The sequence below is a fragment of the Haliotis asinina genome, chromosome 7 (assembly GCF_037392515.1).
Source record: "Haliotis asinina isolate JCU_RB_2024 chromosome 7, JCU_Hal_asi_v2, whole genome shotgun sequence".
In the NCBI taxonomy this organism is placed as follows: domain Eukaryota; kingdom Metazoa; phylum Mollusca; class Gastropoda; order Lepetellida; family Haliotidae; genus Haliotis; species Haliotis asinina.
Window position 1 is genome coordinate 20,237,497 of NC_090286.1, and position 288,358 is coordinate 20,525,854.

At 38.8% G+C, this 288,358-nt stretch overlaps 4 protein-coding genes and 1 long non-coding RNA gene across 10 annotated transcripts; 3 read left to right on the plus strand and 2 right to left on the minus strand.

Moving 5' to 3' along the window:
• Window positions 1-5,100: 5,100 nt before the first annotated feature.
• Window positions 5,101-182,130, minus strand: LOC137290618 (otoferlin-like). Of its 5 annotated transcripts, XM_067821678.1 has the most exons (51): window positions 181,864-182,130; window positions 124,344-124,402; window positions 120,291-120,379; window positions 112,385-112,484; window positions 111,842-112,113; window positions 110,536-110,624; window positions 107,034-107,169; window positions 106,561-106,615; window positions 106,075-106,206; window positions 105,445-105,507; window positions 104,703-104,787; window positions 101,528-101,643; window positions 100,933-100,947; window positions 99,902-99,942; window positions 99,460-99,646; window positions 98,783-98,969; window positions 98,201-98,415; window positions 97,912-98,020; window positions 96,827-97,122; window positions 96,273-96,467; window positions 95,138-95,254; window positions 94,880-95,032; window positions 94,506-94,698; window positions 94,059-94,318; window positions 91,319-91,480; window positions 88,472-88,534; window positions 86,774-86,905; window positions 85,219-85,380; window positions 84,888-85,059; window positions 83,897-83,932; window positions 83,378-83,470; window positions 83,048-83,071; window positions 79,157-79,284; window positions 78,844-78,984; window positions 77,742-77,768; window positions 74,560-74,677; window positions 74,268-74,449; window positions 73,578-73,667; window positions 69,451-69,585; window positions 67,293-67,436; window positions 66,740-66,867; window positions 54,374-54,544; window positions 50,867-51,024; window positions 47,246-47,293; window positions 45,846-45,988; window positions 44,711-44,799; window positions 39,906-40,052; window positions 28,389-28,579; window positions 27,294-27,475; window positions 15,095-15,195; window positions 5,101-9,264 (listed from the first exon to the last, which is right to left on the minus strand). In XM_067821678.1, exons 1-51 carry the CDS (start codon window positions 181,940-181,942, stop codon window positions 9,084-9,086), a joined length of 6,591 nt encoding a protein of 2,196 aa, XP_067677779.1. In that variant the 5' UTR covers window positions 181,943-182,130; the 3' UTR covers window positions 5,101-9,083. The 5 variants fall into 5 exon arrangements, with proteins under 5 accessions (XP_067677779.1, XP_067677780.1, XP_067677781.1 ...); XM_067821679.1 differs by lacking the exon at window positions 88,472-88,534; XM_067821680.1 differs by lacking the exons at window positions 88,472-88,534; window positions 100,933-100,947.
• Window positions 182,131-202,967: 20,837 nt separating this feature from the next.
• LOC137290373 (putative defense protein 3) lies at window positions 202,968-210,122 on the plus strand. Its single transcript, XM_067821264.1, has 5 exons — window positions 202,968-203,178; window positions 207,260-207,449; window positions 208,061-208,227; window positions 208,693-208,790; window positions 209,695-210,122. The coding sequence occupies exons 2-5, from the start codon at window positions 207,260-207,262 to the stop codon at window positions 209,840-209,842; spliced, it is 603 nt and encodes a 200-aa protein (XP_067677365.1). The 5' UTR covers window positions 202,968-203,178; the 3' UTR covers window positions 209,843-210,122.
• Window positions 210,123-210,934: 812 nt separating this feature from the next.
• On the plus strand, window positions 210,935-217,594 carry LOC137290376 (putative defense protein 3). Of its 2 annotated transcripts, none has more exons than XM_067821265.1 (5): window positions 210,935-211,642; window positions 213,605-213,797; window positions 214,012-214,178; window positions 214,330-214,427; window positions 216,336-217,594. In XM_067821265.1, exons 2-5 carry the CDS (start codon window positions 213,605-213,607, stop codon window positions 216,484-216,486), a joined length of 609 nt encoding a protein of 202 aa, XP_067677366.1. In that variant the 5' UTR covers window positions 210,935-211,642; the 3' UTR covers window positions 216,487-217,594. The 2 variants fall into 2 exon arrangements, with proteins under 2 accessions (XP_067677366.1, XP_067677367.1); XM_067821266.1 differs by having other exon boundaries at window positions 211,184-211,621.
• Window positions 217,595-228,557: 10,963 nt separating this feature from the next.
• On the plus strand, window positions 228,558-233,834 carry LOC137290377 (putative defense protein 3). The gene is made up of 5 exons (XM_067821267.1): window positions 228,558-228,641; window positions 230,765-230,954; window positions 231,155-231,321; window positions 231,491-231,588; window positions 232,591-233,834. Exons 2-5 carry the CDS (start codon window positions 230,765-230,767, stop codon window positions 232,736-232,738), a joined length of 603 nt encoding a protein of 200 aa, XP_067677368.1. The 5' UTR covers window positions 228,558-228,641; the 3' UTR covers window positions 232,739-233,834.
• A 13,905-nt stretch (window positions 233,835-247,739) lies between these two features.
• Window positions 247,740-251,367, minus strand: LOC137291502 (uncharacterized). The gene is made up of 5 exons (XR_010957262.1): window positions 251,275-251,367; window positions 250,113-250,248; window positions 249,538-249,735; window positions 249,122-249,171; window positions 247,740-248,473 (listed from the first exon to the last, which is right to left on the minus strand). It is a non-coding gene; the product is annotated as an uncharacterized lncRNA (long non-coding RNA).
• Between the last annotated feature and the right edge of the window lie 36,991 nt (window positions 251,368-288,358).

Sequence of the window (288,358 nt, forward strand, 5' to 3'; positions counted from 1 at the left end):
AACTAAATATGAGCTGACACCTGGATACCCGTATTACATTCATATGAGATGCATTCCTACTTTACAGAGGCATAGTGCCTCTGCCAGACAAAGCCTTCTTAGTAAGAAGCATGTTCTGGGAAGCTCCACAGATCTTGCAGGTGGTGGACGTTGTGTCCAGGGATACTCGCACATCTTCGGCATCTGACCTACAGAGGTAGACTCCAGTTCCAGTTATTGTTTTGGATAAACACTACAACATCAACCTGCATAGGAAGGTCTACTTTGTTTGCACTGCTGGGTCGTTTACAACTCTGACAGGACAGGCATACCCTTGTGTCCTTCAAGGTTTTGAATACATGGAGTCAAAGATAAATGTAGTTTTCAATTTTGGAAGTAACAGACAACAATTTGTTTCAGTGGCTGAGAAGAACAAGATGAGTGAATGTAATAAATTTAATAAATAGAGTGGAAGTTTGGGGAGCTTCCAAGTTCCTCCTCTTCAAAAACTTGCAATCAAATGTCCTTGCCATTTCCCTTTGATGAAAACCATAATAAAACCTTGTGAATAGATCAAGAATGACAGTACATCACTGATCAATTTGTATGACATCTAATTGTTACCTGTTTGTAAAATGACCTCAAGGAGTGGAAAGTCATTGTGGACATTTTCCTGACCTTTGAGCCAAATGGACAAATTCCAGTGGTCAGATAATCCAAGGACAATCTTACCATCCTGTTAATGCAGATGTCATAGCAGGATCATTGTGAGTGGCAGGCGATCTGAAGTCAACCTGGATGTGTTATCATCAATGCTTCAACCAGGATGTCTTGAGTGTTGTCAGTTGGCAAATTTGACTTCTAAAATATGTGCCAGTGCAGTTACTATTCATCACCTGTTATTGTCAGGTTAAATGTTGAGCTAACGGGTGCTCTAGCATTGAAAAAAAGTGCCATTGCATATTTTTAGCGTGAAGCACTGCCTGGCTGAAGCACTGTGGAATGACATGGAAGAACGCACTAAGCAGGGTAGATCCAATACTTCCAACTTGTCAACTTTACAAGTACTCGTCTTCAAAGTGACCAGATTAGTATGTGTGAGTACCATTTAAGCCACCTAAACTTGGGTCATGGATGTCTGTTTCTTGTCACGTACATATACTCACCTGGAGGTACCAACACTTCTTACAGGGAAACAGCTGGTTCTGAATACTTTCATGTATGCATCACAAGATACAGGATTCTGCTATTGTAAAGCAACTACAGTGAAGTCTGAAGTTCATCCCACTTTGACATGTTGTTTCCAAGAAATAAATATTTAATTTGCCTGTATCTCTTATTTCAAAAATGACATTTTGTGTACAGCATCCCAAAAAGTCGCTCTAAAATATTCAAAAAGATGTCCTTAAAATCACATTTGATTAAAAAGATTTACTAAATCTAATATGCAGTAAATACTAGATATATTCACTATTCAGAAAAATAATCTTTCATTTACAAAGCTTGTTATTTGCATGTTAATTCTAAATCATTGTGTCTTATGGATTATCAGGTAGTTTTGTGGTTCTGAAAACATAAGAGGACTTTATCCAAACTTCCTGTAAAGTTGTGTGATCAGGGTTATCTGATTCCTTGTGAGTAACAATTTAGTTCCCTCCATAACAATACAGGAATAAAATCATACTCATTTACATATCTTATTATGATCCTCAAAGTGAAATATTGCTAATACATTGTATTAGAGAAAAATTAGGCCAGCTACTGAGCCTTTGAGGCTTGTTGCTGCTGAGTTTCATGGCAGGAACAATTCTGAAACAACATTCTAGATTTGTTTTGGCTTTCCTATAAGACTGAATTGATTTTTTCTACATTGAACAAAAAACACCACATCACACTGTGATGTTGGAAGGAAGATTGTTTGATCCAGAATTGATTATTTACTGCTGCCATATTGCTGTGATATTGCTGTTGTGGCATTAAACAACAGACAAACAGTAACACCCAAAACAAATCTAAGCAATATTAAGGAATTTCCCTGTCCAATTCACACTGAACCTAGTTCATAGAAAATTGCAAGTTAACAGACAGATGGACAAGGGGTGGACAACCCACTACACCTGGGAGTGTGAGGATATAATCTTACAACTAAACACTACCAAAATGTCAGCTGACACCATGTCATAACTTTATACACTGCGGAATGCCTTGTGCCATAAAAACTTGTTCATTTATATGTGAGTACATATAAGTGGTAAAAATATAAATGGCATGATTAAAAAATTTGTTTTGTTTGTGCATGCCATTCAGACTGATCCTTTTCCCCCCTCCAATGTTTTTTCCCCTCTACAGCCCAAATCTCCCCTCCCTGCCGTGCCTCCTCCCATTTTGCCCCAGCAGCCCAGATGAGCACAAGATAAGCTTGTTATTGTGGCCAGCCGGTTAAAATAAATACAAACTAAGGTGGAGTTCAGATATTATCAGGGAAACTTTCACATTGAGAACTGTTCTACCAGCTGTACCATATCATTAAAACAGCAGCAACAGACAAACTGCAGAAAAAAATATTACCAAGGGAGTTCTTTTTCAAGTGACATCTTTGATAGTTTTAAGCAAACCTTACATTGTAATAACATTTATGCAATAAACATAATGGCTTTTGTCATCATTTTCTAACACATACTTTGTGTTTCTCAAATTATGACCACGTCTTCTAACATCCTTAATCTATGTTACTGGGTAGTAAATAATTTAAAGGAGCCTGTTTACATAATATTGTGTTAGCACACTGACAAAAATATCAAACACAGCACAATCAATGTTTTTTTTTATTTGACAAATATTGATCAACCGAATGTTAAGAACAGCCATTAAGTGAAATGCTTAACTGAATAACGAAGACTGCAATTCCTACACAACAACAGCATAATAAGATAAAGAATTTGTAAGTAAAAGATAAACAAGAGTCAGCATCTCATGTAGGATTTAACTACATGGAGACATATGGATGGAATTCATGCCACTATTTCATACCTGGACATACAGTCATAGCTGATTTCTCATAATCTGTGTCAAAATGCCTAATTTGTCCCACAGTCCATGAACGACATTATTTCCTCTAATGCCTAGCCCTACCGACCTTGCCATGGCCCTAAATGAAACTAGGCTAGATTTCCTAGTGCTCTGAATCTCCTGTCTCCTTGGGAATCCTTATCAACATAAATGAGATTAATTGTCACTATCACACACATAAGTTTTTCTGTCCAAACAAGAAACAAACTTGGTGCCCAAATTGATATGAGTTTTTGACATATAGTGAAGCCTGATGGTGTCATCAATAATTTTGGTTGTGTTTTGGAAGGCCCAAGTAAAAACACATCAATAGAAGGAACCATCGAAATGCACCATACCAATGAACATGTTGGTATCATGCACACACTTCTCATGAAATCGAACATGCACAAATTGTCACCACCACTGGTGGGTATAATACTGCACAAAAGTTGTGTCTATCACTCCTTGTTCAACTATGCCATTGGACATTTGGGAGCCGGAATTTCTAGAATCTGTCTCGAAACGCTGTGACCTTGTATAATAAAGAAGTTTAACCATAAAGCATGTTTAGTTTGATTCCTCCAACTTCTAAATGCCTTTGAAACAGCCGGAGTTTCTGTCCAAAATGTTGCCTATCATTTTGACCATGATTTACCATCTGAAGCATTACACAATGCTACACAGACCATGGATGACCTTCCTCAGAGCAGTCGTCACTACCCCTCGACAAAAAATTCAGCACATTTCTGGTCAACACCAGCCAGATCCAACACTCTTGTCAACCACATAACCTTTCAAAAACTTCAGTCTTGGTAGCCAATGAAATGTCTTCAATCAATTTTCTGTCTATCTGACCCTGTTCGTATTTCTTGTATTTAATATTGGAAATTACACACATATACACCTTATACTTGACTTGCATTACTTCTGCATATGAGTATGTAATCAGGGACTATGCGTTAGTCTAGTTTATGCCTTACAGTCCATGTTCATGCCTTAGATTGTACAGATGCCTTAAGGCTTATTTTGAAGCTTTGCAGTCAATGTTCAAGCCTTACAGTTTGTGTTGGATCTTTGCAGTTGATGTTCAAGCCTTACAGTTTGTGTTGAAGTTTTGGAGTCGATGTTCATGCTCTACAGTTTATGTTGAAGCCTAAAATCATTGTTGATTCCCAACAATCAATATTCAACAATTAAAGTTATTTGTGAACCCTTACAACAAGTATTAATGCCTTGCAGTGAATGCTGACACCCAACCATCAATACTGGTTCACTAAAGTAAGCTGTGAAGCTTTACAAGTATTGATACAGTCAATGTTGATGTCCTATTGTTTGTGTGGTTGCCTTACAATGGACGCTCTACAGTCAGTTCAGGACTCACACCTTACACATATGTTCCAACTAATGACAATGCCTTTCTGTAGATATTGAGACAACATCTGACTCTATGCCCATTTTACAGAAAGCTGTACATTTTTCCCCAAACGAGAATGGTGTGTTAAATAATCTACATTTCCTGTGTGATCCCTGTATATGAGTGGCATGACTCCCCTCCATGTAGTCCATATGAAGCACTGTGTCAAACTGACAGACTCTCACGTCCATCCATATGTCCATCAGTGGTCTGCAGCTGAAGCATATCTCCAGTTTTATTGCCATCATCTGCTGATCCATGGCAGTGAAATGTACACACAGACTTGGAGACATTGTCTGTATATCAAGCTTGGAAAGCTAGGAAAACAACAATCAGTTAAATGTTTCGTAATCTGTAACCTTGAAATACATATTTAAACATCATGGAAATTCCACATTCAGTCTAGAAGACATACTTTTTCACTTATTGGAAACTAATGGTTAAGCAGGATCCTGTGACCTGAAATGAGATCACTTATATGTCCTTGTGAACTGTATTAAATTGATTTTACTGCATTATCACTGTGCAGAATCTAGTTCAACCCATTTCACAACCCTGAAAGCAGCTGTAACAAAACCCATAGAATTTTATGTCCTAAAATGTCCCTGATGCCAATATATTTATAAAATAATACATTAGTAACAATAAACACAGCCTAATGCAGACATTTTATTTGGATGAGTAAATACCACTTTGGATGACTATCAAGAATTAAAGTTAGTATCCAATGGAAACAGGTGTAGAAGGTATTTTGCAGTTTGACCATACCACTATACTTCTACACATAGAGAATCTATTGATCTTTTGGTAATTAACATTTATAACTGAATCCATGTCAACCAGAAAGTTGATGTTTGTACCCATGTTTCTGGACTGAATATGCTCATTAAGCAACTCATCTGATGACAATGTTAACCAGTACATGTAACAGGATTCAAACTCAACAGGTCAGTAACAATGTAGTCAATAATCTACCAAATACATCATTTCTACATATCTACAGACAGTATGTATATAAACATCCTTTATGTGAAGGCAGATTGTCTACAAGTAATGAAGGCATCTTACAGAAGCATGACAGTAAAAGCATGTGACTGAGTGGTTCTCACTACATGCATTCCTTATGTAACCTGATCCAGAAAACGGGATTACTTCTTGTCAACAACAAAATATTGTTTCACAATTTGGACAAAAAATTACCAATTTGAATTTGTGTGACGGGGATTTTGTGCAATGACCAGTAAATGAAACCATCATTGGCCATAGTTTGGTGTCAGTATAATTTTATACAGACAGGGTTTGATGATAACTATTTGAAAAAATGTAAAAATATGTTGTCATTTATCTCAAATCCATAACGCTTTAAAACTACCTCTGAGATGTATTACACATCAAAAACAGTTAATATAGGCACTGAAGCTCTGGTGTCATCCCGTGTCTCTAGGTTCAAGCTGTCAACAAATGGAACCATGCAAGCATTCTGTGAGCCAAACACTGACACAATTTGGCCAGTACATCTTGTATACATACTCATATGAACCTTAGACATACTGTACATAATGTGACAGAAAAACACCCACATATAGTGGAGAACTGTATTACAGCAACTGAAGAACTGGCCAAATATACAGTCCAAATGAATTATTTTTAGTTCTTACGGCAAAACATGTTCCAAAATAATGCCTAAGAATAATCGCATGTTTTAATTTCTGGTTGTAGTTATTTGTATCTCTAGTTCGACATCATCAGTGTTTGCTCCAAGGAATGGTGTTGACTTGTTGACAAGGAAACATGACACAAATGACCAAACAGTAGCACATAGCAGCAATAATTAAACTGATCGTGATGTTGCTCTCTGGAACATTTCCTCTAATGTGTTCACCCTAAAATGGAACAGGTCACATATGAATTCAAGATGCTTATGCATGCTTGCATTTACACAAATAATATGTCTTTCTGGAAATATCAAAGTATTCCCTATAACAAATGACAAGAAGTTTCATAGTTTTAAAGATTGATGTTGTTTTTAAAAGGTCTAACCCGATACACTGTAAGGTATATGTCGTCTAACTACAGTGATGATTTCAGCGTCATGATGTGTTGTAACTAATATGGACTATTAATTTATAGCAGCTTAGGTTGGATGTTCTGTCTTTCATCAAGCACTGCAGTTTGCCTCCCTAAGTACAATCAGCCACACTGGAGTGGTACTTGAATGCATGGCCACTAACTGACATCTGAAAGTGTAACTTTATGGCACTTGTTGTTTCTGGATCATACTGAGTAAGGACCATGGTCTTTGTGTCAAATTTGGGCAAAGATGAAGCATTACATTCACATGTACATTCAATTCTCCTTAAGTTGGCCTGAGCTTAACTATGTATTTATTTGGGTTACTGTTTCATTGATTTCACTAGTCTGTGCACAACAGATTGTCATATTATTAATACACAGACCTGTTGAGTTAAGGACAGAGAAAATTCATGCTGATAACAGCACATTATGATAAACATTATGATGAACTTGCAGTCAGCAGATATCCGTCACTGTGTCTGTTCATTAAGTATTTTCTAGTTTTGTTACATGATCAAATGCTGTTATGTTTAGGTGACTCACCACAGCTATGTATTGGAAGATATAGAATAAATAAGTAAAGATTAAGTGTGCGAGTGGGTGGGGCTTAACACAGCTTTGAAAAGTACCATAGTTATATTGTTGTGGAAATGAAACATGGACGTTTAGACATTTAACACACTGGTGAATCCCACATGGGTGGTTACATACTAAGATTCCTAACAGGGACAAATCAAGAATTCTTAACAATGACCACAGTATTCTGACACACCAAAGGGATGTAACTCCGCAAAGCAAATTGCCTTGTGTTGTCAACATTGACATCTGATAAATGAAATGGGACTTGACCTGGACTCTAATGATGCTGAACCTACTTAATGAGAGCAGACTGTACTCATTTCCTTATCCCGTACAAAGAAACTATCTTTGGTAAAACATTGTGGCCTTAGAAATATTACACACTCAGTGTGCAGCAAAATTGAATAATTAGGTTGTCATGGAAATAATATTTTTACAGGAAGAGTATACCATTAATACAAAGTAACAAGCCTGGAGTCTCCAGTCAACAGGTTCTGGGGTATAGTACTTATCATCAGTATGAACACAATAGGGGAATGTAGATACTAAGTATTTGTGCCCTGATGCAGACATTGAGAATAAGGACAAAACAAGTACCTGACTACATGCTTTGTACATTTATACAATATAGAGTGGGAATGCTTTGACAAGTTCTCCTGTGCAATGTCTAAATCATGTGGATCTATATATGTAAAACAACAATCTGTATCCTCTGTGAACAGGTGTTGTATCTGTACACACTCAACCAAGGGGAAAATGATTTGAAAGAAAAACATTTCTCAACAATGCCTTAAATAGTACATGAAGCATTATTGAAATGATAATCACTTTTTGAATAATCAATAAATTCCAATTTATTTTTTCAAGTAACATGGGACAATTTGATTGAAACAACTGTGAATATACTGAATAATAAATCATGAATAAAATTAAATGAATTAATTAATTTACCAGTCATTGTGATAATGGGACTACCTTGTTTGAGTACTGATACATTTATGTACAAGGCATTCACAGACAAACACATTTGGCACAAATGGTCAACAAACATTCTCTATTCCTTGATTGAGTGTGACATCTATCTCAACTCCTGCAAACCATACACAGTGTCAATGTTTATACATGATATGACATTTTGTCATGTACTTCACAGAAAATAAAGGTGGCAAGGAAACATACAACAATATCAAGATGTTATTGCACAGACTTGGGTGGTGTTCCCAACATTGTATAGTTAATGGAGGTGGTCTGTCCTGCTGCTGTAGACAAGGAACTAGGTCACAAGGTCAGTTCACATCTCAGAGAATTACTTCAGAGCAGCCTATCTACTCTTATATTTAAAAAGCCCCTCCTTGTTTAAGTACATTTCATCAATTAACTGACAAAAATGAAAGTGAACATTCTATGGCCTACTGTTGTGACATTTCTGATGTTGGCTTGAACATGACTACTGGTTTGAACTACCTACAGACTATTTGTGAGTTGTTGCCTCTTTGAAATAGAATAAAATTGTGTAGATAATGTGATGTGAACCAAGCTCACAACTACTACATTTAAACAGTTTCACCTATTCAGGAACATTGACATTCTTATTGTCATGACAACACTGTATGCACCAATGCAGCCAATCAGATACCAGTTTTCATTATTTCAACCAATCACAGTTCCAATGCATCTGCCAATACCACACTGAATGTGGCACAATTGCCAAAGCATACACAGATGCAGGGGTTGAAAATGCTTACAATCACAGTCATATTCAACCAATCACAGACAGCTTTCTCTTCGAATCAACCAGTCTAATACATTGCTCTCTGATTTAATTGATCCAGATTAAATTCAAATGCCTGAGATCCATCCAATGAAAGGTCACTGGCACCAGTCTTCCAGTCACAATCCAGTATTGATTGACTGAAGGCTACCTCAAACCTCCAGGACTCCAGTAGCATTCAGTCAATCACAACGATTGTTGCCCAGTGACCAGCTATCAAGCTCCAAACATCTTCTTCACTGTGTAACCAGGCATGGAGTAGAAGAAGAGGACCAGTATGGCTGACAGAAGGAGAACAATGAACACCTTCAAGATGACCCATTTGTAGTTGTGCCACAATATGTAACGGATGGACTTGAGCGGATTGAGGAACCAAATGAATGAAGAGTCAGGCCGGCTGCAAGAAGAAACATGCATTTGAGGTCAACAATTGAAAAATCTGTTTTCACTGATGTATATGTAGACTTTCTTTAGAATTAACCTTAGACAGATTATCAGTACATAATTAAGAATCAAATGAAGAAATATCAATGCTGACAAACTTATGTTTGAAGAGCTTGAAATGAACTGCCAAAATTTTAATCCATCAAAGATGGTTTTCACTACCTTCATATCCATGTAACTGTCATTGATTCTCAACATTTAATTGGTTAACCAGGGTAGTTTTTTTACCATATATGTTTCTAAAATCCAAAAAGATATTTGGCCATGCCCATTTATAGATTAAGGATTTATGACTGTATCATAATGGGTGGGTCTGGTATTGCATTATTCTGTTGAACTTTTTAAGGTACTCTTGTCAATATTACATTTTATTTGATGAATAAAAAATCAGTTTGTGAAGCTATGACTCACATATTTTCTGTTAGAATTTACTTCAATATATGGTTGTTATTTTCATGGTAGAAATATTATGCCATCGAGAACTGTAAGCACAATAATTCCTGATATTCTCTAAAGGATTTGGATTTCAGAGTCAGAAAGCAATCTGTACCATGCATGCCACACCCCACTGCACAGTACTGGCACACTGTTTACAGGCTTGGTGCAGCAGCAATGGCTGTTAATGGCTCATAATTGTATCAGTAATATTGAAACTCACCATTCAAACATTTTGGCAAACAACTATATGATCTCTCTGGTGATTCCTGCCTTTAACATATTTGCAGGGGATAGCACTAATATCGTCAGAGCAAGGAGATGTTTAAGCTTGACAAGAGATGCCAGTTATGTCATTCACATTGGAAACATCAATTAAATGACTCAAGCATGTCAAGAAATACAAACCATGTTTGTACATACAACTCATATGTCCGAAACAGTATGAACCAAAAGAATAAATAACAAATGTTTTGAAAGAACTGTGGAAGTGATCATTTTTTAAATATCAAATAAACTGCAATGAAAATAAAATAATTTACTACAGCAACAAAGAATTAATAAAGATGCCACAGTTAAAAGGTTCAGATGTATAATATGGCAATATTATTTTGCTCAAAATCTCTATCTACCAGTGATATTGAAATATGATTGGAGAATTATCCTCTGGGAGTTCTATCTTCCAACAGAGAATGTTTACACAGGTGAGGAAATGTTTTCAACATGTGTTTTGGCTTTTGACATGCTTTTCATTACCCTCAGGCCTCCTAAATCATGGCTGCTCCATCATTCCTCTCATCATTATGAGGCTTTAGGTGTTTTTTCACTCTTTAAAAACTTGAATTGCCTCAACTGACCCGCAGAAAAGGAATGAAATTATGCTGTTGAAATCACTTGGTTAAACAAACAGCTTAGGAAATGCAGTACTAATAAAAGTCTGACTGCATATTTGGGTACCTAAATTATTTCTGGTACTTAACTATTGTGCACTAAATCCAGTGAAGCACATCTTGTATGTAGATCAGTGTTTTCTCATTTGGAAAACTAGGAAAACAAACCAATTTTAACTGAAATTGTTGCAATCATATCATAATTGACTAGACATCTTCATAAAAAATGTTTCACTACTGAGCACCCCATTCTAAATGTCAGAGTTGAAGTAAGCAGGTCATTACTAATTAAGTCAGTGAGAGACTAACATGCAAGTAATAGATTCATATATATTTCTGGACTAAACAATCGACTCCAGCTAGCCTATCACCTTGTAGGTGTGGACTAAGCTTGTTGAACCCTCCAAATTTCTGTTCCTGTGGAGTATGTCACAGATCAGGTACTGTCTGCACTGTTCAGTTAATCCTACCAATTCATGGAGAAACCCATCGCTCATCTACATAATCCTCCCTGTGTTCCCACAAAAAGGCATTATTTGCCCAAATTGTGAAAAGACCAGTGTGAGAGAACTGACAAGGGAGAGGTTTTGGTTCTTGTTGTGAAGTTAAAGGCAATGATGAAGGAGACGTAAGATAAGATAAAAGCGACCTTGTTTCCAGACCTACATGCCATATAGTATATCTCTCTGAACCCCTCCTACTCACTATGAAATCACAATCTCACCATTATCAAATCCACCCTCATTAAAGTTACCATGGTTTCCATTGTAAACAAATAAAATGAAATAAAACAATTGTGTTTATCGTGACCATTGATGGATACGCTGGATTAGTTGATCCCTTAATGCAGCCTCCTTTCCTCTCTCTCTGACGCTAATCCAGCCAATGGGGAATAATAGAAAAGCTGCAATGATTGTGATCTTGGGATTTCCTCCAACCCTGACCTTTCACCTGTGCCTCATTAATCAAGATTCCAATTTCCTGTAAAATCTGTGTTTTTAGCCCTATTATGAAGTCTGTCCCACCCATTCAACCGAAAATGATTTGTCAAATCTTGTCACAAGATGGTTCCCCATTTTCCTCAATTGAACACAACTTCAGTGGATGGTTATGTAAGGTAACATAAGTGAACTTGGTATCAGGACAGAAACACTTCAACTCTCCAACAAGCGAGTCCACATCTGTCCATATTACATACTATCTTGGAAAAAGTAAATGAAAAAAGGTTCAAAACAAACCGTTCCCTCATTTGTTACACCTGGGACTCAGGATACATGTTAAGTGATGGATTGTGTTCATATCTGTCTCAGCAGAATGCTGTCAAAGATACGTCAAACAGACTTTTAGTCAAATTACTTAATATCAGTTTAAACATTCTCACATTTCACTGCACTATCTTTCTTAAAGTGAAAGCCAAAACAGAGGACAAAACAGTGTAAAATACAAATTAATTTGGCTACAGCAAAAACCTGTTGAATATTAGTACTGACCTGGTGTTAATTTCCATAGTTTTTCGAAGGTATTTCAGAAGTCGGTGTGGTAATACAAGACAAATCTTATGGATAACAACTTATTGGTATATTTGTCACAACATTTCTGGGCTAGTTCCTGCCCCCTCATCAGGTACTATTTCAAAATTTTCTGCAGTGAGATTTGAACTTATCAGATATATTTCTTTGAATACTATCAGATATATTTCTTTGAATACTAGTACGTTTTGTTAGTTTATCTTAGCGATGTTGGTGAGTACATACTATCTACCCAGTCTCATACCTGAATGTTCTGTATCATCCTATAATGATTACATTGGAAGGTCACTCGTCTTGAAACTTGAAGTAAGTAACTGATACCTATATATTCTAAATATTTGAAATATTGTAACATATACATGGTTCAAATTTGTAACTGCTATATTTTTTTTAATATTTCAAAGTATTTCATTCACTTCTGCTTCAACAAGCATGAGAATCAATGCAATAATCACTGAAAGGATGGCAGATTTACACATGTTGGCATTTATGTTTTGAACAGGTTTCACAAGACTAAAGTTTAATTGACTAGATGGATATTCAGAAGGCTGTGTATGATTAAATTTAGATGCTTGTGTCTTGTTAGTATTACAGTTATCATATGGTTAGTAGGTATTAATATGGCATAACTGATTTTCATTTGATTGGGTGGTATTTATATGTTATAACTGTTTTCCATATGGCTAGTAGGTATTTATATGTTATAACTGATTTCCATATGGCTAGTAGGTATTTATATGTTATAACTGATTTTCATAATTTATTTACAACTGGCTACTAGATATTTGACTAGAAGGCCATTATATTGCATAACTGATTTCCAAATGACTTGTGATTTGAATGGTACAATGAATTTCCAGACGCTTAGTATTTGACTTTACCATAATTTTGAGATGGCTAGTGGTTGAATGATAAAACCAATATTCTGTGGGTTAAATGTTGAATGATATAAATGATTCCAGATGCCTAGTGTTTGACAGGTAAGGTGGAAAATTTCATCTGTCTAGAGCTTAACTGATATGATATACTTTCAGATGTCTAATGTTTTTGAATGTTTCTCTGATATGGACATATCAAACTCTAAATTGTTTTCAGATATATGCTTTATGTATCACAGGAATAATCAACGGATCATAATAAATTGTTTAAATTTTCAGTAAAAAGGAAAGTAGGATAGGGTGTCCTCATGAAGAAAGAAAAGTAAGACTTGGGGTGTTCAAGGTAATGACTGGATTTTATATCTTAAAGAAGTCTCGGGCATAGTGAAAAGTTTTCTTGAAGAGTAGGGTGGGGTGTCTGGTCTTTAAAGGCTGAGACAGACTTGAGTTTTTGTGAAAAAGGTCATAAGACAGTGTCATGTTTAGGGTAGGGTGCCAAGTCTGCAAGACGTCAGCTAGAGCAATGTATCTGGTCTTCATGGGGGATATAAGGGCAGGGTGTCAGGTCTTCAAGAAGTCAGCTAGAGCAATGTATCTGGTCTTCATGGGGAATGTAAGGACCGGGTGTCAGGTCTTCAAGAAGTCAGGTAGGGCAATGTTTCTGGTCTTCATGGGGGATGTAAGGACAGGGTGTCTGGTCCTTAAGAAGTTAGCTGAGCAATGTATCTGGTCTTCATGGGGGATGTAAGGACAGGGTGTCAGGTCTTCAAGAAGTCAGCTAGAGCAATGTATCTGGTCTTCATGGGGGATGTAAGAGCAGGGTGTCTGGTCCTCAAGAAGTCAGCTGAGGCAATGTATCTGGTCTTCATGGGGGATGTAAGGACAGGGTGTAAGGTCTTCAAGAAGTCAGGTAGGGCAATGTATCTGGTCTTCATGGGGGATGTAAGGACAGGGTGTCTGGTCCTCAAGAAGTTAGCTGAGGCAATGTATCTGGCCTTCATGGGGGATGTAAGGACCGGGTGTCAGGTCTTCAAGAAGTCAGGTAGGGCAATGTTTCTGGTCTTCATGGGGGATGTAAGGACAGGGTGTCTGGTCCTTAAGAAGTTAGCTGAGCAATGTATCTGGTCTTCATGGGGGATGTAAGGACAGGGTGTCAGGTCTTCAAGAAGTCAGCTAGAGCAATGTATCTGGTCTTCATGGGGGATGTAAGGACAGGGTGTCTGGTCTTCAAGAAGTCATGTAGGGCAATGTTTCTGGTCTTCATGGGGGATATAAGGGCAGGGTGTCAGGTCTTCAAGAAGTCAGCTAGAGCAATGTATCTGGTCTTCATGGGGAATGTAAGGACAGGGTGTCAGGTCTTCAAGAAGTCAGGTAGGGCAATGTATCTGGTCTTCATGGGGGATGTAAGGACAGGGTGTCTGGTCCTCAAGAAGACAGCTGAGGCAATGTATCTGGCCTTCATAGGGGATGTAAGGACAGGGTGTAAGGTCTTCAAGAAGTCAGCTAGAGCAATGTATCTGGTCTTCATGGGGGATGTAAGGACAGGGTGTCTGGTCCTCAAGAAGTTAGCTGAGGCAATGTATCTGGTCTTCATGGGGGATGTAAGGACAGGGTGTAAGGTCTTCAAGAAGTCAGCTAGAGCAATGTATCTGGTCTTCATGGGGGATGTAAGAGCAGGGTGTCTGGTCCTCAAGAAGTCAGCTGAGGCAATGTATCTGGTCTTCATGGGGGATGTAAGGACAGGGTGTAAGGTCTTCAAGAAGTCAGCTAGAGCAATGTATCTGGTCTTCAAGGGGGATGTAAGGACAGGGTGTCAGGTCTTCAAGAAGTCAGGTAGGGCAATGTTTCTGGTCTTCATGGGGGATGTAAGAGCAGGGTGTCTGGTCTTCAAGAAGTCAGCTGAGGCAATGTATCTGGTCTTCATGACAGAGGCTAGGGAGGAGAATATAGTCAAGAGGAAGAGTTGAGTGTCAAATATCTGAAGAAGTGTGTAATTTTAGAATCTATATCATCAGATGAAATAACATTTGTGTGATATCAGTTAATCTTACTTTGGTTTTTCCAGTGGGTCTGGTTCATTCCGCCCCTGTCCTGCAGGGTGTTTCTCTGCTTCCTCCACAGACAGCAGATGCAGCTCTGCCTCGACCTTCCCCTGAAGTAGAATAACACCATGAAAAGTCTTTTGCAAAGCCTCTCTCATTGGATCTACAGCTGACAGTGACCATCTTAACATGGAAAGTCATAACAGAAGCATGGGGAATAGCTTGTAGATTTCATGGGGATTCCTATTAATATATAGTCCCCAGCGTACAAACCTTGTCCTAAAGGTAGGTACAATTGTTGACAGTGGATAAATATATCTGTTATGGGTAATGCATGGAATGTACTTACAATTCCTAGTCCATCTGCATGTAGTGACTTCAAGAAGTCATTGCTTGAATGATCTATTGCCATGACTTCAGCGAGACTATTAATCATCAAAAGTTACAAACTAACCAATATAGTTCCAGAACAGGAAAACTAAGGACACTCTTTTGGTAATTTTGATAAGCTATAATTCTTTGAATTCAAGAAATATTTTATATGGCCATCTGTATTTCATTCACAAGGCTGGTGGGGTAGCCTGGTGGTTTAAGCTTTTGCGCACCCAGTTTCAAGTCCTTACTTGGGTACAATGTGTGGAGCTCATATATGATATTCCTAAATAATGATATTGCTACAGCATAAAACCACACTCACTAACACCTTCGAAAATGGAGGAAATGTTTTTGTCACAAATTCAGTTTAGTATGGATGAATGTTTGTAGCTGCAACCCTTGTATATAGTTTCCCTTACCAACTTGTCATGTACAAAGACTACATCAAGATTATGTTATCCCCATATACAAAACTGAGTATATAAAAATTCTGACCTTTCTTTTTCTAAAAATAATATGCTCCAAAAGCAGAAAAAAAAAATTTTCCCACTACACACTTGTATCTTCAACTACATCTAGAAATACAAAAGATCTGATACTGTAAGCATAAAAATAGAGATGAGAAATAAGAAAGTAAATATCTAAGTGAAACCTCTATGCTTGGTGAAAATGCTAATTCAGAATGTTTTCCAGTGTTTGTGAGTTTTAAATATTATAGACTTGATTCCAACCCTGTTACAATGTCTCTCTCTGGCCCAAACAGCAGATGGTGATATTTCTAAGTATAAAACATTGGCTGCACATTTATTTTCTCAGTGAAATGGAGGAATAAGCGTTTATTTGGAATCCACTTTGTTGTGAGTTGATTGTCTGGAGGGCTTTTTCTGAGTGTTGCACATTTGCTTTTGTAATACAAGTTGTGTAAAGGAAAGGCACCTCCTGTTTTATAACATCTATTGTCGGGGCAGGGAGATATTGAGGCTTCAAAATATGGTCACTGTGTAACACATTGTGTTGGAAATATTCCATATAATTCCAAATAATATGATAGTACGAATCAAAATTTTCCGATTGTTAAAGTATTGAGAACACAATCACATAAATTATGAAATTAATGATTATGCAATCTTTTACACAAGCACTACATCTCACAGGAAAATATGCACATGATTCTACTAAATCAAGTTATAAATAATGGATCTTGTTCACATAATTGTAGTTTTCAATAACATGACATTTATTGAGACTGAAATGAAATATAAGGGTAATCAGATGCTTTTTGGGCGTTAGTTCTACTGATGAAAAATGGGAAAGAGCTATCACGCAATGACCTCTAAGAGGTCATGCACAAAAATAGGGGAACACATTTACGCCTATAACCTGGGAACAAAAACAGCTGAGAGTCACTGGAAAATTTTATGTGAGATTTTAATCTACCTTAAACAAGCCAAATTAGCTTTCAAGTTGGATTGAGCAGGCATAACTAGCCAATATTGAAAGAGTAATTTGGTGAGGTTGTGATATGGTGGAGACGGAATGACAGATATAAGTAAAAAGGCTTCAGTAATAGGCGAGATGGTATGGTGGTACCAGTGACAAGAATGCCAGATAAGGAGGAGGAATCATGGTTGGGGCTAAGAAAACAACTCGTTACAAGGGAAGAAAGCAGACTGCATTCACTGGACTGTCAGTTGGAGTTTATCACCATCATCAAGAATTTCTTTGAATTCTGCCTCTGTTCTCTGTCTTCCCTGTCCTTTGTGAGGCTCCATAACTTTGGTAAGTGCTGGGGAGAGGTAGAGTGTACAGAAGAGAGGGAAATAAATGGTTGTAGTGGTTATTGATGGGACAGAGGAGGAGGTCTAGATCAGTAGGCTTTTACAATTTGCCTGGCTGGCTTATTGTAAATACATAACATAATGTTCTGTGTATATAAATAAGTAAAACATGATATGTGATATGCATAGTCCTGAAGGATGCCAATAATGGTCTGAAACATCTCATGATGTGGAAACACCTGATGAGGATGAGCTCATGACAGCAGTGTTATTATCCAACAATGAAGATGGACAGGTGAAATCAGTGTATTTACAGAGACTAAAGATGGACAGGTGAAATCAGTGTATTTACAGAGGCTAAAAATGGACAGGTGAAATCAGTGTATTTACAGAGACTAAAGATGGACAGGTGAAATCAGTGTATTTACAGAGACTAAAGATGGACAAGTGAAATCAGTGTATTTACGGAGACTAAAATGGACAGGTGAAATCAGTGTATTTACAGAGACTAAAGATGGGCCGGTGAAATCAGTGTATTTACAGATACTAAAGATGAACAGGTGAAATCAGTGTATTTACAGAGGGTAAAAATGGACAGGTGAAATCAGTGTATTTACGGAGACTAAAATGGACAGGTGAAATCAGTGTATTTACAGAGGTTAAAAATGGATAGGTGAAATCAGTGTATTTACAGAGGCTAAAAATGGACAGGTGAAATCAGTGTATTTGCAGAGACTAAAAATGGACAGGTGAAATCAGTGTATTTACAGAGACTAAAGACGGGCCGGTGAAATCAGTGTATTTACAGATACTAAAGATGAACAGGTGAAATCAGTGTATTTACAGAGGCTAAAAATGGACAGGTGAAATCAGTGTATTTACGGAGACTAAAATGGACAGGTGAAATCAGTGTATTTACAGAGGTTAAAAATGGATAGGTGAAATCAGTGTATTTGCAGAGACTAAAAATGGACAGGTGAAATCAGTGTATTTACAGAGACTAAAGACGGGCCGGTGAAATCAGTGTATTTACAGAGACTAAAGATGGGCCGGTGAAATCAGTGTATTTACGGAGACTAAAATGGACAGGTGAAATCAGTGTATTTACAGAGGTTAAAAATGGACAGGTGAAATCAGTGTATTTGCAGAGACTAAAAATGGACAGGTGAAATCAGTGTATTTACAGAGACTAAAGACGGGCCGGTGAAATCAGTGTATTTACAGAGACTAAAGATGGGCCGGTGAAATCAGTGTATTTACAGAGGCTAAAAATGGACAGGTGAAATCAGTGTATTTACAGAGACTAAAGATGGACAGGTGAAATCAGTGTATTTACAGAGACTAAAGATGGACAAGTGAAATCAGTGTATTTACGGAGACTAAAATGGACAGGTGAAATCAGTGTATTTACAGAGACTAAAGATGGGCCGGTGAAATCAGTGTATTTACAGAGGCTAAAGATGAACAGGTGAAATCAGTGTATTTACAGAGGCTAAAAATGGACAGGTGAAATCAGTGTATTTACAGAGACTAAAGACGGGCCGGTGAAATCAGTGTATTTACAGAGGTTAAAAATGGACAGGTGAAATCAGTGTATTTACAGAGGCTAAAAATGGACAGGTGAAATCAGTGTATTTACAGAGACTAAAGATGGACAGGTGAAATCAGTGTATTTGCAGGGACTAAAGATGGACAGGTGAAATCAGCATATTTCCAAAGGCTAAAGATAGGCAGGTGAAGTGCTCTTTGCTAAGGCTAAAAGATGGGAAGGTGAAATCAGTGGTATATGCTGAGGTTAAAGATGCATAGGGGACATCAGTATTATTTACTGAGATGCAGGATGAGCAGGTGAAATCACTATTATTACCAGAGACCAAAGATTGGTAGGTTAAAAATCTGTTATTAACCAAGACCAAATATGGGCGAGTGAAATCCGTGTTATTACTCAAGATCAAATATCGCCAGGTGAAATCAGCGTTATCATACCCATGTCCATAGATGGAATGGTTAAATCAGTGTTATTAACCCAGGCCAAAGATGAGAAAGGTGAAATCAATGTTATTACCAGAGACCAAAGATTGGTTGGTTAAAAATGTGTTATTATTCAAGACCAAATTGGGCAAGTGAAATCAGTGTTATAACCAGACACCAAATATGGACAGGGAAAATCAATGTCAATATCTGAGACTGAAGGTGGGCAGGTTAAAATCAGTATTATTATCAAAGACCAAATATGGACATGGGCAATCTGTGTTAATTCCAAGGCAAAGATGGGATGGTGAAACCAGCATAATTATGCTATCAATCACCTGATTGTTTGGTCCAAAGAGTATCATTTACAGAGCACCATCATGTAGTTTATATATTCCTGATTGTGGTGCTATAACAATAAGCATAACACACTTTCTACACGTCTGCTGATGATTGTGAAATCACTTTCATCACTGACAAATAGTTCAAAACAAGTCTTTTAGTTTTCAAAGTAACTCTCCCATAAAATGTATAGAAGTGACAAAAAGAAAAATATGGTTTATTATAGTTCTCTTTGTGTCCATAAGTGATCTTTCCTACAGTACGCAGCCTATAAAACCAATTTCATAAAACGGAGAAAATGTGTTGAAGATCTATAGACAAATACATGTGTTGCCTTTGCTCTTATCATCAGGTAATAACAGCATTAATGAGGCAATTCTAGCGCAAACGTGTCTCCATGTTTGACAGAGGAAACATGATAATAAATGTAATTTTCCATAATAGCTTATTAGCATAAACAATTCCACAACCAAAATATTCAAAGGGAATTTAAGTTAAAAATATTGACTTTACAGCCACATAATGAACTGCTACCAGTTATCTTACATTCATATGCAACATGGATTATAAATGTACATATGTAAAAATATTGTAAGAAACTGGACTGTTCTCATTGTATGACTTGTTTTAAATTTTCACCCATCCTTGAAACAATCTTCTGATAATCATGTTCACCATTATAAACATGTAACAATTCATTTATCCTTTTCTCCTTTCCCTTCCAATGATTAAATCACAGGAAGCAAATAATTATTATTTATCCAAAATACAAAAACCAACAACAAAAGACAGAAGCAGGTATAGAAGAATAATAAGATAATTCATTTTTATCTTGAATTAATTCTTAAAATTTCCATTCTGTTTTCACATACTTTGATAGTATGTATAGCATTTAATAAAATTGGTCTGACCTAATTATAGAAATAAATAGTATCTAAGTATGCTTATATGCACACTGCTTAGACTCTGATGATACCTGGCTATGATGTCTTTTAGTGTAGTTTACAGTTCTCATCAATCTCGTCATCCATTGGTGTAAGTAATTCACAACATTATCTTCAGTATTATTTAGTATCTTGCCACTTTTCTCCGAAACTGCATCTCTTTTGATACAGCGTCTTTTTCTACCTTACATCCTTATCTTAGGTGTAATGAAATATAATTGTGATGAAAAAGCTAATAGGATGGAAATCTCAAGTGTCAAAAACATTGTGATTTATAGTTCATGAAATAATAAATGGCGGAAAACATTTAAGCAATTACTACTGCTTCTTAAAATGACATCCTTTGTTCTTCAAGCAATGCCTCATGAATAAACAATGAAGCAACATTTTATCAGGGATGATATACCTGGTTTTCTTGCCAGACAGCTAAATAATTCATGTACATAATATTTGGCAGCCTCTTGTCAAAAGCGATCAGCTGTCAAATGTATTTCCAGCTTGTCATTGTCCATAACAATCCTTGCAAAGACCTGCTTCAGCCTGACAGCTAACACCCCTCATACTGCATATGGTAGTAACAGACAGTTCCCTGATTTTAAAAAACTGCAATGTTTGTGACAATGGGGCCTTCAATATGTCATGAAGAAATTGGATTATTCCTAAAAATAATATGAAAATATCAAATAATAATATTGATGCTTTAATAAAAATTACTCTAAAAAAGAAATATATATTTACAATCATTGTCACCTGAAGACCATCAAAATCATTTTTGTTTTAAACGCCAGTAGGGCTCATGTAAATGGAACGCAGCAATTTATTTATTTATTTTTTTGATCAGTTGAAGTAAAACCTGAGTAAAATAAGGAAATGTAATATCATGACCATCTGTCAGATGTGATGTTTGTATTTCTTCTTGTTGTTAGATGCCAACTAGACTTCCCCAAACCTCACCCACAAGAAAACGTTTCATACATCAATACAACTGTTAGATCTATATATTCTTACTTAGCATTTAAATGTTTGCACATAAATTTCAGCATGTAAATATAGAACAACTGTTTTCTATTCCACAAAAAGTCAGAATTCTATTGCAACTACACTTCAAAATCCATTGTTTTATATCCCTTGAAAAAGAGCAACATCACTGTAGAATCATAGACATTTCTGAACAAAAGAAAATGTAAAATGTTGTGAGTCAACAGTGTCCGTTTGGCCAGAGTGAAACATGACGGTGTCAATCAATTTGCTGCAATGACTTTCTTAAGCTGTGTACCTAATCACAATAATGAAAAGACCTGCACAATTTCCTCTTCATCATTTTGTTCAGCAGTACAAATTGAAATCTGACAGGGAGGCTCCTCTCTCTGCAGGCCCTAGTAATTTTCTATCTTGGGTGATTTCCTCGAGCGAAGCTAGGCCTATTAACATCGCAGCAGTGTCGTGTTACAATAATCATAACATCACTTGGTCATGTCCCAAGGTGTGCCCAGCCTCCATCTACTATGTACTGCTAATGGTTATTACAAATATTTCACCTCTGTGTAGCAGATTACGATTCTGTCTCTCTCCAAGGCTTCTCCTGAGATGGGGGGTGATTTGTGCTGGACCCACCGTCACTACGCTGTCGCCAGCACAATCAGGGACAACACACTCCCGTATTAGACATGTCACCCCGAAATGATGTATGGGACAAATACTGAATATTACACGCTGCTTCATGTATTTGCAATTGTGTTTCTGCGCTAATTCTATGTCTCCGGACTCTTCTCTCGCCGTGTACACAATGCATTCACTTACAACACATTGCACTAATGATTTCAGAGCCATTCACCACCATTATCACCAGTTTCCAGTTCTGCCCTAGGGGAAAGTCCCTCTTTTAAAGTGAGCGCCTACATAAACTCATCCTTGCTCTCGCGCCATGATGTGCCTGGGAGTGGTGACAGAGTGTCTATATTCATCTCCACAACTTACGTCCACTAATTACACACACAAATAACCAAATTACTACAAAACAGCAGACACATTATTTATCTCTTTTGTTATTTGTTCATAAAAATGATATTAATTTTTCCAAAATTATGAACTAAATTACATAAAAAACAATTACTATAGGAAGACCTTTATAGTGTTTTGTATTTGGTAGTTATTCTGCAGTATTGGGTAACTCCCCGAGAAACACCAAATATATGCTAGTCTGACAGTATATTTACAACACAGATATTCATTTATCAATTTTAATATTTCAATATGACATAAGTCTTCATTAATGACACAATTTCATGAAAACACAATACTTTAATTATACTTCACTTAAATACTTTTCAGAAATCTTGTAACATAGCAGTTAGATTTCATGATCTATACTTGTTTCAGCTAGAAAGGTGGTTCGTAAAATCCATGTTTTACACAAACAAATCCACTAAATCCACAACTATCCACTAAATACTTTGATGTCTGCAAAAATATATAAGCACGAGAAACCGACAACAAAAATATTCAACTTCTTTGAAGGTTTCTTTAATGATGAAAGTGTGAAACTAGCAGCTATTTTGGATGTAAATAAAAAGATAGGTCCTATTGTTGTTTTTAGGAAATAATACTGTCTTTGTTTATGCATACTTGTTCAACACATTTTTATAGACAGGTAATAGGTATTCAAAATTTACAAATTTCAGTTTTATTATTTCTAAAACACTTGGTTGTAGGTTGGAAATATATTTTTCCCATGTTAAGTGCATAATATTGTTTTTTTTGCAAACACCTTGTGTTGTGTCATCACTTATTTGATTTCCTGCAACTGTTTTGTCATCTCCACTAAATGGAATCTATTTCTGAGGACAGTGAAAACTGTGAATTCTTTTGTACTGATGTTTTATATCTACAATAGTGTGCAATAGTGAAGGTCCTGTGGCATGTAAATAATGCAGCCTTGCACCAGTGGCTGATAGCAAGAGCACCGGTTAACACTACTCCTGCAGGGAGAACCCAGTAAGCCCAGATGCACAACCATTACCTACCTTGGTCACATATGGGTCTGTCATTGTAGAGTTTGCCCCATGTTGTGGATGCATGTGATTGCTAGCAACTGTCTGTCCGTGACCACAGACTTATCGGACAGAACAATAATTGTTAAGTGTCATACACACTCATAGTGTTTACAGTCAGTAATGAGTATTTGTTTGCAATGGCATCAACACATATCAGGTAAAATCATTCAAATTCGCAGACCATGCTATTTTGTCATTTTTAAACTAATCATTCAGTAAGAGCAAACAACTGTAAATGTTCTGCACACATACCAAACTGCACATTTGTCTTAACAGTGCAGGAGAACATTGTTATCCCAGAACAGGGAGAGAGACAAGCATACACTGCTGGCTATTTACATACTTTACACAATGATTAAGTCAAATGCAGTTTGCCTGCTGTAAAATAACTACCTCTGATACTAGTACATTTAATCTAATGGAACCCATAAATGTTTGTCCACAAATCTAGAACAACAGTTCCCCTCGTATGCCCAAAACAACACAGTCAGTTCCAACATACATCCAAACATGACAAAATATCATTTCACTTTCTGACATGTTAACTCAATGTCCAGTCGAAAGCAGAGATCAACTTTTCCCCAAAATACATTAGAAAAATTTGTCTCTTACAAAAGTCCACACAGTTCTGAAAAAAGTGCTCTCAGATGTGAACATATTTGTCACATCTTCTTGTACTGCATTAAAACCTTCAAGGTATTCTCTGTTTTTACACATGAAGTAGGATTTAACTGTTTATGTGATGCAGTTTAATTATTCTTGCTATCTTGTTTAAATCATTATTTCATATGATTAAGGTATAGATCTATAAAACATTAGTAACTAAGGTGATCCAACAAGTACTGTAAGTTATAAAACCGTAGGGCATATATAATATATTTTTGAAAGATTTGCTAGCATCTGTGATTGAAGTATCCTTTTCATGCAATGTCCTTGTTTCATCGATTTTCAGTCAGTACTCTATTCTGTTTCTAATGTCACTTCTATAGTATTCCAATATAAAAGTACTATCGTTCAAGATGAAGTATTTCCTGAGTATGTTGTGAAACAACCATGATTCACATCTGTAACAAATGTTACACATGGGATAACACTTTATCAGTAAAGTACAGATTCTAGTAGCTTTTTTTATTTACACCAAATGCAATCTGCTTCATTTGAGGATAGTCGAAACTAGGTATTCTTTTGCGCTGGTGTTTTATGATTTGTTGTGATAGTGTGATCCTAAATATAACAAATGTTACACAGAGTCTTCTTTCTTCATACAAAGTATTGTGCATTCATCCATGTCTTTTTATAAAGTGGCAAGAATTTGTTAGTTCATAATTAATTATCTTCCACTTCTCTGATTATAAAAACATATCACTGTGAAGTCACTTGTTTATGTAGATAGACATATAGACATATATCACTCATTCAGGTCCTATAATACCATCAGTATGCACATCTATATACATGGCAATGTCATGTGACCCTCCTCATGTCATCAATATAAATGGACATGTCACATGACCCTCCTCATACCACACACATGCACAAATGCATGCGCGCGCGCACACACACACACACACACACACACACACACACACACACACACACACAATGTCACATGACCCTCCTTATACCATCTACATACACAGATATATCACATGACCCTCCTTATACCATCTATATACCCAAACATATCACATGACCTTCTGTATGCCATCTGTACACACAGATACGTCACATAGATGTGTCACAGCATCTTGCACAGCATTTGCACATTCAGTCCAATCTTCATTCAGATCAGTTTGTATTTTCCAGATCATTGTTCAGATGTATCATGAAGAGTGACAGTCCTGACATTTGTCCAGTATGAATGTGCTTTTGTCTTTGCCACATACAAACCATGCATTATGAACTACACATCATTTATGAACTGACAAAACAACCAACATCAGACAGCAAATCATGTTTCACACAACATAACCTGTTTGCTTAATATCTTGCTTGAACATTGTTTTTCAAACTCTTTTATCAGTTTGTTTCCGCATTTATACAACATCAGCCAACAATATGCCTTTGATACTAATATAAAGAAAGATAACTGCAGTTTTCTCTATATTACAGACATTCAGTCTTTAATAATTTTAGATCTTAAATCAAACCCAAATCTGTGATATCAATGTTGATTTATAGTTTAAATGAATTATATTTTTTGTCAGATTTTAAAAAAAAACCATGGTACTCGAGCTATTAATACAACTAATTGCTTTCTTCAGACAGTTCCATTATTTTATTTCTTTTTCCTGCTGATATTTGTTTTTCGCACAGTTTCCGGCTTTAATTCCGGCCTAATTATGTCCACAGTGACTTGACAATGATGACAAAGGGAGAGAAGCCGTCGCAAGGTAGATAGCAACTAGTGTCGCATATGGACGGCAAGATTTAATCATATGGTGCAGCCCAAGATCTCATCAGCGCAAATAGCCTGTAGTGAATTATCAGGCTCGGACTGGCCAAGGCTGTCAATTACGGAGCCCTATTCATTGCGACTGCCATTATTACGGACTCTATTAATCCCCCTCACAGCCCGAAGAGCTATCAATAAGACCCTGTGATATTACAAGGGCAAATCATAGTTAATCATGCACACAGATCATTCATTATATACAGAGGGTTTCACAGACAGGCTCCTCTGGCTTACCGCTACCACTAGGATAATAACCAACACATGCCCATTTACGCTTTGTTTAGAAAAATAATGTTGGTTCAGCATCTAAGTCCTTATTATTTATTAATAGGTGTCTTTGTTGCATGAAAAATGTATTCCTGAAAGGTTGGAAGTACGTGTGATTTTTGCACAAGTAATTCATTCCATTAAAATGATTGATCTTTGAAATATGTGATGTGTTTACTCGGGTATTTGTGTTATTAAAGGGGGAATCAAGGGCCATTACTATAATAAGTTAATAGGGGCAAGACCGTGGAGCATGCGTAAGGCTGGCAGTGAACACTCTGTTTACATAAACTTGTTTAAGAGGGACTTCCATATTCACTGTTAGTCCTTCAAACTGTGGACTAATATTTTCCCAAATGACACAAACCAGCTCAGTCAACCCACATCTTTAATGCTCTCTTGTCTTGTTAGTTTAACGAGATTCCACGTGTATACAGGTAGCTCATGACAAAGGAAACAGAATGGGAAAATTGTCAGTTTTATGACCAATGGCATCACCTTGCTTTCTAGGAAGATTTATGCATTTTCTCCTTGGTAATTATACAAACAAAATAAATGATACTTTGGAAACAAAACCATGGATGAATACACCATTTAATTTTATTCTATTTCACTTTCCTATGCCTATCTATTAGTCAGTAAGTACACAGGTATCAATACTTATTAAACACTGCATGAGAAGGGGTAATGTCTGCCTCAATTACCTATCTGTTTGAAATCTGTTTGTTTCCTAACTGTCTATGTTATGAAAGTATGTCAAGCTTTTTCTGGAAAACCAGTCAACTAGAATGCTCACACTTTTTCATACTTTTTACAAGACAAAACAAACATTCTTAAGCACTCAACTGTACCTCGATGCTGTCACATCCATTAACAAAAACAGCAGATGCACCAAAATAGAAAGTGATGATTTGAACAAATTTTTTATGGTCATAGCAGAAAGTACAAACACGGCAATATGTGTTTGTTGAACTAAGACAAAGAACAAGAGAGGAAAAAAAAAATAAAATCGTTAAAAATTACCGTGAGCTCTAATTCATCATTTGACTCATTCTTGACAGCAAAGGGCCACCATCCCTTGACCCGTTTGTGTTTGAAGAGTGACATTTGTGGTACACTTCCATCAGTCTTAAGCATGTCTAACGAACACTGCTTTGCAGATTTTGCTCCTCGTGGAAAACGGTTCATGTCCAAAGTCAGGGAACCTGGATACAACAGAAAAAGATTGACAGGCATAAAAAAACATCAAGATTGAAAGATATCATACTCCTGATTAATGGAATTTTAAAATCACTTTTTCACTAAATTTGTACCTTGAAGCAGTCACAAGCATCCATTTCATTTCGTGATTAGCAAAAACACATTGGATGTCTAGTGGATGAATAAAGCTATTCGTCTGGAGTCGTTTTCTATGATTAAATGAAGACTCTATTGAAGATTCAGACACATTCCTAATTGTAATAGCTAAACACTATTTCAAAATTACAAACTATGGCTATTGCACACATACACACATAGTCAGAAATTAGTTTAGTCTCTGTGAAGGATTTCAAGAGATCTCACATTGCAGGACTGAAAATTGATTGCGGAAAATGTATTATACTGTAAAGAAAAAAAAGACCTGTAAATAGCACTTATGAATAAATATGTAAATGAACCATAACAAGACAGGTATGAATGACATATGAATATTCTATTCACTGTCAACATTTGCCTTCAACTTTGAAACACCTCATTTGATTGGTGGTTAAAAACCTCCCCTCAAAGAATGGAGGATGATATAATTAATAGGATAGGACTGTACAAGGTAAGTTACTTCTCTATGTCAAGGGGTCATGCAGAGTTATTTGGGACTGTCTGCTTCTATTAACAGTATTTCCATTCACACTTCCCTGTTTGTATCACTTTGATAATCACTGAGTTGTTCAGCAAAGTTTCAGTACTGAGATAAGAAACTGGATTTTTTTTTACCTATCACTTGCTGTATTTTTTAATCGAAAAGTGTATAAGAAAATAAAGTTATGGAAAAATTTGACTATACTATCTATGACCAGTGGTTATATTTGACAAGCTTGTATCTTGTCAGGGAATGGAAATTCCAGTTTTGAAAAGTTTTACCGAGGAAATCATCAGCGGAGAAGTGATCGGCATCCCACACTTGAAGGTTGAGTCTGGCAGGTATCTTGGATTCCGTCTCATCCCAGGAAAACAAGGTTTCTTTACGTGAGATGACAATCTTCTCCTCAGCAACCAGGTAGTCAAATGGGAACACAAACCTCCAGTTGAAGTTACCCTCACCTGTCAGGGACCTGGAAAACAGACACCGACTAGCTGAGGAAAGCTGACAGTTTCATTGAAACTTACAGCACAGCATCATGATGGCTGTGGTGACATGCCTCTTGCTCTGGTACTTAACATGTATACTTGACAAGCTCAGGTAGACAATGGAACAAGTGAAAAACATGACATGAATGATATGCATATGTCACTGACATTGGTGACATACAAGTGTACATCATTGTATGGAGGTTATTATAATAATGCATATATCACAGACACTGGTGACATACAGGTGTATATCATGACATGGAGAATATGCATACGTCACTGACAGTAGTGATATACAGGTGTATATCATGGCATGGAGGATATGCATACATCACTAACATTGGTGATATACAGGAGCATATCATGGCATAGAGGATGTGTTACTGACATTGGTGACATACAGTTGTACATCATGGCATAGATAATATCCATACATCACTGACATTGGTGATATACAGGAGTATATCATGGCATGGAGGATATGCATATGTCATTAATATTGGTGACATACAGGAGTATATCATGGCATGGAGGATATGCATATGTCATGAATATTGGTGACATACAGGAGTATATCATGGCATAGAGGATATGTATATGTCACTAATATTGGTGACACACAGGAGTATATCATGGGGGATATGCATATGTCACTGACATTGGTGACATACTGGAGTATATCATGGCATGGAGGATATGCATATGTCACTAATATTGGTGACATACAGGAGTATATCATGGCACAGAGGATATGTATATGTCACTAATATTGGTGACACACAGGAGTATATCATGGAGGATATGCATATGTCACTGACATTGGTGACATACTGGAGTATATCATGGCATGGAGGATATGCATATGTAAGTGACATTGGTGACATACAGGATTATATCATGGCACAGAGGATGTGCATACATTACTGACATTGGTGATATACAGTTGTATATCATGGCATGGAGGATATGCATACATCACTAACATTGGTGATATACAGGAGTATATCATGGCATGGAGGATATGCATATCTCATTAATATTGGTGACATACAGGAGTATATCATGGCATGGAGGATATGCATATGTCATTAATATTGGTGACATACAGGAGTATATCATGGCATAGAGGATATGTATATGTCACTAATATTGGTGACACACAGGAGTATATCATAGAGGATATGCATATGTCACTGACATTGGTGACATACTGGAGTATATCATGGCATGGAGGATATGCATATGTCACTAATATTGGTGACATACAGGAGTATATCATGGCATAGAGGATATGTATATGTCACTAATATTGGTGACACACAGGAGTATATCATGGAGGATATGCATATGTCACTGACATTGGTGACATACTGGAGTATATCATGGCATGGAGGATATGCATATGTAAGTGACATTGGTGACATACAGGATTATATCATGGCACAGAGGATATGCATACATCACTGACATTGGTGATATACAGTTGTATATCATGGCATGGAGGATATGCATACATCACTATCATATGTAGATAACAAATTCTGAAATTAGATCTTCATGTGCACACCAAGAGTTCCCTAATTGGTAGCCATACTTGATGGCAATAATTTTCCTACGGTGATCCAACATTGTGCTTACCATCTAAAATTTATGTGTTGTGCTCAAAGAATTTGCCATAATGACACATTGAACATATTATTCATCATTAACCTTTATTCAGTTTCAGGTAAATACTTGCAGCAATCTACACAGAATGCATGGTTCCAGTAATGACCAAAACATTGTGATGGACTTGAATGAGATACAGCTTAAACAGCCTGACTTTGCAGGGAAAAACTCCTGCTAGCATGTTCATGTTTACAGCATATATCATCTCCGACAAGACAGGCCAGGGAAGAGGCATGGTAATCCACTCATTGTCCCGGTCTTATCCGCACAGCCAAACACTTTAGAAATTTCATGGAACATTTGCTGAAACAGCTGACAGGCCGAGAGACTAATCACATGCTGAGAGTGATACAAGGATTGTCAGGAGGAAAATCTATGACAAAAAAGTGTGTTGGATTCAATGTATGATACAGGTTCCCAAACACGCTCATTATTTCACAATGACGGCACAATCTCCCTGTGTGGTGGAGCCTTGAAATGAGGTATACCACTTTGAACATGCTCTGTTTGTTCTTAAATCAGCTTCAGCAAAGACTTACAAAGTACACTTCATATAACATATGGTGCAGGTATCAATTTTTAAAGACAAGCATTTAGCATTAAATTTGCTTTGGAATGTTAACAAGATACTTCACATTGCAGGAAAGCAGTAACATTCCTCCAATAAAAATCTATACAATTATTATTTTTGAATGCATACATGTAATTAATAAAGACCATGTAAAGTTCAGACCTTTAAACTAAATGTATAGTCTAAACATTTCTAAATGCAAAGTGCAAAGGTTAGAAAATGTACACAAAACTGTTATGAAAGTCAGTCATAAATTGACTATTTCATTCTCAAATAAATATATTACTGTATGTCTAAGAATGTCCAGTAATCACTGGAAATACCATACTTCTTCCACATTCATCTGATTTTCTTCATTTCTAATTCAAACCTGATTCCTATATAAAACCAGCCATATTGAAACATATGTTTTCATTGTTTACGACAGGGTCCTTTTCTGTTACTTAATAAGGCCCAACAATTTACAAGAAGGATAATAACGCTGAACAATCTGCAGGCATATTTTGTCTCTTCTCCATGTGGTTCTAGCTTTGTTTACCTCCACATCAAAGAGCGATGAAGAGTTGCAATTGAGATTGTCCCTCCGCCCATGTATACAACTTACGTAGGGGGTAACACAAGACGGATGTGTTTCTCTCGCATCTTTTGATTCAGATTCAGTCAATAAAGCAGCATGACATGATACCAAACAACAACAGAAACATTTGTCCCAAGTGATACATGATATTAGTATAGACTTTTTGCACAATGACTTGCAAGTTGGACCTTGTAACATATAGTTGATTCACTTTTTAGCAAGGCATAGCTTGATATAAGCCTGGCATTTTTAATACACAAATGTTTTTCAATTGATAACTATTTCTGACAGATGCAAAAACCACTTTTTGATTTTTTTAGCAATACAACGAAGAATTTCCCAACATAACACCATAACACTTTTCATGTGTAATTTGACAAAAGGATGACAGACTCACATGATGTACATACAAATGGATGATTTTTTTTTAATTTTTAGTCTAACTATAACCTAACAAAGGCCCCCAAAATGTAAATGGACAAAGTATTTGATTCGAAAATGTAGGTGCACTACTTTCATCAGAAATGATAATATGAAACTTTTTTATCCCAGTAAAGTACAATTCAGAGGAATCTGAATACAGATATTCCACAATTCATGATGAATGTAATACAAATAATCTGTATTCAAAGTGTCCATGAGAAAATTACATTAGAAAAGAACCTTGCGTCAAGGCAGGTCAAGCTGACCAGAAAAGAACAAGATCACCAACAACATTTATTCAAACATAGTCAGATAATAAGCATCATACATGTATCTGTAATGGCTAAAAAATCTACATGCTGATTTTGCACCCAAGTATATGACCTCAAAGTACTGTGAGAAATGGCATGACAAAGCCTGGTTCATGTGTGAATTTATCATCACTGAGAGGTGGATGAAGTGTGCAATTGAGATATCTTGTGGGGAAGTAACAATCCGATAGGTGTGTAGTGTTTGCAGAGCAGTTTCTCTTCACACCAACATCCACAACATAGATGGTCAGTACTCTGTAGGGCTTTTATTTCCCACTGACTTACACCTATATGTTAAAGACCGTCAACTGAATTTACAATCTTTATATAAGTCTAAACATATTTGATACTTGGCACATCTTTACATTTCATTGGTGGAAATATTGTGCTAGGCTTACCTGATATTTTCTGATTCAAAATGAACTTTTCAGGGAATTTAAATCATATTACTTATATTAATTTATGAAACCTTTTCCCTTATGAGATGAAATGGAGATCCAGTATTTAGCTTTGGGGCACACTGCTATTACTGATTAACCTTGACATTTGATCTTAACTATTTACAGTAATTTTATGCATTAATAATTGTGACATAAGTGGGACTGATGTTAGTCAATTATATGTGACAATGTTACAAAATTAGATGAACATTCACTTGAGTGAAGGGACAGGTACCACAGTGAACGTGTGGTGTTTCTAGGGACATGTACTGGAGTGAAAGTGTGGTGTATCTATGGACAGGTGCTAGCGTGAAAGTGTTTTGTTTCTAAGGACAGGTACTTGAGTGAAAGAGGTGTTTCTAGGGACAGGTACCACATTGAAAGTGTGGTGTTTCTAGGGACAGTTACTTGAGTGAAAGTGTGGTGTTTCTAGGAACAGTTACTTGAGTGAAAGTGTTTTGTTTTTAGGGACAGGTACTTGAGTGAAAGTGTGGTGTTTCTAGGGACAGGTACTTGAGTGAAAGTGTGGTGTTTCTAGGGACAGGTACTTGAGTGAAAGTGTGATGTTTCTAGGGACAGGTACATGAGTGAAAGCGGTGTTTCTAGGGACAGGTACTTGAGTGAAAGTGTAGTGCTTTTTTCTCTTATAAGTCTCATTTGTGTAGAAACACATACTAAACATGTTGTACATCCTGTATGAATTCTTTCTGTCCATATAAAAGTTGCATACAGGAGTATATTTGCTGTCAAGTTTACCACCATAACAATTCACATGCAACAATGATAGCAGATTTAGCATAGATTGAACATTACACATCACTGCACCACAGAAAATGTCTTCCTCTAATAATGTGATGTAATGTGAGCCAAGGTTACAGGACCCAGGCAACAGAGACCAGCAATGGACATTCCACTCCATTCTTCTTATGACAATATGTTAAGCAATTATGACAATATATACATCGCCTTTTAGACGTGCAAGTGTTCCGTTTTCATAAAGCAGTTATTTCTCAAAATACATGTACATTTGTATCAGTCCTTTGGTTACTCAGGTCCGAAGTGCCCAGCAGGTACAGATATATAAGATAAGATACAGTCAACTGTGCACAAGAATAGTTTTCTTGCATGGTAGGTACCCTTATCACAAGACAATGTTTATAATTGTATACTTTGCTTTGTTCCTCACATTCATTACCGATTAACATTAATGTCCTTTCCTTTAAAATACAGTGCAAAGTGATTAAACAAAGAACACAGCATGAGTATTTACTGTTATCCACAATTTTTTATTTCAATAAAATAACCATTATCTGTGATATACAATAACATGGTTGTAGAGATGGAGGCCAAATAACTAGAAGATATTATTTCCAGGACATCAAGTTTCATTCTAAAACACAAGAATAAATCCACTTACACAAATTTTAAAAGTCTGCATCTAAGCTAATTTGATATGATGAGATGTTATGGGTAGAGTTACACTACCATAAAAATAATTGATGGCAAACTAGACATTAAATGTGACAATATAAAAGCAATGACATTCTGTCAAAGTTTTCTGGTAAAATTTATTTTCTCTGAATGCCAAAATCTAAAAAATCTTCTTTTCCTCACAAAATAATGTGTTTCTTTCACAAAGCCCACTTTTCATAAACACAGATGTTTTTAAATCAAACCAACACAAGCATCTATTTCAGTGTCAATATGTTTTTAGTCTGGGGACAAATGGAAATGATAAATTTCAGTATTTTAGTGTGAAGAGACACAATTTCAGCATTTCTGAATTAACAAACTTGCCATATTATACTGCCTCAATGCAAAAGTGATAAATCTGAACAGCAAAAAGATACAAAACTATTGCTTAATGGTGCATAACATCTCCATTTTTCTTTATAAAGAGATAGGAATCATCGATAAATGGGCCTTATCCATAGAACGTCTGTGAGGGCAACTCCTTCCTCATAAGCTGGGACAGGACTTGGCACAAAAGCCTGATACCAGCCTGTGAATAACATATTTTCATGCTTCTAATCTTTGAGGTGTCCATACTCCTAAATGACAAGAAGCTGAACAGTGGAAATTAAATACTATTATGGTGAATTAAAAACAGTTCACTAAAGACAATTCATTTATTGAGAAGAACACTAAATGTACATAAAAATGGCTTAATTAAGTGAAATAACTCAAAATGGAAAATAAACCACCATATAAAAGAGATAAATGAAGGTACCTATACCATCACACACACGCACGCTTCCACCACTCAATTTCCCAACTGAACAATTAAAATCACTCATCAGGATCGACAATAATAGGGACTAAACTAGGCAGAAAGTTTTGCCTGTTTGCCATCAACAAAGTTGCAGACAATATACATGTTTTCTGCAGTTTGCTTGGGTCTACATGCTAGCATCTCTAGCCCTGAGGGTGGAACCTAGCAATGTTTCCAATCAGTAAAAGTTTGGACCCCAACAAGTGCACTAGGCCTGTTGTGGTGCACATCTCTCTGTCAACAAACACCTTCACATTAAAAGGGGTGTCAATTTTTTCAGTCAACAATCCCGGCCTGGATGCAAGTTTGAAAACAGGAAGCCTGGCTAACAGATTCACACAGCTTTTCCCCAGTGGATCTCCGCTATGCTTATTTACCAGCCAGTATCAACAAATATATTCTGATTAGTAATGGTGACTGACAACACAAGAGGGGTGTTTTGTGGTTGGTGTTTGACACAGGGGCCTGCCAGACATTCCAATGATGGGGGAGCAATATGACCTGGTATTTAGACATGCTTTTCAATCTTAGTCTAGCACAACAAACTTGCCCTACAATTAATCTTTCACACCAAGCACAAATGGAAACATTTTGTATCACTATCACATTCTTCCACAAGAACAAACATCACTAATATACAATTATGACTTGGCCTATAGTTTGATACTGTTTCTCACAATTGAGCATTGACCACACATAAAGTCTATCAGATCACAAAGCAAGTTAAAATTGATCCTTGGTGTCTGTCTTGATGATGATCATGGAAATGAGGATCATATAGGAATATGACTGGAAACAGTCACCTGCTACTTTTAATGACTAAACCATTTCTTCAATACTGCAAGCATCTGTGATTGATGGTCAGACACTGGCATAACCATTGCCCTGACAAAGATCAGCTGTGGATTTAACCATTGCCACATAACTATGACCATCCATAGATCAGCCATGGATGTAATGGTTTCCATGACACTGGTACCATTCATAGATCAGCCATGGATGTAATGGTTTCCATGACACTGGTACCATTCATAGATCAGCCATGGATGTAATGGTTTCCATGACACTGGTACCATTCATAGATCAGCCATCGGTGTGACAGTTTCCATGACATTGGTACCATTCATAGATCAGCCATGGGTGCGATCAGCCATGACACTGGTAACACCCATAGATCAGCCATGAATGTAATCGTTTCCATGGCACTGATACCATTCATAAATCAGGCATGGATGGAACCGTTTCACGACACTGGTACCATCTGTAGATCAGCCATGATTGTAAACTTTTCCAAGACACTGGTAAATTTTATAGACCAGTCACGAATATAATCGCTGGCATAACACTGGTACCATTCTAGAATGAGTTTTGAAATGCCACCTCCCTCTTCTCCTGGCATGCCTGGATATTTATTCATGTTTATACATTAATACCCAATACTGGGTAAAGAGGAAAATCATCACAGAATAGTGATAAACTCAACATTTATCCCAGATGGGTTGGTATTGACAACACATTCATTCTGTTCAAGTACCATAAAATATGAGCTGACAGAATATAATATTGTAACACTCACAATGATTTGTATTCTTCACTGGATGACAATTTCTGACAGCTATCCAATCAAGAATTTCAATCCACACCAACATGTCCACTCCATAACTTAGGATAGCCTACAGATGAGCAGTACAGAGTAACTGAAAACCTATCAAGCATCCATTGGCCAGGGCCATTAAGAATGGTAAGTGGATATCTGTCATCAGTCATTGAGCAATATGAGTTAACACAATGAGAAACACGGACAGACAGGTTCAAGATTTGAACATTCTTTTTTTCAATCCTGAAAACTGCAGCAACTTGAGATCATCAGGCGATCATCCCTCGCTCTCCTCAGCTTACTGTTCTAAGGAACCAAATTATTTTCCTTGGTACAGGTGAATCCATGACAGTGGGTCAGCAGTGGAATTTGTGAGAAATTTCCATAGACATACATGTATCAAAGACCTCTAGAAAAGGAATGCAGCTCTGAGGCAAAGGGGGAGACAGAGCATCTGCAGTACAATACTGCTGTAGAGTGGCACTGACTGATCATATCTCATCTTGGGCACAGGTAAAGGAACTAAAGGATACTTAGCCTGTTGAGAATTCACTGCAAGCTGAAGAAACATGCAGCAGTCAAGCTGGTTCTGAACAGGAATACAACAGAGCTAGTTGACCTCGATACTTGACTTTACGATTACCCCCCAAAAAATGAAATAATAATTACCAAAGATTTCTTTCCCACAGGGCTGCCCTGACTTCTTGTACATTTAGAATTGGATTGCAGTATAATCTTTGAAAACTGTGTGACATCAGTTGGTCAAGTTGATGCTTCAGAATATGTTGTCAGACAACTGAAACAACTTACAGCTGTGGAGAAGGCTATGTATATGAAGGTATTAATGGACTTAGCTTGTACTCACAGTTTCAGGACATCATTATAAGAGTATTCTTACACAGATCAGTGGTGGGACAACTGACACTTCAATAGGGATGCCATGCATTGAAGTTAACATTCAAGTTTTAGATTTTTGACTCTTGTGGTTTCAGAAAACTGCCATGATATCAGTCTGTAGGAACCTGTTCTTCAGGTGACACAAAAATAACTGTCTCATGATGCTGATCTGAAAGCATCCCTAGCAACGGAAAATGTCTGAGTACCATTAAATGTATTTAATCATAATTACACTTTCATATGACAAAATAAAACAATGTCTCCTGTGATTACTGGGGCAAGAGCTACATGACCCTACTGAAGCCCCATTCCCTGGATGTTACATTGAGTTAATCAACTGATTCTGGTACTTAACATTTCACCCAAACTGCTGCTGGTGTCACAGGTTCACTGATCAGGGATACATCAACACCATGTATACTGCCATGGAAATGGTCTTCAACGAATCAAGATATTTTAATGCCTTATCTACTTGATTCTTGTAACCTTTAAAAACTATTCAAAAGGTACAGCCAACAGATAAAATGTTTGTAACTTTTTGTTAATGTTTTTTTCAGTTTTGAAAATATAAGCTTTATTGTCACTGTAAACATGAGTGATAACCAATACCTGTCTTAATTATGTTAAAATTAACTGCTAACCACATTGCTTGCCTTGAATTTTAAGACCATTACTATCTGCCCGTTCCTTCAGCTGGTATTAAGAAAAGTCCATCAAAGCTTACAGTCTTCATTTAGAGAAGATATAAGTTCAAGACTTAATGGTGATGTGAAAATCCATGAATCGTAAAACATCCATAAATTTAAAAGAATCTAAAGGTAGGAGTGATTCACAAAAACCAAAGCAGGAATGAGTTCGAAATGTCAAAATACAAAAATCACATTTCAGAAATAATAAAAAGCGAACTAGCTAGAGTAATAATAGCCTCACAGACAAGTATCCAGCGCCAGGAGATGTAGAATGATGTCTCTTGTTACAGAACCGCGTTTTGTGTTCTAGCCACCGGCCATCAGGAGGAAAGGTTTGGGACGTTACTTCAAAGCATTATCTAATTAAGTAAAGACATCGCTTCAAGGTGGCAGGAAACTACAGGGAAAATAAGGCTGCCACCAAATAATTAAATACATCAGATTTTATGTCTCATGTGCTTAACAAGGCTACCTCAGGTCTAGTAACTGTGACACATAGCAGGGCCTACATGGCAAGTGTCAGAGCTTCATCAACCGTCATACTTTCTGGGATGTATGAACCTCAACCACAAGTAAATCAAAAGGCAATCAACTCACACATGACTTTTTCTATCACATACTTTTATCAGTCACCATATATGAAGAAAGTAATGTTTCGAGAAACATAATTCCACTGCATATATATGCACACTAATGACTTTATGACTGGTAATAGGCTAATTTCAACAATCTACAAACATGATGAAAGCATGTGATCACATTGACACCTTACCTTAATCCTATACACTTATAGAAATGTTATATTGTTAATGCATTTTTATACTTAGACAAATGATGATTAAATAAGTGATATGAAAACTACAATTCTTTGATTGGGTGTAACATTACTGAATGTCAGTTAGAGCAAAATGGTGTATTTTGACACCATTTTCATCATCACAGAAATATGGTGTACATATTTCATAATCAAAGCAAAGTCAAAGCAATAAACTGATTACATTCATTGACTTGTTGACAAGGAAAGCCTCCAATATTAAAAACAATTGCTTTCACATGCAATGCCAAGATGTGATAGATTGTTCCAATGTAAAGCTGTTACAGGATTGTCAACACAGGTCTAATCAGACTGTTGATCTCAATTAGAGTTGTTGCTGGACTTTGCAGCTGTACGACTGATGAGCTAAATTTTAGTCGTTACTGGACTTTGCAGCTGTAATCAGACTGTTGAGCTCAGTTTAAGTTGTTACTGGACTTTGCAGCTGTATGAGTGATGAGCTAAATTTGAGTTGTTAGTGGACTTTACAGCTGTAATCAGACTGTTGAGCTCAGTTTGAGTTGTTACCGGATTCTGTTGCTGTAATCACATTGTGAGTTCAGTTTGAGTTTGTTACTGGTATCTGACTGTTGAGCTCAATTTGAGTTGTTTCTGGACTTTGCAGCTGTAATCACACTGTTGAGCTCAGTTTAAGTTGTTACTGGACTTTGCAGCTGTACAAGTGATGAGCTAAATTTGAGTCGTTGCTGGACTTTGCAGCTGGAATCAGGCTGTTGAGCTCAATTTGAGTTGTTACTGGACTTTGCAGCTGTAATCACACTGTTAACCTAAGTTTAAGTTGTTACTGGACTTTGCAGCTGTACAACTGTAGGCCTTAATTTGAGTTGTTACTGGGCTTTGCAGCTGTAATCAGACTGTTGAGCTAAATTTGAGATGTTACTGAATTTTGTAGCTGAAATCAAGCGGTTGAGCTCAATACAAGTTGTTACTGGACTTTGCAGCTGTAATCAGACTGTTGAGCTCAATTTCAGCTGCACTGTAATGCCACTACTGTAGTGTCAGACTGTTCACCTGTTTGTTCCCTTACCTGTAGTGAATGTCTGTGCTCTGCATGTCATCTGAACCTTTCACCCATCCTTTCACATAGATGTCACTCATCTTCTCTCCTGTGAAGAAGGCGTCATCTTCCAGCACAACATCATCGGTGTTCCAGATGATGCAGCGTAGCTCATAGCTGAAATAGATGTGAACTCATCTGTACATAAACTCACACACTATTCTTGAATTTGTCTTGAAGTAGACAGCACATAGTATTTTTTTCACTTAATTGACTTGAAGAGGACATATAAAATAAGAATCAAACATATTTACTTATATTTTATGATTCACTGCAAAATTACAGGATATAAAGTCTTTATGTAATAACTTCAAATTCTATCAACATGTAATAAAAAATTATGATATTTTTGCTGTTGTATGGTTGTGACTAATATGTATGTGTTTCAGAATCACTCTAAGATATTGATGATTCTAGGTCAGCATATCCTGCTCCATTTGTGGCACCTCCCACAAACACATGCAAAGGCAAGTCAAATATTCTCCTGAAAAAACATGGTTGCTTTTCTCTGACAGTGACATGTACATGCCATTGTAACAATAGTATGTATCCTGCACCACAGAATCCATGTTTCCCACTAAATTGACTGTGACAACAACATAATGTTTTCTTAGTTTGATCATCTGGCCAACAAGGTACCATTATAACAACATCCTACCACCCTGGTGTTGACATCATATTGTTACAATACTGCAAAAAAAAAAATCATTATAAAACTTCTCTTTATTTTGTATAGTAACCTCATAATCAAGAAATTCTTTTATTGTTATTTTTTGGCACCACATGGTTGATTGTGTTGTTTAACCACTAGTGAGTGACAGGTCAATATTCCTTGCAAATTAGTGAAATCCTTAAGAGCTTTGATGACACTAAGAATAGAAACAAACAAAGCGTTTCTCCAATTATTTTATTGCCTCTGATAAAAAATTACCCAACATGTTTTCCAAAAGAAATTTAGTAAGTCTGTAAAAAGAATGATAATGTACTTTTAAGAGATTAGCCATTTAAAAAGAGACAAAGTGAAAATTATCACAAGTACCCTGCCTACATTGAAATCTTTAGCCAATAGTTTTATAATAAAACTGTTAATATAACAAAATGAATGACTTACCCTTCTTGAACATTATATATTTCTTCCTACATATTTAGGTTTTTGAAGCATCAATAAAAGTGTGTTTGTTGCTACCCGGTAGCTTCAAGCCAAATCCTATCAAGTGAATATGTGTATTTAACTTTGGTTTCTATTCATTGCTTGCAGTACCATGCATCAGGAGATGCTGCTTCTCTCCAGCACACACACGGCTGCAACCACAAGAAGGATGAAGTTTCCTAGTCAATAATCACATGACAAAATTCTTGCACATATGGGAAATTCCCAGATGGAAATCAAAGGCAGGCCTGCAAAAATATCACCTATTCAATATCTTCCTGAATAGGGCAGAATTTTCTTATTTACATGTGAGATGAAAGATTTGATTAGTTAGAAGTGCAAACTTAGGTGTGAATTAGTTCTTTATTAATTGAAATCAGCACTAAAGTGATTAGACTGGCAGCTACCTGTAAAAGTCACTTCTGATCATGCGTAGCATGCATATGTATAGGATTAAATTCAGGTAAGTTTCCATTTAGGTCTGTAAACTGAGGTTTCTTCATTATATCCTACAAAACTTGATCTACCTGCTGGCATACTGACAAATCATTCCTACGTAAATCTCATATGTAAATCCTATATACATTTAAAAATAAGTACTGTATCTGTCTGTACTTTGATGCATCAAGGACAAAAATGATGTATGATGCAATTCTCTATTTGTACTTGTAATACACGCTCACATGTTGTTGGAGATCAACAATTCACTTGCCTCTGCATGTATTAATGACAGGTGCCCCATCACTGTTTGAGAGATATTCATACATGACTTATGATATAGTTAGCATTATATAATAAACACATGATTTCAGATTTCTTATGATTCTTATGATTTATGGAATGAATTTTGTTCTGTTTTATTAAGACAAGAATATGACTGCACTATAAAATGAACTTTCTCCACACATCCTTGAAATGTTCACACCACTATGTATCAGATTGAGCAGCATTAGCACTGTGGATTCCTGTTGCGAGGGCAGAAAGAAACTACATACACACAGTAATGACCAAGGCACGATCTTTACCATGGACTCACACATAACCTTTATGAAAGGAAATAATTTTCCTTTGAGCTTATGTTCGTCTTCTCATTGCCTTAGGTGTACATACTGTATGGAACCGAAATTGCTATAATGTCATTTGTAGACAGACTTTAGAGAAAAACAAATTGTAAGTAATTAGTAACACAATGTGGGTAATGGGAGACAACAACCTCCTAACCTGCAGGGGGTTATTTTCACTGCATTTGATGTTTTCCAACTTTGCCAGCAACCTGAGATGCAATGATTATTAGGATGGAGAGGAATTGTCTCGGCAGTATACCCCTCCTGGCTCATGCAGGAAATACTCACAAAAACACCCACAGGCCATATTTGAAAATTAATATACTGACTTGTCATGTGTAAATAATTGTTCAACAACCATCAAAATCAGAAATACAGATATTTTAAAATATGCGGGAAACTGTGAGTCATTTATATGTCATTTCTTCCTTAGGCAACTGATAAAAAAATTCATGTTTCTTGTTGCTGCTGCACCAAAAATTTGACCCAGCTCTAAGATTTTATATGTTTTTTCAAATGCATTTTGCGACTTTCAAAATATGCATGAATTTTTCACACTTCTTAGTTTTGATTTTCTAGCAGAGAAAAGGTGTAAATTTCCACAGAAATCAAGGAGTTTTGGATATTAACTGAAATAATCTGCCCATCCATACTTTTTCAAAAGTGATGAGAAACAAGAATATTTTGATGTGCTCCTACAGGGTCTGTGTTTCTGGCTTTGCTATGTTAACAGTCAAATTGTTTAGTTATTGAATGATTTTACTGGAATACTAGATCAATTTCCATTACATTCAAATTCTGAAATGCTAAGAATGGTTAGTTTGAACGTAAACAGCATGTAGTTTGAATTTATTTTTGTTGTCTGTATTTGTTGCTTAGCTGTTTTAATGGATTCTTTTGGTGAAATAAAGTGTGACAGTTTTCTTGGAGCGATGAAGATTCAGTTTAGGATTGATCTTCAGCAAGCCATATTTGTTGTAATATGTGATTAATGGTTTTTATGTGGTCAGAAAGCTGGAACATGGGTGAGTGCACCATGAAACAACACATATACTCATTACAGCTTAATTTATTAAATATCAAACTTAAGACAGAATTTCATGAATTTGTTATTAATAAAATTCATAAGTACTTATAATAGTCAAAATATACTGCAAACTGTGTGTTTAATCAATCTGACTATATAGAACTCTGAAGAGAGCTTGACGGCATAAAGAAGTCTTAATAATGGGTTATGAAAGTAAATAATGCAAATATAGATGTATTGAAAGAAAGGTGAATCTGGGAAGATAGAGCCTTTGTACACTTCTGTTGAAATAAACCTATTTTAAAATAGTTCTCTGTTACAACTCTATCTGGCTCAAAATCAACAAAGTGACGTCCAACATTAGTTCTCTACTTTATCAGTATCTTGGTTTAGCACTTATAAATAAATTTGATATAGTGATATTTTTAGAATGTTCATCAAGCTGGAATCTGAAAGTGAACTTTGTATGTCAGAAAATAAGGATGAGATCCATAGTTATGATGGTAAAAATCAAATCATATTTTACTTCATAAAACTAACAGTAAAAACACAAAATTAGATAGGCACAGATCTTTTGTAAAATTAAAGTCATTGTCTCCTGTCTTTGTTAGGTTATCTATGTATTTTTCTGGAAAATGTTGTGGTAAATTCCAACAGTTTCAATAATGAAAAAACATACAATGTACTTGGGGATTGTCAAACCAAGTAAAAATAGTTTTGTTAAATGAAAGAATCTAACACTACATTTTGGAACTTCAAAAAGACAACACTTCCTTATTGTATTAAAATTAAATATGCCATTAAAAAATGAGGTTACAAATGAATCCCAAATGCTATTTCTAGGCCAATGGTAAATATGCCCTAGTCTGAAGTATTTCAGTGTGAGTGATATTCAGACACAATGTGACAAATGATTAGTGATGGGAATTGGAAACCAGATCGGCAATTGATTAACGAAGGACTTGTGGTAAAGGATTATTGATTATAATCCGTATATATATATTTTTAATGTAATCACCAATTTCAAAGGTCTTTCACTAGTTTTTTTATAATTAATATGTTTTATAACTACTATTATCAGGCACTGAAATGCATGCATGCATGCATGCTTGCAAGAAAGACACTCTAATTGTTATTTAAGTATAAAAGTGGTTATTTATCAAACAGATGTATTCATAGACAGGTGATATTCATATTTACCATAGTAATGAATACAAAACTATAAATACAATGCGCATAGCCTTTTGCTGCTGAACACATGTTTGTTCATGACTGTTCGTCAAATTTAATGGTTAGTTTACTTATTTAAGTGTGTTATAATAAAGCAGCAAAATTCAGATTAATCGAAAATATGTCTTTTCACAGTCAATAATTATTTTTAATCCTTCTTGCGATTGGTTTTCAATCATCAGAACACAACTACATAAGCTCCAACTGGTATCAGAACAGGAGTGTAAACATAGTTTCGACGTAGGTTGGTGTGTGTGTTCATGAAGGACTAGGATGCCGATCTTACCCTCCTATGTTACCTTACCTCTTGGGTTTGCGTGGAGAGATGTCCACTGGTGCTGCAGGACAGGGCATATCCATAGGGAACATATCCACCCACATCTCAATCTTGCCCTGGAGCATACCATTCAGGTCTAAACAGTCTCAAACCAGTGTAAAAACAATCAGCAGCAAGTTCAAAGTTGCAAGTTTTCTGATATAGCCATGATCACAACTCAATCATATTTGTATTAACCTTTTTAGATTTATTCCAGTGACTTCATCTGTGTCTGTTGATATATCAGTAAGCGGAACTATATACATCAGTCTTCCATGAAGACAACACTGTGATGACATATCCCTGCATGTCTTGTATTAATGAATGAAATGTGAGGATATATCAGCATGCGCATGTACATATGCCTACATATATATTAAACAGCATCAATATGCTGTGCAATATGTCACAAAATTGCAGGTAAAAGGAATATATCTTCCTCTGACAACCATCTGCTGATCATGTCTGTATGCTGCTCAGCCTGAATGGTTACAGTGTGTGTTCCATCATGCCTAGTTTACTGAAAGCAGCTCTGGTCAACATCTTGTACCCAGGTTCTATAGTCAAACAAACCATCGCTGGACAAAGAATTTTCTCCCTACTTTGTGGACATTGTCAACACTCAACATGTTTGGAGAAATTTAAAGCCATGCTTGAGGGTTACGATTTCAAACTTTGGAACAAATACACTTTAAAGAAGTGGGATTTGCAAAGACAGCAATGATTATTAGGATAGAGGTGGCGAAGCTAGATTTCAATATTGGCTTGCTTGGCCATCCAAAAGAGATTCCTGACCATCTCAATAGTGAGCATTCTGAACAGCGGAAGAAGGCGTGACTACACATGTCTGTACCAGCATCAGCATATCTTAAGGATTACTTCATTAGCACTTAGTCTGTAATAGGGTTTAGACCAGAGTCAATATGTGTAGTCTTCAAATTCAGAGTATTGTAAGACGTGTGAAGACATGTGACTTGACCAACCTTTGGAATGTTCAGCCACATAGAAATGAGATTCTCCAAATTCTTCATGTTTCAATTTTCAGCCTCAGCTAGATGCTCTTTGAAAAACATAGTATTCATCTAAGATTAAGCTTTTTGTGTGGTGGTGAGATAATGGCTACCTGTTCAATGCCTGGTTTTTCTGGGTTGTAGAGAGGCCGGGTCTCAACATGTTCAGGCACTAGTTTGCAGCCCACTTTGGGGATCTCCTCCCAGTGGTTCAACACAGCCAGGGCAAGATGCTCATCTGTTGCCTTCTTTACACCTGCAATTTAACACAACATACCTCATACTCCATCTACCATGTACCTGACAAACATTAGGGATACAACAGGTTCTGTAGCTCACATTAGCAGGAATATCAATATTCATTTATTGAAGGAAACAATTAAGGGAACAAAACTTTATGGCAGTGTTCCTTCATTTATTCTCAGATGTCATCCCGCAATGCTAGTCAAAGCTGGTGATGGAAACTGGTAAATATTAAGGCAACTTTTGAATTTTTCATGCCTTCCTGTCTCTAATTCTCTCAGTTTATTTGAATCTACACACATACAACAGGGGCTTGAACCTGAACATTGGTGAAAGAGAGGAGAATCCAAACACTATCTCCTCCAAAAAAAATTAATAATTTGATTCAATTTAGGGGAAAGTCAAACAAGAAATCTTATATAAAACTTTAAGTCATATGAAACATTAATAATTATATCAACTACAGATGCCAAAAAAAATGAGCTGATGATCTGAAAACAAATCTCACTGAATGTTGCAAGTAGAACATAAACTTCATTACAAGGCATACTGATACACATACAACATACAACAAATTGAGAAGTCAAGGTTATAAGGTATGGTTATTTATAACAGTACAAAAATAAGTTAGTATTTATGGTTAATGTTTAAAATGTATCAATGGCTTCTGCATGCTTCTTGAATCATTACTTTATCAATTTTCACATTACTGTTGTCTGACAGTGATGTAGGTGAACATTGTGGAAAGTAAAATCAGAAATATGTCTTTTTGAAAAATATCCTACAATCATTGCATTAGGTAGTGCTTCAAAGAAACAAATGACATACAATGACTCAACAGAATAACAGTTCCACAGATCCTTTATCGTTCCTTCTGATTTCAGATTCCATGCAGCCAGACACATAAAACACATTTTCATTTTACAATAATGGAAAGAAAGATATAGGATCAGATTATGGCAGATTCCTAAAGCTGAGTGAGCAAGTTTGAAGCCTAAGAGTATCAGATGGAGACACCATCAAACAGAGCACCAGGAGTGGATAGGATGAACCAACAGTGGTATACAGCGACACTTGACTTATTAGGTATGTTATATTTAGTGGTGAGTTGAAGATGTTGTTACAGCATCTGATGTTGTCCGTGTTACTGGCGTGACAACACACTGAAGGCAATCCCAAGTGAAAGCAAGTGGCAGACAAGACACCTGGTTAGTACAAACAACGTCATCAACCACTGTGGACCCTGGGTGTTCTCCGGGTGACAACTTACCCTTAGATTTTCTGCGTTTTTTCTTGGGTCTCCTATCCTCATCTTCATCTTTAATAAATAGTCATATTTAGGATGTTTACTTTGTACATCTTGTTCCAGCATTTCTTAATTTCTTTTTACCCAAGTATGCAAAACACACAAATCTTTTTTGACTAACTACCTACCCCACTTGCCATATGTGAGGCAATTTTTTTTCACTTTTTCAATTTGATTTTTGTCTGACATATAATGGACCCACTTGAATGTTTTCATTAGGTAAAAAAATTGGTAAGCAAATATTTTTGCATAAACACTTCAGACCCTCCTCTGGCAAATGAGCATACTACCTATTCCTCCCTCCTCTACCAGGAAACTTAATGCTCTCAACATGTGACAATTAATCTCTCAATTTTAAACTTAGCAAAACAACTTTAAAAACAAGAAGGTAAACATAGTTGGGTCAAAGTTCAGACATAAGGGTCATATCCAAATAGAGGCTGACCCCAGTTAGGCAATCTGCCAATTTACGCTTGCAGCCTATCCAAACACATTAGTCATGGCATTTAACTGGGTCTGTCCACTTTCTCAGAGCAAGGCCTGCATCTAATTTATTCCTGTTTACGTTTCTGATAATCTGTTTACATGGCAAAATATTGTAATTTCCTTCAGTAATGACTGGCCATCAGCTCTACTGCAGAAGCAAGGGGGGCAAGTGTTTGCCCATGTTTTCTTCCTGGTTTAGGACTGTAACGCAAGAAGGCAGGACAAACGCTTAACTCAGAAACAATTGCTGACATTAGGAAAATGGCACGGAACTCAACTTAGGACAAGTGCACGGACTATGCCGTTTATTCCCATTAATCATATTTCATCCAAGATTTCTTTTATATGGAAACGTACAAACTATTGTGTCAAAAAAAAGCTTTACAATCAGAGAGAAGCCATAAGCCACGTCTCCTTCCAGTCAGCCACATACAGGTCTGGGGAACTTGCCATGATGTGATCAGGCAACAAATACAATCTTTACATTACAAGATGAAAGGCAGTTATACCAAATCAAATCTCATTTGTAAATGAATTAGGTGGACATTTTAATTTCGTGCTGGATGACCTATAATTAGACTTTAAAAAGTCCTAAGTTTATTGAAAGAACAAAAATGCAATGTTATCATGATAAACTGGTCTGGAGATGTAAACATAAACTTGATTAAAGTATTGTGTGATCGTGATCTGCAGAATCTATAAAGGACAAGTATATTTTGGGGACTGCTATATGTTTGGTAGAGAATGAACACAAGAAGAGAAATGTGTGTACATACTTCTCTGCCCAACACAAAGTCTGTGTTCTATTTGAAAAGGTTATGATTATGACAATTTAGAAGCTAAAGCTTAAACATCAATATTTACTTTCATTTGTACAAGACGTAAGAGATGACTAAGAGAGTGACAAAGCAAAACTTTTCATGAAATAGTGTCAGAAAATATTTGTGCAGAACAACATTAAATAAAGAAATACTCAAAGTCAACAGAAACAAATATTTGATAAGAAATAAATATTTAATGTAGGGAATTGATTTACAAAATAGTTGTATCACAACTTTGATGTTGGCATGAGGATTAATTGATTCCAACTTGAGACCTTTCCAAACATAACACCATAGATTTTCTACTATCTTTAACATTTCTTTCTCAATTGAGAGAGATTGATTAATACAATAAATCAATTAGGTGTGCAATGACATTATCACTTGTTTTCTAGAATATCCTCCTGATGAAATATTAAGTTATATATTTATTGCTGTATGTATACAGTCACACAAAAATGAACTTGCACCTTTTAGACTGTTTTTAATATGTCATAAAAATGGAAACCTGTATATATATACAAATTGCTTTAACTGTTCTTAATGTACCACAGGATCAGTTTGCATTAATAAGCAATCCCATCAGACGAAACAGGAATTGAATTGCACAATCTCAAATGTTCAATTAATAGGATAAACATAAATATCAAAAGTCAACATCAGACAGATTGCTTACAGTTTTAGTCATAACAGTTGCTTATTTTTCAGCAGAACTGTCAAATCCAGAAATTTAAAACAAAGCATTTCAAAATTATTACGGTTGCTTTTAACAAGCTTCCACCCTCTTTCATGTACCCCCACTTAACTGGAACAATATCCTATCAGAGTTCAATAACCTGAGACACGGAACAAATTCTGCTGTTTTTTACTAAAACACATTGGACTTACACTTTATACACTTATTACTGATAAAATACACTAGTATTGAATATCATTAATATCATTATTATTGTTGTGACCTTTCCTATCTGAAACATGAGAACATGTTCATTTAATTTATCTGTGTAATATATTATACACACACCTTTCATATTTGGAGGTGAGTATATTCTCTCACACTGTCATAAATAAAAAATTGTTCACTTAGCTGAAACTTCCAGAAACAGATTACATCAGACCATTAAATATGATAATGCCTGATAAAATCAATCATATTAAAATCAGACATTATCTAAACATTATGATTTCATGAATTAATGAATAAGTTATGGAGTTTGTCATTTATTAAAACTAAATGATATTCCCCTGATTTAGCAAACAATGGCTGAAGTGACTGATGGAACACAGCCATGAAGCCTCCAACACCATAAATCGAGGCAAACATCTTGGCATGATTAAATATATATTTCATTTATTGAATAACAACAGTCACTGTCAACAAAGAACAGTGAATTTCAGTCTGAGGATCTAACTGCAACATCCATGTATTAACTATCTGAGGTGACCATTCCCTTGAGACTTGCACATATGGATTAATAAACACAAAATTTAATTAAAAATCCATTTTGGTTCTCTTAGTGTGTATAAATGAAACAATGTTTCAAATTTTAGGCCTCAGTAACTTCAGCCAAATTTGAGTTTAGACCGATAATGGTTTGACATCAGAAGTTCAAATCTGGAAAAACCCTTTAGAGACAAATAATGTGTGATGTAGTTGTGTCATGGAGCCAGATCGTCTGCCAGTCAGCTGATTGGGTTTGCTATGTGTGTTTGAGTTACTCTTCATGGGACATTAAACTGAGAGAGTTGTTCACGCAGGCTTGCCTTATTTGGAAACAAAACACCTCCATTTTGTCTAAAGTACGACTGACATGCCGTAGTCATATGGTGATCCAGTCCTCGGTTTCTGATATTTTCATGTTTTTGATTATTTGTTATCAGTTTAATCCTATTTAATACCTGAAAAACATCTGGAATATATCTGTGTTTAGAAATATTTATCATTAACCAATGGTTAAATATTTTGTAAAAAAATTATTTACTTGAAACGATATTCTGACACTGAAAATATTAACAATACGACTGAAAAATGAAACACTTCATTTTTACATGTTATCTAAGAATAGTATTCTTTAATACTGGATTCAAAATACTAGCAGAAATTACCAAAACTAGATTAACATATAATACTAAACCAGAAAAAGTGAAACAGTTACATCCATAACATAGATTCTATCAAAACACAAAATACCCTATATTATATCATTTAAAAGAAACATCATACCTCGTTAAATAAAATTTAAAATTGAAGTATGAAGCATTATTCATAAAATTTTACCATTTTCATCTTCGATCTCAAGTGGTGCAGTGAAGATCCTGTTTGCTACCCTGACCTTGCCTGCCTGGTAGTGAGGTCCATCCACCTTGCCATCCTTACACATCTTCATCAAGATCTGGGTTGGTTTCTGGGGGTCCCGCCAGGCATTGTAACCATGCCTGCAATAGTACATAGTCTGTCATGCAAACTACACCTGGAGCTTCTGTCTGTATAATGATAGGAATAATCTGTACTTTCAAAATGTATTTATCATGTGATAAATTCTTATTTTTGCATGCATGAACACAATATTGCATACAAGACAGGAGTTATTTTGTCTGAAAAATGTCCTATATGTATAGCCCCCAAACCTTTATCATCTGTGCTTCATCATACAAAGACACCCTTCATACTATGACATATATAATCCTGCCATATTTATTATCCTCTACCCTCGAAATTTAAATTGATTACATTGCATTTCATTTGCACATCAAACAACCCTTTCCACATGTATTTTCCCATGAACTGACACACCAGTGAATAGATCCTTGGGTGACTGATGATATGGGGGATGGGGCTGGGGTAGCAATATTGCACTGGACAGTGTCTCTGGGTTTGTACTGTTATCATTCTTTTGTGTCACAGATTAACCTACTAGATGTGTGAGATAGAAGGCACTGTTTACATGTTTCTAAGAATTGACCTGAAGATGTTTGCATTGATGAGGGTATCAACTTAAAAACGCATGTTTATAGTTCACTGGCATAAATTTATGTGAAGTGTTCATACTGAGTTTTACATTCATAACTCCATAAAACAGAAATATAGGAATATGTTCTTAATAATTGTTGATGATAGATTGTAAGAAGTGGCACTATGCAAGAAATGCAAGACAGGAAGTTGTATGGGTGCTTAAGTATTCAATCTTAAAAAAATAAATAAAATGTAAAAATTGATAGTTACAAGTCTAAACTATTAATTGCCAACTGCTCATAGGCGGAGCAACCACAGCCACACAACTAACGTGATGGGTGTATAGGTGGAGAAAAGCAATTGTCACGTTAACCAAAATTTGACATAAACTTGACATTATATAAAGAATAAAGTAGAGAGGGCAAGGTGTTAATTTTGTGCTTCCCTGTCATTGGGAATAACCCAGAATGTTAATATTGAAACTGCTGGTGTTATTACCAGTACCTGGACTGACTGCATCCCTGGACTATTATAGAATTAAAGTGCCTGTATCTTCCCTAATTTGTCTCAACTCATGAGATTAACCCTTGTAATAAGATAAATGTTACTTGGAGGAAGCAGTTTGATTGGATGAGTGGCTCTCCCATGGGAAGAAGGAAAAGTACCATTCCCCTTGTCCCCCACATGACAATTTTGTGCAATTTCCATTCAATTTCCTCCCCATTACAGACTGTCAAAATTAATTTTCTTGATTAAAGTGAAGTGTCCAGAGCTTGTGATCTTTTGCCCTCCCAGGCACTGTAAAGATAATGTTTACAAGACAACAAACAAATTGGACAGAAATGCCTCAGTTGAGGATGTTTTTAATCATTCTTCAGTCAGACAGCATTTCCACATTATTGACTTTGTTTAAATAATATTATTCACTTTCTTATCATTGTAGGAGGTAGCTGCTAATATATAATTCTTAAACCGTTCAGTATTAAATTTCCCACAAGCTTATCCACAAACTGAGAAGTTAATATAATTCAATATTTTGATTTCAGCATTATTTAAAAGAAATTCCTGAATTCCATGGTGAATATGTGAAATGAGAAAAAATAATGTTTCTGACGGAAATCTATTCCAACATTTCCTAGTTTCTTATACACCACACACAAAGAGGAAATTAATGTTAAGGTCAAAACACATTTGCTGTAAAAACTTGGAATTAACATCATACAGAGCCTCATTTAATAGCTTAAGGCTTTTGGTTTGAGAAAAACTGTGTGTTGTAACATGACCGCCTGATTGAGAATATTAATATTGATTGAAATTTCACAAAAGTCACATGCTGTAAAGGTTCAATATTTAAAAGCCAGAAATTTTACACATCAGCACAACATCTTCCTTCTCAGAAAACATACATCAATTTTATGTTTATCTTCCTCAAGCAAGTTCTTTTCCTATTTTGAAATCATGTATATGTGCATTTCTTGGTCTCATTACACATATATTTTTGGCAATTCCAAATCTAATCTGGTTGAAAAAGAAGACATTTAAAACATAAATTAGCAAAAAATGTTGGATTTGTTAAAATAATCTCACTGTTGGTGACTTGTCTGGGAATAGATAAAACCATCCACTAATGACACAAAAATGAAATGCTGAAAATATGCTGGAGAGCCCTCTCCCATCCTTTTTCCTTGTAGGTAGCTGTCACTCAAACATTAGCAGCCAGGAGATAAAGAAGAAATTAGTATGGTGAATGACAGGGATCACACCCAGTGCATCCTGCCTGGTTATCAACCACAAATGAAGTGAAAACCAATCTACCTTGAGAGAAAGGTCTTGGGGATTGCCTGTCCAAACATCAAAATTTGACAAAGTGCCATTCCTCATTCAAAGAACATTTCTACCCAGATTCTTTAGCACAATGTGACAAGCGGGAATTTCAGCCATGTTACAATCATTTCCGCAGTCATTATATTTGGCCATGTTCAAGTTCCATAAATACTGATTCAGAACTCGCTTGCCAATTTGTCTTCTTTTGTTTTTTCAAGTAACAAAAAAAATTGATCGCTAGGCCCTATGTGGTATGTGTAGATAAACAGTTAGCAAGTCGACTGGGAGCTTGGCCTTTCATGTTGCAGCCTCATTCAAGGGAACTGTCGCTTAATTGAGGCCGTCTCTCTAATGAGGTAAAGAAACAGTGTTTTGATCTCACACCTTATCAAATCTACTTGTCATCATTAACAAATTTCTTCACACCCAGAGGGGATGTGTTGACATGGCTGATGAAGACGTCAGGGCCACAAGATCAGATTACCTCCCCTGAATGTCCCATGATGCCACTGTACCTCATGCCTAAAACTCCCTCAATTAGAAACATTGTTACAAACCTCTAAGATGGTTAATTGAATAAATTAGCCAAGGATTTGCTTCTTACAGGGGAGCATGAATGTCTGGTTATAGCCCAGTACAATAATGACAAGACATTCATTTTTCTATCTCAGCCTCTTGGCTACAAAATAATCATGATTTAAGTTTGCTATTTTGATGACCACCATTGCCATCTGGAGGTCCCAGGTGCATGGCACATGAGGCGTCAACTCTGGGCTTTAGTTTTAGGATGGTACCATAGCACAATCTAGCTGCTATTATATAAAACAATATAAATTGTAACCTTGATAGAAAAGCAAGTTATAGGTTTTCTGAATTATATTTTGTTACATCTTGTAATGAAAGTAAACCAGCTAAAGTTCCAAGGGTTTCCAAGGGGTAGCACATGAAATCTATTTTGCATGATTATAAAAACGAAACAAAAACATTAAAATAAATGTTCGCACTTACAGTTCATATTTTTGAGCCAGTCCACAAGTGGCCCGATGGCGACTGTAGAACCGGTTTTCCAGATCAATCTTGCTCTCACCAATGAGGTCATCCATTCCAACAAGGTCCCAGTCAAACACCTGCACTGACAGCAGGGACTCCATGGGAAATGTAGCCTCAATCTCTACACACCTGCAAAATATAGGTGATATAACATTACTGAAGGATCAGTTTCAACACACCTGCACAATATAAGTGATATAACATTTGCTGAATGATCTGTTTCAACACACCTGCACAAAATAAGTGATATAACATTTACTGAATGATCAGTTTCAACACACCTGCACAATATAGGCAATACAACATTTACTGAGGGATCAGTTTCAACACACCTTCACAATATAGGCAATACAACATTTACTGAGGGATCAGTTTCAACACACCTTCACAATATAGGCAATACAACATTTACTGAGGGATCAGTTTCAACACACCTTCACAATATAGGCAATACAACATTTACTGAGGGATCAGTTTCAACACACCTTCACAATATAGGCAATATAACATTTACTGAAGGATCAGTTTCAACACACCTTCACAATACTGAAGGATCAGTCTCATCACACCTGCACAATATAGGCAATATAACATTACTGAAGGATCAGTTTCAACACACCTGCACAATATAAGTGACATAACATTTACTGAAGGATCAGTTTCAACACACCTGCACAATATAAGTGATATAACATTTACTGAAGGATCAGTTTCAACACACCTTCACAATATAGGCAATACAACATTTACTGAGGGATCAGTTTCAACACACCTGCACAATATAGGCAATATAACATTACTGAAGGATCAGTTTCAACATACCTGCACAATATAAGTGATATAACATTTACTGAAGGATCAGTTTCAACACACCTGCACAATATAGGCAATACAACATTTACTGAGGGATCAGTTTCAACACACCTTCACAATATAGGCAATACAACATTTACTGAAGGATCAGTTTCAACACACCTTCACAATATAGGCAATATAACATTACTGAAGGATCAGTTTCAACACACCTGCACAATATAGGCAATATAACATTACTGAAGGATCAGTTTCAACACACCTGCACAATATAAGTGATATAACATTTACTGCAGGATCAGTCTCAACACACCTGCACAATATAGGCAATATATTGTTTACTGAGGGATCAGTCTCAACACACATGCACGATACAGGCAATATATCGTTTACTGAAATGCCAATTTAAACACACATGATAATATCTTTCAGATTTTAGAAGTGAATAAACATTCTTTGATAAGCATATTTTCTTGAAATATGCTTACTTGTTCCTTATGAGAACAAATGGATGCTTATGTGCAGATTTTACATAAAGCAGGTTCCATAGCAACCAAGCTGTGTCGGTTGGATTTTTTCAATCAGTCAGAGCTGTGGGGTTTTAACATGGATTGCCACACAATTTAAAATGCTTAATCAAAACCATATAATCAGGCCCCACCCTCCTACAAACCTGGAATGTGTCGGTTGTTTTTTTCAGCAAGTGTATGTTTCTTTTTATATAAAGTTCCATATTTTTTCTAGGCACAGGGTTGGTTACAGATCATGTGTATGAAACTGTAGAGTGAGAAACTATAAATACAGTCAGATGTTCAAGTTAAACAAGGCTAAAGTAACAAAATCTTTGATTAACTTTAAGGTTATCAATTTTCAATCACAAATACCAATTTCTTCACATAGTTGTTCATTACAAAACTAAACTTAGATTCTTTGGCAAAGAAAATAAAATGCACATTTCTGGGAAAAGGTGTTCACATCATGACATTAAACATAATATATGGATGCCTTTTGTGCTGAATATCAACTTTTGTTTTCCCCGTTGCTGTTTTTATTGCAGAAGATGACGAAGTGTTGATAACCCCAGTGAGGCTGACTCCCACCATCCAAGCTGATACATGCAAGAAGGCAAATACCCATTTTTTTCACTTTGCGTCTGACCTCTTAATTTGGCACTTGAAACTGTTTTATGTACTGGAAGCTTTTGCGCTTCAATTTGTTTTATGGCTTTACTAGTGTCCTACCAACAGGTCAGTAACGCAAAACAAAACATCCCATGCGTACAGATAAATTTCAGAGAGGGGGTATTGGCTTTCTGGAAAAGGCTACATCATAGCTAGCCCGTATTTTGCTGTGGCATGGTTCATCTACCCTCAACCAAACAGCATTGTTTCGCATGACAAAGGGTGTTCTCAAATTGGGAGGTCCATTTGGTCCCATACAAACAAAGCCAGCCTTATGATATGTACACAAATGCCATGGGGGATGTTTCTGATTTTTTCTTTCTACAAACAATTCGATAAAAACACAAAGAGACTTAAAGCAGACATTTTTATAGATTTTTAATGACACCAAGGTGATCATTGGTGTGTGGGATTATTGAAGTGGGAGGCTCTACAGGCAATCTAGTGAGTGGCCATGAAGCAGAACAGTGATTTCCACTACATTAATGCTATCATAAACTCATCCAGGTATTGGCCAATGGGGCTGATGCACCACACCCATTAAGGAACTGTTAAGTAGCTTATAACAAACACTGTCAGGACAAATGCTAATGCAAGGAGGAAGATGCCATGAAAGAAAACCCACTGGTTACAAATTTTCAACTTGATATACTGAAAGAACATGAGTGAAGAACAGACAGACAGACATGAAAAGAAGTCAGATGAAAATTTCTCCTGACTGATTATCTGTGACATTTCATACACACCAAAACTCACAGACACCTGCACTATGTGCGATCTGCATTACAGACAACGGCACTACGTGTGATCTACATCACAGATACCTGCACAGTGTGTGATCTGTATCGCAGACACCTGCACTACGAGTCACATTTGACAGACACCTATACAATGTGTGATACGTGTCAAAGACACCTGCATTTCATGTGATTTGCATGACAGACACCTGTACCATGCCTGATTGATATCACAGGCACCTGCACTGTGTGCGACCTGTATTTATATATAATAGACACCTGCACTATGTGCAATTTGTATCACAGACACCTGCACTGCATCATCTGTATCACAGACACCTGCACTACGTGCAGTCTGTTATAGACACCTGCACTGTGTGATATGTATCATAGACACTTGCACTATGAGTGATTCATATTACAGACAATTTATTCTGCACTAAGTGATATTTATTACAGAAACCTGCACTATGAGTGATACATATTACAGACACCTGGACTATGTGTGATTCATATGTGTGATCTGTGTCATGACACACATCATGGAGGATGTGTGTACCAACAAAACATGCATTCATGTAATCCCTGAAAGAAACCCAGCATGTTACAGTTTGATGACTGAGACAATAGTAGAGACAATTCCTATTTGACTGTCATGAAAAGAATCACTACTAAAGAACATTATTTTACATGGTTTGTCTTTTGTCATTTCTTAACTTCTCAAACATTTCTTCTTGTGAGAACCAAGTGATAAGACCACTATTGTGTGAGTGAGTGACATCACCTTGATGAGAATCAAATACAATCAAACAATACTGTATGCAGAACAGAAATCAGTTTCCTCAATTTTCTTTCAAGTTTCAAAAAGACATGTCCCCTCCATTGAATTAGCTGTGTGCCCTGACTTCTGAAGAATATATTTCCTGTAATTTCCAGCCACTGTTCATTAGAAACTGACTTTCATAAGATTAATAAATGTCAGAGAAAAACCTCCATTGTTTAAAACATGATGTACATTTGTCTTTCATTTGGCAAATTTCAAAATAATAACTCCATTTTCGAGTTATTTAAATAAACTGCTGCACATACTTAACAATGGATTTTCACCGATAGAGACTATGTGTATGTTAACATTTCCTGGGCATGTCTGTGAAACAAGAAATGAGGCTCAATGTCAAAACCTTTACAGCATTCCTCTGCATTGTGATAGCATGGATGTGAAGTCTCAGATAGAGAAGATCCACATTTCTGACTATCTCATTTCACAGATGTGTTCACTAACACTTTTAAGGTTGTATTTTCTTATCACAATCACAACGTATTAACCAAGTTTTGTTTTTAATCTGAACCCTAGCTTGAAGTCAATAATTACTAAGCACAGAGTTTAATATCATAGTATTCCTCCAATAAGGCATGTAACGTGAATAATGAAGGTCCCAGATGCTTAATTTATTACCCAGGTGTCCTGTGTCTTTAATCTGTGTCTTGAAAGAAACCTGATGTTCATTGTGAATGCTCCTGATGACCTCTGGCATGTACAGCAGATACCATCATGAATATTCAACATAAATAAATAATAACTTCTTACTTTATCCTTGTCAATCAAATCTCAAAAGCTCACGATTATCAAGACAAATACATAGGACAAAAATTGCTGACATATTTAATATAACTAAGAAAAAAGGTTAATTGTCCAAGTAAAGAATTCTATGAAAATATTTTGGGATCAACACTTAGTGTAAGAGGGTGTACTTTGTTTCAGCTGTTTAACAATGACAAAGAAATTGATTTTTTTGCAAAATTAAGAAAACTGATTTCAAAGTTTCATAGAAAAAAAATTGCCATACCAGTTACTAAGTGTCTGTTAGCTATACCAGTATTTAATGTCGCATGATTACTCCTGCTTCCGTCCAGAGGTCATCCACTGTGAGATGGTACATTTGTGAAGTGTTCTAAGCAACATCTGCCAACACACAAAATGTTGTGTGAACTATATCAACCCAAGTTCACCCAAAGTACTGCTACAAAACAAATTTCTTGCATAATCTCATTAGCTTTGTTTTCCACAAATTAAGCCTTCATGTATCCTGTAAGTCACTGCTGCTTGCAGATAAGACCTATGGAATTTGCCCAGCATAGCAAGATCCTCAAGGAACAAACTCAGAACAATTTGTCAAAGCTGAGCTGCTCAGTATTAAACCAATCATGCACATTTTTGAAGCTGTTTTGTTGGCAATCTCTCATCAACATAATAACTCCAACTTTCAGGACATAGTTTCCTCTTGCTGAAATAATTATTGTTAATACACCAGCTGTTGTAGCAAGCTTATGTTCTGCTGGTCAGACCTTACGCTTCATACACAAACATTTCAAGCTGAGTATCTAGTTTCCCATGCTAACCCAGTTTAATTAGTAAGGAGCCATTTTGACAGCTCTACCTAAACAAGAAAAACATAACACCAAACAAACTTTGCTTCCTATGAAAAATAAATAGACTGTCATGAAAAATAGGTTTTTGCAATAAAATAAATGTATGAAAGCTGCCAAGCATGCCTGAACAAGTCCTATATTGATGACTGCTTTAACCAAACCAGGTACAAAGTAGGCATACAATACAACATATGTCTGGGTGTACGTACGACAAAGTCTCATAGTCAAGCACTACACATAAGCACTGGCACAACAGTTGCACACAGTAAAATAAACCACAGTGACTTTTCATGTTTTGGTAAATAAAGATTTAAAGCATGACAGAAACACTATTTGCTTTTGTTAACAATACAGATTCAAAATACATGGATAACTCATGTTCCAACGAACTTTCAAAACAGAATCATGATGTTCATATCAATAAGTATGTCTGTGTGCTAACACTGCTGACATAATTACTAGGTGCTACATAACCACCAATGTTATATCCCAGGCAAAATAAGTTTTGGTTTGCTAATTTTTTTTATATTAATGATGAAGAATTCTAGTTTGATGAATTCAAGCGGAAGACACTTTCAATAAAGTTAAAATTGCTGATCATTATGTCATCTAAATCGCACCAATACATTGGTTGGTCTCCCACGGCGTGGACTGTGTGTACAATAAAGTAGAATGAATTGATGCACAAATCTGTGTGGTCACAGCACACAGCAGCACATATAAAATCTGGATTCTAAAATCAATGAAATATGATATGAAAAAATACTTTAGTTAAATAAGTTCATTCAAATAATTTTTGCAGGTATGCATCATTTGACATTCAGAATTTAAAGTGCTCCTGTGATCACAGCTGTTTGTGCTTGCCTGAACAAGGCTAACAGCTTCTGGGTGTTTGTCACATTAGGACACTGTGTATAAACCTTGATGAGAAAACATATATTCATGTCGCCAGGCCATGAAACTCATAGGAGTGATCAAAAATGAAATAATGATGGAAATACTAACTGTATGAAATCATAAAATCAAGGTATCATTCCATTCCAAAATTCTTTCTGACTTGTAAACTCTTTTCCTTAAATTTCAACACAATAGATGTCCACAGCACCCACAGTGTGAAATGCTTGATTTTTTAAAGAAACATCACTGTTCAAAATATAGATTTTTTTTTATATGAGAGTCATAAATTTCTTGAGGGAAGTCATAAATATTTGAAAACCCTAATCAAATCTGCATCTGTGACAGGCAGGACATGTCATTCACGTTCTTTATTGCAATCTGTAATATATCTATTCATTGAAATGATTAATGCAAGCATATACCAAAGGAGATTTCATTAAATCATGATTAGCTACACTATAGTAACTTGCATTAACGTGATGAAAGTAATAATTAGATTTTAAGAAATAAATCAGAAGCATTATTCCGTACACATTATGAACAATAAATCAGTTTCAGTTTCAAAAAATATCCATAAATCAAAAATATTAACTGTTCCCCAAAATGAAACAAATAATTATTGCATGTGTTCCTGTAAACATTAGTTTGTAAAAGAAATGTCGGTAGTAGACGGATAACAGAATCTTTTGAATCAACTTGCAATGTAAAAGAAGAAAATACTACAAAGCATGTTGTCTCATTAAGTGACAATCAGATCCATATAGTATTTGATTACTCCATGCTTACATGTAAAATACCATAGAAACGTATTAAGAAATCTGTAAATGTGTAGTTTTTATCCTTGTAATATATCCCTGTTTTGCTTTTTTTCAGTTTGTTCTTTCTGCTTACTGTGATTATGACAAAATGTCGTGTCATCGTACACCATGTTTTCTGTTCTAAAAACCTAATGAACATACTTTCTCAAGTTTCTACAGGGCGGTTTTATTTACACACGATGAACAATGGATGTGTTGGATATAACGAAATGTATTCAGGAAAAGAATGAAATAGCATTGTGTCTTTCTCATCATTTAAAGAATATTGTGTTATCTGATGCAACTGCTACATGATATGGGTATACACTGAAGTAGTCCCAGATCAACATGATACTTGCCGTCAGTGCTTTACAGGGAAAGGGTAGTCAGTGATCAGGTGTACAGGGATGTACATGGACATCAATACTATGCTTATGGGCATATGTCTTTTCACTTGAACTATTTTGAATATTTAAAAAATTCCTTTTAGAATGATACTTGACTAATCATGACTAATCCAATCCTCTTATGAAACAAATCAATATGGCATGTGTTGCAATGTTGAAACTGGTTGGACATCTGTCATGAAACATGTTAAGTAACTCACTGAAAAATCTACTTGGGACACAGAAAAGTGAATTGTAGGGCTTGAGTACAAGTTGTATTCATACAGGATTACTGTACATGGATCTGAATAATCATAATATTTTAAGAAAGAATTATTGCATTCATCTGAGTGAAGATATAGTATTGGTAGTATCAAAACAATAAAAAACAAGAGATTTCTCTATGGGGTTATTGGAAATCATCAGTTTTGGAGTTTGGTATGGAAAGTATATGTCTTTGTTAAATAATGTAAAGGATTATCAGCTATTCCTAATCAGTAGCCAAAAGACTAAAAACACTAGGTGATCATGACAACTAGTATTATACATGAATGATGTGTCATACCTGTGTGCCATGTAGGTCTTCATTGTCTAGGCAGGAAATGACAACTATGTGAATTCTGACATACGTTTAATAAGATCTATCTGCGATATACACATCTACTTTAATCATCTACTGTAACAGCAACGCATCTGGCTCACCTCCTATATGGCATCATATACTGATGACATCACTGGTGTGAAATCTTCTGCAGAAATGTCTCAATAAGAGGAACAAGCATATTTCCCACATATGGCAAGCCCTGAGACCCACATGGTGGGGGGTAGGGGGTCAGTAACCAATAAACCCTGACGTCCACATGGTAGTGGGGTCAGTAGCCAATAAACCTTGAAGTCCACATGGTGGGGAGGTTTGTAGCCAATAAACATTGAAGTCCACATGGTAGTCAGTAGCCAATAAACCTTGAAATCCACATGGTGGGGTGGTCAGTAGCCAATAAACCTTGAAGTCCACATGGTGGAGTGGGATCAGTAGCCAATAAATTTGAAATCCACATGGTGGGTGGTCAGTAGCCAATACATCTTGAAGTTCACATGGTGAGAAGGTCAGTGGCCAATAAATCTTGAAGTTCATGTGGTAGTGGGGTCAGTAGCCAATAAATTTGAAATCGGTGGGGTGGTCAATAGCCAATAAACCCAGAAGTCCACAAGGTGAAGTGGTCAGTACCCAATAAACCCAGAAGTTCACATGGTAGTGGGGTCAGTAGCCAATAAACCTTGAAGTCCACATGGTGAGGAGGTCTGTAGCCCAACCTGTAAGTCCACATCGTGGAGTGGTCAGTGGCCAATAAACCTTGAAGTCCACATGGTAGTGGGGTCAGCAGCCAATAAACCTTGAATTCCACATGGTAGGGTGGTCAGTAGGTAATAAACCCCAAAGTCTACATGGTGAAGTAGTCAGTAGCCAATAAACCCATAAGTCCACATGGTGGAGTGGGGTGGTTAGTTCGCAATACACCTAGATGTCCACATCGTGGAGTGGTCAGTGATGAAGCAAGATATGCTCACTTTGAATGAAATCTTTAAGAGACAGTTTCATTTTGTTTCCCTGATAATTAATTCTCTTTAACGTTCTCACAGTATGGCAGCTTTGAACATCAAAGCAGTGCGCCCATAAAATGGGATAAGATGTGGGAAAAAGGGTGAAAGGTTATCAGTCAATGGCACCTCTGACCTTCACCTGCCTCCCTGATAATAGTCACTTTTCTCAGCACTGAACACAGACACTGAATCAAACAGATGTTACACTGACAATAACAATATACAATTAATTTATGTATTTAATTTTTATAGTTCATTTGGCAAAAGAAAAAAAAACCCAACATAATCAATCAAATATTATTTCATGAACCAATGTTATTACAAAATGTGACATTTTGTTAATTGGAATGTTGCCATATTAAAATACTGTTTTACTGTGTTTTCTTTACTTTGAAGAACACCATAATTGTATTGGTGTTATGATTAAATATGACCACAAACAGTGTGATGCGTGTATAGAATAAAACAGTTCATTAATCTAACCAGTCTCAGAATGGTACCGGCAGAAAAGATTCTAGCTGTTGCCAACCAGAATTATTGTTTTTGTACATGTAAAATGATACATTGCTTGATTAAAAAGTATTGATTGTCCTCGTTTGGGTCAGTACCTTCGGTTGACCTCACGGACTCCTATGAAAATTCTCCTGTGCAATTAACTTTTATTTGTAATTGGAGACATAGAGATATTTTTTGTATGTCATCTAATGAAATGAAATATAAGAACATTTCTAGATGCCCTGATAATAATATCTAAAATGATGGACAAAAGTCAAGGGTCAAGCTTGTTTCTTTAACTACCCACTACACTAAGGAGGATTGTCATTATTGGTACATTGGAATAAAATCTATCAGACTGTCTCAGAAATGATAGAATCAATACATGCAGTTACCTGAAGTGTTAGGTACATAAGATGCTGGGCATTCTTTATGGTACCTTCTACAACACAGCTAGGATTTGCCAGTTATGAAAGACTGCAGCCCATCATGTGAAATACCCATACTAAATTCTCATAGTAAATCTACATAAGAAATATAGGTAGTTCTGCTTAGATATGAGGTTTGTACAGTTGGTTTTATCCTGAACTTTAAAATCTCTACTGCATGTGAAGTACAATAAAGCATACTTTCATCCTGAACTGTTATAACATTCATACCTCTGTTTCATGTGAAGTATAATAAAGCATATTTTATCCTGAACAGTTATAACATTATTATCCCTGTCTCATGTGAAGTTTAATAAAGCAAAGGATTACATTAAACTGTTATAACATTAAAATTGCTATCCTGTGTGAAGAGGAATAAAGTATTGTCTCTGAAGGAAGCCTACATTAAATTGCTTTGACAGCATTTCTGTAATTATTTAAATCCCATACAGCAGCAAGTCTGCTTTGTATTTCTGTTTATAGCTGATATGCTTCAGTCCCTCACCTGACAGAGAACAACCCACAAGAGCCTTGTAAGACATGGCTGGACATGAGTGGGGCAGGGAGTTTTCAGTCATAAAAACTGAAAGTTATATTGCCATCAATAAACACAAAATTGAAATGATGACCTTGTTTGTTGCACTTGTAACACAACTGATGTGATGACAGTGGGATGAGGTGAACTCATGTCAATTGACATTGCCACAGAAGAATACTTAATTTTGTTTATTGCTGTATGTGGATAAACAGCACAATGCAGAGCAAAACAGGGTGTGATAATGTCATATTTCAGTCATTGCTGATTCTTGTGGCCAGTGACAGACATAATTCATATGGAACCACTGCCTGCCTTGGTCAGCTGTTGCTGCAGTCATGTATGCATACTTAGGGATAACTAGGGCTAAAGGGGTCATAGTCAGCATGGGCACCACAGGTATGTACCCCAGTTTCAACAGCAAAAGACAGAAACATACTACACAATCCATTCCACAATGTACCCTTTTCTTGATCGGAACGGTAACAACTGTTGTATTAAATGCATTTCAATACACAACTACACTTGCAATCAGTGGACTGGAACAACTACGTAAGTTTTCGGTTCTCTCGATTGTGGAATATGGACTTAACCAATGTTTAGTATATCAGGTTACTGTACTGTGACTTTGTCTAGGGTACATTTCTGTACCAGGAGCTGCTGAAGCTGGCAATAACCCATTTTGAAAAAGACTAAGCAGAAAACAAGCTTCCAACTAGGCAGATGTCACCATTAAATTATTCTACATCCATGTCTGTTCCATTGTCATACATCACTGGGCCACACACGTGCCCTTGCACATCATGGAAATCCAGTGTTGAAGACAGACAAGCCTAGTGAAAGTTATGACTCCAACATCAGTGGTGGTTTGGCTACAGACTTATCCAGCCATGTCAGCATCTTTTCTTCACATCAATTAAAAGAAACAATAAGATGTTGATTCCAAAACAAGTTCATGGCAGCACTGTTGTACACCAAGTTAGAACCCCCAACATTTTGTATTTAACAACCCGTGAAGGTCCCGGGGTAGAATAGGCCTTCAGCAACCCATGATTGCCATAAAAGGCGACTATACTTGTCGTAAGAGGTGACTAACGGAATTGGGTGGTCAGGCTTGCTGACTTGGTTGGCACATGTCATTGGTTCCCAATTGCGCAGATCAATGCTCATATTTACACACCGCCGCCATATAGCTGGAATATTGCTGAGTGCGGCATAAAACTAAACTCACTCAATTGTATTTAACAAAGAGATCTGGCATTGGTTTACTATAGGTGATGAGAGTGAGTGACAATCATCATGTGAACCAGCAGAAGGGTCACCCATAGTGAAACTGACAGTAACTGATGTGAAGTTACATAACGTGAACATTTCTCAGCAAGAAGTCATAACAACGTAGAGACTGCATCAGGTGACATAAAGATATTTCTAAAGACAGTCTAAAGGCCTCTACCCTTGTTTGTAACCTGAAGTTCAAGCTTTGCAATCACATCAAGAATGTTGCTATATGCTTTGACAACATATGATGACGTTCTAAACCTTTATAATGCTATGAAGCTTGTATCATTAATTACAGTGTCTTAGTCATTTACAAGTCCCGCAGTAATGCATCAGCAATTGCAAAGGTAAACTCTGTCAATACCACAGTGACCTCTTCTCCACAGATCTCCAATTGTACCATCAATAATTAGTGGACATTGCAGAGTACTGCTGCACCATGACACTCCTCCATCTGAATGACCAGCTGATGCCACTTCTTCTGTCCACACGTGGTGCTATTCAATACATTTTGACAAAGGTGAATTGCTATAATATCTACCAACATTACTGCCACCAAAAAAAGCTGCAAAGAAGGTTCTGACACAGGTTTGACCAACCTTCAGTCCTGGTGGCCAATATCTGTCCGTGGACAAAAACATCCAACCAGACCATGCAAATTATATAATACCCAGGACTAGCTGGAACACAAGTCTATAAATGTATTCATATATCACATTCATAATCAGTATTCCAAAGAACTTACTTTCCAAAGACAGGATTCAGCTGTTTCGAGATGTAGTTCTCTTTGTCATTGATGGTTGTTTTGCCCAGTTTAATGATCAGGTAGGGATCAGCCTTGCCGTTAATGTCAGCAGGGTGAAGGTCATTGGCCTAAAACACATACATAACCAGTCTTTTAAACACAGTGTGTGTAAAGATAGCAGACTATTTACCTACAATAATCTGCCAAAATCAAAATAGTTTCTTTTTCATAGGTCTCTCGAAACAACATTGTTGGTACAGCATGAACACACCCTACAGTGATTCTCAAGGTGAATGAACTTTTTAGGTTTTATCTATTACTCTAAGTGCTTACTATACTTAGTTTCTTACAAACGATAATCAAAAGACATATTTTCTCTGAGAAACTACCATAAATATAGTAATTTAACTTTAGCAAAACAGGTCTGGCAGTTTTGGACCAACAGAAGGACAGAAGTTTAGTGATCAACTTCATGAGAAACAGAGTTTGTTTGTAAATAGAATGGTCCATGCATTTACAGAGTGAGTAAATTGTACATCCTAGTTGCTCTAACCTTCACTATGTAGACCCTGACCAGAACTTTGATGGGGTCATTGCTTGGCAGCCCCTGAAACAAACCAAAGGCAGGGTCTCCTCCTGTGATGGTAGTGTCTTCTATGTCGGGTGGAAGGGGGTATTTGTAGATCTTCAGGGAACCCTGAAAATAACACACTTTATACTCACCACCACAGTACAATTTGCATGCAAAAACTGCATAGTAAATATGTTTTTTCAATAATTTTCTGTACCCAATTAGACATTAATTCAGCATTATATTCCAGTGTATGAATTGTGCAACAATACAGCAATCCACTTATCTGGAAGTGAAAAGACTCAGCCATATGATAAAATAATTATCACCATACACTAAAAGTTTGATGGACAAAGGGAGGTAACCCTTTTACAAATTTGTTCCTGAAGTTATCCTAGAACTAAATATAAACACTGGATTTCTTATTGATGAGCAACATGAAAAAGACTTTTCAGTATTGAATTTGACATTTGTATTCTCTGTCTGCCAACATGTTTGAGGAATGAAACTACATTTTTTCCTTGGTTATATTTTTCCAATGATCACATAAGCTGTAGGATTTCGCTGTACTGTGATATGAAACATGATTCTAGTCACGATATTTTACAAACAGAGATAATTATACAAGCCTGTTTGTCATCGAGACTTTACAAAAACAACAGTAAACATTTTCCACATTCCAAGTGAGAAAAGAAATTTTATCACTAGCATGTGTGTCATACTGATTTTGCAAAACTCATGCAAGAAATTATGCACTAACTAATAATACATAATGCTTATATGCCTTTTTGTAATACATAATGCTTACATGAGTTATGTAACATATAAATTCCTATTCCATGAGTTTCACAAAATCAGTATGACACACTCACAAAAATGTAAAAATGTCTTTTTTAGCCATAATTTCCTAATCCCTCTGAACTGGCCCATAGAAAAATGGACCGATTATCTTACTCCCAAGTTGAACACTTGCAGCTGATTGCGCAAAATGTTCCATGGAGATCCAGTGTAACAGGCCAAACTCTCCCCTTGGCCAAACTTTCCACAGGGTAAACTAGTCTTGGCCAAACCTTCCACAGGGTAAACTAGTCTTGGCTAAACCTTCCACAGGGTAAACTAGTCTTGGCCAAACTTTCCACAGAGTAAACTAGCCTTGGCCAAACTTCCCACTCGGTAAACCAGTCTTGGCCAAACTTTCCTTCCCAGAGCTTAACTTTTTCCAGGGACAGTTCATGTCAGGCTAAACTTTCCCTATCCATGAATCAACTTTCAAGGCTACTTTTTCCTATCCTTGTTCTTGTATCAAAAGGAATATAAAACCGGAAATATATTCAAGGAATCAGAGTGAGGAAAATGGATGATCTCTTTCAATTCAATAAAAAACAATAGACGGCGAAACATCAATCTGATTGTTATGTATGCTGTAGACTCTTTAGATTAACAGGAAATTAAAAAAATCTGTTTTATATCATTATGTATCTATGTGACATGACTACTAAATTTTAACAACCACTGGTAAAAATAAGTATGTTTGAACCAACACAATTCCCTAATTCCAAATAAAAAAAAAAAAATTTAATATTATACAATCCATCTTTACTGTTTTATATATTACATCATTACTATTGTCTTATTTTATCATTTACTTATTTTCATATTTCAATAATTTACCTATCCCAACTTACCTGAAAATCCTTACTCAAGTCTGTTTGGCTGAAAAGCGGACTCATGAATTGCAGTCTAGCTCGAAAACTAATAAACGTAACATACACAATGAAACGTTGATCATAATCATAACATCATACCAACTCTGTGAGGCTTTTGCAAAATATTCTTCCTTAAAATAAAAAAAGTTCTTTAACAAACTATCATTACAAATATTGACACACAGAGGGCAGCGGAGAAAGGGAGTGCCAGATGTACGAGGAAGCATGGTGACAACACAGCACAGGTTAATGAATATATAACTTTCTCGGCACTTGTGCACATGTCTTTTGAACAGCTGGCTGTGCCCTTTTTAACTGTGTCAATATCTTCATGATAGTTTGTTAAACACCTTTTTTACTGTTAGGAAACAAATTCTGCAAAAACCTCACAGAGTTGGTATGATGCTGGAACTTTTGGAAATTTTGTATCTGACCTTGAACTTGCCGACCACTCTGCTCTCATCTGCTTCCTCATCTCCTGTCTTTTTGCCACGATACAACTCAAATGTGTGAAGCCATTCACGGAATCCTTCATACTCAGATTGATTCTCAAGTTCATTGGGAAAGACCTGGAAAAAGTAAATTAAACGTAACAAAAAGTCACAAGACAATCATCACTGGCGAGGCATGATTCCTCAACATACACTGATGTTACATCCACCAAGTAGCAAAGTCTCCTACAGTTCAAGAGAAGTGTTAATGATGCAGGAGAAGATCATTACACAGAAACTAGTGATCACTTTTTATTGCAACTCCCTCTGAGACAAAATACTTACATTTATAATGCAGTGGTAGAGAAACTTGTAACTACTACAACTAACTGATACAAATCAAATGTTAACAATTAAGATCATTGAAAATGATGCATTAAACATTTAGAAACCCAACTCCACTAGAAAGCATATTACAGTCTAAGGGAAGCAACTCATGCTCAGAAGAAGAGATGAGTCTGTAAAATCCTCTGCAGTATCTCAATGAGTGTGATGCAGTTTGACATTAGTGCATAGGAAAGAAAAGATGTGCTTTGGTAAAGAAGGATATATAATAACAACCTAACCATAAGAATATTAGTAATGTGTACTCTTTGGTGAGCTTGTATTTTTCTATGATCAAATATTTCATTTGTATTTTCCACTCAGAACAAGTATACAAGGTTTTCTTTGGGTGGCACATTTAGAAGTTGGAAGTCAGGGAGTATATATGGATGACAACATCTTTAATTTAGAACACATCGTTTTGATACAAGTTCTTGTATCGTTTTCAAGTGTGAAGAACTCGTATCAAAATGTTGTGCTCTAAATTAAAGAAGTATCATCCATTTCATTCAGTTTCATTCACCCGGTCTCTCTGACTTCCAAGTTCTAAATATACCATCCAAACAAATGCATTTTCCACTGTAAAAACCTCAAGATATAGTCATTGAATTTGTGAAATGCGGTAGAATAATAACAAATGGTTGGTATGCAAACACAGCCAGGAAACTCCTCAATGGACACACCCCACATGCTAGATTATATCAGTGGAAGAAAGAAGTGAATGACTCCTTTAACAATACATAGCTATACATGTGTTGAGTCAAGACCATACACATGGACTGCGAGAGCAAAAACTGAGATAAGGTATTATTACTTGAAGTCAACAAAGTCACAGATCTCAACAAGCATGAGGTATAATGGACCCATGCAAAGTTTCCACTTAACAGATTTTTCAGTTGGAGAGAAAATGCAAGAATAAATATTGAAGACTGTTAAACTTGTGTTTTGTACTTGTATCCTATTTCATACAAATAGCTGTCCCACTGAACAATACTAACTGGAAAAAGTACCTGTGCATAACATAAAATTGCATAAAATAAAAATTAACAGCTAAATGAACTTGTAGCAAACCACACTGCATGAAATTTGATGTCGCGTATCACACACAGCACGTGCACTGCATACTTTTTGCATCTGAAGTTCACACATCTGATATTGAAAACTGAAGCATGATTCATTATTCTCTGACCTTTCACTTTTGCAGAAAACATGTTAATTTCGACCTAAACGTCATGTACATCATGTCAAGGGTTACAGAAAGTCAGTATCTCCATGCCATGGGTGTGCTGAAACCCAGAATGTCCCAAAATGATGTGGCCAGATATTTTGGTATCCATCAAGACATGATCTCATCTCTGTGGAGATGTTTTCAAAAATAAGGCAACATGAGAGGACCGGCCATTGGACCGGCCATCCATGCTACGTCAGCAAGACAACCACATTCAGCTGATTCCAGACTGCCATTATGACTTCCTCGGACCATTCCTGGCTCAGGTCCAGTCAGTCCCAGGACTGTACAGGTGTGATTAACGGAGCACAACATCCAGCCTCAATGCCAGTACATCTAATTTTGTTCAACATCACTGACAGGTACATCTTGTCTGGTGCAGTCAGCATCAATAGCACATGAGACAGGACAAGGATAGTGTTTTGTTCACTAATCAATCAAGATTTCCTCTGGACACCTCAGATGGCATGGCATAGGTGTTAACATGAGGTGGGGTGTGGGGTGTGGGGTGTGGGGTGTGGGGTGTGGGGTGTGGGGTGTGAATGGTACGCTGATGTGCGTGTTCAATATCAATATGAACAGGTTGGTATGGAAAGTGTTACGGTATGGGACAGCATCACATTCCAAAGTCCGAAACAACTTGTCATTGTCTGTGGCAATCTGACTGCAATACAGAGATGAGATCAGTGGGCCTCATGTTAAGGCATTCATTCAAGGACAGAGACGTTACTTCGCCCTTCAGCAAGATAATGTCTGTGGACATGTTCTTTGTGAGACTGAAGAACGTTCTCCTTGCTTGCTGTTTCTCAGGACATGTTCCCTATCGAACATATTAGGGTTGAAATAGAGCAACATTTATGTCAAACCCAGGATCAGCCATTGACTAAGCTGAATTGGAACAATCATTGCTTCGACGTGGAACATCACTGCCTAAGCTATCTTCAATCGCTTAGTGTCATATGTGCTTTGTTGTTGTCAAACCTGCATCAACACCAATCAAAACACACATGATGCTGAAATTGTCAACAGACTTTTGCAATCACATCTCTCCAAGGGCTTGTGACGATGCCTGGAGTCAAATCATACAGAGTTCATTCTTATCCTATCAACATTTAACCAGTGATTAACGAAAACAAGTCATATTATCATTTTGCACTAAAATATGGCATAACATGAAATAATGCACAGTTACTTTATTCTGCTAGTATGTTTGAAATACGTACCATATCCCAAACCATTTCATTTCCCTGGTCGAAATCTACCTGGCCAGCCCTGAAGTGCTCTGTGTAAACATGCATGAATGCCTCGCACACAAGAGGCAATTCACATGCAGAATTATACACCTCATCTATTCCACAAATGTGGATCACATATGATGCCTGTTTATGAATATGATTATGCTCATAATATAAATGATTAGAACTGCCAAACACACAGGTATCATGTTCTACACATTCACAACCATCATCAGTTAAGGCATTTTCCTGTACAGTAGACTATAGTTGATATTCTTTCATGCAAACTTCTAACAGATCCAGCATCAGGTTTACTCCTTCCAGTCAATAGTTGATGGATGTGATGAAGAGACTGCAGTAAAACATAGTTATAACAAATTTCACAGAAACTTCCAGGTGGTTTGTTACGTTTTTGTAGTTCACTGTTAGCCCTCACCATGGTAATTGCAAGTTCAGTTTCTAAGCAATATAACCAGATACTGCTTGAAATACACATCTAGAGGTGAATGGTTGAGAGTTTAGTGATGTCACCATCATTATTATGGGGAACATAATGTGTATTTTCACTCCTTCATTACGTGAGTGTTGAAAAAGTAGAATATACTCGGAAACATTGTGTCCTTTATCATTAAGAAGCTGACATCCATAACTTCTCACCTTCCACGTGTATCACTTCTAAATGCTGGTGAAAGAATATCTGTAAATGCAACCTGATGACTTGTGTGTGGATTAAGTGGACAGTGATAGAAGCAGTGACTATGTTTAACTACGTCTTACCACCAGTGAGACAATAGCATCAGTGTTTTAGTATTGGTGTTGAGTCACCACTGAATGTAGGTGAAGTAACTCAGTTATCTGTATATGTACTGGAGTGACCAATACCTCTTTGCGTTTGACAAGTTTGTTCTAACCATCAGTGTGTATGCTGAGGACTATTGAACAAGTTTGTTCTAACCATCAGTGTGTTTAAATCGTGTTATAACCATGTTCTACTGAAGAGATCTTCACAGTAATTAACATTAATAGCAAATGGAGAAACATCTTTCATCAACATATACTTTTGACAGATCACAAAATGCCATTTTCTTCTGTTGTAAGTACAGAGTTTATCTGTCTTTCATGGAAATGTGAAGTTAATTATGTTAGATGGTAGATCTTTGCTATGAAAAAGAGAGACACTCCATTCTTGTGAATATGAGAATTTTTAATCAGGATTGATGTAAAGTTGATCATGCAAGTTGATGAGTTTGTTCATGTGACATCACATGACCTTGTGTTAATACCTCAAAGATACCCTCCACATCCTGTTTTTTCTCTTCTTTTGTCTCCTCCTCAATCTCTCGTTTCATCAACTTGTTTACAATACCATGGAACTGTGTGCAACAACACTGTCATATAACCATCACATTCTCACAGAACTTGCAGAAAGGTTATTTCATACAGTGTCATTTCTGACCCACGTCAGATCGGTGTGAAAAAGTCACACATGTTGTATCTACAGCACTGTGACACATAAAGCTATAATAAAGGGCAAAAGGAAAACAAAATACACAAACAGATGGAAAGCAATGCCCCTTGACCCATATTTAAAGGTGATACTGGATTTCAGAATGAAATAATTCTTACTGACATCTTCCAAAACCACCATGCAGCTTGCCCTCTGACAGTCTGTCATAGTCTTCCCCAAACCCTGCATGTTACAATTGAGATGTCCAAAAGAATGTTAAACATTTGAGATTGCACAAGAACATATGTCCTGTAACAGAGCACACAACCACAAGGTAACCTGTAACCTGTTCCTATTCCAGCCACAGTGAAATCAATGGACAAGATGCATTGACCATGTGGGCTGAATCAGTTACATTTTACTTCTCCAGGCAACAATGGGGGATGACTGTCCATAGCTGGTTTATCTTTTGTCAGTTTCAGCCTTTAGGCTCTATAAACCCAAGAGAAATCGAAAGCATTCTCACCTTAAGCTGCGATGTGGAGTTGAGCAATTTGTCCTTTTTGCGTTGAGTTTTAGGTGAGAGCTGTTTTGCCAGACTGACGGCTTTTGCAGTTCCCTTCAGGGTCTTCTTGTCTCCATCCACCTTCTTCTCCATCTTCCTCAGTTCCTTCTCCATCTTTTTAGCATGTTTTGGGTCTGTATCATCTGTAACACAGACAATCTGTGGCTACTGATGGTTGATGGATTGTTTTCATTTCTCAGCATATCTTTTGTAGATTTCTCAAGACTTTTAACCTTACCAAAACACAACTTACCTTCCTGTTCTGCCTGCCCATTAGGAATGGCGCCGTAAGGAGTTGTAGATTGCTGTAGTTGTTGGGGTGGCTTGTTCTCTATGTCCAAGTCACCATCATCTCGTAGCTTCTCATGGTCCTGGAGTCAACAACAGGTCATTCAGTCAGGCAGGTGCTTGTAAGTGCACCACACCTCTAGTACTATGCATCAGACTTCCATTAATCTGTCATTCTTACCTCATCACAATACATACAAGATCTTCTTGCAAAACAATGTTTCAGCATTGTCAGAGAGATGCATTTTCATGAGAAACAAACTTTACAAGATCACACTGTAGGTTATGTACTACTTAATCAGACCTGATTTTATAATGTCATTTTATCAATTCGGGGTTTTTCTATTATCATGATATATATTAGCACCACGTCCGAGTTCAGGGCCAGGAGGATCAGATGTTCAAGTATCAGCATATCTGTGCCTACTCTATGTCTGGAGGGGATGCTAAAATCAAAGTATTTCAAACCAAATACTATTACTGTTCAGTGAATATTACACAAAAGAAATATAACTTATGTGTTATCACATTCTTCAGTAATGCTTGTAGATAACATAGTTTCAAAACAAAATATCTCAAAGATAAATGCATCGTTCATGCAAAATTAAATTTTCCAACTGTCCAAGAGTTCCTGCATCATGCTAAGCCGCAGAATCAAAGCTCTTGCTATTTAAGGGAATATGGTGGACAAGTAATGATAATAAGGTGAACAGTTACAGGGAATATAGTGAACAATTATTGATGACCAAGTAATCTGATGGAATATGGTAAACAGTTAATGGGCACATCATGACAGCAATTTTAATGGGAATATGGTGGACAATTAATGGGAATATAATGAACAATAAATCGGAATATGGTGGACAACTGATGGGAACATTGTGAACATCTTGAGGGAATATGGAGGACAAATAAAGGGGATATGTGGACAATTAAAGGGAATATGTTGATAATAAAATGGAACATGTGGACAATTACATGTTGACAAGGAAAGGGAATATGCTGGAAAAACTTGCAAAAACCCAAGCAGTGTTAAAATAATTCATGCTGTGCAAAATAAGTTGGGTGTAAATATATATAAAAGTACCATTGCTACATAGCTTTGTACCTCACCTGATTACCTGCCTCACTGGTATAAGTGCCCAGGAATTACAAATTAAACATCAAATAGAAAAAGTAGCAAAGGAAAAGTGAATCTGAGCCAAATACTTTGTGAAAAAGTATTGCTGGTATTATTAAGGAAAATTCTAGATGCTTTGCCAAAAGATCTATGGAGCTTGCAGTTCCCTTTAGCAGTTTAGCACTTTAGCAGTTCCCAGGACATTATTTGTATGATGTCACACAGTGCTGACATCACTGCACCATTCTGTGCCTCCTCACTATCAAACATACCCTTGGTAACCGATGTCATGATGCATGTGATTTGTCTTTGCCTCCTACAGTAAACTAGCACTTGGTTTGGAGTCCTCGGCTAACATCTCTAGTGCAAAACATTATGTTGATGTTTTTCATCAAATAAAATGGCTCATTTTGACTCATAATTAAACAATGACACAGCAACTCTTGCACTGTTTACATTCCCACAATATAACAAGTCAGATTCATCTGGTTGTACTGATCTAAACTTCCACTGGTCGGAGAAATGCAACTTTCATGTTGTCCCATATGGTTTATGATAATCACAGTTGTAATTAAAATAATTTAGAGGAGATACTGAACCGGAACGTAGTCGGTCATCAAACTGTTTATCATTTGTTTTTCTTGTAATGTGCATCTTAATGCAGGGGTGCAAAAATGTCATTAGAACAGCATGCCAGTTTGCCCTGATTAAGGATTGTCAATTTAAGTGACCAACACTGTTGTTTTCCTGTTTGTTTTTTGCCTTGAGAGTTTTTGTTGGTAAGTATTAGATTTTGCACTGTAGAAAAGAAATAAAGTTCCCTCTATGACCTTGTATAGTGTAATAAAGCACACTTTCACTCATATTATCTAGTCTCCACTGTTGCTGAGACTGCAAAATGTGAACAGAGCAAAATATTTCTGAAAAGGCTTAATAATCTTAGGTATATTATGCACATCTTCCACTATGTTAATCCTTGATAGAGTATCATTTTCCTTTAAAAACTGTCATAGATTACAGAATAATTTGTTCACTGGTCATGAGTGGGGCATGGGTTGATGCACCCTTGATGTTTGCTTATGTACATCAACCAATTGGCCCTGAGGGGCCAGTCAACAACATATTTATCTTACCGAACACCTCAATGTTAATTCTGAACTGTTTGAAGCATGGGTATTAGATCGTGCACTTCTGGAGGGTAGCCTTGTGGTTTTAAAGTGTTTCCTATTCAAGATGAAGGCCCTGTATGATTCCCAGCATGTATGAAGCCCATTTCCATGTTCTCGGCTGTGATATTGCGGGAATATTACTAAAAGTGGAAGAAAATCTTTCTCACTCAGTCCAGGTAAGAGATAAATAGTATACATAGTTTCTGTATGACATAAGCTATTCTGTATGTATTTTTCTAGTCACTTCCCCCCATATCCTGCTGCCGAGGCACAGTTACACTGTTGACAGAAGAGATGATATGAATGATGACTCCCGAATACACAGTCAAGTGTCTCAAATCAACCACTCCCATCCATCCATTACCAGAAAACAACACTGTGCAATCAAAAATGGTTTTGGACAATAGAAACCACTGAAATGGCTGAAATACGATTCCCTCAACCTATAACATGATGACACATTGTACCATCACAGATCAAGCAAAATACATGTCTGCATCTTCATGATATTGTTGTCACGTCAACTGCCACATATCAAACACACCAAGATGCATCCAGATCTACTTCAAAAAGAGAAACAGGGGTAAGCTTATGAGCAGCTTAAGTTGCAATGGTTCATAGTCAGTGAGGATAAGGCTTTGTTTATACCAGGAAGCTGCCTGAACAGTACACATGGTAGGCAATGTCGATAGGAAACTGAACTGGGGTTGACCTTTTATAAGGTACTTTCTCAAAGAAAGAAGGACTTCAGTAGGAGGAATTGTTGATTGGTGAACCATTGCAATTTACTGTATTAAACTGAAAAAGGAATAAAAAGCACTGGGCATTTGCAGAATGCAAGCAACCAAATGGTTTTACCTCACACCATGAATCTTTTCTTGGGGCCTGCACAAACACATAAGGTAAACTACGTGAAGCAACACAATACAATGGGCACATACTGACAGGCTACATGTGTACATAACACAACACAATCTGGTGTGAACATCTAACTGGCACATCCTGTACAAACTCTGTCACTGGAGATACACTTTAAGGGAAGTTTGGGCCTGATTGGTTTTACAATGATCATCAAAAGATATTCGTGTTTTACATCAACATAATAATTAACATAATACATCTGGCTAGTCTACTTTGACCATAGAATAAACACATATAAACACACAGATATAATGATAAGTCATTTGTTCTTTGACATTAGAACTGCTCCTGTTTTTATCTTTTTCAGGGTGGGAGATACAGGCTGTAAACCTGTTTGTGTTCTTAGATGACATATGGTGTACAATACATGTATAACAATGCTGAGGCTGACCCTATATGACTGATTCCAGACTTAAATCGCAGCAATGATATTCTACTAAAGCTGTTTCCATCAAAAAATACTTTGTCAAACTTACTTCCTTTAAGATAGTGTCTGAGGACTTTTAATGACTAAACTTGTAACTGAGGAGGACTAAAGCATTGATGTACGTACCATGGCCATGCCCTGTTGTACATGCCAGTGCTCTAGGACTTGTTGACAACTAAACAGGTGCAGGGGACTGTGAACTACTATACTGACAGAAAGTGACTTGGAGAATACTGAAATCAAGTTTGGATATTTACATTTCAGGGTTCAAGTGTGACGATACCAAAAGCAGAGATTTGGGTTAGGTTCATGCCATTCTGAATACTTGTGGTCCAGTAAACACTACCATCACTACATTCATTTTACTGACTGTGGCTATTCCATATTGTGGATTGTAACACTGTGTGCTGTGTTTGACTCTGGCTGTGACAATGAGTCAACAACAACCACACATACACACACTAACTCAGTCTCTGCCAGGCTGCACTCCAGACCTAAGTTCACAAGTTTTAGAAATCTCCTATAATCTACAAATTGATTGCATATAGCCTGGGAGAGATGAGTCAGGACTAGGGACGGACAATATGGCTCACGATACAAACACCAACATACTCGTATCATGGTTTCCACTGAGGCGAAATACTTGCTCCACCAATCAAGGCTCTCCATGTCTGGCTCATCATCGTCAATAGACTGCCGCTTTTTCTTCCTATTTTCAGCGGTCTTGATGTCTTTGGGACTTGGTGCATCTCCCTGTGAAGTATAGTTCCATTTACATATCTACCAGACACAGGTGAACAAATCAAACAGCCAACAGTCTTCCCAACAAGTGGCAGTCCATTACAATACCCAGTATCATGTGTGAAAACAAGTAGTGATGTGTCATCTAATTCTATAATGAACCGACTACAGAATGTGTACTCACTGTGTTGATGGTGATGAGCTGTTCCTTCTTTATAAGGGGCTGAGATTCGTTGATGGTGATGGCAACATCATTTGCCTTTACAGAAACCTGCCCCGTCCTGATGACCTTGGTGGCATCAATTCCCTTACCTGCCAGTACAGACAACACTCACAGTCAGTCTGTGATTGAAGCAGACCATTACACATTTGGCTCATTTAACATAGCTAGAGAAAGAGAAGAAACAACAAATGGTTTTTCAAATGAATGATGGTGAATGTCATGAAAGTCCTCATTTGTCATTCCAGATAGCAAATACTGTCTTTGAACATTTTCATGACTACAAATATATATACAGACACATAATGACCTTGTATACTCAAGAATGTTCTGTGACTATCACTTGAAATGATATATGATACCCAAGGATATTTTGTGACTATCACTTGAAAAGTGTTGCTGCACACATTGTCTGCTCGTCGCTACAAGAGGTTCTGAATGACTTTGCTTGTCATCATATACACGTTGTCCTCAGGGGAATACAACATCTACCATGTCCTACAGCTGCTTCTCCTATTTGTGTACTATGTTGCATCTTAGTCACAATCACCCTGGGCACTGGAATTGCTATATAAGTAAATCAAGCATAAACAAGTATGACACATTTCTACTTCGGTAGTCACACTGTCATCTTTGTTCCCGCCAGTGTGCTTACATTAACCTGTCATCCATAGACCAATTGCTGGTTAGTAATAAGCAAAGTGCTGGTAAGTTCACAGCTTGTTAAAATACTAGAAGTGCAAGCTAAAGCAGTTATTGAGGTGTGAACTGAACCATTCCAATAATAAGAGAAAATGAAGAGCAAATGTATTAATTGTACTACCAGTGTATTGAATTATTAGTAAATGAAATCCTGAAGCAAAAACATATCTTTCATGTTTGATGATATACATTCATACTCTGACAACAGAATATAAACCTATCAGTACAAAAACCATAACAAAATAAGACTTATATGCTGAAGGTGCCTCAACAGATGCAGAAATTTCTAAAATTAAAAACATTGAAAATTTGTCTTATAACTTTTATTTGGATGCACCAATTTTTTATATTTTAGTATGACTGCAATTGATCTTCAACATCGGATGCTCATTGATGGCGTTACCTGTGACAGTATTTTGACCTCTGATTCCTTCCATTTGCCCAATGTAATATTGTGACTTCATGTTACATTACCAACTGTAAACTGACGTATTCAGTCTGTTCACTGTCATATTATGACCATTCACAACAGAAAGCATAAGAAATGTGTCACAAGGTGTGAAATAGACTTGTTCTGGGCAGTATTTGCATGGTGTAATATTTAAGATTAGAACAGATCAATTTTTGTCAAAATCTTCCTTCATTTCTCATGTTTAGAACTGAAAGTCTGCATACCATTTCCTTAGTAATCTTTCAGGGCCATTAACATTCAACAGGGCAAGCAAATATAATTCTGGCAGAATTTCATTATGAATTCCCATTTGAAATCTGATTGCACCTAGAAATCTGTAAATAATAATGAGCTTTAGCAAACTATAATTTTGTCATTCAATAAAGTGATTACAAATAAATATAATAAATCATAATAATAATAACCATTCAAAACAGTATCTCCACACATAATGACCAGCCTACAAGAGAAAAGAAGAAAACAGTATTCACATGCTAGTAGAAACATGCCTGAAATGAAAGCAAAACATGCTGATAACCTGCTGACAGTAGCATATAGTGAGAAGACCACATGACACTAGAACATACTGGAACCTATGTATGAGGCAGTCATGGTAATATTGTTTAGTTTCAAGCTATCATGTCTTTTCCTGCTTTTAACTTGGATACCTTACTCCATACCTAAATTAATTGTGATGTGTCATGATGCACCACATCATTCAGTTAACGAGTTTACCTGAGCAAGTCACATATAGTATTATCGGAGGACAGTACATTGTCAGTACTGATACCTTCAATTTCATCTATGCCCCATCCATTAAGCAAAGATGATATCCTCTCAACAAGGTATGTCTCTATGACATGCAAGGTCTATAAAGTAGGAAAGAAATAAAGTGGAGGAGAAGTGTTCAGGCATTCCAGCTATATCGTATAAGAGTCCAACGCAATTCTACATGTACAGAGCTTAACTAAATCTTGACTACTGGAACAGACACAGTGAAGACAGATACAAACCAATATTCATGATCATTTAAGTCAACAGAACAAATGTTGTTTGTGACAATAGATAATGCTGTTTTCAAGCTTAAGCATCAAATATTTATTGTCAACTGTTACATTCTGTCTACTACACTAAGAGGCACTGACTGGATCATCCATAGTAGTTCTTACACCATGACATTATATGAGATAACTAAAAAACCATGAACACATCTCAAATAAATCAACACGCTAAAGTGATTCATAACTAATACAAGCTAAAACAGTTTTTCTTCATCAACCTTTGGACAAACTGAGTGGCAAGGATAACTTGGTTAGGTTACATGTAATTAGCATTGTAAAGGTAGGTCCTGTGTTGTAGATTGTGCCCTGGTTTCATGCACTACAGTATCCACACGTGACGTGTTAGCAGTAAGCAGGATATTGGCATGAGAACATCCCCTAGTCAGTAACACACTATCTGCCGTGTGCCAACCTTCCTCTACCATCTAGGTGAATCACTTTAGGAACATAATGTAATGAATGAAGCAGCTACAATGACGGACGGACGGACAGACGGACACTCCCTGGTCATACACAAAAGGGTCAAGCCATTCCACTTACTCGGGACATCCAGAGTGGTTTGATCTAGGAGCAAATGATACATCTATTACTGACAAATATACCAAGTCTTCATTCAACAATAAATATCACTCTCTGCTACCAGACATCAAGCAAGCATGATGACTGTAGCACTGCCTTAGTGACAGGCTATCTTGAGCAGCAAATGCAGACATGAAACATTCAATCTTATAACAAACAAATATATTCTGGATAATTCTGTATGTAATATGGAAACAAACTGTCAATGCCTGAAACACAAGGCAGAAATAACATTCCCCCTGATGAGGGTGCCCTACAGAGATGGAGAATCACCGGTCCCAGCAGTCATGTCCAAGCAGACAGCTGGAGGGTACAAAGGGAAAACTGCAAGTCAAAGTTGGACAAGACACACAAGTAAGATGAAGTATAAACTGTATCAGTCCAACTGCTGTGGTATTGAGTGATATCTGAAAGAGGAAAGACCAAGTTAGTTTTTAGACAAACATAACAAAAGATTGAGAAGATTCCAGGCACATACAGTCAAAGACATATTGTGGAAAGGTGAAAATGCTGAAATGCTGGAGATGTTTGTTGAGGGAAACTCTTGGTCCAGTACATTCCCATTTGTACAAAAAGCTAACATGGTGATGAGCTGACATGGCAATGTGTCATCTGCTGACTTACTTGAGTCCTCTGTCTCAACACAAGATGTTTCATCTAGATGGGGAAAATGCATAACATATCAAAATGTGTGTTGTACTTCAGCTATGAAATTACAAGATATGTCATGTGTCATTATAAATACTTCACTGGACTGGTATCAGTCAAGTTTCACAGATTATGTTTTGGATCTGTCATCAACATTTATACTTACTTTGATATCATTAGTATAATCAGTATGTACTGCTTAAATAAACAGAAACCCCAAACCATTAAATACCATGAAATCAGAATGAGAAAACCCAAAGAAAGAACTCAATACAATCTCGTAAAGTGTCCCATGCAAAGAGCCCATCTATTTCAAGCATTAGTAGGCAGTAATATATAGATAGTTAATCCACTACAGTACGAATACATATTGCTAGAATTATATTTCAATGCATGATAAAACTTTGAACTTACTTGGAGTTTCTGTCTTAGTTTGATCTAAAAACCAGAATTATTCTGTTAATGTATTATAACTTCAAATAGAAAAGAACATTGATATTATACTGTGAGTAACAGAAACTGATGATTATAACTACAAGGCCATAAAAAGTTGGGCAAGTTAACATTATTATTTAGAAAATTAATGAATAAATTTAAGTCCAAATCAACAAAGTTGCACCATTTTGAATGTTAGATTATACTACAGAAATAGAGAGGTGTTTTCCATTACAGAATGTGAGGTCTATTATTTCCTAAATGTTAACATTATTCCCCATAGATACACTTCATTCCTATCCAACTTACTGAGGGGCACATCAAGCATTTTGACGTCAAGCAAGATGGTGGGCTGGCCTGGAGTTGCAGTGGGTGGGGCTTCGTGTAGTGCAGGAGGAGGGGCTTGTCGAGAGTAGTAGCATCATTTTGAATTGCCATTAACAAAACCTCTAACAAACTGTTAAGAATGCTAAAAGATCCATACATGTTGTTATATATTTAAAAAGAAGTATTTTCTTAAGCATTAATCATTTTGAAAATTTAATGTGCAGATTTCAACAATTCTGATTGAAACAAGTCTTTAAATAAATCACTGGCCATAATTTCTGCAGTCAGAATGAAATTCTGCAGTCAATGTCTGAAACTGAATTATCCTTTTGAGATAAAAAAAATATCATTGAATTGATATAGAAAAAATAAAGAAACAGCTCTAATATCTCTGCCCATAATAATATAATGTTAACTTCCAAGGATACCATGCAGATGAAACAGTTTCTACATTTTTCCATGAAATCACCATTTACTAGATGAGAAAAGAATTCCACTTACTGCTTTGCAGCTGAACAAGGTCTTGGGCAGATTGTCCTATAGATGTACATGTAGATCACATAATCGGGAAAAATACATAATCATGTGTTTTCATATTTACCAAACTATCTTATTGTAATGATCTTTAGCACGTACATGCTGTCAGTTCAGTGGTGAATATGGCTAATAGTTCTGGCTACCTGTCTGAATGTCTTCATGTCATACTGTTTGTATGCTTTTAACATCAGCTTGCTGAAACCTACTTGAACTTGCAGTTTTATCACTTACAAAACAAATAAGGAAAAGTCAACAAAATCTCACATAAACCCCATATGACAATGGTTGCCTTCATAGCACAAAATGCAAAATCTTACTAAAGCCAGGTCAGCATTTAACCTGAATATTTGTTATGAAACATGTATGGTGTGTGGTGCATACTATGCTGTAAACTACAGACATATATACAGATAATCAAGTCACTGAGATGAACAATGGCATTCCCAACTGACATGGAACTTCCACCAGTGTTCTGGAACATTCTCTAACACACTGCACAAACACAACATTCAAAATGCAGCCTCACTGACTGGCATTGCTAAGTAACATGCCCGAACCCAGGGTGTATACCACTCTTGCATTCATACAAATGGAGAACCTTTATATGGATTACTTCACTCAAGGGTTCCATCCTGTGAACCTGTAAAGTAGCTTATATAAGCAACCATAACACATTACATCCTATTTCTATGTGCTTGTAGACACATGGATACAGTATGATGTGCGACACACAACGTGTGAGAGCTTGATGGTGAGACTCTGGACGTGCACTCGGTGACATAGTGAAACACATATCTATGGTACAGAACACAACAATAGCTGTGGCAGCAGTTTCTTTATGACTATTTGAAGCTTGGAATGCTGTGCCTATGATGCCTACAATGTTTACCTTGTGTCCTTGTGAGGGTGTTGTGTCAGTATGATACTCATTAGAGAGACTGAGAGTCAGACTCACCTGGGAAGAGCTTCTGGAGAACATTCTTGGCCTTCTTGGTGGTGGGCACAAACATAAACTTGTGGATATTGCTGATGACATGTGTGCCCACAAGCACAAAGCGGCCAAAACTTCGACAGTCAACACACCGGATCGAAATAGGGGGACAGTACATCTCGTTCTCTGGCAGTTCCTGAAAACAACCTTTCTGTTTGTAAATCTCATAATAATCAATACATGACATCCAGAGGTAAGTAGTCCTTTTGAAAAGTTTTATTGAGATTATATGACAAAAGCACCCCCCCACCCCAAACGAGGCAATGCAAATGTGTTATAATGAATAGTTGCTCACCACATCAAAGTATTTCACTGGAATGTTGAAGTTAGGGTTTTTCTTGGTATTGAGGATGATAGACGACTGGAGGACATGGCCTGCACATTCTACATCAATCCGGGGATGATCCACAGTCTGCAGCTGCACACGCTTCAGGTCCCTCACCCCCCAGAACAGCACCTGTACATTAAAGACACATCTTGACAAAGAACTGACACAGCTCTTCCATGTGCCTCATCATTTCTATGAGGACAACAGCCAACTGTTGGACAGTTCTAAATTTTCACAACAAAGTCATCTAGTGTGTAAGTCCAACCTGGAAGCATATCTCTGCAGCACAAGATCCCAGATGTCTGCAAACAAACTGAAACTCAACAGAAGCAACAGTCATCTTCACAATCTCAAGACAATGAAAACGTGTCACTACAGATATACCCATTGAGCAGTCTTCTATTCCTTTTTCTCCCCCTTTGAAAATCCTTGGTGTTTTTTTTGGATTCAAACCTCAGCATGAATAAGCAAATAAACCATCTAGTACAGACCTGCCATTGAAGAACATCTGCAGCATATACAAAGTCCTGATTAAAAGAAACCACTGCAATTCTTGTACGGGTACTGATTTCATCCCACTTGGTTTACTGCAACTATTTTGGGGCATCTCTTTGTCCCAACTTAATCATTACAGTCCTCACTGTCACATCTCTCCCATTGTGAACTCTCCACTCTGGTTCCATTTTCTTGAACAGATTGACTGGATCCTCTGCCTGATCTATCAGTCTTTCTATACCTGAGGACCTTCCTACCTTCAAGACCTACTGGCACATTACTCTCAAGAAAGAACACCATGCTCATCACAACAACTGTTATTCGCTGTCCGAAGCTATAATCTTAAATGATTTGGTTCAAGAACCTTTTTATATGCTCCAGCTTTGCTTCCATGAGCACATTCAAAACATGATTCAAGACTTATCTATTTCTCCACTACAAGTGACTTTTAATCATCTGTACCGTACTATTATCATTTGTTATTCTTTTTATTACAGCTGCACATGCTTCAGGTCCCTGATTCCCTACAGCATCACTTGTACAGGTACAGACACATCTTGACATAGAACAGCTGCACATGCTTCAGGTCCCTGATTCCCTACAGCATCACTTGTACAGGTACAGACACATCTTGACATAGAACAGCTGCACATGCTTCAGGTCCCTGATTCCCTACAGCATCACTTGTACAGGTACAGACACATCTTGACATAGAACAGCTGCACATGCTTCAGGTCCCTGATTCCCTACAGCATCACTTGTACAGGTACAGACACATCTTGACATAGAACAGCTGCACATGCTTCAGGTCCCTGATTCCCTACAGCATCACTTGTACAGGTACAGACACATCTTGACATAGAACAGCTGCACATGCTTCAGGTCCCTGACTCCCTAGAGCATCATTTGTACAGGTACAGACACAAAAAAAAAACAGCTGCACAAGCTTTCTGGTTAAGTCAAATGTAACAAAAACCTAATACAACCAGCATACAGTAATTACACAAACAAGCACACCAGGACTGACCTCTACTCTGTGCTTGCTCAGGATTGGTCGAATGCCTTTCGGAACCGGCATTATTGGTCCTCTGTCTTTGTCCTGATTGGGTAGTTCCATTGGGGGAAGGTCTTGGCCAGTCCTGTCACCAAATGGTGCCAACTGAAAGTAAGAACAATTACCTGAACACATCCAACCAGCCTGTGAATTTGTCACGCACTCTTCTACATAAATACTTATTTTTTATCAACAATTTTACTTTATTGATGACAATCATTTCTTCTGAACTTGACTGACAAAACTGATCTTGGTTTTCATAATATACCAGTATATATGTAATATAATGTTACTGTTGTTAGAAACTTGACATATCATGGTCTTTTTATCTAACACTCTTCATACATAAAACTAGCTGACATCTGCATTACACTGTCTAAAACAGTCAGATTGGAAAAATAAAAACTGTGATATTACTACAAGTATGATGTGCTGAGTACTGTGTTTACAAGCAAATTGTTTTCTATGTAAAATCAGTCTTGCTAAAATGTTCACACTGACTACTTCAGTTATGAGCAGTAATCTTATAAGAAAAGCTTGAATGTGATTAAAATACTGATAACACAATAGTCTGACAACAAAACTAATGTGTTGTGTTAACTACAACAATTCATTGCCTGTGCATCGTGGAACCCAGGAAAAGGTTTACAGTTGATGACATGATAGAAAAGCCTTCTGGGCATCACAGACATTCATATACTTACCCACTGTTTGGTAATAATTGGTATATATATGTATACTATGTGCCAGAGAAAAAACCCTGTTGGAAATTATAAATATGTGACATTATTAACTTCATATATCTAATTTCGTGCCATTAAAAAAGATGAAATATTCTTAGCTCTTGTCTTACAACTCATGCAAACATTTGAGAAAATAATTACTTATAATTAGAATGAAGTTTGAAACAAATAATATTTGTAACTAGCAACCAACACAAACTTATGTACATAATTTTTAAGATTGTAAACTATAACATGTGACTATTTGTGTGATTTCTGCACCTATTAACACACTTTTGTACAGAAATTATGGTATCTATGGCATAAAGTGTTTTCATAATGTATTTTCACACATGAGCTATCAGTGGCTGAAAGAGAGCATGGATGTAAAACACGCCTGAGAAGGAATGGTTTGGTTCTGGGTGTCATACCAGGATGCAGATACAAACAAACAGAAGATGAAAAGCCTGCTGAAATGAAACTGTGGGAGATTGCACATAAACAAGCCTATTTCAAACACAGATAACATTGCAGACCTGTTCCTGAGAGACATTTCCTTAGTATTCTCCATATACATGGTCAGTAAAAACAACTGGCAGAATTTAACCCAGCTATGGAAAACCAACAGTATGGTGTCTCCTGTTCATCAGATATACATTTAAACATCATGGGATGGCATTTCAATATATCAATTACATCAAAATGCACTTTCATAGAATGCTTTTGACATAAATGCAAGGAAAAATAATATCTCAGGACAATAATTCAGTTGTGGTCCTCAATTGAATTGTTGCATGGTTCTGAATGAAATAATTAAATAGCATGCATCTAATGCTCAAATGATATGCTACATTGTTGAGATTTGCCTGCCTATTTTTAAGTGTATGGCTTGCAATGTTATCTAGTTTGAATGCTGGACAGTGATCTGCATGTGTGAGTATACCCTTACTGTCTTCCTGGCATATAGCGGGGTACGATAGGCACTCCGTAGGTCACGCTCATCAAATGGGTACTAAACAGAGGGAGGGATACACACACGGGTTAGACATGGACACAACAGCATACATCCTACCTGTACACTCTGTAGGTAGGCCTTCCACACAGCTTATTTACATGCCTACTCTATTTATCACCTAAACAAACTAACAGGTCAGTGGTTGTTAATTGTGTAAGACAACACAAAAACGTTGCAGTTGGCGAAATTTTAGCAAATGAAAATGTTGAACATAAATTGTAAGCTATGGAACTCTTCTGGTATATTGTCCTTGAACTACATGTCAGCTGTGTGGAAATGTTTCAGGAATTGATAATGGTGAAGTATTTTCACTGTGTAATACATCAATAAACAATATGCCAAAAACCATTATATTTTATTGTCAATATGATGCTGACAATGCATATACTTATATTGGAAGAAGGAATCACTGAATGAGATATTCTTAAGCAAAAATGTGGGTTTGTCTCTAAAATTTTGTTTGTTTGTACTTGAAACTTGTATCTCCTTACAGAGTGTTATAGATATACGCAATCAGAGAGCCTTGGTTTCACCAGTGTAAATACTAAACATATTGCCATATAAGTAAAATATGGTACAAAAAAGTATTCAAAATGTAATTACTTGTTTTCACAGATGAATGTGGCCTCAAACATGCTCATAATATAGTCACAGCTGTTCAAACGACTGCTTTTAGCAGTAATCTCTAATGGAAGTGCAAAGAGTTTTGTCACTTTTATGTAACTATGTAACATATTTTCATAAACTACCCAAATCACGAGGGTTTTCTTGATTTTATGAGAAACAATAAATGTTTCTCATACATCTATTCCCACATAACTGAAACAGAAAAATGTCTTGAACATATTCTGTCTGAATGACTGTTAGTCTGGACACAGTATTCGTGGACAAGCAGACACCAGCATTGTGGTTCATGAAGCAGGTGAACTGACAGGAACTATCACTACCACATTACTGATAGTCTGCTGGTGAATAAAGTGACAAAATAAACTCATTTAACCACACAATTCTAACCAAATTTTGTACACCAATGGTCTATACCATTTCTGTGGGCGAAGGAAAGCAGCATGCTTTCTATGTAAATGAAATGGAACACAAACTGGGCTGGCCGTGGTAGGAACCTGACTAGCATGAACTGTTCCTGTGGCAAAATGACATCAAGTGGGAGGTTAGGCTATATACATACACTCCAATTGCCTTTGGCCTTGTGTTCTAGCTAAAGGAAAGATTACAAGAATAACATCCTTTATTTCAAAATGTTTCATGGTTGATATAATGACTTTCATGGGTCACGTGACTTGGAGCAGTACACAGCATACAGATGAGATGCTGAACACTCACATGTTAGTTTAATATCTACTGATCTAATTTTGTTAAGACCATTTGAGAAAGAGCAACTTGTACCGCATAGGTACTGTAGCTCACTGAATATACACTAAGACTGTTGCATGCCAGAATAATGATCATATTACTTTACTGAGAAAATCCCTGAACTTTGTAGCAAATATGTTGAGACCTGTGAAGTAATGGTAGTTATGACAAGGTGTCCATCCATTGATTAATATCGTCTATTTTTCTGGCATCAAGAGAAAGAATTTGTCAACGGATCATATCTATACACACTGTATTGACACAGTAGTCTCCAACAATGTCACATGGTCACATTCACAGCAGAGACATTCTGTCACACATCAACCATTACCAGGGCCTTTGTTCAAGCTCAATTTGATGAAACAATCACAGAAAACAGTTCTACTATGTATCCTTAAGTAGGATACTGATGCTAACTTTGATATATAACAACAGACACAGTCAGACCTTTGTACCAATGAAGACCTGACAACACAGTGTGATTGGACAAATCTCACAATTCAGCAAATATGTTCTTCTATTCTATACCACTGTACTATGTCTTTCTGTGTAAGCAGACAGAATGCAATGACTAAGTGTCAAGCTGTAGACTATCTGTAACTACCACATATAACATGAGGTATTATGGTATTTATACAACATGCAGGTCAGGAAGGTATCACATGTTTCATGTCCTACACACATCGTCCTACCTGATGCAGCTTCACACTTGTGTAGAACTTGAAACATGTGACAGTTGTGAACTACATAATGGGTAAAATATTACAACTTCAAAAAGTTGTTTTAAGATGTGTTTGGTATTTATTATTATTGAAGGAAAATTTATCATTAAATAATGAAGGCTTTCCTAAATTTTCTATTATTTCCAACAAACATTATTTTACCCAGTACATGAACACAGGGTATGCAGTCAGAGAGTACTGTTCTAAAGGGAGACTACCCACCAAAAGCAGCTGTCTAGTCTACTGCATGTGGAGGTATCAGGGATGCCACTCTAGACAAGGCAGGCAACTACACAATTCCAGTCTTCCACTAACACCTATCTTATGCAAATAACAGCTTAATACAAAGTATTGCTACATTAATCTTCACAAACTAATATATTATTTGATAGAGACATTAATAACATACTGAACATGATTACTGACCAATAAACTATCAAAAATATAACCATTATGTTTCTTTTAACTTGAACATTGAGAAATGTGTAAGTACTGGATAACAAAATGCTCTTAAGTGATCGGTTAATCTATTCAGCTTACATGAGATAACTTTATGAGAGAAAAGTCTGTTATGGCGTTATATGTTAATATGGTTGTACAAGAAACAGGTCGTCATGACGACCACCACCACAACTACAACTGCAAGTGAACTACCAGCACCATGCTTGACACATATTGTTATTATTACCTGTAGGAGTTCAAACGCTGACAGCAGTTCACCAGCCTCATCTGGACCACGCCTCACATCCCACCACTCAAGACGAGGGGGGAACTTGGGCCCATCATACTTCTCATTGCTCAGCTTCACTACAGGTTTACAAAGGGCTCTGCCAATGAACTCAGATTTCCCCTGAAAATGCAGAATGTAAATCTTAGAAAATACATAAAAGATAGATGAATTTATGAAAAGAATTATACCTATGTGTTCATAATTCCTGAAAACAATAATATTTGTAAACTGTTGCATTAAAAACAAACTGGTATTTCTGAAATAGCCACATTTGCAGACACATGTTTGAAAAAGCCATTCAAGCTATGAAGAAAAAGGCAGGAAAGTCCTTTACCCTACTGTAGCTGTAGATGAACGAGTCACTTAAGTTTTATACCACTTTTAGCAATATTCCCTGTAAATGAAGTAACGTTTTGTAACATTAGACTTCAGATTTTATTATTACCCACTTTCCGTGTGACGTTTGATAACCATCTTTCTTAAAGTGACCTGGCTAGAAAAGTCTCATACTTACCACTTATTGCATGCTGGTTATACAGATATAATGCTTTGCTAACATTGGAGTACATATGATGTATTTCTCGTCTCCGGTTACTGACAACACAGAGTACCACAGGAAAAGCATGTCATGAACAACAGCCTACACAGAGGGCTGAGGCTAGCCGACATAGTCTTACAAGGACATACACACAATGCTCAGATATTCCCAGTTGTCCACATGCAAAAGAGTTGTGTGAGGCAGCGGCAGCAAGACAATACATGGCTCTGTGAACATCTTTCAGCTGATCCAGGAATATAGACAACAGCTCTAGCTTCAATGGTTTTTCTTCATAGGGACATTTGTGACAGAGTGTATGTGTACAACGTCGACTTGACATTTAAAACACTGAAACATCTATGGAATTGTTAGTCTCAAAGGTTATTGTTATAGTAACTCAGTATTTATGTAAACACATGTAAATTTCTGAAAAATGTATTTTTGACAAATTTCATTTTGTGTAAACTGAGACATTGCAAACCTGTGTTTCTTACATTTTTTCCAGATGCACCACCACATGGTGTATTGACATTCACCAGGTTCAATGTTTATAAACACAGGGCTGCAATATTCTGTGTGAAGTGGTTGTTACGATTGCCTATGTGATTGGTAGTGTGTTATATGTGAACAACAGTGTTACACTGACGATATCCTGACATCCTCCAACCTGGTTCACGTGAACTGTGGCTCTACATGGCCTACTGTGAGACTCGCCATTTTCTCGCCAATACTCTAGAGGAGTTTCTTTCAAAACTGTTTTACTTCCTTGATTTTTCTGGAATTTGGCAAATATCCACTGTACATATTATTTTGATTTAAGTTTGTGTCACAATCTACTTACACATCATGCATCATAACATTTGCATTATTACAAATAATTATCATACTAGAAAAGAATGTAATGCTAAAGAGCAAAAGATTAATTTGCTGGAATAACATCTTTAAAAGAAAAGCATATGGTCTCCTAAAGCTTCATATTGACTCAATGCTGAGATATTATACACATTTTTTTTCCACATGAGCTCTATTTATGATTTTAAACAAAATGTTCAAACAATTAATTATGTCCTGAAGTTCTTGCACTTCACCCATAACCAGGTCAAGTAATGTGAACAGCATGGTCTGATTATAAAGGCTGTCACAGGCTGTCTGTGTGAGAAGAGTCAAGAACATCACTCTTTACGCTCATCTGAATAGATCATACCAGTGATAACCATGATAACCTGCATCAGGACTGAAATATAAGTGTCAGTAAAATGGACATTGAGATAAGGCAGCAGTGAAGGAGACGTGTGTCTTGACACATTAGGGATGCTTGTTGCCTTAAAGACCACCAGAAGCTACCTTTAAGACATCTACCTGTCTACATCATGTTGGTGATTCCAGAAAACATTTATCTCTGCTGGTTACAGATGACACCTGGAAGAAGACACTAATTGTTCTCACTCTGCAGATACCTACATCTGCTTGTTCATCCAACTTTTCTCGCCTGGACACTACCTCAGCAAAATATGTCACTAGACACTAGTTATTAGACTGTCATGCTCCTTTACCGACAAAACCTTTCAGAGATCTCACGGTAACCTCTTTTGACACTACCATGTATCCCTCTGTCCCTCAAAGACACTACCTAACTGACATCTGCCTGTGTCATCCATCAGACACTACCTAAATGACATCTGCTTGTGTCATCCATCAGACACTATCAGAATGAAATCTACCTGTGTCATCCATCCGTCACTACCTAAATGACATCTACCTTTGCCATCCATCAGACACTACCTACATGACATCTACCTGTGTCATCCATCAGACACTACCAAAATGACATCAACCTGTGTCATTCAACAAACACTACCTACATGACATTTACCTGTGGGGATCCATCAGACACTACCTAAATGACAACTACCTGTGTCATCCATCCTGCCTTAGCCTCCATTTTATGCCACAAAACACTACTGTGTTCCCTGACAGATACAGCTTTTTAGAGATCTTCCTGTGACCTCTATAGGCACTACCAGATCTGCCTGTGCCTTCACAGACACCACTTGCATCATCAATCCTGCTCAAATCACTGCTCTATGCCACAGGTGCTACCTAGAAGACATCCCCCTGTGACTCAGCTATCATCCCCTGTACTATTCTCCCCTTGCTTACCACTTTGTCCTGGTCAAATATTTCCACGACGATGGTGGGAGGGTCATCCACTATCTCCTCCATGAGTCCATACACCTCCACCTCCTTGATGATGAGCATTTCATCCCATGTCGGGCTCAGTGTTTCCTCTATCACCTGAGTGCAAGCACTCTGGTCAGCAAAGGCAATACGAGCAAATGGATCCGACAAGCCAGAAGCATCTGAACCAATCAGCTGTCTTGCTTGGTACATGTGACAACGCAGTTGGAACACCTGCTTTTCTGCAATGGGCAAAATATTCAAAACAGTTGAAACAGTGATATCATAAATAATATAATACAGTCATTATTTGGGAAAAGCTGGAAGAAACTGATTATGTAACTGGCAAATTTGTTTATGAGATGATTTCTGCCTTATGTTTTGTAGCTATTAAATCAGCTATTAGCTGTTTTGATCAAAGTGTGGTACCTTTGTAGTGCACAAAAGGTGGTGGGTATCCCTGAGGTTTGCAGGACAGCTTGAGAGGCTTGGTCTCCTCATAGCCACCTGGAAGGCCCTTCAGATAGTCCTTCTTGTGTTTGGTTAGACCCAGCCACAGGTACAGTTGCAGCTTGGCCTGGATGTTCCATCCGGCCTGACCCTCGGCCTTCTTCCCTGGCAGCTGTGGACATGAACACAATGAATACAGGTACTTCCATCATTTGAGGACCATCAAGTAATGAGGAATGTGGCCATAGCTTAGTAGTTTAGCTGCTGGTTAATGTTATTCTATGACTGTCTGTTTACATATGTGCAGTAATTATATCAAGCAGGGACTTGGTGTACTGAAAAAGTATACTGACCCTGAGAAGCATAGTCTGGACCTTGCCACAGAACTTGCCCCTTTCCTCATCAACGATGGAGTAGATGATATCACGAGACTTCACTCGCTGGTATGCAACACGCTTTTGCCCGGCAATCATCCACACAAACATGTCTGGCACTGCATGCTGAGGCTGGAAGACAAAATAACAATCAGTTTTGGGCAAGGGAATGACTATTATACCTTTACTGTGTCTTACAAACAGTGGTAAAAACATCCTCATCTGACAAGTATATACCTCATTCATGAGATTGCGGAGTTTAGCAAGGTACTGGTTTGCACTGCGCAGCTTCTCCCTCATATTGGTCTTGGTTACTGTGGCCTTCATTGTCCTGGCCAGAGTAGACTGCTGATCCTGAAAACAATAATCACTGTAAAGGCTAAGATCATTATTTTTAAATTTTGTGCAAAAATGCTCATTAAGTTCATTTATTGACAAATCTATGTTTTCATTTATTATCACAAAATAGGTTAAATTCAAAACATTTCATTTCCAAATTCATATTTAACAATAATAACAGTGATCAAGCCACTACCTGCATAATCATAACAAAAGCACATGGCAATGTTTATAAACAGTAGGTCAGGTGACCTAATTTGCATGTCAGTCTGCCCTGGTGGCTACCTGAGTGCACATCCCCTTGCAGTCAACAAGGTCACACCATTTTGAAAATGTTACCAAGTCCATGTGGCTACACAAGATGTGAGTAAAATTTTGTCATATGTCCTATATAATTGCTTTCAAGAATGTTTAATGTAATGAATAATTACCATTATTGTTTTAGAAATGTTTCTGGTGTGAAATGTGTAATTTGAAGGGAAACTGACTGTAAATTTGTATGTTTTTGTTATTTTTATTATTTTCATGACTAAGCTTAAATGAAATGTGTAAAATGGTTTTGGAATGTTGTTTAAAGACCTAAATAAGTAAAATTATGTTAAATAAGGTTTGTTAACATTTGTATATGAATTTTGATATTTTTGATATGATCTGTAGTACAGAGGTTCTTTGTTTGTTTACTGTAGTTTTTAAACCTCGCCATACTTGTTCAACGCCATACTGTTATTGTATAACGACTGTACAATGATGAAACAAAAATTATTAAAACCTGTGGAGCAAGTTTCAAGTCTTGTGTTCTTGCTGCTGCAATCATATAAACCTGAATAGTTCATCATTCTCAAAGACAGTATGCTAACTCAAACTTTTGATGATAAACAACATTGAGATATTACTATTGGAATGATTTAAGAAAAAAAGGATCAAGAAGCCTAACTGTACCTGTACACTGACCCAGTATATTTCAATATTTGCCAAATTTTAAACAATAACAGACATAACAGTCTTGACTTTTCAAGATAAGATCCCACCGTACCATTTCTCTGACTAAGAGCTTGTGCCTCTCCTTGTCCAGCTTTGTCTTGGCAGCTGATCCCCCTGCTGTGCCTTTCACCAGAGATACAAACTTGGAGCACCCCTGTCCCAGCTCCTCAAACACCCCCCTTAGACGCCGCTCAGGGAAGGGAGTCTCTGACTTGATCATGTCCTGCACCTCAGATATACCAGCTTCCTGTAGAGGCAGACATCACATACCACAGTCAGCAGGACACAGAAACAGGCTCAATATCCTTAATTTGTATATTGACAAGGTAAAGCAAACTTTGAATGCTATCTTGAAGGGATATCATCTTAATATAGTTAATCTACTGGTACTACATAGTCCTGCAGTACAATACATTTGCTGCTGTTGTTTTTATATTGGACATACTGAATACACACTCACAGAGTCAAGTCAGACCAAAACTTAAACGTTAATACTGACATACATAGCTTGACAACTGGCGAATCTTGTGGTAAAATAACCTGATTGTATTGTGTGTAGAAGTCACACAGGTGAATTATGATAGGAGAAAATATTCCCTGACCTACCAGTTTCTCAACAACTTTCTCTATGATGTTGCAGTTGTACATCCGCCTGCGGTGGTCCTCAAACAGCTCCTTGATGTACACACAAGGCTTGTCCTCATAGTAGGGGAGATGGTAGTAGCACTTGTCACGGGTCACGGGCTTGGTTCCGGGCGTCATACTCTGCCACTTGGGTATCTCCATGCGAGAACCAGACTCATCTTCCGAGTCACTCTCCTGCTCCGGCTCATCACTATCACTGCTGCTGCGACTGTTGCGACTAGGTGGGTTGTAACCATCCAGCACATTGCCTGCATTGCCTGGGGAAGGGAAATTGCCTTACATGATAATAATGGACATTTCATCAGAACTTGTATCCATGTACTTCAGCATGCTCAAAGCGCAAAGACATTACTACACTTGTTATCCAATATGCCTGTAAAACACTATAAGGTTGCCTGACTTTATCCCAACTGGTACCCATTTACTGTTGGGTCATGAAAGGCAATTAATTAGAAACTCACTTCGCTTATGTGAAACCATGTGTCATATGTGCATCACTGTAGGGCAGGGTTGAATTCTAAGAAACACCCAGTAGTCAAGCTGCAGTGAGTCAAGTCATACACTACATAGTATGACACGCAGAGCACACTATGAGACCATCTGACATAATTGGAAACTCAGAACAGTGATGTAACTCTTCCACATGGTATCAGCCTGTATCAGTGGCCAAAACTGACAGGTGAGGATGTTTACTGCCTGAAATATTTGTAGGTTCACCTCAATCATTTTGACTACATAATCATCTTGACCTCGGTGGTTGGGAAGGGTTTTAAATATGATGTTATTAATTTGACTTTTGTATACAGGATGAGAATACAAGCAGTAGCTTTAATAAAAGGAAATCTGGCAGTTCAAATAAACTGTTTGAGCATGCTGGTTATATGCTACAAATGCCATGTGCGAGCCATTACTTCAATGACATTCATACAGTATCAGGCTTACTTGATTCAACCTGGGTAAAATTATGTCTGAAATACTTAGAGTTATCTTGTGACGGCAATGTTGCCAGAATCTTGGGTTTCCTCATGAGACATTCGTTCACTTACCAATACTGATTTCAAAGTGCACAGGTTTGTCTCCAACTTTCTTCTCTATCATAGATGCTTCAAGGAAGCAGCCAAACAAGAAATACTCCTCTGGTCTACCTGCTGCATTCTGGGACAAACAATTGACATCATAGTTTGAAATTTGAACATTCTGAAGATAATAAACACCATTTTACCTTGGTTCTATATTTCCATATTTCACAGATTATGTCTTCAATAATACCAGATAATTCTTTTTGAATTGCACAGATGCAAGTGATTGTTCCAGTAAGAAGTTGTAAGAGTTTACCTCTGAGATAGGGAGGGCATTTTCAACATCCACTGTAGCAGGTCCACTCTCCATGCTCTCCAGGATCTCCATCTTTATGGCAACAAGTAATCTGCCCCTGAATGACACACCTTGACCTAATCCATCGTTGAGGTGAGTCTGTGATGTTAGGAGCTGGTAGTAGCGGGTGGCACCATACAGGTTTACCCAGCATGGTCCAAATGTTGGCAGAAAACCTGGCAGAAACAAATGACGTCAACTCCTGGAATTACTGGTAACATTGTCTAAAACTGGCAGAAACAAATGACGTCAGCTCCTGGAATTACTGGTAACATTGTCTAAAACTGGCAGAAAACCTGGCAGAAACACCCAACATCAGCTCTGGTATTATTGGTGGCACTGTCTCAGATCATATGACTGGAACTAAAACTGCCATTAAACACAGATGTTCAGATTTGAGCTCAAGCTGATGAAAATGTGCCTTGGAATAAATATAGGAGCTCAGAATAATGTGACATAAAGATACGTCTAATACATACATGGACACAACATGAACATAAAACTGTTTTAGAGGTCCCTTTCAAAGCTGTTGACCTTAGCTACCTTTTTCTCCTTCATTCGATATGTGTGACAGGTCAATGAAGTGGGTGCCAATGATATCATCATTGACACTGTCACTGTCTCTCAGTTGTATTCTGATGCGTCGACACAAAGGGGGAAACATTTCTGTGAATACAACTTGCTCATTCCAAACAGGTTCATACGACCCTTTCTTGATTGATGTTCGACCCTTGAAAATGAAATTATATGAATGATAGTTACTTAAAATATTAATTCAATTAAGTCAGTAGTTCAATAAAAGATAATATTACTACATCATCCTTGGGCACTGGGTACACTATACACAGTCAGTGTTCAAGAACCATACAGCATTCATCTACACTTAGACACCTACTCATCTACTCACCTAAGTGATGTGACAGGGGCAAATAACAGGATAGAATGGTCAGGCTTGCTGACTTGGTTGGCACATGTCATATTATCCCAATTGCTTAGACTGATGCTCGTGCTGTTGATCACTTGACCGTGTGGTCCAGACTCAATTGTCTACTGACTGCCATGATATAGCTGGAATATTGCTGAGTGCAGACAAACTAGAAACCAAACCAACCAATCTGCTAATGCATGGACATTGACATGGGACTGATACTTGAAGCTGCTTATTGAACAACATGGCCTGTCATCCATTAAACATAGGACTTCACTGCATCTTGACTCACCTTGTGTCCAGCAAAGGAAACCTCAACGTAGGGATCCACAAGGTCCTTGCTTTCTCCAGTGAAGGCTTTCTTGACGTTAGCCATGATGCCAGTGTTCATCTTGGGCAAACCCTCTGCTCTGTACACCTTCACATAAAACTTGGCCCGTTGTCGGTCAGCTGGCACTCCATCCGGCAGTAACAGGTTTCTGTACAATAGGGCGGGGGAGTACACTGGCATGTTAGACATATTCCAGTTTGATATCTTCCTAATGCTATCTGGCAGTTTAGCAAGATCTGGAGGAGCATGACTTGATAATGCCCTTGCTATAGTGGACAGTGTACAGTAAAGATAGAACACCATGTAAGGATTGATTGCTTCAGGTACACAATTGATAATGAATAGAATAGCAACGTTAACAGTAAAGTCAATTTAGAACACATAAATCATCTGCATGACTTACGCTTCAATATCATCTTCATCTTTGTCAGATTTTGGAGGAACCTGCAAAAAGTGAAACAAGTAGTGAAATAAAAATCCTCATTTCCAGGCAACACATTCTCTTAACAAAATACACTAAATGACTGTTATTTCAAAACACTGAAACTTTGAAAAGAGTTTTCTTGGAGTCATGAACTTCTCTGGTACAGACAGCTGTACATAAATGTTTAAAATAAATGTCACAAAAAATTATATGCAAGGCTCTGAGAAAGTATAAACGTTTTACACAAAAAAAAGAGATGTGAATATCCATTTAAGAAATGTCCTTTATCATTTTTCAGATTAATCTGTCCCCATTCACATATAGAATTTGATCATAGATTGTATTTTCATTACTGACAGATACATGCACAACTGTGTCTAAGGGTAGTTCTTGGGCAGGGTTCTAGGTGGTGCACTCTAGAAAGCAGTACACAAATAGCTGGATGGCTGTAGTTAGTCACACATGCACACTTGACCTGTCGTACTCATGCAAATTCTAAATACGGTAAATACAAAGTTTGGAATATGGCTCATCTTAATGTAGCAAGACATGGATCAACATGGTCTGAAATCTTACATCAGAGCTGACATTTTATTCACCCACATTACGTAACTCATGTATCAGGGTGTTCTACAAACACCTTCCTTTTTATGTCTTGTGGAAGAAATAACTTAAACATTTTCAACACAGACAATAACATTGTCATGTCAACACACATTTTCTGTGAAGCCAAATGAAAGTCACTTAAATCTAGTCTAATATGTGTTAGGCTGTGCATGGCTGCCATTGTCTTTCCCTTCTTCAGCTACTTAATGACACAGATGTGTGATGTGCTGATTTAAGTTATCAGCCAGTATACTTATAAAATACAGTTATCGTGTTTAGCTTGAATAAAAAAAAATCAGCTAAGAGAAAGGAAAGACATTTTGTCTACACAAGTTAGTGTTTGAATGAGCATTGTTACTGATGGACAACTGAACACTGTTAGTCTAAGCTATGTGACAACTTACGCAGCTTCGTCTTATCTGTTTGGGTAAAAGTTGTATCATGTACAGTGTGGACCCATAACACCAGGGTAGAAAGGTATGGGATACATTGGAACATATACCATGTTTCATAAATATCAAATAGTTTCACCATTATGTAAATAATAACATACACAGGGATATGTGCAAGGGCCTATAATGAAGTGAAGCATCCATAAAATATCAACTTTATACATGGATATGCGTTCCCAGAATGTGTCAAATATCTTCATTGAGACCACACTGCCTTTTCATTCAAAAGGATTAGGTAATACTCTGACATCTGTAAAATGGCCCAGTGGAAATGGTCTTCACATATGAAGGTATATCTTCAAGGCATACATTTTCATGAACACTGAAATTCTGCACAGGTCCACTTTGAGGGACCCTATCATCAGTATGGCAACTTTGCTGCAGGTCTACAGTCCACCGTGAATCATAATGTGCACACAGACAGTGATATTACATGTAGATTCATAAGAGGCATATGAGAAAATGTGAAGTGATCAGTGATTTTTCTTGGACCATGATGGACACAACATGTAGATTGTGACATATACAGGACAATAAGGAAGTGTACCTTCACAGAGTCCCCTTTACCAATGACAGCAATGTCACACTTCAAGTAGCCCTTCACTCCACCATTGATATCGTCTGGATCAGTCAGCATAGCCCACTTGTGGTAAAACTGGTGGTCTACAGAACAGAATAGCACCATCACATACAAATGGCCACAACATTATAGATATGTTTCAACTTATTAATCTTGATTATTGTAATATTTAATCAATGTCATTACTGGATGTTGAGATTTATGGTTAAAAAATAGCTTCAACAAACATGAAAGTATATGATTTGACTTCAACATAATCAATGCTGGTTAATTGTTAGAACACATTGTTGGTAAATTTTATAAAATAAGATTTACCTATATGGTCAGTCTCATACATGTCTGACAAATCAAAACATGAATATGTGCAATCTATCATAGTTGATACTTTGAGAATATGGACATCAAATGCATCTGTTAATTTTTAATGTGTGTTAGTGTGTTCATCCATTTTAATGTGTACTTCTCTACCTGTCTGAAGGAAGGACTGTAGGACAGGTAAGACCATACAGAAAAATATGAACATGTTTTCAATTTAGGGAATTTAATTTACAAAATCTCTCTCTATATATAAATCCTTTCATAAATTTTCACACAATGTCTTTAAGAAGCACACATTAATATTTGATATTAATATGTGCAAACAAACTTTTCAAAATGATAAAATGTGAAAAAACACAGAATACCTTGTGGAGTATATGTACATATAAATGAACACATTACATCCTGTAATAACAAAATTTTCTATTTGACAGATATGGTGATACACAGAAAAGCCTCATATTTCATTTTGATAAATTGGTTTCTGTCAACATTTTTAAAACAAATAAACAATCAGTTTGTTTGTTCTTTTTGTGCTACACAATATTTTATCTATATGATGGTGGTTTGTACTGAATCTGGGCCAGAGATCCCAGAGAGTGACTATAAGCACATTGACCTATCTATACAATAACAGGTACTCAACCAAGTTATAATTCATTATGGCCACCACCTCTTATGACAGGCACATGCTGTTTGTGAACCTGTATTCCTACCCAGAACTCCCATGGGTGTTAAGTGCAAGATTCAGGCTCTGATGTGTAACATGTATTAGATATGACTATAAAATAAAGCTTGGTGATGAAAATGAGTTTTCAATTTACCATATCACTCTATCATTAAATGAAATCAAGCCATAATGGAAATATAGTTAGTATATGAAAAACTGCAACATGGCAAAATTTGAAATTTTCATTCAGAATAAATTTGATTAAACAAACGTGCAAGTAAAATTTTATTTGACAAATGAAAGCCTGGAAAAGAAGCGAGATACCTTGCTGGGCATACACAGTGGCAACATCTAGTTTATAAGTCCCAAGAGGCCGGTTGGAGCGAAGGAGTCTGCCAGACTGACAAACCTGATAGAATGGCATGCAAAGGCAAAACAGTAGGATAGAAACATTGCCATCAAGCACAAAAATGGCTCTGGCATTGTGTGATAAACATCAGAAGGACCAGATTAGTGGTAATGAAATGTGAGATGATGGGAACTCGTAAACAATGACACAAGTGGATGTAGTTAAATACAAACTAACTCAAATCAGAATGTGCATGTATTTAATGGATTGTTTTGTACTGTTTATGCTATGTTTTGGATACAATGGACTTGTTTTTTGGATGAAAGTTATTTCTTATTTGGAATGAATACACAATATTTTAATGAATGGCTGCATGGTGTTTTTCTTGTCTCCCCAGTTACTCTACAAGTTAGAATTGTTTCTTCACATACACAATTCAATATAACTATTTTTATCAGGATACACATTTTTTTCTTATTTTTGACCTGCCAAACTAATAATTTCTTAGAAGAACATTAACCATAAGCATAGCTCCAGGTATAGTCTGTGTGCAGTGAAAACACACAGATGAATTTCACTTCAAACAAAAAAGTAAATAATATGAAGCAAGATTAAGATTGCGATTCATCACAATTTTACCTTGCCAGTTGAACACTTAAATCTCTGAATTTTATTCAGCTTAGGATATTCAACAAACAACCACAAAATTTGCTATTATTTGTTTGTTTTAAGCTTAGTAGTTGGAAAAGTGAAACAAATGCATGTGCAGTGAATGATGAGCATCAACTTAGAACAACCCTTCTTGTTTGTAGTGTTTCATTTAATGTGCATACCACAATACAAACCCAAAATAGGGATCATTTGTTCAAAATCTTCTAAGTTGAATAAAATTCTGATATATAAATGTTAAATTTGCCAGAGTAAAAATATGAGGAATCTCAAGTTTACTTTCATTTTAATAAATATATTTTTTTGCTCAAAGACAAATTCACTGGTTCTCTTTCACTGCAAACAGCTGTGTTGCAAACTGTTACATCCATGTAAACAAGGATACTGTTGTCTTGAGTTATCACATGAGCTAAGGAATACTGATCAAAGAGCAGATGTTTGTCTTGACATTATGGAATACTATTTGTTTCTGTGGTCTGTTACGTCTCCTATCTGATCCTTCCCGATCCACACACCATACGATGCTGGCAGCAGTAGATATGGGAACGATGCTAGGTCATGCTAACATTGCCATAATAAAAAAAAAATACATGCTTGGGTTTGAGGAAGGAAAGGGGTAAACAAGTGATAAATATATATCTGTTCATGTCTTCTTGAAACCTGGACTTCTTGTGGGAATATATGTGAGCAAGTATTTTTTTTTAAATTCCTGTTGCAGATATATACTATTTCAAATATAACAGTCTCAACATTGTGTACCTGCACTATAACAATACTGTTTTGAATTGACGCCAAACATACAAACAAATAATTTTACCTAAGATAAATAACCCAAAGCCCAAATAAATGAAGAAAATGTAAAACAAACTGGAAACCAATCTCTAATATCAGTGTCAACGCCTGGGTTAGTTGTGCATGTTAATAACTTCTAGATCATGCAAAAACTCTACAATGCACTTGCTCAGCAAGGAAATGTTTACTTAAAGACCATTCATGTCACTAGTTTCTGGATAATATATACTGTTAACATGAGCTTCCTTGCTAAACAATTGCAGCTAGAAGTTAATGGTTAAAAAGATAAGTATGTAAAAAAATGGATAAAAAATATAAAAAAAGGACTAGAATACATAATCTACCAGGTGCCATGTATATTGTGGAGACATCTAACTTGAAACTGCCTACAATGGTGCCGGAACGGAGGAAGTTACGAGAATGTAGCACCTAGGTAGATAAAGGAATGGTTAACTATTGGATTGCTTGGCTCTCCAAGGCTGCACATGCACACATCATGGTGGGTTGGTATCACGGCTGTTGATGGTCAAGCACTTTATCTCATATAAGTTGCTAGACTGTTGCTGATATTTTGGCAATCAACACTATGGAGTCATTGGCATCATTAAAAGAATTTATTTTACATAGTATTCAGATATTTTTTAACTTGTTGCCATTGACTTTCCAGTCTAACACATTATACACAGATATGTTCTGATGAGATGAACAATGGGATATATGTACAGATCATTGTAACTTGAAGTCAAGGATATACTATAAGATGCACATCATCGTTTACAGTCTGTTTTAGAACCATAATACCTTTCAGCATTCAAAGAGTAAGGAAACAGTAAAACAATCAGATGTAATATTTCATTAGGAAGTTATAATGATCTGTAAACAACATGATATCAATCAATGAATCAATCATCCGATAAATTTAGCATGATTTACCATTATTAAACATGATGAAGAGAGCACAATTTTAATCATCAAAAGCTTAGTCTTACTGATATTAACTGATTATTACAATGACAAATCTATGAAAGGGTTTGACAAAATCATTATTTAACTTGCAGAAAACAGAACGCTGACATAAAAGCCTACCGTTAAAGTGACAATTTTGTCAAACAGCATCACAGGAGGCAGGTGAAAATCAAACACAAAGTACTGAAAGAGAAACATGCATGTAGATCATTATATTAAAGATCACATACTCTACGGGGTACAAATACATAAATCGTTTATTGACATCATTATAAATGAAACCCCATCATTAAAACTACTTATTTCAACATTTAATTATCTTAACTCAACCTTTTTGACAACAGTGCACAATTCTCTCCCACAAACTAATTTCAGCAAATCAGAGTTGGCTTTTTTTGCCTAACATATACTTCATAGATTGGTAAAAGGAAATCACTTTTAGCAATTAGAAGGAATATTATGTTCATTCGTCATTTCCCCCCTCAACCCCACCTTCACCCCCACCACCCTGCCTTTGTTATCTGAGGACAAAAATCCACATAACAAAAAAATGGTTTGGTTTAACCTTGGTAAAAATAAGAAAATAACATCAAAGTTGCATTGTATCAATGGCAATGTGTCCTAAACAATGATTGTTCCAGTTGTGTATGTTTCTGACTTCTAGATTGGATCAAGGGCATCTTGTCTTGTTGTTATAACTAGCTTGCCTACCATACAACAATGGAGTGCACACAAAGGTCATCATCCTACCTCGTTGTAGTATGGGCAGTTGGTGGATTCCTTGACACTCGTGAACTTCTTCTGGTCCCCCACCTGGACACAGACTACTGGGTCCATGTTCAACCCTGCCAGCTGACGGGCCTCAATAATTGTGATACACACCTTGGGAAAATATGTACATTGTTAAAAACTTACCAATCTGTTGCTACAAACATTTGTTTATTCCCTTATATTTACACATCACTGTTTTAATTCTGTAAAAGTAATACTTGATATGCATGAAACAACATTCACATCCTAAACTAACAAGAAACTTTATGGTAACATGAAGTTCTTCCTGTGATTTTCATGTCTGCATGCCACTACCAGCTAGTGTAACTACAACACTAGAAGCAACTCAAGTCATGACCATCTCTACTCCAGTGCTCACATCATGAAGATCAACTGTCATCTGTAATGATTTCACATCTCTAGGTTGAGGGAACAACATAACCTGGTAAAGCATGAAGTACTTACTTGGAAATCTTGGCTCTTGAGTGTGGGAGCATCTGGAATCACTCGTGACCTCATCCTTCAATGATACAGGAAACAGTAAAGAGTATAAAGGGGTTTCATCATTTAGGACTCTAGGCCCCAATTTCTTGAAACAAACCTAAATATTAACTTATGTTAGAGTTTGCACTTGAATTTGAGAAAAGGACAGAACATGCATTGCCTATAATAAACTGAAATCAAATGTAACTCAAACTTAGGAGACAATTTAAGTTTAGTGGGTAGGCTACTTGAGTTGTTATGGCTTTTTTGTTTCTGAAATGCAGTTGAGTAAGAAATTCATTTGTTTGAAATAGTCAAGCTCAGTTCGAAATTTGAATAAAGAAGTTTTGAGAAATCAGAGAATTAACAATAAACAGAGTATAGTTTCATGATATGGAAGATGTTCCTACCGAGCATAATCACAACAAAACAACACAAAGTTTAATTCCATCTACTTTTTTCCTGTGCCAGACATGGTGATGGTGGAGCCTTGGCTATCTAGACTCTGGCTGTCATCCATGAGTCGCTCCTGAGCTGTAGATGCCAACATGGAGGCCACTTCTGCTGCCTTTGCATCCAGCTCATGGGAGTCTGTAACATAGTGGGGAGGTTAGGCTGCATCAACGCTTGTACTCAAGGTGATATGATTCAAAGTACCTTTTTCTTCAGCCAGTGATGAAGGGAAGATGTCATCCACCACCATGCCAGACAGAGGGCAGTATTCCATAGATTCATGATTATTTACTGGACACATTGGCTGTCATCATGATCACATGAAACAAACTGATTACAAGGTAAAGGTCAGACGTCTACTAAAACTTTGTAATGGAACATACCTTCCTTCACAGCATTACTCTGTACATCTTGGTGCCTTATGTGCCTAAGTATGCTTTCCATATCAACGACAAAATGAAGGCATATGAGAGAGATGTGCACACATGTGACAAAATACAAGATGACATTTTCCGCCCTGGCAGCCTATATATACTGGAGGGATCCTGGAGGCAAGTCCGCAAGTAAGACAACATGAAAGATATGCTGTTACGAAATAGCCAATTAACCACTGCCACCATGGAACAGGTAACCGGTAAGTAGAGCTCATGTGTTAATCATCTTCTCTTTCTGTTTCTAAATATTAGCTACGTAGAATGTTTATCCTAAACATTCAAACTTGACATAATACTTATCATATGGGGGCGATGTGTAAGTTCTAAGGCTAACTCAGAATCTTGTAGAAGATAAATATTCTCTTGAGGGCATAACATGATGACAGAGGCAAGGCCAAAAGGGACTGAGATGATAAAGCTAAGAAAGCACAGGTCTTTGACCTGGAAATTGCACATGCTTGAGGAATTTGATGAAGCATTTCTATACCGAAGGGTTAATACCAAGAGGTATCTATGATGCTGTGCCTACAACACTAATGAAGAAGTTTATAGAGTCTTCAAGTTGGCATCTTGCATGTAAGGTCTGTGATGTCAGTATCACCAGAAATTATCCATACAATCAACAATGTGGTCACCCATGAATATCAGGATTAAACTGATCCTTAGTAACCCATACTTGTTGTAAGAGTCAGCTAATGGAATCAGGTGGTCAGACTCACAGGCTTGGTTAACATGTGTCACTGTATCTCAACTGCATATAGTTATGCTCATGCTGTTGGTCACTGGATTGTCTGGTACAGATTCAGTTATTTACAGACTGCCACCATATGGCTGGAATATTGCTGAGTGTGGCATTAAACAACAAACCTACCAACCAGCAACCAATCAACAATGGCATAAGGAGCACTAGGTACATGACTGATCATAATATTTCTGGCATTCCCAAGGAAAGAAAGTAACTCTGACAATGAATGAAGTTTGTTTGTTTCTAAAGGTTGGAAGAATCTGTCCTAAAGTCTCTCATGATAATCTAGCCCTGTCCAATGCTGATCTAGAAATCATGTTAAATGTTTTGTGACTATGGATGATGCTCAATTCAGTGCTGCCAGCCTATCTCCAAACAAAAAAATCAAAGCAATGGAGACATCTGACATAACTACCAACAAAGACGACAAAGCCTTCCCCATCCCATCAGCTGGAAAGGTTCTTCGATGATGATAATTTCTTAATTGTAAAGCATATTCCAAAACACTCATACAGTAACGTGGCTCTTCATGTCAATTACAGGATTAATTTAAACAAAGCGATGCTCTTAGATCTGAATACTGTGCACTCACACAAATTTGTCATCACCATGCTACAACTGTCCTTATTCCCATTATCACACTTCCCTCTGGAGCTGCTATGGAGAACTTTGAAGTGCAAATAGAAGTTTGAAACTGTAATAGAACCATCCAACATGGCTTGCAAACATGTGCATATGTGGAAAGGAATGACTTATGTGGAAAATTTGTCAGTCAAATGTCTTCAAGCCAAACTTCTGATGCTATTACTTATCAACAAATCTGCATTTAATAAAAACATTAAAAATAACTGCAGCAAAGTAATTATAATGTATTGGCTATGAATTGTCTTGAAATGAATCCAGTGTGTTCCAAGTGACATCTATTTTGACTTGAATATACACCCACTCAGTGAATGTTATGGAAACCTGCCAAATGACCATACCATGCCATCATTCCTGGTAAAGTTAACTCATATATGCTAAACAGGAATGATAAAATCTATCCTTTAGGAAACGGTCTAATTTCTAATCCAGACACAAAATGAAAGCACCGAACAAGTCTTCACACAATACAAGATGTCATCAATTTGCATGATTGTGTAACAATGAGCTTATCCATTCAAACCAGCAGGATTAAACATGAAAGCAGCCATGATAGTCTATTATTATCAGTAGGATCAGCATGTATAAAATGTGTCTGTGCCAAGTGATTCATCATGTTGATCAAAGCTGAGCTACCCTCCTTCCCTCTAGTAATCTGCATAATTGATACAGACATTGTTTTGCCAAGGATACTTCAACATCCAGTTTCCTTGTATGACAAATGTGGCAGCCACCTGTATTGACTAGGCTAGTGTGAGCTCACAATGCTTCTTAATTATATATATATCCTGTGTGGTTACAGAAATACAATCAGCACAACTCCTCTCTTGGGAACTGACTGACGTCATCCACGTACCCAACACCCACCACATAATCAGGCTCCAAGCCTCACCACCACCAGCACACTGCTTATAGTACATGAGAGTTAATCATTGTATCACTTGGACCACATGAAAGTGAATAAGAATCTGATGCAATAGTCGAAATTATTGCTTAATATCAGATGTCAGGTCAACATCATTGTTTGAGACATGTGTTTGAATGGCCTAGATGTTCTTTCAACATGGAATAAGACACTTGTACACATGATTAAAGATAAATAATTTGTTACATATTAATCGATAAGAATTCATATTTAATGAATGTCATCAAAAATGTTTCTTTGATATCTGAAAAATGGAGGAATGTAGAATCAAGACTTGTAAATGGAACTGATTTTTGAAACTCTTTTAGCACTAAGACAGCCATAAGTGCCATGCATTAAGATTACTGTCATACATTAACTTATGACTACCTTAGCACGAAGACAGCTTTGAAAATCTAGGTCCAGTATTCCAAGAAAGAAATATGAGATTTATTAACGTCTGCAGCTGAAATGATAAGAGTAAATGTGAGAACAATGTTAAGTTCTCCACTATCTTGCCCATACCAGCTGGAAGAGTTGACAGGCAGCCATTTCATACCTGAACTCAACACAGAATCACCTTAGAGCTGGTTATAAAAATATGTCATGTCTTAACTGGCTTCCTTCAGCAAAGATTTTCTTCCAGATGTTGCGAGGTGTCATACAATGCACTACTGAGTATCACAACTTGCAGGTAATCCTCTTTGTCCTACTCCTTGTTGGCAATATCTTACTTTAAATGCCACCACGTGTTGTGAAGTCCATCCCCAGTGTATTACCTGAGTCCAGATCATCAATGAGAGCCTGTTTATCATCTTCCTGCTTCTTGCTCATCATCATCTTTACTACTGATGTCAGGTTCTTTGGGCTGTGGTGAAAACAGTTTTTGCACAATATTATTCTTGTCTCAGCAACTTTTTCCTTAGCCATATATAGCTCAATATTACATCATTAGACATCATCGTGAGTGTTTATATTTAATTCTACACCATGATGACAAATATCTTTCCAAAATTTATGGACCAATATATAATGCTCTCAATACTATCTATAAAATTATATTCAACTGTATCCTGAAAATGCAAAGCCACAACAGAATAATCATTTTTGCTTTGTAACATATTTCTGGTGGACAAACGCAGCTAACATCATTACACTGGGGTTTCTGGAGATTCTGCAGCTTTGTAAAGAGAGCTTCCTTCTGATGTGTCATGCAATCAACTCTGTACCTCAGCCATTTACACATTTTCCACTTTGCTTCCATAAAAAGAAATAAAATGCTGAACCTTTAAACTTCACATGGAGGCAAGCTTTCAAGGAAAGTACCTGACTGTGGTAATAATGGATTCCTGTTCCACACTTTGTCAGATTGAGTTTAGTCACTAATATACATAACAAAAGCAGTGAGTTTATTGCTCAATTTACATTTCTTCCTCTGATTTTAAATGTCATGTCACATTCATGCTTTTATTGATGACTAATCCCTTTTGAAAGTGCATAGGCACTTTCTTCATGAAACAGATAATATTAATTTCTGGATACTGTTTTGAAAATGATCATCTGCATTTTAGGAATATGAATGGATATTAGGATATTTCACTAAACCCTAATAAGAAATCAATGTTTTGTTCACGGTCAGGCATGAGGGACATTTATGAAAAGTGCTTACACTTATCATTGTATTTTTTCTTTTATAATACCGATCCAATGTGAAGCAAAAGAAATTTGAATTGCACAGTAAAGCCAGATGTAATGAAATTTGTGGGTTTCTTAAAGAATAGCAACTTCTCCCAACTCGTATCACATTGTCATTAGACCTGAAAGTATATGGATGAGTCAGAAGATTTGTCAGAACATGAAACACAGCTAGGAAAAGAATGCAAATGGCAAAGTAGAGAGTATTTTTAGTGCTGAGACAGAGAACGGTTGCATTATTTCAACTACAACCACATACATAAGCCACATTAAGTTACATATCCTTATCTAAAGAAATGTCTCAAACCAGTTGTTCAAATAAGTATACCAGCCTCAAGTATATAGCAGTCTACAGTCTACACTAGGATACAGCAGCAAAACAGGACATACTTCTTGGGGGATTTTGCTCGTCCAGATGATGCCTTCGATGCCAGACTGAGTCTGGAGCCTTTGAATGAGCTCTTGGAGGGGGAGGACTTGATAGATTCAGAGTCTGGGGGATGAAGCTCATTGTCAGATTTCTGGATGTTCATCTGATTCCTCTCGTCCTCTGACAATGGTCGTCGAAGCTCATCGCTCTTCAGTTTCTCAAACCCTCCCTTTTGCCACATCCCAACACTCCCATCTGGGGCATTGTATGTCAGTTCAAATGTCAGTGTTGTCTGAAAGAAGTATCCAAAACAATCTCTTCATTGGCAGGCAATAAACTTTTATAAAATCACTGCTTGAGCTTATGATGATGTTGCATTGACTCTGCTTTTAGCAGAGATTCCTTGTCAAAGTCCTAAGAGTTTGGACACCTTTATTCACTCACAACGTCAATCATATTCTTGCATACCTGCATTCTCTCAAACTGTACATTCTTAATATAAAATGGATGGTATTTTAAATCAGGAAAGCTATCATCATATTAAGAGAGATGTTAAGCCTTACTCGCATAACCACATTGTTAGCATCCAGCAGTGAGTCTGATATCTTGACATTGCCAACTTCAATGAGTTCCTGCAGTATCATCCGGAAGGTCCCCACCAGTCTGTGAACAAAACACCAGTGTTATAGTAATGTACAGAAAGTACTCATTTCTTCACTACCAATTTTCATACTTATATGGTTATGTATTCATATCTAAAACTATATAGTCACCAGCTTTGTGAAATATCAGTTAGTAACTATCATACTCCCACATATTGCTTGCCATACACATTTTAAACCCATCCATCTTTCTACAAACAGGCCACATTACTGATGTATATTCAGACTTTTCTCAGAATTGCAACCGGTTCCAAACCTAATGGACTGATTAACTTATTACATGATGGTACAATATATCAATCAGGACTCCAAGTTCTTCAGTTTAAAGTTAAATCCTCCATATGAAATATAGTAAATGAGTGTATCAAGGAAAGTTTACATTGACCTGGTATATCTACATACAGACAAAATAATCACTTTCAAGAATCATTTTATAAATTGTAATGATCCATTGTCAAGACAAATACTGTGAAAAAATATGACTGGTGAGATTCAGCCATAGGCTATGAATCATTGATATAATGCTATTGTCTGATACCTTCTTGGAAATAAAAATATTGCAAAAGTCTTGGTGTGAAGAACAAGGGAATGTGATCTATATTTGATGTCAGACGGCACTTGTGTGTTAAAAGTAGCCCAGTACTCCTTCAACCAGGACTGCTCTTTGATAGGCCTGTCAATATGTTAGATAGGATACACAAAAAGAACTTATGGTATAAAGTGTCTGGGTCGTTCAGTCTGCTGTTTCTGAAGTTTCAATTATTCATGGACATTTTTTTGCCTGTATACATAAACACAGCACTCAGCAGTGTAAAGCAGCAGTGTTTTTGTATGTGTGAGCATGTACCGCATCTAACACATACCTGAAGATCAATCACTCATCTTGTTATTGGCAACATAAGAAAAAAGTAACCATATACTGATAAGGATATAACAAAGGTTTGTCATGAAAATGTATGTGCAATCAATTTTCTAATCTATAGCAATGTTGTCCTTCAAAACATGTGCCAACGCCAGGTCTTGATCTATAATTATTTGATCCTTCAGCGCAGGTATCTGTGTGTCTTCCTAAATGTACATTTACATACAGATATTCTGGAACTTTGATGCACTAAGCTGCCAGTTTGGGAGAGATTAAATGAAGAATAAATGCTAATTGATTTCTTTCCTCTCCAAAACACAAGAAAAACAATGTGTATTTGCAATCGTGACAAAGAAAGTTTGATTTGACTCTGAATCGGTCACGAGGGAAATCACACTGTCTTTAGATAATGCTAGTCAAACAACTAGTCCTGGTTTAAATAAAGTTGTCTGCACATTCCATGAATGATGGATGACAGATTTTCTGTTTTCTGAGAAACCTGGCCAGCATGAGGAGAAATAAACACTTGGCTGCCTGGGGCTTATCCATTGATTTCAGTTATGGATGGAAAACTGAACACTAATGTATTCTTCAAGGATCTCTCTAGAAATAAATAGTGTTGTATCATTTCTACAGAGCTGTTAATCAGTTGAACTGATCTTACACCAAGGGATTGAAGAAAGAAGCTAATGATTGATCTGATTATCCCACTGTTAGAGACCATCAAACCACTGAGCATCGTGGCTGTCAATAGGTATGTAAGTACACAGATATATAGTGAGGCTGAGATGTCAACATTAACGTACAATCGTTGATTTGGTCATATCATATCAGGACCATACTCAAGTTGAATCTGTCCCTCTAATAAAGGAATTTGCTTTTCCTATTTTCTTTTGACAAATTAATTTGGAAGGGGAATGAAAAAATGTCATTCTAAATAAATGTTGATTGTCATGGTTGTTGTTGCAGATACATCATCTGACATACATCATCTGACATACATGTGTTGCCCCCAGTGTGGGTAGATGAAGCCTGCTGGCTTGTTTGTATCATCCACTCCAAGGTTAATAGGATGAATAATTTATAACTGTGGCAGTGTATAAATTAAATATGCAAGTACAGAGTCCAAATGCTTAATCGTCACCAAATTAGAAACACATCAAAAGTATGAAAGTTGTCAACCTGAAAATGTGACATTTCACTTACCTCCATCAACATAATCAAGAAATTCAAGGAATTACCATTACAGGCATTGAGATAATAATGAATAGCTTGCTAATAAAAGGCTATAACAGAAATGTCTTGCACATATTAATCATGAATACTAACATGCCTTACACATTGTGTAAGAAAGGCTGTTTGGTTTGAAGTGAATGACTGATTATTGTGTTTGGCCAAGTTTCATCATAATGGTGAAAGGTGTTGCTAAACAAGCTTCTGGCTGCCCACAGGTGCTTGGTATCACAGCTGATAGTTATATATGCCATTTAAACGAAACCTGAAAGCTCTCTTGGGTTGTCACTGTAAAGGTTAATTAAACCTGATGCATCCATCTCAACATCAGCACAGGCATTATAAGTGAGACCATTGAAATAGATTGTTCTTAGAAGGCTTCATGTGGCATGAGAAAAAATAGAGGTCTGAAAGAACTCCCTTGCGGCATTTTGGAAAGAAGTAATTTTCTTCAAGTGTTACTACACAAACTGTATGAGATACTCTGCCACAATAATGATTTTATAGTCAAGCATTTGCAGCACAAAAGGAATCATGTCAATCAAACATAATATGTTTATTAATATTTGATATATCATTCTCATCTAGCTGCATATCGTTAGTCAGTCATCCTGTTGTGTGTAATAATACAGCCTTCAGATACAGTGACACAGTGGGTCACACTTTTTTCACACTTTCAGCAATATATCATACACTGTATCAATGTTGAGAGTCAAACCAGGGCCTTTGGTAAAATGTGTAATAGCTTTGATTACAAGTCTGTGCTGCTTTCCTACATTAATGGGTAGTTCAAAGTAATCAAGTTATTTTATTATTTTATTATTATTTATTGTTATTTATATCTTTTTTAATGTCAGCTTTTTGAGTAATTAGGAATCTAACTAGGAATAATTCATAAAGTGTACTCTCTGCAACCCAGCACTGTCACCATTACCTATCACTGTGTCACTAAACTATCACTATGTAATCAACAATTATGCCTTCATTGTCTTCAGTGAAATGAGTTTGTCTGTGAAATATTATAGTGTCCCATTGCCTATTTCCTTCTGATGTCTGACTTTAACTTTCAGCAATGTTCCCAAACATAAGATAACATTTCTTGATTAATATTACTTGGCTTGAGCAGGCAGTTGAAATATATACCTTTACCATTAAATAAATGTTGTGTAATTTTAAGAGATGTATACATACTTATGACAGACCTTTGATGAAGTAAATATCAACATTATAAGTCGAGTTATATGTCTTTTGTAGTGTCTATCTTGTCATGCACAACTATCATATGGCACATGGTATATAACAGGTATTTCTGGAGAAGCCAGATAATCGTTCAACCAGGTAATGTGAGTCTTGTACTGGAACATGAGGTTTAGACAGCTCTTTCTCTATTGACTTTCATTCATGAAAGTGCACATGAGAAAGTATTATGTCCTGTGTATATCAGTTGTGCTGAGACATAGCTAGGTGTTGGTGTACAGGTTCATACAGTCCTGACAGTGCTTGGATTACATTCAAGTGACACTCACGTACAGGACATAATGAAGAACCGCGGTCTGACTCTACTTGTTTGTATGCATGGTTAATGGTGGTCTGCAGGGCTGTTTCTGACAGTAAGTCAAGGATGGCAGCCTGTTACTGGGATATGGTGACTTGGGATTGCCATGTTGTCTGTTGGTGGATGAGGAGCTCTCTTCCCAACACCTTCCACAACCATACCTAGCCACATCTACTCCATCTGATGAGTGCAGCTGGGGAGTGGGAGTGATTCAAACACAGAGGATACTAAACAACTTTCATGTAATACTATTTTTATTGAACAAGTGAATGATTTGTTATATAACCAACAAAAGTGAGTTTGATACTAAATCTTGCACGAATTTTATGAAAATGTTATTTCACAGAAGCAAGTTTAGTATTCTGTTTATTACTTCCAAGACAAATTGATAGAAACTGCGGCTACAGTGTGAGGACTCTCAGTTTTCGAGTCAAACAAGGTCCAGCACCACTGCGACAGCGGCATTAGCATTGTGACGTCAGAACTCTGAACCCTTATGACGTCATGCATCTGGCGGTATTACACTAGTGTAACATTGCCGTAAAAATATTGCATTGCAGTATCTTCCACGGGCAATTAACGAATTATTGTATTACATGGGTATCTATATAGCATATATGCTCAAAGCACTTTGTTTTCCCCCCTCGATCATTGGATGTCATTCTTAGTGGCACAACCTATTACCACTATCAACTTCCTGTGGAACATCCAACTCTCGTAGCCACTAGGCGCACAGAGTTAATTAGGCATTCCTATCTTAATGAGGTACCCATTCATAGCTGGCTACTGGGACACATAGTCACAGTGCTTTGTCCAAGTTTCACTGCACGTTGCTGTACCCACAACTAGGTGTGTGCATGCATTCATGTGGTCACTATCTGTTTTTTTTAATTAACAGATTTGTGGGAGCTCAGGGTGGTGTACTGTACTCTACTGCTAGACACATATTAGATGATCCTGCACACTAAACGCATTTGTGACAAGAGAGGCAGTACAACGAATTGGGCGAGTACACTTGGCTGCTACAGGTAGCTTGACGATTATGCACGTGCAATACATGCTAACCGTGACATGCAATCAACACTGCATATTCCTTCGAATGATAAGACTGCAATTTCAGGCATAAGATACTGATATTCCACGCTAACCTTTAGTTAAGACGAAGACAAATAGATGATTGGGGCATTGACAAGCATTTTAGATATTCAACAATTTTGTTAAAAAAAACCCAGGAAAATGTCATTTGCTTCGTGAAATGGATCGGTGGTCCTAAACATATTTGCTCAGTATATTGTGTTGATTCAATTTGTTGGGATTGTACCTGTTCCCAAATCGTGTGCTATAACAATTCATGCGTGAAACGCACGGGGAAAATGAACTTCTCGATATTTATCAGACCTGTCTCCTTCTTGTTTCAAGTGGATCGTTCTGTGGGTGTTCCCAAGTATGCAAAGTGGGGTCATTTGTCAGGTCGTGGATCATCTTATATGTGTTTACCAGTAGGGGTTGTGACAATACTGAAAGAGTCAAAGTCTGTACACAAAGTTGACTCGAAGGTTTTTGCACCTGGTCACAGATGGGCTTGATCCCGGCACCTCAAACTCACCCCTAGAACATTTAACCTGAAATCATCTGTTGACAAGGCATTAACAATCTTTCTAATGGGGATTTACAATTCAGTAATTACTTTTCACTAGCAAACATTTCAACACTTTAGGAACTTAATGTGACACACAGATCATAGATAATTTTGTCAACACTATTCGTCAGTGTTTCACATTTAGTGTTGCAGTAACAGGTCAATCAAGCAACTAGACAAAAATATTATTGATTCCAATCCCCCTAGCTCGTCATCATATTGTCATTAATGTCAGACTACAGAAGGACATTGTGAAGTCCAAACGTCTGTGATGGAATTCTGTTAAACACTTGAGGACAGCATTAGGTGATCATTATCACAGCTAGGGCTTGCCATCCCTTTGGTGCATGTAAAAGATAGTGTATTTGCATTGAGTGTCCATAGCTGAGAATGTCAGTTGTCAGTGAAGGAATCTTTATAGGAACTCACATAATCTTATCAATTCCATAATGAGCTGTTGTCATGTAAGACTTTGCAATATGATATAGAGTAATATCCCTGACAATATCGTATTCGTAGGTCTGACGTGAATGTATTGAACACATGGTACTCTAGTGGCTGTCTGAGGAACAATGTTACCTGACAGCTTCTTGTGCAAGGCTGTTCAAGGCTGTTGTTTTAGCCTTCATGATAAATATCACTGTTTGTATCCCCCCAGGATGGTTAAATAATAAAATCCAATCAAAACTGTTTCCTACATCAGTATTCTCTGTCTGTTCTGTTTTGTCGTCTGCAGCACATTTTCACATTTATCCAGAATACGTACAGATTTTAATTCTGAAATAATGGGAGACCTATAGTTAGACTTATCCAGACTGAAAATTGACCACCTGTAGATGTACACTAGATGCACTGGCCTTAACATTTTCAGAACTACCTCTAGTTTGTGTGCTGTGAAGGCTGACATGCCTGTTTCTTAATCTGTGCAGGTGTTTGAAATAAAATATCTCTTGCTATGTTCAGATGATGTTATCACAATATTACAATATATCACAGTATTTAAATATTACAACAGTAATTTTGGTCTATAAACAATAGTTCATTTCAAACAAACATCAATAAGACTTGATGCTACCTATCATCCTAGTACTAAATGCTTGTCCTATTTTAGTTAAAACGTAATATCTTTTCCAGGTCATTCTCCAGAAACCAAAACTCATTGATGTAGCATGTGTTTAAAAGTCAACACAGAAACTTCAAAGATTTCAATATTTTAGGGCATATTGGATCACAAATGCTTGACCCAAATTGAATTTAAAAGGAAAAGCACATAAAACAGAAAGACTAATAGCCTGTCACTGGTGGATTAAAAGTCTGATGTGTTTGATGAGCAATTTCAACAATCGGGCTGGCACCAATGTGTCTCATTGGTTTTTGGTGTGGTGGGTTTTACTAATTCCAACAAAACAGTCTGCAGTTTGCAAGTATTTATCCGTCTTTCTTTCAAATGAAAGCTTACTTCTACCAGCAACTAAACCCCTCAAGTGCATCTGACAAACAGAGCTGTTCTCCTGGCTTTGTGTAAACAGGTTTATGCCTGTGCTGATCTTCAAGGACAGCAACAATATCATTATCCTGCACTTCTAGTGAGTCTTTATGTGTTTCTGTGAATCGACCCAATAAATGGACTGTAGTCAGTAATCTAACCTTCTCCCTTTAGACATATAATTACTGTACCAGATTTTGGAATCAAGTGTATAAATGCCTTGACATCAACTTCAGATATACTGCCATGAACAAATCTGAGTTAGTACCGTGCACCAAACCGTCCCATCAATTCCAAGCTCAATCAGATAGTATAACATGTCAATACAAATAATTTATACACATGATTATGGAGATTTGGTTTCAACCACCCACACTGAAAGTCTTGGTATCGTGTAAGTACCATGGAAGTCCTCCTGTCCTAGATTAACATCAAGAATGAATAATGGCATATATTTCCATCTTATATGGTGCAGACACGGCCCCCTCTCCAAGTCAATAGGTTTTATGATGGACTGTTACAGGAGGGTCTGGTAGGTCTTGCTTTAACCCTTGCCCTTATTACTTCATTTTTTCAGTAATGTGTCTGGAAGTTCCTCCATCCCCAATGATTATCTACTCAGACACTCCTTGCAGCATGGGCCAGCACACTAGCTCACACTAAACAAGCTGCTACACACACCTTGCTCCAGATTAGGATGGTTGACAGTCTACTCATTATAGGGATTACAGTATGTACCTTGCATCTGTCAGCTTATGTTTTATACTTAAGTGTTTCATAAAGTCCTGGGCCTAGAATTTTGAAGCATTATTACTGCTAAGATAGTTGTAAGTTAGTGTTAGTGTATGGCACTTAAGACTATCTAAGTGCTAAGAGAGCTTTGAAAATCTAGGCCCTGTATTCCAAGCATGGCTGGCATCACAAAATATACTTGTACTTGCCTGATACCATGGTTACTGAATTATTTGTCATTAAAACGGAAAGGGGTTTTGTTGCTTTCACAGTGTTGTCACCATGTTGACTTGTACTCACCTGTTACTGAGGTATTTGTTGTAGTTGAACACCTGAATGTCAATGACCTCTTCACTCTCAATAGGACGAGCCACTGGCCACTCAAATGACTGAAAATATACATGCATTAGAAAATAACTACCATTATGAATGTGGTGCACCGATACGTTTCAGGCATCTCTTACATGTTTTCGTCTTTTGATGATTTCCAACATCAATGCTCCAGTATGACACACCTATATGCCATATTTGATAACATTTCTATATGACCCATCGGGTCTCTGAAAAGGAGCTTAAGTTCTTGAGCAATCAGCCGATTATATTTCTTGGCCTTAACTTTATGAGTAGAAATGAACAGGTGTTAAACAATGACAGACTGCTCAGAGTAACCACAACAATGTGTAAGTATTTCACTACAAATGTATATCTACACCACAAAGTTGTAATGGCAAAAGGCATCAGAACAAAATCAGAAATGACAGATATGCTGGTTTCAGTTCTTCACTCACTTGCAACTTGACTGATTAGGATGATCACACAGATCTTCAATCATAGAGGTAATGTATTGATTCTTACTGAGACTGACTGTTTTCAACAAACACATTTACAAAAATAGGACATGTTAACAGTGACCTTGACATGAGTAATTCATTTTAACATCCAGAAATCTCTCTTTCAGAAAGGAAAACAGAGCAATAAGGTTCTACAGCTAACATGGTTGTTGAATATTTGCAGAAATTAAATACCACAGACATAGAGACTTCAATTCAAATTGTAGTTGTGTAGCCTAGTGGTTGAAGCATTTGGCTGTCAAGCAAAGGAATAGGTTTGATTCCCCACTGGAGTATAATGTGAAGCCCACATCTGGTGTCCTAACCCATGATATTGTTGAAACCAAAACTAACTCAATGATATGTAACTAATACAGACCAGAACTAACTCACTGATGTATAACTAATACAGACCAGAATTAACTTGCTGATATATAACTAATACAGACCAGAACTAAATCACTGATACATAACTAATATTCTGGTCTAACTCACTGATATATAACTAATACAGACCAGAACTAACTCACTGATACATAACTAATATTCTGGTCTAACTCACTGATATAAAACTAATACAGACCAGAACTAACTCACTGATACAGAACTAATCCAGATCAGAACTAAGAGAACAAAATGCTGAGTATATCATCCTACTCCATATCTGATTTACTGTACATGAAAATACAGATCAGATCTGAATGAATTAGTAAATGATATTCAAATGTACTACTGCTGAGACATCACTCCTGAACAAAAGATTCAAATTCATACTATCCTTCAGACACGTTTTGTTAATTCTGCAGTAAGACCTACCTTTTTCTACCCTCTGACAAAACATTTGCTATATGTCTCAGTAAGTAAAAGATTTACACTTCATTACTGTCCATTATTTCTTTTTCTAACAAAAAAAATTGGTTTTTTGCCTGAGAAAGACCAACTTTGACACAATGCAATAGAGAAACCTATCACGTCATCAATTCCTCAGAAACCTATTTGACATGGGCACACTTGCTAAACAGTTCAAAGACCGAACACCAAGTTGTGTAAAAGCCATGATGTTGAAGGTTGAAGGTCATTAAATGGCACCATACATCCAAATTGTTAACATGCACAAACAATCCTGACATGTGTGGTGCCAACCTTCCCACATTTCAACTACCTTTGAACCCATGCTGAACATGGTTGCCTATATCACAAAATGGCCTCCAGGAATACACGAAACTTTTTTGTAGTTGGTTGACTGGATGGACAGGGTAGATCAATATGCCAAATACAGTTCAATGCAACGTTCAGTTCAGGGGAACTTAATCACCAAAAGGCCAAGAAAGAGAACAAGGGTTATTTTTCCTTCTTTAAACCTCATAGGTTAAAGCAAAATGTGTGACTATACTGGGCCTGATCGGCTGAGGTGTATCTTGGTTACGCATTTCGTACGAAGTGTACACATCAGACATAGATACTGGAGGCACGTGTGCCTTTTTATAGAGAGAATCTCGGTAGCGGTGTTACTTGTGACGTCACAGGAGTGTTCTCATGCTGTGACATCATGGCAGCACAGTTGTCGATTCCCCGTAGGAGCATTGCGGCGTGGATTGGTCGTATTATCGAGGTGATTGATTAAGCATTTTTAACCTCCTGTTGTTTGGGGATGTGATTCCGATTTGGATTGTTGTGAGAACAGAGTAGATTTTGTGACTGTATTGTCAGAAGGATAATCTGACTACTGTTTAAAATAAGGTATTTGTAACTAGGATTTATTTACAAATAAATGGGTGAAACAACATGTGTGTTTGTTGTGTGGAATGGCTGCTCTCTGGGTTAGAGAGTTGGGGTCTCGAGTTATTGGCTTGATAACTGGGGAAGGAAAAACAACAATACAAGTGAGTGGGTTGCTCCCTATAAAATTTAGTGATCGGGTTGATTTGATTATACAGAAAGTTTTTGTACAAATAAACATATTCCACTGGCGTGCCACGGCAACTATCTAGTTGCCCCACTTTATATTGCTAACTCTGTAAGTGTTAGCAACACTGAAGTTCTCAAAATGTCCTCATGGGTAGCCCCGGGTTTAATCTCCTTGTACTCTTTAAGGATCCTATCCAGGTGCGTGGATTTGGGTTGAGTGTAACCGCTTTGCCGGATCAGATTCTATTGGGTACATTGTCATGATTTTGTTGGCGGCACACTGCCCATGACTCAGTAATAAGTTCACTTTCGTCAATGGTGTGAGACCAGTTGTGAAACAGAGGGACCGGTGTGGATCCCACGTATGTGGCCTGCTCTGTGGCTGGGTGTTTCCAGACATTTTTGAAGGTACTGGTGGTGGCTTGAGTGGGTCCTGGTTTGGACGATGAGGTAGGGCTGATCTTCTGAGTAGTTGCAGCTGTCAAGCTCGGAGCCATGAATGCGGTGGATATGCACCAAGCAGTCGTCTTCACAACTAGTTTTTGACACAGATAATGCATTCATGCCTGGCATCTGTGTGCTTGCTATTTACATGGCGTGTGAGGGCATCCTTCCGTGAAAATTTTTGTTTTCTCCATGTTGGATGATTGTGACGTCAGCTGTTAGTGATGTCACATTGTGACACCAGGGTTTGTTGTGTATACGTTAACAGAGGCGTTGGTGATTTACTAATGTCATCGTTTGGGTAACGTAGCGGGGTAAGGACAGGGAATCTCTGTTATCCTCCCCTACAAAAGAACCGCGAAAGAACAATAGAATGGTTCTAGTTAGTAAATATAATCCTATGAATATGGAACTCAATGCCATTGTCAGAAAACCTATTAAGTGGCTCAGACATCTGCCTAGACACTTTCCCCTCACCACATATTGCTGCTTACCGCAAAAACAAAACTCTTCAGGATCACTTAGTCAAAGCCTTTGACCTATCCCAGACAACTACAACAAATCAGTAGACAGAAAGTCAATTTCATTGACAATATGTGCGACAAAGCAAATTGCAAAATCTGCAAAATATTAGGCAACAGTGACACTTTCACCAGTTCCGCTGATATCACGCACAAGCGTGACAAACCTGTGACACTTCATTTCAATTCGTAACATCATGGCAAAAATGATCTGCAATTCCAAATCATAACCCAACTCAAAGACAATCCGGACTCTGAGACAACCATGAAAAAAAGAAGATCTCTTGATTTAAAGTGGCTATTTGAGCTCCATACGTTCCACCCGCAAGGACTCAACGGCAGGATTTGTAGGCTGAAATATCCCTTTCGCCTTACCTACTCATATTTTCAGAGTTGACAAGTCATGTTACAATATGATGGAGGCACTTGTGTGGATGTTGTAAATCTAATTTCTGGCATAGTAATATGTTCCTAGTCCACCTGCTTCAGGTGTTCCAGCCTCAGTGAACCACTTAACTTCATGTTCAAGGAGATGATATTGATGTGGCATGTATTGAACCAACAGTCAATCATCATGCTGGTATGATCATTAAACACAGGTTTCTCATGCATATCAAGTACAATACACTTAAAGGTCACCTGGTACTCACCTCATCAAATAAGCATGTGTCTTCTGAGTTTTCATGGGTCCTTGTGTAGTGGGACACACCTGGAAGATACAACAATCCATTAACAATCAAGCAATACGAAAGTTTCACACGATAAAGCCTTTACTTCATCAATACAACTATTTTCCATTTGATCCAGCAACATCATTTGAGCTGATCAATTTCATCTGGCTAATTCAATACAGCAACTGGTCCTACAGAAATAAATGTAGTTTCAAAGTTAAATACCAAATACACAGTTATTTCAGTGTCAGGTGCTTTGTTTAATACAAGACATGGTTGCATTCAAACAGTATGAAACATCATGGAGTTTCAGCCATGATGATCAGTTCACATAAATATACAATGAAATATATACTTAACGCAATAAGAAAGTTCATATGTGCTTCTCTACCTCCTGTACATACAAATACTGAACAATGTGTGTTGGGCAATATAGAACGATGAGGTGCACTAGAACTGGATCAGGCATCAAGGGTTTGCTTGATGTACCCTCCACAATCAACAGCACCATAATGGAGTCATGTATTTATTTCTCATGGACTTGCCATCTGTGTTGGAGCTTGTTCAGTTCTACGTTTGCCCCTTCTCTCATTCAACAGCTAGGCAACACTGTCACTTTGACTGCCCAACACCCATGAACACAGCATGCAATTCATTTCACCGAATGTGAAGATTCTTGTTTTGTTCAATATTACTAATGGTAATACAAACCATATCAATGTGTTCACTTTTTCCCCTCTCGACTGTGTTTAAACTGTAGACAACCATTCTCCTAAGATAACTTAGTATCTGTATCTATAAATAAGACAAGCAGTAGAAGAATATATAGATATCATGTTGAGATGATTCAATCTGAAGGCAGTCTCAGGTTTAGCTCTTCATCAGCAACTAATTCTTCTAATTGTTACATTCCAGCTGGAGAATTGGACGAGACTGATATAATGAAGCTGTCACATTTGTCTACACTGCATCTAAATAAAGTTATACGCAGGCAGATGGCTGAGCAATTCTGGCACTCTGCATGCCAGTCTCTACCCACGCACAGCATTAAAAGGTTAAGATGAAGACACTCTACTTTGGAATCAATGTTTAATTTCTAGACCTAAAAAACTCCAGATGTACCAACATTGCATTTTCTCAGTATCAAGTAAGCATCTCTACACATGTTACGAGTAACTACCAATATGATTAAAGATAATTCCACTTTTCTACTTGTTATTTTGATATTAACATATTGCTAACTGTCCTTGTATATGTAATATCTCCTATGTACAATAATGGAAAAATGAATTAATTTTCTCTGAAATTAAAATGAACCACAAAAAGAGTGCACAGGTTCCATTTGTATTGTGACTTGTGGGAGTAAACCCTTAAGTGTCACATACTGCGTGACAGACCAGGGTTTGAACCCATACCTGTCTTTCATACCCACTCTGTATACTGAATCGTGACACAATAATGTAGTGTTGGTCCCCTTTCACTCTTTACATAAGTCTCTCATAAATACTTAATTTAGCTCTGAAATATCATTTATTTTGGTATCTAATTCCAGGATGTTTACCAGTTTACTGTGCAATGATCAGCCCAAATACAATGAAAGTATGCAGGTTTATCCTGTGGAACTGAGAATCAAAATGAACTTTTGAATTGTTTCAGATCCTTCTTTCATTGATAATTACATCTTCACTGATGGACCATGTTCATAAAGTAACTGACTACATATGTTACGAAATTGTCAGTGATGCTCTTAAACATTAAATGTATAGAGCTTGACAAAAAAATAATGTAACATTGGCAACTATTTTAAAATGACAACTGTAAATAATTCAGTTGTCAAAATCAAAATATCTTTTAACTACAAACACAGTTTTTCCCAATACTTCCAATGGATTCAATACATCTCTGAAAATAGCAGCATCTTAGAATTGACTGATAGTGAGGACACCTTTGTGTGAATTAAAACCAAGGTCTAATAAGAGAAAATGTATTTCTGTCAACACACACATAAATATTGAGCACTGAGTTTGAACACAATGGATTTGACAGTTTTGTAAAAGGCATGAGTGATAGCTGAACAGTTCTTGGTGATTCTTAACATTTGTCGTAAAATGATTTTCTAATTCAGTAATTTGATGCAACTAACAAACATAACCAAAAAGCAAAGCTGTTAGCAGACTGAGTCATTCATGAGAAGCTATGAAGAGCTATACAAATTCCATGAGGTTAAACAGTTTTCTCAGACACACAAGGAGAAAATAGCATGTGTGGTGATAATCCGATAATCTCTCCCTATCTAGTGTATCAATCTCTTGAGACATTACAACCAGATGCAGCTCATCAAATTAATGATAAATGATGAAAATTTTATTGCTGTGAAATATGTGAATGTTTTTCTATTTGCCTGTAAAATCAATATGTGGTTCAGTATTGGTGGTGTGCCTGAGGCTGAATCACCTGCAGTCTAACAGGGCTATGTAAACGCAATAAATTATTGATCATCTGTCTCAGTTGTTTGTTTTTAACAATCGTAGCTCCTTCTGAGAAACATGCACGAGTAGATGCAAGGCTAGATTTTCTTGCACTAGGATACAAGAAACTCATTACACACACGATAAATAGAACACATTTCCTGTTGATATGTTATTGATCTGAGTGATTAGTACTGCAGCATAATTAGAAGACCCTCTCACTGATGATGCTAGTTAAGATTTACCATGATTAATCAACTTTGGAACAAAGCAGTGGGTTGATTCTATGAATGTCGATGGAGTACTGAGAGCACCATTTTGAAGACAATCACATTTATTTGAACATACTAAAAAATTAATTAAATCAATTTGGTATTTGCCTCCACCTACATTTAGTCTCTCCTATTCCTTCATATTACTTCCTCCTCACAACATGAACAGATCAATTGTTGTAGCAGCAGGTCTTACAGCATACATGGGAATTCCATCTCAGTGTACAATTCAAGACAATACCAAACACATTTACCAATGAGCAAGACAGGACTACAGAAATGTTCAAGTATGGTTATCAATAACAAAAACAGCTAACAGATCTACAAACCATGGACTGACACAAATGAAATTTATTCTGAAAGAATTACTGAACGAAGACTACTGGTGAAACATAACATGCCACATTGTTGGGAAGAGTATATTTTGCAGTTTCAGACAATGTGGCAGAATGTCTGTTGCTTTCTGGGTGAAAATTAACTAATCATGGCGACCTGGAGAACACACTATATGACACTAACTGGTCATTTCCAACATGGGTGTCATGCTGATTAGACACTTGCTCTGCAACACATCATGATCAATATTTCAAACTGGACTGTTCAAATTCACTGGAAATTTGTTCCTTGTTTACTATGCCTAACAGAATCTCACACTTAACATGTAAAACAATCTCACACACAAAATCGTCAGTCTTCATATATCCAGAAGAAATTATATAATTTACAAGTCTTGGATTGTCGATGTACAATTAATCGATTTGACTGGGTAGTTTTAGAAGCATTTCTGAAGTTCAAGGCTCAGTACAAGCAAATAATCATGCAGTATCCAACTCTATTGTACACTAACAGGAAAACATTCGTGTGTTTTGTGACCTGGAACTTGAAAACCTAAAAATGGACAAATCTTGGACTTTCTTGATCTGAGGGTGTGAATGATAGTGTGCAAATGAGATGGATGTTGGTGGATCTGATCAGCTATTGATCAAACACCTACAGTTTGCTTTCACCCAGCAATCTAGGAACACTGATTGCCCAGATTCACCAAGGCCCATGTTAAAAGTAATAAGCTAAGCATGACATTTATCTCTTAGACAATGCACTTTTGTCTACAAAATCACATTTTTTTAATCCCCCCTCTTGGCATTTGTGCTATGCTCATCAAGAATTAATCCTTTGTTCTGTCTATAACTCCCTTACACTTTAATCTACTTTTGCTCCATATTGTACTTCATCTGAAATTGGAGATATTTGTTTCGACATCTGATCCAAGGGGCCTAGGAAGAAACAGTGTATAATTAGATCCTTTAGGCCCACTTCTTCCCATCTGTTACAATTACCTCCAGAGACTTCCAAATGTGATAATGACATCACAGTAAGGATACAACTCTAACATGCAGGAATGTTTTCATGGCATTCCTTCACAACAAACACCTGAAGCCACCATATTTGGACTAGTGGGAAGGTATGAAAATTGTGAAATGGTTGATCAAGACAGCTCTGACAATCATTACAGCAGACAGGGTCACTGAACACATCAACAAAAGCTTTTAAGATGATCAATCAACACGTTCAGGCCATTCTGATAAGCAGAGAGTTTCAAATCAATATCATTGCTGCCATTTTGTAGAATCCCAAACAAAAGATGCTTGTGTCAGTCTGGCCGTTATCTCTAATCAGGGATTATAGTTTCAAATGTTATACTTTGCACTTCATACTGGCTATAACAAATGGATGGTAAAAGTTAATCTGATACAATCAGATTCTTGTAGTAGTAAGTACATCATGTCTAAATATGTTTCTTACAGAGAAAATAGAGAATGTTGTATCAACAGATACTACAAGGAGTGCTCTAATACATTAGAACAAATTCGCACTTTCTGCATTCATTGCACAGTTAAAGGTGAAAGATGAAAGTTGAAATATATTTAGACATATGGAATTTGCTGAAAATTTGTAATGATGTTATAAGGATTTTATCTTCATCACGTATAAGGCTACAGAACATTCAACTTTTCAATTTTACATTTTGATCAATACATAAAATCAATCAGTGTATGACAAAAAGACAACAATGTGCATCAAGTCAAAAGCTATATTGTCATTTACAGGAATATTCTTGCTGTGTTTACCTAGAATTTACCTCTTGAATCAACTGGCTGTCAGCCTCTTAAAATTTAATACACCAGTACAATTGAATTAAAGTGGTATGATCACTTTAGTAGTGATGTTACTGGGGGCAACCAGCACAAACACATGCACATGCAAGTCATTTGCTTTTCTGCAGAAACTGATGGCACCATGGTACAGGTCAAACATAGGGAATACCACTGGAACAAGTGCAAACAAACAAACTTATCCTTTATCCTTTGTGTGACAAATATTTATTCAGAAGAAGAGATTTATCATAACTGTAGCCATGGCAGAGAGACCTAAGGGGGATCATTTATCTCGATTTAAACTCATAGCCGGGCATTCTGGCATGGATATTAATTTAGTGTTGACCTTATTATGATAGGATGCATTCCGCCACAGTGTGTTATTATTCTACATCACCTCAGGGAGATAACCAGCCATTTTATCCAGCAGAACAAAAAACCCATCATTATCAGTAGTTCTGTTGCGTGAGAAAAGGACATTGCTTGTGATGAGGATCGGTGCTAGCATCAAACATGGCTGTGGAGTATTACAAGGTAATCTCTAGCAATATAGATGGATATGATGCCTTATGTTTGGAGAAAACTGAACGTCGAAAACAGTTATGCATAACAAGTTTTAATTATGAAGAATACAAATGATACTTTACTGCCAGAAGTTATGAACATATCTTGATTGAAGTCAGAGTTGATTTAGTTTATGTCAAAAATCACAAAGGAATGGTGTTGTAAATTGATCATAGTTCATCCTACCGAAATATAGTATTGACAAAAAGTAAGGGAACTAAGAAATTGAATGCAGCAAACGTTAAAGTGAAACTGCGTGTTACTGTAGCATTGCACCCAAATGCAACATCCAATGACAATGAAATTCCACATGATGCCATACCAACAAACCAACCTCTGTAAACATATTGGAGAACTCACAATCACTAACGCAATAGAGTTGAACACATGCTGAAAAATGCCTCCAACGCAGTATCTCAAAAAGATACAAAATGGGGAATTGTGGATATGACAGAGGTGGGGACATCATTGTGTCGAGTATGACTGAATGTTGGGTATATCAAAAAGTGCAATTTCATGCCTGTCGGACAAATACTGTCAAACAGGTGAGCTTGCAATGAAACCTGGGTGTGGTAGACCAAAATCAACGATACCATGACAGGATTGTCTCATTACATTAATGGCCCTTAGCAGTAGGTTAAAATCAGCAAAGGCCATCAACAAGCAATTCTGTACACTCACAGGGTGACGAATGTCACATTCAACCCTAAAAGACCAGCCCCATCATGCCCATCTGAAAGTCAGGTGGCCTTTCAAGGGTGTTACCCTTATAGCTCACCATACACACCAAAGACTGGCATGCTCTAGGCAGCATCAGGGATGGGCTTTGAGCCATTGGCCTTACACCATATTCCCAGATGAGGTTTTGCCTCAGATTCACACATGGCAGGAAACGTTGCTGGTGCTGTAGTGGTGAGCGGTATGCCAGAGTGGCAATTATTGACTATGATCGATATGGGCGTGGCAGTGTCATGGTTTGGGACGAGTGTTACTTATGACAGGTGATCAGATCTGGCCATCTTTGATGGATCCTTGACTGGTCAACGATACGTTGATGAAAATTTGAATCCTGTCGTGGCTCCACTGACTAGAATCATCAGCAAGAATTTTGAATTCCCAGATGATAATGCCAGACCACATCACATCCAAACTGTCACAGCTTATCTCTGACATGAGGGCATACACGCATTAGACTGGCCTTCTAAGTCCCCAGACCTGTGCCCAATTGAACATCTACAGGACATTCTTGGTCGAAGCGTGTACGCCAGGAACACCACACCAGTCAACCTGGCCCCACTTGGCGCAGCTCTTCAAGAGGAATGATGGGCAATACCACAGGCAACCATCCAAAAATTAATCAACATTATGCCATCAAGGTGTCGTGAACAGGTTGCCCAACATGTACAAGTTGGACACACCAGATATTGAAGTTCATGCCCAAATTTCATTTAGTTGACATTCAGATCAATTTCACATTCACTGTCATTTCATCAGTTCCCTTATTTTTTGTAGGTAGTATATATATCTTGAGACAGTTCTCATGCATGGCTGTGATATGTTTTAAACATCAGGAAACATTGCTTGACCAATTTTGTTACATACTTCCTTACAAAAACAAAAGTCATTCTTAAGTAATATTATTACAAATATTCATAAATGTAATCGTGTATGTCCTCCTAACACCAATTTTCATGTGTAACTTTTCTAAACTGGCCCATGTGAATGAGGTGAGGTGAAAAAAGAACAGAAATGTCCCCGGGGTCTCCCCAAAATGACTGTTATGAAGTACCCAACAGCGTCACTTATACTTGTTAATTGACAAAGAAGAAAAATCCCTTTTTGTTGGAGCTGCATTCCAGGAGGCTTGCTTGAGTTTGATTACCTTCCTAGTGAGGTTTTGTTGCATTCTGCACAGTGAAGAAAGCTCAATGGGATGCTGGTAATTGGTCATTCTATGGTTGTCAATCTGACATCAACTCACTCTATTTCATTGAGGCCACACCAAGAATGTGAAGTCATCTAGTTAAATAAAATGCCCATCTAATATGTTTATTGAAAAGATTTAAAGCATTTAATCAGACTATAACTGGTTTTTAATGATCCATTCAGATTGTGTGAACACCAGTACTAAATTCTCATGGCAATAAACACCACTTGAATAGACTGGGAGATATATTCTGCATAAGATCAAGAGAATTTCAAGTGATATCAGACATTCCCAACATTTCCTGCCTTCTTTTTATTCAACTGATTTAGATTCCCAGCTAATTAACCCTTTGGTGATTCTGAGAATGATAATTTTCAAGGTATCTCATAAATTCCTTTTACACAAGAAGACAAAGTCATCAATATCCCCTGCCATGATAAAATATTGTTCATGAATATGTGAAGTAGTTATGACCATGTCAAATTTTACATTGTTCTTCATACTGATCTAACAAAAACAAGCTTAAGTAAACTATTCATATACTAACATGCTTGTATCAACAACAGATTGTTTGAGCGTTTCCATGGATTAATGTACCTCAGTAATGTTGATACGCGAAATAGAGTGGTACTGTAAATTTATGTCATTAACTCTTCAATACCCACAAAGTGGAAGAAGTAAAGTAATACAAAATCTTAAGAACACCACCACCAATTTCAGTCAAAGTCAAAGTTGCTGCCATGATTGAAATCACAAAGAAATTATTTTATTCATTAAACCCCAAAGTACCAAACTGCACCAGGTCACCAGCATCTATGTGCCAAATTTAGTGAAGAAACACTGAAAAGTTTTAAAGTTCTGTTCCAGAGAAGGGCACTATGACCAATATCAGTCGAAGCCAAAGTTGTTACCACTGAAACACAAAAAATATTTCATTCACAAACTACTCAAACCATAGACATATCTATGTGCCACGATTGTTGAAGAACTACTGAAAAGTATTATGATCTGCTCAATCAGTGGCAATACCCAAACAAAGTACAATAACATATTCCATCCTCAGTCTTGTTCCACCAGATGGTTGAGAATATCCTCACAAACTGTAACCACTACTCATAAATGTGAAACAGTACTATCAGCATTGCATGATTAGGCCAGTGAGACATAGATAAGGAAGACTATTTTATCGTTGAGGCCTTACGAGGCAAACATGTGGAGTCTAAATATCCACCTAAGTTCAAGGGATATCCTCTTTTGGGTCTTGCTACAAGCTCCTCTTTTGGGTGGTGCTAACAAGCTCAGGGTCTTCTCTGCGATGATCTCATAGGTGAGATTTGATTTGCCATTTTTTTCTGAATTGAAATGGGTTGCAACAGGTTTGTCTCTGTTGGGAGTGATGTCAGCAAAGTGTTCATTTAGCCTCGTTGTGAAACATCTTTTAGTTTCCTCTATGTATTGTTTTTTTGCATCTTTTGCAGGTGAGCAGTTAAATCACATTTTTGCTGGTGCATCTGTATTGTCGTTTACGGTATTTGACAACAGACACTGTGCTTTGGAAAGTGTCTGAACATTTTATCACAATGCAGATTTTGCTTATTGCATGGGTTGTCGATGAATATGACTACCCGGCCACTCATCTGTGGCATACTTTTAGGGTATTCTAGTGAGGCTCATACTAGATGGTCCTTCAGGATTTTGTTTATTCTGTAGGCCATACTGTGGGGTGAGTTTAACACTCTTTGGAATATTTCTGATCCAGGTAGCAAGTGCCATCACTTCTGGATGATGGCGTTGAGCTCCTTGTTCACCGGGTTGAAATTGCAAACAAAGACCATGGCTTTTTGTTTGGTCTCAGACGGTTTTGTAGGTGGTGTCAGGAGGGTCTTCCTGTCCTTGCTGTCGGTCTTATGTTTGTTCTGTTGTATCAGTCTCTTAGGGTATCCTCGTTTGAAGTAAAAGTTTATAAGGTTGAGGCTGTGTTTTTCAAACTCCTCTGTACAGGAGCAGATACGTTTGAGTCTAAGGAACTGACTGTATGGGCCCTTAGTTTTGACATGTCTGGGGTGACATGACGTATACAACAGATAGGAGTGTGTCTTGGTGGGTTTGCAATATAGAGAAAAGCATAACTTGTTGTTCTCTTTGTCTAGACAATGAGACATAGTTTACTGTGTTCCTCTAATCATAAGTAGAAATGTCAAAATTATCACAAGACTATCAACATGCATTTTGCTAGACCCTGATCATAATGAAATATATTTCTGACAAAAATTTTAAAATGTGAAGTTTCCCACTGGTGTTATCAAACTATGGTCCAAATCCTTCTTCAACATAAAGTGATAAATATTCTGTCCTTGTGCGTGAAAGCTCTAAAACAATGTGTCCTCATATCTTGTTGGAATGGTGAAGAATGAAAGTTTAACCATTCATATTTTTCCTTGAACCATTCCTGCAATGTATTGATCTCCCCAACAGTCTTCAGGGAAATCAGGAAGTGGCATTACCATATAATCTGCATAGGCTACAGCCACAACAGCACAGGAATCTCATGATCACATGGCAATTATCACCAAGGATTCACATGTGTAGCCAGGAAAGTCAGCTTGTATTAGGTCACGACTAAGGGTATGATCAGGTCAATTGATATTCCATATGTTGTAGGTATATGAAAAATGAGAAAATGGCAGGGATGATACCTTGCCATAAACCAGCTATTTCCTCCTGTATGCTCACAATGCATATTTCACTCTGAAATAACCCTCTAGGAATGTCTAAAGGATGTGGTTACCTATTATCTAGGAATGAGACACAGTGATATATCTCATATGAGTGACTTGATTAAGCATTATGTTATGTGTAAGAGTCTACTCTATCTGCTTAATTAGGTCCTGATGAGGAATGGGTTTGAAAGTTTCATGTCTCCATTACAGCTATCTACCAGAATTCATTTTTACCCCCTCAGAAAAGGAGAGAATGGTGTGTCAGCGGTTCATGACTAGTTCTGTACTTTTTCTTATGATGTATGAAGTAGATGATAGACAATATGACTTGACTATTTCCAGTCAGGTCAATTGTTGTAGTGTTGTGACATGCATTGACAGTGTTTCTTTACAGGTCACAACTCCTTGCTTAACATGAGCCATTTAAAACAGTACCATTTAGCAATCCTGTTGCTATCAACATAGACATGAATCATTTTGTGTGCTAAGAGTATAAACAAATATTTCATACTTGTCTTTGAGATTTGCCATAGAAAGAAATGTAAGTTAAGACTGCTGTGAAGATCTACATTCTGGTGGTGTGGGACTAAGCCAAGGACTGGCTAGCTGTTCTAACCGAAAATGTAACTGTGCTTCTCAAAGTGGTGAAAATGTTCTCAACATAACATATTTGGACATGTGTTTGATAAATGCTACCATGATAAATTCAGGAGTCAAGACAGAGAGACACACCTTTAGTTACTACAACATCAATACTGGGTGTGACCACAATTTACATTGATACAAGTCAGGCAGGAGCAGTATGTTGAACACCTCAGAAATTAAATGAATAGGGGGTGGGATGTGTGTGTCATTTCAAATATCAGTGGAAGATCATTTGGATAAAGCAAAGACTATTATGGTATATGAGTCTGTAAATCTAATTTCATGATAAATACAGATTTAACATTGAACACCCTCAAATAGAATCCTTAGCCTTTCGCCTAGCATTCTGATTCATAAGTCAAACAAAAATGTCTGTTTTCAAGCCAAAAGCATGGTTGCTTCCTCTTTTGTGATAGAAACCCTGACAAAAGCCCTGGTAAGCTTAAACTGGGAATGAGATGAGGGTCAGCAGATTCAACAAGCTGTGGACATTAAGGCTGCACATATGGGACTGTGGTATCATTATGTCGGTGAATGATGGATGGGGAAAGGCCCCTCATATGACTTTACTCCCACTGGAGCACAATGGTGTCCATCTGATTGCACTGCCCTCAGGCTCTGCTGAACAACACTCACCAACTTTGAATGCCAATATTATATAGGATCTGTAAATTATGTGTTCAATAACCTGTGTCAGCCTTTTCACAGCTTTTATCAACACAACATTTTGTCCTAGGATACAAATACATCTCCTGCAGTGATATAGAGGGAACAATTTGTTCTTATTCCAAACTGGTTACTGTCAATATATTTGACCCACAGATTCTATGACACATCTGTTATACATGTATAGTACATTACTGTCTTTCATCATTTTGCCAAAATAAAGCACTCCCAGTAAGTAAGTCCTGAAAATACATGTAACAGGAACTATGTCTGGAGCAGAAATTCTGCACATAAGCCAATTTCCATTTCACAGCTGCTAAAACAATGCAAAGCGTCAGCTTGCAGTCCAACATTTACAGCACATTATCTAGACATGTGATCTACTGATATATATCACATCAAATATTTTCAGAACTTGACGTATTACAGGAATGAAAATTAGGATTCTGAATTATGGTTTGTGTAATAACTTAAAATTGTTATTTTCATTGGGAATCGCCTTTGATATATGTGCACAAGACATGACCCTCTGTTGGATGGCCTTGCTTCTAACACGTAAGGATCAGTCCCACCGGCCTAAACAGCTCAGGTTTTCTGGCAGTTCCTGATAATGTAGATTGACCGCTGACACCTACAACGTCTTTGACACTACAAGTAAAATGTCTGAATACATTCATGAATGTAATTAACAAAATTAGGTTATGTGAGAAATAATGATAGCTTCTATAGTTCAGAGATGCAGGGAGTATGGGATGGGAAGGGGGAAATAAAGAAGTGAACAAAAGCATGACGTCAAATGTTCCCTTGTCAAAGACCCAGGTCAGCAGTGTGGCCAGCTGTGTAATGATCCTGTCTGCCAATTGTTCGCCTTTGTTCTGAGATGAATAATACAAGGGTAATCACACGCCTGTAGTCATGGCAAGTGTTGAGAGGCATCTGCTGTGTTGATGGAACCATGTAAGTGCTTTCCAAACATGTACCCAGTCATATATGTGTTCTAGCCATACCATGCAATTCAGTGATCAGGTAATCTCTCCCAAGGTTCTACTGGGCTTTGTAGTTAGACGCTATATCAGCCTTTACGTAAACACTGGCTGGACACTGTAAAGACTTTTAATGTTTAGATGACAACGCTGAACATACAGCAGATTTTGAAACATTTCAGAAGGAACAAAACACAGATGACAGCCCAATGTACACTGAAATTCACTGTCACAAGTTAGAAAATACTGAGTTGCAGGCAAAGTTTCCACTGTGTAATCATATTTGGACACAGTATTTGTGTTAGTCCCACTACCTCAGTCAACCTTGGAACTACTAATGAGCATCAACACCCATACAGCACTTTGCCTTCATGCAGATGAAGGTTGTATTTCAATTCACATATATATGACATTTGTACAGACACACTTCTTTTCATCTTTGCACGAATCTCTGTAATTATTATTTACACAATAGACAGCATCGCGGATTGGAAACTCAAATTGTTTCTTGTATCAAGGTATTGAGAAATCACTTATCACTGTATTTCAAAGTACTATTTGCAGACATCTGGGCATCTGCAGCCCAATCAAAAGTGTGACCAGGTAAAGATCTCACCATTCAGAATCTCTGGATCAATAAATCAATATGTCTCACCTGAATGACCAGTGAAGAAAACAAAATTAATGCATTTACTGATAAACTGTCCTCGAAAGTCATTGGTAGTGTGAGACGACTGAAGAAAATTGAACTTCAATGAGATTATTTTCTACAGCAACTTTTTCACAAAGGCTCTTCTCAAAGCACTAAGATGACAAGCTAGGCCACAATGTGTGTGTATTATCATGAACTGGCAATCACAGAAGCCATGCATATACACCTGTGTACTGCCATGAACCATCATGCTATGACCTCAAAACACACACATTGAACTGTCAACTGATATACAACCTGCAGTCCAACAAACACTAAAACAATGGCTCTCAAATTCTTTTGTCATTTCTATAACTTCCCAACATGATATGTACATATGTACATCAGAAACAACATTGCAAACAGACTTATAGTATATGGTGAATCCTTCTGTGAAAGGAATATACCAAAGTATGCCATTACTGTACCTAGAACATGGCAAGTGGGGACACATGACATGACACATGGACTGCAGCTTGTTGTGTGATCTTAAGTCTCACAAAAATACATCCTCTGATGTCAATCACCAAACCTCTGATGTCCTGCATCAAACCCAGGCTTCCAAGAACACCATGACAACACACTAGACAAATATCAGTGTAATTATAGGAATATCTTAACATCCAACCTAGCATTTAAAATCAATCCATAAATCAATACATATTCACACTGGAAAACACTTGTTAAAATTTAATATGAACTAAAATTGTTAGCTGATTAAATATTAATAAATTGTAAAATTGAAGGAGAACCTATTTTACTATATATTATGCACTGTTAAGGTTAGGTTTCCTAAAATAGTCATGAATTAAATAATGAAGTGATTGCAGGCCATACATAATGTGTGACAGAAGATATGTTGGCAATGTTCATGACTGTCACCTACAGTTTACAACATTCTCACAGAAAATCTAATATTTCATGAAACATATAATAATAATGAACAGGGCATTCGTAATGTGCAGAATTGCACACCACTGAGGGGTGCGCTCAAAATGCTAAAATCTATCATCATTACCACAGATAACCCATGCAGTCTGTGAGGTGCTAGAAGGTTAATAGTCACATGAGTTACCCACAACTCTGGACAACTTTGAACAAACTCTCTTGTCTAAAGTGAGATCACACATATCATATGAATATGAGGGTCATGTATTACTGCAGGAAATGCAATCTTTCAAAGATGTTAGTGACCTCCATTATTTCGTAAGTAAAGATTATACAAAAGGTGAAGGAGCTTGATAATATTGTAACAACATAACTGCCCATAATCATTTACTGTCACTGCTTGTTAATTATAAGAATAAGAAGGAAATTTGTTTGCTATACAGTCAAAGAACAACATTACCATCATGAATGTAAGCCTGTTGCTTGCATGTAAAAGGCTGTGATTAAAAGAACTGTTTGATAACTGAATACGAAAACAGTGTATATCTGTTCCTCTGAAACTGCTGGACACTTGGTTCTGTCACCCTTCTACTGAATTTAGTGTAACCAGAGACAAATCTACCTTAAAACAGTGTAAACTGTAACAACTGTTTCATTCCATGAATGTGGACTCGTCCGTGTGCGGAGGTAGGTTTCCCTCTGCTGTATGTGTATTTCTGATTGCTTCATCACATTACAGAGACAAACAATAATCCTGCTTTCTCAGAAATCTGCCATTGAAGGTAAAATCTTGCATCAGCATCAAACAAAAACCACATACTCGTTAAGAAGGTCTTCAACTACAAAGGTCAATGCAAATGTACAAAAGCACTGCTCTATCAATAACATGAAGAAAATAAAAGAAAGTATATGCATTTTTGGCTGTATGTGTAATATTAATGGTATTGGTGATGAAGATCTACTTTTACATGCATATCAGTGAAGATTGGTGTCCAATCATATTTCATAGGAGTGAAATGTCTTACAGTCCTCACACAAAGTTGCATGTGGGCTGAGAGAACTGAGATATTCCATACATTTGTTTGCAGATTCTACATCCAAGTGCCTGGAATCAACTCCAGTATTGCATTTGCCCTGGGGAATAGGATCCTGTCCACCACATGTCAGAGAGAAGAAAATACCCTTGCACACCACAAAGTGGACCAATAGAGAAGATGAGACTGTTGAATCTCTTTCAGGGTGAGTTAAGTCAGTGCAGAATGTTTTCATCGATAGAATGCACAAACTGAAAAGATGCAACAGAATTGGAATAATCCTATTTTGTTCCAACCAGCTGCCATCCACAGTTACAACTGTTCCTAGTGAAGATTCCTAAAATAACTTAACCGTTATATGTAACCATGATTTTATTAATTATTTTCATTAAAGAACTTTGCATGAGTGACACATCAAATATAAGGCCACTACAAATAAAGAAGAAATCTGTCTGAAACAGTCATCAGAAATATCGACTTCAGCTTTATTCTAAAACCTGGTGACAAGTCTCTTCCATTTTCGTTCCTGGTTCCACAGCTCCAGGAAAATCTGTACTGAGAGACAAATTGCTGGTGCTAGTTCAAAATCCCCTACAATTAGTTTCCCAAATATTAATCAGAATGACTGAAAATATCTAGGAAGGATATTTTCTCTGTATTCACATCTCAAGTATTTGAGACAGGTTGGATTAATATGTAGATTCCAAAAACTCAATTGTCTTGCTTCCATTTTTATGTTGTACACAAAAGTTATGCCAAATAGAATTCCCTAATTTGACTCGTGCTGTATATTCCTGTGGTATGCTAACCCCTGCCATGATCTACTGGAGAGTGATTGATAAACATGTTTATGGAATCAGAGCAAACAATGGACATCACTTTTAGCAGAGATGATATTGAAAGGGCTTTGTTGCTTTTATTTACATATTCACCATCTGCTGCATGTGATAATTCCTGTAAAACAAATCACTGAAACAACTTTTGTTTTGTGCAAATGTGCTGATACTGGAGAAAGAGACTTTATGACATGAAAGAAGAGCATATCATTGAAGCAGGAAGTACCATGTGGAAATGGACAAAAATGTGATGGGCAAGTTTCCTCAGTCTGCATCTTAAAAATCTTCTAAGGTGACAAAGAAATACAAATATGAAAATCATGTTTGATCCTACCATTTAGAGTCAAATAAATCATAACATTTCTGCTGCTTTGGCATGTTGCTCCCAACATGGTTCTGGTTGAAATTACAATTGCTCATTCTCATGCTTGTTTTATTGGTGACACAATTAAGAGTGAAAGTTTACATCTAACAAGTTTACAATGGTGCAACAAAAAAATTGATAAGTGATGTTCCTAGAGTATGTTAAATGAACATGAACACTGTGTGGAAGAAGAAGAAGTTATAAGAAGAATTTGAATTTGACAACTGATAGAAGCATTAGTCTAGGACCGACAAGGCAATGACAGGTTATCAAGGTATCAAGTGGAAGTAACTCCACATGCTGCCATCCAAAAGGAATGTCAGCTTCATTACAGCCATCAGACTTGAGACTAGTGGCCATTACCATGTCTAGCATGTCTACACTTCCTGACACAGCTGCCATCTTGAGTATGTATGTCTTTTCATGTAAAGTTACTGTGCATAAACATATAATCTCACCATGACATTCAGCTGTACTATGTTCAATGGTAGGCACTGCAATAGGTTACACATGGAGATTCCACATCACATGATATTTAGTGCATTATATCATTGTCCATGGTTTTAACCTGATAAAATATTCAATGGAAATGAATGTAGACAAGTTCTTCACAAAGCTGAAGATATCTCTTATTGTATATTTTCACTTTGATCAAGCAGTTGATTGCAGCTGTTTGTGTGTTGTTTAATGCTGCACCCAGTAATAATCAATCTGTATCAGTGAGACAGTGTAGAAACACAAGTACACAATACGACATGCAACAACTAATGACATGCAAGACCAGCACATACCACAAAACACCTGGAACTGTGTCAGTCATATTGACATTTGTGAAACAGTAATCAAAGATCACTGATGGGCAATACAACCTGTATAAGCAGAGGTGGGTGATATAAAGTAATGCACCACAGAAATGTTTCGTTATACAGATGAGGGTCATTCTGGAACATGGCAAACATGATGATTATGATTTGAAAACAAACAGATGTTTCAACTTTACTCCAGTGTACTTCACTTCACAACACTGTGAATTAAGCATACCCATTTATTCATATATTACTGACAGACATGAAAGGCAAATACCATGACCTCAACAGAAGAAATAAATACATACTATTCAACATTTGCTAAGCACCACAATTTCACCTATGAGTTTTGACCTTAACAAATGTTGAGGATTACGTTATAATTCAAAAATCAATTTCCATAAGGTTTGACAACAGCTAAATCACTGGGTATGCAGAAAATACTGAAGTCTTCAAGCTCCACTAAACCCGGATGCAAGTATAGAAGACATCACCTTCAATCAATATCACAATGTCTTTCTGCAAATTGAAAGTGAAGACCTCATTTTACATGGTATGAACTCACTTAATCATTTATAGCGATGTGGTGAGGAGAAAGTATTAGGTGAAATGTCAAATGATATGGAAGAATCATATAATTTTCCTTCATTGGGCAGCTCCCAAATTCCATATACTTCACGTCACCATGCCAGCCTAATGTCATGGCTCATCAAGACCTTCCATCTTGCCTTGCTTCTTATTACTAATAGACTGAAGTTGGTTATGATGAAGAAACCTTTCAGAAGTAACCTTTTTTCAGCATGTACGACTATTTACACTACAAAGTATTTCAGCATTCATGGACAGACAGTGGTTTCTCTTAGCTCCCACATGCAGTAAGTGACATGAGCACTGTGGACCAAGAAGATGAAACAGCTTTCAAAGAAATGTAAATTTGGTTTGAACAAAATACTTTGCAGAATCTTGAACTGGGTGCCCTAGTGGCTGACGTGTGGAAAATCTGCTTCCAGAGGAAATGACAGAAACATGCTTTAACCTCTCTTGGTATCATGTATTTTTCAGAGGTCATCATCTGCCCTGTGCACAGACTTCCCAATGAAACAGTGCCCCTGTATACATGTTTTCTTGCATTACTTTACAGCCTCAGGCACAGCAAGACTCTCTACACACACTGTCTGTTGCACAATATTGATCGGGCCAAGATATCCTCTCTGTGGTGGTAATGACAAAATGAAATTAAGGACCTCTAGGAGAAGCTATAAAACTTGTAATGGCTACTTGCAAAAAATGACAAGGGTGAGGAATAGTAAGAAGGTGAGGAACCAGAACCCACTAGCACTGTACTGGGTTTGATGTCCATGTTTAATGATGGTCCAAGATCAAAGGTTTTGCGTGTGTGTGTGTGTGTGTGTGTGTGTGTGTGTGTGTGTGTGTGTGTGTGTGTGTGTGTGTGTGTGTGTGTGTGTGTGTGTGTGTGTGTGTGTGTGTGTGTGTGTGTGTGTGTGTGTGTGTGTGTGTGTGTGTGTGTGTGTGTGTGTGTGTGTGTGTGTGTGTGTGTGTGTGTGTGTGTGTGTGTGTGTGTGTGTGTGTGTGTGTGTGTGTGTGTGTGTGTGTGTGTGTGTGTGTGTGTGTGTGTGTGTGTGTGTGTGTGTGTGTGTGTGTGTGTGTGTGTGTGTGTGTGTGTGTGTGTGTGTGTGTGTGTGTGTGTGTGTGTGTGTGTGTGTGTGTGTGTGTGTGTGTGTGTGTGTGTGTGTGTGTGTGTGTGTGTGTGTGTGTGTGTGTGTGTGTGTGTGTGTGTGTGTGTGTGTGTGTGTGTGTGTGTGTGTGTGTGTGTGTGTGTGTATCATGAGGTGTTAAGCTAAACAGGTGTGACAATGATACAACATTAGGGTACAATCAAAACTAAATTAAAAGCTTGCTAATAAAATTTGACAATTTTTGTTTTTATTGTGTTTTTCTTTAACTACTCTACATTTCACTTTTGAATGCAAATACTAATATATACCAGTCTTTGAGAGTCTATGACTATGGTAGTCCATGAGATATTCTTCTGAAACTTTAGTGTACAAAGTAATAGACAAAGTGCATTGAATATATTGATTTCTCATATATATTCACAACATTACTCCTTGTCTGTGAACAAAGTACACAGTTTCTGAAACATCATTGCAAATATTGACCACTGAGTCTGTTCAAATAGCCCTAGTCTACAAGCAAACATGGATTACTTGTCAATGTTTATATACATTGTATCAAGGCATTTGGAAATGATGCTAATGTTATTCATCCACATTGCAAAAAAACGACCATAGTTTTGCTGTGACCGCTCAGTGATGCCATAAATTGGTGATCCATACATATGGACACATTTGCTGTTCAGTATTTGAAGTCTTGGTTTAAAAGTGAACTTGCATAAATCAATATTGATATTGATATTGATATTGATACTGATATTGATATTGATATTGATATTGATATATCTTCACATTTATGCTTGCTATGAAGTGGTAAATAAATAACCATCACCTAGTTGTTAAGGAAACAACATAATTAACATTGGTTTTAACTGAAGTACAATATCTGGTCTGTTAAACTCTATAAAACTGAAACAGCATTACACAAAGTGACAATCTTCACCTAACAAGAATAAATGTCAGTAAATAAATAACTTGCATGAACAGATACAGGGTCACACCTACAGGTATATAGTTTCATTTGTCAAACACTGAACTTTGAGGGAGGCTTTGTATATACATAACATGTCTGCTCTGGGATGCAACTTGGCTTTTATGATCCATTGATTTTTGTGTGGGCCAGACACACACAGGAACTTGTAACCAGAAAGAACCAGTATGACAGAATCAGTGAATGAGAGGAAGATGACATGCAACATTTGATATTTTGTGTCCAGTAATTAAGGATTAATGTAACAATACTAACAGGAAACATGTCATGCAGAACTTTATTGGAAGTCAGTGATGTCTGTCTATTCCAATAACATGTTTTGTGTAGGCACATCATTATCTGGGTTTTAGATCATTGAAGGCAATCAAGATAAAATGTTTAACCAGTACCAATATGAAAAAGCTTCACAACCAATCATAGTCTGTTTATCAATGCAGATGGAGACCTGTAGGTTCAAAGACGTGGGGAATTACACCTTTCAAAGCAAACACAATGATGGCTTACATAGCTACAATAAGAGCACTGTAACCAAGTATACATTCTGAAAATAGACTTCAATAATGGAATGAGCAAAATAAGAAAAAAAACAACATCTATTGTGATCTACTGGAAAACTTTAGAATTCTCTGATGAGAATATCTTCATCTGATTCTGGAAAAGTTTTTTTGAATCAGCAATAATTCCTCTTTCAGTTTGTTAACTGTTCTATATTCATTGACTGTGAACTGGATTATAGAACCCAATCAATGGCTGTAATTGATAAGTTCCCAAACTCTTCTTTATGGATGTGTAGAGCCAGTATGGTGTCTTGGAAATACAATATTTAATTAAGAAATGTGGAGCGCTCAGGAACTACATGCATAACCTATGAGAGTATAACCTGATCAGTTCTTGTATGTGAATGACCAGCTTTTGACTATTATACAAATCAGCATATTTGTATTACTTGACTTTGAGCCTGTGGTTAAAGATCTTCATCATGTAGCCAAAAGGTCTGGGCTGAAATAGTGAGTGAGTGAGTGAGTGAGTGAGTGAGTGAGTGTGAGTGAGTGAGGTCCTCATTTATGCTGTGACAGGACATGACATATAAAAGCCAGTTCATTCCAAGTAACAGAAGCTGTGGCATGCTACCAAAAACAGTCTTCTCCTAATATATCCAATAGGAAAGGAGGGCAGACACTGACCTAAAATATGTTACAACTAAGTGCCAGGCAGCATCAGAGCACAATTACTACAGCCATGCTTAGCATCTTGGGTGTGCCCCAGCAATGTTGACTGTAATATGGTCCAGAATGTTCATATAATAACATCATCTTGGCACAAATCCCAACAAAGCCTTGTGATCTGGTTTGTTGTGAGGGAAGTGCACAATCCAGAATGGTCTGCATGACATGTGAATGACAAGGCTCAATGTATTACATGGAACATCTCCAGCCATTCAAGTTATTAGTCCAGCTGACTTACCGATTCCAGATCACTGATATGTGTCATTAGGCCTAGTCAAAGGCATGAACACAATTACTGATGGCTATAAGGTGTGAAGGACGTGATGGTGTCCAAATGATATTTAACAGATCCTGAAAGACTAGATGGAGGTGACTGCCGTATCTTGTCCATGAAGAATCCTATTTCACACATACATAGTTTCTGATTCTGAATTTGATTTTTTCATCTCGACTTATAACTTCAAATAGGAATACAATTCTATCCATAAGTGAGGTGTTTTTAATGCTGCTTAGAAATAAGGACAGTGATGGTGTGTTGAAGTGGAAGGAAGTCTGAAAGGATGCAGGCCTTAGATTTCAAAAGAATTCACATCAGATGTAGCAAAACAAAAGTAATTACATTTGCTGACACATTGATACTGTTATTCATCCTGAAAGGGTGCCAGAAAATCATTTTCAATCAATGTGCAATAAAACACATCCATAGTGTTTGGCAGACTGATGTATTTGACAGAAGTATTGATCACATCTATCCACACTACCTTATGATCCACAAATTAATACTTATTGAATTAATGCATATACACATCAAGAAGATTGGATTAGGTGCAACATGATATGACTTTCTGGTCATGACATCACTAGATGAGAAGCCAACACTTCGTACACTCTCAGTCAGTGTCAGAAGGAATTGCAGTCAAGTTAAACACTCTCCAAATTGTTCCTATTTGCTCAAAACAATGATGTTTCATACCAAAAATACTGTGATATGCACTACACTGATCAAATGTTGTGATCAATAAGTAGTTTTGTTAAAAATCTATATCCCTTTTCTGTTGCAGTTGCTTTGTGTAAAATGTATAAAACGAGGAGTTTAAGTGGTTGGGCAAAATATACACATGAATAATGGAATGCTACCAAGATTAACACAGTTTGAGGTCAAGGAGCATCAATGAGGGCACGGAAATCATCTCTGTGAACTGACTGATACACTGTTTCAGAATCTGAGCTCTCTACTAGTCAAAAAGAAAGTATGATTCATATCACTTTTCCCTTTCTCTCTATGTATAGTCTTCTGACTCAAACAACAAAATTTATGTACATAGATATGATATTTTATTACCAAGAGTTAATGACTGAAGCTGATGGCAGACAGTGTCGAGAAGTGGATTTTAGCTGATTTGGGAAGATGTGTAGCTAAAATCTATATTGAGGAAGAGACATAATTCCAATATTCCTGCTATCAAATCAGGTCATTCTTTCTTGCCTCCAGGAAATCCCAATCTGGCAAAGCATCTTGCCTCTGGATCAGGGTTCTTGCAGCAATTAGAGTTTCCACTTTGACATTTTGAATGTGGATGTAGAATACACTGACACAGCATGTCAGTAATGGTCATCTCCAGGAGCCAAGATGAGAAAAGATAAGGTCATATCAGGTTCTGCTTCATAAGCAAAAATGAACTTTCATGAATCCACTCAATGTTTTAAAAACTCTTTTTACAATAAAAGCAATTTAATGCAGTTTGAAACAAAACTGCCTGCATGGAGATTTCTGAATGGTCTTGCCTGGCATCCTTTTCTGAGTGTAATCCAGAGGTATGTGAAGGTAAATAGCCAAACTGTCACAAAAGACATGGCAGAATGTGAAATATGTTACTGGCCATAGCAGATGCTGATTTCCTCCGTAAACCATGAATGGATGGACTGCAGTGGATCCAAACCAGACAAAAATGACATTTTCATCAAGACATCTGTGAATATAATATATGAGGCAACACTGTTTTCCTTATGAGAAATTCTAAAGACCCCGCCATGATATTGCTGGAATTTTGCTGAAAGTCATGTAAAACAAAACTTCTCTTGAACGCTTTATATCCTCTTTATGTACAAAAAATCTCATAAGATTTCAAAGGCTGTAGAATTTCACCAGCAACACAAGCAAAAAACACCTTTGATATATTTTACTCTATAGCATGTACAAATATCACCATGGTTGTTTTACTATACAAATGATTCTTTTTTATTGAACTGTATACTTGTTTGACATTTTTCTTCCTTTTTGATAACAGTACAGACATAACATATATATACATGTGAGGCTCATGGTAATTCAAAATCATAAAACCCATCTATTGTTCAGTCTATTAGACTGATGGGCATTCATGCTTGTCCTGGCATCAAGGGACAGATAACTGGAAACATGTTTCTACACATGCACCAACCAATTTGATTATCCCTAGAATGTCTGCGAGAAAGGGATACATGTTTTGCACTCAGCTTTAGAAAGTATACTGAAAGATGAAAAGACATATCTGTTACCCATCAAGGTAGAACACAATTCTCAGGTGACAACCATAACTGATTCATAAAAAGCTATTCTGATCATATGAAAGAAATGTCATTTTCCTTAAAAGGAATCAAGACATGTTACCGTATTTGAAATGTCTATATTTTGAAAGCTGCAGTAGCTTGGTATTATTTGAAACATGCAGCATGTGCCTATGTATATTCAGTGTATCACTTCCAACCATAAGCCACATCTCTAGTATAGCAATTCAACATCCCTGAAGTAAACAGTTACAGATGAGGGTAGTTTCCCTGGGATTTGATTTCATCAATGGAAACTGATTATAGTGCACACAGAATGATTCCACTTCTGGTGACAATGTAGTGGCTGAATGGCATGGCAGGCACACTTGGATACAGAAGAATGATTAAAGCAACATCCCTTGGTACAGGTGCCCCAACAGTCATCATCCAAAGTCAATTGCGACATAATGTCTTCAGAACACCCTCCAGCTTTCCACAGGGCAATTAAAGCTTTCTTGTAGCCATACAGCTCCTGGACCCCATTCGCCAGCCATATCCTTGATGCTTAGAGCAACTCTCCATTGTCAGTGTTAGTGGTTCATGCAGAAGTCATTTGCCCATCCTTTAGGCTCACAGCAGGTTTATCAACACAGGACAGGAGCACAACTGTTGGAAACATCAAACAGTGTAGGTTTGTTAAATACTCAGCATAGTGCTTTCCCATAAACTACTTAAACTACATAAACTAAAAACAGGCTGTGAATTCCATCAAACAACACTTGTGTTTGATGTCTGCTTGTCAATTCCTTTTTGACATTCCCATGGAGGTATATAAAGAAACCTGTGATTTTATTTTAATGCCACCAACATGCTCTAGAGTCATGTGAGTGTTGTCACTCCTAAAATAAAAAACAAACGATAAGGATTGAAACAACCCTGCACATACACCAGAGCAACAGTGTTTTAAGAAAGATGAAGTTTCCTAGAATGCTTCACTTCTCTCTCAGGTGACTATAACTGCTAAATACTTATATTTATATTACACCATTTATCTAACAATGTCACAAGTACTTACCACATGCTAAATCATAATTTGTATGAGCAACACGCTGAACATGTCTGTGAAAAATAAGGTGAGGTGACATTCCTACTGCTGATGGTCCAAAGTGGAAATTCATATATTAATCAACACATCTGACTGACCTCATAAACCATCAGTCATGTTTGTCCTAAGTCAGTAATGGGATATTTACTATTCATTATGCTGCATATGTACCCAACACAGATATGAGATTTACATTCCATCAGGAAAGGCCACATGAAACCAGAGGATCAAGTAATGATCAACATAAAGTTAATACTGACCTCCAGTTCTCAATACAAACTTTTTTCATATAAACAATCTGCCTGTCCATGTGTGGTAATATTCTGAACTCTTTTCTGCTGTCATTGTGCCAGCTTATCAGAGACATCTGTCATTTGGGGCCCAAGCTTCATTAGCTCTCTAACAGAAACATTTCTTCAGAAACCATCAGTATTGATTCAGGCAAACCACTGAGGACAGTTTTTCCAAACCTGGTCTAGTGCTGACTCAAACCTCATAGCACTAGTAGAGATCACAAATTTAAATCTGGGGAACTGTTTTTATTACAGGATGATCTCCTTTAACACATGAATTAGATGTGATTATGTAGTGGTTATTGTCATATTTTGGAATATTACTGAATATGGCCCCAAAACATAAATATGAAGCAGGTAAGCCTCAAAGATAATGAAAAATGGTTGTAATTAATGCATGTATAATGTTATATGACAGTCATAGCATATAGAGAAGAATATAAATATATACTCAATAAGTCACACAGTTATTAGGCAGGATCAGGAGAAGTAAATATGTACAGCTGGAAGTTTACATACTAAATATGTACAGCTGGAAGTTTACATACTTCAAGATAGATTTAGGAATCATGAAGAAACAATTTCAGTATCGACACAAATCTTACTCCTGACACACATATTACTGTCAAATCTGCACTGAACTTATGCTAATGTTACAACAAACTGTATCAATCATGCATGTCCATGCTTTATTGTAACTGTTTAAACAGTAGCATCAACAACATCATCATACCCCCAATAATCAATATAGCTCACAAATGCCCACCTGGGACTAACACGTCATTGCTGTGCACCAAAGACCATCCCAGCATGAGCAGTACCTGCCCGGCATTACCCACAGCCTCTGAGGACCCAGCATTACATGTATGGCTTGATGACAAGTTACACATGGAAACAGATAAGGGAGGATTTCATTAAGTCAGTCATTAGGGGTAACTGGATGAGCATGACTGTTAAAGTGGTGTGACATAAGAGAACTGATTGGAATTTCACAGAATATATTCTGCAATTTACCACTTCAAACCTCTGCTGGCAACATATGACTAATCAGACGATTAGTTTGAAGGATGAGAGTTTGATAACAATAGATTAAAATACAATTTCATCACATTTGACAAACCATGGGGGGAAATTATTCTATAATTCCAAACAGCTAAGATTTCCAATGAAATGTATATTAATTCATGGCATGTTACACATTTTTCCAAAATAATACCATTAGACATGTTTGTGCTGCTTAACGCAATACAATAGTCACATTTGAAGCCACAGGATTTCAGGCTTTTATTCCAAAGCTATTCTAAACATCAGATATATAGAATATACAAAAAAATTCCTATTACCCATTCATAACATCATCAATCATGATCCACTAAAACTATCCAATTCTGTCTCCTCTCTGACTTTTAGAGAATTTGTACAAGTTCAACACCGAAATAGAGACAGAGTTCTTATTTGTGTTGTTACATAAACCAACAGTACACATAGAGAGTGAGTGTTGTTGATAGAGTGGCAATGTTCAGTGGAGACACCTACTGCAGTCATCTGCATTTATGTGGCTCCCAGTGACTAACTTGCCTTTTACAGAACAGAAGCATGCAGTGTTCATACTGCACTTCATGACCTTTTCTAGTAGTGATTTCAAATATTTATAAACATCATAAACTATCACAGTTTCCTCTTTCATAGTTTACAAATGAATAAAAAATATGAGAGAAATCTTGTATTTAAATATGTTTCTGTTTTGTCTTTGCAAAGCAAAAATACAAAACATGTCCATCAGTGATATGTACAAACAAAGAACTTAGTTAAGCATCCCCTAACATATCATGATTAAATGAGCTCGGTTCTTAACCATTTGGAGCATGTCTGGGACATGATTCAATGTCCCATGCAACAAACAATTGTAGGACAACACCCCATGTTGGACAAAAGCCCCCTTGGACAAAAACCCCTTGGACAAAAGCCCCCTGGGACAAAACCCCTTGGACAAAAGCCCCCTGGGACAAAACCTCATAAGGACAAAAACCCCAAATGAAGATCTGTGGACAAAACCCCAAAATGAAGACCTGTGGACAAAACCCCAAAATGAAGACCTGTGGACAAAACCAGCAAAACATGTTTGAACTCCTGAGTGCTTGACTTAAGTAACATTTTTATTGAATCAATAGTAGAGATTATCAGGGATAGGGAATTAACAAACTTCATTAATTAACTTTAACATTAACTTTAACTTGAGGATCAAGCTTCATTACTGATTAGGATTAATTGACTTCAAGGGTTTTAAAAGCAGGGATTGGGAGGGACATGGGTCATTTTGCACATTAGAATAAAAAATGCCCATTGAAATGTTGAAGTTTCTATTGATACAAGGGCTGTGGCCCATTCTAACTTCAGAAAATGGCTAATAATCCTGAAAATGGCCTATCCCAAACCCTGTAAAAACGTAATTAACTTAGTATTTACATAAGTACACATTATTAGGTCTTTCAACTCACTGTCATATTACAACTGGTATATATATATGCTCTATAAACTAAGCAGGCAGGGTTTCCAGAGAGGCGAGTGCTCGGTGTCAATTCTCCTCCGCCAGTATGCCTGTGGAGTGTTGAGCATAACATCAGGCTGTCTTGAGAGGCAAATTAGTGTTCAGATTGTGATGGACCCAGTTTGTGTGAGTGCTCAAAATGTATGTGATGCCGGTTGTATAAATATTTGTCTGATAAACAATCTTCATTATTTATTTGGAATTTTTTTGTCCTACATGGTGTGTATTTTTGTCCTAGGGGTTTTTGTCCTAGGGGGTTTTGTCCTCAGGGTTTTTGTCCTAGGGTTTTTTGTCCACACATCTAACAAATGGTCCCCTGCATAATCTGTCCCAATTGGAAACTGTTTTACATGAGGTATGGCACAGACTACTCCTCAGAGGATCAGGAGGCTGACAGGGGGTATGATGAGGAGAGTGCTGTCTGTCAGACAGTCGCATGGAGGTTACATTTGGTATTGACCATGAATTGTGTAAGACACACAAAATGACATTTTTAATGTTAACACTCACTGAAAAATTCAACATCAAACATTTGTCAGTCACAGAGCTCTCACTCTGCAAAATTACTGCGCCATCCCCAAAATGACTATTCGGTCTTTCATTAACAACTGGAAAACACTCATTCTGTGTTTACCACATTCTTGTTGTGCCTGTCAAGGCAGTCAAAAGTAAAACATGACGTTTGCCCCAAACTGCTGCTCTTGAAATCAATGACATCCAGTGAATGTGATGGTCCATGTATCGTGGGATAACGTTTTGAAGTTGGGAGTGCATCATCCATATGTCCACTCACTCTAGTACATGAAGCTCTATGTGTCTTTGAGAGAAACATTGAACACAGTTTTGTAATGGTCATTCCAATGAAATGGTTGTGTGTGTCAGTGGTCCATCTGTCAAGCCAATTATTTGTGCAGCAACACACTGACCCATTTCACCGTAAATTTGATACTTACCCCAACTATGTTCACAGGTACATCATGAAAAACGCTTGCACGGAACTGGCATGTAAGGATGACATTCATAACATGTAGTGAATGGAATAATTATTTCCTCCATACAATAAAAATACCAAAGTTATGACCCAGAATAGGTTACACCCCTCTTCTTTGAACATGAAGTCTTAAATGAAAGTATGTTTGAGGCACATGTAAGTGCAATAATTTCTTCATAACCCATATTCAATACCCTCTTGAGCTCCCATAAAGATATTGCACTGATGAGAACTACAGCTAACACTCAAGGAAACCACAATTGAAAAACACAGGAAAATGTTGAATGACAGCAATGATTCTTGGGTATAAAGTTGTTTCTAGTGTGACATCAGTTGAAGTGTACACCACCCTACAGTTAAATGACAGCAATGATTCTTGGGTATAAAGTTGTTTCTAGTGTGACATCAGTTCAAGTGTACACCACCCTACAGTTCATAAGATGTCAAGCATGCCATCTAGGTGTTACAGGTTCCACTACACTATATTACAATCACATGTAAGCAGGTGACATTTGCTGCGAAAATGGGGTTGACATCTTCCACTTCCTGTACTTGGAAAATACGGTGGACGAATTGGCCAGAAATTGGGTTTTATTGTAGTTTATAGGCCTGACTGTACCCATGTATACATGGAATGGCTGTTGACAGCCTGGATGATTTTTGAAAAGATATAAGGTTACTATAGAAGTTTATGGGAAAACATTTGGTGTTGTGTATGTAACCCATGCACAATGGTACGTGTGAAGGGATATCGGCACAAGTGCATGAGTTTTCATGAAGTCAGTCATTTCTAACCCTGTGGGTGATAAATATATGGATTCATGTGTAAGCATTCAGTGCATATCACTAAGTGTAACATTTACAGCATATCCTAATGCTAACATACATGTTAACATAATAATTGTTTGTCAAACAACTTTTTCATTCGAGTGTCCAAAATTATGAGACAAATCATCAGAATTGGTCTCTCCATATCATGTGACTGTGCAAAACTGGTTTTTGTTTTATTAAATTACTACATGTTGTGCTAGTGAGCAATTAACCAGTTTGAAATGAAATCCAAACTACTGCAGCTGTTTGGTGATCTTAAAATCCAAAGGAAGATATTATTTGTCTGCCAAACCTTCTAGCTGTTATCTAACAAGTGTGTAATAATCTGAACGTTTGAAATGACACTTTATTTTATTGGAATTCTCACAGAATAACATTTAAAAGTTCAACCATTTTAGTCATGTAATATATCTGAGGCTCAGATCTATCTGGAAACAATTCATCTCCAAGTTAGACCAATGGTGCCCAAAAGACACCACAATTCAATTACTGACAAATGGATGGTGTACTGATCTGTATTTGTATGAAGGAATGCTGCATTATTGATATACACTACTGTTCAGGAGTATTCTTGGAAGCTAGTCTGATGTGTCATCATGCCTAGTTTGATAGTCCCATCTATAAGTCCAGAAATACCTGCCACTGTGCCCAGAAATAGTTCCCATGTTGGTGTGCGGAGATAGTTCCCATGTCTGTGTCATGACAGTTCCCATGTCTGTGTGTGGTTCATCTTTGCCACGTGAAAATAATCAAGATGGCAGTGTCTCTCCTAACACTCAGTTCCAGGGTAATCAAACCAGTTTCATGTTTTTACAAGACAGCAACTCTCCCTATAGTTAGTCCCCACACACAGCTTTGGAGTAGTCAAACCAGTTTCATGTTTTCAAAGGCAGTAACTCTCCCTACACTTAGATGCACACTCAGCTTCAGGATAATCAAACCAGTTTCATGTTTTTACAAGGCATCAACTCTCCCTACACTTGGTCCCCACACTCAGTTCCAGGGTAATCAAACCAGTTTCATGTTTTCACAGGCAGTAACTCTCCCTACTCTTAGACCCACACTCAGCTACAGGGTAATCAAACCAGTTTCATGTCAAGACCAAGAGGCAATGTAATTTTCTCTGTGGGCGTTTGAATCTCCTTATATTGTGTGACATTTGCTTGAGTGTTTGGCGCTGACTGTCATCAATAAGAGTGGTTACTGTTTACACTAATGTATCCACAGGTAATTAGTTGAGAAATTCACAGATGCAAATGCTATTTCTGGGGAGTCCAGCACCTCCTATGATGCTCCAGCAATCAAGAAATAAATTATACATAAGAAAATGATTCAGAACATTGTAAACAGATTTCTTCTTGTGTTCTGAAAGGTTAAGACAAAAACAACTGGTACACAACCTACTGGCTAGCAACCAGTTATTCCTGCACACCAGCTATCGACTCTTTGTTACAGCACATGCGCAGATCTGATCATGTCAAATTCGTTGTGTTTCCAAATGGCATTTTCAGCAAGATCTTTGACATCACAAAATATTTCCATGGTAAGTAAACAAAAATTCAGTTCATTAGAAAAAAGTTTTTCTCTAAAATTTGAATAGGGCTGTGTGTGTATGTTCATGTGATCGACATAGTGGAGTGTAACTTTCATGAAAAACATGATTGACAACACTACTGTAAACAAGCAGGATACATCAGTGAATAGCTTATCTTTTTTATTTATAAGGCTGAGAAACTACTGAGGAAATTGTGAAATCCCTATAAAATGGCAATATCACCAGCCAGCAGCATTACGCTGAAGAGTAGTATCCCCAGAACCTGTGCATTAGTAGACCATCAAGAATTTGTTGTCAAACTGAAGTCTCCTTGTACTGTTCCTTGTAATCAATCACAAAAGGCAAAGTACAGGAAATATGTTACAGATACTGCTCATAGACAGATGGCTATCCTTACTACAAGCAGCAGCAGAAAGTACCACCACGTCAAAATGGATCTAACCATTGTATCTTTTCCGGATTATCCTAATCTGGATGTTTTCTGTGCAGTTAGAATGTGAATCAGATGGAAAAAAGATTAAATGATTTTAAGATTTTTAAGACCCTTATTCTTCAAGAAAAAGTTTTGATGCCAAGTGTCCATGCATGTAATATATGATAACATAAGGGTGCTGAACATGTGCATGTACTGGATTACCCCACTTGGGTACTTCTGATACTGGGTACTTGTGGTGTCCACTGCCATGATATTGCCAGAAAACTGATAAAAGTCATGTAACAGCACAATCACTCTCTCATTGTACTGGATTCCAGATCTGGATGATCAACAGTACTCCACACATTCATGAAAATCATTTTAAAATGTGTCAGCCACTCAGCCAGTTTTCATGCCTACTAACTATGTTTATCTACTTCTCTTGGGTCTTATGTCATCAGCTAAGAATGTGACATATCTGTACTTCTTTAGTCAATATTCAACAAAGTTTTCATGAGCAAACATTGAAATAACTCTTAATTACTATTTTGTTGTGCAAGGGCACATACTTTGTAAAACTGCAGCTATGATAATGGTGTATTATTAATATAGACCTTCAATATTGTCATAGTAACTGGTTCCTGTTGTCTGGATGATGGGCTAATTACAAAGTAGGCACAACATGGATATGTCGCCATCAGCTAACTATCAATATTTATATGACGCCTATCCTATTGCTAATTTCCATTGTAATGTACACTGGCTATCAACAATCATGAATGAGCCGTGCAACTGTGTCACTCATTCATTACTGTTGTTTGCTTTTATGACAAAATCCATATCAGGTGTCCTTGGCTACATAAACTGTCCAGACTTTGGAAGGTTTCAAAAGTGGAACTCCACACCACCTTTTGTAGCACAGCATCACAGTATATGTATTGCTCTCAAAGCACAATTAATGCATGACAGGGCAGTTTCCATTTGGTTCCACTTGTAGGTTTCGATATCTACCAAGTATATGCCTAAAAGTAATCAACTGAAATAACAGAGAGAGTCATAACAACATACTTACAGAGCTACAGATAACATTTTGGGTCAATTAGTTAGGTACACACTTGTGTCATCTCAAATGGATATTAAAGTTTCCTTTAAGCAACCAAATAAATTGTACCCACCTCACTCAATCTCAATTGGGTGTTTTGTCATTTTCCATTAATTGTAACAAAATATAAAGTTTAAATGTTATTTATATTGATCTGAAATATGAAAAATGATAAGGAAGACTGCAAGTTGCCAAGTGCATGTCCTGAAACAGAACTTCTCAATATGCCACATTTAGTTTATCTATGTACCTGTATGCAAGCTAAGATTTGACATTTTTCTGTTTATGCATGTAAGATATATTATTGTCCATGTGGTAATTCATAAAGGAGCTACGTAACAAAATGTCATGACACACATGTGTCATAACACCTTCCAGTGATTTGAATGGCTAATACGAGAACTTTGACATTACTGATAGTACTTTCTCCACTCATTTCATTTCTGATTTTCATTCAGAAGTATTCACACCTTCTGAGCTAAGAGAATGTAAAACAAAAACACTTCTATGGAACTTAATAAAATTTATTTCATTTAGTGTGGTTACAAGTATTATTTTCAATCCTATAACTCAAGTTTCTATAATAAAAACGAAAATAAAATAAAATCTAAATAAGTAAACAAATGTGTCTAGTAGGTCTCTCTTGAGTGTAAACAAATATGGTGTCACCCTTAAAAGTTATTGATTTGGTCAAAATTGACAGACAATTGGTTGGAAGAGTTGTGAATATAATCTGAAGATTGAATACTTTCAGCGTGAATGTTGTCAGGACTGTACAGAAACACACAACATCAAAAGATGAGCAGCACTCTTATATCTCGATCACTGCCACTGTCAGTCGTATCGACCCACACAAACATATGTTGTACTGCCACGCCATGCCTCCTCTGGGTTCTTACGTAGGGGTCATAACCACTTCCCAGAGTCTGAACACAATTGGCGTCTTCATTTGAGGTTGTAGGCCGTGTTTTCAGGCAAAATTTTCGATGGAGTCTTCAACATAAACATCGAATCTCGACAAGTGAGAAGTCCGAGCCGAGATGAGCAGGCGTCACTGGCATCCTGTGCAAAGCATTACTGTGTTGTTTACCGTAATTCGTCCTCCAATGAAGAACATTAAGCTCAACTATTTGAGACAAACAGATGTCTGTTATTCACATTCATCTTTGATGATGTGTCTGCCACTCCTAATTAAATGCTCCTTATTATCTTCTTCTTTGCGAATACTTCAACATGACGACTAGCCTGACAGAGGTAGCCGACTGACGTTTAGGTAAGATTTAGGTCACGTAGTCAAGCTAAAAATATTTACACTTCACAAGTGTTTTGATGTATTTGAAACCAAACCCTCAATTGAAAAGAATTAAATTTTGACTTGACTCTGTCTTAATTTGTTTGTTTTCTTGATTAGTTATAGGAAATATATTGCTTCTATCCAGTGTACATGTTCCTGGAGTTTCCACATAAAAATTAGTATAATTTATGCAAATATGCAGCTTATCTGTACCTCTGTACTGTACTTAGTCCAGAGAGTTGGTCCCTCCGTGTCATAAAGGTAACATCAGTGGTTAGACTCGGTGAGGTCATTGTGACCTGATGGTTAGGAAAATAGTTCACAATATTAGTCACTGAATTGTATAGACTAGAATGAATGTCACCCAAGTGGTTACTGATATCAATTATATCAACATGAGTTGATAAACTTACAAATATTTTACCTCATCAAGGAGTGTTGATATAATTGATACAAATAGACATGAGGTTGAGATTCTATTTATCATTCCAAATCACTCATCATTAGTTTTAAAAAAATGTACATCTCTAAACACTGTACTGAAAGTTGCACAGAGAGTTGCAGTGCAGTGATGTCATAGCATTGTGACATCATCAAGTTTATGATGTCATAGCATCGTCAGGGCATTGTACAAAATCTACTGTCCAAACAATATTTCCTAGATGATAATATAATATCACACAAGAAGTATCTCCTGTTGAACAGTTTTGGATGATAAACTGTTATATCACCTGTATATTGCGCAATTGGGTGTGAACAAACACTCCATACTACCTGATCATGTTCCCATTGATTTACATTTCATTGCTGATATTACTGTATATCCAGGACCAGTACAACTAAGAATTGCATGATAAATGTCTGAAACTGTCAGATATTGTTTGCAGCATTAACAGTAATCCTGACATTATGTGAACAATTGGCAAAAAATGATAATATCTATGTGATTGTCATGATGGCCATGTTTTTATTTCATAAGATGTCTTTGTGTTTTTTAGAGAATATTCTTGAAATGATCAGTTCAAAGTTTCATGGCAATAGACTGTAATTTCAGGGATGTCCTAAATATGTAAGTTTCAGGTCAGTGAAACAAGCTCTGTTGAATCTTCAGTCCTGATAAACACCTTCCTAAAGTTTCACACTCATCCTTAAAGTAGGTTCAGAGAAAAACCTGAAAGTTAACAGATAATGATTAGAAGGACAGACACAATACAACATAAGCCATAAACTTACAGTCTTGGTGGACTAACAATAAGAAGACTAACAATAAGTCAGATGAATGTTTGGTCCAGTAAGCTGCTACTGCCAGTTCTACATACATTCTGGCATGCGCAGTGAAAGTATTAACACAAGCCTTGAATCAACACATAACGGAAATGTATCTCTCTGACACTGAGATTAGAAATGAATGCTCTGGTTCTTATCAAAAATACATCTGAAATGTTATCACAATTAAATATACTTCCCACGAGCAAAATGCACAACAATTAATTGTGTGGGCTTTCATAATTATCTCTTCTTAGAATTGGATCAATCACATAAATGTCATATCAATCAGTTTGTGTTGAAAGTTGCTGTTAACTTGGTAAATTCCTCTGTTCCATTATGTAAGCTACACAGGCATCTGATATTTAATGAAGGGTTATATGGGAGTATGGCTCCTCCAGCTGAGCTCCATACAGCACTGAGAAAAACTGAACATGGCCATGTCACACATTGCTTAGAATCTGATCATAATGAACTCCAAAGCTGGGGAACCAGGTTAGAATGGACAGTCTATTATTCAGAATCATCCCCTTTAAGCAAAAGGTAGATGAGTCAATATTAGGTAACATCATGATTTTTTATTGTATTTGGCATCAAACACTTTGTAATTGGATCTCAGTGAGCCACTCTCACAATATCCAGTGGTTATGGAAACAGTCAAAAACTCCTCCAAGAGTTCTGTCATAACACAGACTTGGTACAAGATAAAACATAATGCTTAGATAAATATGTTGCTATGTTTCAATGCTGCTGTTTACTTGAAATCATTGAAGCATGACTCTCTTAGTGCTATGAGAGCTTTGAAAATCTAGGCACTGGTCTTCAGTAATGCATGCTTGTCGTAAGAGATGACTAATCTGATTAGGTTGTCTCACTGACTTGGCTAACTTGTCATTGTATCCCAGTTGAATACATCAGTGCTCATGCTGCTGATCACTGGATTGTCTGGTCCAGACTTGATTATTTACAGACTGTCACCATACAACTGGTATATTGGTGAGTGTGGTGCTAAACAACACACCAACCAACCAACTGCTTGTACATTATTATGGAGGTGGAGGTGGGTTAGGTGTGTTCCTGCCCCTAGTTTCAACATCTCGTATTCTTCTGGATAATAATATCATTTCAGGGAGAGCATGGCAGGTTAGTTTGTCTGTCATCAGGCAACACAGTGTCTACCACATATACAACATAATAACATGAAACTCAGACAGAATTAATTTTCTAGATGTGGTAGGAACTTGAGCCCTGACCATTACATTTGGATTTCCAGATATTGCTATTCTTGCCCATTGGTGAAAAGAAGAATGCTTCCTGAGATATTGATCCTTGGGTCATCATCAATCACTCTGTCACCAGAAGGGATTAATTTCATTGTAAAGTTCTCCACAATCATCATTAAAATTGCAACTGAAAAAATAATGAGAATGGAACAGCCAATCCCGGTTATCTTATCTGTAGCATTCAATAATCTTAACTGTGTGAAGTCTGGGTATCCTGTCGCTGATGTTGCAGGAACTATACATATCCTCCATAGATCAATCATTATGACAATAAAATCAATTTCAGCTTAAATTTTATTTCATTTATATAGCATTAAAGGATTGCAAATTTTTCTTTGAGCCAGTGTTCTCAGATGCTTGTCAAGTCATGTGCCTTAAGCATGTACAGCTGACAGGATGTAGCTGGTTTGATGTAATGACATCGGTGCATGTCTTATCTCCACCAAGTGTCTTCAAGTAATGAGATCTCCAGGACATGTTAAACAGTTTCAGAACCTACATACATAGGCAAATGGTTTTCACCACAGTTTCTGACTATCAACTCTCAACAGTATTCCTGTCTCCACTCGTGGCATGACATATGGACCTACATGAACATGGCCATCGCATGTCTTGTTTTCAGAGCATAGGGACATGTAACTCTGATGTACTATGTCTCTGGATACAAAAGTTTGTGTTCCACTAGTGTCAAGGTTTTCTCCCCTTAAACATGTATGTTTGTATTTCACACTGACCTTGATTCCCACAACTGAAATTATTATGATCTATTGCATTACTACGATTTTCTTTTTTTCCAAGTATAAGGCAGACAGTGTGATCTTAATGTATCAATTTCAATTAAATCAATCAAGACTACAAATATTGGAGATAAAGATTGGAGAAGATCATCAATTTTAAGAAAAAAATCAACTGTCTTGTCACAAACTGTATCATTGCCTTTGTAACTTATAGATTATTTTAAAAAGCTTTTTTCACTAAAGATGGAGTAGTTTTATACAGAGAATGTACACCCAGATTTCATGCGATGCTGTAGTCAGTATATAATATATAACTTGAGGAACCTAAGCTGCCAATTCTGCTTTATCTTCCATTATATGGTAGTGATACATCTAAAAAAAATCGAAAGATTCGCATACATTTCTTCAATTTCAGAAACAGTCTGAGCTCCGTATTGTCAAAACACGTGATTTTTCAATGTTGTATACCACTATCCCACATAACAAGTTTAAGGAAAAACTTCATCCTTTGATCCACAGGGCATTTGTTAACAAACGTGGTGTGCACAGATAAAAAATACATATCTATCTATGTTCAGGACATTTTGTAAAAACTGAAAAACAAATGTCATTTGAAGATTATCGAGAAAACATCAAGTTCTCATTGACAACATCTTTGTAAAAGCAGATGGAAAAACATTTTGCCAAAAAGTTGTCATCCCCATAGACATCAGTTGTGCCCCCCATCCTTGCAGATCTATTTCTTTATGCATATGAATCAGACTTTCTACTTTGTTTCAAGTTAAACCTCAGGTTAAGGTATATTGATGACTTGATATCACTCAATGACCATCAAACTATTAATTCCCTTCCAATGATTAACCAGCCTGAAAGTAAGGAGACAAGTGAGACTGCCTCAACTGTTACATATTCAGATCTATGCAAAGATTCAAAGTGATCAAAAAATTTCCACAAGGCTGTATGACAAAAGGGATGATTTCAATTTTGCAATAGTAAAGTTTCCTTTCATGTTTAGAATATTCTAACAGTTCCAGCCTTTGGTGTTTACCTTTCACAAGTGTTAAAGTACAATCCAGCATGCTCTTTTTACCAACATTTCCAAGAGCGCCATACCACTCTTGCTTCTCGGGTGTTTGATCAAGGTTTCAACATTCAAGGCCTCAGTGCAGCTTTCAACAAATTTAGCGGTAGTCATGTGGAGGACAAATCAAAATTTGATCCATCAGTGACAAAAATGATAGCTGATGGAATTCCCTATTTCAACTTGTACCATACGTTCCTGAATTATTTCAGAAAAAGTGACAAGACTTTGCATGTGTTTATGATAGGTGCCACCGATGGGGCAGGATACGCTTACCTTTGATCATCACTATTTCACAGTGATTCATAAACATGTCATTGTTTAGGATGATGACAATCACTGGATTGTCTGGTCCAGACTCTATTTGTTTACAAACAGTGTCATACAGCTAAAATACTGCTGGAACAAATACATGTCCATGATATACTCACAATTCTACGATCAACTTTTAGTGGAGATTTGTATGAATGTTGAAAGCATTTTGTCGCTCTTACTTACTCTAGTATTAATTCTACAATATGGAAATTTGGCATTGTGTGTGATTGTGAAATACCTTCAATACCTACACAGTGTTTACCCTTCTACATCCGTATTTTCTCTGTATAGTTACCAGTCACACAAACAGTTTCAGGCCTAGGAGCAAGCTGACCACCACATAACTATAACACTGCTCCTTCTTCCAACAAGATTATCATCAACACGGTCTTTCATTTCAAACCTTCTCAATTTCATCCCACACCACATAAACTGACATATGCACTAAATGGATCAGGTAAGCATTGGGTAAGCTGACTTTTGTCTCAGTTCAGACACAAAGCCACTTCAAACAGACACATCCATCTTCCAGTTAACTTGCTGACAGTTCAAGCTGGAACCATTATGTCCTAGCTATGCCATCACAGTAGTTCAACATACACATTTTCTAGTTACCTGATTCCTAACATGAACAGTTCCTTGAAGCCTATGGCTGCCTCAGTGAGTTTTGTGATCCAGTTTTATGCAAATTTAGACAGTATTTCAACAAATGTTTTACATCTGCAAAAGATGTGAGGACCATTGAGTCAATAAACTCTCCATTTCACATATTCAATGAATCACTGATTGAATTACTGTATATAAATAAACTGTGACTTTCAAGCAAGACTTTCAGCATTTGGCCGTGTAAAAGAGATGCAATGACTTGTGGAATGAATTCATTGGTTCATTGGGAATTCATATATTCACCACAGTTACTGCTTTTATCCTGAGTTCCATGGAAAACAAAGTGTGAGAGCATCAACCTAGATTCTAGAACTCCCTAGAGCAGATGGCAGAAATCTCCATGACAAACAAATCTGAATAAATAAGATGACATGAATTCACATCACACTGATAAAAACATAATCTTGGTCTTTGTTGGTTGCACCAAATAGTTTCTGATGAAAGACATGAATGGAAAATATCAGAACACATGGATCACACAGATACTGATGTTAATGTAACTTAGAAAGGATCACTGTAAACATTATGACATATAACATATAATACACAAATATAAATATCATGATAGCTCATATAGAATATAATACACAAATATTAATGTCATGATAGCTCATATAGAATATAATACACAAATATTAATATCATGATAGCTCATAGAGAATATAATACACAAATATTAATATCATGATAGCTCATAGAGAATATAATACACAAATATTAATGTCATGATAGCTCATATAGAATATAATACACAAATATCAATGTCATGATAGCTCATACAGAATATAATACACAAATATTAATGTCATGATAGCTCATATAGAATATAATACACAAATATCAATGTCATGATAGCTCATATAGAATATAATACACAAATATCAATGTCATGATAGCTCATATAGAATATAATACACAAATCTTAATATCATGATAGCTCATATAGAATATAATTCACAAATCTTAATATCATGATTGCTTGTATGGCATATCATCAACCATCACTTGCATAATTAAGAAATACAGTTCGTTCTACCACCATGTATAGTGTAATAAAGCACACTTTCGCCCTGACCAATTATATCGTTAAAGCACTCGGACGCTTGCGTCTACCACCATGTATAGTGTAATAAAGCACACTTTTGCCCTGACCTATTATATCGTTAAAGCACTCGGACGCTTAATGATATAATAGGTCAGGGCGAAAGTGTGCTTTATTACACTATACATGGTGGTAGAACGAACTGTATTTCTTTTCTAAGATGCCGTATTTAATAATTTCTAAGCCTAATTTTGATTATTCCATGGCAGAAAACAAACAACCGCGTCTGTGACCTAAATTAAGAATCCTCGCACAGGGCAACTGACGCGCTGTTCTTTTGACGTGTCAGCCCCCTACGTTAAAGACAAACGTTACTAGAAAAACAAATGATGAACAGTTTGGTGAAGGCATATGTTCGGGTTAAATATCTTCTCTAGATCATTTTAATTACATCTGTGACTCTCTTAAACCATACAAGGCAAAATGACCGTCTCATTTCTACTACCAACGAAAGTTTAGATCAGTACATTCAGCTGAAGCTGACTAGTCATGTGACATTCCACGATTGCATTGTGGGAATGTAAACATTGCAAACATTACCATGTCTCTCTAAAGTTTTGAGTCAAACTATGAGGCATTTTATCCTTCGGAAAACATAAACATAATGTTTCCACCGGTGACGTTAGTTGTTTGATGCAACTGCAAACCAAGAAACGGAATGTGACGGAGCAGTTTACTGTGGGAGGCTGTATGAGGCGATGGCAACTGGCATCCATCGTGACGTCGGTTACATTGTGACGTAATGCAAAAAAGTTCGATTACAAGGGGGCAGACTGGAATGGCGCGGCGACGTCAACACATTGTGACGTAATGCAAAAAGTGCACATTATCGTCTGATAATGTACTGTCGGCGCCTTTGATCATCCATCGAAGCATCTTAGCATATTATGTTATATCTTATACAAACAAAAATACCATAGTTGGCTTCACATGTGTTTATTATACTGCTATAACAGCTGATATGTCGTCAAATGTTCACAACAATGAGGTGTACAAAACAATATGACCAAGCACTATAACTGACATGAATCTTGGGACCATGCAACAAGAGATGGCAGCTCAGTGACACTATTGCCTCTCATGTCTCCTGCTAACTAACTATATACAGTATACTTTATTGTGAAATGCCAAGAACAAAGACATTCAGCCACCTTGTTTTCCTTTGTTTTTCCTTGTAGTGAGTTTGTCCACTCATACAGTGATGCTGGCCCATTACCTCCTTAAAGCCACTAAACACTTGAGGAAGATCCAAGGAATAGCATTCCACAATCACTGATAACATCAAACCATCCTGGCAGTTACACTTTGTTACAATTTGAATATGCATGTTTAGTGTGAGTGAGTGAGTGAGTGAGTGAGTGAGTGAGTGAGTGAGAGAGAGTGAGTGAGTGGAGCAGAGTGGAGTGGCGTGAGTGTAGGGGAACTGAATGCAGGTCTACAGCAAGATAAGACTCTAGGTTATCTCCACCAACCTCCCATATGGGATTCATATGAGGAGTGATAGATATGTTCTGTGTCTCACATGAAAAGTCCAGACCTAACAACATAAACAATACAGCCCTACATGCTCTGTTTACTGCCTGGCTTTTAGTCCACCTCAGCACCACTGAACACGGAAGTGATAACTTTTCCAGCTGGCAGGACATCCTTGCCTTTTGGTACTGGCAAATGTTTCAGCATCAAATGGGTGACATCACATGCCAGGAACAGGCGTCATTCTCAATGCAATGTAGAATCTCATCCAAACCATCAAAAGTTGACTTTTGCCTGCAACTACTCTTCTGAACATTGATTTCTATTTATACTAAAAACGTCCCTTCATAATCCTATTGTCAAGGACGTATGACTTAAGGCACCATTAACATTACATATCTGTGACGTATCAAGGCTCTGTCGACAAACCACTCATCAGTGATGTAAAAGTACCAAGAACTATGGAGAGTGAAACATGTAATTACTGTAATTATGTAGAATTATCACCAACAGGCTAAATACTGCCAATTACCATCAGCTCTATACCGTCACCAGGATTTGTTTATACATCATATGCATGCCTTCCATTAATAAACATTCATGTATGGAGGTCTGTGTTTATTTCATCTGCATCAATATGCAACAGGGGCAACATGTATAATAAGTTAACTTACTTAGTCACAGTCATATGATGAAGAAAGGAACTTTGATATTTGGGTGTGTTGTTTTGCAGTCATACTGTCTGAACATGAGTTCAGTGTATGGCAGAAAACTTGATTCCTTCCCACATGCATGGAAGCAATTCAGTTAACAGAGAATAGGTTTGATAACATGGAAACACGCATGTTATACTGACACATTTTGTGAACTGATTATTTAGGGGTTAACTCCCACACATTATGTAGTCACTTCAAAGACAAAGAGGATAGATACACAAGTGTGCATCAGCTTCAACAGACTTCATGTCATCAGTCTCACAAAGTAGGCATCTAATTAGTTTCATTTTATCACGCCTTTCAGCGCCAAACTTCAAATATAAATGCTACTTTGATGTTGTGGTTTCATAACGATAGATTTGCTGACTAAATCTGAGGCAGTGATTAACATTTTCCTATCTTACTGCTCCAGAAAGGGAGAAGTTAGCTGTGAGTAATGTCACAATCTCATTGGTTTGAGCAGTAGCATAGGACAATGACGGTATGGATGATCCAAGTAAGTCATGATTAAGACATCAAAAGATTAATTTACTACTATCTTCAAGTGAAAAGACTTAGTTATTGCAGTTCCGCTGCACATCCACTCATAATGAACACATGGTTCGTAACAAAAAATACTTTAGGTTTCAGCAAGGGCAGATAGAAATAGATGAACAGAAAAAGGTAACTATGGTTCAAAGGTACAACTTCTGGGACCAATTCCTGAAAATCAGAACCATGTAAAACCAGATGAGGGAGCACATTGTCTGGCCAAAACACACAGGAATATGCCCTGTGTTGTTTCCAAGTCCCTGTCAGGCATGCCTTGGTTGGTTCAGACAACAAGAGTGGGACAGTAAGTCCTATTCATACATTAGTTCAATATCATGTTCTAAATTTTGTGAAAACAGAGAGATGCCATGTTACAGGACAGGATTATGCCTTCCTGCATGTGAAAGTTTCTGAGGTAACAGAACATTGCTGTAATGTCAAGGTCAGTTGCTCCTTCAGACATCTTCCCAGCTGAAATGTCTGAGATGACATGGAACGATGCCTTTACAGTACCAGAATCAACTGGTATTGCTTATTTGTCTGAACCTATTTTCAATCATCTTGCATGTTCAGAAACACCAGCTCTGCCCAGCTTGTAACAGTAAAAATGAGGCCACACCTGATACTGACACTGGTAATTCAGCTGTTGCTCCACCAATGTATGTCTCCTGTTACTAGGTATTTGTTTCATCATTTTGTTATGAGAAAAACAATGATCACAGGAATGACCAAATATTACATTGATAAATAACAGAACATGCCCCCATTGTTTATGAAACAGAGTCAGATTTTCTATAAGCATACAAATGTTGTTACTACCTGTATTCCCAATACTCTCCAGAATCTGTTCACAGAGTAAATGAAAACCACTGCCACAGATAGAAGTGTTTGTTAAGAAATAAGTAAATATGTGTAAAGTAGATGACAAATTCTTGAAACATTTATTCGTAACTATACCTTTGAGTGAGTGACTTGAGTTTAGTTTTATACAGATTCTAGCAACATTCCAGCAATTATGTGCCCATGTGGGGAATTGAACCTCTGTCTTCAGCATGATGAACAAACACTTTAACCACTATGCTATCCTACCACCCACTCTGACTTTGATTTATATGGGATATACAGTTCATTAACAATATACTCAACTGAAGTATAAAGGATTACAGTGACCAAAGAAATAAGCAACAGGTATATTGTGATTAGCTAGTCTGGTGTTATCCTGCTGGTGTGACCCACTGTCATGTTCATGTCTGACAGCTATAGAGCTTGTTGTACTGATTACAGTCATTAATGGCTGCAAGCTCTTCCCCAGCCTACATTTAGCACTGATGACAAAGACTTGATGATGATTACACACTGTCTTGATGAGCACTGCATTCTGATTCATCACCAAGATTACAACTTAATGGTAGCAGTACAAGATGGCACCAACTACAAATGTTTACTGAGGAACTTGAATAAAAGACATCTTGTAAATAACAATTATAGCAATGTTTAGTGCATATGAAAAGGACATTATGACTTCACATCAGTGCCGATAATCCCATTTCCTCAGGACAAAATGACTTAATGCTACGGAAAGTGATCCCAGTCACCTATAACAAAAAAACCCAGGAAATTTCCATTTCACAAATGACTCATCCAGGTAACGGATGCAAAACACAGCTAGTATACCTACAGAAGATCCCTCATTAACCCTCTTCCTTGAGTAAAATAGCACTGACTACTGATCACAGAGGACTGAATCTGCTTGCCCTTCTTGCCGGGAAGAGTGAATTACATGTCTCCATTGAAGACTACTTTATATATAAGTGTAATCGATGTTACACTCCTTTCATTGCACACAGTCCTCACCTCAATTTCGCTGAATTCTATTGGAAATCTAACGAGCTGCATCAATGAATAAACTTGTCTCAGCATGGTGGTAAAAAGCAATAATGTGTCTAAATCACTCTGCCTTTATGTGTTTGCAATAAAACACTGGTGTTCATTGATCAGATATGGAGTGAATATTGATGACGTCCATGTCATCATTGTCTCCTGTCACCAGGGATTCCTAGACACACCTGTATACAATACAACTCATTACACCCACTGAGGTAAAAGTAAAAACTAAATAAATCTGTCAATAACTAGATTCTTTGATGCCCAGTATTTCACAGTATGATTGACACCTTCACCCGAGAAACCAACAAGAAAAGGTCTCAAATCAATACCTTTTCAGCTGATGCCAATGTTGAATCTCATTTATGACATTTCAGAATGACATTTTCCACAGTGTTCAGGGCAGGATCACACTGGATTAACTGAGCTTAACATTCCCATTTACTCAAACATAATAAAAGGTAAAATATGTTCAATATGTTATAGTGAAATAACAACAATGTGTGAATGTATTGTTTGTTTGAAACATAGGAGTGGATGAAGTCTTAAAGACAAATTTAAACAAAAGCATCAAGAATTCTCTATGCAGGTCCCAAAGAAAACATTCTTTGGACAATATGCGCAAAGACATCCCCTTTATAGAGCAGTTCAGATTTTTTAATCCAATGTTGTGCAAACATTTAGACAATAGGGTAAGCGATCATTTCAAGACACAAATACGGAGATCTTCCATGACAAATGTCAACTTTGTAGGCTTTTCCATGTGTAGAGTACCTCCCAAAGGGATGTCTAGGTGTTTTATATGTCTGACTAGTGTAGTGTAGTGTAGCATAGTGCTTAACGTTATGTGAAACTGATATTCCCATACCTATCTCTTTGGCATGAAAGAATGAAAAAATCAAAATGAAGGTGACCAGTCCGTTGAAACCTTAAACCTACTATTCTAATTAAAAAAGCAGAACAAAGTGTCCATGAATCAGTGAGCGCGTCCTATCTGCATTTAGCTCCAATTATGAGCAATGGTCAAGGTCAGTACTGACCCTAGAAAGTTGACAATTGATTGAAGAATATTGCCAATTTTTATGTACCCACTGCTTGTTATATCATATTGTTGGTAATAAAAAGACAACCTTCAGACATTATGCCTCACTATATATGTACAGCAAAAATGTTCCTGCTGATGTTTTATATCAATCCCAATCACTACCAGAATGCATGTTTCACTTATTCAGCATGGTATTCACATGCACTGCCTGCATGATCTCTGTGACTTTCCTGGGTGTGCCAACACACACAGACCATGTATTTGTTTTTCCACTCTAAGAGCAAAGAATGAATTTAAGTAAAATCAATGTGATATTGACACGTTCCTACACACCCCAGTGTAGTGGGTTTATTTCTAATACATAGCATGTTTCTTTAAGCACTGTCAAATGTTGGTTATGTCTTATTGACAAATCAGGGACAGACTAAATGGTATATTCTTTTGCATGCACTGATTCAACAAAGATACACAAAGGAAAACGACACGTGTAAACCAATGGAGAGATTAATGGTCACATCCTGAACAGAAGTGCCATGTTATTATTGTTCTTGAGCAGTGTTGTTCAAAGCCGAATAAAACATGTTTCAAACCATTCAATAATCGATCCTTAAAACATTAGAGTTAAAATTGCAGGTTATGGATTTTTTACATTGCTTTGAGTGCTTGTGGTTGTCAAGATACTGAGGCACAATGTGGACAGCTCAAGAGAGCCTTGCATACTGTATCTAGTGTATCAGTCTCAGCAAGAACTGCTTATCTGGAATCTCATTTCTGTTCGGTGTGACAGATCACCTTCCCATCATCAAACATGGCTGACTGCCAGCTTCAGTATATACCTCAGGCTAGAGATACAATGTTCTGTTTACCCTCATAATTCAATGACAAATTCATCCAGTACATATCTAAACAACTTCCCAGATAATCCGGACTAATTACAACATTGCCATTTATCAACTGGACAAAGGCTATGTAAATCAATTATTAACAAGTTATGGGTAGTGCCAGTTGTCTAGCGGTCTGAGTTGGTTCCCATTAGGATCCTCTTGTGGGGTGTCATCTTATCTATGAAACATACCAACAATTTGACACTGATTTTAAGGACCAAGTTAGGGGGTTGGCTTATCTATGAGATTGGCTTATCTACAGTAATATACGCTACTACACTATATCTACTATTGCCTAAGACTGTATCTACAATTGCACAAGGCAGTGAAGCACTCTACAATACTGAGTGGAATGATATTTTTATACAGTCTTACTAATACACATATGACCTTGATGCTGATATCTAATTTAACGAGTACAGTCAGGCTGCGTTAGTCTGGACCCCAACAATCCAATTCCCGCGATATCCGAACAATAACTACCTGTCACCAATCTTGTTTACTATGTAAACTCATTACCTGTTGATTCAATAATCCGGTGCTTCACTCTCCGTATCCGGACGCTAATCAGCGGTAACAGATTAGCTAATTACACACAGTTTTGCTTCATTAACCCGGCGGTACATCAAAAAGGTTCGGATAATCCCTTCACACCATGAGCCCCATTCAGTGGTAATTGTTAAGTGACACTTCCCAGTTGAAGATGTCGTTAGTTTGTGATTTTGATCAATTAGTAGGTCTCACTTTTGGTTATAATTAGTTGGAGTAATACCTGTCATAAAACACTAATCGTGTCAAAATGAAATCAGCTTTCGCTTGTCAGTCATAAGTCCCGCCCCTAGGCGTAAAATATGTGAAATTACTGCCATACAAAAAAAAAAGAAATTTGTTGACACAAAGAGAAAACCCGAAAGCCAGTTTTGATCTTATGTGAAACATTTTGGTCAAGAATTCGGACATTCTATCGGCAAGAGCACAATTTCGGACATCGGATATAGTTTGTGATTGGTTACGACCATTTGATAGACAGATGCAATCACATGCTTGACATGTGATCTTACTTTGTGACAATGCTGCCAGGCACACGTGTGCCTATGACCGATGTGCCGACCAGCCACAAACGCTTAATCTCCGAGAAGCACTGAGAAAACTGCCTGGTCCAAAGTAAAAAACTCCACTATTCAGAACTGTTACCGTCATGTAGATTTCTATCACAAGTGAGTTTTGTTACGTGTATGTATAATCTATCCAGACATGATTATATGCATTGATTCGCTATGATATGAATATTCAAGTTGTTATGTCTACAAACTATAATAAAGTCTTTTGAAACTTGTATACGTTCGTATATTTTTGTATTGCCATGTCAAACGGAAGTAACTCTACTGTAGATGTGTTCATAAAAGTTCGTTTCACTACGTTTCCGTACGTTTCACTATCCGAACGTTTTTGATGAAAAACAGAAGTGTCCAGATTATCGCGGCCTGACTGTATGTAAATTTGATGGAAGAGAAGGTACTTTCAAACCAAGCACAGAGAGGGGATTATTAGCATGACCAGATCTTCTACCCTTAATCCTATCTGCTATAGTAGTGGTCATGCTCTTTCTAAAGAAGGGTGACAGATAATCAGGTTTTCCAATGGATAATTACATGATGTAAAGTGATTACTGCTGTGTGTTCCAACCATTTACTCTGCTATCTCTTCTTCACAAGCAAATATGCACAACTCATTCAGGCTCTCAAGGGAACAGAACACTATAATAAATGGCTGCTGATGCAAAATATGCCTCTATAAAATCGACTGATGCAACATCCAATAACTTTCAATTTTCATATGAATTGATCTAAATATAGAGGTTTACTTTGTACTGTGCCATCACCCACCACTGTTTGCAAACATGTAGATGAAATACTGGGCAACTGACAGAATAAACAGTTGGGGATAATGTAACACTGTGTGCTTGAACTGGTTACCTGCCTGAAGACAATGCCTAAATGTGAGTCTGTTGGGACATACGTGGGTTATATACTACCTCTAACTGATGCATGCATGAGAATAGGCTAGAAGTGAGTTCTATTAAAGAGAACCCAAACTGTTTCCTACTTCCAAGGGGCAGATACTCATCATCACTATCATGTGAGACATATGAAATAAATCTAAACATTGGTTCTTATTATACGTGCAGGACAGGTCGACAGAGCCTGATACTATATCCCCAACTTTCTGCTAAATGTGCAGCAGGGGATAATAAAATATTGAAAATGAAATCAAAACTTTTTAAACAATATTAGGTATTTTTGTTGTTAGTTTAGGCTTTCCTGTGGAGACAATGTTTAAATGTTAACAAACAAAACATTTAGAGAGAATTCTAAACCACTGACAAAGGGAAAAAGTCAAATAAAGATCAAAATATTAAGAAAAATCAAACAAACCTGTAGAGCCCGAATGAACTAAATACATACCAAATATTATTAATTTCACAAGTAGGACAGTCAGGTCTGTCTGTCACAGCCTTAGTAACTGTTTGTATATAGCAGAAACAATATGTGCGCGCATTACAGATCACTCACTGATATGCCATTAAGTGTCAAGATTTATGTAGAATAAAGATTTAGAAGTTGTCGTCCTGGTACTACATGAAAAGTCAAGCTTCAGAAATATTATGGTCACTCATGTAGCTGGATGCAGGATTCATAAGATTACATCTTCTTAAAGACACACGAAATTTTGTATTGTAAATTGTAACATTTGGTGTTGCACATAACTGCATCCTAACATCCACTGTTTTACTTGCTTTGTTTTTCAAAGTTATTACCTACAATAGAAAATATTGAGAATATAATAAGAAAGATTACTGTGTATTAATGACAGATTTCTCATATCTTGTGTTTGTTCACAGGTTATGTGAATGCTTCATTCATCAAGTGTTGGGACTTCAAACATGATAAGCTTCATTAAGATGTATATGTTCTGCAGCTTGTCTTGAACATAGCATGAAAGTACATGAATCAAACATGTGTGAACGAGTTAGTTTGTAAAAGACATTGATCAGAGAGCATGCATCTATGTCATTTAATTAAAACCTGATGTGTTTGATTAAAATACACTTTATACACCTTTCACTGAACCATGGCTGTCGTGTTATGGCTGACACCAGTTTTGTTTATGTTCCAGGCCTCTAACTGAAACAACATACCTGGAGCCACTGGTACAGAAATAGCCTGGCAAAGCTATTGTTAAGTGCACACTTCAGTGATGAACAAAAACACCTTTCATTCCAGGTCAGTGGGTGGAAAATGTTCTCAGAGGCGCTTTATACATCTTACTCATTCTCACAGCTTAAAGTGTCTTCAAAGTATGCACGTGACACAATAAATTATACAACCATCTACGCATGCATATTAAGCACATGAATAATCGGTTTGGGTTTGCATATGTTGCTTCAACTGTTTACACTTCAAGATGTAACACAACAGTGTTGAAGACAACCATCGCAGCCATGGTAACGTGTATGTATGTGTGTAAGCTGCATGCAGAATCATTCCAAATATGTTCTAAAAATACACAATGTCATTTAGAAAGTGGTTACATGTAAGACAAGTTAAATTTGGAACTCCCTTTCTCAGTAAAGTACTTATACTACTACGTCTGTTGAGGTAGTGAAATCCAAAATAGAACATGTCTTACTTTCTGAATACCAGTGTGTATTCATAGCTTTCAGGTGTGGGATCTGTGCAAATTTACACTTATAAGGTTGGTACAGAAAGTCTAGATCTAGACCACAGAGTTGTCTGACTTCCATTTTTGTAGCAGCTGTGGTGGCTGAGTGGGTTAGACAGATGACTTTGCATGCTGGCGATAAGGTGCCTGACTCTGAGAGTGTGGGTTCGAATCCCAGTTGGGACTCAACCCAACAACAATACTAGAATCTGTACCATACTGTGTAATGTGTAATCCCAAATATAGTATGTGTTACATGTTCTCAAAAGCAAATCAAAATGAGAGCAAAATACATTTTTTAAGTTTCAGTAAATGTGAACCCACCTAGTACTGGGAACCTTTATTAAACTGCATGGTACGCTACTTTCCACTTCATGTTGACATGACGTCAGCACCTTACCATTCATCCAAATAATTTCAACATCATGTGCACCTTGTAACCTGTATGTGCTTTGAGCCTATGTCAGACGATCTGAATGTACAGCAGGTTCTGCTCTAGTTATAACATGCCCATCTACCTTTGACTATCTCTCTATGTTGTTATACCGCACTAGGTGGTGCTACATGTAAGTGACAATTTATGGATGTCATATCTTCGGATATGTTTGCTCCTTTATTTGGTAATGAATGATAAGATGAATAACAGACATGATTATAATCAAATAAATATACTGAGGGAAAAAAATACGGGATCACATGGAAGGACAAGTGTGTCTTTATTTCTTTCCAATGTTTCTTCACAAGGTATGTGATACACAGCTTGTGAAGAAACCGTTCAAAACAAATAAGGGAACACCTGTCCTTTCATGTGATCCCTTATTTTTTCCCCTCAGTCTATAATAATATAACTGCTATGCCAGAGTTGAATGTAGAGATGGTACTGTACACAAAGCGTTCCCACACTCAAGTTTAATGGACTGCAGAAACATGCATCATATAGTGTGATAACAACAAATAGTCTCAATCAGTACTTATAGTGAGAATCAAAGGCAACACACATTCACATGACACTGTAGGTAGTTATATAATCAGACATCGTTTTCAATCAATCACTGTTATCTGGATCATAAATGACTTCAGATTAAATCAACTTGATCATTTTTTAACAAGTACAATTCCTGACTATATGTATGTCTCAAGCATGATCCCTTTGATCAGTGTTTTATGACAGGATATAAAGCGTATCCCAATATATCCCATAGCTACCAGTTTATCTGTCTGTTTGGCTGTTTGCTTCATGATGCACTCAGCAATATTCTATCTATATGATGGAAGTCTGTAAATAATCCAGTCTTGACTATGCAATCCTATGATCAACTGCATAAGCATTAGTGAACACAGTTCATCTGGGATCACTACAGTTAATTAATTGTATCACAATACAAAGGTTTGTACTTTGAGGAGCTGTTAACTAATAATGCAGCAGTTGTCCTACAACAATGACCCCAAACAAGTGAGCAACGTAACAGCACCCACAAGATTCATAAGGAAGGTCCATACCAATTAATTTAGAGGACCCTACAGGCTCACGAACAGCTGGCCCTGGATAGATGTATATCTATATCAGAAACCAGTAATTAGTCACAGAAAGGATAACTTGCTTATCAATAATAGAGAAATCTTAACATCAATGGTCAAAATGTCCACTCCTTTCAAACCTGGAAGGATGACCAAGTGCCAGGACAAGGTGTATGTATAAGTAATGCACATGCACTGGGATTATTGGCTGTGAAATATTGACGGTTGACATGTTGGTGCACACTGAAGCCTAAGGTCATCAGGTGATTGTCTGTGTCTGAGACACATAAATCTTCATTAGGTGTTGTACACTAATCCACTTAACGCTGCCAACATATGGCAGGTCCAACACTGTATTCCTAATGCTCTGTGATATTGCTGGCAATGGTAATTGGCAACAAGCTGTGTATCATTAACTGAATATCTTTCTCTCATTATAGCACCATAATTGGTAAACTGGGTACATTACAATATGAAGTATTGTTCGGTACACTCAAGTTAAAGATGAAGGGTCAAAATGCTGTGACTGCAGGCTGAAAATGACAAAGTGCATAAAGGAAAATGTATGTAAAACAATTCCCTGAGCATTGCTCATCTGAGTTTAGCATTGTGATGGCATTACAGTTGATTTCATGTCATACTGGTTTGAAGATGGGAATAATTCACTCATAAACACATGCACATATCTAGTGTTTCCTTATACACAATACCATTTTCGCACACCAACCTGACAACATCGAGTTGAAACTAGTTTCTGATATAATCATACTTTCATTTTTCAACTCAATGGCCAGAAAAGTGATCTCATAGTCCTTCTTGATGGATAGCTTTCGCAGATTCCGCAGACTTGCTAGACAGTTTATGATAGTATAATTACTTCACTGTCTTCAGGAATATATGCACTAAGCAAACTGGTAAACAGATTATACAGACTGTATCTCAGGAAAGTGGGCAAGGTTAATGATCATCAAATGAGTTTTAAATGAACAGACAAGTGAAAAGTGTCAATTTGCTCAAGATATGCTCTTAGTTTCATTGACACATTTCACACATTTGAGGTATGTAATCTTGACATTCAGAATCCATCTTCATGTTATTACAGCTACTGTGTATCTTAACACTTAAGTGTTTATGTTAATACAGAGACTGAAACGTAGTCCTTGAAGCATTGTATCAAGAATAACCTCACTAACATATTCACTTCACTTCCTGTCGGTGTACACAAAAATACCCACATTTGTCCACATTAAATTCTAATTTGATCTAATCTAACATCACATTTGGATGACAATGGTTCCTTGATACAGTACCTATCCTTGTAGTCAGTCTCAACGTCTCTCAATCATATCATTTTCCATTCCAACCAGCCCTTTTTGTACTACTAAAGTCCAAAAAGATGCAAGTTAAAATTTCTTCAGGTTCCAGAATAAATTTCTCATCTCACTGTGTCGCCTTTTGAATCAGCGTTGTGGGGTAGCCTAGCAGTTAAAGCATATGCTCATCATAAAAAAATGGGTAATAATCCTGAAAATGGCCCATTGTCAAAGTTCTCTACTCCAGTCTCTGCATTTGGCTCAGTATATAATCAGACCTGTTAAATGAACTGATTCTAAATTCAGTGACACTCACAGTGCAAATCGTATCACAGAGTAATAAAAATGTCACACTTGTTTCACATAGGTCAGATGGACAGATATGTGACACAACTTTCATTTTAAACACGATATCTTTCATACAAATAAGAATCACTTACAAAAATTAGTATTTTTCAACAGCATTTTATAGCTGTTTTCATTGAATGCAGTATTGGAAATGGAGACCATGCATAAAAGGAGACCAGAATGTTTTCCTCCATTTCCTAATGCTACCAGCAGTATTTGCTTTGCTAGTGTAAAAGGTCACAACTGTCTTGCTGGTGGCCTTGAAACACTGAATATTATTGCATGTAAAAATACTTATTTTATTCAGCAACATGTAATAACAAGTAAATCTGAAGATTTGGTCAAACACTATGTATTCAGTAAAGTAGGCAAAATAATTTCTTAATCTTGATTTGATGTTTAAGAATAAATGATACTTCTACTCTCATATTTTACCAGACCCGTGAAGGTCCCGGGGTAGAATAGGCCTTCAGCAACCCATGCTTGCCATAGAAGGCGACTCAGCTTGTCGTAAGAGGCGACTAACGGGATCGGGTGGTCTGGCTCGCTGACTTGGTTGACGCATGTCATCGGTTCCCAATTGCGCAGATCGATGCTCATGTTGTTGATCACTGGATTGTCTGGTCCAGACTCGATTATTTACAGACCGCCGCCATATAGCTGGAATATTGCTGAGTGCGGCGTAAAACTCAACTCACTCACTCACTCACTCATATTTTACCAGCAACCTGGACCATTAATACTAAGCAAAACTATTTCTACCCTTCCATATAAGACTTATAACACCAATTTCATAACTTGGTCAATTCAATCTATTTAGCTATAAACTGCTGAGAAGTGTTGAATTTCTGGAAACCTTTTTCTCGCAATTGACTAACTGTATCAAAAAATAGCTAGAACTATGCTATATGTCTTCAAACAGACTTCCTTATAGGGCTTTGGAAGTGTTATCTTATCTTGATCCAGTAAGCAGACAGAAATGGGCAAGGTGTGTTGGAGTGAGTGAGTATGGTTTTATGCCGCTTTGGCAATATTCCAGCAATATTACGGTGGGGGACACCACATATGGAAAGTGCAAATTAACAAGATTTAAAATCAGTTTTGTAAGATCTTAAAAATGTCTCCAAAAGAAGAAATGTATTGAAATGATATATGTGGATCTGTGTGTAAGTTGATCTTGCAGTGTACTACAGACTTATGGACATTCACAGAAGAAAAAAATGAACGATTCCCTGCCCTATTTGGTCAGTGTCATTCTACATTGGAACAGAGTCTGGAAACAAGTCGGCTCAGTTTGAAATCACTGTAAGGACTGATGTCAGAAAGAGTATGCTGAAATATAATTAATTTCATGTTTCTTCAACAATTACACAAGCAGAATGCGCTGAAATCTTTAACATGTGTGATACAATCCCTTGCTGCTTTCATCTGACAGTTCAGAATCTGTTTTTGCTGACACTGGCTGTGAGTGTCAGGCTTATTCATCTCGAAATGCCAAGAGAGCCATGTGCTTAATAACACAATATTCAATATTTGACAGTACCTTCATTATAGCTGGAGGCTCCCCTGCTGCAACTATCATATGCATGTTGAAGTACAGAAAGGTTGCTGCCATGCAGTCAAAGGACTTGAGGGACAGTGTTTGGCATGTCATTTGGTACTTGTGTGTTCCAAATAGTCACCAGAATACATAGGCAACTGTACCAGTGCATTCCTGCAGCAGGGCAAACACAACCTTTACTACAAAAATCTGAAAACTCTATATCTTATACAATGAGTGAAGTCCATTTCTGGTGACCATTGCCATGACATTCCTGGAATATTGCTAAAAGTGGAGTTAAACCATAATCACTCATTTCATATCTCAAATTAGAGCACAGTTTGAATATTAACAAAGAAGGGCTAGTTTTGGTTTCTCTCATGACAAAGGTATATGAAGACATTTCTTCAAAGTTATATGAATTTGTCTTAGAACTGTAAGAAATTATTTTGGTGTTAAATGAATGAATAATAATGTGGAATACGTTGAAAAGCCTGGCTTGATTCATAGAACATAAAAAGAGTCGAAATTTGTCTGAAATGGATGCTTTCCAAAAAGCATTCAAAAAGTTCATGACATATATTCTGTGAGGATAGCATTAAAGATGAAAGCAGTTACAGATGCAATACAGATAATGTTACAGGACCCATGTGAATATACAAAATGGGGCAGAATATCAGTACCCAGCAATTAAACATTTACCATACTTTCTCTCACATTTTCACAGCAGATATATCTAATGTGAACAAAAATAGAACTTCTGTTATTTTTCTTTAACAAATGCCTCCATGAAGGTAAAACTGAGCTGTGTGACTCATCTAACATTATACCAGGCAAATGAGATGACATACAAACCACCACAGTAGCGATTACTATTACACCTTCACATGACTTACTCGAAATACAGTCTCTTTTATTGGGTGCTTGAATTGTTGACATGTATGGATATCTGCTTTCCTTGTTTTCAGAATTTAAGTACTCATATAGGTATATGCGTACCTTGTTTACACAATTAAAAAGATTAAAGGTTTGACACAAAAGACGTAATCTTCCATAGGTATCAGGAAAAATCCTGCTCCTAATCATTAAACCATCAACCGAACATATTCATCTCAGTTGCTCTGCTTAAAAGTCTTCGAACGATTTCAATTCAGTCACGTGCATAGTTTCCCATTTGTAAAGCATTAACCAAAGATGGAAAAAAGGTAGCATTTCTCAGCCTTGTGAGGCACATACTGAAATGCTCCAAGAAGTCTCCAAGGGAATACTCATTTCTCTCCGAAGGCAATTTTCTATTACAAATTCTATTTTCATGAAAAACGACTAACATTCTAATCTTCTGGGTCAGTGACTTAAAGCCAACCAATAAGGCCTCTGACACCAGTTGAGGTCCTTGTGTTAGCAGCTTAAGTGATATAGCGGATCAAAGCAGAATAGTGCCAGGAGATCAGTACATCACAACTGCTCCTACCAGTCACTGTATGCTCACCACATAATTTTTGTATTACACAACATTATCAAAAAGATTTGTATGGATTCAGTTGAGCATTTTCAGTTTGAAATATTACTACAAAAATAAGATCAAGTTGTTCCAGTTCTGTACACACAATAACTGATTAAAATAACTCAGAAACAATTAGGTATCATGATTTGACATCATTAAATATATGCTGAAAATGATTAAGTATGAAAGCTGACGGCCAGTTTCAAAGATTTTCATGTATATACATCACTTAGTTTTATACCGTCTGGTGTAACTTTATATGACTATAACTCTGCCGTCTTTATGTACAAACTATTCTCTTATGCAGGTTTTATGATGTCCAGTAGTGAGATGAACATAAAATATCCATCCATCTGCCTGTTTGTTTGTCCATCCATTTGTTCATCCATCGGCCTGTTTGTTTGCGAATCCATCTGTCTATCCATCCATTATTTTGCTAAAGACCGCCCCGATAATATTTGAAGTGAACATGTTTAAGGAAGCGGAACGCATAGCAGGGTGTTTGTACAGGAGCAAAATAACCCTCAGCTGTCATTTGAAACCCTTTTGACTGAGCTTCGTGAAGCAAATCAGCACAATGTAACAATATATCTTTCACGGAAGTGAACAGAAATGTGACAAGAAGTCTGTGCCACAGATTTTCCACAAATCTAATCCTGCATACTATATTGTGTATGTGTGTATACTGTGATATCTACAGCCATGCTACCTAATTGCTGATATTGTAGACTTTATATTAAGAATCGGGCTACATGTTGTTATGCACCACCTACTGCTTTCACAAGTGAACTATAACTGTGGCTGAAACGTGAACTACATATGCAACTGAAAATAACATTCCACCACAAGTCCATGACATCAGATTTCACTCTTCATCTGAAAGTTGCAACCTGATCAAACTGTCACAGCTATCTGGTAACAAGAGTGATGTTGAAAGTCAATGTGACAAACTGACTAACAGATTAGCCTCACTCACCTCGGAATGACACCTTGGCAAGGCGATCTGCCTTTCCACGCAAATTTTCTGCATATTTGAGATGTAGTATCAAAGCCATCCTTAATGTTGTGTCCCCCTAGAGTAGATCCATGTGCAACAAACCAGCCCGACTGTCACAGCACTGGCTGTGTGTACAAGCGTCTGTCCGGCCAGCACTGTAGCGATGCCAGAGAGCCGATGCCAGCCACTTGCCTCACTGATACACTCCGGGGCTACTGCCGAGCCATGTGTAGGAATCAAGCATTACCAACGTACTACGTACATAATTCATGGACTTGCTGTTCCAGTAAGTGCGGTGGCCCCCTATAAGCGATAAGCCTTCTGTCTTTACTTACTATGCTTAGTCAATGGAACAGGGTTATTGATTTCTCCACACAATACAAGGCATACATCTCCCAGGAATAACTGGTCTGCGCAAACCCTCACAACTTTCAACTGACACTATCTAAGTATTTCAGGTTGTTATGGTTACAATTCTATCCCTTATGTATCCTACACACACTGAGGATTATCGGGTGACCCTGCCCATGTATGCCTCACCTGGTCATATGTATTCTTAAATCCATCAGACATGTTTGTGTAGCAGGGGTAGCATTATATGGGTGGACGGAACTCTAACACATGATTGAAGTGGTTGCTGTCACTTGAACATCTGCAATTCAATACCTGAAGTTGAGTTTCTCAACTGTAGCTCTATCATTATCAGTGATGGGTAACAACTGAGTGTACCATCTGTACAATTACATCAGATTGACATTTAAAGAATGGTCTCCTGGTAATTTAGGAAAAAGTCCAATATAGTTCTTAACCTAGTGATGTAAGAAAACGATACTTATGTGGGAGTTGGGAAGGTGAAAGAGAGCAGTTTACAATATTGATTTTCTTCCAGTCACAATTAGACAAAGCTGATGCTGATGAGGTTTGGCAATATGACAATATTGCAATCTACCCAGCCCATGAAAATGAGATGGAAATATTCATTGCTGTAGCAGAATCGCTTACAGTATCAGTTGTATGCAACTGTTTGTTTTTAAGTCTGTAATTATTCACATGATTAATATGATTGTTATACAAAAGAGAATTACAAAACTTCAGGGACTACATACCAATGGTCACTGAATGCAGACTTGGAAAGTTGCATGTCAAAACAATAGAACAAAGGAAAGCACTTTGTTAGTGTGCAGAAACACAGAAAATGTACAGCACATATATTCTGAAATCTACTGATGTTTTGTAGGTCAAGACCAACTAGTATAAAATTTTACTTGGGATACATGAAGGTGGTGGAGACACTGTAGTGTAAGGTCATACTGGTGGTAGTGAAGACACTGTAGTGTAAGGACATACTGGTGGTAGTGGAGACACTGTAGTGTAAAGTCATATTGGTGGTAGTGGAGACACACTCTAGTGTAAGGTCATACTGGTGGTAGTGAAGACACTGTAGTGTAAGGACAAACTGGTGGTAGTGAAGACACTGTAGTGTAAGGACAAACTGGTGGTAGTAGAGACACACTGTAGTGTAATGTCATATTGGTGGTGGTGATGACACTGTAGTGTAAGGTCATACTGGTAGTAGTGGAGACACAGTGTAGTGTAAGGTCATATTGATAGTAGTGGAGACACACTGTAGTGTAAGGTCATACTGGTGGTGGTGGAGACACTGTAGTGTAAGGTCATATTGGTGGTGATGAAGACACTGTAGTGTAAGGTCATACTGGTAATAGTAGAGACACACTGTAGTGGAGACACACCGTAATGTAAGGTCATACTGATAGTAGTGGAGACACACTGTAGTGTAAGGTCATACTGGTGGTGGTGGAGACACTGTAGTGTAAGGTCAAGCTGGTGGTAGAGAAAACATTGTAGTGTAAGGACAAACTGGTGGTAGTGGAGACACACCGTAATGTAAGGTTATACTGGTAGTAGTGGAGACACACTGAAGTGTATGGTCATACTGATTGTAGTGGAGACACTGTAGTGTAAGGTCATACTGTGGTAGTGGAGACACACTGTAGTGTAAGGTCATACTGCTGGTGGTGGAGACACATTGTAGTGTAAGGTCAAACTGATGGTGGTGGAGACACACTAGTGTAAAGTCATACTGGTGGTAGTGAAGACACACTGTGATGAAAGTTCATACTTATAGCAAAGTAAAACTCTCAGTTGAATTGTACCTGCATGCTGCAATTTGATTGGTGCTGATTTATAAGGATAAGTAGTTTGCATTTCATAGGAACCAGTAATTCTTATCATGTAATTTCAATAATGCGAAGCAGTGTGTCCACTTAATCCCCTAAGGCAATGACAAGTACAAACCGCTAACTCAGTCAAAGGACAAAGGTGTTAACCATTCGGTTAGCAATTACAGAAAAGCATCAGTTATTATGGTGTAATAACAATGCAAATGTTAAACCTGTTTTTACAACTGTTAAAGACTCATTTGTTATTCCGGGGTGGTGGGGTAGTTAAGGGTTAATGCATACACTTGATACAATGTGGGAAGCCCATTTTTTGTATCCTGGTCTGTGATATTGTTGGTATATTGCTAAAAGCAGCATAAAACTATGCTTACTCACTGGTTATCCCACCCTAAATCGAACATGGCAACAGACAAAAACACCTTAGCAACACAGGTACCAAGAAGATCTTAAATATGCTGTAATTTGTACAGCTCTAATTGTTGATGTCTCAAAGTATGATAAAATGAGCATATGAAACATTACTGAAACAATAGTATGCCACATACTTAAGACTGTAGTTTATTCAAATGGGTTTAAGAGAACTTCTTGTGAATAGAGAAAGATTACTGTCTTTGGTAATATAAAGAAGAGAAAATATTTCATCTGCTAACACACAGTGAGGTGGTTTAGATTATTTGGTAAAAACTTTGATACGGCCATGTTCATCAGTTGTTCTGTCTCATTTTAACTCATGACAGCTTACATGACCTTTGAAATATGGGAATTAACAATCTGAAAGACTTAATGCAGTTTATTTGAAAAAAACCCCACATTTTACACATTGCATGTCTACAGTTGAATTTCTACTCATCATAGCTGTGTTTTCCTGATCTAATACTTAGAATTGTAAAATGCAATTATCACACAAGCAGAAAGTGCTTGATGGTTCGTCCTCTCCCATGGCAATACCAGCGATCAAATTTATACTGAAGTGTGGATGATATTGCCATTTTTTCTATCTACACCCACAAAAGTCTTCCGTCACTGAAGTGATTCCCATGGCAACATAAACAGTCGACCAAATGCCAAGGTTGCTGCAAGAAGCTGAATTGCCTTGAAGTACTTCCTTGCCAGTTGTCCCAGAACAATTGTGCTGTCTTCTGTGTGATTAGTTCCGGACTCTTACATCACAGCCAAGAGTTCTTTAAAAATACATGTATCAGAATTGATCAAGAAATTAACTTCCCCGAAAAGAGTTATCAAATTCAAAAGCATTTCATCAGATGGTGGTTTTGATTTTGCAGTTTCATTGCAACTATTGATTTTTCTTAATACTGGCATGTAAGAAGCAATACTGACCAAAAATCATAACTGATAACATGATACAGAGGATATAAGGACTATAAATGTCTGCAAATTTAATTTCAGGTGTACCGGTCAATATACAATATCTCCATCATGTAAGTCTGTACATGCAGAACATCTTGACATCATTCTGTTGATTATCATGTGCATGGTTAACAATTTGTATTGCCTAACATCTGCCTGAGGAGTTACCCTAAAGCCATGCTGGCAGGTAATGGATCTCTGGTTTACACTCTCCACCACACATATGGTTTATTGGGGACATGTCAGGGTAGGCTAGACTTCAAAGGTAGTGAGTAACAGCAGGGACATAACCTGGTTAGCCATTGCCATCATGGCCAATACAACAGGCTGCCAGATTTCATCAACATACTGCTGGTTACTCAAATGTCTATTTAGAAGAACCAAATCAGTTTGTCTAACTGACCAACACTAAGACACCACTGCCCCTATACTTATCATGGTCTGTTGTCTTGAATACTGCAACATCACCAACTGCCATCTATGAATTGGTGCACAATTAAATGTTCACCTTGCTTAGTCTGTCTCACAGTCCCTGAACCACATTAGTGTCCCTACTGCCAAGCCCTCACTGCAATGCTGAAGTCGTAAATATAGCAGGTCTAGATTTCCTCAGGTTCTGAATCTCTTTACAACCCTGTTGATGGCTCTTACCCTAAAGTCAAGTACTTACTCTATGTGTCTGTGTGACACTATGACTAAATCTCAACACAGACAGTATTAGCTTGCATCAGTGAATACTTTTCTACATCACTTGGCAAAATATGAAAAATACCCTGATGGTATGATGGTTTCTGAATATTTACACAACACACTAATATTATGATAACTGAAGCCAAAATATTTCTCCTTTGAATTCCCCAAAACTGCTGTTTGTGGACTCCTGTACAGTCAATAACTAGTAGCATGTGATGCTGTAAACATTGTTGTACATATTTTCATTTGTTTGAGGTGAAGACAAGGCACATGACTGACCCAACATCATATCATACATGTATCTAGGCCATATGGCTTTATGAATCTGATAATATCAGGTAATAACAGGTAATATCTAATAATCATCGCAATAAAATACTTGCCAAATATTATACAAATATTTTTGTATGTTTAGAAGTATTGTTTGAAAAACTGATTTACATTTAATGGATGTCAAATAGATGTGAATCTTGTCCAGTGAAGAAACAAACGATTGTTTAAATGATAAACACAGTCATTCTGTGTTGAAAAAGCATCACAGGCAGTTAAATAAATCGATGTCAACAAGTGTTGACATCAAAGGAATTTTTCTTTATTTTTTGGTAATTAATTACATTGGATGATTCAGATAGTTCTCCATTAGTGCAATATGAGTCAGGTGAATGTGAGAATTTGAGAACAAATCTGCAATTTAGATAAGCGATGCTTTTGGTCATTTACATCCGTTATGCAGTGTGATTTCATCTTGTTTTATTACTTGTGATAATGTCACAATGTAAATGGTTTTAATGTTGGTATTTGTGCGGAAATAATAGGGTTTCTTACCAACAAAATAGTGTTCTTATCCTAAACTCCCACAAAGTCCTAGCCCTGACTTTGATATGACCTTTCCTTTGAGCATTGTTTCAAACCTGTCATCTTGACATTGAAGAGGTAATTTGAATTTCCCAAAAATTTTCATCAAATAGCATATCCCTTTGGTATATGTTTCTGTTATTTATATATTAGGCATTAGTTTGTTTGCTGACAGTTTTGGCACATCAGTTAGAGAATAAGATTTTTGCACCATACTTTCATATGTGTATAAAATAGCTTAATTTGCTGTTTATAATGTATGAAAAAATCCCATATCTTACTTAGCAATGTCTGTTTATCAAACCAGTTTAAAGTTTGCAGTTTACTTTACCCTAACATGAAAATATAGCATTCCTCTTTCTCAAATGTTTACAGTCAAAGACAGACCTAGCACAGCATGAGTGCAATTATGGTCAACATTCCGAGTTCAGAATATATAATCACATGTACGAGAATATATAATCATATGTTTTATCATATCTGATAAAACACTGCATTATCCAGAGACTTAATGTTGGTTCAAAAACAATACCAGGCATCAATGGCTTCCAAAATAATGGTGAAAATGGTTTTGCAGTAAAGGGCATATGGGCAGAAACTTAAATTTGAGTTTATTTTATGTTCTCAAGTCTAGTCCTATGAAATCACATGCATACCTTGTGTTGGTATCAGAAAACTGATACTGGTACCCAACACATCTGTCCATGCTGACACTTCTCTCTGTGACCAGTGATGGAACCATGTAATATCTTGCCAGAAAGACAGATAGAGAAAAGCAAATAAGAAATTAGCATTCAAATGGACAACTCGTACACAGTACATAGAACAGCACTTAATTAATGATATCACTAGCCACTCTTTACATGACATATTTACAATCTTTACGTATCACTGTGTCATGAGTACCACTAATGGTTACTTAACAACGCTTATCAACATTGCAGCAATATGCCCTCTCATGCTGCTAATATGTAAAATAATACCACACAATGTAATTTTATTGCTAGTTTGTTGTTGAACAATGCACTGAGGAACACTAACTACATGATAGCAGAGTGCAGGAAGTGTGGACCAGATAATGCAGTGACTGATATTGCAAAGATAGGCTTGTCTTGCCTTGCCCACAATGACACACGTACAGCCAGCCACGTGACCAAGCCTGACCTCCTCAGCTATGGAACCAGGCTACATGCCTCGGGACCTATCCGAACCAGGATTCCAAAACAGAGCTCTTGATGCAGTCAAGTTACATCACGTAACAATGAATGACGTCACATTCTTTCCTCACAACTAAGAACCCGCTGATGGGTGAAAGTCGGATCAATAGCGATGAAGGTTTCCAATCAATATTTAATACAGTAAGGTTTAAACTGATAAAATACATTGACTATTTCATCTCTGAACTGAGAAATTTCAACATTAACAATAAAGCACTCATTTATTGCAACTGGGAATTAATCCAGGGGATTTTCTGGCTGCAAGCCTATCTTAACATGGTGTTCATCCAATCAGATTTTGACACAAATTCACATTTTAAACCTGCATTCCAATAAATGTATAATTGCTCTATATGACAAAATCCCCACCAAACAGTTCCAGTTTTGACCATGGTGGTCATCTGTGTCCAGAAGGCACGACACAAAATGAATCGATCTGTGTTTACACAGCTATGAAGGACATCACAGTATGTTGTGCCACAACAGAGGGATTTTACTTCAGCTTCATTCTCATATTTGTTTCTGAAACTTGGCCAGTATCACTGTGTATGATCTTATACTTTACTCATTTACATTGCTGTAATACTATGCGTACCCTACCAACAAAATTTAACATCCTACCCAGAAAACTGAACTGAACTAATAATCTGAAAGTGTACATTCACATGTCCATGGCCGCCCATCTCCATGGCAATGCACTTCCTCTGTGATGCATGTGTGCTCAGCGACAGGAACTCACAATGACCAGTGCAAAGGAACAAAGCACATGCCTAAAAAAATAACTCTAAGAATATGTCAGTAAACAAAATGGTGATTTGTAGGGAGAAGTGAGTCACTTTTCACAATGCTTTTCATAATATATTCCAGCAATATCACAGCCTGGGGACACCGGAAATGGGCTTCACACATTGTACCAGTGAGTGGAATGCCATGACGAGTGAACGCTTTAACCACTGTGCTACCCCACTTCCTTTGTAGGTAGGAGAAGGGGAAGGGGAAACATTAGTATTTTAACTTGCCCTGAAGTGTTGAAAATCAAAAGGTGTTATTTCTGGACTGGATGAGTACCATTATACAGGTTGGGTAGCAATGAAATTTGGGACTAGTAAACCTAAACAATAACACCTCACAACACTGTCTCATAATGTTAAATGCACTACATAACATTTTTAAATCTGATTTCTCCAAACAGAATTGGATACTATTACAACCCCCCTGGAATATGAAACTGCATACTAGTGTACTAAATTTCAACAGATACTGTTAACAACCACCTTTACGCCACTCATCTGAAAGCAAGGCATCCTGTGAAGGGGGGCAACAGGGGGCAAAGTCTGGTGAGAACTTGGCACCACCAGGGATGCACAGCAAGATGACAATGTCACACCAAGTCATATGAAGGCAGTGGCTGATTATCTCTGACAAGAAGACACACAGGCAATTTACAATGTTTACTGGCCAACTGAGTCTCCTGACATATGTCTAAGAGACATCTGGGGGATGTTCTCAGGTGGAGAGTGTGCTCCAGAGACCAATTACCCAACAGCTTGTGGTACCTCCATTCCAAATGGCAGGCGATATTAACGACAACCATACACAAGGCAATCAACGGCCATCAAGGTGTCACACCTGTCTCAAGGGACATAGGAGACATGCCAGATATTGATCCATATCATGTGCCCAAAGTTTACAGATGTTTACCTTCATCACACCTTCACCATCACTTCAGCAGCTCTGCCCTTATTTATTGCAGGCAGGATATAAACAGAACTGCTGTGACCTCTTGATAAAGATGTTAGATTATTGTTAGTTGTTCAACATCCTTGTCTGGAACCACCTTGCCATGATTAATCAGACACATCACAAACATGTGTATTGATAGCATCAGCTCCTAAAAATCGAGCTTTTACTTTTCATTAGTGCTTACTGATTGGCAGAAATGTAAACACACTTCTTGTCACAAGAGGGATGATAGAGTATTTAACATCAAGAGAACAAAAACAGCAGCATTATCACTGATTATACATTCAACAGTGATCAGTGTTCATCACTGATTATCTCACTCTTGGAACTAAGACCAGCAAAAAGTTTTGAAAACACTGGGAATTATTTCATCTGAAATCCACCTAAAACAAACACAAAAGGAATGCATTCATTGTAATTGATAATGTTAAGAAGTGCCGGTGTAGTTCCAGAGTGATATATATATATAACAGAAATGTTATTGCAGTAGATTTCCATCTGGGTTGTAATAGTATACAAATGCTGAGAGTTAAACTGTAACACATCGTAACCAATACAAAGCATATCAACAGGCATCTGTTCCTTAAACATTTGATCCTAATCAACAGCAGAATTGACATTTACATCTGAAAATATCAGCATTTAATAGCTTCACAAGATTAAAATAGCTTGTAATTTATCCTAGTAAAGCCACCTCTGAATAGTTCAGTATTCTTCATGAAAAACTATGACTATGAAAAACTGTTATACTCTAGGCACTTGTGGTTGTGCTTATGGCACTGGTAGTTATACTCTAGGCACTTGTGGTTGTGCTTAAGGCACTGGTAGTTATACTCTAGGCACTTGTGGTTGTGCTTAAGGCACTGGTAGTCATACTCTAGGCACTTGTGGTTGTGCTTAAGGCACTGGTAGTCATACTCAAAGCACTTGTGTTTGTGTTTAAGGCACTGGTAGTTATACTCTAGGCACTTGTGGTTGTGCTTAAGGCACTGGTAGTCATACTCAAAGCACTTGTGTTTGTGTTTAAGGCACTGGTAGTTATACTCAAAGCACTTGTGTTTGTGCTTAAGACACTGGTAGTTATATGCAAAGCACTTGTGGTTATGCTTAGGGCACTGGTAGTCATACTCAAAGCACTTGTGTTTGTGCTTAGGACACTGGTAGTCATACGTAAAGCACTTGTGGTTATACTCAAGGCACTGGTAGTTATACTCTACTCTAGGCACCAGTGGTGATACTCAAGGCACTGGTAGTCATACTCTAGGCACTTGTGCTTATAGTCAAGGCACTGGTGGTTATACTCTAGGCACCAGTGGTTATACTCTAGGCACTTTTGTCTTCAGTCTCAAAGGGTTATACTATACTGCTAGTTATACTCTAAGCTCAGAGGATATTCTCAATTCGTGACTATTCTTTGGGTTCAGAGGGTTATGCTTAAGGCACAGGTGGACTTACTCCAGGCTCAGGTAGTGGTGGTTCTTCTGTTAACTCAGAGGGTTATACCCAAGGCTAAGGTGGATATACTCTAGGCACTGGTGGTTATACTTAATTCACAGACTGATATACCCTTGGTTCAAGGGGTTATACTCAAGCCACATGTGGGTATACTTAGGGCACTGGTGGTTTTCTTATTCACAGGTGGATATACTCGGCTCAGGGTTCTAAACCCTAGGTTGTGGTGGACATTTCTAGACTAGGTCTACATGATGTAATCAGTGCCATGGTTGAAACTGACACTGTCTCTGGCATAAGGGTAATACATAACTGACAGAGTGATCTATGCCATCAAATTCACTGCTGTTTGTGTGAAGACTGCCAACCACTGCATGTGCTGTCCCCCTCAAGGAGGTTATGTCTAATTTACTATCACTTTATCTGAAACAATATGTGACTTCTCACTTAATTTGAGAATTAATTCAGTTGCTGTTTATCTGATATTGAGCAGATTCTTGGGCATGACTGTGGCTGTACCTACATTATGTGCTGATTTGCACACTATACCCAAGCTTTCAATGAATAACAACCTGTGGGATCTATTCTATTTAGGTACTAGCTAGCTATCAGTTATCGCTGCATACCACTCATCGCAAGTACCTGGCTGTAGCGCGTATGCAGACAACTTTACTTGTACTTCTGTTGTATTTCATACACTGACACATCCAAAAAACATTTGGTTACAATTGTTAAAATTACTGTGAGTATTTTACATTTTACATGTTACAAATATGAATCCCAAACTCGTCGGGTTTATGTCACGCGACCATTAGTGTGCTGACATGAAATTTCATAAATGATGAGAATTGAATGAAAATTATCCAGGCTGTGTTGTGAATCTATGACTTGACAATTCAGTCCATAAAAAGTGCAGATTTTAATTTGTCTGAACATGCCCATAATGCCAAAATTCAATCACTTAACTTTGAATTGACCCATATTTTCATCTCCGTTGCAGACGATACTGACAAAATATAACTGTCAATTTTCACCTTTATCTTTTCATTTTTCCCCAAGAAAACAAAAATTGTGAAAACTGCAAACTACTACTCGAAATGTCAGCTTTCATAAATTCAACCCGGGCAGTGACGCCTCCATATTCCCATCCGCATCCATCAACATTTACAGTGAGAGTGAGTTTTGTTCTTTTAAATTTCTTAGACAAATTCCAACTATGAAATTTCTTCAATATGTCACACAAATTAGGTGAATAACACGAAAAATTCAGAAATGGCGATAATTGGTCTTGTTAGTAGTTGCGAAAGCGCAATATACACTACCATGCTCCGTGTTGACCGCATTTCAGAGAAACATGATTGGCAACTGTAAACAAGCAGAAAACATCGGTGAATAGCTGATCTATCATCAAGACAAATCTTTTTTCATTCTGATAAGAAATGATGGAGCAAATCTTTAAAAACCGCTTAAAAATGGCAATAACTGGTTGCTAGCTAGTAGTAACTTATCTTTCTGAACACAAAAAAAAATCAATCACATGGAAACCTACAGAAGTGTGATCTGGGGTCCCAAGATAAAGCCTAAGCAATCATAATATTCAGTAATACCCAATGTTTAAAATATCACACCTAGCACAAGTTCGCCAAAATAATGTCTTCAAGACTATATTTCCATTCAAGTGCAGATAGGTATAAGATTTTCTAATAATATAACACCTGCCGTGCCCAGTATGGACCATTATCAACCTGAATTGTAAGCTTCTTCTCCAGTGCATGTAAATGATTGATGTGTTCCCAGAAAATTTCAAGCCAAATGTCAGATGATTATTTTCTGTAGCAGCAAAAACGTATCAAGATATTCTGCCTTCTCATATGAAGAAGCGTTTGGGCTCTGACTATTTACTTCTAATTACACAGAATCAATAGTTTCTCACTCAAGAGTAAATGATAGAGGTGAATAATTCACATGCTGAGACATGGGAAACTAGGTAGTGTATTGATTGAAGAACACAAATTGCTCCTAACATCAATATGACAAATCAAGACAGACACATGAATCCAAGCCAATGTGGCAACTCCAGACAGTATTGCTCTTGTCCTAGGGTGTGATCAGTGGTCCAACTTTTATTTAGGTACCCGGTAACTCTCTGTGTGCTCACACAATGCATGCACAAGAGGTACTACCACAAAGTATGGAATGAGTTGTCAATGTACTTGGTATGAGTATTAGCTTTGAATCAGTACTATTGAAAATAGGAAGCTATCAGATACATGTTATTTTTTGACAGACATGATATTGTCCGTCCTGGCAAAGAGGGTAGGACAAGATTCGATTTTAGAATTCCCTGAATATCCCAGAGATACTACTGATATCATTTATATCAACACCTGTTGTGATAAAGGTAAAAATATCCTTGGCAAGCCTTTGATATTTGTTAAATTATCAACTAGTGTTGATATGTTTGATATCAGTTGACATTTCAAGATTCTCTGTATATATTCTGCCACATTTGCAGGTGTAGACAAATGGAAAATGGAGAGCATGTTAGATTTATTACTGACAGTCCTACATTGAACCAATAACAAAGGCAAATTACTAAAGTAGAAACTTGGGTAATTCATCACCTGAAATGGTATCTTCAAACAGAATGATTGATAGGGAGGAAGAAAGTAGAGCAGAGCAAGTAACAGAAGAAACACAAAAGCAGCTAGGACCTCAGCTGTGCAGTTGCCCAATACCTCACATGGTCAGGAATAGAGAAAATTGCCTGTCCTGGGAAAATTAATAGAAACGGTTCTCTCAAATACATCACATTGACAAACTTATGGAGAAGCTGTGGAAAATAAGATCAAAGAATCTGACTAGAGCATGTAGTCAGAAGGGGTCCAACTACCATCATGTGATTCCAGACATGTGGGCTTAGCTTGTGCCTCTGACGCAAAAAATCAGCTAAAAGTGTTCATAGTTGTCAGGAGGAATGACATGAATGTTAAGCACCTTCTTGCAATGTAAGTTTTCACTAGATTGAGTGCACCTGACACTAACTGCTATGTTCAATATGACACGAAAAAGTCTGCAGCCTTTGTAAAACTAGAGAATTGGCAAATATCAGGATTTAATGCCAGCTATACGCCAGCTATAAAACTACTGCTGCCTGAGGATAGTTGAATCCTGACCAGACACACCAGGTGGATGTTATGATCAATATCCTACACCATCAAGGCTGGATAACACACAATCAATCACGTAACACAGCCTCACCACACATTCTCAGATGTATTGGCATCAGGTACAGGGTGCCTTCAGTGCTTCTACAAGACATTGTTAAGTAGACATCAGATCCAAAAGAACACAGTGTTCCGCTTCTTCCATTATCCATCCTCAGGTTCAAGTGGGGCATATGAACATTTGGAAACACTGGAATGTCATCTGTGCTGAAGGTAAAGATAAGTTATGAGAAAACAGAATTACATTTTAAAAGATAATCCCACTAATCCCATCCTAAACACTTTGACCAAGCTACCCTAATCAAATCCTAAACACCTTGGCCAAGCTACCCTAATCCCATCCTAAACACCTTGACCAAGCTACCCTAATCAAATCCTAAACACCTTGACAAAGCTACCCTAATCATTCCATCCTAAACACCTTGGCCAAGCTACCCTAACCCCACCCTAAACACCTTGACCAAGCTACCCTAATCCCATCCTTAACACCTTCACCAAGCTACCCTAATCATCCCATGTTGTTATCAAATGGGGGAAATCACGGAGTGAGCCTTCATACAAAAGGCTTCTGAAGAGCGCCTAAAGATAACACAGTCAGAAATATTCAATCTATATGGTGGCTGTGTGTAATTAATCTACTCTGGATCACTGATGTGGCTATAGTCTATGGCATGGTGACCCGTGAAGGTCCCGGGGTAGAATAGGCCTTCAGCAACCCATGCTTGCCATAAAAGGCTACAATGTGTGTCGTAAGAGGCGACTAACGGGATCGGGTGGTCAGGTTTGCTGACTTGGTACATGCCATCGGTTCCCAACTGCGCAGACCGATGCTCATGTTGTTGATCACTGGATTGTCTGGTCCAGACTCGATTATTTACAGACTGCCACCATATAGCTGGAATTTTGCTGAGTGCGGCGTAAAACTAAACTCACTCACTCACTACGGCATGGCTTATTGGTCTTGTGGGTGAATGAGCTGGGATTGAGAGTGATTTCAGCACTAATTCAGTAGTAGCATCTGATAGGAACTCACTCCCTAGACATCATCATGACAAGTTATACGTCAAACTAACCCACCAGCAAAAACTGGTAGTAGTACTAGGTAAAGTACTTCATATGTCTCTCTATCATCTGAAGGATCTTCACTTGAATATTCACTGAAACACACATACAAGTTTTCTCAAAACCATTCATTGAATATAATGAAGCAGCCATAAAATACGTGTTCCTACCTGAACTTGATCCGACAGCACTTGGAAGGGTTGGTTGGCTGGATGGTTGGCATTTACTTGCACTTATTTCATTTGGGGGGGGGGGGGGGGGCGTGGTAAGGGTTATGTTTTTCTATAGAAATCATAATCACACCCCTAACCATAAATTATAAACTGTCCCCGTTAATAGCCATCCCGATGGTTTAAGAGCCCATATTTGTTCTGCATGACCATGCGTGCCGGGTCCTTAATTCCTGTTTTCTCACTCACTGGCCGGGATGCTACTCAAATATAACACTCTTACAATTTAAGTGGTCTACACATTTTGGTCATTTACATTTTGTAAAAGGATGTTAAATTATTCCTTTTTACAGGTACGTGATGATAATAATATACATCTGGCACAGCATAACAAGATATTATGTCTACGAATCTTTCAGCTATCCTTCTAGTTATCACCGATGCTCGTTTTGTCGTGTACGGGACAATGGCCGCAGGTGACAGGTCACATGATTTGCCTTCATTTCGCAGACGGCGCTTCGGAAATACAACATCACAATCGAATAATTTTGGGTAGTGTCGTTCATTCTATGCCTTTAAGTTTCTTATGAAAACGAACGCTTTTTGTTCCATGGTGCCCAGTGAAAAACTGACTTCATGTGTGATCCGAAACAAGTGGTGTGGCATTCCTGTCTGAGGATAGAACTGTATGTCTTGATTGCAGAGTGAAGAAATACTAAGGAGATAAACATACTGTTTTGAAATATCAGAGTCAAACCTCATAAAGACTTTAATTAACCAATCACAATTCAGTATTTACTGAAGACATTGTAGAATTAGAGTCATGCACTGGCATCACAGTATCCCAAACGAACATGTCTCTGAAATAAGGCATTAAAATGGAAGACACATCTAATCATACTTACACAAGTCATTGGAAATGTCATTTTCCCAAAGAAACATGTTTGAGACAGCACTAAAGACACACATACTAATAATTTCAAAACTACCGCAAATTTTCAAAGAAAAGAAAGATTAACCGCTCTATCCAAGGCAGAGCGGTTTGCAATTGGGTGTCCTTTACCTTTTAGAAACATGATTTTAAATTCGAAGACCATAACTATATGTGAACTAGCGGAAATAAAGTTGAGAGTATACTTCACATAGAACTATGGACTACAAGCAGTTACTGGCAGTGTGACACCTTTCATGAAATATCCCACCGAGGCATTGTCACTGAGCGCTTTTGGAAAACGGAGCAATTTTTCCCTTAAATTCTTTAAAATCCAAGGGATGATTTGCTTGCCCTTATCTGAACTGGCTCGTAATTTTATAATTATTTACACAGACTAAACTAAACTGGTGGGGTATTCAGTTCTGACAGTCTCAGGCTCATCTCCAGTACACATTTTCTCCCTGTGTTTTGTTCTTAGCATACAGTAGTTTGTGGTCTTCTGCTCAGAGCCCACAAGTCTGTTGAAGTTCGGTCTCCTAGAGTTCTGGGTAGGGGACCGGGTTAGGGGCAGTTTATTTATTCACTGTGTGCATTTGAGATATGTATCCCGTATAAAATGTCCTCGTTATGTCAGTGTAATCAAGGTATATGTCGTTTGTCGTTGAATGCAGTGTTGTTAGGCTACAGAGAAATAATTAAATGTTTCTCTGGCACATGTTTTTCAAAGGTGACAAGGGCGGTAGGACTTTTTGGTAGAAAAACGTGACGAGAGAGAACACATTTTTTCTCTCTCAGAATTACAGCTTGGGAAGTTTAGCACGTTTAATGAGTCGTAAATTCAGTGACACTCGTTCTTACAAACACTCATTCTTATAGTGTACAAACAGATGATCAGGACGCGGCAAAGTCAAAATTATTTTTAGAAAATGGCCATAAGACATTGCTACCCGCACAAATAAAAGTGTTGCACCGATGCCCGAGAAACATTTAACATTTTCTATTTAGCCTTACAGGGTGAGACACTAATAAACATACCCTTAAATCAAGTTATATTGCCTCCTCAACAATGGCAGCTATCCAACGTACACATAGGATTGCTTGAGGCAATATGTGCTGTGGTAAACATGTTCACGAATTTCACAATACTGGGAAGTGGTGCGTTGAGAGTCGGTGTAGGTTTGTTTTCAAAATGTATTCTCCATCTCTGACTGGCCGTCAACAGGCCTGGGTGATGTGGCTGGCCCATGGGAGAAAGCCACTTCAGTTTATATCCTAATATCTTCTGCTTAAGCAATGATAATTAGCTGATTGATATAACACAATAACCAAGTGTCAATTAATCTTTATCTGCAACAACATTTTTTGTAAGTATTTAGACTTTATAACATTTCAGCCTTATTAGGAAGACAAACAGCAGTAGGTGTGATTACATACACACCTTTGTGTTGTATCCATACTATTCGATGTACCTGATTTATAAGCCCCCTTGGATCAGGGATAATCTGTATATAATCTCCCTGGTTTAAGTCAAATAACTGTCATTAGTGTCAGTATTAGGACTGTAGATTTGTGGTAAAGTTTCGGTATGTTATAGATCACTGGCTTCCATTCTCGATTCACCGCGAAGATAGACTGTGTCAATAAAAGCTTCTTTCACGCATTCGTTTAATTTTTTGAATTTTAATTGAAAGACATTGCAAGAAATAGTGATAATTTTATGACTTAAAAATGTTAGGGTGTATTAGTGGTGTGTGATAAATATGACGTATCGCCGATCTGTTCTTATCCGCCATTGAAATACTAATCGGCTTTATTTGATTGTTTGGTTTCAACATATTTATTTCATTAGTCAGCAAAGACAGAATATTCATGAACTGGATTGGTCAACAAGCTCAAGAGAACAGTATCATGATAAGAAAAAGATGATATCTGGGCTACAGACTCAGGGAACAAGATTGACTCAGGTATAGAAAAGCCAGTGTTTTGGCTGTGTCTATTCATGTGAACTATACAGAATGCGCAATCAAGCAAAGACTACATCGATAAAGACTCTAGTCAGCACTATGATTATTGTGGTTCATGGCCGGGAAGGCTAAAATCACGACGCTTCTCGGTTCAATGAACGCAGCCTTCGCGGTACTTCCAACGCAATGTTGGGGTTGAATGAATGCGGCGGGCCTCACTCGGAGGCTCTGACAAATTACAAAGAGCAACGTGGACGCTCTTGAATTTTGGCTCATATAGATATATAAATAGAATTAATTACACTTTTTCACGTCTATTCTTCAATGCACATTTGATTGAATTCGACAATACTTGTCATTAACCACAAATCACATTTCTGTCAGTCTGTTTCCGAGTTTCAGACAATTTGAGAAGTTCATACACATGGCCCATGTAGGCGATGTCCCCGACCATGTTGTTTCCAACATTGTTTCTTCAGCGCCACCTTGATGATCTTGTGGTGGTCTCAGAAAATCCACCCCAAACTTTATAGTTTATGGCAGATTTGGTAGAGCCCTGTCCGTTCAATTTGAGGATCCATGCCAGTATGTTGTCCATGTGGCATAAACTCGCATCTACTGAGACCATCAAATTAGCTCATGTATTATACCAATACATTAGTCATGATTATGAACAACATTCTACGGCATACACTTGGTTACACCCCATAAAACAATTTTTTGACGGAATCGGTTTATCTGAAATATGTGTAAATCACTCGGGATATTCTAGGACAATTTATCAACACTTAACAAGGTCATGTCGCGTTGTCAATTTTAAGCTTAGCAAATGTTAATCACTAATTACCTCTCACTTGTAGAAATTGTCATCATCATGACGCATGTGTATATCTATGTACATTTGTTAATATTGTATATTCTTTGATCTTGTACCACCGATGGTGATTTATGAGAATAAAGAAGTTGAAGTTGAAGTATAAAGTTCTAAAGAAGCGAAGATTATAAGTATGTTTTGAAAAGAATTCTCTCTACTCCCGACATGGATTGTGCTTCCCGGCACGTTATCTTCAGCGTTACTGCCCCAATTAATTCTCCAGGGAAAACCGAAACTATACTTTTTAGCCTTCCCGGGAAATCTGAAAAATATGTTTTGAGCCTGTCCGGCACGACCATTGTCCTTACACCCGAAGGCTGCTTATAGCAATGCTCGCCCTGAAAACTACTACCGCTACGAGCGAAATTCTGTTCCAGCTGAGGAAATATATTGCCTGTACAGCTGACCCGAAGTTTAATGTATATCACACAGGCAACGGGCTACATATATTAAAGACAGGTAAAGACAGTTTGTCGAGGTGGGGGTAGGGTCGTCGGCAGGACCGGAGGACTTGCAGGAGACAACTCGCGGTGTATACGAGAAATGTGTTTCTTTCAATCAGCACCATAAGTGCAAGGTTAGGACATGCTTGGAGTGCTTGTTTTAGTTGGACATCCTTGAATATCCCCAGCTAGACTGAGTGAGTGAGTGAATGAGTTAAAATTAAAAGCCACATCAGCAGTATTTCAACGACCCAGTCTTGATTTATGTCTTTGGTGTTTATATAGCGTGAACTATCAGACACGTATCAAGAGAGAGACCCAAATCATGAATGGTCACTATGTCTGGGGGAGATTCTATTCCATACCATCCAGAAATCTGGCGACTGTCTTCTTAACAGAAATTTATCTGTTTACTTTTTTTATTTTCGACATAGACAATTGCCGTAAGGGGTGATAAGGATTTAACATGATTCATATCAGATCTGAGTGCTCGTTACCACGTCATAAAGATGTGTGAACATCCCATTACAGGTCACGTGATAACGAATTTTCGCCAACATGAAAGTCCAAAAGCGGAATTCTAGAACAATTCGACAGTTTTTCAAAATGCCGGTCTCCATTTCAGAAAAAATACTTTGACAATGTTCCCGATTTAATTTTTATTTCTTAAACTGAACCAAGGGACCTTCTCAAATAATAGAAACTCGATATTCAGATACAATGTATATATCATACCGACCCGAGAAAAGACGATTTTGATGGAAACAGTCTTGTAGTGTCAACCGTATCCAGGCGGGCTGGTAAGAAGTAGTGTGTTAGCTTCACTCAAGCAACGGTATGATTGGTCGAACGCATGTTTGTATTGACCTGACCATATGTAATGAGGACATTTGCCAATGAATCACTGGTAACACGGACACAGCACCCATGTATGGGCCTTGAAGTAGCTTAAAGTGATCAGTTGCCGATTTATCTGATCCTGGTTTCACGTTGATCGAAGTGGTACAGTCAACATAGTGAACACAACACATCCGACAACGACAACCAACAATGCAGATTATCTATATGTAATCTGGTTTTGACGTCCAGGCCCATGTTGTTTGGCGTAGACATTGGTTCTTTGGTTCGTTGGACTCGGACATGTGACAAGGACTGCACACCAACATACGTGTGGCACACCAGTGGATGGATCTCAAAACAGTGTCCGATGCATGAAAATGTATTGAATAAAGATGTATGTGAAAATGAAAATAATTCTCTAAATTCTTTTTGAATTTCCGTTCAAAGCGGTGATATGGCCACCTTACAATAAGCATAAAAATGAAATGGACTCGTGTCAAGGTATTGGCGAGATCAAGATAAGCCGAGCCAGTTCGTATTTCGTGCCCCAATCAGCAGTACATCATGCTTGTTGTTGCCATGTTTTAGACTTACGCCTAGTCCCCGAGTATATATAATTGTGATAGGAGCAAATAAACCCATTTAAATTGTAGTTTTGTAAAGAGAATAACGAATGGTTTGTTCTGTATTTGGTGCTATGATATTTTCTGTTTTTCAAAGGGTAGTGAAATGGAAATATGGGGTTTTACAACCAACCTCTTTTGGACAATGGACTTAGAATGGTAATAAATGCTAACTTATTCTCGTAGCTGGAATAATGCCGATGTGACGTAAAGCCCAACTCAACTCACCTTGAAAAGGAGCCCAGCGAGGGAAGGTCCAAACCCTCCCCTGAACTTGGAGAAATCTAGACTTGCTTCATTCAGGACCTTAGTATTGAAGGGAGGGCTGGGCATGGGGGAAATAATGTTGTTCAGGGACTGCGAGGCAGACTTGCCATGCTTCAACCTCAGTTTCGGGCACCAAGCTTTGTATCCACTCCTAGTTTCAAAAGAACCAGTTGCCATTACAAGTTTCATATAAAGCAGATATCATGAATATGTTAAGGTATTTTGATATGTATACCTGTTAATTGCATATAGGACGGACTGCAAATATCACCGATTCCCAGAGAAACATAAATCTTGTATGCCAGTCTTCAGTTAAAGCACCTACAACAGATAAATATGATTTAGAAAACATGTATTTACTACAGTGGTGAGAGTCCTATCGTTTTGTACAACGTGTGTCTACGTCCCGACTGTGTGCCTTTACGTGAGAGGTATACATATCTTTACACATAGGCTTTACGATCTCAGCACATTTGGGATCAAAACACGTACAAGCTGTTCAGAACAGTTCGTGCCCAGATTAGCAAGGGTAAAGATTGGTGTGTTTAGCTGTTTTGACAGTCATGCTACCACGTAAGTTTGCCCAGCGATGTTGTAGAAGAGTTGTGGGCCAACGGAAGAAGAACAATGGAACAACATCGACGCCAAGGTGTTTGGATGTTCGGGGTGACTTGGTTGGCTCCTCTCATCGTGTTACTAGTAATACCGAACATTTTTATAGTATCCCAACTACGTAGATCGATGCTCGTGATGTCAGTCACTGGACTGTCTGGTTCAGACACAATCATTTACAGACGGCCGCCATATAGCTGGAGCACTGCAAAGTGCGTCGACAAATAAATAAACAAACAAACTGAAATCCATTGTTAACGACATTAACGTTTTCAGACTATGTACAATTATGTGAGTGCTGGGACCTTTACCACGCACAAAATCAGTCATATTTGTTTCCTTTCATGAATATGAGTGTTTCTTAACTCTATTTAAATTATTTGAAATAGTCACTTTCTTTACTAGTTGCTTTGTCTCTTGTAAGAAAACCCCATTATCCCTGGCAGTGAAGGCAAAGTATAGATGCCTTGTGTCTACGTGACTGTATCACATTTGCGTGACATGCAAGCCAGAAACGCTGACTCATTGCGTGTAACAGAAGTCCGACCCCTGCCTGTCAATGGGGAGGTATTAACCAGCACAAGGACCACATCTGATAATGTATTGTTCTCAGGAACAGTTGTATATCAGCTTGTACTTCATGGTGTGGTACTATAATTAGCCTGTTGGATACCTCCTCGTAGCGTGTCTCGGGTGTCCAGACTAGAGGCAGTTCATGTACAGTCACGGGACTTCTAACATCGCTTGACGTAAGTATCCTCCAACATCGCTTGACTTAACTACCCACAAAATGAGGTTATACAGTTTTAAGGCAACCAAAGAGCACAGTCACATTACGCAGGCCAGTGTGCTGAGTCCCATGTGTAAAGATATCTTCTAAATACTAAGCTCCAAATGCATTTGTACTCTGTTACTAGAAGGAAAACCAAGTCCTATGGATAGTCAACTTCTTTATTGGAATGGGTGCGACGTTTCGGGCACAGTTATCGAACATGTTATACACAGACCAGTAACATGGAGAATATATGCTGCAAGTGTGCGTATACGATTGACAAGACTGATGTACACTGGATTGCTACTGGCCAGTGATTAAAACAATATGTTGAATGAGTTTATACATTAGATAAGTTGATGTATACTGACATCAACTGAAGAGAGTTGGTTGAAGAGAGTAGGTTGATGTACACATTGATTGGTTGTCTTTACAACGCACAAAGGGGAGCATAGAAGCCAGTGGACGAGGTATGGCTGGATTACTCGTGATCTTTTATTAAGTGGTGATTGACTGATGAGATAAAATATCCTTGATGGTGCTACTGAAGCGTTGGATGTTTATGGCTTCCAGAAGTTTTCTAATCTTGTAGTCTGAACGGTTGGTTTCAAGGTTTGGATGTTGTCCCATGGGATGACACGGTCAGGGTTGGCTGGGGTGTGGTTGAATATGATGGATTTGGAGTCTTTTTTCTGGACTGAAGTTTTGTCTTCTTTACTTTTTAGTGGGAGAGGGCGGGGCGTTTCACCATTGTAAGACTCTCCACATCGACAGTTGACCTGGTAGACAACTCCTATGGGGTCTTCTTTAGTTGTTGATGGCGGTTGACTTGTGGCTTGGAGGAGGTTTTGGGTGGACTTGCCTTTCTGGAACAGAACGTCTATACCTGGTTGCTGCTGAAGGAGTCGTCTTATCTGGTGGCGTACTGCTGGGACATGTGGGATACTTATTACGAATTGAACTGATTGCCGACGGGGTTATTTTCTCTTGGGTTAAGGGTGGATCGGATGACGTTGTTAACTAACACCTGGGGATACTGGTTATAATGAGTGAAGACATGACGGAGGTGGTTTAGTTCTATTTCTAGGGCTTCTGTTGCGGAACAGATGTTGTTGACTCCTCGGGTAAAGGTGGAAATTATGCCTTTCTTAACCTGCAGGGGATGATTGGAGTTGAAGTGGAGATATTGGTCGGTATGAGTTGGTTTCTGTAGACAGTGGTGGAAAGCTTGTGTACTTGTTTCTGTACCAGGACATCGAGAAAAGGACGTTTTCCGATTCTTCTTCCATTGTGAATTGCATACGCGGAGGTGGTTGAGGAGTTTGGGATCTTCTTCGGGATAGAGGACTACAAAGGTGTCGTCCACCTTTCTGTACCAGCATATTGGAGCGATGGGGGATGTCAGCAGGGCCTTATCTTCGCTCCAATATGCTACCTACTGTGCTCATATCACTCACCAGTAATCCAGTGTACGTCATCCTTGTCAACTGTATAGACACACATGCAGCTGTGTATATATTGTCCACGTTACAACTCTTTGTATCACTTGCTCGATTATGTGTTAAAATCTGCACCGAAACGTCGCACCCATTGCAATAAAGATGCACATTATCCATAGAACTTGGTCTTCCTTTATCTATAAACTTCTCAAAGAACCTCTCAAAGAAGTTACTCTCTTACTTACCACATAATATCACATGAGAAAATACATGACAACCCACATTCATTAATTATGCTGTGTATCCACAGTAGGCATGTCTTGGTTGTATAATGATTCATTCTGACATAATTATATACTAGTTTTGAAAACGTCTTTGCACATAAATATGCTGCAGTCTTATGGCAGAATGTTATTACACGATTAAAAATACCCTCTTCACAAAAAGAAACCCACAGTCCAAAAATATACATTAAATCGTATTTTAGTGTACATAGGTACATAAGGTTCCATGCCGATATCCCTTTGCACCATTGGGCACATTGTTGTCGGTGTAGTGGTGTCACGGCACCTCCAGCTTTTGGCCGTTAAGCTCGAAATCCAGATTCTCTTAGACCTCTGATAGCTTAGTCGGAAATTCCTCGAAGAACAGGAACGTGTCCTGCAGTTTTCGTTGCTGTGACAAATCGATGACGTAGGTGAAACACCCGAATACATCGTTTCTGAGCACAGGGTGGCCACACTCTGTCTTTCACTTCTGGGATGGTCTTGGGTCGGGTAACCGGGTATATGGATGCCATAATCAAGATATGTTGTTGTGGACGTTGAAGTGTCTTACAACGGCAGACTGGGACTCCCTGTTTCCAAACGTACAATGGTGATGTTTCTGTCAATAGCATGTTAGCATTCAATCTTGGCATTTTTTTTAATCTTCGTAAATTTCGTAATTAAATGATGAATTGGGTTTAACCTTTTATAGACGATGTCTGAACTCAAGTGTCCAACACAATGCGCGTCCATTTCGTGGAAAACATTTTCTGCATACACATTTCATGTATCGTTGTTTATTAAAAACTTTTGTAAATGTTGCTAGCCCATATTATATTTCACAGGCCCTACAAAGTATCAATATCAAAATGCACATCGATCAGAACTGGTGGTAGTTTTGGTAATTGACTTTTAACACCCTAATAATTGACGTCATCATATTCGTGTGCATTAAAAAAGAACACATTATCTTTTAAGCTAATAGCTTAATAGCTCAGTCAACGTATTTATCTTACCGAACACCTCTATGTTGGTTTTGAACTGTTTGAAGGATGGGTATCGGATCGGACACTTTATCCAGTGAATCTAACGTGCGTGAATCTAACGATCAGAATCTTGCATCTTGCTGTTTTTCCCAAAGGTAATGTCTTAGTAAAGTCCCGCTGTGTAATTCCCCTTCTTAATATTCACAGGGACTACATTTGAACGTTTTGTCAAAATTTATTTATTGGAATGCAAGAAAAACAGTTTAAGTTATTTCCCTTCCATCTATTTGCATTAGCTAAACATTGGTAATTTCCGTGCATCATGCGTATTTCAATGTTATTCGAGATAAAGAAGTACTTTCTCGAAGTACATTCACGAAGTTGCCATTCACGAGTTGCCATTGGCAACGAGGTACATTGAAATGTACCACGCTTGTAAGTGGAATACATTGAAAATAACAGAAGAGCGCTTAGCAATCAAAAACGACATTTATGCGTGAGGTATGATAGAATCAATTGCAACAATACGGCTGTACTTTCAGTCAGTGTTTGCCCCAAATGAACACCCTGAAGTTGTATTTGATAAGGACTGTTCACGATCTTGTACATGGACGGAAACAATAGGTCGGATAGATGAGCACATTGTCTGACCCTCCTTACTTCATTAAAGGCTATAGTGGAAGATACAGAAACACACTACATCCTTTTCACTCACCAGAACCTACTGCTGCTCTATTGCCCAACAGACCATTCCCGTGATATCACGTTGTAGAACTATGGTGTTCTTTGTTTTGGGCGCTCACTGCTTACTGCATGTGTCATTTCATGGCCCAGGAAAAAGACTTTTATCCTTCCTGTCGACGTCACTCTATCCATTCCCTCGTTATCACGCCATCTATTATTTCTATGTCTCTATGCTCATCCTTTTGACATTACTCTATCCATCCAGGGTACCCACCCATCCAGATTAAGGGATACGTTTTGGTACGCATGCCACGATAATTTCCCTGGGGTCTTCGTTAGCCCAAACAGATGATTTGTGTACTGTGCCATTATTTAAAAGTTTTGACGAAAAACTGACCTTTTCGTGTTTCTTGTAGTCAAGATATTTTACTTAAGAACATGCAACTTCATCAGGATAATGTGTATGCACAATACTGATGTCAGCCGAATCGTACAACTTTGTAAAAATTGCCGAGGATACTTAACTTTTTTACAAGTGTGTATTTCCTGATGTTTTTTCGGAGGTTCAAAAATTATTAGTGACATTATTTCTAGTTTGAGGCGTGTGTATAAAATTGCTCGCTATCTGGTTTATGAACAACTAGCACTTATGATGTAGTATTACTGCTCTTCCATCAATGTAGATGGCTTTCTACGCACTATTCTGCCTGGCCTGTGTGCTGCCTGTCTCGGTGCTGGGCAACGCTGCGCGAGCAGGGACACAGGCTTGTCTGGATCTCACTCCTCAACACGGGGCTGTCGCCCAAAGTTCAACGTCACCTTACATGCTGTCCGTAGACACAACCTCCATCACACAAGGCGGGATGGTTACAGGTAGGTATGCTTAACTTTCGTCCACCTCTGACTAGGAGTATATACAGTTCACGTTGGCAATGACTTCAACAGGTCATGAATGTATGTAGGTCATGACTTCAACATCTGCATCGGTTAGGTGTGTATGTAGGCCATGACTTCAACATCTGCATGCGTCATGGGTGTATGTAGGCCACGATCTTAACATCTGCTTGGGTTATGTGTGTATGTAGGTCATTACCTGAACATCTGCATGGGTCATGGGTGTATGTAGGCCACGATCTTAACATCTGCTTGGGTTATGTGTGTATGTAGGTCATTACCTGAACATCTGCATGCGTCATGGGTGTATGTAGGCCACGATCTTAACATCTGCTTGGGTTATGTGTGTATGTAGGTCATGACCTCAACATCTGCATGGGTCATGGGTGTATGTAGGCCATGACTTCAGCATCTGCGTGGGTTATCAGTCTATGCAGACCATGGCTTCAACAGGTCATGATCATATGCAGGGCATGACTTCAACATTTGTGTGGGTCATGAGTATGTGTAGGCCACGATTTCAGCATCCAGGCAGAGATGAGTCCCTCTAGTTTTACCCATTTTTCCTGTTGTAACATGCTGTGTTTTAGTAACCCTAAATGCCACGACCGCTGGTACCACCTTCAGGGGTTTCCTGGTCCAAGCCCGCTGTACCAAGTGTACCACTGCCGACACTGCCATAGTACCCGGGACATTTGCCAAGTACACCGCCTCGGATGACACTATTCAGACAATGGACTGTGAAAATGATGCCATGGTGGGTTTCCATCTTTACTGATAACATTCTTATTGGCAGTTACAATTAAAATGAACATATGGATGGATGTATTGCTGGACCTGGAAGTGAAGTATCTTCCGATAGTGAACTTATCAATAATTATTGTAATGCTTATTAACATTGTTGATTGTTGTTGTTTAACACCCTACTCATCAATATTCCAGCTATATGAAGGCGGTCTGTAAATAATGGAGTCTGGATAAGACGATCCTGAGATAAGTAGGATAGGCATCGATCTGCGCAATCGGGATACAATGACATGTGTCAACCAAGTCAGGGAGCCTGACCACCCGATCAGGGGGATCGGGTAGTCAGACTCACTGACTTGGTTGACACATGTCATTGTCGCCTTCTACGACAAGCATTATTCTAACGCGGATCTTCACTGGTAAACCTCGGTAGGACAGTTCATGTAAGTGACAGTTATAGGATTTGTATCTTCAGAACTCCATGAGTCACAAGGGGAACGATGACAAGACGTCAGCTAAATTCACCTGGAAAGCACCTGCTGATTTCGATGTGACCGAGGGCATTCAGTTTAGGTATGTTCCAAAAACGCTGCTCAACTTTACTCGTGCTGCTTCGTGTGATACAAAACGGAGTTAGGTAACATTACTGATATCAAATATATCAACATGAGTTGATAAAGTAACAAATATCCATATCAGATGTCATAGCACTGTGACGTCCTCAGGTTTATGACATCATAGCATTGTCAGGGCATTGTGCAAAATCTACTGCCAAACGATATCGTCTGATCTCACACAAGCGATATTAAACGATTTGGATGATAAATAGTAATATCAGGAAGTTACATATGGTACCTTTTCATATTTCATGGCTTCCAAAATCCTATACCATTACGAAAAAACGAACAGAATTCACCGACACATTGTGGTGTGTCTGCTTCCGCAATCGTGTCTGAAAAGTGTTTTTGCTCTGAAACCTGAATCCTTCATATCCCATACTACATATCAAGGTATATTTGGTTTCTGTTTAACGCTTTGTTCAGCAATATTACAGCTGTATGGCAGCGATGATCGAATCTGGATCAGGCAATCCAGTGACAATAGATCTACGCAGTTGCAATACGATAAGATGTGTCGACCAAGTCCGCGAGTCTGGCCAATAGATCCCGTTAGTTGCTTTTTGCGGCAAGCATGGGTTGCTGTGACTAATCTTCATGAGTCTATTTTGGTATTGAATAAAGTCGGCCTTTAGTACGAACACCTCTGCGTGTATACTGTTACTTACCCAAGCACTGCCACATGTATGTGGTGACTGCTGTATTTGTCACACGCGTGGAGATTACTCACCTGTCGAACTTTGGTGGAGTGTGTAATTCACATCCACATTCATATACATAGAGCTGTACACCTCGAACATCAAACTTTATATACATTTGATGCTTGAATGTGACATTTCTGCTGGTGAACGATATTCCAGGGCAACAGTTGTCCAGGTCCGAGTGACCTGGTGGACCGATATCAGGTCGGATGAGATAACCGTGACAGCCTCCTCGACGTCTCAAGTTGCTCCAGTACTGACCCTCGCCGTGCTTTCCTTCATCGCTGTCTCGTCTTTATTGCCATAGTTATTGAAATGAAACTCACGGAGGTCATTATTCATTGCTGTTCTAATAATAAAATGCTCAAGCTGTTTGTCCATGTTGTTATGAAGAAGTTTGAAGGTTGTGTGAGTTTATAGTAAAAACATAGGACAAAACATTTCAAATGTGAAGGTTTGGTGTGGCAATGAAAACAGTTTAGATGTACGTGTATGCCTTTACTTGGATTTTTTTTCTCTATATAGTTGATAGGTTTAGTTTGTTAACGTGTGTCATATGCTATTAAATAGTCCAACCACTTCAAAAATGTTATTTTGTTTCATTCTGTCACTATGGTGATACGACGGTGGCACTTCACTCGTGTAGGTAATATTCAGATATACGCACAATGCTAGAGAATCTCTGCCGGCGGATATGAATTCTATTACGTCAACATTTGCTGCCAGTTGATGGTGGACATCCTGTTTCCGGCTTTGCTGTCTGTGGGTTCACTTTGTCCCATACTCCGCCATCAACCCCATTACAACAGTCACGGGTATCAACTTGGGTGAAGCAGCCAGCAAATCACAGTACTGTCCAAGCTATCACCTGTCGTCTGTATTTAGGTCGATACAGAATCCTGCAGGGTGTCAGCCTTGTATTCACTGCAACTATGGAGGCGTCAACCCACATCGTCACTTAGCCCTTCCAACATATCCCAGCCTCATATCCTCTGCTGTATTTCAAAACATGGAACAAGAATCACGACCTTCCAGCTGCTTCTTTTAACCCTTACGCATTCTAACATATTGTACCCAATAACTAAAACATATATGGCCTCTGGGCAACAACTCCTCAGCTGGTTCCACATATTTCACATGGTTTCAGAGTTGGTTTCACAAATCTTTACATTGACTCAGAGTTGGTTCCCCACATCTTTACATGGCCTCGCAGATGCTACCGCACATACTTACATGGCCTCACAGCTGGTCCCACATGACCGTATATTGCAGCTTCTTAACTGGTTCCACAAATCTGTCATAGTCCCATAGGTCCCTACACACGTCCCAACAGGGAGTTCCCTACAGGTGACAACAAACACACGTCACAAGAAGGGCTTCCCTCCGGGCGACGACAAACACACGACCCAACAGGGAGTTCCCTTCAGGTGTCGACAAACACATGTCCCAACTGGGGTTCCCGACAGGTGATGATACACACCCTAAACATCATAACAGGCTCCACAATACAAGTAAACTCAGGCCGGCTGCCATGGTTACAGGTTGTATGACAACTATATAGTAACTATGGCGTTGTTTCGTGGTTACAAATCATGGGAAAATATTGTGAGATTGTCGCCCGGATTGTTTATTTAAAAGCCCTGTTCTCCACACTGTGCGTGCACAGGTTAGGTAGCACAGGAAGTGAAATCGCTGTCTGCACACTGTTTTTTTTTGTTTGGGAGTATTCTGGTGTGTGTCGAAGTCTGCTGTATTCTATGTGTTTTGGAGTACCCATGGCCGATGAGCCTCCCGAGGTCGGCGTGCAGTGTTAAGTGATAGCGTGAGATGTGTCGACGTCGGGGTTGAATGATTTCAGCCTTTCCAACATAAGTTGGCTTCAGAATAAGAACATCGTAGGGAATGCAAGTCATCCTTGTTTCGTCGAGCGAAACAGATCGAACATCATTCGTGTTCACCAACCGTTACGTTCAAGCGCTGGGACTTTTTCATAAAGATACATCCTGTTAGGTAACTTGTTGAAGTCTGGGCTTGGAGGCTACATCGTCGTCAAGGCTGGGACTCCTGCAGCGAAGACTCGAGCTCAGTAAGTGCGTCTGTAGATAAGGTGAGTGTAGTAATGCCTCATATTTCGTGTCATACCAACCAGGCGCGGCTGCATGACGTGTCTGTAACATGTCTGGAGACAATACTTGCTCTGTATAACTAATAGTGTCGCCATCTGCCGTCGAACATAAGACTGATGAGTCATTCTGGAGCTGAAACACGACACAACAGTTTATATGGTGCTGCTTGACGAACTGTTGAGGTAACAGTCGTCGGGAAATCACTTCTCTATCAGTTAAGTGTTTGGAGTAAGGACGTAATACCAGTATTTGTTTAATGAATCTACAACCAGAGCTCTCAGTTATTCGTCCGTGACAATACCGTGAGTGAAGCTGTACGTAGGCAATGCAAAGAGAAGAGTGTTATCCTCTTCCTATTTATTCTTACGTCAAATATGAATTTTTACAATCTACTGTACATGGCGGGTATTTCTGACAATAGACCCTCAGGTTGTATAACATACATTTGTCGGGCGTCATATGAATAAGTGTCAGCCTCTCGCTGAAGGGCCCCTGGAATGTTGTATCCATGTACTTGTGTACGGAATCCTAGACGGGATATCGTCTCCTTGTCGTCCTTACAGGCTATAACTACAAAATGAACCAAATACAAAAGGTATGATACTTTATCGACAACTACTTTTTGATATAACGATGCATCGCGTCATAATATCAAAAATACTTGACATCCATAAAGTATCGTACGTTTCCAGGTATTCCTCAACTTCTTAAACAAAAACTAACCAAAGTAGGATCGATATAATAATCGATGAACGTGGCAGTTACAAGTGTGTATACACGCCTACCAGAAAAGCACAGCATCTCTGTGCACTCATGGGTCATCGGATACCTGAAGGTTTATGTTGTATACGAGGCAAAGGGATAACCTAGTGGGTAAAGCTTTCGATCGTCACACCGACGATCTGGGTTCGATTTACCCATATGGGTACAATGTTTGAGAGCATATCGCTGTACTACTGCGTTTTTTATGGCACTGAAGCTTGATGTTGGAGATGAGGCGGGCCACTAAGTCCGTTTGGACATCTGTAGGGGAGAGGTGTGGTAGCCTGGTTGTTAAAGCGTTTGTTCAGCACGTCGAAGACAGTTTCGATTCTCCACAAGGGTACAGTGTGTGAAACCCATTCATGGTGTCCTGTGACGTGATATTGTTGGAACATTGCTAAAATGACGTAAAATATATTCACTCACTCATGTTGTCACTTGCATACAGGCTTGTAAGATCGACAAAGTGATTTTTGTCCCGTGTAGACTTCCATACTTTCAACACTTTCAAGATCACTCGACATAGTTGTCCTTCTTGGACCCTCAATAATTTATCAGCGTCACTTTTGCGGGATGGCCCCTCACTTGGTGTGGCATATCAGGAAAGATTATTGCTAGTATTGTTTGTCAGCCATAGAGATTATCCCAATGTTAGAGGTATGTAAATTTAGAAAGCATTACAACTTGAATACACAGTGTGTGTTAATCAGCTACTAATCTTAAGTGAGTGAGTGGGGTTTACGCCGCACTCGGCAATATTCCAATCATATGGCGGCGATAGGTAAACAATCGAGTGAGGGCCTGACAATCCAGTGATCAACAGCATGATCATCGATCTACGCTGACTGATGTCACGTGTCGATGAAACCAACAAGCCTGACGACCCGATCACGTTAGTGGGTTAGTGAAGATCAGTTCTAACCCGGATCTTCACGGGTCAGTTGTCTTGAGGGTCACTCTGCCTTAGTTCCGGATCACTGTGTGGATGAACAATTCTGAAATGTGCAGAGTGATTGACGTCACAGTGTGGTTTACGGCTTGTCTGTAAAGAAGACGATACTTAAAGGCATTTAGAGAGTCGTGTATACATAGATGTAAAAAGCAGCTCATATAATTTAGACGATACGGAATATGTGACATACCTCCGATTTCATCACCTATGTTTTCCTCCATTAATTCAGATGACTGTGCGTGTACTCCTCTTGATCGCCTGTGTCTTGCCGGTGACGGTGCTGTGCTATCAAGATGGTGCAGGTGTCCAGGCTTGCTTGACTCTCATTCCTCGTCATGACGCAACTACCGCAAACACCACTACAGCTCCTTACAGTATTACAGTGAATCCCACCTCCATCAAACAAGGCATGGCGGTTACAGGTGAGTAGACGCGATCACCTGTCACATCTAGGTATACGTTATACCTTGCTCTTTTTTTCAACACCCCGTCATATTAGTGACTCAACATTTGTTTCTCGCAGGTTTGTTAGTAAAACAAGTATTTAGTATAGACGGGCAAACAATTACGACTCCGCAGCTATAACTTCCAAAGTGCAACATATACTAATGTGGGTGATCTCATTGAATTACCCAGTAACTCTAAACGCAACTGACGCCGATGGATACTTCAAGGGGTTCCTCGTCCAAGCCCGCTGTACCAATTGTACCACTGCCGACACTGCCATAGTGCCCGGGACATTTGCCAAGTACAACGCCTCGGATGATACCATTAAAACAATGGAATGTACAGGTGCTGACAAGGTAATTTTTCAAGCTATATAAGGATATAAGTCTGCATTTAAAGTGTACAGAAAGAACAGACAGCATGGCAACCAGCTATAAAGGTTTTGCAAATATCCATTGACATCCCGTACTGCAAAATAATTTAACCCATGTTTTTTTGTATTTTCAGAATTCTATGACCCACACCAGCAGAAGTATGAAGACATCGGCCGTCTTCACCTGGACAGCACCCTCGAACTTTGATGTCTCCCAGGGCGTTCGGTTTCGGTACGCTAGCTCCACCACATACAATTAGATTTGTACATGCGTTTGGTCAGTAAATTCTCTCTGTTAGACACTGGAGATGATATTTATGATGGATTGTTGGGCGCATGGTATACGGATGGAAGCTGGAGATGATATCTACAACAGAATGTTGGACAAAGGTTATTCCTTAGGACACTGGAGATGGTATTTATTATGGAATGTTGGACACAGGGTATTCTGTAAGACATCGGTGATGGTGTTTATGATGAAATGTTAAGCACACGGTATTCTGTAGCACACAGGAGATGATACTTATGATGAAATATTGGACACATGGTATTCTGTAAGAGATCGAAGATGATATTTATGATGGAATGTTGAACACATGCTGTAAGACACTGGAGGTGATATTATTATGGAATGTTGGACACAGGGTATTCTGCAGGACACTGGCGATGACGTGATGATGAATGTTAAGCACGTGGTATTCTGTAGGACGGTGAAGATGATATTTATGATGGAATATTGGAGAAAGGGTATTTTGTAGGACACTGGAGATGATATTTATGATGGAATATTGGAGAAAGGGTATTCTGTAGGACTCTGGAAATGATATATTTTATGGAATATTGGGCACATGGTATTCTGTAGGACCGTGGAGATGATGTTTATTATGGAATGCTGGACATATGTTATCCTGTAAGACATCGGAGATGGTGTTTATGATGAAATGTTAAGCACACGGTATTCTGTAGCACACAGGAGATGATACTTATGATGAAATATTGGACACATGGTATTCTGAAGGACCCTGGACATGATATATTTTATGGAATGTTGGACACAGGGTATTCTGTAGGACCGTGGAGACGATGTTTATGACTGAATGTTGAACACATGGTGTACTGTAGAACACTGGACACGTTTTTTTTTACGAAAGTTAGACACTTGAACAGCTTTCACATGGCAAACTGAAGTTTGATAACACATGTTGTTGAAATATTAAAAAGTGTCCTATGTCAAACACATTTTCTGACATTTGAGGGCCATGTCTCTATCGCTGCAGTCATGTGACGGTTTCGTTGACTGAGATTGGTTGTTTCTGAACAACGCGAGTTTGACAACATTTCACACGTCCAACACGAGTGTGACAACACCAGCAGTTTGATGGAAAATTTTAGTTTGGCGTGTGATGGACACTTTACTGTAGGTCTGTTCGTGTCTTTGCTCAAGTTTCCATCTGCGTATGGGTATTTGTGTGTCCGCCGGTGTCTTCGTGTCTCCGTGTCTCCGTGTCTCGCTTCATGTATGTCTTTTCTCGTATATATTAGTATGTGTTTGAAATTCTATGTATATATGTGCATGTTTGTCTGCTTCTCATTGTGCCTGTGTCTGTATCTCTATGTCTCGTTTGCGTCAGTGTCTTTAAAGGCGATGCACAACTTAACACCGAAGACATACCTATCACAAGCCTATCACATACCTATCGCATACCTATTGCATGTCTGTCACATATGTACCACTTTTCTGTCACACACCTATCAACCACATTTCACATACCTACCGCATACCTACCGCATACCTATCGCATAGTTATCACATATTTATCATATACCTATCACATACCTACCGCATTCCTGTCAAATACCTGTCACGTACCTGTTGCTTGCCTACTACATACGTGCGGATTTCATACCTTTTCACGTATCTATCATCTATCACATTTCTATCACATAACTATCAAATACCACTGGCATGCCTATACCACACCGGCAGAATCATATTCCAAATTCTTATTAGCACTGAATCCTATTTCTAACGTCAACGAAATGAAAATATGGAATATGTAGTCTTTTTCAAGGATTCAGCACATCTAATGATTCACGTGCCCTCACTGCCAGAACTAATTAGACTCTATGTATATTTCAGGGCTGTTATTGTTAAAGACAAGCCGATCTGGTGGACCAACGTGGTCTCACAGGAGATCAGCATCACTGGAAGCAACTCGGCACCCCATGTTGCTCCAATGCTGGCTGTCCTCATGGCTTTCAGCATACTCGGGGCTTTCCTCCTTGCATAACAGACCTGTTCAACTCTGGATGTGACGTGTAACGATAGTTTAAAGCATTGATGCATCCATAATTAGTAAAATATCAGTGGTACACTAAATTTTTCTTTAAATCGAAAATTTCGGACACTTTCTTTTAAAAAAACCTCTTTTACCTTGAAATGAACGAGCCCCGCACCCACCCGAATATTATGCAAAATGAACAAATGCTTTTATGCGCTTCTTTTTGTAGTGTTTTAGTTAATTTCGAGGTGTAACATGTTTAATGCGCTAGAGAAATATACATTTCTTACTAAGACTTTGTCTGACTTTGTTTGAGATGTGAGATACTTAATGTTATCCTACCTCAAACATAAAAGTCGTTTTCTAATTGGCGCTCTTTTGCTATTCCCAATGTTATTTTATGCGTGTTTTTTTTCATAACTAAAAGGAAATATTTAGCATAGTTGCTCATAACAATATTGTATTGAGAAGTAAACAGTAGGGATGTCTTATTTTCAGAAGGAAATGCAGGGTCAAAACGATCACAGGAATATCACACAAGGAACACAAACGTTCGTTGCGTGCAAGATGTAAACGTCTTCAATTTTCAGTCAGTCAGAGGGCAATGCAATATACACTTTGACATTTACAGCACTAATGTAACAAAATTCAGACATAGTTTTTTCCCTCTGAAACCATCTTGTTAAATATATTTTTCAAGACATGAGGTCCACGTTTAAAGATCAATATCAATACACCTCTGATGAAATAGAATAAGGAAACTGTTTATATTTGTAATTTGTTGATTAACACCCCCTGACCCCCTGACCCCCCCCCCCCCCCCAAATCCAAAACGATACCCAAAGAGAAGTTTCTTAACTCTCCAAGCCCTACAGTCAAGATTCTTTTCAGCTAAACGATACTAATAGTTATATACTTTATGCAAAATAGTATTGCTATCTTACTAGTCCAGTATTTCACAATGCTTTTACCAAATATTATCCTTCAAATAATAGCGACCTATTTCACGACATGCAAAGATATAATAGATAGATGAAATATTCGCTTACAGAACTTGTCTGCTCAAAGTAAAATGAATTGACTGTGTAATGAGATCAATAAATGATGTTTACTCGTATTCTTGTATTATCATTTGCAACTGTCATGTAGATATCCTGTGTTACCTTGTGGTTAGGATGACGTGGTGGCGGTGTCCTTCAGAATCACACAGCGACACAAAGTGTGTGTGTATGTATATACGTGTGTGTGTGTGTGTGTGTGTGCGTGCGGGCGAGCGCATGCGTGTGTATATACTCAAAGGCACAGGTTATTGTAAATCATCATAAACCAGATAAGAATAAGTGATAATCTGTACACGCTGAGATGTCATGACATGGAACTACTGATATTTCAAGGTTTGGTATCAGTCTACAGTCTATGAGAACAGTGCCCCTGACATACGCTGATGAGTGATTGTACAAGCGTGTTCAGGCGGTCATGGCCGGATGAAGAGCATTTCATATATGAGGAAGCTTTGGGCGACCTCCTTCATCGGCATTGAAGGATGATAACGTAAAGCTCTTTTGACAAGTGTCCTGCCGTCAAAGGTTTTCACGAAGTAGGAAACGTAACACATGGGTTAAGAGAACTCTTCTCCACTGGCGTGATTCATTTGGCAACTGTTGTCTGCAGCATCACGCTGAGTCGTTATTGTGGATGTTCTGGCGTCCGACAGGCCCGCCATGGTCCTTGACGTAGAACTGTTCTCACTGTGTCGGCGGTATATGTTGGTCGAATACATCGGTCTTGTCGCTCCGCGGGATTGTTATATATACAAGACTGAAACATTTGTACGTATCCTGCACATTTCATGTTAAGTTCATGAAAACATGACACATGGTTGGGCTAAACATAAAACACTCAACAGAGACATGTGCCATGTCAAACACAATTGGCCACATGCTAAGACACACCAGCCATGACACACACAGATGTCAGGCATATACACACATCGTTTGTGTACAGACGAGTGCATGACATGTAAATAGCAAGCATGTGTCACTTGTCTATTTAGACAATCCAGAAAAAATGTCATATTACTGTAATGTCACTGGCAATCAACACTTTAGCCAACGAAGAAGTACGTCCGGTTAATCCAAAATGTATTTTTTAGAAATAATGAATATTTTTTCTCTGATGATACATCTATGCATCCGAAATGGGATCCCCCTACCTTTCGACGCTAGAAAATTAGCAAAACCCACTCAATCCCATCCATTCTTCGTGCAAATGACGTTAGTGCCAAATCAGGTTTTGCACGTGCAGTCGAATACGTGATCTTCGTATCGAAGTTTTCTTCATTTGCACGTGTTTGCATTTGCCTCAAGAATCAAAAACAAAAGTTTTAAACCACAGTTCTAACGATACTTAAAATGCCGTGATTGTCAAATGTGCAACGTGTACGTGCCGTTGGCATGTTGCAAGCGGGATGATCAGTTATTGACTTCGCAGGAGCAATGGGATGCAGCCGTCGCTCAGTGTATGACTTGTGAAGCCGTCTACAACAAAATGGTACCACTTCTGATCGCCCAAAGTCGGGTCGTCCACTTGTGACGTCACGAGGAGAAGACCGTCAAATCGTCCTACGTCACCTACGTGACAGATTTCTACCGGGCTGAGATGTTTAGAGGTCGACTGTCCTCACAGACCATTCCAAATCGGTTACGGGCTGCCAATCTCCATTCTCGATGTCCATATCGTGGGCCAATATTGACGACGTTTTATCAACGTCAACGTCTGCTGTGTGTCCAGTCGTCTTTAGCTATGAATCCAGGTTTACCCGCAGATTCGCAGACGACAGGCATAGGGTCTGGAGACGACATCGTGAACGGTACGCCCAATTAGTCCAGGAGGGGGCAGGTGAAAAGTCTGATGTCGTAGCCTCCCAAGTACTGATTTGGTTTGACACTGTTTTCATTTTGTATGATGGCTTGGGCTCATGAAAACGCCTGTAATACTCAGATGGTGGTATCATTTTTTTTTCATAGGCCATTTTATGTGATGGGGGTCTGTGAGCATTTTCATGACAATTGGTTTGCTGCCCAACAACATCTCAAAGTTAATCATGGATAGTTTTACCACTATCAGTCTGATCACTTTCATTTCGACTTTTGTGTATTGGTAAAGGTTGTTAAACTTTTTTACACCGAATGTGTACAATTTATATCCAATGTTGATACTTTTATGTTTTGGACACTTGCCTCTTCTAGAGTGGCGGCTTGGGCACAAAACAAGTAATTTTGTATGGTCATGTCGTGGTAATATAAAGCTTATTCAGCTTATATAATATACAGCTTATTCTTTGAGACAGGGGATTTTAGCGATTCTCTGACTTTTCATGGTAATGTGTGGTGGTGATTTATTTATTGAAAGTTTACGTTATTCTTGTAACTAGAATCAGTTGTTTTTGTTTCCTGTTTACTTCTAGAGTGACAGCATGCTATATGGAATTATTTCATATTATCCAGAATTCAAAATGGCTGCCTAGATGGCCGCCATTGTAGTTTAACTACTTATACATAGCAGAGGACTAAATTTGTACTGATCTATAAAACAAACAATTCATTTGTTGTCACATGTTTAACACAGTATAGAAAATTTCAATGTTATGGTTAATAAAAGTTTCACATTCCAAAAATATTTGATGAAATAACATTATCCAAAGTATTAGAAAACTATCAACAATCACCTGCCCTACAAAAAGACATGTCTCTGTGCACAATAAATCAGTTCATCTGCATTGACATAGATCTCTCTCCTGGCATACTGACTTTATTGCATTTACTCTATGTCAATTCAACTAATCCCCGGGGAGCAGAATCTCTCGACATCAGAACACCAGAAAAAGGATAAGCTGACCACCACAAATGCTCCAACCATGGTCAGGTGGTGAAGGAATATGATTGGCTGCAGATACTGTTTCCAAACATGCACCTGGTAGTTTACTTGCTCAATATGATATTCTAGACTGTTAGTGGGAGCTTTTCATTTAATGTTGTCTCATCTACAGACATCACTGGATTGTTTGGTACATACATTGAACTAAAAGTCTGTGTGATGTGATCTGGTAATGTTGATAGGCATTTGTATTGTTCTGGTTTGTAGATATTATACTACGCCCGTGTACTGATGTTGGACTTGTTTCTTGATATGTTTCTGTGTTGGGCAGTGTTTAGCAGTGTATGGCAGTGTATGTCAAAAACAAGCACTCCTACACGGCGATAAGGTCGGGCACACCCGATTTTCATGGACAAAAACAGTTCTTCTGGAGTTCACAACTTTCAAGAACAAAACAACAAAACAAACAAGTACAATTAGGGCAGCTGTGCGGATTACGTTTTTTAATGTCATCATTCCCAACATGGAACAGTACCAAATCCTTGAACAGAAACACCGAAATTGTTGCAGCAGAATGTGTGTCTAAATTGAACATGTTCAAATTTGAGATTTGAACAAGGTCAAAGGTAACTGAAGCCCGACACGTAAAACCAGAGATAAAAAACTTTTTTTGAGAAAAAAAAACCTCTGGAACCGTGTTCCCTCAACGTATGCAACAGTACCTATTCTACTGGAGGGTTTACAGTAGTAGACACGCACAGTACATTGTCACAAAATGTACGAACAGTAAAACATCCACATCCACATCCACATCGACATCCTGCTCCAGAAGAACCTTTGATCCACTTCTGTCCATGGAATGTCTTTTTGGCAGTCGTCCTGCCTCTGGGGGACTTCAGGGTCCAATTCTGTCCCCAGGACGATGGTTAATGTTTCATATCACTGATACTTACTACATAGCTAATGAAGATCAAAAGTATACTACCGACAAGAAATAAGGGAACTAATGAAATAATAGCGAATTTGAAACTGCTTTAAATATCCACTAAATCAATTTTAGGCGTCACGTTCAATATCTGGTGTGTCCACCATGTTGGGCAGCACATTCACGGCACCTTGATGGCATGCTGTTAATCAATTTCCGGATGGTTGCCCGTGGTATTGCCCGCCATTCCTCTTGGAGAGCTGCACTAAGCTGGGCCAGGTTGGCGGGTCCTGGGTCCCTGGCGTACACCCTTCGACCAAGAACGTCCCAGAGATGTTCAATTGGGGACAGGTCTGGGGACTTAGAGGGCCAGTCCAATGTCTGGATACCTTCTTGTCGGAGATAAGCGGAGACAATTCGGGCCCGATGTGGTCTGGCATTATCATCTTGGAATACAAAATTTCGGCCGATAACTCTACCCATGGAGCCACAGCAGGACGCAATATTTGGTCAACGTATCGCTGACCAGTCATGGCTCCGTTAATGATGACCAAATCTGATCGTCTGTCATGTGTAATCCCACCCCACACCGTGACACTACAACCTCCATATCGATCATGGTCAAGAATTGCTGCTCTGGCATATCACTCCCGCTCCGACGCCAACAATGTTTTCTGCCATCTGTGAATCGTAGGCAAAACCTTGACTCATCAGAGAACATGGTGTAACGCCAGTGGCGCATAGCCCGTCCCTGATGCTGCCTAGCCCATGCCAATCTTTGGCGCTTATGGTGAGCTGAAAGGGTGACACCCTTAAAAGGCCGTCTTGCTTTCAGGTGAGCTTGATAGAGTCGTTTTTTAACGGTTGAGGTTGAAATGCGTCTTCCAGTGAGTGTGCGGATTCTCTATTGATGGCAGGGGCCGATTTAAACCTATCGCGTAGATCAATTAACGTAGTGAGACGATCCTGTCGTGGTGTCGTTTATTTTGGTCTACCACGCCCAGGTCTCGTTGCAACCCCACCCGTTTGACAGTACTTATCCCACAGGCGTGAAATTACACTTTTTGATTTACCCATCTGCCGGGCAACTTCACATAATGATGTCCCCCACTCTATCATCCCCACAATTCTCCATTTTGTTGCTTCACCGAGATACTGCCTCGGAGGCATTTCAGTCAGTAAGTGTCAATCTCTATTGCATTAGTGATTGCGACTTCTCCAGTACATTTACAGGAGTTAACTTCTGTATGCACGTGTAGCACGTGCTGGGCATGCATTATGCGAAATTCCATTGTCATTGGATTTTGCGTTTGGGAGATACACCACGATAAGATAACGGACCCTGTCACAGTCAAAGTCATCTACATTCAATTTCTTGGTTCCCTTATTTTCTGTCGGTAGTATATATGCTTTTTTGTGAGAAAAACGCAGTAACCTGAGACACAAGTTGTAACTTGGCTCATGACATCATTGTTTTCTTCCAAATAGAGTTGGAGACACCTACTTATCTGGCCCTCTGCTGCCCTTCCGAAGAATCCTTGGTCCACTTCTGTCCATGGGATGTTTTCTTGGCAGTCGTCCTGCCTCTGGGGGACTTCAGGGTCCATTTCCGCCCCCAGGACGATGGGATCCCTGCTCCTGATAGTAAGGTGAATATATTTTACATCATTGGTACTTACTGTGTATTTAAATGAAAGTTATATTCCTACTTGTGAAGAAATCTCAAACATGAAACTCAAGTTGTAACTTTGCATTAGACGTCATGGTAGCAAAGTTGCATTGCATTTTATGTTTACTTCAGAAGAGTGTTTGAAAGAAAGAGTTGCTTGCGTAAGCGACAGTTCTACTAAAAAGGGCAAAGAACATTCTACATAATTCATGCTTCTCACACAGATTATGACTGCGTGAGTGTATTTTGTACACCGCTTTTAGCAATACACCAGCTATATCACGGTGAGCAACAACAAATATATGCTTTACACATCATTCCCATATGGGAAATCGAATTAGGGTTGTTTGAAGCGTCATGAGTGAATGCTTTAACCATTCAGTTATTCGACGATCCCCATAGATTTAAATGCAAAACAAGTATGTCGGGGCGTGAAAACAAAATTTAATGTAAATATTAAATTGAAATATTGAAATACTTTACCAGCAGGTGGCCGTGCAGTCGGCCAGTACATGGACTCTCAAAGTGATCATCCGGGACTTGCTTTGTCTCGAAGTACCTACCGAAGGACGGAATGGTGGGTTAACACTAAGTTATGCCATCTATAGATAGCATTGTACAGGGCATGCACGAAGGGGTCCCTATCTACACTACCACCTAAATCTACCAGTCAAGTGCAGTCAGCATTGGGTCTACTGGGGATGCTGAAAAGACTGTGGCCACAGAGTGTGCCACCCCTAAACTAGCTGGGTTGCTGTAACAACCATCCTGAGTGTACAATCAGGCTCTAACACCGAATCTACTCCATGTACAGTCGGCGAGGGGCTACGCGGAGAGCGGACGTACTATGGAGCCACCATGAGACAAAAGCTCACCCCATCGGTCCCTCGAAAAGCCAGTGTACTTAAGTCCAGGTGGAAGGGTTTAGAGGGACACAACACTAAATCCAGAATGTGCCAGGGTTCCTGCGTCTGAAAGAAATGAGTCATGCATAAGCATTTCTCTCCTATGTAGACTGGTTTCACAACAGCAAGTAAGTGTGGTTTTATGCCACTTTGGCAATATTCCAAGGATGGGCCTCAGAAGTGGGCGTGAACCTTAGTATTTAAGTGGGGACTCGAACACTGGCTCTGAACGTGGCGTGTCAACACTTGAACAACTAGGCTACACTACCACTCCGTTTACATGCAGAAACCAGTATCAACCTTTCCCATCCATACCTAAATGGCTGTATACTATGAGAGAATGAGTGAGCACTGTATATTAAACAAACATTCATGAAGACGCATATTTTCTTCAAAATATATTTGGAAGCACCAGCCTGTCTGGTCCTCTGTCGCCCCTCCGAAGAATGCTTGAAGTCGTCCTACCTCTACAGGATCTCAAGACTTTCTGTCCCCACGACGAATATTTTACATCATTGTGAGTCGGTGCTCAGACCCAAGCGGGCTTAAAGTGTGGAGCTGGAAACGACAAAGGGCAAACCAGCCACCTTTCGCAACCTAATCCCAGTCGCCGAACCTGAAACAAAGGGTTAAAGCTATTGACAACACCTCAATCACAAGTGTTTGCACAGAGACATGTTTTCTGAATTAGAGTGAGCCAAGAAAGGTCTGGTAATATTCTTTTTTGAAACAAAACGAAACAAAAACCGCTTTTATTAATTACAGACTTATTTATGTAAGTCAATATGATTAAAACACAATCAACGACTAATACAATACAGGTATGACGCAGTAAATTTAAAATCACAAGTTAAAACCAAAGTAACATAGATGCATGGATCATTCAATACAAATGAATTAAAACAAACTGTCGTCCGTGGGTGGGAATGTTGTAAACTGTGATGTGCTTATCACTGCTCATCGCATTCGTGACTCACTCGTCTTATTATGCGGTTACAGTCTGTGAGAACGTACCGATGAATGTCTCTTTAAACAAAAAGTAAATCGAATAAAGTAATTACAAATTCTTATAATTGTATCCTGCCAATTGAACATTTAATTCTCAGAATTTTATTTAACTTAGTAAGAAAGTTGTTTAACAAACGATCGTAATTTCAAATCACTTTCTTTGTTTGTATTAAAAGGGGGTATGCACATTAAATAAAACGCTGAGAAGAAGTTGGGTTGGTCTAAGTTAACGCTCATCACGTACCGCACGTGCTCTTGTTTCACCGATCTGATCTGACTGCTGCGCTTACCCCCTTGCAATACAAACCAGTAATAACGACTTGAATCTATGATCGTTTGTTAAATAACTTTTATCCTAACTTGAATAAAATTCTAAGACTTAAATTTTCAATTGGCAAGATAAACTTACGTGGATTCGAAATATTAATTTCACTGTCTGGTTTACTTTTTGTGTAAAGTGAGAAGTCATCTCAACATCGGACACCACCATACATGTACATGAGACACCACCATCACATTCACCAATACATGACGCACTACCAACGGCATTACATGGGTACACCACAACATCCACCAATGCATGGGGCACCGCCACCACATGCAACAGTACAAACAGCCACCACAGCCACCGACACAACGTGAGACGCAACACAGCCACCACTAATTACGACACAACTGCGTCTACCACTACACCACCGGAGCACGCAAACCACATCTATCACTGTATGCATGTCATCATGAAGATATGGTGCTGTGGCGGACACTGAATTGTTTTAGTCCATCATGTTTAGTGGTTGGTTTGTTCATCCTTTCCTTGTGCAAACTAGTTCTAAAGATGCGTTGTGATGCGACATGCATCCTGGAAAGACAAAGTCGGATAACACATTTTGAATGAATTAAATCTCTCGATGTGGATGAATCTGACGTTAAAGGAATATGCATTTGAAACAACAATATTGACACCTAGGTGATTTACAAACTACATATGATATACTCCCAGGTTTGAGATATTCCAAAAACAACAACAATATAACTTTAAACACATGACACGTTTTATTGATAACAGTACTTCTTTTTTATTCTTCATACGACGTTTCAGAGCTAATTCTTGCTCCTAGTCAGCTATTTTTTCCAGGTGATAAGATGTTATATTTACTAGCCAGTGTTTAGAATACCTCTTGGCTACATTTTTAGCTACACGTTCTTTTGCTGAATCAGCTGTCACGTAGATACAAGTCATGGTGTGGATGCATCCTCCAGTCATAGTACATTGTAGGTTAAACATCGGTGGATTTAGATCTGATTTAACATAATCGTAGACTGTACATGTATTTATTCAGATTACATCTAAATGATCGTAGATTGTACTTTTATGGATTAAATCTGGTTTTGAATAATCGCACATTGCCTATGCGTGTATTAAGATCTGTTTGCAGACAATAGAACATATAAATTAATACATGTTTTATATAATTGTATCAAATTCCGATTTATTCCCTTAAAATTTAAAGATATTCTTGTGACATTCTGATGTGTTGATGACCTTTCTTGTGTCTTGTTTCGGGGAAGGGCATATTCGGTAGACTGGATCAACTGCACAAAATGAGGACATAATAATGTAGGACTTCACTGAACGTGAGAATCCTTAAGAATGGCTTTAAAACTAACACTTTGGGGGATCGAACCTACACTATTTGTCAAAATGCTTCACTCACTCACTCACTCACTCACTCACTCACTCACTCACTCACTCACTCACTCACTCACTCACTCACTCACTCACTCACTCACTCACTCACTCACTCACTCACTCACTCACTCACTCACTCACTCACTCACTCACACTCACTCACCTATTATGGACGTTGGGATTTGACGGCCGCGTTGTATGCGTATACAATCTGGAACATTCTCTGACATTGTCTGATATTACACTGAAATGTTTTGACCTGTTTCCGAAGTGTGTTCATAAGACACTGTCAGGTGTAATGAAGATATGATTGGGGACAGTGACGAACGGAATCGCCATACTTCAAACTTAATGGGGATGTGTGCAGACATAATATAGTTGGACATCAAATGTTTTGGGACTTACGTACCATCTCGGGAGGACAATAATTTTACAGTACTTTAGCCCACTTTAAGGATATAACCGCTAACAATCTGAGTTACTAATTTAGACTTCCAGTTATAAAATTTTTATTTACAAATCAGCTAACAAATCTAATTCTTTTAAAAATGCAATAATTAAATGAGAACCGGTATTGCTAAAGCTATCCTACATATTTCGTGATTTGAAATAGTTGTCCCTTGTGATGAAATACGCGACACAGACAAGCAAGATATGCTTGACCGTGATTCTTGATTTAAACATATTTAACTCACTGAAGAAAAGGATTGGGCACTAAGCTCTGAGCTTAGTTCCTTCATCGGACGTTTTCATCTCATCGAATCACGCCCGACACGTCGAACACTGATCTGATAGTCGACAAACACAAATCGGATTCGTCGGACGATATTCTTCGGTGGGTTACCGGAAGGGAAAGTTTGCTTCCGATGTGCTAGAAATCTCTAGGGAATGGAGGTGTTACAAACGATACAAGCTCTTAACATACATATACTACTGGAATAAAATAACTGTGCATTAAATGAAGTTGTGCCATTTTTTAATGCGAAAATAGAGATAGAAACATGATGTGTGGTGTTTCCATAATCGATGTTCAGCTGTCGACAGAATAATATAGACACTGTATGATACGCCTTTGAAGAGATATCGTGTCAGAAACTCATCGGCGTTCACGTCTGCACAGCGTTCACCTTGCCGTCTGTACACCCGTGTCCTGCTATAGAGATGCCCAGATGAAATCTCGACTCGTCAGTGACATAACACAACTACAACGTCTCAGCAGAGATAAAATCGTGTTTCGATGGACACCAAAATGTCTGGCCACTTTATTTTGGCCCGTTCTAGTCGCCAGCATGCCCACTGCGCGGAGACGCTGATTGTACGCCGTGGCATGACGCACGCGGAGTTTCGGGTGAAATCACCACATTCAGAGTCGAGAGAAAGAAATCAACTGTTCACTAATAACTTCTGAATCTCAGGCACCAAAAAGCATGCAAAGATCGAGCACGTTCATTGTGCTACGCCCTTTACTTAACATCAGAATGTATGGCAATGTGCCTTGCTACATGTATATCTAGGTCTATTTTATAACGTCTGAAGTAAGCTTTATTTTATGCCATTTTATTTTGTGCACTGTTATTTTTTCTGTCAGTATACTTACGGCTGTCTCGACTTTATGACAATGCAATACCCTCCTATCAATCGCTTTAGACACCTTGCCGTCTTTGTTTCTCTTTCATGTTCAGGTGAAATTGTTTGCATCTTTATTGTTGTCTATTGTGCCTACACACAAACACCATTGTGTCGAACTTACGTTTAGGCGTTTTATCACTGCGTGTTTCGTTATTTTCTTTAGGTAATTCAGCCAAACGATGTCAAGACTGCAAAGACATACTTGTAAATATACCGTTAGCTGATTTACCACTATTTTCAACTACTGCACAAAATACACCATCGGCTGTGTTCGACAGAACATCATAACAATGCTGGTTTTCATTTCTACTGTTCTACCTTCCTTGATATATCCACAGACACGTGACTGACTGAGTACACCGGATATTTAGTATGCTGTGTTCCGGTTCAGGGGCTCACATCACTGTCATTGCTGAGTTCCGCACAGTGGAAGCTTGACTAGGGGTCTGTAAGAACACTAAGGTCTGTATTCGCCATGTAGATAATAGCACTTCGTTTTAGAAGTTGATGCTTTTTATACTTAATACGATAATTATTCCAATAATTATTCTTATGTCGAGATTACATTAACAGGTAAATACACGGTACAGTGATCATGTTGGATAGTTTGTTATTGTGAAACCTGAAGAACATGTGGCAGGCCGTTTTAACATTTATTAAGAAATTAATGATATCTTCATTTGTTTAAGAAATATCTCTATTGTATATAGGGGATACTAAACGACCTTCCGTGTAATACCATTTCTATTAAATGAGTTAATGATTTGGTATCAAGCGAGCAAAAGCGAGTTTGATACTAAATCTTTCACGAGTTTAATAAAAATGGTATTTCACGGAAGCGAGTTTCACATTGTGTTCGCATATTACTCTCCAACACAAATTAATAGAAACTGCGGTTTCACTGCCTACAGTGTGAGGATTCTCAGCTTTCCTCACAAGCAAGGTCTAGTACCATAGCGATTGCGGCCTTAGCTTTGTGACGTCATAACGGTGACCCATGATGACGTTATATGTCTAGTAGTATTGCACTAGTGTAATATTGCCGTAAACATATTACACTGCAGGTAATGATTAAAACAATTTACAATATCAGTATTTTATTCAAGATATCAGTAATATGCTTCATCACATCCTTAATTCATTTCGCGATAGCATGAATTTCAGTCTCTATTCGAGATATCTTCAATTCAGTTCATCTCTGTTTTCATTGAAGACACATTTAAAACAATTCAAGATATCAGTATGTTCTAATGAACGTGAACACGGCTTGCCATTGCTTCATATACTGAGAACAGGCATGTCGTTGAGTGAGAGTCAAACTAGAGGCGTATAGTGCCTCTAGTATACAGACTTGTCATTGGTTAACGTGACACCCCTGTTGAATATTTTGTAAACCATTATCTGAATAAATAGAGAATCTCACCCACGTGTCTACTGATATCAAATATATCATCACGAGTTGATAAAGCTACAAACATTTTTACAATTATTAACTAGTGCTGATATAATTGATATCAGTAGGCACGAGGGTGATATCTTATTTATCATCCAAAATCATTCTCCATTAGTTTTCAATGAAAAATGTACATCTGGGTTGATACCAGAAATAGGCTTCACACATTGTGCCCATCTGGAGTGGAACTGCCTCCACTACCTGGGTGGTAGGTACTGAAATGAACAATTGTAGTGTAGGTAGGATGCTGTGTCCCGCTTAGCTGGCGGTATATCACGAGACAGTGATTTAAAGAGATGGTGGCTCAACTAGCAGTTCACTCAGGAGCATGTGTTGACATGGGCACAGTCATAAGCATGTGCGTTGGGCTCGGGAAGTATCGGCAGTGAGTCGGTGTCATTCATCCGCCCACTCGACACTTCCGGACCTCGGTCTTCTGTGAGCAGCTATCTTACCGATACTAGTGTCCCCCACTCTGTTCATTGTCACCTACAACTATCATCAGATACAGGCAATCTTGTATTGCAAGGAATTCACGGTATCACGCAGTCAGGCTGAAAGATCCGTTTACCCATGTGAGCGGTCATCTCATAATTAATTACTTGCACTTGCAGTAAATTGATCTGTATCGTAAACTGTAGATATATATGCACTATCAATAGTTGTGTATTTCATACATTTCAGCTTGTGGCCGGTGTTCGAGGGTTGTAATAGTATTGTTGATACCGTTTTTCCTAACCTTGTAAATACTTTTGTAACAGTCCGTCTTGTACATTATAAAAAATATTGTATTAAGGAGTGTACGTGAAAGCTTGCCTAATGCCGATGTGACGATAAATGTTTATTCACTCACTCACTCACATTCATCCAGCCAACAATCTTGGAAATATTTTAGTTATTACCCAGTATCCCCAACTAATTAGAATGTATTGAAAAATGGACTTTGCATTTGGAATGAGAAATATCTTGAAAAATTAGATTGAAAAATTACTTCAAGCGGACATCTTTTCTCGCCCTACCAACGAACGGAATAAAAATGATAAACAGTACATTTACACATAAATTAAAACATAATCCGTGTGCATCTGGATCACATAAATCAACTGAATGAGACATGATAACATTATTCCAGATGACTGAGCACATCCTCCTCGTTGTCGCCTGTGTCCTGCCCGCCGTGGTCTGGGGCTTCTCTCGAGGAGCCGGGGACCAAGCCTGCATCAACCTCACCCCCAATCACGACTCTACGTCCCAGAACTCAACTCCACCATACACGCTCATCGTAGATACTACCTCTATCAGACAAGGAGGGGTGGTTACAGGTTGGTGTCGAGGAGACAGAAGACAGAGAGTGTTTAAAATCTTCAACTGATGTTTAACTTAACCTGTAAAAACTGAATTGAATAAAAGGTTGAATTGCCCACTACATTTGGTCATCTGTCTAAGAAGATTTTCGGGAAACTGTATTGTTGCACAGAGTTCCTCTCCAGTGATCCTCGTGTATGTTTGTTGTATGTTTCAGTAACCCTAAATGCCACGGCCGCTGGCGACACCTTCAGGGGTTTCCTGGTCCAAGCCCGCTGTACCAAGTGTACCACTGCCGACACTGCCATAGTGCCCGGGACATTTGCCAAGTACAACGCCTCGGATGACACTATTCAAACCAAAAACTGTGCAGGCGTGGACCAGGTAAATTTTCAAGCTATATATATAAATACACTTAGATTAATCATGAATCCAGATTGGTTTTCTTCAAGGAGCATGCTTGGTAATGTAACGTTCTTCTATCAAGTGCAATGCTGAAAGTCTGACAAAAGTACAAAGCACTAGACTTTTTTGACACAGCTTTTATTCCCAGAACTCTATCACCCACACAAGTGCCGTTGAGAAGACCTCGGCTATGTTCACCTGGACGGCGCCATCTGATTACGACGTGTCACAGGGCATCGAGTTCAGGTACGTTAACCAGCCAGGTATGGCATGAGCTCAATGTTCGGGTATATACCAACTGCTGATTCATTATCAAATGCTGAAGGTATCCTCGGATTATGGTGTATGTCGCTCTTTGTGCAGTGTTGTCCTTTCTATCACGACAAATAGTCGAATCTGCTTAGTCAGACATATGTTTATAAATCATAATTGACACTTCTAACTGGACATCGTGACTTTCCAAGTCCAAGAGTTGTCTACAACTAATTCTTACAAAATCCTGTCTCAGTTTCCTTAGGTCTGACTATTTCATGTTACCGAGAGGATACATTCCATGCCTCTTAGATATCACTAAACAATACTGACAATATCTCCCAGCATATATGGAGACACATTGTGTTTTAAGTGATAAAAATGTTTCCTAATTTATACGGCTCACATACTCAAATCATTATTTATTCTATTCAATTGAAGGTTGTCATATCAGAATGGGGACAACATAAAGTTTTCAGTGTACACGAAATTGCATAAAATGTACCTCCATAAGGAACACTATTATATTTGTTTATGTACATTTCTCTGATCGTCACGGAATCGAAATTTCAATTTTGAAACCTTTCCTTTTTCACAAATATAACAAGGGCTACAGTGTTGGGCATGCTTCTTGATTTAAAGCAGGCATTGTGTGGCATTTACTCATAGTTCGGTTATACACTGAATACACATATAGCAAGAACTGAATACCTGATATTTACCATGGAGTGTCATAGGACCATAAGTTTGGAATAACTGACTGTGATTGTGACAGATCTTACATCTGGAGCCAGAACAAATGCCCGGATGAGACAAATTTGATTTATCCATGAATATACGTCACAAACTACTATATTTCTGAAGGATTTCAGTCACGCTCACGCACAGACGCACGTACGTACACACAGCACGTATTTCGATATGACTCCCCACGTCAGGAGGGTCATGCCAATAGTTATATTTTGCTCCATTTGTAAGTACCAGTATATTTTTCAGAGCTGCGGTTGTCCAGACTAGACCAGTATGGTGGAACACGTTGATGTCTGAAGAGATCAGCGTCACCGCTGCCCCAAGTTCCTCATCACATACTGTACTAGGGATGGCTGTTGTCATTGTCTCTATCACAGCGTCTCTCTTACTGTAGGGGTTGACTGGTATATGTAATTCAAAATATGCTCAATAACAGTATATGTTTTTGTCTTGGAATTCATGCAAGCGTTTCTGCAGCCATTTGTCTATCCAAACCATTTTAGATGCTCCATGCTTCCGGACTGTAATTTCAATGTATGTTGTAACAATATATGTATACATCTCAGTGAAACATTGGTAAGTTTATCAGTACTATAAAATAATATGTTTGTTTGGAACTGCACACGAGTATTCATCATCTGCAGGCCAGCAATAAATATGAAATGTAAAATCTAGTGTGATAGCAGGCGCTTTTCCCCCGGACAATGTAATGCGCACTGATTGTAAAGTGACTGAACGCTAACATTAATAGACTAACACCTTCTTACAACCAGTCCATCTGTTCATATTCTACTATATCTTCCCACAATATCCGCTTTATAGCAGTCAGTCAACCTCATAACTGGCCTATGAGTGCTGTGACGAGATTGGGATCCAAACAAATCCCTCGTTGTATTTAAATGCCTTTGCTGTTATTTCATACATTGTTCTCTGTCGTATTTCTGAAATCTACTTCTAAATTCATTTCCTTTCATTGCGTAAGTATGATCTAGTTCCTGCTAAAGGGAGATAAATGTCCATGGGATTTTAAGTCAGTGCATGAAAAGCTTTGCAGTGGTGAACTGTCTTCAAGCTCAGGACCCATGTGAGTTTGTTAGGCCAAAACTATTACTTTAGAGTTTTATTACTTTGAGTCCTTTGGCCTTATGACTTATGCTGTTTTCAAGTTACCAAGTAGTAACCATGTAGTTACCATTTAGTTACCATGTAGTTATTTTTTTTTTTTGCTGTCAGGTTGGTCAAATGTGTAGACAAGTGCGGGTTATATTGGGTGTTTTTATTGTTTCACATATATCGATTTACAGTAGTATAAGGAATTTCAAGATATGTTTAGTGTTATTTTATATTTTTTATATTTTTACTGAATACTGTGTACAAGGTACTAAACGTTTATTTTCAGTCAATCTAATATTACCACACCTATTGTTGTAAGAAAGATAAGGAAGAAAAACTATACAGAAACATAAAGGAATAAAGTATTAATTAATTCACGGCATGGCTGTTTTATGGATTGCGCAATCATGTATGCTGATTCTAAGTTTCTAAGCTTGGTGTGATGAGATGATAGAGGGCTGCTATAGTGAAACATTCTTCTCGAGGTGCGATACCGGGAACAAGGTGAGGTGAAGCCTTTTTCCTGGTATCGAACCGAGAGTTGTTGAGATAAGCGCCCTAGGGGGTTTTAGGTATTGAAATGCACCCCGTCCGTCCGTGCACAATTATCTTTTCCGGAGCAGAACCGTTCAATATTTCTTCACCTAACTTGACACACAGAATGGTCTAGTGGTGTACTGGTGCTTTTTGATAATTTTGGAATTCTGAATAAAATATTTTTGCCGTTTCCATGGCAACAAGATTGACTTCGACTAAAATTGGAGGTAATGCGGGGGGGATATTGATGACTGCGTCTTGTGAACTTGTTCTTGAGCCTACTTGCTTCTATGACTGTCAATGGTGTAGGTTCTTTACGTTTCAACTCAAACGTAAACACACCCCTACTTTCTAGCAAAGTTCATTTAAGGACAACACAAAACACAAGGGTTCAGTGCTACCACATTAGCAGTCAACCCCTTTTTTAATACATTTAGCTTTGTATTAAGTCTCCCTATCTTGTCCCAACAGTACTGTGACAACATTAGTCCTGAAAGAGAGCATCTTATAACCTGGTTTCAAAGAGGCCTTACATGGAATTACAAGCATGACTTACCTCCCTTGCTCATACATGTATGATACTAAATGTATATCATACCTTACGGTGTCATGCCTTCAGATAGTTGTGTATATACACGTCACTGCACTAGCGCCACCCATGCAGTCGGTCAGATGAGCCTTCCAGTAACTGTCAGAAAGGGTTACTAAAACAGGTTACTCAAGTATCCACACATATGACAAGACAAACTATTATTAACGTGACACACTGATTGCATGAAGGCGCATTGGCAACGATAAAGCCTCCACAAATCAATTAACTGAGAACACTATTTAAGTGTTAATGAATAAGAAGTTGCAAGTTCAGGTCGACAACACACATAGAGGCAGTATTTCATACATGTAACCAAATAAAGACATGAAATGAAAATGTTAAAAATACAATTTATATATCCGTGGTGAACACGAATATGTCAGCATCCCTTCTGAGTGCTGAAAATTGAAAAAAGTGTGTTCAGAGAATACATCTACACAATGACTAAGTTACCCCTGGCTTATTTCTCTCCCTTATCTTAACAAAGTATACGGGGTTGATGTGTTTTGTAAGCATCAGACATACATGTTTCCCACAGTAGGGTGGTGTTTGTGTTTTTCTTCTTGTTCATTAAGCTGAACCGCCTCTCTCATCACAAACGCGATACGTAAAACACAGTCGTGACTCTAGCGTACGTTGAAATCCAAAACGTGTTCAAGCTACAAGGTTGGTTGGACACAGTTTCGTCATAAGGCAATAAAAAGCTGTCAGGAATGTGATGTCACGTGAAGATACAAATTATAACTCTGTATATCTGTAATGTTCATCAGTTAACAAAAGCTACAAAATCTATTCAATATTTCTAAAGCATATTTTCCAGAGACCCGTGAAGGTCCCGGGGTAGAATAGGCCTTCAGCAACCCATGCTTGCCATAAAAGGTGACTATGCTTGTCGTAAGAGGCGACTAACGGGATCGGGTGGTCAGACTAGCTGACTTGGTTGACACATGTCATCGGTTCCCAATTGCGCAGATCGATGCTCATGTTGTTGATCACTGGATTGTCTGGTCCAGACTCGATTATTTACAGACCGTCGCCATATAGCTGGAATATTGCTAAGTGCGACGTAAAACTAAACTCACTCACTCACTCACTCACTATTTTCCAGACATGCGCGCCTGCATGAATCACAAACATTGTACAAGCAGTGATTGCAGTTTCTCGAAGAAAGCTGAGGTCAGAGCATCACCGGTGGGAAATAAACTGAATGGCAGGCAGTGGTGTAGCCGACTTAAGCGTGGGGCATCATGTTTGTAACCGGTACATCAATTTTGCAATGCCGTTCAGAATTTCAGTGTAATTGTGGTACACAGCTGAAGGATCTGTCAGTGTGCTGTGGAACTGTTATGTTTTTTCTGTATTTTCACGCCATTTGCAGGCTCCTCTGTCACAGTCAAATCACCTCAAGCATAGTTTGGGATCAAAATTAATTTTGCATATTCCATGATCAATGGGTGATTTCTAACGGATTTCAGTATATTACCCATTGTATTGTCCGAGGGCATGTGATAGACACCTGCATCAGATAGGTACGCTACACTGAAGTGTCCAACAACCAACACTCACCTCCATTACAGGTGTACACACTGTATGTAATCACCACTAACCATCAGAATCCTCTCCGTTAATTAAGAATTTAAATGTTCTGTTTACATTTTGTGACTGACCCACATTTTATTTCTGCTGACGAACGTACGTGGAGGCTCCTGTGAAATAGTGGTTGCCTAAATGTAACTGATAGTCAGTTTCCAGTCACCTACTGCAGCTAAATATATATTTGAAATGGGCGTTACCCCAGTGAGCGGAGGTCGTCACTTTTTCATTAACCATAAACTAGCTCTATGGATGATTGGTACATGGCCCCTTATTAACATTATTTACCCATGAGGACACGAGCAATAAATGAGGCAGTAGTATAGACTGGTCATTGCCAACCTCTCCGGGCCTGACTGAGTGAGTGATTGGGTTGAGTGAGTGATTGAGTGAGCGTATTGCAATTTTAAATTAAGGAACACAAATAACCACATGTTTCTGGCATGTATACAAATCCATATGATAAAGAATGCATTAAATTATCTGACAAATTTCAATTTCATTTTCATTCATTTAGTCAATCATGTGAAACATTACCACGCTAAGCTTCATACATAACGCTGTATAAGGGCTGCAGTCATGCAATTCATATGCAATACATTGTTTCAATTCTCTCACATCAGTACCTCGTTGAGTACATAAATGTGAGACAATAAGAATAAGCGTTCGCACGATAAAGCTGCAAAAATATCACAGACAATAGGCCTCAGACAGTTTGTACAGTTTGGCCTTCAAAAAGGAAGTAACTCCAGGAGCAAAGAAATGTGCCTAACTCCAACCTTTCTGAAATAACATTGACTGTCTGAATCGTGCAGTTTTGAAGAAGTGATGTTTATCAAGGTAGGCAAACGTGCTGACAGATAAATCAGGCTGTCCCATCATTACACCTCTGTAGGGTTATTTATCACCCGTGCCGTGTGGTCATCATCATCATCATCATCATCATCACCACCACCACCCACACCTTCCCCAACCATAAATTATGAACAGTCCTCTACAACACGTCTGTGATTTTAAACATCTGCTGTGACTGTGTGTTATTTTAGGCTAAAATTGTCCACAGTTGATTTCTTGTATTGGTCACCTGTGGAATTCTAATATCCTCGTAAAGATGACTAGACTGAAGCCACGACATATAAACCTCGGAAATATATGTAGTGTTCCTTTTCAGCCAGATATTCTTCAAAAATGTTTTGCTGAGGCATTATTCGCTTTTTGATATTTCCTCAGTTAGACTTTGGCTGGCATTCTTTCCTCGGAATGCGAATCTAAGCGTTTCTTGGCCATGATTTCCAAGTCAACTCTAGCAGACTTATTTGTTTACTTCTAAAGTCATAACTGAGTGATTCAACCCCGTGAGATACACAGACGGAGTAACAGGACTGTGGATACACCACTTCGACAGCGATGCACATGGATGTTCGGGGTTTTTCCTTGGTTAGAAATGCTTCATGATTTGGCTAACATATATCCATACGCCTTAACGCTGTATCTGTGGCAAACACTGGCCTATCGACACAGAAACTCTCTTAGCGTTCCTGTTACTGAGCTTTGCATAATTAACAAAGGATTTATTAACATCATGTACATGTTTGAACACAATCCGCCGAAAAACATTTACATTGCGGAGACAATAAGGTATTTATGGTACACCTTATTCTTCGGAATAGATCGACTCGGGTGTTCAAGAGTGTTCACGATATGAAAGGTTGACGATGTGGTATATCAAACTGCAAAAGAACTGATGTGCAGGGAATACTCTGTTTTTGGAGTTAAAAAGATGGCTACTGCATGCTTCTTATTGCTTCATATAATGAAACACAACAAGACGTATGCGGTATAAAGAGTTAGTTGTTTTTCTTTCGAGTATCGGACATTACATCGTAAGTGTAAAAATGAAAGGCTGAAAAACAAGATGGTTGACATCCTATGCATCATAAAGGCACTTTACAACATCTCCTCGTCCATGCGGCGTCTGAAATTACCGTCGGTCCTTAGACCCGAAGCGGACTGAAAACCACTCCGAACCACAGGCTGTGTTTTCTGCATGTCTCACCCACAATATCACAGAGTATTATTTGAATATTAAAATATGGATGCTATCTATTCTGATCAGCATCCACTTTTCGGGATTTGGGGCCAGCGGTCTTTCTGGGTTAAGGGCAAACATTACACCCATGGTATAACATGTTACCACCTCAAGAATATCTTGCCCACAACGCCCTCTGTGCTCGCTCATCTGGTCGGTGTTGTGCAAGTACCGATGATACATACCCTGTTTCCATTCAGGAACCAGTATCGCTGTCATTGAGTGATATACTGGAGGGGCAGTTTCAGTGGGCATGAACGGCCATGAAGGTTAGTATATTTCATAGTATCTGAGTGTTAGTGGTCATGTGACTTAAAGACATCTATTCTATTCCAGAAATTTATTGCACTGTACATAAAAAAATCAGGACACACTACATATCGTGTATTGTCTTAGAGAATGAAGGTCAAATGTCAGACACTGTGTCTGTCTGGACACTCTGTTTGTAAAGGCTCATTAAGTACCATTATATATATTTATTTAAAGACTAAATAATATATATGATGGCATAAAGACTCAAGTGTTCTGCATCAGTTCGTCACGTTTCTCGGGTGTATTCTTTCCATCTGTGTAAGGACAGCACTGGGGACGATTTTTTAGTGGTTGTTTTAGGTAAACCGGCTCATATTCATGTAATACATGTACTTTCACAGTGTAGTTTACGTGTAATAGACGTGTAATAGATATATGTGTTGTACATATTACAAACCATCTCTGTGGTGTTAAAAGACATTCCTCACCAAACGCTGTGAATGTGAATTCAACGCCCTGCAGTAGGAGTAGGTGTGCCTCCATGCTTTGTGAATACTAGTATACAGGCTGAATTGGTGTTTGGATCGTTAGCAGAAGGGTGACCGTACTGAAATTTTTATAAGAATCTTGAAGAAATTCCATGTGTTTTTTATTTCCTGTGTTGTTACTGGTTCTGAGGCTTGGGGAATGTATTCTGAGAATGATTCCTGTGACGGCTTAGCTGGCATATTTATTTAACGTTCTCACGACCTGTCTAATCTATTAGGAAAGTGTTCAAAATTCTGATTATATGGCTTTTATTGGGAGATATAGAGAACTCAAAATTCTTACGAACAGGACACTCTAATCTGAATACACTGACAAGGTTCAAGTTTGCCTTTTTTCTTTTCAAGGACAGCTATTTGATGAGGAAATGGAGAGCAGGAGATGTACGTGCTGAATATGGGGTTGTCGTCACACATTTCTTCATAATTTTTATTAAAAACATGTTTTGAATTTAGCACGTGAAACCCCCTTTGTCAGGACATTTGGGCAAGAGTAAAGACATTGTCAAGTGCACTCTATATTTGCTTTCCTGAGGTTTCAAAAGATTAGGGATATATTACAGATCAGGTTAGCTATACTTGAAACGTTCGTAGCCCTACGAACTTCTTAAGCCCATTCTTACCATTTTACCACACTGACTACGATCAAATTTGAGAATTCTTAGGGGTACGAACGTTTCGAGAATAAGGACCCAGTTCGTGATTTGAAGACTATTCTGACATATCAAGGGTCCACTTTTATGCCCGGTATACATCAAAAGGCTGTGACTCGTTTGGACATAACTCGGTCTTTTTAGAAAACCCAAACCATTCTAATGAATTCTCTTGTTCTTTCCTTTATAAGTCACAACCCACTTGTCTTCCTTCATCAAATGAAGAACGAATTCCCGAGGAATGATTTCTAGTTAACGTTTAGTTTCAACTTTGGAATCTACACCTAACAGTGTGTATCATGTCGGACTTCGCTCCAATAAGCTGGAATAATAGGACAACTGTACAACGTGCTGTTAAAACAACTGAAACTAATTTATAAGTAGGTCCAGTATGTTTCCACCTTGTTCCTAAATAGCTGCTTTGTTGGCAAAAATAGCATGTCTGTAAATAAGAAAATGCTTGGAAAACCCCTACTGGAATCGACATTATTTTCTCCGTGCTTGTACATTGTTTTCTGAACTCGGCTGAGCAAAATTCACAGAAAATAAGTTTCAGTTTTGTTTTGAGTAGGGAAATTAGAAAACATCATATGAACTGAATTATGTGAATAGTTAACATGCAGTTTGTGCGGTAATATAATTTACAAGAGTTGCCAAGGTGCACAACCTGCCCTGACACATATGTGAGTGGTGACTTCACCTTGCCTGAGCAGCAGCTGTTTAACCATCCAGATACACAGGCTGCTGAAGACGCCCTACTTGCTAACTTGAACTAGTTGTGTTGACACGTACCTGGACTTTGAAAGACAAGAAGGTCACTTAATGTCCCCAATGAACCGCCAGTGAGAGCAGGGAGACTATATGTTGTAGATTATTGCTGGTTAAAGTACACCGTGAGAACGTCATGGCGGAGGGAAACGCTAACGGACCGATCATTTCATTTTCTTCAAGGTAGAAACCATAGACGTAGAAGCTGCAAATAATCTGTAAATATCTGAATCTGGACCAGATGAATACACAGATGAACAACATAAGCATCTTTCTACGCAAATGGGATACGATGGCATGTGTCGGGGTCCTAGTCAAAATGGCCACATACCCCAAAATAGCCAAACCAATAATACTCATAACATTTGTATTATTTGATATCAACGTGTAAAAATGAGAAAAGAAGTTATATCAGACAGAACTTGGTGTTTATTACACATAAACAAATCATTTTATACAAATAACAAATATATATGTATGCTCTTTATTCATGTGCAAGCACCTCTTTACTGTTTATTTTTACTGTTTATCAGTTACTTCTAGTCAAAATATTGATCTATTGGTCCAATCAGCTGTTGCGTCTAGTCAAATACTTGATCATTCAAATGGTCCTCCCGAAGATTGGCCGTGGTTGCTTCCTTCGCCTGAAAAGTATAGGAACAATTACTATAGACACAAGGATTAGCAACTAATTGATAAGTGGCGGCTAGTTAACGAGGTACTTCTAGATTCACATATTAAGGTTACACAATGTATGTAATAATGTGTTGATTAGTAATTAACGAGTCAATCAGAGGTTAAAGGGAATGATCTCTTGAAGACTAAAATGAAAATAAACTTGATAAATATTACATAACACATTATAATGTTTGTATTAGATTTACAACATTACATTACACAGTATATATACAGTAATAAAGAACTACAACGAATTACCATTATTTACTAGATAATATATATTAAGGGGAAATACCTTCTGGACGTCAGTAGACTCTATCAGTAGAGGTTTTCCCTTCTGTGAGCTGGTCTCGAGAAGGGTGAACTTCTCTTCCACCTCAGTGACAATCTCAAAGTATCAGTTAGGAAAGATCTGTGTGATATAACTTCTTATGTCATTTTTACACTTCCATGTCAAGTAATACAAATGTCATGAATATTGAAAAGTAATAAAAGAATGTGTGGCCATTTTGACTAGGGTCAGTGTGTCCATTTTGACGTGTGGCCAGTTTGACCTCTTCCCATGATTGTGTCAAACAAGTCAGCAAGTCTGACCATCCCATTCCCTTAGTCGCCCCTTAAGACAAACATGAGTTGCTGAAGACCAATTCTAACCCCCATGTTCACGTGTTTTTTTTTAAAGAAATATACAGTTTACAATATATGTAGAAAGTCATAAACATGGGTGGTTAACATCATTGTTTTCTTCCTTTTTTCAGAAAACGTCATTCTTGAAGTAATGACGGGAAACTATATTATGCTGCATGACACAGAAAGTGCAGTTGATGACCTTTCTACGTTATTACTGCCTCAGCTTAATCTAATACTAATTCCTCTCTACCAATATAACTCAGGCAAACAAAATGAATAATAACAGCTTTGCATAACTATGTGTGTCACGTCATTAAAATCATTCACTTTTTAAGATTTAAAAGTGACAAGAAAGTAGCGCCGTGGCCAGGGCTAGAGTTCTAAAAATATACTAAACAAGTACGAGTATGATTGGTTTTCATCCAAGACATGATGACGTTATAACATGATGACATAATGAATGATGACATGATTCCAGATGACTGTCTACATCCTCCTCGCTATCGCCTGTGTCCTGCCCGCTGTGGTCCTTGGCTACTCTGGCGGAGCCGGGAAGTCAGCCTGCATCAACCTCACCCCTAAACACGACAGCACCACGGCCCAGAGCTCAACCCCGCCACACACGCTCACCGTGAATACAACCTCTGTCACACAGGGCGGGGTGGTTACAGGTAATGTTGGGTGTAATACAACGAGTGTGTGCTAGAACGTTAGGGGGATGGCAGGAATCATGAAGACATTTTCTCATTCACTTGAAATTACATATCATCTCATCTGTGGAACTGACCACTGAAAACACCAAGATCATATCAGCATGGGGGCAGGAGATCGGATCTAATGGGTTCCAAGCGTTGATGGGATCAGATAGTGACGCGTGGTGGATTATGATCACTTGGAGTTTGCAGTCAGCATCACAAATATCTGATAAAACCACCCATTTACTGACTTTCAATATAAACAAGAATTTAATCAGTTAAAAAGTAAATATGACGCATACAAATTCTTATATACAGATGGATCCAAGGACGGTGATGCAGTGGCTTGTGCCACTATTATTGGATCTAGAATAATATATCTAATAATAGCTCTATTTTCACGGCAGTAGCTAATGCCATACTCACGGCTCTTAAATATATGAATAAGCAACCTACATAGAACCATTACACAATATTTTCGGATTCTCTTTCTTATCTTCAGGCGATTAAACATTTGTCTTCTTAACATAAACTTGTAATTGAAATCATCGAATTATATAATGATGTTGCTACTGGCCAGTGCGACATCGTCTTTTGTTGTTACCCAGGCATGTCGGAATCTCTGGTAACACAATGGCCGATTTCGCTGCTAAGGCAGCACTCAACAAATCTGTGAGTCCACTTCTTATCCCATACTCAGATTATAAAGCTACAATAAGATCATATATCAGGGATCTGATGCAGAAGATGTGGGACACTCAGGTAGGTATCAATAAATTACATGCCATAAAACCCTATATTGGTTAAACCTACTTGGGTTGTCAGTCCAGATTTTAGGAGGTCATTATGCGACGATGTCGTATTGGCCATAACCTGTACACACATGAGCACTAGCTAAAAGGTGAGGATCATCCATTTTGTATCCCTTGTGATGAAATATTTACTGTCAAGGAAGGTATCACTATTTTAGATCATGAACTATGAAGAAACTCTTTAGTAATGTTAGTCCTCGTTTAATCATTGCGTTTTAAAAAGAATTGGATTTGTTAAATGATTTGTAAATAGAAAAATATTTTATGATCGGAAATTGAATTAGCAGCTAAGATTGTCAGTGGCTGTATCCTCAAAGGGGGTTGAAGTACCATAAAATTATTGTCCTCCTGGGAGGGTACGTAAGTCCACAAACAGTTCAAGTCAAATTTAATCTCTCACTTTTTTAACTGTAGAATTATGTGTCATACTAATTTGTGGATAATCTTGCATACAGTCGCCCGCAGCAGAGGGGATGATGTAAATCCAGCTAGGGACCAGTCAGGTAGCAGAGGTACAGTAGGTCCCCTTGGTCCCTAGTATGGTGATCTAGCATCTGTTATTGGCGATCTATGGCCTGTTTTCATATTGTACTGTCCAAATAGTGATACTATTTATGTTTTAAGTTTTCTCGCTAGTTTTAATACTAACTGTGATGCTCTAGTGGCTTTACTGTCCTCCGTCGACAGGTATTTCATAATATGTCTATGTATTTGCTTTTTATGTCACGTATGATCTCTTCACGATATGGCTGCAATGTTGCCGATGTGACGTTGAATATTAACTCACTCACTCAATCACTTTAGTCTGTTTTTGGTCATTCATATATTTTTAAGCGACTTCATAAACAATTCCACTTGGGTTATGGTAGCAAGGATACTCAAATGTTCAGTTAGAGAAATGTTTTAGTTTCTGCTTTGGGATTTGATGTAGCTGTGGGTTTTATCGTTTAATAAATTTTATTTGCACAGTCAGTGAAACCGATCCCATTTGTAATCATTAAACCTTTCATCAGAAATATAACTGGGAATATAAGGTGAACATCCGGTATCAGTTACGTCAAACAGGAATATCACCCCATTCGTAACCACTCGTGTTTTTTGTTCAAAATGACTTCGATAGCAGAGAAAGAGGGCGGTAAAGTTCAAGACGTGAATCTAAATTTTAATAAACTGAATGTGCGTGAACTAACGACCTACTTATGGAATCACGGAGAATACGTTTCGGGGAATGAGTCAGACTTCATATTGAGTGCCAAAAGTGTAAGTGATCTTGGCAAAGGATCAGTCGAAGATGCCAGTACAATCGACGTGGTCAATATGAGACAAAGACGATTTCAGAAGTTTCTGTCACCACTGGGGGAACCTTTAACAAACCCACTACACTAGAACAACAGCTCAAATAGCAGTCTTGAACTTATGCCATCTTTTAGTTCAAGTGATTTGTATAATTATTTGGCGGACACCAGACACTGACCATAAAACGCTAAACGTCAGTTGAAAGCTAAAGTGTTCTATGAAGATAGACAGGTCCATTCAGTTTGATATCACCATATATCCGCGGACTGTTTTCATTGTTATGTCAGTGCCAAAGTGATCCCTACCATACACCTCCGAGTATGAAACAGATATGTGAGTGTCCTTGTCACAGTTTACAGGCCGTGCATATGCTGCTGTCGTAAATTTTCTGCCGGGTAAGTAAATTTAGTTCATTTAGTTCAAACTGGGCGAAAATGAAACAAATAGCTAAAACCTGTTTTTCAATGTAGAACGCAACATTTGGGGCACTATGGCCAACATACAACACCTTAAATTAAGACTTGGAGAAATTGCACGGAGAAAATGCTGTGAGCATGTTGCACGTGCAATACGGGTAATAAAGCTTTATACCGATGGGCATAAAACTGTGACAGTCTCGTTCCGAATCACTCTAAGCTGTTCCGTATTTGTCCCTCAAGATGCCAAGACTGAATGAAGAATGCAGAAGCAAAGTCGTTGGACGTCTGGTAGCTGGAGAAAGTCAGTCATCAATTGCCAGGCACTTCAACGTGAGGCAGGGTGCCATCTCCCGTCTGTCACAGCGACACAGACTCAACAACTCTACAAGAGATTGACCGAGAACTTTAGGCCAAGAGTCACAACACCGGTGCAGGACGGCGTCATCAGGGTATTGCATCTGCGCAACCGGACACTCAGTGCAAGATACACAGCAAAGAATATTCCTGAACTTCGTAGATTATCACCAGAAATCGCCAATGACATAATGGTGTACGACCAATGCGACCATATACAGCACCTGTTCTGAGTCATCATCATTGTCGTGCACGTCTGCTATGGTGCAGAAACGTTCGACCATGGACCCTGGTGCACTGGAGAAGCATCTGGTTGAGTCGCGGTTCTCGCTGTATCGCCATGATGGTAGATCGCGACGGAGAAAGGACGAGCGATGATGTGGGCAGGCATATCCTTGAATAGTACGACACATCTTGTGCACGTACAGTGAAATTTAATTGCTGTACGCTACCGTGATGAAATATTCTCCTACGTCACTTTATTACCCTCACTGACTTTCAAGAGAGAATTTCCAGCAACACAATGCAAGAGCGCATACTGCACTTGCTACCATGGAGTATTTAGCTGTTTGTCAATTTTAGGAAAGCGTTTGATTCAATACAGAGAGAAAAACGTTATTGGACAATGCAAAAACATGGTATTATCTCTAAGATGTATAGATTGCTACAGAAGATATATAATAATGTGAAAGTTTGCATCAGAAAAAATCGTGAAATGTCAGATACCTTCAATTGCAATATTGAACGTAGGCAAGGCTGTATTTTGAGTCCATTCCTCTTCTCAATGGTCATTAATGAATTTTCTATGATAATACAACAGAATGGCACCCGTGGTATCCAGTTACACCCCAGTTTGACTCAGATGTTATTATTGTTTTTTTTCAGATGATATTGTTTTGTTTGCGACTACTCTTGTTCGATTATATTCATGAGTTTGAGCATTATTGCAATGAGGCAGAATTGTTAATATTGCGAAAACTAGAATAGTTGTATTAAAAAATGAGGGCAAATGAACTAAGACGGACAGATGGTACTATGAAGGAGAGCCTATGTACAGAAAGTCTTGTTTTCAAGAAACTTCGACAGGCATTTGATCGGTTGAAGCGTTCCTCACATGACTTGGTAATCAAAACGGGGGGATACCATACAGTAGAGAGAGAAACTTTGTGCATTTGTGTGATTTTAAATATGTGGGAGATTCATATCACTTCCTTTTAATTTGCCCATTCTATTGGGATTTAAGAAAAAATATCCCAGAATATTATTATGGATATCCTGAATTTTCTTTGCTAATGAGTACTGATGACCATAACCTTATCCGTAAGTTGTCAAAAATTATCTACCAGCCGTTGTCTCTACGAAATAGAAATATTAACGTATAGAAAGTATGTACTTATATTGGTATATATGATATGATATGGTATAATGTGGTGTGATATGATATGACAGAAACGATATGATGTGATATGGTATGTGATATTGTGCGATGTGTTATGACATGATATGGTACGATGTGAGATATGATATGATATGATGATATGGGGTGTTATGATATGATGTGATACAACAAAGTATGTGTAATGTGATGTTATATGATGTGATACATTTGATGCGATATGACGTGTTGTGACTATATTATTCCTTTCTATGATATAGCGTACTTTGTATCTGTGGCTATCAGTATGAATAAAGATTGATTGATCACTGTAAAGTAGTATATACTGTTTTCAAAACGGAGGGAAGAAAAGGATGCCACATGTGTATCTTTCACTAAACGAGAGTGTACTTAAAACAGAACGATGCATAACACTGTAACGTAGCATATAGTGTAGACAGATTTGATGACATGTGAGGTTTATTTACTGGGAATGAGATACTAGTACATAGAATGTATCACGGCCATATTGAAAACTGTTCTGTATTTATTATTTCAGTTGCTCTTAAAGTGTGTGCCTTATCTTTCAAATCTGTGAATGTGGCCACATAACAGTAAGAAATCGCTTTACAATAATAGTCAAAGCGATGTGGTCTGGTAATGCTGATAGTATTTTGTGTTGTAACTTTTGGTTTCTAGTTACTACTTCCTCTTGCTGTTGTAGTTTTGTTTGAATGTTGGTCTTGCCTTATTTCCTTTTTCAGTGAGTAAATTAGCTGGAAGGAACCGTCCAGCAGAACATTTTAAAATTAGCATCGCTTTACATTGTACGTTTTTCCCCGGTATAAAAACTGTTTATTAAATGTTGCAATATTGCAACAAAAGTGGAACGTTTTGATGAGTTGGCCGATGTCCTTTGACAAACACGATTCTCCTTGAGTGCACAACTTTCCCATAATCAACACAAAACACAAATATAACAGGCACAACTGTGTGAGGTCCACGGCTTTTTATCGCAACAATCCCGAACATGGTACAATGCCAAATTCTCGAACACACAGAAACAATACGCACAAAAACCACCAACATTTGGTTGTTCTTTCATAATATGTATGTACATTGTATATCTTAGATGTACGTTTGAAAACGGTCAAAGGTACATGAAGCCCGACAAATAAAACGTTTTTTAAAAACACCCTAGGAACCGTGTTCCCTCAACGTATGCAACAAGACCTATTCTACTGGAGGGTTTACAGTAGTAGACACGCATAATACATTGTCACAAATGTACAAAATCCTGACACTCTTTCCAAATATCCGTACACCATGGAGACATGGAACGAACACAACGGAGAATATGCATATATGTACATGTGTGGAGATGGAAAAACTACAACTCCAGCTAACAGAGTTGGGGAGTGCGTACATCTTGTTTTTCACGAGCCACGTTTTCATATTACAATCAGTGTGATGAGAATCAATGTGAAATATTCTTTACCTTCACTCGTACCACCTTACATAAGTGAGAAGTTTAATTCATGATTCTTATATGGCCTTTCAGACATATGAACGTTAGCATGTGTGCGCCTTTCTCCCCTCCCTCATCCTTGACCATCTCACCAAAAGGATACTGGGTTCTCCTTGCAAAGCAGGACTAAGGCATGGAGCGTCCAGAGGGCGGGCCCCCTTTAAGGGGAACAAAGCCACGATCCAGGATGAAGAACTCCACTGTAAGAAAAAACATTCACTAAGACAAGGGTTATGTCTAGACACTTTAATAAACTGCTTTGATGAGGTAAACATGCCATATACAATTAAATAACTTTATTCTAACACCAATTAAGGGTCGTTAAGATTCAGCCCAGAGCAAGCAATCAATCATGCAGTATATGTGCCAACAAGAATAATGCCACTTAGAATAAGATTAAGTGCTCTCGTTGTCTGGTCTTTAAAGTTGTTCTCTGAGGACACACCCCATTTTGTTTATTCTGCATCTCATTAGCTATTGTAGGTTAGTCCCATTTTTATATAAAGCAACAAATGATAATCTTTGTATTGTTTCAATTTTAATGTAAAAGTCTCCAACTACTTTTGTCCATCAGTAGGGTTTAGACTCCCTAAACAGGCCAGTTCTAGCTCTCAGCCCAGCTTCTTGTGACTTCGGACTCTGCTGAGTTAATTCCCCCTAGCAGACCATCACGCCAGTTAGATTTCAGGGATTTCACTGGAACCCTCACTTGGACCCAAGACCCTTATCATAACACTATGTTACCTTATGCCCTATTTCTGCCCTAAGGCCTAATACAGTGACCAAACAATACTAGCACCTGTCTAATCCGGCACACTGTCAAAACTGTCATAAAAGTTTGGTCTCACCTTTCTTCAACGATGCCTGAGAGTGTTATACGTTTATGATATCATTGTACCTGTTAAAGCAAAGTATAGAGAGAATTAGCTAAATGGTTTTGGAAAGTTGGAAAGCTGAATGATTTAATGTATCTACGCCTACCTATGAACATTTAAACCCCTTTTAAGGAAAAGTGGGTAATGAAAAAATGACTAACACCTTGCATGTTATCTGATGCAGTCAAACCTGCTAATGCCATATTTCATATGCGATATGAAATGCTGTTATGTATCTACACATAGTTATGAATACCAACACATCTGCCAAGAAACACATAACAAATTTTAACACCCGACCCCATCCCATCCCACTCCCATGAATATATCGTATGGTGGAAATTTATATATGACATGCTCAAAGTTCGTTCTTATTTTTTTGTATCTACAGTGTGTAATATTGGAGCTGCGCTTCAAGGACATCTAGTTCCAGCTGACGTTTCCTGGCCTGATGGTTCTTGTCATCATCATGGCAAGGCAGTGGATGGAGTTGTGCAGGCTGACAGTCCTTTGTCTGGATATTGTATGTGGGCTGCACTGTCTGTACTTGAGACACTGTTGCAAGCAGGCTATCCTTGTCCAGTGAACTGTATAGATAAAGAGTGGAAGTAATGAGTGCACATGTTATTGTACTGTAAGGTGCAATGCTGTTTACTTTATATATATATTTTAGTGTGTGTTTTCATTATATCAACTAATTACGATATGAAAAGTTTCAGGGTGTCAAATACCACTTCGTATATCACATCAATAACTGTCCTAAACACAACAGCAAGTGTTCTTCCTGTGTTATACGTTCATCCAGGATACATCTATATTCTAACAAGATGTATGTACATGTACATATTTTTTATAAACATCAACCAGACAACAATTTCACACATTTAGTATAAACATCATATTCATCATTGTATTAATATTTGGTTCCATAGTTATGTATTTGCAATTTCAATAGGAATTTTACCTTGTCATGTCAATGACTTGAAGAAAGGAGGTGTCTATGCCTTCATCGAGTCCAGAAATTGAAACATTAGTTTCTCCTTGTATATCCTGGACTGTCTGGTCTACAGCTGACAAATTAGCTGTTCTTTGACCTCCTCCTGTGAATATATGGTATGAAAATTACAAGTAATAAACATAACATTAAAAATTCATATATGACATAATTTCATCATTGACAAAATATTTCTATTCCTTATCTTTGCATCAACATTTTTTTACTATTGTTAGAGAAATGTCATCATTCCAATAATATTCTAAACGTTTCCTCCATTTTGTTTTTCACTAATTAGATGTTGTGTTATATTGTTATATTCTGCTACTTGAACATGTTAATTTAAGTGTCAAAGAAATTGTTGCATGTGAAATATTTTTAAAACAGTGCAGTTTTCTTTTCAAAAGTTTCTTTATCAATTGATATTTGAATGTACATAAGAGGAACAAAATTACATGATGCAATGTAAGTCAGTGAAGTTTTTGTGATTGTTGGATGTAGAATATCTTATACATTCTAGATATGTAACTGAAGACAATTTCCTGTATAATCATTAACGTGAAAAACATTACAAGATCTGACTATAAAAAAATATAATTTTTCACATAATTTTCACCTATAAAAACATTAAAATTGTCACACTGATAACATCGTTTATTGGGCTATATTTTCAATACTGGAATTTTACGTTTACTTGTTCCAGTGATTTGTCTCCTGTATCCAGCAATTTGTTGACGAGACTTTGATAATATTTCTTTTCGCATTCGTCAACGGTTCTGACAACGTGTGGAAAGGCCACGGAGAGCTGGGTGGCAATTGCTTGCCATGTAGATTTCTTTTTGCTGACCGAGACTTTTTGAGAGAATTTCCCTCTCAAAACACTCTTATTTTCATCTATCAGCTGGACGAGAAAAAGATTTTCGTCTGCTGACCAGTTTGGTTTTCTTTTTTCTGCAGTCCCTTTCTTGCAGGGCATAGCTTCTGGTACACTGACAGTATTCGTTGAGATTTTGCTAATCTAATATCTTGCCAAACGATCGTCTGTTTCAATCAGCGCGTGCAACCACTTACCACAACAAGTATATAGTTCGTAAATCACTCCCAATGTGTATAGCCCATGCAGTACACTCACCTCAATTATATTGACTTCCTCTTTCGTAGATACACTGGAATCAGCATCTTGTATCCAGGGTAAACAAACACGCTAAATAAACGGAAGCGGAATTCCTACATTTTACTCCACTCAAACTGGGCCGTTTCTCGCTGTACGATTACGCCATTGCGCTATTAATAACTATGGGTTTCCCCAGGTATGTGGGGATTCCGCATTATGTCGCAGTATTATATGATTATCTGTTTGTAGGAAACATGTGAAAATACGATTGAAAAATCGAAATTGAAAGTAATACCATTGACAAATTATGTCCCATGTGCTTTATATCTTCAATTGTTTTGGATTTCCATATCCATTTGTACATTTGTGATATACAAAAAAAACGGCTTTGACGTACGATGCGAATGAACATTGAGTAAAAATTGTAAAGCTGCATTTCAGTTCTATGGAAATTACTACATGTTAATTTTGGAACCAGTTCGAATTGTGAGAGAGAGAGAGAGCGAGAGGGGGACAGACAGACAGAGAGAGAGAGAGAGAGATAGGGGCACTATGAGTCTAGTAATTTGGATATACTTCACCAAGAGTGAAACCTTTTCTTTCTGCTGGCGGCATTGAGCTAGCCAATATATCTCCTTCCCGTTTTCTTTCGTCTCTTTCTCGGCAGCTAATAAGACCCGAAGTTGACCTAACACTGGCGAGGTTTAAAGAAACAGAAACAAGTGAATTACATTATAAGCAAGAATATAATCAATTCAAAATTAACTATAGTACATACAAATCCTTATTTACAGATGGGTCCAAGGATGGTGGCGCAGTTGCTTGTGGCACTGTCACTGGATCCAGAACAATATCTATCAGATTACCGGATAACAGTTTTATTTTCACAGCAGAAGCAAACGCTATATGAACGGCTCTTAAACATATTGAAAGACATCCTAGACCTAAACAGTATATAACCTATTCAGACTCTCTCTCTTGCCTTCAGGCAATTAAAAACCTGTTATGTAAACATCCACTTTTAATAGAAAGTATAGAAATGTATAATGATCTTGCTACTGGCCGGTAGGACATCATGTTTTGTTGGTTACCAAGGCTTTGCTGATAACACAATGGCTGATCTGGCAGCCAAGGCAGCACTCAACAAATCTGTGACACCACTTATTCCATACTCTGATTATAAAGCTACAATTAGATCGTATATCCGTGATCTGATGCAAAAGAAGTGGGACACCCAAGTGGGTGTAAATAAATTACATGCAATAAAACCTTATATTGGGTATACCCACTTGGGTTGTCAGTCTATATTTGAAGAGGTCATTTTGCAGCGATGTCGTATTGGCCATACGAGATATACTCATGAATACCTTTTGAAAAGCAAGGATCCTCCGTTCTGCATCCCTTGGGATGAAAGAATCACAGTGAAGCATGTCCTGCTTGATTGTGTTGAGTATTCCATCACACGGGATCAGTCTTTTAATTCACTAACTATGAAGGATCTTTTCAGCAATGTTAGTCCTCCTTTAATTATTGCATTTTATAGGAATTAGATTTGTTGAATGAATTGTAAGTACATAAAATATTTTATGATTGGGAAGATTAAAATAGTACCTCAAATCGTTAGTGGCTGTACCCTCAAAGGGGTTTAAAGTACTGTAAAAGCATTGTCTTCCTGAGAGGGTACACATTTCCCAAAACATTTTATGTAAATTTAAGTTTTCCAGGTTTATAATCGTAGAATAAGTGTTCTTTTATTGTATGGCTAGATTTGTCTAAATTGCTAACGGCTGACGGGACGATGTAAATCCAGCTAGAGTCCATGCAGGAAACAAATGTACTGTAAATCCCCATGGTCCTTAGTATAGTCATCTATCTTCAGTTCTTGGCAACCTATAGTTCATTTTTATATTGTATTGTCCTCTATAGTCTGTCCTTCGTTGACAGGTTTTTACAATGTATGTGCTATCTATTTATTTGTATTTTTATAATTAATCGTTCTCCTCACTCACTCATGGATGGGTCTCCAAAGACTCTTTTTGGAGAAAATATACTGAGGGCTACAAGGGCGTAAACATATTTCAAACTGAAGGCCCGATGCAATAACAATCGGCGCTGGGGATCCGGGCCGTCGAACGCTGCAGCGTCGTGTTGGTAGAAAATGGGCCCATCGACAACTGCGTGGAATGTGTGTGTGTGTGTGTGTGTGTGTGTGTGTGTGTGTGTGTGTGTGTGTGTGTGTGTGTGTGTGTCTGTGTGTGTATGCATGTATCTCTCTGTGTGTGTGTGTGTTTGTGTGTGTATGTATGTATCTGTGTGTGTGTGTGTATGTATGTATGTATGTATGTATGTATGTATGTATGTATGTATGTATGTATGTATGTATGTATGTATGTATGTATGTATGTATGTATGTATGTATGGATATTTATCTTTATGGCGCTAGTAAAGCGGGGTATCGTGAAAACGTGGACACACAAACTTACATTTTTCCATGTTTCAGCCTCAACTTTGACTTCCGATTCGAATCTGAACATCTTCACATTTAGCTGACCTCGTTACATTCTTGTCTCAATCACTACAATTACATTTGACAATTTAAAATATAAAAAATATAAATAAATAAATCACACTTACCTGTTTACACAATGCCGTGTTTATTTTATTGTCTAATTCAAGGCGTCATAGATAAGTGACTTCTTGGTGTCAGTCATGGTGATATCTGCCCCACTTATCACCTTCATGCTGACTGTGTAGAGGCCTGGCGGCCCAGCAGCAAACATGGGAAGAAGAGACTCCCTCCACTCAACATCCACCTTGGCTAAAACAACCTCTCTGTCCAGGTCGATGAAGGCGAGTCTCTCCCTCCCCACATCCAGCACAACGCCATAGTGGATTGTGGCCTGTGTGCCGGGTGTGTCAGACATTGTGTTACTGTAACACTTCCCCTCCTCCCCTGCTGCCACACACCGGTACAGAGACCCCCCGGGTGTGTGCCACATCTCCCTACACCGACACACCAGGAGCGGCACTGTCGATAAACATACATCTCACTGTCCACCTGGCTCTCCTCCACCACACCCACCTCCAGGACAAGCCACCACCCTCTACTCACCACACCCGCCCTAGAGTGTGTCTCCCAGTATTGTGGGGTGTGTGGGGCAGGGGTGACAGTAGAGGGGGATGGAGGAAGGAGGATGGAGTTGGAGGCACATGTACCCTCATATTTCCGTAACCTGTGGCGGGCTGCGAGTTGACCAGCTGACCGTCTGTGGCACATGTCTGTGTTGGTTCGAGCAGTGTCCAGTTGTAGTTGAGGACCTGGAAATATACATTTTGTTTGCAATTTAACACATTTCCCGACTTAAGACAACAAATTAGACATTTTATTCTCAACCTCGTTTCAGTGAAACAGCGCACTGAATATCGGCTGCAATTTTTGTCTGTGTGTGAATTGTGTCAGAATTCTGATATAAATGGACATTATAACGCTGTGAAAATATTTGTGTCGGTATTCTAAATTTTTTCCATGCAAATTTACACTGACTGACAATGAAATAAACACGCCATGAAACATTTTGTACGAAATTGTTAGGTTGAGCTTGTTCGCTGTCTGTAGTCAGAAATAGACGCTTGCCGACTGAAAACACATTTGTATAAACTTCATATTATGATAAAACTACCATTGTATTCTAAACTCCTTTTATACTAGTTAGTAAAGAAAACACCGACAAAGTAGTTGTTTGACGATATTTTTACACCTGAGTGTTCAACAGAGACAGTATCAACAGGTAACTTCTACGTCCGCTTCAATCACTTATCACAGTCTGAACACACTTGCTGGGCTGGACACAGGTTGTCGCGTCATATGTATTGACTAGAAAATATGGTTATCTATCATTCCAACACTGTTTATAATTCCAACACCAAATATTTTAACAGCAAATTGATCATATTCGTATATATTTACGAAGTTCATTGCAAAGTTTATCAACAATATACAATTTTGCCGGGAGGACTTTCAATGTTGCCAGTTAGTTTTATATAACTGACATTTAAGTAATCGAAGATCATGTCTCACCAAAGTCAAAGAGACTTTTTACACCTGTGAATGGTGAAAGTGACGTCATCAACTTGTTAAACCCATTCCAATAATATTCATGAAAATAAAGCTATGGACTCCATTGAATACTGAGCTTGCAGTTTCAACGTTTACTCCGGCTTAGAAACACAAAATTGTATTATCTGCTTAATATATATGAGCAAACTCATTACTTAGGCATATTAACTTGCTATCCATAAATGCTCTTTACGTATAGTCTCCAAGGGGGAATATTTTACAGGTTACTTTTTCATGCATCAAAGTATATATTGACATATGATTCTTTTAACGTTATATAGTGGCCACCTTATTAAGGAAAGTTAACTACCTCGCATCCCTCAACCCCATACTTCCCGACACCTCAAGCCCCTCTGGATCTTTATCCTTGGAGATAGTACACCTCGCACCCTCAAACCCCAGGAGCCAATGCTTTAATGAGTCTAAATCCAGTGCCCTACCACGCAATCAGAAGATGGAAAACATACACGCATTATAACCAGTCTCATGTCTTTGATAAGAAAATTGGGCTCCCAATGGATTTCAGTGATACTGAAAGCGCTCAGTGTGAAAGTATTTCAGCAGCGTCCTGTACAACATCCCCGTGGTTGCACGTTAGCGCAGAGCCAGTAACATATCCTGTTTGAGAAGGGCGCACATCAGTAGTGTAACGTCAACAATTACGAAACTGACTTGACTCACATAGCAATGTCAAAATGATCCTTGTTTCTGTTTACAGACATGAACAAATAAAGAGGAAGCTCGATGTTCAGGACTTTGGGGAGGGGGGGGGGGGGGGGGGGGGTATTCCATTTTAGCATAGCATTTCCACGACACATCTGGATCTGTTTAACAGTGAAGATTTACACAAAATGTGACTGCTGTCGGGTAATGATACTAAGAAGGATCCTTGTCCATTATGTGTACACAATACCAGGATAACATATTGTACAAAACCTGAGTGTTGATTACCAAGCTATGTATTTGCTAATGTCGTTAACTTGTGACTATTCGTTAATATTTCTATTCAAATCATAAGGATGTTTGGGAATGTGTTTCTGATATATATCAGAATAACTATGTATCCATTCCGATAACATAGCATGGGAAAAAAGATGTAAACAGTACTGTTTTTAATTTTGTTCTTTTCTATTTCATAAATGTTTTCAAGGTAATGAAAAATAACCTTACCAAACTGTGGCAGTTGACAATGTGAACATTATATGTACAAAATGTTCAAATGTTGATGTACTTACCTAATAAACAACGCGACGTATATACACATGCCTACAGACTAACAAGTACTTACCTGCCTGCGTACGTTCTTCGTGTCAATTAAATGGAATTCGGCGGTCCGTGTACCTTTGTCTATAAGATAGCCCACAGCTGCTCACCATTCAAGCCTTTTATGTCATGATAACCAGCAAATGCTTCCTCAGCTGATTTAAATGTTTCACTGAATTATTGTTATTGGAAATGTATAAATACAGTGTCCATATGCCATCTTAAGGTGGCATTATGTAATAGGAAAATGTAAATCAATGTTTCAAACTGTTTTTCATTTTTGATAAAGCTCTATCGGTATTACTGTCAATATTAATGCCCATCGTTAAAGTAAGAAGTAAGCACCTGTAAGTGTGTGTTTATCAGATGCTGATCCATGTCCACTGACAGGCCCGAAGGTAGAGATGTCGGATTTCAATTTATCCAGTCCCCTCGTGTTGAATTTGTCGTCTGGTAGCTTTAAAACTATTATGCATGTTCTGGCAGTATTCACAGAGTAACTCCTCACACTCCTGACACCAACACACAGCCTGGTTGCCGTCATCTTCATGTGTACAGAGAAGCTCAGTAGGGCAATGTTTGTCTGTCAGATGAAGTATTTCCTTCTGTCTGACTACATCCTTCTGGAGGTTTGTGTCTATGAGGTTGACCTGTCTCTGACATGTAGAGCATGATATGACACCAGCAGCTGCAGATGTCACACGTTTCACACACAGCATGAAGAGAGGGCAGTAGGTAGGGGGCAGGGCCTTTCAGAGTAAATTGTTGCTGGCAGACAGAACACTTGGGGAAGGCGTCCATTCTGAAACAGATAATGTCACTGTCCCTATTCCAGCGAGAATATTGCACTCCACAACATATCTTCAATTCAATAATAGGAATAGTTTATCACGAATGGCACGAATTACCTGGTCTCTAATTCCGCACCCAAACTTGAACAGAGAAGAATTGCAGTAAAACACCGGCAGTCACGTTGTATCACATGATAACGATTGACCACTCGTTGTGACTACTTGAAAACAACACTGAATTATCAAAAAATATCTCAGACAATATGTTACAATTTGAATGCAGATATTAAAAGGACATACATCAGGATGATACTCTGTATCATAAGGGGTAAAGCGGATGGAGAGGGATAGCGAGGGAAACTGTCATGGGTCGGATCTAGATAAGAGGGAGGGGTGGGTAGTAGCAGGGAGTGCAGGTAAAGGTAAAGATGGCAAGACGACGGGTGTAACAGGAGAGGAAAATACCGATAGAGGTGGGAGTTACCGATGTGTAGTGGGAGAAGACAACAGTGCTAAAGGTAAGACTGACAGGTGTGTAGTGGGAGGACAGGTGAACACAGGTAGGAGGGGCCAGTGTGCAGTGGGAGGTTGACACAGGTATCAGTCACCGGTGTGTAGTGGGAGGAGAGGTTGATACAGGTAGGAGTAACAACTGTGCAGAGGGAGGAGAGGTAGATACAGGTAGAAGTGACAGTCGTGTGGCGGGAGGAGAGGTGAACACAGGTAGGAGGGGCCAGTGTGCAGTGGGAGGAGAGTTGGTACATTTAGGAGTGACAGGTGTGTAGTGGAAAGGGAGGTGGTACAGGTAGGAGTGACAGGTGTGTAATAGTAGGAGAGGAGGACACAGGTAGGAGTCATCGATGTGTTAGTGGGAGAAAACGTGGTACAGGTAGAAGTGACAACTTTGGAGTGGGAGGATGGGTGGATAGAGGTAGGAATGGGAGGTGTGCAGTGGGAGGAGAGGTATATACAGGTAGGAGTGACAGATGTGTAGTGGGAGGAGAGGTGGATACAGAAAGGAATGACATGTGTCCAGTGGGAGGTAAGGCGCACACAGGTAGACGTTACAGGTGCGTAGTTAGAGGAGAGGTATGTAGAGTTAGGCGTGACAGGTGTGTAGTGGTAGGAGAGGTGGAAACAGGTAGGAGTGACAGTTTGTAGAAGGACGAGACGTAGATAGAGGTAGGAGGTTCGGTATGCAGAAGGAAGAGAGGTACATACAGTTAGGAGTGACAGATGTGTTGAGGGGTTGAGAGGTAGATACAGGTGGAAGTCACCGGTGTGTAGTGGGAGGAGAGGTGCATACACGTGGGAGTGACAGATGTATAGTGGGGGAGAGGTTGGTAGAGGTCGAAGTGACTGATGTGTACTGAAAGGAGAGGTGGAAACAGGTAGGAGTGACAGTTTGTAGAAGGACGAGACGTAGATAGAGGTAGGAGGTTCGGTATGCAGAAGGAAGAGAGGTAGATACAGTTGGGAGTGACAGATGTGTTGCGGGGGGGGGAAGAGGTAGATACAGGTGGAAGTCAACGGTGTGTAGTGGAAGAAGAGGTGGATAGAGGTAGAAGTGACAACTGTGCAGAGGGAGGAGAGATGAATACAGGTAGAAGTGTCAGTCGTGTGACGTGAGGAGAGGTAGATACAGGTAGGAATGACAGGTGTGTAGTGGAAGGAGCGGTGAATACAGACAGGTGTGCAGTGGGAGGAGAGGTGAACACATGTGGGAGGGGCCAGTGTGTTGTGGGAGGAGAGTTGGTACATTTAGGAGTGACAGGTGTGTAGTGGTAGGTACGGTGGATACAGGTAGAAGTGACAGATGTATAGTGGGAGGAGAGGTGGATACAGGTAGGAGTTACAGATGTATAGTGGGAGGAGAGGTTGATACAGGTAGGAGTGACAGGTTGCAGAAGAACGAGACGTAAATAGAGGTAGGAGGTTCGGCATGCAGAAGGAAGAGAGGTAGATACAGTCAGGAGTGACAGATGTGTTGAGTTTGGAGAGGTAGATACAGGTGGAAGTCACCGGTGTGTAGCGGGAGGAGAGGTAGATACAGGTAGGAGTTACAGATGTATAGTGGGAGGACAGGTGGAAACAGGTAGGAATGACAGTTTGTAGAAGCACGAGACGTAAATAGAGGTAGGGGGTTCGGTATGCAGAAGGAAGAGAGGTAGATACAGTTAGGAGTGACAGATGTGCAGAGGTAGGAGAGGTGGATACAGGTAGAATGACAGTCGTGTGGCGGGAGGAGAGGTAGATCCAGGTAAGAGTGACAGGTGTGTAGTGGAAGGAGAGGTGGATACAGACATTTGTGTAGTGGAAGGAGAGGTGAACACAGGCAGGAGGGGCCAGTGTGCAGTGCTAGGAGAGTTGGTACATTTAGGAGTGACAGGTGTGTAGTGGGATGAGAGGTGAATACAGGTAGGAGTGACAGGTTGTAGAAGAACGAGACGTAAATACAGGTTGGAGGTTCGGTATGCAGAAGGAAGAGAGGTAGATACAGTTAGGAGTGACAGATGTGTTGCGGGGGGAGAGGTAGATGCAGGTGGAAGTCACCGGTGTGTAGTGGGAGGAGAGGTGGGTACAGGTAGAAGTAACAGGTGTGGAGTGAGAGAAGAGGTGGATACAGTTAGGCGTGACAGATGTGTAGTGGAAGGAGAGGTGAACACAGATAGGTGGAACCAGTGTGCAGTGGGAGGAGAGTTGGTACATTTAGGAGTGACAGGTGTGTGGTGGGAAGGATGGTGGTCCAAGTAGGAGTGACATGTTTGTAATAGTAGGAGAGGAGGATACAGGTAGGTGTTATCGATGTGTTAGTGGTAGAAAACGTGGTAAAGGTAGAAGTGACAAATTTGGAGTGGGAGGATGGGTGGATAGAGGTAGGAATGAGAGGTGTGCAGTGGGAGGACAGGTATATACAGGTAGGAGTGACAGATGTGTATTGGTAGGTACGGTGGATACAGAAAGGAATGATATGTGTCCAGTGGGAGGTAAGGCGCACACAGGTAGACGTTACAGGTGCGTAGTTGGAGGAGAGGTAGATACAGGTAGGAGTGACAGGTGTGTAGTGGAAGGAGAGGTGGATACAAACAGGTGTGTAGTGGGAGAAGAGGAGAACACAGGTAGGAGGGGGCCAGTGTGCTGTGGGAGGAGAGTTGGTACATTTAGGATTGACAGGTGTGTAGTGGGAAGGGATTTGGTACAGGTATTAGTGACAGGTGTGTAGTGGGAGCAGAGGTAGATACAGGTGGAAGTCACCGGTGTGTAGTGGGAGGAGAGGTGGATACAGGTAGGAGTGACAGTTTGTAGAAGGACGAGACGGAAATAGAGGTAGGAGGTTCGGTATGCAGAAGGAAGAGAGGTACATACAGTTAGGAGTGACAGATGTGCAGAGGGAGGAGAGGTGGATACAGGTAGAAGTGACGGTCGTGTGGGGGGAGGAGAGGTAGATACAGGTAGGAGTGACAGATGTGTAGTGGAAGGAGAGGTGGATACAGACAGGTGTGTAGTGGGAGGAGAGGTGAACACAGGTAGGAGGGGCCTGTGTGCAGTGGGAGGAGAGTTGGTACATTTAGGAGTGACAGGTGTGTGGTTGGAAGGAAGGTGGTACAGGTAGGAGTGACATGTGTATGTTGTTTGGAGAGGTGGATACAGGTAGGAGTGACAGGTGTGTTGTGGGAGGAGAGGTGGATACAGGTAGGAGTGACAGATGTATAGTGGAAGGAGAGGTGGATACAAGTAGGAGTGACAGGTTGCAGAAGAACGAGACGTAAATAGAGGTAGGAGGTTCGGTATGCAGAAGGAAGAGAGGTAGATACAGTTAGGAGTGACAGATGTGTTGCGGGGGGAGAGGTAGATGCAGGTGGAAGTCACCGGTGTGGAGTGAGAGAAGAGGTGGATACAGTTAGGCGTGACAGATGTGTAGTGGAAGGAGAGGTGAACACAGATAGGTGGAACCAGTGTGCAGTGGGAGGAGAGTTGGTACATTTAGGAGTGACAGGTGTGTGGTGGGAAGGATGGTGGTCCAAGTAGGAGTGACATGTTTGTAATAGTAGGAGAGGAGGATACAGGTAGGTGTTATCGATGTGTTAGTGGTAGAAAACGTGGTAAAGGTAGAAGTGACAAATTTGGAGTGGGAGGATGGGTGGATAGAGGTAGGAATGAGAGGTGTGCAGTGGGAGGACAGGTATATACAGGTAGGAGTGACAGATGTGTATTGGTAGGTACGGTGGATACAGAAAGGAATGATATGTGTCCAGTGAGAGGTAAGGCGCACACAGGTAGACGTTACAGGTGCGTAGTTAGGTACATACAGTTAGGAGTGACCGATGTGTTACTGGGGCAGTGGAAGATATAGGTAGGAGTGACAGGTGTGTAGTGGAAGGAGAGGTGGATACAAGTAGGAGTGACAGGTTGCAGAAGAACGAGACGTAAATAGAGGTAGGAGGTTCGGTATGCAGAAGGAAGAGAGGTACATACAGTTAGGTGTGACAGATGTGTTACTGGGGCAGAGGAAGATATAGGTAGGAGTGACAGGTGTGTAGTGGAAGGAGAGGTGGATACAGACAGGTGTGTAGTGGGAGGAGATGTGAACACAGGTAGGAGAGGCCAGTGTGCAGTGGGAGGAGAGTTGGTACATTTAGGATTGACAGGTGTGTAGTGGGAAGGGATTTCGTACAGGTATTTGTGACAGGTGTGTAGTGGGAGGAGAGGTGGATACAGGTAGGAGGGGCCAATGTGCAGTGGGAGAAGAGTTGGTCCATTTAGGAGTGTCAAGTGTGTAGTGGGAGGAGAGGTGGATACAAGTAGGAGTGACAGTATGTGTAGTAGGAGGAGAGGTGGATATAGGTAGGAGTGACACTTGTGTAGTAGGAGGAGACGTAGATACAGGTAGTAGTGGCAGGTGTGTGGTGGTTGGTATGGTGGATACAGGTATGAGTGACAGGAGCGTAGTGTGAGGAGAGGTAGATGTTTGTAGTAGTGACAGGTGTGTTTATGCCATAACGGGTGGATAGAGGTAGGAATGGTGGGTGTGTAGTTTGAAGTACGGTGTATTCAGGTTGAAGTGACAGGTGTGTAATTGGATTAGAGATGGATACAGGTAGTAATTATAAGTGAGTAGTAGGTGGAGATTTTGATACAGTTAGAAGTGACAGGTTTGTAGTGGGAATAGAGGTAGGAATGGATACAGGTAGGAGTATTCCTCAAATTCCGAAATTCTAAAGCTTATAGAGAAGTCCATGGACCCAGACTTTAACAAACGCTGTCTCATTATCAAGGAAGGCACAATAAAGTGGTGACATATTTGGCAAATCCTTTGAGTTAGCGTAAGCGCTGCCGTTTCTGCCCCCGCACCCTTCCCAAAGCCAAACTGAAGAGGGTTAGGGACATCGTTTTCAGCTTTCGTCCATGTTTCAATTCTTTTGAGCAGTAGTCTTTCAAAAGGTTTTGAGAGAACAGGGGCAAAAGTGACACCCCTATAGCTGCGCGGGGCATGTTTGCTTTTACAATTTTCTTTGTAAATTGGTAGAACATTACCAACACTAAATGTATTTGATACACACTCAAATGATACAATGGTATTAAATAATGATACAATATGGTCAACAACAGACCCACCAGCATATTTTACATGCTCGTTTGAAATAGCATCTGGGCCTGGAGATTTGTTCTTCTTTAAGGCTTTTTACAATATCAAGTACCTCATCTTTAGTAATAGGGGAAAGAATACCAGAATCAATGTGATCGTTTAAACATGTATGCATGTATGCATGTATATTTATTTCTATGACGCTAGTAAACCTGGGTATCGTAAGAACGTGAACACCCGAACTTACAGTTTTGCATGTTTCATCCTCAACTTTGACTTCAGATTCGAATTCCGAATCTTAAAAAAAAGAAAATCAGTGTCGGGATTCGAATCCCGAATCTGAAAAAGAATATTCAGATTTGGGATTCAAATGCCGAAACCCGAATATGAAGAAAAGTCTAACTTGAGGCTGAAACATGGAAAAATGTAGGTTTGTGTGTTCATGTTTTTACGATACCCAGGTTTAGTAGCGGCCCCTAGTACCTTAGAAGGGTGAGATAATGTATATTGACATTGCTGTTCATAACTCCGAATCTGAACAAAATGTTCCGATTCGGGATTCAAATGCCGAAACCCACCAGGAATAGAGTTAACCTCAACTTTCGGCCTTCAAACTTTAAACTTGACTAAGGAATACTGACTCAGGTATTGACTAGAAAAACATCACCAGTTATTTAAAACGTACAGTCTGATTGAACAGATGAAAGTAGGTGAGTATGGATTTGCAGGGGTTTTAAACAATTTCAAGCAATATCACCAGAAATGGGCTTTACACACTATACCAACCACTAGGCTATCTCCCAAAATATGGAAACAGAGTTTGGAGGGTTAGTCAGTAGTCACGTGACATAAACTGCGTTACACTCCCATGTGTAAACATGGTATAAATCATTTAGGGCGATTTCTTTTTATATTGATCCCATATCTGTGGCTGATTCCTTATTATTTTGTACTGAACGGTAAAGAATCACTTCAACATAACATGAGCAGTTCTGATATCTAGGTATGTATTATAAGGTGATTATTTGTAGAATGGGCCACACAGCCCACAAGATAAATGATTCGTTAAGTTTATAGAGTGACCTGTCCGGTTATCACATACATAAACAAGTAAAACATCTACAGTTCTTGTGTGGGATGCATCGCCAAAACACAAAGTTTATTTTTAGATGAAGGTGTCGGGACATGCACATGAGGGAATCCTGGTGGTGTCATTTCAGTGCCTCTTGAAGCTAAGTTTCAGTTAAGAATAAAACATCAATGTCATATTCCATAAGCAAGTCAGCTATATCTGTGGATTTTTTGTGTGTGGAAAACTGAACATTCCAGAAGACAGCATTGAGTAAACAGTTGGAACTATTACTGGTTTTGTTTTGTAAGCGTTTGTGGTTAGTCGCATGGACGGTACATAAACTGTTCACTTTCCGTTCTATAACGTCCTTTTCTTATTTTCCCCTTCACATATAGTGTGTTTATACTGACTGGCGGACAATGAAGTCAGGGCACTGATTGTCTGATTGACAATAGCATGTCTCAGGAGTACACGGGTGGCTGATTGGTCACCATTGTTCCACTCCTCTCACGCTCTTGTCTTACTATCAGTATCCATTACTGATTAGCAGGACAGTAGAGATCACAGAGAAACACAAACAGCATAAAACTAGCTATAGCTTTCCAAATCATGCACTTACTTTCTCAACCAAGTTAAAAGGGATACGTGATAAATTCCGAGGGCAACGGACGACCAAGACAACCTGTTACAGGTTTCTTTTTAAAATCCAGCATATGCTTTTCGCATTCGTGTAGCAGTATGTTTGTAAGTAGTATATTGTTAGATTTTAAATCATCATCATATTAAACTTATATGAAGTAAATTAATAACCTAAGCCTAAATATTTCATGACTTAAACCTAAGCATGTAACATTTAATTTCCTGAAATACCTGTGTTAACTCCAGCACTTGGATAGTTTAGCCTCTTTGTTGTATATAGGTTCCTGGGTATTGTCACTTGGGCAGTCATGGGCTTGGCCTGTGATTGGGGTTTTATTGTTTTCTGGGGTCACGTGATCGTTTCAGTCATGTGAGGTCAAACTTCAAACGTTTGGCTCATCAGCAGACTATTTCTCCCTTCTGCGCCAGGGAACATAGGGTAAGTTCATGTATTACTTTATCTGGAATCTAAGGTTGACCATTATGTATTTTGAAAGAGTTCCGCCCGTACCCCCCTCTGTTTTTAGTAAGAAATGCGGTCCCGGGGATTTATTCCCCGATCTAATATTCTAAAAGGGGCGATGGTATAAATGTTTGGATGGTTAAAGCGTTTAATGGGGATTTAGGAGTTTGGGGGTAATATTCAATATTTTAAGGTTAGTGTATGCAGTAGAGTATATGCGCGCGAATAATTTGCAAATGATCCGCCATTTTCATTAATAATTGTTTGTATTTAGTACCAAATCATACCACCGGTGCCTGTACAAACCTGATCGAAAACCGGCGGTGGTGCATCAAAAGGCAACTACCAACACACACTCGGCGACACTACTTTGCTCTACATCTAGCCGAATATATGTATCACTGTAGTGTCGAGAGAGACATTTTTATTCAACTCCTAGAAGGCACTGGCTCCATTTACTCTGGAGGACAGCAGAGGTGTATACTTTACATGTTTTGGGAGAGGGGTGCAGGGGTGGGATACGGGCGGAAATCTTACCTGTATTTTAAGCCTTGCTATATATGTAGTATTTTAGTAAGTAATGTATTATATGTATGGTAGTGTTTATTCAACTTACCTGTGTACTTCACAGAGGTATAGACAAAGTGCATTGCACAGGATATAAATATACATTTTGTATGTGTAAACAGGGGTTAGAAGTATCTTATATATCATGTATGTATATTATTTCTGGAAGTGTATAACATAATCTGTACATGCTAGTGTTCCATAAACTTTATCCTAAATTTATATAGTATCTTAATCCAGCCTGCGTCCCTTTGAGGAGGTAATATATCAATGTGCATGATCTCTGTATAAAGGGTAATATGATTAATGTAAAGCGATTTGTAAATCATATACAAATGAATTGTTAATCCTGAAAGTGTTATAAATAACATGGTTACATTGTGTCTGTGCAGCGCCATGATATTTATGATTGAATTATGTATGCCTTAGAACAAATCTGGACTACCATTTACATAAATATATCCCTCGAACCCCGCAAGTACTCGCTTGTGATTGAGAGAACATGAGTACTGCAGTTACATTCCTAAACTGTGTCAATGACGACCCGTTGGAAAATTGCTAAAAACGGCAGAAACCACACTTACACACTGTTATCAAGCAAATCTACATACGTTAAAAATGTGATTCCATGACCCGTTTCTTTCAGACGCAGGAACCCTGGCACATTGTGGATTCGGTTTTGATCCCTCCCCACCCGTTTCTTCAGTACACTGCTTCTCCAAGAGACTGATGGGATGAGTTCATGTCTGATGGTGGCTCTACAGTGCCTGCACTTTTCGCGTTGCTCTCAGCCGCTGAAACTGTTGAGTAGGTTCGGTGCTAGGGCCTGACTGTCCAGTCAGGATGGTTGTTGCAGAAAGTTAGGGTTGGTACACTCTGTGCCCCTAGTTTTTCTCGGCATTCCCCAGTGGGCCCAACTTAGGCGGTTAGGTAGATATGGCCTCCTCATGCATGCCCTGCATGATGTTGTCATAGAGATATCATAATTTAGTGCTTACTCAGCATTAATTTCTACAGTAGGTCGTTCCCAGACAGAGCAAGTCCTATATGATCTTTTTTAGGGCAGTGTTCTGGAGACCTCTGACCACCATCTGGTAAAATATTGCAATATTTCAGCTTGATATTCAGGTTAAATCTTGTTTTACACGAAACGACATATTTCTTTTCCATATAATTCTTTGTTAATATCATTTTACATTTGTTCCAAATTGTGACATTGTTGAAATATTGCTAAAAGCGGCTCAGATACTACATTCATGCAGTAATAACGCCTGTGGTAAGTATGAAAGAGATAAGCTATGTTTACCTTTATTAGTAGGATCGTCGTAGAGACATAAACGCATACCTTGGGCAAACATTGTCTACGTAGTGAGCGATAATACCACATTCAAGCTCAAGTTATCTTTTCTATTACGACCGTGGACATCATCGTCCTGGGGGCAGAAATGGACCGTGAAGTCCCCCAGAGGCAGTGACGACTGCCACGAAGACACTGCATAGATGGGAGGGACGATGGGCGACTGTCACCATACCGAATGAGGCGCATAAAGGCAAGTATATATGTATTAACATCAACTATTTCAAACATTAAACTCTTCATTATCTTTAATCTCAGGACCCTGGACATCATCATCCTGGGGGCAGAAATGGATCGTGAAGTACCCCAGAGGCAGTGACGACTGCCACGAAGACACTGCATGGACGCGAGGGACGATGGGAGACTGCCACCATACCGACTGAGAAGCATAAAGGCAAGTATATATTTATTATCATCAACTATTTCAAACTCTAAACTCATCATTAACTCTACTATCAGGACCCTGCACATCATCATCTTGGGGGCAGAAATGGATCGTGAAGTCCCCCAGAGGTAGTGACGACTGCCGTGAAGACACTGCATGGACGGGAGGGACGATGGGCGACTGCCACCATACCGACTGAAGCCCATAAAGGCAAGTATATATCTATTAACATTAACTATTTCAAACACTAAACTCTTCATTATCTTTACTCTCAGGACCCTGGACATCATCATCCTGGGGGCAGAAATGGATCGTGAAGTACCCCAGAGGCAGTGACGACTGCCACGAAGACACTGCATGGACGCGAGGGACGATGGGAGACTGCCACCATACCGACTGAGAAGCATAAAGGCAAGTATATATTTATTATCATCAACTATTTCAAACTCTAAACTCATCATTAACTCTACTATCAGGACCCTGCACATCATCATCTTGGGGGCAGAAATGGATCGTGAAGTCCCCCAGAGGTAGTGACGACTGCCGTGAAGACACTGCATGGACGGGAGGGACGATGGACGAGTCCCACCATTCCCACATAAGTTCATAAAGGCAAGTATATATGTATAAACATCAACTTTAAAACTCTTCTTTTTCCTAACTATCAGGGCCCTGGACATCATCATCCTGAGGGCAGAAATGAATCGTGAAGTCCCCCAGAGGCAGTGACGATTGCTATGAAGACACTGCATGGACGGGAGGGACGATGGGCGACTGCCACCATACCGACAGAGGCCCATAAAGGCAAGTATATATCTATTAACATTAACTATTTCAAACACTAAACTCTTCATTATCTTTACTCGCAGGACCCTGGACATCATCATCTTGGGGGCAGAAATGGATCGTGAAGTCCCCCAGAGGCACTGACGACTGCCATGAAGACACTGCATGGACGGGAGGGACGATGGGCGACTGCCACCATACCGACTGAAGCCCATAAAGGCAAGTATATATGTATTAACATTAACTATTTCAAACACTAAACTCTTCATTATCTTTACTCTCAGGACCCTGGACATCATCATCTTGGGGGCAGAAATGGATCGTGAAGTCCCCCAGAGGCAGTGACGACTGCCATGAAGACACTGCATGGACGGGAGGGACGATGGGCGACTGCCACCATACCGACTGAAGCCCATAAAGGCAAGTATATATCTATTAACATTAACTATTTCAAACACTAAACTCTTCATTATCTTTACTCGCAGGACCCTGGACATCATCATCTTGGGGGCAGAAATGGATCGTGAAGTCCCCCAGAGGCACTGACGACTGCCATGAAGACACTGCATGGACGGGAGGGACGATGGGCGACTGCCACCATACCGACTGAAGCCCATAAAGGCAAGTATATATGTATTAACATTAACTATTTCAAACACTAAACTCTTCATTATCTTTACTCTCAGGACCCTGGACATCACCATCCTGGGGGCAGAAATGGATCGTGAAGTCCCCCAGAGGCAGTGACGACTGCCATGAAGACACTGCATGGACGGGAGGGACGATGGGCGACTGCCACCATACCGACTGAAGCCCATAAAGGCAAGTATATATCTATTAACATTAACTATTTCAAACACTAAACTCTTCATTATCTTTACTCTCAGGACCCTGGACATCATCATCCTGGGGGCAGAAATGGATCGTGAAGTCCCCCAGAGGCACTGACGACTGCCACGAAGACACTGCATGGACGCGAGGGTCGATGGGAGACTGCCACCATACCGACTGAGAAGCATAAAGGCAAGTATATATTTATTATCATCAACTATTTCAAACTCTAAACTCTTCATTTTCTCTACTATCAGGACCCTGCACATCATCATCTTGGGGGCAGAAATGGATCGTGAAGTCCCCCAGAGGCAGTGACGATTGCCACGAAGACACTGCATGGACGGGAGGGACGATGGGCGACTGTCACCATACCGACAGAGCCCCATAAAGGCAAGTATATATCTGTTAAGATCAGCTCTTTCAAACACAAACCTCTTCATTATCTTTACTCTCAGCACTGTGGACATCATCATCCTGGGGGCAGAAATGGATCGTGAAGTCCCCCAGAGGCACTGACGACTGCCATGAAGACACTGCATGGACGGGAGGGACGATGGGCGACTGTCACCATACCGACAGAGCCAAATAAAGGCAAGTATATATCTGTTAATATCAACTCTTTCAAACACTAAACTCTTCATTATCTTTACGCTCAGCACTCTGGACATCATCATCCTGGGGGCAGAAATGGATCGTGAAGTACCCCGGAGGCAGTGACGACTGCTGTGAAGACACTGCATGGACGGGAGGGACGATAGACGAGTGCCACCAATCCCACACAAGTTCTTAAAGGCAAGTATATATCTGTTAATATCAACTCTTTCAAACACTAACCTCTCCTTTATCTTTAATCTCAGGAACCTGGACATCATCATCCTGGGGGCAGAAATGGATCGTGAAGTACCCCAGAGGCACTGACGATTGCCACGAAGACACTGCATGGACGGGAGGGACGATGGGCGACTGCCACCATACCGACTGAAGCCCATAAAGGCAAGTATATATGTATTAACATTAACTATTTCAAACACTAAACTTTTCATTATCTTTAATCTCAGGACCCTGGACATCATCATCCTGGGGGCAGAAATGGATCGTGAAGTCCCCCAGAGGCAGTGACGACTGCCATGAAGACACTGCATGGACGGGAGGGACGATGGGCGACTGCCACCATACCGACTGAAGCCCATAAAGGCAAGTATATATCTATTAACATTAACTATTTCAAACACTAAACTTTTCATTATCTTTAATCTCAGGACCCTGGACATCATCATCCTGGGGGCAGAAATGGATCGTGAAGTACCCCAGAGGCACTGACGACTGCCATGAAGACACTGCATGGACGGGAGGGACGATGGGCGACTGCCACCATACCGACTGAAGCCCATAAAGGCAAGTATATATGTATTAACATTAACTATTTCAAACACTAAACTTTTCATTATCTTTAATCTCAGGACCCTGGACATCATCATCCTGGGGGCAGAAATGGATCGTGAAGTACCCCAGAGGCACTGACGATTGCCACGAAGACACTGCATGGACGGGAGGGACGATGGGCGACTGCCACCATACCGACTGAAGCCCATAAAGGCAAGTATATATGTATTAACATTAACTATTTCAAACACTAAACGTTTCATTATCTTTAGTCTCAGGACCCTGGACATCATCATCCTGGGGGCAGAAATGGATCGTGAAGTCCCCCAGAGGCAGTGACGACTGCCATGAAGACACTGCATGGACGGGAGGGACGATGGGCGACTGCCACCATACCGACTGAAGCCCATAAAGGCAAGTATATATGTATTAACATTAACTATTTCAAACACTAAACTCTTCATTATCTTTACTCTCAGGACCCTGGACATCATCATCCTGGGGGCAGAAATGGGTCGTGAAGTCCCCCAGAGGCAGTGACGACTGCCATGAAGACACTGCATGGACGGGAGGGACGATGGGCGACTGCCACCATACCGACTGAAGCCCATAAAGGCAAGTATATATGTATTAACATTAACTATTTCAAACACTAAACTCTTCATTATCTTTACTCTCAGGACCCTGGACATCACCATCCTGGGGGCAGAAATGGATCGTGAAGTCCCCCAGAGGCAGTGACGACTGCCATGAAGACACTGCATGGACGGGAGGGACGATGGGCGACTGCCACCATACCGACTGAAGCCCATAAAGGCAAGTATATATCTATTAACATTAACTATTTCAAACACTAAACTCTTCATTATCTTTACTCTCAGGACCCTGGACATCATCATCCTGGGGGCAGAAATGCATCGTGAAGTCCCCCAGAGGCAGTGACGACTGCCACGAAGACACTGCATGGACGCGAGGGTCGATGGGAGACTGCCACCATACCGACTGAGAAGCATAAAGGCAAGTATATATTTATTATCATCAACTATTTCAAACTCTAAACTCTTCATTTTCTCTACTATCAGGACCCTGCACATCATCATCTTGGGGGCAGAAATGGATCGTGAAGTCCCCCAGAGGCAGTGACGATTGCCACGAAGACACTGCATGGACGGGAGGGACGATGGGCGACTGTCACCATACCGACAGAGCCCCATAAAGGCAAGTATATATCTGTTAAGATCAGCTCTTTCAAACACAAACCTCTTCATTATCTTTACTCTCAGCACTGTGGACATCATCATCCTGGGGGCAGAAATGGATCGTGAAGTCCCCCAGAGGCACTGACGACTGCCATGAAGACACTGCATGGACGGGAGGGACGATGGGCGACTGTCACCATACCGACAGAGCCAAATAAAGGCAAGTATATATCTGTTAATATCAACTCTTTCAAACACTAAACTCTTCATTATCTTTACGCTCAGCACTCTGGACATCATCATCCTGGGGGCAGAAATGGATCGTGAAGTACCCCGGAGGCAGTGACGACTGCTGTGAAGACACTGCATGGACGGGAGGGACGATAGACGAGTGCCACCAATCCCACACAAGTTCTTAAAGGCAAGTATATATCTGTTAATATCAACTCTTTCAAACACTAACCTCTCCTTTATCTTTAATCTCAGGAACCTGGACATCATCATCCTGGGGGCAGAAATGGATCGTGAAGTACCCCAGAGGCACTGACGATTGCCACGAAGACACTGCATGGACGGGAGGGACGATGGGCGACTGCCACCATACCGACTGAAGCCCATAAAGGCAAGTATATATGTATTAACATTAACTATTTCAAACACTAAACTTTTCATTATCTTTAATCTCAGGACCCTGGACATCATCATCCTGGGGGCAGAAATGGATCGTGAAGTCCCCCAGAGGCAGTGACGACTGCCATGAAGACACTGCATGGACGGGAGGGACGATGGGCGACTGCCACCATACCGACTGAAGCCCATAAAGGCAAGTATATATGTATTAACATTAACTATTTCAAACACTAAACTTTTCATTATCTTTAATCTCAGGACCCTGGACATCATCATCCTGGGGGCAGAAATGGATCGTGAAGTACCCCAGAGGCACTGACGATTGCCACGAAGACACTGCATGGACGGGAGGGACGATGGGCGACTGCCACCATACCGACTGAAGCCCATAAAGGCAAGTATATATGTATTAACATTAACTATTTCAAACACTAAACTTTTCATTATCTTTAGTCTCAGGACCCTGGACATCATCATCCTGGGGGCAGAAATGGATCGTGAAGTCCCCCAGAGGCACTGACGACTGCCATGAAGACACTGCATGGACGGGAGGGACGATGGGCGACTGCCACCATACCGACTGAAGCCCATAAAGGCAAGTATATATGTATTAACAGTAACTATTTCAAACACTAAACTCTTCATTATCTTTACTCTCAGAACCCTGGACATCATCATGCTGGGGGCAGAAATGGATCGTGAAGTCCCCCAGAGGCAGTGACGACTGCCATGAAGACACTGCATGGACGGGAGGGACGATGGGCGACTGCCACCATACCGACTGAAGCCCATAAAGGCAAGTATATATGTATTAACATTAACTATTTCAAACACTAAACTCTTCATTATCTTTACTCTCAGGACCCTGGACATCACCATCCTGGGGGCAGAAATGGATCGTGAAGTCCCCCAGAGGCAGTGACGACTGCCATGAAGACACTGCATGGACGGGAGGGACGATGGGCGACTGCCACCATACCGACTGAAGCCCATAAAGGCAAGTATATATGTATTAACATTAACTATTTCAAACACTAAACTCTTCATTATCTTTACTCTCAGGACCCTGGACATCATCATTCTGGGGGCAGAAATGGATCGTGAAGTCCCCCAGAGGCACTGACGATTGCCACGAAGACACTGCATGGACGGGAGGGACGATGGGCGACTGCCACCATACCGACTGAAGCCCATAAAGGCAAGTATATATGTATTAACATTAACTATTTCAAACACTAAACTCTTCATTATCTTTAATCTCAGGACCCTGGACATCATCATCCTGGGGGTAGAAATGGATCGTGAAGTCCCCCAGAGGCAGTGACGACTGCCATGAAGACACTGCATGGACGGGAGGGACGATGGGCGACTGCCACCATACCGACTGAAGCCCATAAAGGCAAGTATATATGTATTAACATTAACTATTTCAAACACTAAACTCTTCATTATCTTTACTCTCAGGAACTGGAAATCATCATCCTGGGGCCAGAAATGGATCGTGAAGTCCCCCAGAGGCACTGACGACTGCCATGAAGACACTGCATGGACGGGAGGGACGATGGGCGACTGCCACCATACCGACTGAAGCCCATAAAGGCAAGTATATATGTATTAACATTAACTATTTCAAACACTAAACTCTTCATTATCTTTACTCTCAGGACCCTGGACATCATCATTCTGGGGGCAGAAATGGATCGTGAAGTCCCCCAGAGGCACTGACGATTGCCACGAAGACACTGCATGGACGGGAGGGACGATGGGCGACTGCCACCATACCGACTGAAGCCCATAAAGGCAAGTATATATGTATTAACATTAACTATTTCAAACACTAAACTCTTCATTATCTTTAATCTCAGGACCCTGGACATCATCATCCTGGGGTCAGAAATGGATCGTGAAGTCCCCCAGAGGCAGTGACGACTGCCATGAAGACACTGCATGGACGGGAGGGACGATGGGCGACTGCCACCATACCGACTGAAGCCCATAAAGGCAAGTATATATGTATTAACATTAACTATTTCAAACACTAAACTCTTCATTATCTTTACTCTAAGGACCCTGGACATCATCATCCTGGGGCCAGAAATGGATCGTGAAGTCCCCCAGAGGCACTGACGACTGCCATGAAGACACTGCATGGACGGAAGGGACGATGGGCGACTGCCACCATACCGACTGAAGCCCATAAAGGCAAGTATATATGTATTAACATTAACTATTTCAAACACTAAACTCTTCATTATCTTTACTCTCAGGACCCTGGACATCATCATCCTGGGGGCAGAAATGGATCGTGAAGTCCCCCAGAGGCAGTGACGACTGCCATGAAGACACTGCATGGACGGGAGGGACGATGGGCGACTGCCACCATACCGACTGAAGCCCATAAAGGCAAGTATATATGTATTAACATTAACTATTTCAAACACTAAACTCTTCATTATCTTTACTCTCAGGACCCTGGACATCATCATTCTGGGGGCAGAAATGGATCGTGAAGTCCCCCAGAGGCACTGACGACTGCCATGAAGACACTGCATGGACGGGAGGGACGATGGGCGACTGCCACCATACCGACTGAAGCCCATAAAGGCAAGTATATATGTATTAACATTAACTATTTCAAACACTAAACTCTTCATTATCTTTACTCTCAGGACCCTGGACATCACCATCCTGGGGGCAGAAATGGATCGTGAAGTCCCCCAGAGGCAGTGACGACTGCCATGAAGACACTGCATGGACGGGAGGGACGATGGGCGACTGCCACCATACCGACTGAAGCCCATAAAGGCAAGTATATATGTATTAACATTAACTATTTCAAACACTAAACTCTTCATTATCTTTACTCTCAGGACCCTGGACATCATCATTCTGGGGGCAGAAATGGATCGTGAAGTCCCCCAGAGGCACTGACGACTGCCATGAAGACACTGCATGGACGGGAGGGACGATGGGCGACTGCCACCATACCGACTGAAGCCCATAAAGGCAAGTATACATGTATTAACATTAACTATTTCAAGCACTAAACTCTTCATTATCTTTACTCTCAGGATCCTGGACATCATCATCCTGGGGGCAGAAATGGATCGTGAAGTCCCCCAGAGGCACTGACGATTGCCATGAAGACACTGCATGGACGGGAGGGACGATGGGCGACTGCCACCATACCGACTGAAGCCCATAAAGGCAAGTATATATGTATTAACATTAACTATTTCAAACACTAAACTCTTCATTATCTTTAATCTCAGGACCCTGGACATCATCATCCTGGGGGCAGAAATGGATCGTGAAGTCCCCCAGAGGCACTGACGATTGCCACGAAGACACTGCATGGACGGGAGGGACGATGGGCGACTGCCACCATACCGACTGAAGCCCATAAAGGCAAGTATATATGTATTAACATTAACTATTTCAAACACTAAACTCTTCATTATCTTTAATCTCAGGACCCTGGACATCATCATCCTGGGGGCAGAAATGGATCGTGAAGTCCCCCAGAGGCACTGACGACTGCCATGAAGACACTGCATGGACGGGAGGGACGATGGGCGACTGCCACCATACCGACTGAAGCCCATAAAGGCAAGTATATATGTATTAACATTAACTATTTCAAACACTAAACTCTTCATTATCTTTACTCTCAGGACCCTGGACATCATCATCCTGGGGCCAGAAATGGATCGTGAAGTCCCCCAGAGGCAGTGACGACTGCCATGAAGACACTGCATGGACGGAAGGGACGATGGGCGACTGCCACCATACCGACTGAAGCCCATAAAGGCAAGTATATATGTATTAACATTAACTATTTCAAACACTAAACTCTTCATTATCTTTACTCTCAGGACCCTGGACATCATCATCCTGGGGGCAGAAATGGATCGTGAAGTCCCCCAGAGGCACTGACGACTGCCATGAAGACACTGCATGGACGGGAGGGACGATGGGCGACTGCCACCATACCGACTGAAGCCCATAAAGGCAAGTATATATGTATTAACATTAACTATTTCAAACACTAAACTCTTCATTATCTTTACTCTCAGGACCCTGGACATCATCATTCTGGGGGCAGAAATGGATCGTGAAGTCCCCCAGAGGCACTGACGACTGCCATGAAGACACTGCATGGACGGGAGGGACGATGGGCGACTGCCACCATACCGACTGAAGCCCATAAAGGCAAGTATATATGTATTAACATTAACTATTTCAAACACTAAACTCTTCATTATCTTTACTCTCAGGACCCTGGACATCACCATCCTGGGGGCAGAAATGGATCGTGAAGTCCCCCAGAGGCAGTGACGACTGCCATGAAGACACTGCATGGACGGGAGGGACGATGGGCGACTGCCACCATACCGACTGAAGCCCATAAAGGCAAGTATATATGTATTGACATTAACTATTTCAAACACTAAACTCTTCATTATCTTTACTCTCAGGACCCTGGACATCATCATTCTGGGGGCAGAAATGGATCGTGAAGTCCCCCAGAGGCACTGACGACTGCCATGAAGACACTGCATGGACGGGAGGGACGATGGGCGACTGCCACCATACCGACTGAAGCCCATAAAGGCAAGTATACATGTATTAACATTAACTATTTCAAGCACTAAACTCTTCATTATCTTTACTCTCAGGATCCTGGACATCATCATCCTGGGGGCAGAAATGGATCGTGAAGTCCCCCAGAGGCACTGACGATTGCCATGAAGACACTGCATGGACGGGAGGGACGATGGGCGACTGCCACCATACCGACTGAAGCCCATAAAGGCAAGTATATATGTATTAACATTAACTATTTCAAACACTAAACTCTTCATTATCTTTACTCTCAGGACCCTGGACATCATCATCCTGGGGGCAGAAATGGATCGTGAAGTCCCCCAGAGGCACTGACGATTGCCACGAAGACACTGCATGGACGGGAGGGACGATGGGCGACTGCCACCATACCGACTGAAGCCCATAAAGGCAAGTATATATGTATTAACATTAACTATTTCAAACACTAAACTCTTCATTATCTTTAATCTCAGGACCCTGGACATCATCATCCTGGGGGCAGAAATGGATCGTGAAGTCCCCCAGAGGCACTGACGACTGCCATGAAGACACTGCATGGACGGGAGGGACGATGGGCGACTGCCACCATACCGACTGAAGCCCATAAAGGCAAGTATATATGTATTAACATTAACTATTTCAAACACTAAACTCTTCATTATCTTTACTCTCAGGACCCTGGACATCATCATCCTGGGGCCAGAAATGGATCGTGAAGTCCCCCAGAGGCACTGACGACTGCCATGAAGACACTGCATGGACGGAAGGGACGATGGGCGACTGCCACCATACCGACTGAAGCCCATAAAGGCAAGTATATATGTATTAACATTAACTATTTCAAACACTAAACTCTTCATTATCTTTACTCTCAGGACCCTGGACATCATCATCCTGGGGGCAGAAATGGATCGTGAAGTCCCCCAGAGGCAGTGACGACTGCCATGAAGACACTGCATGGACGGGAGGGACGATGGGCGACTGCCACCATACCGACTGAAGCCCATAAAGGCAAGTATATATGTATTAACATTAACTATTTCAAACACTAAACTCTTCATTATCTTTACTCTCAGGACCCTGGACATCACCATCCTGGGGGCAGAAATGGATCGTGAAGTCCCCCAGAGGCAGTGACGACTGCCATGAAGACACTGCATGGACGGGAGGGACGATGGGCGACTGCCACCATACCGACTGAAGCCCATAAAGGCAAGTATATATGTATTAACATTAACTATTTCAAACACTAAACTCTTCATTATCTTTACTCTCAGGACCCTGGACATCATCATTCTGGGGGCAGAAATGGATCGTGAAGTCCCCCAGAGGCACTGACGACTGCCATGAAGACACTGCATGGACGGGAGGGACGATGGGCGACTGCCACCATACCGACTGAAGCCCATAAAGGCAAGTATACATGTATTAACATTAACTATTTCAAGCACTAAACTCTTCATTATCTTTACTCTCAGGATCCTGGACATCATCATCCTGGGGGCAGAAATGGATCGTGAAGTCCCCCAGAGGCACTGACGACTGCCATGAAGACACTGCATGGACGGGAGGGACGATGGGCGACTGCCACCATACCGACTGAAGCCCATAAAGGCAAGTATATATGTATTAACATTAACTATTTCAAACACTAAACTCTTCATTATCTTTAATCTCAGGACCCTGGACATCATCATCCTGGGGGCAGAAATGGATCGTGAAGTCCCCCAGAGGCACTGACGATTGCCACGAAGACACTGCATGGACGGGAGGGACGATGGGCGACTGCCACCATACCGACTGAAGCCCATAAAGGCAAGTATATATGTATTAACATTAACTATTTCAAACACTAAACTCTTCATTATCTTTAATCTCAGGACCCTGGACATCATCATCCTGGGGGCAGAAATGGATCGTGAAGTCCCCCAGAGGCAGTGACGACTGCCATGAAGACACTGCATGGACGGGAGGGACGATGGGCGACTGCCACCATACCGACTGAAGCCCATAAAGGCAAGTATATATGTATTAACATTAACTATTTCAAACACTAAACTCTTCATTATCTTTACTCTCAGGACCCTGGACATCATCATCCTGGGGCCAGAAATGGATCGTGAAGTCCCCCAGAGGCACTGACGACTGCCATGAAGACACTGCATGGACGGAAGGGACGATGGGCGACTGCCACCATACCGACTGAAGCCCATAAAGGCAAGTATATATGTATTAACATTAACTATTTCAAACACTAAACTCTTCACTATCTTTACTCTCAGGACCCTGGACATCATCATCCTGGGGGCAGAAATGGATCGTGAAGTCCCCCAGAGGCACTGACGACTGCCATGAAGACACTGCATGGACGGGAGGGACGATGGGCGACTGCCACCATACCGACTGAAGCCCATAAAGGCAAGTATATATGTATTAACATTAACTATTTCAAACACTAAACTCTTCATTATCTTTACTCTCAGGACCCTGGACATCATCATTCTGGGGGCAGAAATGGATCGTGAAGTCCCCCAGAGGCACTGACGACTGCCATGAAGACACTGCATGGACGGGAGGGACGATGGGCGACTGCCACCATACCGACTGAAGCCCATAAAGGCAAGTATATATGTATTAACATTAACTATTTCAAACACTAAACTCTTCATTATCTTTACTCTCAGGACCCTGGACATCACCATCCTGGGGGCAGAAATGGATCGTGAAGTCCCCCAGAGGCAGTGACGACTGCCATGAAGACACTGCATGGACGGGAGGGACGATGGGCGACTGCCACCATACCGACTGAAGCCCATAAAGGCAAGTATATATGTATTGACATTAACTATTTCAAACACTAAACTCTTCATTATCTTTACTCTCAGGACCCTGGACATCATCATTCTGGGGGCAGAAATGGATCGTGAAGTCCCCCAGAGGCACTGACGACTGCCATGAAGACACTGCATGGACGGGAGGGACGATGGGCGACTGCCACCATACCGACTGAAGCCCATAAAGGCAAGTATACATGTATTAACATTAACTATTTCAAGCACTAAACTCTTCATTATCTTTACTCTCAGGATCCTGGACATCATCATCCTGGGGGCAGAAATGGATCGTGAAGTCCCCCAGAGGCACTGACGATTGCCATGAAGACACTGCATGGACGGGAGGGACGATGGGCGACTGCCACCATACCGACTGAAGCCCATAAAGGCAAGTATATATGTATTAACATTAACTATTTCAAACACTAAACTCTTCATTATCTTTACTCTCAGGACCCTGGACATCATCATCCTGGGGGCAGAAATGGATCGTGAAGTCCCCCAGAGGCACTGACGATTGCCACGAAGACACTGCATGGACGGGAGGGACGATGGGCGACTGCCACCATACCGACTGAAGCCCATAAAGGCAAGTATATATGTATTAACATTAACTATTTCAAACACTAAACTCTTCATTATCTTTAATCTCAGGACCCTGGACATCATCATCCTGGGGGCAGAAATGGATCGTGAAGTCCCCCAGAGGCAGTGACGACTGCCATGAAGACACTGCATGGACGGGAGGGACGATGGGCGACTGCCACCATACCGACTGAAGCCCATAAAGGCAAGTATATATGTATTAACATTAACTATTTCAAACACTAAACTCTTCATTATCTTTACTCTCAGGACCCTGGACATCATCATCCTGGGGCCAGAAATGGATCGTGAAGTCCCCCAGAGGCACTGACGACTGCCATGAAGACACTGCATGGACGGAAGGGACGATGGGCGACTGCCACCATACCGACTGAAGCCCATAAAGGCAAGTATATATGTATTAACATTAACTATTTCAAACACTAAACTCTTCATTATCTTTACTCTCAGGACCCTGGACATCATCATCCTGGGGACAGAAATGGATCGTGAAGTCCCCCAGAGGCAGTGACGACTGCCATGAAGACACTGCATGGACGGGAGGGACGATGGGCGACTGCCACCATACCGACTGAAGCCCATAAAGGCAAGTATATATGTATTAACATTAACTATTTCAAACACTAAACTCTTCATTATCTTTACTCTCAGGACCCTGGACATCATCATTCTGGGGGCAGAAATGGATCGTGAAGTCCCCCAGAGGCACTGACGACTGCCATGAAGACACTGCATGGACGGGAGGGACGATGGGCGACTGCCACCATACCGACTGAAGCCCATAAAGGCAAGTATATATGTATTAACATTAACTATTTCAAACACTAAACTCTTCATTATCTTTACTCTCAGGACCCTGGACATCACCATCCTGGGGGCAGAAATGGATCGTGAAGTCCCCCAGAGGCAGTGACGACTGCCATGAAGACACTGCATGGACGGGAGGGACGATGGGCGACTGCCACCATACCGACTGAAGCCCATAAAGGCAAGTATATATGTATTAACATTAACTATTTCAAACACTAAACTCTTCATTATCTTTACTCTCAGGACCCTGGACATCATCATTCTGGGGGCAGAAATGGATCGTGAAGTCCCCCAGAGGCACTGACGACTGCCATGAAGACACTGCATGGACGGGAGGGACGATGGGCGACTGCCACCATACCGACTGAAGCCCATAAAGGCAAGTATACATGTATTAACATTAACTATTTCAAACACTAAACTCTTCATTATCTTTACTCTCAGGATCCTGGACATCATCATCCTGGGGGCAGAAATGGATCGTGAAGTCCCCCAGAGGCACTGACGATTGCCATGAAGACACTGCATGGACGGGAGGGACGATGGGCGACTGCCACCATACCGACTGAAGCCCATAAAGGCAAGTATATATGTATTAACATTAACTATTTCAAACACTAAACTCTTCATTATCTTTACTCTCAGGACCCTGGACATCATCATCCTGGGGGCAGAAATGGATCGTGAAGTCCCCCAGAGGCAGTGACGACTGCCATGAAGACACTGCATGGACGGGAGGGACGATGGGCGACTGCCACCATACCGACTGAAGCCCATAAAGGCAAGTATATATGTATTGACTTTAACTATTTCAAACACTAAACTCTTCATTATCTTTACTCTCAGGACCCTGGACATCATCATCCTGGGGGCAGAAATGGATCGTGAAGTCCCCCGGAGGCAGTGACGACTGCCATGAAGACACTGAATGGACGGGAGGGACGATGGGCGACTGCCACCATACCGACTGAAGCCCATAAAGGCAAGTATATATGTATTAACATTAACTATTTCAAACACTAAACTCTTCATTATCTTTACTCTCAGGACCCTGGACATCATCATCCTGGGGGCAGAAATGGATCGTGAAGTCCCCCAGAGGCAGTGACGACTGCCATGAAGACACTGCATGGACGGGAGGGACGATGGGCGACTGCCACCATACCGACTGAAGCCCATAAAGGCAAGTATATATGTATTAACATTAACTATTTCAAACACTAAACTCTTCATTATCTTTACTCTCAGAACCCTGGACATCATCATGCTGGGGGCAGAAATGGATCGTGAAGTCCCCCAGAGGCACTGACGACTGCCATGAAGACACTGCATGGACGGGAGGGACGATGGGCGACTGCCACCATACCGACTGAAGCCCATAAAGGCAAGTATATATGTATTAACATTAACTATTTCAAACACTAAACTCTTCATTATCTTTACTCTCAGGACCCTGGACATCACCATCCTGGGGGCAGAAATGGATCGTGAAGTCCCCCAGAGGCAGTGACGACTGCCATGAAGACACTGCATGGACGGGAGGGACGATGGGCGACTGCCACCATACCGACTGAAGCCCATAAAGGCAAGTATATATGTATTAACATTAACTATTTCAAACACTAAACTCTTCATTATCTTTACTCTCAGGACCCTGGACATCATCATTCTGGGGGCAGAAATGGATCGTGAAGTCCCCCAGAGGCACTGACGATTGCCATGAAGACACTGCATGGACGGGAGGGACGATGGGCGACTGCCACCATACCGACTGAAGCCCATAAAGGCAAGTATGTATGTATTAACATTAACTATTTCAAACAGTAAACTCTTCATTATCTTTACTCTCAGGACCCTGGACATCATCATCCTGGGGGCAGAAATGGATCGTGAAGTCCCCCAGAGGCAGTGACGACTGCCATGAAGACACTGCATGGACGGGAGGGACGATGGGCGACTGCCACCATACCGACTGAAGCCCATAAAGGCAAGTATATATGTATTGACATTAACTATTTCAAACACTAAACTCTTCATTATCTTTACTCTCAGGACCCTGGACATCATCATCCTGGGGGCAGAAATGGATCGTGAAGTCCCCCGGAGGCACTGACGACTGCCATGAAGACACTGCATGGACGGGAGGGACGATGGGCGACTGCCACCATACCGACTGAAGCCCATAAAGGCAAGTATATATGTATTAACATTAACTATTTCAAACACTAAACTCTTCATTATCTTTACTCTCAGGACCCTGGACATCATCATCCTGGGGGCAGAAATGGATCGTGAAGTCCCCCAGAGGCAGTGACGACTGCCATGAAGACACTGCATGGACGGGAGGGACGATGGGCGACTGCCACCATACCGACTGAAGCCCATAAAGGCAAGTATATATGTATTAACATTAACTATTTCAAACACTAAACTCTTCATTATCTTTACTCTCAGAACCCTGGACATCATCATGCTGGGGGCAGAAATGGATCGTGAAGTCCCCCAGAGGCACTGACGACTGCCATGAAGACACTGCATGGACGGGAGGGACGATGGGCGACTGCCACCATACCGACTGAAGCCCATAAAGGCAAGTATATATGTATTAACATTAACTATTTCAAACACTAAACTCTTCATTATCTTTACTCTCAGGACCCTGGACATCACCATCCTGGGGGCAGAAATGGATCGTGAAGTCCCCCAGAGGCAGTGACGACTGCCATGAAGACACTGCATGGACGGGAGGGACGATGGGCGACTGCCACCATACCGACTGAAGCCCATAAAGGCAAGTATACATGTATTAACATTAACTATTTCAAACACTAAACTCTTCATTATCTTTACTCTCAGAACCCTGGACATCATCATGCTGGGGGCAGAAATGGATCGTGAAGTCCCCCAGAGGCACTGACGACTGCCATGAAGACACTGCATGGACGGGAGGGACGATGGGCGACTGCCACCATACCGACTGAAGCCCATAAAGGCAAGTATATATGTATTAACATTAACTATTTCAAACACTAAACTCTTCATTATCTTTACTCTCAGGACCCTGGACATCACCATCCTGGGGGCAGAAATGGATCGTGAAGTCCCCCAGAGGCAGTGACGACTGCCATGAAGACACTGCATGGACGGGAGGGACGATGGGCGACTGCCACCATACCGACTGAAGCCCATAAAGGCAAGTATATATGTATTAACATTAACTATTTCAAACACTAAACTCTTCATTATCTTTACTCTCAGGACCCTGGACATCATCATTCTGGGGGCAGAAATGGATCGTGAAGTCCCCCAGAGGCACTGACGACTGCCATGAAGACACTGCATGGACGGGAGGGACGATGGGCGACTGCCACCATACCGACTGAAGCCCATAAAGGCAAGTATACATGTATTAACATTAACTATTTCAAACACTAAACTCTTCATTATCTTTACTCTCAGGACCCTGGACATCATCATCCTGGGGGCAGAAATGGATCGTGAAGTCCCCCGGAGGCAGTGACGACTGCCATGAAGACACTGCATGGACGGGAGGGACGATGGGCGACTGCCACCATACCGACTGAAGCCCATAAAGGCAAGTATATATGTATTAACATTAACTATTTCAAACACTAAACTCTTCATTATCTTTACTCTCAGGACCCTGGACATCATCATCCTGGGGGCAGAAATGGATCGTGAAGTCCCCCAGAGGCAGTGACGACTGCCATGAAGACACTGCATGGACGGGAGGGACGATGGGCGACTGCCACCATACCGACTGAAGCCCATAAAGGCAAGTATATATGTATTAACATTAACTATTTCAAACACTAAACTCTTCATTATCTTTACTCTCAGAACCCTGGACATCATCATGCTGGGGGCAGAAATGGATCGTGAAGTCCCCCAGAGGCACTGACGACTGCCATGAAGACACTGCATGGACGGGAGGGACGATGGGCGACTGCCACCATACCGACTGAAGCCCATAAAGGCAAGTATATATGTATTAACATTAACTATTTCAAACACTAAACTCTTCATTATCTTTACTCTCAGGACCCTGGACATCACCATCCTGGGGGCAGAAATGGATCGTGAAGTCCCCCAGAGGCAGTGACGACTGCCATGAAGACACTGCATGGACGGGAGGGACGATGGGCGACTGCCACCATACCGACTGAAGCCCATAAAGGCAAGTATATATGTATTAACATTAACTATTTCAAACACTAAACTCTTCATTATCTTTACTCTCAGGACCCTGGACATCATCATTCTGGGGGCAGAAATGGATCGTGAAGTCCCCCAGAGGCACTGACGACTGCCATGAAGACACTGCATGGACGGGAGGGACGATGGGCGACTGCCACCATACCGACTGAAGCCCATAAAGGCAAGTATACATGTATTAACATTAACTATTTCAAACACTAAACTCTTCATTATCTTTACTCTCAGGATCCTGGACATCATCATCCTGGGGGCAGAAATGGATCGTGAAGTCCCCCAGAGGCACTGACGATTGCCATGAAGACACTGCATGGACGGGAGGGACGATGGGCGACTGCCACCATACCGACTGAAGCCCATAAAGGCAAGTATGTATGTATTAACATTAACTATTTCAAACAGTAAACTCTTCATTATCTTTACTCTCAGGACCCTGGACATCATCATCCTGGGGGCAGAAATGGATCGTGAAGTCCCCCAGAGGCAGTGACGACTGCCATGAAGACACTGCATGGACGGGAGGGACGATGGGCGACTGCCACCATACCGACTGAAGCCCATAAAGGCAAGTATATATGTATTGACATTAACTATTTCAAACACTAAACTCTTCATTATCTTTACTCTCAGGACCCTGGACATCATCATCCTGGGGGCAGAAATGGATCGTGAAGTCCCCCGGAGGCAGTGACGACTGCCATGAAGACACTGCATGGACGGGAGGGACGATGGGCGACTGCCACCATACCGACTGAAGCCCATAAAGGCAAGTATATATGTATTAACATTAACTATTTCAAACACTAAACTCTTCATTATCTTTACTCTCAGGACCCTGGACATCATCATCCTGGGGGCAGAAATGGATCGTGAAGTCCCCCAGAGGCAGTGACGACTGCCATGAAGACACTGCATGGACGGGAGGGACGATGGGCGACTGCCACCATACCGACTGAAGCCCATAAAGGCAAGTATATATGTATTAACATTAACTATTTCAAACACTAAACTCTTCATTATCTTTACTCTCAGAACCCTGGACATCATCATGCTGGGGGCAGAAATGGATCGTGAAGTCCCCCAGAGGCACTGACGACTGCCATGAAGACACTGCATGGACGGGAGGGACGATGGGCGACTGCCACCATACCGACTGAAGCCCATAAAGGCAAGTATATATGTATTAACATTAACTATTTCAAACACTAAACTCTTCATTATCTTTACTCTCAGGACCCTGGACATCACCATCCTGGGGGCAGAAATGGATCGTGAAGTCCCCCAGAGGCAGTGACGACTGCCATGAAGACACTGCATGGACGGGAGGGACGATGGGCGACTGCCACCATACCGACTGAAGCCCATAAAGGCAAGTATACATGTATTAACATTAACTATTTCAAACACTAAACTCTTCATTATCTTTACTCTCAGAACCCTGGACATCATCATGCTGGGGGCAGAAATGGATCGTGAAGTCCCCCAGAGGCACTGACGACTGCCATGAAGACACTGCATGGACGGGAGGGACGATGGGCGACTGCCACCATACCGACTGAAGCCCATAAAGGCAAGTATATATGTATTAACATTAACTATTTCAAACACTAAACTCTTCATTATCTTTACTCTCAGGACCCTGGACATCACCATCCTGGGGGCAGAAATGGATCGTGAAGTCCCCCAGAGGCAGTGACGACTGCCATGAAGACACTGCATGGACGGGAGGGACGATGGGCGACTGCCACCATACCGACTGAAGCCCATAAAGGCAAGTATATATGTAATAACATTAACTATTTCAAACACTAAACTCTTCATTATCTTTACTCTCAGGACCCTGGACATCATCATTCTGGGGGCAGAAATGGATCGTGAAGTCCCCCAGAGGCACTGACGACTGCCATGAAGACACTGCATGGACGGGAGGGACGATGGGCGACTGCCACCATACCGACTGAAGCCCATAAAGGCAAGTATACATGTATTAACATTAACTATTTCAAACACTAAACTCTTCATTATCTTTACTCTCAGGATCCTGGACATCATCATCCTGGGGGCAGAAATGGATCGTGAAGTCCCCCAGAGGCACTGACGATTGCCATGAAGACACTGCATGGACGGGAGGGACGATGGGCGACTGCCACCATACCGACTGAAGCCCATAAAGGCAAGTATATATGTATTAACATTAACTATTTCAAACACTAAACTCTTCATTATCTTTACTCTCAGGACCCTGGACATCATCATCCTGGGGGCAGAAATGGATCGTGAAGTCCCCCAGAGGCAGTGACGACTGCCATGAAGACACTGCATGGACGGGAGGGACGATGGGCGACTGGCACCATACCGACTGAAGCCCATAAAGGCAAGTATATATGTATTGACATTAACTATTTCAAACACTAAACTCTTCATTATCTTTACTCTCAGGACCCTGGACATCATCATCCTGGGGGCAGAAATGGATCGTGAAGTCCCCCGGAGGCAGTGACGACTGCCATGAAGACACTGCATGGACGGGAGGGACGATGGGCGACTGCCACCATACCGACTGAAGCCCATAAAGGCAAGTATATATCTATTAACATTAACTATTTCAAACACTAAACTCTTCATTATCTTTACTCTCAGGACCCTGGACATCATCATCTTGGGGGCAGAAATGGATCGTGAAGTCCCCCAGAGGCAGTGACGATTGCCATGAAGACACTGCATGGACGGGAGGGACGATGGGCGACTGCCACCATACCGACTGAAGCCCATAAAGGCAAGTATATATGTATTAACATTAACTATTTCAAACACTAAACTCTTCATTATCTTTACTCTCAGGACCCTGGACATCATCATCCTGGGGGCAGAAATGGATCGTGAAGTCCCCCAGAGGCAGTGACGACTGCCATGAAGACACTGCATGGACGGGAGG

Coding starts and splice junctions, on each gene's coding strand:
- LOC137290618 (XM_067821678.1), bottom strand. CDS start 181,942: ATGGCTTTGATACTACATCTCAAATATGCAGAAAATTTGCGTGGAAAG. Junction 98,021..98,200: donor ATGCCCTCCCTATCTCAGAG/GTAAACTCTTAC, acceptor TGTTTGTCCCAG/AATGCAGCAGGTAGACCAGA. Junction 91,481..94,058: donor TATTTGACCAGGACAAAGTG/GTAAGCAAGGGG, acceptor CTGCATTTTCAG/GGGAAATCTGAGTTCATTGG.
- LOC137290373 (XM_067821264.1), top strand. CDS start 207,260: ATGGCTTTCTACGCACTATTCTGCCTGGCCTGTGTGCTGCCTGTCTCG. Junction 207,450..208,060: donor ACAAGGCGGGATGGTTACAG/GTAGGTATGCTT, acceptor GCTGTGTTTTAG/TAACCCTAAATGCCACGACC. Junction 208,228..208,692: donor ACTGTGAAAATGATGCCATG/GTGGGTTTCCAT, acceptor TTGTATCTTCAG/AACTCCATGAGTCACAAGGG.
- LOC137290376 (XM_067821265.1), top strand. CDS start 213,605: ATGACTGTGCGTGTACTCCTCTTGATCGCCTGTGTCTTGCCGGTGACG. Junction 214,179..214,329: donor AATGTACAGGTGCTGACAAG/GTAATTTTTCAA, acceptor TTGTATTTTCAG/AATTCTATGACCCACACCAG. Junction 214,428..216,335: donor TCCCAGGGCGTTCGGTTTCG/GTACGCTAGCTC, acceptor TGTATATTTCAG/GGCTGTTATTGTTAAAGACA.
- LOC137290377 (XM_067821267.1), top strand. CDS start 230,765: ATGACTGAGCACATCCTCCTCGTTGTCGCCTGTGTCCTGCCCGCCGTG. Junction 230,955..231,154: donor ACAAGGAGGGGTGGTTACAG/GTTGGTGTCGAG, acceptor TGTATGTTTCAG/TAACCCTAAATGCCACGGCC. Junction 231,589..232,590: donor TCACAGGGCATCGAGTTCAG/GTACGTTAACCA, acceptor TATATTTTTCAG/AGCTGCGGTTGTCCAGACTA.